The sequence below is a fragment of the Eumetopias jubatus genome, unplaced genomic scaffold (assembly GCF_037043125.1).
Source record: "Eumetopias jubatus isolate StellerSeaLion01/CBP00866 unplaced genomic scaffold, mEumJub1_p1.0 scaffold_7, whole genome shotgun sequence".
Taxonomy (NCBI): domain Eukaryota; kingdom Metazoa; phylum Chordata; class Mammalia; order Carnivora; family Otariidae; genus Eumetopias; species Eumetopias jubatus.
Window position 1 is genome coordinate 81,859,568 of NW_028274813.1, and position 239,458 is coordinate 82,099,025.

The 239,458-nt window shown below is 40.8% G+C and overlaps 2 protein-coding genes across 3 annotated transcripts; one reads left to right on the forward strand and one right to left on the reverse strand.

Moving 5' to 3' along the window:
- The first annotated feature begins 16,233 nt into the window (after positions 1-16,233).
- Positions 16,234-31,876, forward strand: THBS1 (thrombospondin 1). The gene is made up of 22 exons (XM_028119407.2): positions 16,234-16,402; positions 17,027-17,122; positions 17,383-17,942; positions 18,864-18,939; positions 19,234-19,433; positions 19,543-19,665; positions 20,666-20,759; positions 22,147-22,320; positions 22,621-22,797; positions 23,125-23,298; positions 23,579-23,706; positions 23,820-23,972; positions 24,347-24,565; positions 25,049-25,156; positions 25,608-25,767; positions 25,922-26,040; positions 27,739-27,973; positions 28,154-28,381; positions 28,542-28,813; positions 29,188-29,285; positions 29,389-29,528; positions 29,807-31,876. Exons 2-22 carry the CDS (start codon positions 17,056-17,058, stop codon positions 29,812-29,814), a joined length of 3,513 nt encoding a protein of 1,170 aa, XP_027975208.1. The 5' UTR covers positions 16,234-16,402; positions 17,027-17,055; the 3' UTR covers positions 29,815-31,876.
- Positions 31,877-35,017: 3,141 nt separating this feature from the next.
- Positions 35,018-221,412, reverse strand: FSIP1 (fibrous sheath interacting protein 1). 2 transcript variants are annotated; one of them, XM_028119580.1, is made up of 11 exons: positions 221,287-221,412; positions 211,202-211,385; positions 207,398-207,552; positions 205,763-205,856; positions 186,985-187,083; positions 183,745-183,869; positions 180,480-180,590; positions 170,692-170,850; positions 160,214-160,354; positions 43,357-43,867; positions 35,018-35,100 (listed from the first exon to the last, which is right to left on the reverse strand). In XM_028119580.1, exons 1-11 carry the CDS (start codon positions 221,410-221,412, stop codon positions 35,054-35,056), a joined length of 1,752 nt encoding a protein of 583 aa, XP_027975381.1. In that variant the 3' UTR covers positions 35,018-35,053. The 2 variants fall into 2 exon arrangements, with proteins under 2 accessions (XP_027975381.1, XP_087881226.1); XM_088025100.1 differs by having other exon boundaries at positions 186,985-187,086.
- Positions 221,413-239,458: the final 18,046 nt, after the last annotated feature.

Consider the following 239,458-nt stretch of genomic DNA (forward strand, 5'->3'; position numbering starts at 1 on the left):
GTACTAACTAGATGATTTTTTTTTTTTTTAAAGAGAGAGAGCGTGAGTGGGAGGGGCAGAGGGAGAGGAGAGAGAATCTTAAGCAGGCTCCTTGCTCAGCGCAGAGCCCTACATGGGGCTTGATCTCATGACCCCAAGATCATGACCTGAGTCAAAATCAAGAGTCAGACGCTCAACCAACTGAGCCACCCAGGCACCTCCTAACTAGATGACCTTTAATAGACTCTCTAATCCAATAATCCTAACCTTCTAATTCAAAGATTGAATTTTCTAAACTTACGAATTGTTCGGGCTTTGACTTACTTCTTTCCTTCTCCTTAGTCTAAATTAATTAAGGTTTACTGTGATTTGCTGGTGGCTGATTTCCAGATTTAGGTTCATAATCATGTACAGCGTAGTTAGTAATTTAATTATAACTTCAAGTAATCCCTAAGAGGCCACAGTTTACTTTCAAATCTTACTGATTTCAGGAAATGTGGGTAATTCGTACTCTAGAAAAGTCCCTACCTTGTAACACTGATCAATAAGGAGATGGCCACATATTCATAAATGTCAAGTAATTACTAAATAATTTGGCCTGGTAAATTGTGTCTAAAGTCAAAGGTATCAAATCTTTCCTCATTTGAGGTTAACTGCATTTCTTATATAAGGCAACTGGTTACCATGAAGAAAGTGGAGTCATTCAATCCTCACCATCCCAAACTAAACAGGAATCTTCCATTTCCATGGCCTCCATCACACCCATGTGGTTGGCATGCCTAAGACTTGAAATCACATAGAAATTCTCTTCTGAATCCCCAAAACATGTCAGTGAACCAAGAGCCTGCAAATATACAATTATGGTATTAAATCACTGATTAGCAACACAGAAAAACTGAGTATTTTTATAGCATGCACTGCTTAAGAGATTTATCTATTGACATTAAAATCCCTAGTGGGAGTTCTCATTGGTATGGGCTGTGAGGATTCTGGCTGGAGTACTATGATAATGCACTTATTTACATGAGGAAGATTGGGAGAGAAATATGTGTTCCCCCACCCCCAAAAAAACTTCGGAATCATGATACATATAATAACACATATAGTACACACACATATGTACATATACACTTTTTAAACATGATCCCCGAGGAGACTGTTCTTTCCCTTGCTGTTCTTCATATTGTCCTATCATAGGAGACCCTCCATCAGGATTTTGAAGTTTGTTTGGGGTGTGGTTAATGTTTTAGTCCATTAAAGTAAGGCACACACTGCTGAGGGAAAAATCTAGCACCAAACTATCCTCAAATGGCCCGGCCCCTCCTCTGGTTTATATTAGCCTTAGCGATAAATTAAGTTAGCATTGTTTAAAAGTGGCTATTTTTGGCCGTTCTCCCTTGGAGCGCATTTCTCACTTGCAACCCAACTCCTCTGTGGCAGCTCAGAATTTGACTAATTGAACAAGTGGCCCATTTTGGATGACAATTCTGAGTGCATGCTTCCACCTGTCATAGCGTGTCTTTGATTGTTGTTGTTGTTTTTCCCCTTCATTGTGTTCCTTCATTGGTGTTTTTGACCTGTGTCCAGAAATGTCTGGTTCATAGCATTTTCATTTTATACCTTTTTGTTTCATTTCATTTAAATTTTAGGAAATAATGGGTATTTAAAAGAATAAGCATTTAAGGTCAAACAAGGAAAGGGTGGAATTAAACAGAGCATGAGTTGGCCATTTGAGAGTCATGACCAAAAGGACCCAGAAAAGCCTTTCCAGTGTGTTCTGCAGGGATGTCTACCTGGGTTCCAATACCTCAAACATTTTGCTACACCCAAGCACGTTCTTGGCCGCTCAAAATAAACCACCAAATCTGAGGATATATAATTAAGTGATATATAATTAATATAGAATGATATTTAATTATTTGATTCACCTTAGATGTAAAACTGTGTCCTTCCTTAAGGTGCCTACATGTGTGAATAGTGAAAGATAGAACTCTCTCTGTTGTGTGAAGAAAAAAGGAACAAATCTAATCACAGGTATAAAGATCCTTCTAGAACCACACATTAGATAGTACGTTCCCTGGGACAACAGTTGCTTGGTTTATTAACAAGCATGGCAAAAGAGAAAAAAGATCTGTGGTCCGGTGGGTAATGCTGGATTAAATAATTTTAAACAATGTCCTTTACGTAGACTTCTCTATATCTTTAACATGATGCTAATATGCATTTTGAATCTCCAATGCAATCTTAAATATGCATTTAGCTGTTTCCCAAATGTATTTAATCATAGAACCCAATTTTTGAGAAATGTTCTGTGGCACATATTTTGGGAATCTCTATTCTAAAGGAAAGAAAAACTTAAGTAAGTGTTCAGGTGAAAAGACAACCTCATTTAAAATTAGCAGATGAAGGGAAGGCCACATCTGGATCCCAGAAAACTAAGACCTTATACCTGATATGGAGCCCATTTCCCTATTTGGTCACTAATACAAAGATTTGTCCTTGTAAGGGATTCTCAGCACCTATAAACACCGTAGTAAATTGACCCTTATAAATTGTCTCACTACCAACTATAATGAAACCAAGTCTTAGAACAAATTCTGTTTCACACACAGACATTTATTAGATAAATATTTGTTAACAGCTCTTACAGCATGGTAATCTCAGAGAAGTCCCAGTTTTCTGTCTTTTTATTTTTTTTAAAGATTTATTTATTTATTTGAGAGAAAGAGAGTGAGGGGGGTGAGGGGAGTGAAGGGGGGAAGAGCAGAGGAAGAGGGAGAGAGAGAACCTCCGGCAGACTCCCCGTTAAGCACAGAGCCCAACACGGGGCTCTATCTCACGACCCTGAGATGATGACCTGAGCTGAAATCAAGAGCCGGACGCTCAACCCACTGGGCCACCCTGGTGCCCCTCTGTCTTTTTAGATATTCTCACTACCACCTTGAATGAAGTGGTTCCTCAAGGCAGACCTGACAACATTCCAGAGGAAGGATTCTAGAAGCCTCAGAGTCCATATCAGACAACTAGAAATCCCTCAACTAAATGGCTGGATACAGGGCAATTTAGGAATCAAGTCTCAGGCACTATCCCTAAGGGAAAGGCAACAGGCTTTGCTGGATTCTTATGCTCTCTTTATTGAAGGTCATGTTATAGCTCTAAGTTTTTGTTAATCTATATAACTATATTAGTTTTCTAGGACCGCGATAAAAAAAAATACTATAGACTGGCAGACTTAAATAGGAGAAATGTATTTTCTCCCAGTTCTAGAGGCTAGGAATCCCAAATCAAGCTGTCAGCACATCTGGTTTCTCCTGAGGCCTTTCTCCTTGGCATGTAGATGGCCACCTGCTTGCTACATCCTCACATATTCTACCCTCTGCCCATGGACATCCCTGGTGTTCCACTGTGTGTCCAAATTTCCTCTTCTTATAAGGACACCAGTCATCGTGGATGAGGGCCCACTCTAATGGCCTCAGTTTAACTTAGTCATTTCTTTAAGGGTCCTATCCCCAAACACAGCTACATTCTGAGGTACTAAATGTTAGAGATTCAACATATGAATTTGGGAGAAACATAGTTCAGTCCATAATAATATCCTAAATATTGATTTCATTCAATTGGTGTCTCATATCTAATGTTCATCTTGTTAATTCCTAAGTTACTAATTTTCACAGTGAAGACCCATTTCTGATTTTTACTCTGCTAATCAATAGTTTCACTGCTCCTTTGTATCGCAGGCTTCACAATCAGTCAGGAATAAGGGCATCATCTGATAGAAGCTAGTAGCAAGGAAGGCTGGTAAAGTAAGTTTCTGGCTTTTACATTGGGAGGTGGGGACTCAAATACCTGGGCTCCTTTGTGCAGTATCTGTATTCCTCTCCATATTACAGCATACACAGTATGATATAATGTGTATGGCAGCTTCAAGTCTAGAGGCAGCCAATTACCTCAGGAGAGAATCCACACTCAAGAGTTCGTTATACGGCAACATCCGGGAGGCAGCAACAAATGCTCCAGCACTAAGCAGTGTCCTCACTGGAGCAATTTGAATGAGGCTTGGCTGTATTTTATTATTTTAAGTGGTTCTCCACCTCCGAGAGATTCTGTGCATTACCTCACAAATAATTCTTGTAATAAGTCCCTTTTCCGCTTAAAGTAGCCAGAATTAGTTTCTTTGCAATCAAGTCATCTACCAATCCTTGGATTTCCAGGAAATACATATAGCGGGGTAGTCTCCTTTCTCACACAACAATAAGTCACAGGTTGACCAGCTGGCCAGCCTATGTTTAGGCACCTTAGCCCTGAAGCAGGGAGGAGGGGCACTAGAGAATCATATTATATCAGAAACGGAACGTACTGTAGCAATCATTTAATACAGTTGAAGACACAGAGTTCTAGACAGAAAGGATTGCTCAAGATCACACCTGTTTTCATCCTTACCACCAAAAGGATATTTTAAAGTAACTCCTGAAATTCATTCCGTAATTTTCAGTCTAAGAATTACTCTAAACCTATCAATGTCAGCCTGGAAGATGAATACAATAGGTGTTCCTAGTTGTTGGAGATGCAACTGAGGAAAGAACAATTTTCTACTTCACTCTAGACTCAAAATCCAAGGTGGTGGAGAGAGGTATCAAGAAAACACAGCTTGGGGGCACCTGGGTGGCCAGTTGGTTAAACGTCCAACTCTTGGTTTCGACTCAGGTCATGATCTCAGGGTCGTGAGATCGAGCCCTGCGTCTGGCTCTGCAATCAGCACAGAGTCTACTTGAGATTCTCTCCCTCTGCCCCTCCCCCCACTCATGCTCACACATGCATGCGCTCTCTCTCTCTCTCAAATAAATAAAATCTGAAAGAAAGAAAGAAAGAAAGAAAGAAAGAAAGAAAGAAAGAAAGAAAGAAAGAAAGAAAGAAGAAAGAGAGAGAAAGAGAGAGAGAGAAAGGAAGGAAGGAAGAAAGAAAGAAAACAAAACAAAACACAGCTGGGTCTTTACTAGAAACACACCAGGGCCAAGGTGTGCCTACCTGTGCAACCTTTCACCTTGTCAGGGATCCCCCAGCCTTGGCAGTGATTCATTATGGGGTCATCTGGGCATGTCTTGCTATGTCCATCTCTGTTTCAGACAGTAACTCAGCTAGGCTTTAGATCAGCATCCTGATAGGTGACAGTGGAAACTCCCCTGGTTGGGGGCCCAAGCAGGGAACAAGATCCTCATGCCTGAACCTGGCCCACATGTCTTCCCCCACCAGGCTGGGCTAGTCAGGAGGAGCTCTGCTGTTTTTTTATGGATGTCATCCGGGGTAATTCATTCCTCTGTGTTTGCCATTTAGCCATAACTGTGGTTGGAGGGTTTTTTTTTTTCTTTGAGTTTTGTGTGTGTGCTTTAAACCTAAACCATTCAAAGAAAATATGTGTTGTTCTTGGACCTCTACAAAGCATGTTTTCTGAATTAGATGCATTTTCACAGAGAATTAGTCTTAAAACCCCTATGAGCTTAAAAATAGACCAAGAACTAACCATTTCCTCTCTCTTTGGAATTTAAAGTGCTTTTGTGAGTGGGTATTTGTTTTCCTTTGGGGAGGGGTGCAGAGGGAGTAGCATAATTAAGCAAATCAAGAAAAGAAAGAAAATAATTTATTTCCCATACTACCCATACTTTGAGACTCACTTACACTGATAGTAAAGCTTATCCTGGATATTCATTCATTTGTTCATCCACTCTTTCATTCACAAAAGTTGACTGTGTACCTATCAAGTTCAAGGCACTGTGCTAAGAGAAATATATGGGAAGGAGCCTGGAGCATTTAAGAGCAGGATATTGATATACATACAAGTTGAAGGTACCATGATTTGAGCTTCTGAGATTTTTGTCTAATTAAAGCTCAGGAAAAGTGGCATCTATGGTGTTGGCAAAACTGCCAACAAAAGAGTTATCAGACAGAACGATCTGCAGTAAATTTCATCAGCCAAGAAACTTCAATTCATTGTACCCATCCAAGGAGAAAGTTAATTACAGCTTTGGTTAATTACTGTCCTGGCTCTACGGTATTATCTTAACACAGAAGGCAAGAGAAGGCAAGAAGGAGTTGAAAGAACAATCCTTCCAAAATTCACTGGGGAGAATCAAAAACGCAGATGTTCCTCTCCGGGACCCTTGTAACTGGTCAGATCCTCTTCCCCAGATCCTAAAAAGGGCTTAGCAAAAGCAAAAATGTTAACTGTGAATGTTAACACATTAACTGGTCCTTCTTCTGTATGGAAAGATCCAAGCCTTTCTGAACAGAGTCCTTCAAGACTCAGCTTTTATCCTCTGTGACCTCTGCACCCCCAAGCCCCCACAACAACCAAGCCAGCCTAGGCCCCTACACAGCATTCCCAGACATCCTGCCTGTCTTCACAGATCATCCCTCACTATCAGCATTGTTTGTGGGTCCCTCTCCCTCACAGGCCTGGTTGATATACGATGGGTCTTTAGCATGTAGTAGGCACTCAAAAAACGTATTATAATACATAGGTTATGAAATTTTCAGAGCATGTATCTGAGGGAAAGATTAAAAAAATACTCATGTACATTTAAATAACAAACATTACATTAAAGGTTGTTTGCATCTATACACAGAAAAAAATCTGACAAACAGAAAGGGGAACTCTCCTACACTGTTGGTGGGAATGTGAGCTGGTGCGGCCACTCTGGAAAACAGTATGGGGGTTCCTCAAAAAGTTGAAAGTTGAGTTACCCTATGATCCAGCAATTGCGCTACTGGGTATTTACCCCAAAGATACAAATGTAGTGATCTGAACATGCACCCCAATGTTTATAGCGGCAATGTTCACAATAGCCAGACTATGGAAAGAGCGTAGATGTCCACCAACAGATGAATGGATAAAGAAGATGTGGTGTATATATATATATATATATATATATATATATATATATATATATACCCAATGGAATATTATGCAGCCATCAAAAAAACGAAATCTTGCCATTTGCAACGATGTGGATGAACTAGAGGGTATTATGCTAAGCGAAATAAGTCAATCAGAGAAAGACATGTATCATATGATTTCACTGATAAGAGGAATTTGAGAAACAAGACAGATGATCATAGGGGAAGAGTGGGAAAAATGAAACAAGACGAAACCAAAGAGGGAGACGAACCATAAGAGACTCTTAATCTCAGGAAACAAACTGAGGGTTGCTGGAGCGGAGGGGGGTGGGAGGGATGGGGTGGCTGGGTGATGGACATTGGGGAGGGTATGTGCTATGGTGAGCGCTGTGAATTGTGTAAGACTGATGAATCACAGATCTGTACCTCTGAAACAAATAATACGTTATATGTTAATAAAAAAAATTTTTTTTAATCTGGCAAACAGCCAAAAAACAATGACCTGTCTCACAGGGTACAGAGAACTCACCACAGCTTCCAAGAGGCAATTAGCCTAAAGGTAACCCTCAACTCTAACCACTAAAAGTGTGGAGTCTGTTTATTTTTAATAGTGGGGAGCATTTTATTTTTTTTCAAGATTTTATTTATTTGTCAGAGAGAACAAGAGCACAGGCAAGGGGAGCAGCAGACAGGGAGAAGCAGGCTCTCTGCTGAGCAGGGAGTCCGACACGGGGCTTGATCCCAGGACCCTGGGATCATGACCTGAGCTGAAGGCAGATGCTTAACTGACTGAGCCACCCAGGTGCCCCGTTGGTGGGGAGTATTTTAGAACAGGATGTTGACACACGTGCCCACATGCACATTGAAGGCCCCATGATTAGAGATACTGAAATCTTGGATCAATTAAAGCTCTAATTGCTGGAGTTCACTCTTCAAACTTTGCAACACTGTCACATGTAGAGCGCTGGGTGTTATATGCAACTGATGAATTATTGAACTCTACATCTGAAACTAATGATGTACCAAATGTTGGCTAATCGAATTTAAATTTAAAAAAATAAATAAAAATAAAACATCTCTATCTTCATGAAAGAAAAAAAAATGTGAGGTTATAACCAAAACTTAGACAAGTTCGGGGTGCCTGGGTGGCTCAGTCGTGAAGCGTCTGCCTTTGGCTCAGGTCATGATCCCAGGGTCCCTGGGATCAAGCCCCGCATCGGGCTCCCTGCTCCGCGGGAAGCCTGCTTCTCCCTCTCCCACTCCCCCTGCTTGTGTTCCCTCTCTCGCTCGCTGTGTCTCTTTCTGTCAAATAAATAAATAAAATCTTAAAAAAAAAAAAAACTTAGACAAGTTAATCTGAAACATGACTCGGTATATATAATTCTTATTCTGCTATGCTGTAATGAAGTATCAATGGTAAGGAATTCATGTAGATTATTATAATAGTTAGCACATCCAAGTCATGCTTTCCTTTCCCCCTTCTGGCTTCATTTTTTTCTCCAAATCTGTAGACATGTCAGTGTCTGCAGTGTTCCGGATACCATGCATGTAATGCCTACCACACATACACATGAGCACAGGCACCAAAAGAGGAAAATCCTATGCCCCTTGTTCTGATGATCTTTCACATGGCTGCCTCTGTTATCGTCCTGGGGAGAGCTCCCCACGCTCTCTCCCTCTCCAGTCTCCCCCTTAAGCATCTCCCCCAGGGGAAGAGTCAAGTTAGGTGGGCCTAAAATGTTTATAATTTAGGGAGTCTTATTTAAGAAAAAAATCACAAAATTATGAATTCAGAATTAGGTAAAAATGGATGCCCATTTGAAATGAGAACAGTCATAGCAAACTAAAAAATACTTCAAGTAACAAACACCACAGACACCCCAAAATCCAGAAAATTAACAAACTATTTGTATCATACACTTCTGTAACATTTTTCCACAGACTCCCTCCTGGCTCCATACATTTAAGTCTTCATTTCTGTTCCACTACACACATGCATGCAGGGTCAGACACTGTAGGACATGTATGGCGATGCCACCTCTGGACCTCTACCTTCCTGTTAGGACACCAGGCAGGCAACAGGAGTACTCATGGAAGCCATTGCCAGGCCACGATGGCTAGCAATTACTTCACCACATGTACAAGTGACGGCGAACCATACAAATACATCTTTCTGCTGTGTCCCTTTAGCCAGATCCAAAAACTGCCTGTGGTCGCTTTACTCTCCAACATGAGGAGAAGTGTAACAGAGGCAAGTTAGAATGAAAAGGTCCGTGGAGTTTTGGTTAAAATATCTTACTTTTGTACATGTTAGCGAACATTTGACCACATGACCACCTCACTAGGGCCTCTCTAGGGCCTTGGAAGGAGCCCTGCACAGGAAAAGCCCCTGAAACTGAAGTCCCCTCAGCTTGTTGGTAAATCCCCCTCTTCCCTTCTGTCACTCCTCCCCCATGGAGTTTAACCCCTACCTACCAGGTCTGACAAGACCCATGAGGCTCAAGGTGCCATGCCTTAGGGAAGGATGGACACACCGACGAGGGAAACAGGAAGGGGAAGCCATGCAGATGCCTTCTGCCTTCAAGTCTTGGGACAAAGAGTGAAGGGGGCAGGGGTTAGAATTCTGATGAAAGTCAGGACTTCGAACTCAAGCAAGTGGACTCAAGGTCATTGAATAACGAGGATTTGGCTCATTAAGAGGAGAAGGAGAGAAGAGAGGGGGAAGAGGAAGGGGAAAGAAGTGAAAATAAGAGAGGAGAGGGGAAGGAAACTAAGAAGAAAGGGAGGAAGAGAAAAACAAGAAGTTTCCTTTGTGTACCCCTCTTCCCTGGGAAGCAGTCGTGTTTATCTTTGTGTCGTAATAACATTTACAAGCTTTCTTCAGACTATACACTCATCCTCTTAAATTAGAAAGAGTGACAGTTCTCTTGGCTCCATTCTGCAAAATGCCAGTTGTCATGATCTCACTATTACGAAAGAGAAAAGGAGAAAAAAACCACCTCCCAAGAGATTGGTATCACTTAAAACAAATGCCCGGTGGCCCGGCCATTTGGTCACTGCCCACGTTCCCCAGTGGCACATGAGTTTTTCATCCAGACCTAAATTGGATGCCAATTTCCACATTATGGTCCATCTTCAAAATTCTTCATGCAATAGCTGGAGTTTTCTTTATGTTTGCTTGCCTTACTCTTTTAACTGACTCATAATTTTCTTCCAGGAAAAAAAAAAAGATAACAACAGAAGATTTGGAAAGATCACTTAATCTGGACTGCACATGTGAAGACTGTTCAGAAAATTTGAAAAATTATAATTTATAAATGGGTGGCTTGAAGTAGCATGTTGAACCTCAGAAAAGTTAAATTCTGTAGGAGGAATGTGTATAACCAGTGTCAGAAACAAACTCCCTCACGGAAATCCTGGGAACTCCATTGTTTCATAGCTTTGCAGTGTCATAGACTTCCTTAGTGACAGGGACCCCTGAAGGTCACTAAATTCCAGATTAACTACCATCCATGCCATTGGTGAAGACATCCGGGAGATGTTTCTCAACCCATCTCAGGAACATTCCAATGTTGTCATAATCTCCACTTTTAGGAAATCATTATTTCCAAAGATACTGCCATTACTCCACATACTTTGTGGAAATAAATAGATCAACACCTTTACAATATCAGTAAGAAAAACAAGGTACAGAATTAAAGCACATTCTATTCCTCTGCAAGCTAAACTTGTCTGTACTTTTTCCAGCCCTTGAACCACCTGTGAGGCTCCCATACCTAACCCAGCTACTCCCTGGGCCCTTCAGTTGTGGGCAAAACAACTAAACATCTCCCTCTGCAAAAGATTTGGCTGGTGATGGGCTGATGGATTCTTTCATAGTTCCCAGAGCCTGGAGATCAAATTTCCTCTAGTTCCATAAACCATGCTCAAGAATCAAAGTGATTCTCCATCGCCTCCTAGGCTGGGTAAAATCTGAAGTAATGGTGCATTTCTAAAGCACGTGGCAATCCCAACCTCAAGCCAAGATGTAGCGCCCCTCCCAGGAGCAGCAGTAAGTGTTACAGAAAAGTCAAGAGAGAGTCAGGGACTCTGAGGGGAGCAAAGAGAAAAATAGAGGCAGCTTTGGTCAACAGGCTATGTTCCGTGTTTTCTCTGTCCTTCCTTCCTCCCTCTTCTCTTCACCTCCTGGGTCTCCCACCTCTCATACCTTGCTCTAAACAGGCAAATTGGAAAGCTCTTCTGCTGATTTCAATACTGAGACATCTTCGAAACCATATGCAATGAATCTCAAACCAGGGAAAGACTGAGCTGGAGGTTGGGGCACCTGGGCTCTTTTCTGGACTTCCACCACCAACAGGCTCTAGGACCTCATTCAAGTCACTTCCCCTTCTTGAACCAACTTCATCTATTAACCGAGTGGTTGGACTAGCTGGCTATTTCTGGCTTAAAAATTCCCAGATTTTATTTATGGAGGAATTTCAAGTACTGGGAGAGAAAGAAGAAAGTGGAAGGCAGGAGTCTTTGGACTCGTTACACTGAGACCATCAGTGATTCCCCAGCCCCCTGCCCTTAACTGTAAGGCTGCCTTCAGATGTGCGCCCTTCTTGTGAGGTGGCAAAGATAGAAAAGAAAAAGTTCCCACACTGAAACCCAAACCAGCTGTACCTATGAATGCTCCAGAAGGACACTGAGATAATAAAGCATAGAAGCTGAATAGAGAAGAAGATCTGAGGATCTAATGCATAACATGGCGACTACAGTTGATAATACCGTATTATCTAGTTGGCATTTGCTATGAGAGTAGAAAGTAAACACAAGAAAGGGAACTATGTGAGCTGATGGAGGTGTTGATTAACTTGATGGAGGGAACCCTTTCCCAATGGACATGTATATTAACTCTGCACATTGCACGTATATTTTCAGTATCTGATCATTTTGTCAGTTTACCTCAATAAAGCTGAAAAAAAAAAGTCAAAGAGAGAGAAGAACATGAAAGGGAATTTGGAGAGGCTGCTCCAACTTTTCACCATCAACCCAAGTAGCCCTGCACCCCCATCCAGAGGACCAATGGGTCTTTTGTGAAAGATGGCATGGTGGGTGAGGGGTCTATCATTATCTCTGGTAAGAGGAATTCCCTCATTTTCCTTTCTTGCTAACTCTCCACACTTCCATCTCTGGGCCCAGGCTGAGATCTCATCATCTCCTTTTTCCTTCTTCTTGCCCCGTGTCCTCGATTTCCCAGCAGGTCCATTTCCCAACTCCTTCACTCATGATCAGCTACTCCTGACTAGCCTTTCCTTTGTGAGCACCCTGGACTATACATCTCAGCAGTGGGTAGTGTTTGCTGCTGGCAGAGGCAAAGGAAGAAAGGATGGCACAACTTCTCCAGAACACGCCTGAATAATATATGTGAAGAGTCTTTAATATATTTTATCCTATGACTTATTCTTCTTTCTCTTATCCTAAAGAAGTCCGAAGAGGTTCCAGCAAAGTATGAGTAAAAAGGCAATCCAGGCAGATGAAAAAGCTGCAGGAGTTGTGATATTTGTGGCTCTGAGTAACAGGAAACAGCAACAAATTGGCTTAAATAATCAGCACATAGCTAGAGAAATCTGGAGGCAGGCGAGCCTTCAGGGTTGGTAGATTTAGCAACTCAAAAAATGTAGTCTAACGTTCAGGTGCCTTCCGGGTCTCCGCTTTTCCTTCCTCCACATTGGTCTCTTGCTGAGTTTGGCTCCCCTAGTGGCCCACAGCGTTTCTCAGCATTCTTGTTCACGTCCAAATGGAGCCAGAGAGAGCCTGATTTCCCAGGGCTTTTTCTGAAAAATAAGAAAGAAGTTTTCCCAGAAGCCTTCAGCAAACTTCTCATTGGCCAGAATTGGGTCCTATGGCAATTCCCAAATTAATCACTGTCTGGGCAGGAGGAGATGGTAGTGGAGAAGGGAGTTACCCGGAAGCCAACAATTCTACCCCTTCTTACTGAGATAATTCCCAGGGAGTACTGACTCAATCTTGCGGGGACAGGCGCGAGGTTTGGGAGTCGGTCACCTCATGCAGCCCAAGGGCTCAAGCACATCCACATGAAATGGTATAGCTGGTTGGGGAAATGGTGAGTAGTCCCACTCCTTGGCACCATAAATTCACTTGAGCACAAAGGGCCTTGGAAATTCAACTATTAGAGCGCTTCCCAAGCCCAAACCTTTGGGTCCTTACAACAGAGTCCTTATACATAAGAAAATAAAACTTACTTTGAAAAACCAAATAATAAAGAATGTAAGCTGAGGTGTTATCGAGTAGAGATAAGCCATGCTTCAAAGAAAAGAAGAAAGAGTACAACATAAAGCCACTGGAGAACGTCTCATGAAGGAGGAGGATTGGTGTTCGACTGAAGGATAAGAAAAAGCCACTGGCTTCGCCCGTCAAGGTAGCTGACCTGAAACAACTTTGAGGTCTGAGCTACCGAAGAATATTCGGAGTGAATGAATTTGTGATGTCTTCATGGTAGAGATGCTATGGTTTTGCTCTATTCTGGAATTGCTGCTCACTTCGAAGAAATTTTCCACTGCGGAACATTTCCAATATGTTTTTTTTTGTTGTTAAATCCCTACCCAAAATCACAGCCCGCCTTGCTGTTCTTTGCTAAACAAAATTTTTTCTCAATTATCCCGCTCTCCTTAATCACATGTAATTTTTAAACTAGCTGTTACTGACAGTCCTTTCCTCCTATTTACTGGCAATGTGTTTGGGTCAATCCCATATCCCATTAGGGGAACTTGGAAAAAGGAAATCCTACAGCAAAATGCCATATGCCTTACAATTTAATTTTAAATACATAATCCTCAAGGATAGCGAGTTGGCAAAGAGAGAACTGGACCCTTTCCCTGGAAGACCCATCCCTCGGGTCCATGTCAGGTGACTGGCCTGAAATCCCAGCATTTGTAAATACAGACCCAAAAGGGACGATATCCCTTCATTTAAAGGTGGAGGTTTTCTTTCCCCTTTTTTCTATTGCTGCTTCTCTCAAAGCTTCCCCGAGGTATTTAGGTTTCCAGGGAATATTTTCAGCACACACTGACCGGCTGGAATGTGGGTAAGTTTCTAACGCTGCCCAAACACCCCCTCCACTGTGGTCAGTCCTTTCCACCAGGAAAACGAGAGCGCTGTGACTTGGGTAAGGTCCTTGTGTTTGCGCTAAATAACTCCTATACCTCTGTCAGCTTTCTTTGACAAGATAGCTCTTCCCTGCCACCGTACAGATCACCTTCCTATCTGGAAAGCATGTCAGAGGATAAAATTCTTCTCCTTGTTTTGTTAAAAGAAGCCAAGTTTCAAGAAAATCCAGAGGGATTCCCACAGTCCCTTAGTCACGGAAGCGGCTAGCCTGAAGGGGCATTCCAGTGAGCTTCACTTCTAGCCTAGCTACCTCCCCAGGGGAGACGGGCTTTCTACAAAAGGAAGGCTGTATGCTTTTTGTGGGCCTCTTGTGGACCTTACACCCCCAGCTGATCTGTCTAAAATTAGCAAATGGGTGAATAAGCAGGGGGCCATCAGCTGGCCATCCCTCCGAAAACTGTGCCTAGGTACTTGATATGATGAAGAATTAATAGCAAGTGAGAAGAAAAAATTGCCTTTCAAGGAGCACACAGGATGCTGGGGAAGAAGGAAGGAGAGGGACATGTATGGCTGCTGACTCTGGAATCTTCGAATCTGTTCGGATGAGTCATTACCGATGACTTCTACAACAGGAATCTGATTTGACTAATTATCCGATAGAAACTTTTGTTTCTGTCTCTCAACATGTGAAATCTAGCTGGCTCTCAGGTTTAGTTATTACTTAAGCAACAAACCAACATCTGTCTTAGGAACATACTTGTCATCTTCCAGAAGTACTCGATGTATATTGAGTAACTAGAAAACATTCATGCTGTAATCCACACACACACACACACACGTGCCCCTTGTCACACAACACTCCCACACAGGAAAAGTGAAACTGCCCTTTGATGAAGGCAAACTCGTGGGTGTTTCCAGCAATCAGGAGTCCTGCCAGGTATGAGTCCTAAGAAGGAAGGTGAACCTGAGGGCTTTCCCCAGCCTGTGGCTGAGATCCTTATTTGGTAAAGTTACCACCTAGCGTCCTGAGTCTCAAGGCCAGCCTGATAGCGCAGGACCACAGCAGGGAAAGTGTGGCTGCTGACATCCCAGCCCTAAGAGATGAATGGAATTCCAGGCAGCTGGAGTCACGCTGGCTTGAGACAGTGGTTTGGAGACCAGACTTCCAATGACAGAAGCATTAGGCAGCCGCGCTCATGGTAATTGGTGCACCCACAGAAATGTAACCCACACCTCGGTTTCAGGAGCTGAAAAATGAAAAGAACGTTGAGGGAGGAAAAAAGGAAATAAAATGATAGGTGGAGGGTAATTTATTACTTTATGCGTCTGTTCTGTAGTTTGACCCCAGAGCCAGATGGTTCCGCAAATCCTCTAACCAGGAGTCACGTTAAGAAGCACGAGTGGGCAGAAAAACTGTTTTTCAAGACACAAGTTCAGTTTTGGCTTGAGGGAAGTAGATAGGAGTACGTTTCCTTAACATTCCTGGCTAGAAAGAAGCGGTCTTCGCGCGTCCCCTTCATCAGAATACATATACCGCCCCCAAGCGGCCAGCCGTGGAAGCGCGGTAGCAGGGCGAGAGGCGACTTTCGCGGGGACTTGGGAGCCCGGCAGCTGCGGAAAGTGTGCCCCGACGGGCAGCGGGAACGCGGGCTCTGTTCACCGCCCGGCTGGCCGACGCGACCCCGCACTCAGCTCCCTTAGGGCTCGGGCGGAGGGCGGGCGCGTGGTCCCACAACCCACGGCGGGGATGGAGGAGGGTCACCAAATAACCCAGCGGGAACTTCTTTAACGACTGGTTCTCTCTCGGCCCCATTTACCCGTCGAGTTCATTCGGTTTTACAAACGGGCTCAGTCCCCAAGTGTCAGCCGTCGCCCAGGTATTCAAGGAGATGAGTTTGCCTGAAAGCCCCCCTAAGGGTCTGGGGGCGGGCGGAGGGGGGGGCGGGGTTGGAGGCTAAAGCCTCGTCGCCGCTCGGGTTGCCTGCACTGACTCCCGGAGCCAAAGCGCTGATCGCGGTGCGCCAAGGCTGCGTGGGCGGGCACCTATTTTTCAGAGACTTTCCACGGCTCTTCGCCCGAACCGCCCCCCTCCTCCCAGCTGGAAAATTATGCGCCAGGCAGCAGGGGGCGGAGAGAGGAACCCAGACTGCCCCCCTCTCCTGCCCGGCCGCCTCCCATTGGCCAGAGGAATCCCCAGGAATGTGAGCGCGCCTTTAAAAGCGCGCCGCTCCGCCGCCTCGCCAGCCACTGTCTCCGAGCGGGCCGCCGAGTCCCGGCTCCCGCGAGCCTTTCCCGCGCAGCCTCCGACTCCGGCCGCCGCCTCCCCGGGCGCCCTGCCCGCCCCGCGCCCCTCCCGGACTCGGTGCCCGTCGCTGCGCCCTCGCCTCCACCCCGGACCGCTGCACCCGAGTGCACACAGGTAAGGAGTCCCCGGGCGGCCGCCGAGGACCGGTGCTGCCCAGGTCAGCCACCTCGAGCTCCGAGGCTTCAGCCCCTCGGGAGACCCCGGATCTGCTACTCTTCGCCTTCCCCCGCTGTCCCTGTCGTCGAAGGGCTCCAGAGCTATTTTCTCCGGCCTTGGGGTTCACAGACCCACTCGTCAGGATTTTCTTTTATTCTCCCAGTGCTCCCCACACTTTTCTATCAGTCGTCTAGAGGAGAGTCTCTACTTCCCCGTGCCTCCCTGCGCCCCCAGACTGCATCTCCTGGTCCTGCCGTTTGCTCTCGGCCTCCCAAGGAAAAGTCCCAGGTGGTTGGTCTTTGCCCCAGCGCCAACCCCCAACTTTAAAACCACAGTCTCCTCCCCTCGACTCTTTTTCTTCCTGATGCCCTGTCCAAAGTAAATACTGTCGTTTCACACACACACACACACACACACACACACACACACACACCCCGCCCCCCCCCCCCCCGGGCCCCGTCCAGCAAATGTGGGGCCAAAGGGGGATGCGACAGGGCCCTGGCCCCAAGCCCAGCCCCCAGGTTGTACCCACCCTCCCTGCTTGGCTGCCTCTGACCTTGGGCTCTGTGTTTCCTGTTACAGGCTCCCTGCTGGGCACAAACAGCTCCACCATGGGGCTGGCCTGGGGACTCAGTGTCCTATTCCTGTTGCATGCATGTGGCTCCAGCCGCATTCCTGGTGAGTCTATGTGATACCTTTTGAGAGGGGAGGGAAGATGAGGAGGTCCGGGTTAGCCCGAGTGTGCCTTCCTCCCATTCTCTTCTCTGCCAGGTGTCTCTCCCCAGAGCCCTGCCGGAACGTCAGCAGGCAGGTTCCCTCTGACCCTGGTGTTCGTTCAGTTCTTGCCGTGGTTGCCCAGAGTTCTCGCCCTGTCTCTTAGTCGCCATCCCTGGTCTCAGCTTAGAAAGCTCACTGTGTGTCTTGCTCCTGTTGAACAGAGTCTGGGGGAGACAACAGCGTGTTCGACATCTTTGAACTCACCGGGGCTGCCCGTAAGGGCTCCGGGCGCCGCCTGGTGAAGGGTCCTGACCCTTCCAGCCCAGCTTTCCGCATTGAGGATGCCAACCTAATCCCCCCCGTGCCTGATGACAAGTTCCAAGACCTGGTGGATGCTGTGCGGGCAGAGAAAGGCTTCCTTCTCTTGGCCTCCCTAAGGCAGATGAAGAAGACCCGAGGCACGCTGCTGGCCATAGAACGGAAAGACCACTCGGGCCAGGTCTTCAGTGTGGTCTCCAATGGCAAAGCGGGCACCTTGGACCTGAGCCTGACCGTGCAGGGGATGCAACACGTGGTGTCGGTGGAAGAAGCGCTGCTGGCGACCGGCCAGTGGAAGAGCATCACCCTGTTTGTGCAGGAGGACCGGGCCCAGCTGTACATTGGCTGTGAGAAAATGGAGAACGCAGAGCTGGACGTCCCTGTCCAGAGCATCTTCACCAGGGACCTGGCCACCACGGCCAGGCTCCGCGTCGCAAAAGGAGGGGTCAATGACAATTTCCAGGTGAGGCATCCTTGTCTTCGGTGCGGTCGACTGCTCGGCAGCTGACCTGTCAGGAGGGCTAGATAGAGCAGGAGAGGCAGGGTTTCTGGTATAGGAGACTCTGCCCGGGGCCTAAAGCAGTGGTTCTCAAACCTCAGGGAGCATCAGACTCACCTGCGGGGCTTGTTAAAGCACACACCCCTGCACCCTAGTCCCGGAGTTGCAGATTCAGTGTGTCTGGGAATGGGGCCTGATGATTTGCATTTCTAACAAATTCCAGGTGAAGCTTCTGCTGGTGCTGGTGTTCTGGGGACCACACTTGGAAAACCACTAAAGGAAACAGGAAATGGTTTTCCTATAGCCACCTGTTCAAGCCTTAGAGACTCCTTATGCTCTTTTCAAGAAAATAACTTATTTCAAAGCATTCTACCAATTGTAATGTAGCTTGAAATGGATACTGCGAGCAGAATAAATACCACTTTGCTGTTTGATTCCCCATAGGGATGGAGCCGGTCTCCGGAGCCGGTCTCCGAAGGTGAAAAATAGTGGTTATTTGCTGCTGCAGCTTCTTCCTCACTTAAACTTCTAGGTTTTTGCAACTGTGGCTTTGAAACTCCCACATCTAACTCTTTGACACGGGACAGTGTCATTACAGCGTGTCCTTAGTATCTGATTCCATTTCCTGTGAACCCAAGTAGGCTGATAACGGATTTCTTTGTAAAGTACTGAAGAACTTGGCGGGAGATCAGATTAAGATTGTGATTGTTTGGCAGTTCACGTTGGTGTGTTATTCTGACATGGTAATCTCTAAAGGGAGCTCTTTCAAACTTTTAGAACCTCTATTGTGTCCTTTTCCTGGCGTAAACCATCTCCCCCACCCATTTCCCCCCAGCCGCCTCCCCCACCACCACTCTACCAGTAATGTGTGTCCTCTGCCCCCAGGGGGTGCTGCAGAACGTGAGGTTTGTCTTTGGAACTACACCAGAAGCCATCCTCAGGAATAAAGGCTGTTCGAGCGGTGAGTACCCTTCTGTTCTGGGGGGCATATGAGGACATTCAGGGGATTCTACCCAAAACAAGCTGAGAAACTTAGGGAACCGCGGTCGTGCACAAATTACCTCGGGTAACTTAGTTAAGAGGTGTGTAAAAGTGACCTCAAAGGGTGATCCACCTATGTGCCTCCCCTCACCCTCTGTCCTTCATCCCAGGTATAATGTCTTTCCAACTAGGAGCTCCAGGGGCTGGCCGGTGAGAACAGCTGGGTTAAGACCTTCCATTACTCTTCTTATGGCGTTCCTTTCTTTCTTGGCAGCCACCAGTGTCCTTCTCACCCTCGACAACAACGTGGTAAACGGCTCCAGCCCTGCCATCCGCACTAACTACATTGGCCACAAGACGAAGGATCTGCAGGCCATCTGCGGCATCTCCTGCGATGAGCTGTCCAGCATGGTCCTGGAGTTGAGGGGCCTGCGCACCATCGTGACCACGCTCCAGGACAGCATCCGCAAAGTGGTCAGTGGCCTGCTCTCCCAGCCCTTTAGCATGAGCACCGGAAGATGCATCACCAGATGACCCCCAGTGAAAATGAGGATGACGCTAATGACCTTTCTCCCCCTTCTAGACTGAAGAGAACAAAGAGTTGGCCATTGAGCTGAGGAGGCCTCCCCTCTGCTACCACAATGGAGTCCAGTACAGAAATAATGAGGAGTGGACCGTGGATAGCTGCACCGAGTGCCACTGCCAGGTGGGGGATCATTCCAGAATGAAACAGGAAGTGATCGTGTGTTTGAAGCCAGTCTGTAGGGAAATACCAGATGGCCACACAAGCTCTTTCTATGCTCCATAGCCTGATAACCAAAGTGGTTGCTTTTTGGTTGTTTTTTGTTGTTGTTGTTTCTTTCAAGATGCAATTGTGACCTCCCGTAAAATCTTGAAACTCTCAAGGTTTTTCAAAGTCTTCATTATACCTCAGGCTAAGAATCTAAAAGAACAAATCTGCTAAGACATTTGAGTAATTCGCCTGCTTTCGTTCAGAGGCTAGGTGTTGAATGTCTGGTAAATAAAACCTGGTCGGAACATTCCTTTTATTTCCCCAACCCTGCTTGCATTCAACAATGACCTCAAGATTCCCTTAATACAGTACTGATTGTTCAAATCACTTAGCCCGGACACTGAGGACGTAACTGTCCACCTAGCTCAGATGGTACCACCTGCAGTGTGTGTGTATCACTGGCTCTCCCCAAAGCCAGTACCGGGTGCCTCGGGTTGCCTGATGCACTGAGCAGAGTCCACTTAAATACAAATCCTGGGTTGCTAGATTTGGGAGCCAACCTGATGTCCATTCGTCCCCAACATAATATAAAACCGGATTTATACATGAAGGGGGAAAATGCTCACTGATCTTTTCTCCCTAAAAAGAAAATTTTGAAATTTAAAAGTCCCGACTGCGTTTGGAGTTCATTTTCAGACACTGATTAAAAGACTTAAGATGTTTGGTGGTTCCCTTTGGATAAATTCTACATGCTGTCACTTTCACCACTCGGTAGCAATTAAGAAAGAACTCTCTAAGGCATTAAAACTGTCTCCACAATATGGTGGCTGCAAATCAGACAGATCTATTAAACTCCTTCCATTGGAGTGTTTACAGCTCTGACCATGTTTCATCTTGTAATTTGAAGTGTTACAGTATGTAAACTTTTGCTTACAATATGCTTAGTAACCCATGTCTCCCTCTTGCCCTGCAGAACTCCGTTACCATCTGCAAGAAAGTGTCCTGCCCTATCATGCCCTGCTCCAATGCCACTGTCCCTGACGGAGAATGCTGTCCACGGTGTTGGCGTAAGTCCGTAAAACCGCATAACCATTCCTGAGTGACCAGGTCCATTCTCCATACACCCAGGACAGCTGAAAGGGGACATTGGAACCCCACCCCCATTTCCATTGTTTCAACTCCGTTTCCTGCTCCAGCATCTGGTTAACGGACGGCTTGGCTGTTCTCTAGGCAATAATGATCTTGGCACAGCTTACTGATTTTGACTTGATGCTTGGAGGAAAGGAGAGACGAATGTGTAGCAGCAATAGCTCTAAACGGACTGCTTAGATTTTGACACTCTGGCCTAGAGTGAAGAAGAATCGGCTCACCAGATAAATTGACGGTCTGTAGTGCTTGCGCTGAACTTAACTGGGCCTGAAGGTTACATCCATTTTATCTGCAGGAGTAGGAAGCCTAAGAATGAGAGCAGTTTCCGTTTCAGGGCACTGGCAGAAATAAGGCACTGTATTGTTCCATGGCACCCTATCCCCTGGTTGGTGCTGCCAGTATAAATTAATTCACTTTGCTGAGACAATATTGAATGTAGTACGTACGAGTCATAAAATGATTCAGCACAATTAAGATAAGAACTGAAGCAGGAAAGTAGTGCTCCCCCTACACCTCACACACCCCTAAGCAACTGGTAGACACAACTGGTCACAGCTCAGAGTAAGTGGTCTCATCCAGGGACCGTGTTGGCGCTGTGATGATCATGCACGTATCTGCTTCTGCTCAGCTTTCACTTCAGGTGTGGGCTAAAGGGAGCAAAGCTAGCTGGGGACCAGCGGAGCCCTGACCTTGAATCAGGGATTGCTAGGAAAACTTCCAACTGCCGGCAGGAGAAACAAGTTCTCTGTCTTGTGTCTGCTACAGCTACATGTGATTGTAGTCCTGGGGCCTGGGCAGACAGTAAACAAGCCCATTCTCTTGGGAAAATCTGTCCGGAGAAGGCCCCACATGCTAGGGTAAGATTTGCTGCACACTGATGAACCTCATGACCGACTTGGAGGCAGAGCCAGCGGCAGCAAAGCTGCTTTCAAGCTCATCTGCCAAACACATGGTCTATGGCTCCCCTGACAGTCCAGAGTGACTCCCATGAGCGGCCTCGACATCTAGTACTCTTGGAAGCCTGAGACTGGAAATGCCTATCCAGATATCTAAAGTCAGGAAAGGGAAACTCAAAATGCTGAGACAGGAGGCCCCAACCCATGCGGGGAGAAGGCAGGGCTGTGCTGAGCCTTCCGTTACCCTGCTGCTATACATGCAAGGACTTGGGATAGACCCTTCGGCTACTGGCCTAAGAAATAGATGGTTTTTCGTCCTCTGGCAAAGGAAGAAGGTCCTAAAGAGCACGAGCTACAGAATAGCTTGTCTTCGCTGATCACACACTAAATGAACCCACTTCCTCTGCAGCCAGCGACTCTGCGGATGACGGCTGGTCCCCATGGTCCGAGTGGACCTCCTGCTCTGCGACCTGTGGCAATGGAATCCAACAGCGCGGTCGCTCCTGTGACAGCCTCAACAACCGATGCGAGGGCTCCTCCGTCCAGACGCGGACGTGCCATATTCAGGAGTGCGATAAGAGATGTGAGCATCTTGGCCGCTTAGCAATGCAGAGCACAGACTGGGCCTTGTCCTCAGCCAGACAGCATAGAGGTTAAGGGTACAGGTTCTCGACTGTCTGCCTCTGAACCCCAATTCTGCTCACCTGTGCACCCTTGAGCACAACTTCCCTCCCTGAGGCCCTTTCCTCACCTGCAAATTGGGGGGAATAATAGCTTGTGATAAGGTTATTTTGAGGATTTCGTTTAGGTAATGCATTCAAAGTGGTTAGCACAGAGCTTGACACCTGGTGCGCACCCTGTAACTGTCAGCTTTGTATTTTAGTTAAACAGGATGGCGGCTGGAGCCACTGGTCCCCATGGTCGTCTTGTTCCGTGACCTGTGGCGATGGTGTGATCACAAGAATTCGACTCTGCAATTCTCCGAGCCCCCAGATGAACGGGAAGCCATGTGAAGGCGAAGCCCGGGAGACCAAAGCCTGCCAGAAAGACGCCTGCCCCAGTAAGTGAGAGCATGCTACGCAGCCGAGGGCTCGACAGCCCCGCGCAGCTATAGGTGCCTGTGGCCTCTAGTTCGGTGGGTCATGGGAGCGGCGGGGGGGGGGGGGGGGGGGGGGGGGGCGTTCTCCCTAGGGAACAAATAGAAATAAAGTCCTGCATTCTCAGCAGCTTCTTTTAATAAAAAACAGAAAGAAAACCATTTCAAACTCTCTTCCCAAACGTTCTTTCCATGTGTCAGACGAGCGGAGAACAAGTTTAGAGCCTTCTAGGACAGGTGAGGTGTTTGAAAATTGGCCTTAACTTAGGCCTGTGCTTCACTTCCTTGCAGTCAATGGAGGCTGGGGTCCCTGGTCACTGTGGGACCTCTGTTCTGTCACCTGTGGAGGAGGGGTGCAGAAACGTAGCCGGCTCTGTAACAACCCCACACCCCAGTTTGGAGGCAAGGACTGTGTCGGTGACGCGACAGAAAACCAGATCTGCAACAAGCAGGACTGCCCAATTGGTGAGTCCTGCAGCCCAGGATAAGAGCGCCCTTGGGAGTTCGGGTTTCTTTGTTGTTGTTTCACTGACATCCATGGTCAGCATCCGGGTTGGGGGGGATGGGGGGGTTCTAGCTTTGAATGGTCCTGCGTGTTTGGACTACAGTGTCCGTCTGGCAATTCCGAGTAATCTCAACACGTGAACGGCTACATATAGCCCACGATGTTGAACGCTTTGTTTTGTGACGAGCAGGCCAACAAGAGCCGCTCAGACCAACCATGTGTCTGTCTCCCTGATCTCAGACGGATGCTTGTCCAATCCCTGCTTTGCTGGGGTCAAGTGCACGAGTTACCCAGACGGCAGCTGGAAGTGCGGTGCCTGTCCCCCGGGCTACAGCGGAAATGGCGTCCAGTGCCAAGACGTGGATGAGGTAAGGACGTACTGGCAGCGTTATTAGGCGTCGGGGAAGCAGCTCAACTGGTCCCAGCCCCTTCCTGGGGCGGCGTCACCCACCCAGGAGGCACACTGTTGTTTCTCCCACAGTGCAGAGAAGTACCTGACGCCTGCTTCCACCACAGCGGCGAGCACCGGTGTGAGAACACGGACCCCGGCTACAACTGCCTGCCCTGCCCGCCGCGCTTCACGGGCACGCAGCCCTTCGGCCAGGGTGTGGACTACGCCACTGCCCACAAACAGGTAGACGAGACTAGACCCCCCGACGGGAGTGGAGCGGAGGGGCCGCGGCCTAAACAGCCGGCCAAGGGAGGCCTGTCCTGTCGCAGCCTTCCCAAAAGACGGAGAGAGGGCCGAGCGTATGGCGTAGGGTTTAGAAACGGGGCAAGACAGTCCATTGAAAATCCAGCAGGGGGAGAAATAGCCCATCACACTAGAAAACGCTGCTCTGGACTCAGTGGTGAGCTGATGGGCTTGTACATCCACAGGGGGAGAAGCGGGAGGGACAGAGGTACCCTGCACTCCTCCTCACGGGATCTCTGTGTCTGTGGAGAGGAAAGGGACGCGGGGACTCTCTCAAAGACTCTGCATTCACTTCGGGACGCCGTGTCCCACAGGTGTGCAAGCCGCGCAACCCCTGCACGGACGGGACGCACGACTGCAACAAGAATGCCAAGTGCAGCTACCTGGGCCACTACAGCGACCCCATGTACCGCTGCGAGTGCAAGCCCGGCTACGCGGGCAATGGCATCATCTGTGGGGAGGACACGGACCTGGATGGATGGCCCAACGAGGACCTGGTGTGCGTGGCCAATGCCACCTACCACTGCAAAAAGGTAGAGCCCGCTTCCCTCGTGTGCCTCCCGAAAGAAGGCACATCGCCCTGACCCAGGGAAGAGGCTGAGCCATTTTTAATGCTTAAAGTTTGAACGTGAAAGTGAAGGATGAAATCACACAAAGGCCAAATGGCACAAAGTCTTCACATTTAATCCCCTGGTGCCATGAACGTGAAGAGGGCGGGCCCTGTTGGCCGGTGCACTCGGAGCAGGTTCTTTCCTCCCGAAAAGTGTTCACGACTCTCCCAAATGCCAGCAGGGCAGGACCGGTGCTCCCAGCACATATAAATCACAGGGCATTTATACAAACGACATATCCCTCAAGAAAACGTTTAGTTTTGTGTCCTCGCGTGAGAAACTGTAAGATGCCATCGGGGAGCACGGCAGTTCTGGTCCGTGTGGGGCATCTGAGGGCCCTGCCCCGGGCTTGAGCTGAGCGAAGGGCATGCGGACCGAGCTTTCACGTGCATCCTCTCTTCCCAGGATAACTGCCCCAACCTGCCCAACTCCGGGCAGGAGGACTATGACAAGGACGGGAGCGGCGACGCCTGTGATGACGATGATGACAATGATAAAATCCCAGACGACCGGGTAAGGGTGTGGCCCATGCCTCCTTCGTTCCCCTTCTTCACGCAAGACTCTGACGCAGACTTACTCGGGCCCAGTTGGAACACCTAGATGTTGCCAAGAGAAGGTTTAAAGTGAGGGTTTGGGGTTTTCCTCACCACTTCCCCCATCCTAGGTTTGAGCAAGAAATGACAATGTATGAGCAAACGACACTCAGCTCCCCAGATTTGTTTCACATGCTTCCCTAAATTGCAGTAAAATTTGTATCGGGCACACTGAGACCTGGGGCGGTGTCCTTCTATTTACATTTCACCAACTTGTAACCCACAGGAATCCATTTTTCATTCAGTAGGCCCTGGCTTTCAATTTTTACAGCGAGGATGTTACAGATGGCTGCAGTTTTCTGTAATGCAGACGGTTGCAGGCTTGAGCCGGTTGCACGGACAGTGTGGTAAAATGCTCCATTCTTTTGCAGGACAACTGCCCCTTCCATTACAACCCAGCCCAGTATGACTATGACCGAGATGATGTGGGAGACCGCTGTGACAACTGCCCCTACAACCACAACCCAGATCAGGCTGACACGGACAACAACGGGGAAGGAGATGCCTGTGCCGCAGACATCGATGGGGACGGTGAGGCATCCCCTGATGGCAGCAGGCCTGGGGGCAGTGGTGACCAGACTCAGCTCTCACCTGAGTTCTCTCCAGCCCTGGCTCTGGGTGTGCGGTTTGTTGAAACCCCAGAGGCTGGAGATTCCAGCCCTGACTGGTCACCTGTTCCCTGTAGGTATCCTCAATGAACGAGACAACTGCCAGTATGTCTACAACGTGGACCAGAGGGACACGGATATGGATGGGGTTGGAGATCAGTGTGACAACTGCCCTCTGGAACACAATCCAGATCAGGTAGGTGGACTCCATTGAGAATCTTCCAGTAGAGTACTGGAATAGCTTTTGCTAGGCCCTTAAAAAAAAAAAGAGAGAGTTCAAACTCTTTCGTGACCATGGCTGTCAGAGGTCTCAAAGCCAATCGCAGTATTTTCATGAGCATGAAATCTTTCATGAGACCTCCTTGCATGAGAGCATCCCAAAAATCCTTAGTGTGACAAATTATACAAAGCAGAAATCTGGTAACTCTAGTTATAGTAATCATTTCTGAGACTAAGATGGAAGGAAAATATTCTCAGGAAAATTAATAACCATTTTCATGGCTAACAATATAATCTGGCTATAAGAAAACCTCAACCTAAAAGTACTTCCAAAAGGTAGAGAAATTCCGGTTTGTCATTCTTCAAAATTATTTGGCATTGCAAACAAATCATTCTCTACCTGTGTGAGGGAGTGCTGCAGGTAGACATTAGCCAGAACAGGTTCCATGTCTGAAAGTATTTCTTTTCACGTGTAATTGGGCATGATATTTTAGCAATGTAAGTTAAGGCAGGTCTTTTTTTAAAATGCTTTGCTGTAGAAACTTGGAAACCAGCTTTTTAAAAATGGAAATTTTTTTAAGATCACAGAAATGATAAATCCAGCTTTTCCCTCCTAACACTTGTTCTTATGAGGTCCTGGAAAATAAAAAGCAACAGGATAAATAGCTGTGGGCTGTAACAGGAAAGTGGAAGGCTCTGGGATAGCTTTGCTGAGCAAATGGCATTGAGGGTCCTCTGTTTTGAGTCTGAGTCTTACCAGAAACTTCATTAATATCATTTATCTCCCTGGAAGAATTTGTTTTGTTCCTCAGATTGTAATGTTTATAACTATTCAGGCATTATGTACATCTTACTTGCAAGAAAAATTCCAGTCTCTGTATAAATAATCTCTGAGCATCCCAAGCACACTGAAGAATATGAAAGTACTGAGAAATAGTTTAAGAAACTTAGAAGTTTGACTTTACCTGAACCAACAAATAACCCTCACAGACTAGATGTATTAAAACCAAATACAAAAATTTAAAAATCCTTTATCTCCACCATACGCATTACCCAATATACACAAAAAACAGTGCTATGTTTCTATGATTTAATGAGCTAGACTAGAAGTGGACGTGTCAACAGTTTTATAACCGAAAACTTCAATGGAAAATAAGACACAAAGAATTTCATTTAGTGTTGAGAAATAAGCAGTTATCAGACTGAAGTCTTAATGTTTTGATCCATTAAAGTGAGGTATCTTAGTGACTGATTTTATGTAGAAAGTTTTATATATAAAAACTCTGAATACGTTTTCAAATTCATATGAAAACAAGGATCGAGAAAGTTTAAGATTTTATTTATTTGAGCAAGGTGGGGGAGGAGCAGAAGGAAGAGGGAGAGGAAAAGATAAAGAATCCCACGCAGACTCCACACTGAGTGTGGAGCCCGACACAGGGCTCAATCCCAGGACCCGGAGATCATGACCCGAGCTGACATCAAGAGCCAGATGCTAAACCAACTGAGCCACCCAGGCACCCCAAGGATCAAGAAAATTTTACTCCTACTGTTTTGGCAATAGCTTATGGACCTGAAACCCCACTGGCCATATCAAACATGGGAGAAGCTTCCATTAAGTTCTCTTTACCGTTAATGACTTAAACTTCAATTTACCTTCCCTTTCTGTCTCTTTCAGCTCGACTCTGACTCAGACCGCATTGGAGATACCTGTGACAACAATCAGGATATTGATGAAGATGGCCACCAGAACAACCTGGACAACTGTCCCTATGTGCCCAATGCCAACCAGGCTGACCATGACAAAGATGGCAAGGGAGATGCCTGTGACCATGATGATGACAATGATGGCATTCCTGATGATAGGGACAACTGCAGACTCGTGCCCAATCCTGACCAGAAGGATTCTGATGGTGAGTCAGTGGAGCCCCTTTCTAAGAGACTAACACCATGGCTATCTGGATTGAGAAAATAAAAGCAAAACTAAGTGCATTTGAGAGGATAAAGAGACAAGATGTCAACTTAGAATAGTGAATTTCTGAGACCAGTCATGATTCAGAATTTCACTGAACTCTTGCCTTTTTTGACCTTAGGTGATGGTCGAGGTGATGCTTGCAAAGATGACTTTGACCATGACAATGTGCCAGACATCGATGACATCTGTCCTGAAAACATTGATATCAGCGAGACTGATTTCCGCCGATTCCAGATGATTCCTCTAGATCCCAAAGGGACATCCCAGAATGACCCTAACTGGGTTGTACGCCATCAGGGTAAAGAACTTGTCCAGACCGTCAACTGTGATCCTGGACTTGCTGTAGGTGAGTAGTGAGTTCTCCATACAAAAGGCTAGCACTCACATGGGAAAGAAGCAAATCTAAAACCTGGCGTTTATGTGTTTCCCTCAGGCTGTCTGGGAATGTAACAGAGAAGCTTCTGAAGGCTGCAGCTTTTAACCCGGGTCTGGCCTCCTTTTCCTAGGTTATGATGAGTTTAATGCCGTGGACTTCAGTGGCACCTTCTTCATTAACACTGAAAGGGATGACGACTATGCTGGATTTGTGTTTGGCTACCAGTCTAGCAGCCGCTTTTATGTCGTAATGTGGAAGCAAGTCACCCAGTCTTACTGGGACACCAACCCCACTAGGGCTCAGGGATACTCAGGCCTTTCTGTGAAAGTCGTGAACTCTACCACCGGGCCAGGAGAGCATCTGCGGAATGCCCTGTGGCACACGGGAAACACCCCAGGCCAGGTAAGACCAAGGCCCCAAAGAAGGGAGAGTGGATGGGTGCTTGACTAGCACTCCCAATGTTGGGGGGCAAGGAGGGTCCTTAGATACCAAGTTCTGCTTTGTAAAAGCCTAATAGCGTCTGAGAAGGGGGCTTGCTGTAACTTAAGAGCTACCTTCAAATCCAAAGACGTTTTCAGCCTCTTCAAGACTCCCCCTCTCTTTGTGCTTTATATGGACATTCAAGAGCACAAGGCCAATAAAAGGCCTTGGAAAAATACAACATTGCAGCCCTCTAATTTAGATCCATTTGGTACCTTTTCCATATTATTTCTTACAGAACAAAATCTAAATCTTGACAGAGCCGTGTTTCATTCAACCTCTTCCTTTCCCTTCAGGTTCGCACTCTGTGGCATGACCCTCGTCACATAGGCTGGAAAGATTTCACTGCCTACAGATGGCGTCTCAGCCACCGGCCCAAGACCGGCTTCATTAGGTAAAGATCACACTGGTGACGTTTCACTTAGTCACGCTGATGGGGAAGGAGGAGGAGCCCAAAAAGTAGGGGTGTCACTCACAAGATGTTCTTTTTCCTGCAGAGTGGTGATGTATGAAGGGAAGAAAATCATGGCTGACTCAGGACCCATCTATGACAAAACCTATGCTGGTGGTAGGCTAGGGTTGTTTGTCTTCTCTCAAGAAATGGTGTTCTTCTCCGACCTGAAATACGAATGCAGAGGTAGGAGCAACATTACTGTGAATGCAGTTGACATCTCTAATTCAGACTAATATCGAGAGTGCCAATTATGGAAGCATCTGTTTAAAAGATGGTTTTGGAGAAGGGTTGTTGATACTTTGCTGTGGAAGACCACGATAAGAACGAGGCCTATGAACTGCAGCCAATCTTAAATTATGCTTTGGTTACTATAAAAGTAGAGCTCTACTAAGGCTATTAACTGATAAAGCTAGTACCTTCGTGAATTAATGGGCTTGTATATGTGTTTGTTTACTTAACAGATTCCTAATCATCAAACTGTTGATCAAAAGACTGATCCTAACCAATGCTGGTGTTGCACCTTCTGGAACCACGGGCTTAAGAAAACCCCCAGGATCCCTCCTCCCTGCCTTTTCTCTGCTTGCATATCATTGTGGACTCCTAGAATATGGGACTTGCCTTGAGAAAATGCCATTTTCCCCAATCAGACTCAGCATGCAGCTTCTGAATGCAAAGAGAATCGTCCAAGAACATCAACAGTTTCGTTGGTTTGCTTTTTTAAAAAGCAAACGCATCCACGTGCTTCAGCTAGCAGGTGGCTGTCCACTCTGTTTCTGTCAGAGTAGAGTGCTATTGGGACTCCATCTCGGAGCAGTGGACTCCAACGCATTTCCAGGCATGTGAGAGAAGGGAGGACTCACTAGAATTGGCAAACTGCCACCCTTGACAGACTCCCTCAGAACGAGGGGGAGCAGGGGCCAAAGCCCTAAGGGGAGGGCGTGTCCCCAAGAGATGATTGTATGAAGACAAGATGGAGGAGCTGTTACATGTTCGGTACTAAATCATTTTCAGGGGATTGGAAGACTCTTGCTGGATTTCATGATGCTAACCAGTGTTAGCTGATTAACCCGCGTACATAGGCACTTAAATAGAAGCAGGGAAGGGAGGGAAAGACTGGCTTCTGGACTTCCTCACGGATCCCCATCCCTTACCTATCACCCATAGTGACCACAATAGGGAGTGAGAATTAAGCCGGTGGAAGGCTGTGCTGGCTGCCCCTGCCTGCTTACCTTGAAATTGTTGGTTTTATTCCACACATAGCTTGCGCAGATGCAGCAGGAAAATCAGAAAACCTACCATCTCAGTGAGCACCAGGCTGCCTCCAAAGCGATGTACAGCCGTGCTCGTATTTTTATGGTTAGAAAGGCACAAAATTATCAACTAAAACATTCCTTGTCTCTTTCCTGAATATCATGGACTTTTCCAACTCTTTTAGACTGTAGTTTTTTTTAATTTTTTACAAACACTTTACAATATAAAATATTTATTTTTTACCTACTCTGGAGGATCTGTCTGAAAGACTATTCATGGAACAGGAAGAAGCGTTAAGGACTATCCATATCAGCTTTGTTAGGAGTCTTCATGACTGTAAGATTGTAAATACAGATTATTTATTAACTCTGTTCTACCTGGAATCTAGGTTTCATATGGAAAGTGTCTGACAGCAGGTAGTGGAGATTTATCAACAAATCTCTCAAGAACGGCACGAGGAACATCAGAGTGAGCTGCTCTTCACTTTGTGCTCAGAGTGAATGATTTGGGATCTTTTTTGTCTTTTCAAGTGGAATTAGTTGTCCATTTGCTAGTGTCTTTAAGTTTCAAAGCAAGCCATGAGGCCTTTCAAACTGTCGTGCCCCATCCCTTGTGCCTATTTCCAGGGAGAAGAAAATCATCTACACTTTTTTGTTTTTCCAAAAGAGAAAAAAAAAAATAACAAAGGTGAAACTTATATACAAATATTACCTCATTTGTTGTGTGACTGGGTAAAGAATTTTTGGATCAAGCAGAAAGAGTTTAAGTGTCTTACAGACTTAAAGCTACTGTAGTACCTTTAAAAAAAAAAAAAAAGCAATGTTGTACATAGTATAAAAATTCTTTGCAGAAAAGTATTCCCAATAAGGAAATAGCATGGAAATGTTAAATACATTTTCTGAAAGTTACGTTTTTTTCTATCTTATATGCCATTGCTTTATTTTTATAAATTATTTTCTCATTGCCCTTGGAATAGATCTCAGATTGTGTAGATATGCTATTTAAATAATTTATCAGGAAATACTGCCTGTAGAGTTAGTATTTCTATTTTTATAAAATGTTTGCACACTGAATTGAAGAATTGTTGGGGTTTTTGTTTTGTTTTTGATTTGTTTTTCGCTTGTTACTATCCCCCCAGTTTTTACTATTTGCCAATACCTTTTTCTAGGAATGTGCTTTTTTTGTACACATTTTTATCCATTTTACATTCTAAAGCAGTGTAAGTTGTATATTACTGTTTCTTATGTACAAGGAACAACAATAAATCATATGGAAATTTATATTTATACTTACTGTATCCCTGTTTATTCTCTTACTGGCTTTGTTAGGAGGCGTGAGTAAATTCCATTCCTAAACCAATATGGCAGACATAAGAACACATTACAGTAACTTAACATTCCCAGTTCCTATATAATTGAAGACTGATTTGCTTAGGAAACACATTCGCTGGATTTGTGGAATAAGAACAAAATATGAGCCTACCATATCAAACACAGGAAAGACGGGGCACCTGGGTGGCTCGGTGAGGGAAGCATCCAACTCTTGATCTCAGCTCTGGTCTTGATCTCAGGGTCCTGGGTTCAAGCCCCATGTTGGGCTCCACACTAGGTGTGGAACCTACTTAAAAAAAATCTTGGAAAGAAAGGACTCTTAAGAAGGGGGCCCCAACAGGATATAATTTTCTATTTTACTAAGGTAATGAAATGTCATCTGTTGAATCCTTCCCAAAGTACAGTTCTGTTTCTACAAAGAACTCTGAAAAGGGGAAAAACACAAGGGAAGCGCACACAATTCTCACAACTCCATTTTTGGACCCGTGAGTGACAGCACTGGGTGGACAACACAACTGCACGTCGTGGGGAAGCATTAGAAGTGCTACTAAGGGAGGAGCCGTCCTTACAAATTTGGGCCAAACTCTAGACGTCACCTTTTAGAGAATGAATTCACCTTTGGTCAAAAACAGGACTAAAGAAGAATTTAGAAGAAATGCTAAAAATACATTTAAAAAGTATCAAATTAGTTTTTGAAGAGCAGGCCAAAGCATTACAATAAGCAGACCTTGAGTTTCGGGTGAGCTAACAATGAATGTAGAATACTGACCGATTGATTTCCAGTTTTTCAAAATGTTACCCTGAAAGGCAGAGGACGTGTTCTTATTAAAAATCAGTGTTTTTATTTTAGGGTTCCCTCTAGACCTGAGGTCCTTTCGGTTGACGAGCTATGGAATGAATGGTGTCCCCTCTTTCAATGGCAAAATCCATTACTTAAGATCATTCTGTCTTCCTTCCCTTCTCGTAAACTCTTATAACATAAAGGCTCATTATACCCCAAATACTATTTGCAGAAACACATTATGAAGCCATAAGCTCTCAACCCCTCTCCACACACACACACACACACACACACTCAAATACCAGAAGAACACAGGGTTAGAAAGCTGAGCTCCTCAAAAAGGGTGATGGGCCAAAATGGCTCCTCTCTGTCACCACTCCAAATTCCCACCCATGTCACCTCTCCCGACTCAAACCTTATGACGCACATGTCATTCCTAGGAAAGTCTAAAAGCATGACATTAACTTCTGCTGGTACCCCACAACAAAACTCTTCACAGCAAGATGAATTACACTGTCACACATTGACATTGACATGAACCATTGTTATTTTCATGTCAACTGAAAGAGGAGGCTCAAAAAAGAAATTGCCTATCAACTCCTCTGAAAATAGTAGCTACAGAATTCATTTTTTAAAAGTCCAGGAAATGTGATGTAAGCGATCCTTAACATCATCCACTATCAGTAGATGAAAATAGCCAGCTCATTTCTATTTCATCAGAAATAAACTGGACTTCTAATTCTAGTGCCAATTCATTGTAAAAAGTGCTGACATAAAATCTTCTCATGAATCCAAGTGACTGACTTGTAACTAGACAAAACTTCTCTCTTAAAATAGAACCACAGAACTTTTCTTAAGTAGCTGATCGTTATTTGCTGCATTCTCATTTCTTTTAGTGCACTCTGGAGAAAAAAAGTCCGAGTGTCTTCCCTTTGCCCTCTCTATATGGTGTTTAGGACGTGTTGATTAATACCCATGTATTTAAGAATATCATCCATCTATTCCCAGTGTAACATAAGAACGACCAAAAAGAAGATTTAGAAGACCTCTTATAGGGTCCTTTTATAATAGTTGTGTACTAAATTACTCTAGAAAGTGGTTGTCTCTTTCTACGACATCTGTCAGTCTAACATCGGGGAGCACCAACACATTATTTAATATTTTAATAATTATTATTAATCCCCTCCGGTCTTCAAGCTCTTTAAAATTAGAGGGTTTACCGCAGTATTCTCATTGGGAAACAGTAGGAGGTTAGTAACCGCAGTGAATATATGTCTGCTTCCTCCTAAGCACTCATTGCTATGGCTTACTTTTTTCTATTGTCCCTAGTTTCTACATGTTATTCCAGGGAGATTAACCCAACTCCCATCTAGGAAAAGTAAGCATGAATCCCTGACTACACCAATCACCACAGTCCATCCTTCGGCCACAGAATTTGCTTCAGAGATGAGAACGTGATTAAGTTGGTGCAATCAAAGCGAGGCATGGAAACTCTGCTCAAAATTCTGACAGAAATACTCTCTCCAACAGGATGATATAGTTGCTGCATTCTGAAAGATGATAACTGATAATAAAAATCAAGTAATTCAGGGGCACCTGGGTGGCTCAGTCAGTTGAGCGTCTGCCTTTGGCTTGGGCCATGGTCCCAGGGTCCTGGGATCGAGTCCCGCATCGGGCTCCCTGCTCAGCAGGAAGCCTGCTTCTCCCTCTCCCTCTGCCTGCCTCTCTGCCTGCTTGTGCTCTCTCTCTCTCTCTCTCGTTCTCTATCAAATAAATTTTTAAAAAATCAGGTAATTGCTTAAATTCCTGTTTAAGCCAAGTAGCATTGCCAATAAGAAAACAAAGTCTACGCTAACACTGCTTTGCTGAAGAAAATTCATTTTCTTCCTATGGTGCATTGTACTTGCCACCAGGCATTAGAGAGAGGAAAGCTGGAAAAATCAGGGCCCAAGTAAGAATTCATAGTGATTAAATCTGTCTGAATCCCAATGAAGTTGTAACACCTAAAATCAAACATAAAGTCATCATAGCACTTCAACTAGTTTTCACATAGCGCGCACATACATAAAATGCTGGTTTCTATAATGTATCCCTGATGTTACAAGATTGGCAATAAAACACAATTTTACCAGGAATTTCAATGGAAAAAAAGAAAACCACTGACCAATTGTACCCCAAGTCTCAAAAATATCAAAGAAATAGAATCCAGGTAGAGAAAAATCCAAATATTAAAATCATTCTTTGAGGAATGGTCCCATAAATGCAGTCACTGAATAAGAATTCAGAAAAAAATTAGGTAATTGACTTTACCAACTTTCTTAAAAGCACACCCAGCAAGTCTCTGCTTAAGATTCTTTCCATTCTTCTGTCACATCTTCAGTCTCCTGTTCATCTGCACATTGAAAACAATAACCAAAGTTGTTAGGCCATCAGAAATGTGTGCATAGTTAAGAAAAATGGTTCAGCCTACAGAGCAGTAAGTCATTTTACACATGAGACAATAGTCATTCTCATTTAATATTTGAACACTCACCACGAGCTGCATACAAAGTTTACAAGAAAAAAAACAAAAAACAAAAGAGAAGGTGCTCGCCTTCATTTAGCTTACAGCCAAGAGGGAATTTTCTAGGTTTTAAGAACTAGAATGGTTGTGGATTTGGAGATGGCATCAACTTTCGTTGTTGCTTGCTTTGCATTATTTCCAGGAAATGTAGTGATAGTATCAACACACGGCCGAAAAATATCCAGTAGGGAGAAAGGTGGGAGAGAGGAGCAGCAGACCTCAATATCCCACACACGAGATGAGGAATGATCAGAGCGGCCCAGGCCTTCCCAGGGACTATTTCTTCTATCTGGAGTGTTGTCCTTCTTGCCCACCCAGTAAATGACCCTCATCCTTGGAGGCTCCACTTGAATGTCACTTCCCCACCTCCCCAGTGTTCATCATTCCCTCTGTAGTGTGGCTGCAGACTTTGTCCCGAAGCTCTTCCTACTCTCGTCTCGCCCCTGCGGTGATTATCTGCTTAAGGGCCTGCCTTCATCAGCAGACGGTGAAGTAATTCAGGGTTGGCACGGTGTCCTTTCCCTTACACCCTAGAACAATGGCCGTAGGGGATGAACACTGACGTCCAGAGCCAACCCCTAGAAATAGATTTAATTCACCTGGGATGGAACCAAGGCATTAGCCTCTTTTAAATCTCATCAAGTGATTCTAATATGTTGCCGATGTAAGAAGCATCACCTAAGGGATGGACTTAGTATAGCTTAAAATGCCAGACAGATCTGAGGCAGGTGCCAAGTAGAGAGAGATCTGAAAACCAAAAGTATACAGAGCACAGATGATCCCATACCGGTTATGTGTGTCTCCAAATAAATTATCAACCATGAAAGAGTTGAGAACTCAAGTTAGGGCATGCTTGCTCTTGGTGACTAAAGGGAAGGTTACCCAAAAGCAGGACACGAGGGATGTTCAGAGAGAGAAGACAATCTGGAGAAGGTAGTACCTTCATTAAAATGAAATTTAAGAAAGAGTAGGGATTGAGCAGATGGAAAAGAAGATTATCTTCTGACATTATTTTCACCACCACCACACAGATAATCCTAGAGTAGAGTCTAGTCCAGAGCTTCTCACACTTCTAACAAGTGCACAAATCACCTGCTGGGGCATCTTGTTAAAATGCAGACTCTGAGACAGTGGGTCTGGAGCAGGGCCTGGGACTCTGCATTTCTAATAAGCTCCCAGGACTGCATAGATCTAGTCCATAGTTAGGATCTTAACTTTTTTATTTTACCCAATTTGAAGGAAGCAATGGAATCACAAGTTCTTATTAACTGATTAAAGGATAATACATTACAATTAAATACCCAAACTCTCCAACATGCCATTGTTGACACTATTAAACAAAATGATAGTGATATTTTATGAGCAGATGAAGAAAATAATCAGTGGCACATATTCACAGGAAAAGCCCACCTCAAATCAAGAATAAAAGAAAGCATGAAAGAAAATTAGTTGAAAGTAACTTAAAAAGATAAATTCATTGAGTATAAACCTCCTAAAGTGTTATATCAAAAGGTAATGAACCCTGGGAATTTCTCACATAGCAACTCTGATATTTTGATCAAATAAATTTGGGGGAGTTGATTAAGTTACTAAGAGCATCTGAAAAGCAAAGAGTAGCCTTGAAAAAGGAATTTAACAAATAATAACTAGGAGGCCTGAAGGCACACAGTTTGAGAGAAACAGAACTCCATCAAAGCAATGATGAGTTAAGTATTTCCTAAGAGCAAGCCAACATATTTTTTTAATGGAAAAAAAAAAAGTTAGCTAATAGGGTTACTTATTTTGGACTCTCAGTGCTCCACTACAAGCCAGAAAGCCAGTGTTACCACAAAGAAAACTTTCTCAAAACAATCTAGTGCCTTTGAAACTGTTCAGGTGGCCGGAGTAAGGACATAACTAACATACATATCCTTCAAAACTGCAACATCCTTCACAAAAGCCAATCCAACTACAACCGACTCAAGTTACGTTCAAAAGTTACAATCAATGGCGAATCACTATATTGTACACCTGAAACTAATTTAACGTTGTATGTGAACTATACTGGAATTAAAATAAAAATTAACAATAAATAAGTAGGAAGTTACAATCAAATAAACCGTCTGGTGGGCAGGATTTCAACATGAAGTATAATCAGACTGCACAGTTGTCACTGTTGGTCAACTTGTTGTCTCTGAGGACCCCGATGGAATAACATAATTAGCTTTCTTACATCTATACTGAAATCTGTATTTCTCAAATATGTATAGCAAAAGTCTTGTAGCCTGTATTAATTTGACAGACTGAATGCTCCATACCAGGGACTCTGATTGCAGGAAGTCAGGCTAGGGCCTTGGACACAGGTATAAAACAAGCAAGCAAAAAACTCCGCAGATGATCCTGATGCTCTGTGCTCTGTAAGAGTGCTTCTTGAACCTCACAGGAAGTGTCACTGGGGAATCTCATTAAAGTGCAGATTATGAGTCAGTAGGTTTTCTAATAAGCCCCCAGTAACTGGGCCACACTCGAAGCAGCAAAGGCTTATAACATGGGATGGAAATCATATGGCTCCAAAGGGCCAGGCACATGACGTAGAGAGGGGCAGATGGGGGTCCTATGCCCCTGGAGGTACATGCCCCTTCCAAAGGGAATGTCTGCTACTCAGATCTCCTCACTGGTGGAAGGACCTGCTGATTTGTCACAAAAGTTAGAAGTCCAGGCTTTTATGGGAAATCTCCTGATTAAATGTTAAATACAGAAGTCCCTCTTATCCACAAGGAATATGTTCCAAGACCCTCAGTGGATGCCTGAGACCATGGATAGTACCAAACCCCATATATACCATGATTCTTCCCATACATACATACCTCTGACAACATTTAATTTATAAATTAGATGCAATAAAAGATTAAAAATACGAATAAAATACATTAACTTATTAACTTACCATAATAAAAGTTATGTGAACATGGTCTCTCTCAAAATGTCTTCTACTGTACTCATGTGATGATGTGAGGTAATAAAACGCTTAAGTGATGGGATGAAGGCGAATGACAAAGGCATTGTGACATAGCGTTAGCCTACTATTAACCTTCTGACAACAGGCCAGAAGGAGAATCACCTGCTTCTGTAAGGCTGCTGACCACAGGTGGCTGAAGGCACAGATAAGGAGGGAGTACTACTAACCCATGTAAGCCGACCAAGTCCAGTCACTGACATAATCATTTTATGTGGGCTTTCTCATTTGGTCCTTATTGAAGTATTAAAATCATCTGATCTTACAGAGAAGGAAACCAAGGTGTAAAGGAGAGAAATTAAATAACTTGCTGAAGATCATTGCTAAGAACAGAGCAAGGACTCAAAGCCGAATCTGCCTTACCCAGAGCCCACACCCCCAACCACTAGACCAGCTCCTGCAGGTGGGTGGGCGCATCCAACCTCCCTCTGCTCCTCCAGGTTCTAGTCTGGGGTCCTGCTACTTACCCAGACTACTGCAAGCTTTAAGACATTAATTTGCCCTCTGGGTTTTTGTTCTCAGTTTCAATTTACAGTGACCAATCATCCCAGTTTGCCAGAGACTGAGGGATTTCAAGGACAAGAAACAGTCGGTGGTGAAACCAGGACACTCCTGAGCCAACCACGACAGTTAGTAGACCTAGTTTTCATTTAAGGTTGTTATTTTTAAAACGAAAGTATCTGACTCATTCGTTATAGAAATTTTTAAAAGCACCATTCATTATATGGGTCCTATGGGAAACTCCACTTTGTTTCCCTTGAAGGGTTAGCATAGTTCTGACCCCTTCCTTTACTACTGCCTTGATGTCCCTTTTTACCCTATTCTACTACTGCTGCTTTTGTTATTCGTATTTTCCTCTTTACTATATGAACTTCTGTTAATAAGTAGCTCAAATGCTTAGTGGGAAAAAGAGAATACCGTACATGCAGAGATGCCTTTTTGTTGGGATTCTCTAGAAAGCAATTCGACATAAGATAACTTGATTAAATACTAGACTAAGCACAGACCTGAAGGGCTTTCTCTCTGAAGTACCAGCATACTCAGGCGTGTCTCGGAGGTGACGTGGTGGCAAAGAATGCTTACTCCCCACTCTCCTCGCACCTGAACGTGGAGAAACTTACAGTGGGGAAGCATCCCGCCTCGCTCCATCCTGCTCCACGGTCTGCCAGGGAGAAGAGCCAATGCCCTGATCAGTGAGTTTGGGGGAAGAAATGGCATGCTTGGCTCAGCCCCTTCCTCCACGGCCGTCAGTACGCGCCCCCACCCCCGCCCGGCCCCACCCCCTGATGCTAGTGGCCCCACGTGGACAGGTCTCCACAGGTGAGGCTTGAGGCTTTTCACCTCCGCCAGTGACTGCGTGTGTCAGTTCACTCGAAGGACACAACATTCGGAAGACCATTCAGCTGCCTACCCAGGTCACAACAACCCCCTACATTTCATCAGCAATGAAGCCAACCTCCTTGCTCTGCATTCCTCATAAATCCCCCTGTCTTTAAATGGGTTCCGATCTGGGTAGGGAAGAGAAGACACTATTTACCAATCCCCTAAAGCCCCAACAGTGAGTAAGTACAGCACTGAATTTATTGGACCTTTTTATTTTATTTATTTATTTATTTGAGAGAGAGAGCACAAGCGGGGGGTGGGGGGGGACGTAGAAGGAGAAGCAGACTCTCCACTGAGTAGGGAGCCCAACTCAGGGCTCGATCCCAGGACCCCCTCGATCCCGAAGGCAGATGCTTCACCAACTAATCACTCAAGCATCCCTGAATTTACTGGACCTTTTATGCAGAAAGTTAAGTATCAGTAGTTACCGCTAAGCCTAAAGCACAAACAAGAAAAATGGAACTTTTAATACAGTTGTGAGACAGATCCTTATCTTTCAATACCACAATTTAAACTGGCCCTCAATGTCATTCAGCTGGGTTCTGTTTTTGAAGTTTTATCTGAGTCTGCCTTTTAGAAGAATTTTTTTTAAAGATTTTTATTTATTTATTCATGAAAGAGAGAGAGAGAGAGAGGCAGAGGGAGAAGCAGGCTCGCAGGGAGCCCGACGCGGGACTCGATCCCAGGACCCTGGGATCATGACCTGAGCCGAAGGCAGACGCTCAACCATCTGAGCCACCCAGGCGCCCCCTTTTAGAAGAATTTTAATACTTGTAACAGACCTCAGTTCCTCAAGAAAAAGAAAAGAATATATCAATAATATTTGCTATTGAAAGAGAAAATAACTGGTTTTTCTTAATTCGTTCCTATCTATAGAAACCTACTCTGAATCACTTTCACATGTAACTGTTTCCTAAGAAAGACCTGAATATAACGTATCAGCTGACCATACGGCAACTCCTCATTCAAGTCACATCCGTAAAGAGCTTTGTGCCAAGAAAGCTGGTTTGGCATTCAGTTTTGGTGTTCGCTTTCGTAGAGAGCACATAATTACAATTTAGTATTTTTTTTATTTTTTTATTTATTTGACAGAGAGAGAGAGGGAACACAAGCAGGGGGAGTGGGGGAGGGAGAAGCAGGCTTCCCACTGAGCAGGGAGCCCAATGCGGGGCTCGATCCCAGGACCCTGAGATCATGACCTGAGCCGAAGGCAGACACTTAACAACTGAGCCACCCAGGCGCCCCACAATTTAGTATTTAGAATAAAATTAATTAGCAAAGTATTTTACTCGTAAACACTGAGGTTAGTAAAATTAAAAACTCCAACCTCCGATATGCTAACATGCACTCAAAATGATAATGTAGAACCTATTCCTTAAAGTTTGTTATACAATAAACAGAAAATAAAATATGGTTCACATATTCACCCCTATGCCATCTTAATCCTCCATACTCACAGGGGTTGTTATAATCATACATTAGGATTATCTGGTGCCTTTAGAGGCACGTTCTATGAAGTTATAGGTAAGCCACCACAGCTTCTTTCCATCAAGTCACATTAAGTTCTAGTTCATTCCATCTTGTCATGTTCTACTCAGAGACAGATATACATCATTGTGACTCAGGTTCACACAGAAGTAAAGTCATATTTTAGCAAAGTACTATTCTAAACCCCCTTCCACACAGGCTCCATGGGAATGAGATCGCATATGCAACAATCATCCCATCCAATTTAGTAAGTTTGCTCACAGTAGACAAAGAGGAGATGCAGATATTTTCTCTAATAAAAAACCCCTATCCAAATAGAAAGAAAATACACCATGATCTTAGAGCAGAACAAAGTTTTCATAGTTTATTTATTAAATGAAGATCCTTAGTGGGGGAAGGCGGAACGCACCCATTTAATTGAATTGCATGTTGTAAAAATGAACTCTCTGCTGGATACAAAGGTCATAGCTTATAAAATTTCATAAAAAAAGAGAAAAGTTCCAAATCTTTATATAGCATGTGAGGCTTGCATAATTCTTAAGCAATACCACCTGCTTTCATTCATAATGTGAAGAATAAATGTGAACCACATTTTCAACATATTCTAAAACTGGGCAATTTAAATTTTCATTTCTTAAGCAGGCACTTGGTTTAAGGCTGCACTTTGGACATCAAAGGAGATGTAACAATAAGTCAAAAGAGAGGATCTTTGTCCTCAAAAAAATTACACAATTTTAAGGAAGAGAAGGTGTGTGTGCGTGCCTAACAACTTCAAGACAGTGTGTGTGAAATGACCTAATAGAGGACCAAGGTTCTTGGACATTTGGAGGAGAAATCAAACTTTTTAAAAAGGGAAGAAGGGAAGGTTACATTCAGAGAGGATGGGGTTGGGATCTAAGTGCCATTGAAGGGGTACCTGAACATTCTTCAGAAGAAAACAGTAGGGGCTATCCAGGGGCAGAGAAAAGCCCTGGAAATCCCGAGACCAGATTAGCCATAATCTGAATAACATGTAGAGGACTAGTTAGAGACTGATAGGAAGAGATGGAAGTCAGTGGAGGCCTTGACCAGCAAGGGAAAGAATTTGGATTATATTCCGTAGGCAGTGGAGAGCTACAGAAGTTTTCTGAGCTGCGAAATGTGGTTATCAAAGCTGGACGTTGGAGGGATTCGTTTGGTGGTGGTCAACAATGGCTTGAGGAGGGGGAAAACAGAAGTGGACAGTACCGGTCCGAGGGTCATCACAGTGTCCAGCTGAGGCAGCAGGAAGAGCAAGGAAGGGATGGGCATGGGAGACACTGCAGGAACAGAACAAACAATACTGAAGCTCAAGGTGGGGAGCAAAAGAGAGAGGAGATTCAATGATGACTCAAATTTTGAGCCCGGGTGATGGGGGAAACAGAAAGGAAAGAGGAAAATCTGAGTTAAAAGGAAAGATGAGGAAATCACTTTAAGGCCATAACCACATGGAGTTGTCTGGGAGGAGTGAGAAATATGAAACTGAGGAGTTAGTTTGGTATTAGTAGAGTCTAGATTTAATAGGTAGACTGGAGATTATAATAATAGATTGATATAGATTTAATAGACAATATATAAAGTAATCAATAGATTAATCAACAGAGACATCTACATTAGAGGAAAAGTTGAGTCTATTTAAATAGACTTCTAACATAGATAAATAATTGAATATTTGTTTATGTCAAAAACTGTCGATAATATTTATAACCTGTACCATTGTACCACTGTAAGGTGCAACACAGGATCAAGCCAAAATACCTGGGTATATACAAGTAGCTGGGACAGGAAGTTTGTATAGAAGTGAATAAAACCACTAATAAAATGTATTTCACATTTTACAAATTCATTCCCTGGAATAAATTGCCATCACTGAAATTCAGAAGTTAAAAGACTAAGAAAATCTATTTAAATTATTTGCATCTGTTCAAACCAATTTGTCTTTTATTCTGAAATCATCACTGTTTTCCGTATAACCACCAAAAATATGTATTCATTACCATTACGAAGAATGTATCTCATAAGAGTACGAATCTCAGCCTTGGTCTCACACAAATGCTGATAAATGTTATGTTGCAAGCTATTGACACCATCTGTGATTTACAAACATAACTCCCATCCTGCTCTACCTGAAACTATAACATCTTTATACTGAGATGCGGAGTAATAATTATTCACCAATATACACATTTTCCAAGCCTTACCCGTTTCTGGTTTCTCTGGAGGGCTGTCTTTCAGATGTTGGTCTTCAGATGAAAGGCTCACATTGATGCCATACAGTGGGTCATCCAAGAAAGAGGGCCTTTTCAGTCTTCCAATGCCAAGAGTCTTTGACATAAAGTAGTCTTTTGTGTCAGTAATAACCTCGTCCTCGGAAAATTGGAGGCATTTCAAATTCTCTGCTTCGATGACAAGAGCCTGGGACATGTAATGCCCAGTCAAGGCTTTGGTGAGATAGTAGCCTGTACGTGTTTCACATTCCGCATTCTCGGGCATATCTGCATCTTTAACCTCTGTGCTTTCGACCTTTGTTTCTAATCCATTTAGGAGCCCAGAGAGGATAGATCTGGAAAGATGAGGGACCTCAGGTGTTATACCCTCAATGTCTTCCTTTTCTCTTTCTGAAGGAAGTCCAATCATAGACTTTTGTTTGAGTGTGCATTCATCCAGAAGACACCTTAACTGTTCCTCAGAGAGAAGTGATGTTGAATCTAACTGATGAAACAAACCAAATGTTTTAGTCAATTGACTGAGTACACACATTTATTTTTGATACGCTTCCAGTAATACAATATAAATGCAAGTGCCAGGAAATCCCTTACACAAGACACCCAAATAGCAAAATCATTCATTTTAAAGGATCCAGAATTTCAGGAGAAATGCACAGCATCCCTAGAGAATAGCTTTAGAATCTATCACACCTACTAAAGTCCAGGGGAAATTCCTTCAATACTGATGGAAATAAATTACTGCATCAAATTAACCACTAACTCTCTCTCTACACGTGGAAGTCACTTGAAATGGAGATATTAGAACAGCACCTTCAATTTTATAAGTTTGGGGACATCAAGCAGGGAAGTAGGCAAACAGCCCATTGATAAACAGCTAGAAATCCTGCCATAATCTCCAGTAGGTGTTTCTCTGTTTTCCACCACTACTCAGTGTGAACCCCCATCACCACCAATTTCTTAAAAATCTGGGGGAAAAAAAAACAAAACACCTCAGCCAAGCAAGTCAGCCCATACCCGGGCCTGGGGATTTACCACTCCTATGTCTGTCTACAACTTTCAGTGGACAATATGACTAAAGACAGAAAAGGAAGGGCAAAGAGGTGGTACATCCTGAGATGTGTAGTTGCTTCAAAACTACAGGTCTAGAGAGAGGCCAGGAGCATTCCAATAACAGTGCATTCTGGGAGGAGGATTTGATCACAGACGTTTAATCTCTGCTTGTAAAGGCTATCAGGGCTGAGCATTTCAACCAAGATCTTAAGAATTCAGAAGCATTGTTTTCTTCCCGTGATGTTCTCAGGAAATAAAATAAATCAAATGAAAGTATAGAGCTATGTTCCACAAGAATTCAACTGAATAGCATGCCTCTTGAATTGCATCAATCTCAAAAGGAACCAAATTAAAATATATTGAAAAACACAAAATAATTTCTCTTTCTCTAAAGAATCAGCACCATTCTTGATTTATATAGTGGATTATTTAGGAAAACACTAATCCTCTTTATAGGGGCGTGCATTATCTAAGACAAAAAATCCCCATAAGAAAACCTAATCATGAATTGCAATGGCCTTAATTTCTACTTCAGTAAAGTGAAACAATGCTGTTGCCCTACTTAGTAGGACCCAGTTAGAATTCACCAACTATTCTACATGTATAAAGTATCAGGGAGGGAAGGTGTTATTGGAACCAGTATAGTTAATTCTCTATTATTGTGTAATGCTTCGAATGAAGCTAACAAAAAATAGTATGTAAAATAAATTTTTAAAATATGTTTTGTTTTAAAATTATATTTAACTTCCATATATTAAAAGCTAGTTTTCACAGTGGCGAGCACCATTATGAGTTTGAGAGTAACAAGAAATTCGGATAATTATTTAGGATAATTATCTAGGATTCAGGGCGCCTGGGTGGCTCAGTCGTTAAGCGTCTGCCTTCGGCTCGGCTCATGATCCCAGGGTCCTGGGATCAAGCCCCACATCGGGCTCCCTGCTCTGCGGGAAGCCTGCTTCTCCCGCTCCCACTCCCCCCTGCTTGTGTTCCTGCTCTCGCTATGTCTCTCTCTGTCAAATAAATAAATAAAATCTTTTAAAAAAAATAATAATTATCTAGGATTCAAAATTTAGGTAATTCACCCTAAGGTTAATATACATATCAAAAAATAGGAGTTGAATTACATATTAGCAAATCCTACTTTTAATCACCAGACATTTCAGGCATCCAGATGTGGTACTTTATCCATTATTAGGAGAATTCCCTTCAAAAACCTAATCCACTAGAAAATGAAGGCAGTCCTCATATGGTAGTAGATATTTTCAAATAGTAGATACTTTCAAAATTTGCTTATATTAAACTGTTATATAAAATTGCTTATAATGAGTAGACAATTCCCTGAGATCTAGAAAGGGCCCATTGAGTGTCATCTTCATAAAACATGCTCACCAAAGGCTTATCATATGAAATTTCCAGACACTAGAAAAAAAAAATCACTTCATACTGGAGAAGGAGGATGAAGGATTATGCAAAGAGATCTGGGGGAGGGGGCAGAGAGGAAGAGGTGGAAGATTGGTAGATTATCTGGTACATTTGACCACTTCCACAAATAATATTAATAAAATAGATGCTTGGTAGTTCTGATAATCTATTTGGCTAGATGCACAGAAAATTAAGTAAAAGGAAAAACAGCAATTATGGACTCTGGGGAAAACAAAAAACTATATGAAAAGAAAGGAGAGTAGTGTTTCAGATAGGTAACACAGAAAAATAAGCAAAAGAAAATAAGATAATTATTACCTTTAGGACATAGTAAAAAAGTTGTAAAAGAAAGGATAATTATTAACTTTAGGACATAATAAAAAGTTGTACAAGAAAGGATACCATAGGGGGTGCCTGGGTGGGTCAGTCAGTTGAGCATCCAACTCTTGCTTTTGGCTCGGTATCAGTTCATGATCTCAGGGTTGTAGGATCAAGTCCTGTGTTGGGCTCAAGCACTGGGTATGGAGCTTGCTTGAAATTCTCTCTCTCTCTCTCTCTCTCTCTCTCTCTCTCTCTCCCTCTCCCTGTGCCCCACCTCCCACCCCTCTCTAAGAAATTAAAAAAATGATACTATAGAATTCTACTTGCTTTTGCTGTAAATAATGTTTACATGGTCATCATAATATATATAGCGATGATGGAGGTAACCAAAAATTATGATTTGACTATTTCGGAGAAATAAGAGGAGAGAGAAGGGATGTTTAGAATTAAAGTTAAAATTAAATCCATTATAGGAAGCCAACATACAAATGAATAATAATACAATACTATTGTATTATTGATACAAAATTTTATATTATTGTAAACTGATATAAAACCGATCAATTAAGATAGCAAATTATTAAACAACATAGAGGTAAGTAGTTGAGGAAATATATAAAGGAATTAAAAATGCTTGACTCTGGAGAGTAAAACTAAGGGGTGGGGAAGGATGGGGCAAGGAGATACCATTTTTGTTTAAAACCTTTTAACACAACTTTAATATACTCGTTATTTTTTATATTTTAAGTTAATTTTAACTTTTGTTGTAGTAATAAAGAAAAAGTTTTTAAGTAAAAATTAATTCAAAAATCAAAATCTGAAATATTAAAATGAAATTTCTAACCAATTATATTTTGGGCATCAGAAGCAAACTGAGGTTTCATGGAACCTGAAATTTATAATCTTGCCGCAGGAAGAGGAACTTTCTTACCTCTTTAAGAAAAAGAATACAAAATTGCAAGTAGGAAATAGGTACAAAAGTAAGTTTCTTTTTCTTAGAATGTGAGAAAGATCACAAGAAATTACTGGAGCCTTGTAAAGTCAAGTCCATTCCTTACCTTAACTCTTTAGGTCATTTACCAGAAATGTTTATATAAAAAAATGTTTCCTGATTACAACCTAGCTTCCTCTCCCCACTCAAGGCTTGTACAAGTGAGGGGCCCTGAAGCTTAAGCTTCACTGGTTCCATAGGAAATCTGCTTCGGGGTGTTCCAAGATAAAACATAACACATTTGAGTCTGTGTGTACCCAAAAATAAGCTCAACTACAATCACCCTGATCCTCTGGGGGAAGCAGCCTGATGGGAAATAAAACAAAGAAGACTAGAACTTGGGCTTTGGTCCAAGTGTGGCCACCTCATGTATGTCACCCAAGGGACCCATCTCCTTCAGCGGTGAAAGGAGGGATTGAAGAAGATGGTCTCCAAATTAACCTCTAGTCCTAAAATAGATTTTTGTGAATAACCACTCTAACAATAAAAATACAAGAATAAACTTTCTATCACCTTGATAGAATTTATGAAAGCAAAACAATAACAAAAAGAGAACTTTTATTTCCTTAACTTCTTCACAATACCAATCCTAAACTCAAAAAATAACCAAACATTCCCTGGTCTCAATAAAAGTGAACCAACTATACTAAACCTTCAAATTAAGTTAATTTGATCACAGTGTTTTCTGGGTGGCAACGCAGATCAGAACTTTCCACATGAGTGGTCTTTCTCATCTTTGGATTCTCTGCAGAGACTTGCCCACAGTATAAACTCAAGAACTCGCTGTTGTGGGAATCAAGTGAATTAAGGTTGCTGAGTGGTGTGCAACAGCTACATACTCCATTAGTAGAAGTTCTTTACACATGCTGCACTGGACTAAACTAGGGTTCTATCCCAAACGTCCCTAATGACCCTTGATAGTTAAAGGACGGTAACCCATACCCTTCAACCAGATTGCTCTGAAACTCCTGAGCTAATGAGCTCCGTAACTGAACGACTCACAACAAGCACAGTCAAGTTACCATCTGTTCAAGTATTCACCTCAAAGTATTCATCTTTCACACCAGTTCTAATTTTCCAGTATTTCATAAACAAGTTACTATTCATTCTATTCCCGTCTTTCACAAAATTCATCATAGTGCATCTCAGTCTTCATTTTTCCAGGCCAGAACCCAGTCTATTTACTCTCCTTCTGTGAAAGCCCCTCTCTTCCCATCCTCATTTTAATAACCCTTTTATGCACCTTCTTTCTTGCTTTAGCCAAAGCACACACATTCCATAGTCAAAAGAGTAAAGAGATTGGATTTTTCTCGACAGAACCAGAAGATAGAATACTTGTGGTGCTAGTTTTCATGCATCTTGCTGGTCTTGTTGACACACGCGATGAAGTCTTACAGAACACAGCTAGCCTTAATTAGGCGCCTGCTCCTGGCCAGACACTGCTCTACGCATACGACACGTATCAATTCCTTTCATCTTCACAACAAACCTATGAGGTAGGTACTCTTGTTATTCCTGTTTTATAGATGAAGAAAGTGAAGCACCAAGAAATTAAGTAACCTTTCCATGGTCACACGGCCCTAAATGGCAAACCTGGAACTTAAACACACGTCGTCCAGGTCCAGAGCCCAAGTGCCTAACTGCTAGACTACAGAGCCTCTCACTGGAAAGGAGTCAAGTATCCTTTTCCCGACTGACATTCATTTTTCTGTCCTTTCCCTCAGGTATGAAACTTCTTCCCATAGAGTATTTTACCTAACTTCGAATTTTATTATCCACAATAGCTTAGTATCTTATGCAAACTTACACAGTGCCCTCTCTTTCAGCTCATTTCAGGGGGAAAAAAAAAAAAAAAAAGGACAACCCAACTCCATTCCCAGGGTGCCCACTATTTCTACTTCTCCACCCAGGTAAATACCAATTTGGTGTAGGAGCTAAAACTGATGAGGAGTGCAGCTTGTAATTGCTGGAGATGGATCACAGACTGAATTACCTCTCCTTCATCCCTGCCTCTCCTATGATGCTATATATCTGGAGTTTCCCCAGCCATAAAAATCTCCAGTTATTTGGGCACTGAATTTGTTGACAAGGCAATCAAGATTATGTCTCTGGTACAGATCTTCCAAAAGTCCACTATTATAAGCAAGCAGAGGCAATCTTCCTCTTTGATATAAGCTTATGTCTGATGTTGGGCTTTTTTGTAGGGTTTTTTTTCCCACAAATGCGGAGTCCCTAAGGACACACCCTATAAAGCCAGTATGATTATCACAAGTGAGAACAGAGTGAAAAGCCAGAATGTCCTAAACGATTAACAAGAATATGGATGTAAATAGCTTTCAATGACATCAAGTTCCAATTCAAAATAAGCAAGTAGAAAACATTCTGCCCTTTCCTTAACTGTCAAGATAAAAGTTTACAACTCTCCGTTGCAGTCACTGCTGCCAGCACCTAACTGGTAGTTTATTTTAGTCAAGGTTTTTTAGCCACAAGGAAGAAAAATCCTTATCTAAAAAAAAAGGCGATGACCTAATCCTTTAGCTTTCTCTTGTCTAGAAAACTCTCTCAGGTGGTAGAGACAATTTGGTCCTGAATCTAAGAATCCTGGATCTAAGAATTCATCTCATGGATACCAACAAGCAAGAAATGAAGGACAGAGCTTTTGGGGTCTGGAGCTGCCACAGGCACGCAGGTTACGTGCTTCTCCCTTCTCTTCCTGAGTTCTTCTGGTGTCTTGACTCCCTGCTTGTCTGATGCATCCTCCCCTCTGCAAACAAGCTGTCTCTGCTTACTAATGCTTTCTGCTCTCTCACAACCCCGGATTGCCTATGGAGCATGAACTGACTCTGGTTCTAACACCCACCAATGACTGGCAGTAACATCTATGTCCATTAGCTCACATTTTCGAGCAAGATGACCTGGTTGGTCACTGACTCAAGGAAGGACTGACAATATCAGTTTTGAGTGTTCATCACTAGTCCGATCACCTGTGGTGAGGGTCACATGGTAGGAACGTGGCTGAAGGGATATTTTTGGCAGGGCTGCGGGTAAGGGGGATTTCTCAAAGAATAAGGCAGGAGCCGAGCAGGAATCTCAAAAAAAAATCTACCATATCTATAACATCAGAAAGGGACCTGACAATGATGTTGTATATAGCCAACTTCATTGATTAGCCGTCACGGTGTTTCCATACTTCACTGATCTCAGTCTGAGTACTCACTGAATATTTCATTGAGAAATAAAAGTAGAGTTACTTGTTGGAAAATATTCAGTGGTGGATAGAATGGTAAGTTGGACTTCCAGTTGGAATAGAGAGCAGCAATACCAAGCATTATCTATATGCTCCCAACAGGCTCATATAGGCTCAAAAGGTTCATATCACTTGCTGTGGCTCTTTGAGATTGAGCAAGTCAAGAATCATGGGGGTAGGGGCGCCTGGGTGGCTCAGTCATTGGGCATCTGCCTTCGGCTCAGGGACAGGATCCCGGGGTCCTGGGATCGAGCCCCGCATCGGGCTCCCTGCTCAGGGGGGAGCCTGCTTCTCCCTCTCCCACTCCCCCTGCTTGTGTTCCCGCTCTCGCTGTGTCTCTCTCTGTCAAATAAGTAAAAAAAATAAATAAATAAATCTTTAAAAAAAAAAAGAATCATGGGGGTAAAATGATTGGGGCTTTCCTTGTAATGTCTACATCTATAGTGCTAAATTTTCACAGAAAGAAGGAGCTTCTTCGTCCTTCCCTCCCTCGCTCCTTCCCTCCCTATTCTATTCTCCTCCCACCCTCTCTCACACGGAGGCTACCCCAGTCGTATAAAGGCCAGCCTGGCAGGTACAATGCTCTGAGGAGGCCACAGCAGGGACCAAGGATGCTGGAGCCCAGGTGACATCTGGCATACCGTTACCCAGAATAGTCAGAGGTTGTCTGGCCAGAGGAGAATCTGAATTCTAGTCTAAAGGGAAGCAAAGGTCCCTGCCAGAAAAACTATGTAAAACATTAGGAATGAGGGTTGAGGCCAGGCTGTAAACAGGAAAGTGAGTCAGCCCCCAGGTCAGAAGCCGGGAGGCTCTGTGGACAGAATACTACAGAGTGTGAAATAGGTCAAGGCAAGTGGCTCTGAGATGAGTTTGTGAATGATGTGGTGGTGTTGGAAGGCTGCTTTTATGTGGGGCCTGGCATATCAAAGTGGCGGTGCAGAACAGGACATTGCCCTTGCTCAAGCCACTGATCTTCCCCAAACAGCTGGGCAAGGCAGGGCCTGGAAGTTTTGCCCGATGGGTCTGCCTGGTGAAAGGCTGTCATGCCCCGGAATATTCTGTAATGGTTCTTCTTAGCCCAGGTGCCAGAGCAGGTCTCCGTGGTATCAGAAATCCAGACTACTGGCTTCTCTCTACGAGGATAAGACGGGTGGGTTGCCAGCTCCATCCCAGTGCAGAAGGGAAGGGTGAGCATGGATTGGAAGAGCTAGAAGCAGGAAATGGGATTCTCAATTCCTGCATTTGAAAAGGGGCCAGGAGCTCAGCTTTAGTTGGTGACCTAGTCAGAAGGGTAGAGATGTGCTCAAAGGAAAGCCAGACCAATTTCATTCCTCTGATTTCTAACAGGATGACTTGAAAAGGGGCTCTAATTTTTCTATTTTGTGGGAATTTTCATCTGAGCGTTGCCAATAGTTGCTATTTTCCAGGAGTAGGGACAGTAAGTCCGCTTGGATCAGCTTCCTCTTATTCTGAGCAAGTTGCTGGACTGGCCCTTTGGTCACATATCTACCACATCCTTTTCAGAAACAAGACTCAGGGCCCAGCTCTGTAGCTGGATGGAAGGAGCTGGGTACCCCTGCCCCACACACTCCCAGCAAAACTAAGCTTGGCCAGGAGGCTGCTGAAAATGAAGACAGCAAGTTTGTATACAGAGCACTTTTTCTGATCACTTTTTTTTCTGGTGGGCTGGACCACCTATCCACCCCCTACTCTCCAGGGAAGTATATCCAGTATGTCCCTTGCAGAGCAACCAATTCCCCCTCCTATGCAAGATTGCTCATTTATCGGATAGTAACAATTATGAAAATCATTTGCATGGCCTTCCCTACTCTGTTTGAAAGTCTATTTTTATTACGTAGAAATAACCTGGGCCAAGGGAGGCCATGATGGGATCAGAAGTCAAGAAGGCCATTAGCTATTTAAATGCTTTAACCTGGGCCAGAGTCCAGATCAAGCCTCACCTTGATTTTGTAGGAGGTCACCTGAAAGATGAGTCAAGTTAGAGAAATTCAGTATAATCAACACCTAAAGAACCTCTGTATGGCCACAGGGCTGCCTCTCTAGAAATTTAAGTACTTCCCTTGACATCATCTTAGCTTCCCAACTGAAGAGAAGATGACCCTAGAACTGTCTCTGCTTATCTTCAACAGGCATTTCTGGGCTAACTACGGTCACTATGGGAACACCCCCAACAGGGGCTCACGAAGGCCAGGTCAGAGGAGCATATCCAACAGGCGTTAAGGAAAATTAATGATCACCCAATGCAGAAGGGCATGGAGGAAGCCATCTCCTGCAGCTGAAACAAGGTGGAGATCTGGCATGGCCTAGAAGGTAGTAACTGGCCTCCCTAGAAGGTAGTAACTGGCCTCACAATGCCTACCGATGGATTAGATAAGATCTCCAGACTCTGACCGTGAGTATTTCTTTCCAGGGACACCGGCCCTCAGTACATGATCAATGCCACATTCATCAGCTGCTCTGAGGACAGCTCTTCTTCCTCTTGCTGTGAGAAGTATCTCTACTGTAGCATCATCCAACTCCTGCTCCCCACCCCGCCCAATCAGAGAGAACACTCAGCTGGACCCCACCCACATAAGAGATACCATCCCCTCTGAGACATGCTCAACCCTAGGAACTGGAAAGGGAAACTGAATACTTCCTTGCATAGACAAGAAGTTTCCTAGCAGCACAGACAAGCCCAGGAACCAAGCTGCACTGACATTAAAATGCTCCAATGTGACCGGATTCAGTTTCACCATCCCCCAGATCTGTGCACTTGCCTGATGCTGGGCTGAACGGACCTAACAAAGTCTGTGCTGCTCCCACAGCTGTGGATCCAGATTATCACTACTGACGTCAGTGTCTGGCCCCTCGTGTCACCGATGAGCATATCATGCCCCTCCGGCCTGCCATCCGTGACTTTATTGCTGCTGAGGTGTGACCTGCTAACAAGGTGTGATATGGTCAGCTGGCTACTCCTAGGCTTAAGCAAACTACATGTACAAGCCTGCCCTTGCAGCAGGCTTTGACCAAGAGGGGAGAGGAGCTAGTGAATAAAACCCTGCCGCCTCCCCCTCGTGGAAAATGGCTATAAAATGTAGTCACCATCATGGATTTGCCCTGATGTCCCATAAGATCAGACAAGCAACTATACTTGCTAGCAAACAGTAGCCAGATCCATAATACATCCTTCATAATTATGCTCCCTCCTTCTCTGTCTCACTCCTTTTCCCCACTTCTTCTCTGGTGTTGCTTTCATGAGCTAAGTGACAGCATATAAGCTTTTGCCTCTGGAGACAGCCACCATAAGCAACAGCTCCCGAGTCCCGGCAGGGCTCTGGACACGGCAGCTTGAGCCGTCCGGCGTGGGCCGGGGAGCCCAAGGCCAAGAGCTCCACCCCAGCCTCTGCGAACCGGTCAGAGGCTCAGAGGGCAGCGCGAGCCGGGGAAGGGACGGCAGGGCTAGGGCCAGCACCGTCAAGGCCACAGGAGGTGGACTGCCGCCGCAGGAGCCCTGGGGCTCACGGCTTCACGGCCAGTTCATCCTGGCACTGAGGGACGCGAGCAGCAGAGCACCACCCAAGGGGCAGGGGCAACGGAGAAAATCCCTTGGAGTCCTGGGAGGACATTTGCCCAGGGCAACCAGAGGCGGCCCAGCTGGAGGGAGAACAGGAACTGGAGAGAAAGCCGAGCTCGCAGCTTCGGTTCGGGTGTCAAGACAACCAGGAAAAAAGTGACAAACACTGGGTATAAAAGACGTGATGGTATGGGGGTCAGTACTGAGGCACATTTATTACAAAAACCAGGGAGGCCTGCCTTCTCTCCGGGTGGGCAGAGTACCAGACCAGGCCTGGGGTCTAAGGGCATTAGGCAGGAGTAACCCCCACCAGGTCGGCATCCACTGAGGGATCCAAATGCAGGGCTAGGCCAGCATACAAATAGGTGACAGCCCTCCACAGCTTAGACGTGCCTCCAGCGTCCTTTCTCTGTGTTGCTTTCTCACAGCCATTTGTGTTCCAGTAAATAAAGTTCCCCCAAGTTAAGTGTTCCTTAGGCTGCATGCTATCTTTTTGAAAAAAAAAAAAAAGACACCTCCAGACGGAGAGGAAATAGCCTTAACCACAGCATGGAGTAGTAGAGGGAGGCTGCCGTTTCTAAGTTAAGACCCCAGGTCTCTCACCCCCTCAGCTGTTCTGTATAGGACAAATCAGTGGGCCTCTCAAAGCCTCAAATTTCCAAATTGTAAAAGAGACACTGTAACAACTAGCTGGCTCCTAACTAGTGGGGAGGACTACTCTCAGCTCACAATCTGCAATGAGCATGAGAAACACGGGTGAAGCGGCCAGCACCCCGCCTGATGCAGGGGAAGCAGAAGTCCCCTGCACACCAGGACATCAATAGTAACCCTCAGCTTCGATTTGGGAAGCTGATGGCGGTAGTGGCTAGATGACGCCTCTCGGAAGTTCGAGACCGAAGTCTGCACATTCCAAGTTCAGTTGGCCCCTACCTTTGAGGGTCTCTCTGGGATATTGGGAATGGAGCTTTGCAAATGATCAGAGAGCTAACAACGTGCAATAGGTAAACTGTCACGTGTACTCCGGGGATTAGTGGGGGGCTACAGAGGCAATCCAATGTCGGGAGAGAGCTCCCAGGAAAGAAAGAGGGAATGTGAATCTCATGCATCCCAAGCAGGAAGGTTGACACTTCAGGGCAGACACTATTCAGTCTTCAGTACCAGAAAGCACTGTAGTGACCAGAAAGTACCCAGAAAGAGGCTGGTTTCCAGATACCTTTATCTTTGCTTAAAATAATGTCAGGGTTCAAGATGAGTCGTGAAACACAGGGACGTAAGTGAACCGGGTTTATCCCTTGCTTTGCGTGAGTGCATGCGCGCGTCCGCACACGCACACATACGCATACACACACAGGCATGCACAGGACACTTGCCTTTTGCCAACCCCCTCTTTTTTCTGCTCCCTTCCCGAAGGTACCCTAAGACCTCAGGCTGCCCCGTCTGCCCTCTCCACCTGAGCACACCCTCCTCAAAGAGTATCCTCAATTCCAAACCTTCTCAAATGTCCTATTGCCCTCACATCAAAACTTACCTCTCCTAAGATGTGTTTCCTCATTATTCTCCCCAAGACTAAGCAATGCCAGCCATTGTGTAATGGGACAAGCTCGCATTTACGGGAGCTTGTCCCATTACAAGCTCCTAAGGGACAAGCTCGCATTTACAGGAGCCTCTTCGAATCAGAATGACTTAATCGAACGGGTGATTCTAAGAACAGGAATCTGGGCCCATAGCAGGATGGTAGAAAGAGATTTGGGAGATACCATTTTCAGCACCCTTACATCAGGTCACAAAGTTAGGCCTGGTTGAGTTCTACAGATGATTGGTCTTGTCAAATCTCATCAGATCTCGTTTTCCTTTTGGGTGTAAATCTAGCGCCAGAGAGTTAACTCCATTATTTAACTTGTTAATCAAGGAGAGCTTTTTCTGGTCACAAGCAGGCGACCTGTAGCTTTTCCCAGGGTTGAGCAAGGGCTCCTGAAGCTTTACCCTGTCTAGACATGTATCTGAAACATCTAATTACCGCTGTACATTCTCTACAGCACACAAAGCCCAACGTTATTACATAAACATGAAGCTCTCTCTTAATATTGCTGCTCAGTGAACTGTCCTTTTACATTTGCCGATCTGAAAGTGAAGTCATGCCACCACTGAGAATAAGGATCAGATACTATGAACAGTAACTTCCAAGTTTTGCTATGACCCAAACTGTGGGAGTTAAATCCTCTAAAAATCCAACAAAGAAGTCATTTAGTAAACTGGATCCAAACTCAGAAAGATCTAAATCGTTGGATGCATAGTCTCTCTTCAGTGATGCATTTCATTTTGCCTTCCACAGGGCAAGAGGGATATCCCTCTACTAGAGGGATAACGCTTTCCATCTCCTCTACAGGTTATCGGCCCCTCAATTAGGCAGGTGTCCAGACCAGCCTCTGGTCATTGGTCAGCGGCACTGGGGTTGTGCCATGGAGTGGGCAGGGTTTCTAGTCCTTGACTAGCCACCATATACCAGGAATGCTGACATACGTTATCCCATTTCATTCTCCCAATTACCCAATGGGAAGAACTGGGAAATCATTCTCTACATTTAACAGATATAGAAAATAAGGCTCAGAGAAATTAAATATCTTGGTCCAAAGCCCAGAACTACTAAAAAATGAAACCAGAACATAAAGCTAGGGCTTTTCATACTGCTGTCTTCCCACAGATGCCTAAAAGAGCTGACGAGGTCCCACCTTCCAGGGGGAGCACTCCGGGAGTAGCACGGTACTGTGGGTGTTGTGACACATCCTCTCACACCCGACTTTACATCCAAAACTGCCATCCAGCAGAGCAGCGCAACAGAACCACTTTCACCTCATAAACACGAGGCAGAAGTGTGAACAAGAGGTCCTTTCCGGTGGGTCCCAGCTGCCCCCTGCCCCTCCAAACCTGGACAGCCAGGTTACATCAGCACGGCACCCTCTGTGTCTGCCTTCCCTGATGGGTGTAAAGTTTCTCAACTTTCCCAACTAGGCTGGGACCAGGTCCCCCCAAGATGGACACAAGGCACAGGTTTGTTGGCTACACGAAACCTTCTTTAGGGGCTCCTCCACCTTCTGCAGGGGCAACGTCCTCCTATAAACTCAACTTGGTGGCCTTACTCTGTCCGCTTAATAGCCAGTGGTCCCAAAATATGGGACAGGCCCTCTTCTCTCCCATGTGTTCTGTTCCCTCTGGGCCCTGCTCTCCCCACACAGCTTTGGAAGGTAATGGTTTAATCAACTGACAAACCTTCACTTATGATTTGGGCAGACCAGATCACAAAATTTTAACTCCTGAGAGTTCCTTAACATTTCAGATCCCAACAAGGATAGACAGACAGACAAACTGGTTGAAGGGAGGGGATACTTCTGGTACTCTCCATATCGCCCTCCATAGGCAACAACTCCCCAGACCTGTGGGCAAAGATGATGCTAACAAAGACTGCCCCCCTCCAACCCCAAAGAAAAATGCTTCAGATTCACAAAAATTCTGAAGCGCCATAAAAAGCCTATATTCTGGGCCTATCACTGTGATATTCACGATAAGTCTGACATAGAGGTTTAATTTGGTCTGCCATGAAAATAGAACAAATAATAATCAGTCTTTGATTGTGGTTAGGTTTAATTATGGAAATCTACTCATGCACTTACATAGAAAGCTTCACAAACATGCAGAAAGCCATTTCTTTTCACAAGTATTTATAGGGAAAGAGCCTTCTCAAAAGGTTCTTTAAATAGATTTTTTTTTAAGATTTTTTTAGAGAGAGCCGGGTGGGGGTGGGAGGAGGGGCAGAGGGAGAGGGAAATAGAGAATCTCAAGCAGGCTGCACGGCCAGCACAGAACGTTTCTAGACTCCAAGGATAGAGTAGTGAAATGATGAGTCAAAACCTCTGCCCCATGGATCTTGCTAGCTAGTGGGAGAAGGGAGGCAACAAACAAATTAGTGAGTCATGGAGTATGTGCAAGGGGGCCGGCAAGTGCTGTCCCTGGACAGAGAGACGTAAAGCAGGGAAGGGACACTGGAGTGCGAGTCCAGGCGGACGCTGCTGTCCTTTCACAGAGGGCGGTCAGGGAAGGGCTCAGTGAGATGACGTTTGAACCAATACTTGAAAGAGATGAGGGAACGAGTCATAAAGACATCTGAGTGAGAGTGTTTCAGGAAGATGGATGGCGGGGGCAAAGGCCCTGAGACAGGAGTCCGCCCATCATCTTCAAGGGATAGCAAGGCAGTGGGCATGGTGGGAGGGAGTGAATGACGAGGGAAGTAGGCGGTAAGGACCGAACGGTGGTAGGGGAACCAAACTCCTACTTCTACTCCGAAGGAGCTGGGGACCACTGGAGGATTTAACTTCTATTTTTAATAAGATCACCCTGGGTTGAGAAAACTCTGTAGGGCGGCAGAGGGAGGCAGAAAGAACAGTTTGGAGGCCACTCGGCAAGCTGGTGAACAATGAGAAGGGATTAGGATGGTCGCATGGAGGAAGTGGGGATGATTTCGATTCTGGATATATTTTGAGGTAGAACAAAAAAGATTTCTAGGTATAGTGTACCTATGGTGTGAGAGAAAGAAAGGAACCAGGGATGACTCCAAGGTTTCTCACCTGAACGACTGAAAAGCTAGAGTTGCCATTAACTGAAATGAAGACTGTGGGAGGAGCAGGGTTAAGGGTAAGATCAGGGATTTGGTTTTGGACATGTTAAATTTCGGGTGTGTATTGCATACGTAAGTAGACATTTTTTAAAAAGATTTTATTTATTTAATTGAGAGAGAGAGAGGGCACTAGTGGGGGGCAGAGGGAGAGGGAGAGGGAGAAGCAGATTCCCTGCTGAGCAGGGAGCCCGACTCGGGGCTCGATCCCAGGACCCTGGGATCATGACCTGAGCCGAAATCAGACGCTTAACCGACTGAGCCACCCTGGCATCCCCTAAGGGGGCATATTAAATAGGAAGTGGGATATGAGTATCAAGTTCAAGGAATGGTCCAAGCCAGAGCCATACATTTGGGAATCAGCACTCTATAGGTGCATGAGATCAGCAAGGTAGCTGGAGTAAGTGGAAGACAGAATGGATTCAAGGACTGAGCCTTGGGGCATTCCGCAAGGTAGAGAGGTTGGGAAAATGTGGGAAAATTGGCTGACGAGACTGAGGAGGAGCAGCCTGTGAGGAAGGCAGAAAATCAGGAGGGAGCAGTGATCTGGGAGCCCAGTGAGGAATCGTTGGCGGTGTCTGTGTCGGGGTCGGGGGAGCAGTGAGATGGGGCCCGGGAACTGACCGCTGCCTCAGACCTGGGGAGACATCGGTGCTCAGGACAAGAGCAGTTTCAGTGCAGCTCCATGACTAAGTCCTGTTTGGAGTGGGCTTAAGAGACAATAGGAGGAGACAGATCTGATGACAAGAAGATTATTTTAAGAAATCTGACCGGAAAGGAAATGAGAGCAACGGAGCGGTAGCTGGAGAGGGCATGTGTGGCTATGAACTCGAGGGTTTCAGCTGATATGAAGGTGAGGCACCTGGCATCTGACATTTTCATACCTAGCACTTAAATATGAAATGTATGTTGAGAAAAATTAGAAGGAAAATATGCTCTGGTTTCAGTTTTGAAACAATATTAAAATCCCCAGTGAATCTTCCATTTTATATATTTATTAGAGTTATTAACTTCATTTAAAGATTTTCTTCTGCACTGGCATCCCAGTTATAAATTGTTTGTTTTAATATAGTGAGTTAGTTACATGTGGTTCAAGACTGCAACCTCCTCTGGACCACTCAACTAGCTAGCTGAGCTACTGACCAGCATCACGCCACCAGAGACAGGACACCATTGCTGGAACTGCTGCCCACCACTGCCTTGGGAACCTGACATTTCCATCACCACTGCTCACATTGAGTGGATTCTCCACTCTCCCTGCCCCATCCCTTAGTTCAAAGTGGGGCTGCCTGCTAGGCTAGGTCTAGCATACGTCCTGTGGCAAAGGCTGCTGGGAAACTGAATAGTGGGACTTCCCAGATTCCATGATGAGAGGCAAGATCTGAATGCTGCTAAGATTCACAAAGTCAGGAATTTCCCAAGCAAGGGAAGAGGAATCATATGCTAGCCAAATAGATTAAAACAAACAAAAAAACAACCCACATAGAAGTACCCCCTACAGGAAACTTCTTTATATTATTAGGAAACATCATTACAACAAAAGAAATCTTTTTTTTATGTGACACAAAGTTGGAAACTGTCCATGCTACGGGGAAAATAGTGTTGCAAAAGTTTCATTTATTTGCGGGTGTTTGGCATCTATGAAGGAGAGGAATGTCTAATACTGAAGAAAAAGAAAGCTGGTAAAAAAAAAAAAAAAAAAGGTAAAAGTTCCCCTGAGTTTAACTATGCAAATTAGAGGATCTGGAAATAATACTCTTGATCCCTCATCCTTATTTTAGTTCTCACTAAGGCTGATTCATAAAAAGTATTTAAAATATCTGCTAGTATTTTCTCAAGGATGTTTTAAAATTCCACAAGGAGCTTCAGGAGAACATGTGCTATAAATTTGAATGGATTTGAACATCAAAGAAGAGAAAAATTCTTACAATAATTTGATTCCATACTTCCCTTTAAATGTGTTTAAAGCACATTATAGCAGAGCACGTTAAAGCAGTTTGCCCTCCAAGACGTACAACTCAGAGGAGAAATGATGGAACACAGCAGAGCAAAAATGGAGAACCAGAAATTTTAACTGGAGGAGAGGAGGAAATATGCAATAGGGCAAACAAATTAATGAGTACTTGGTGATTTGACATATTTTGCCATTGGTGAGGAGCGGGGTATTTTTTCTCCATATTAAGAAAACAAAAGAAACAGAAACTACAGAAATACACAGCGGTCACTCATCTTGAGCAGGAATGTATCCCTCCCTCTTGTTTCAATTGCCTGAGCACTATTTGAGTACTTTATCTGCTTTTAACATTTAAGTAATTACATCCATTTCACTATGTGTGTTTTCATTATAAACTGCTAGAAGACAAAACATTTAATAAAAATGTGGTGAGATGGACAAGGAGAAGTGAAAGAGACAAATAGAAGAAAGGAGGTACCAAGAAGGAGACAAAGAGGGAAGTGAAATGACTGTACTCTTTAAATATTTCCTCTGTAGGTGCGTGCGTGCGTGTGCATGTGTTTGTGGTTTTGACTAGCAAATTTACTCCATTTCAATAGAGACCTTAAACTTCATAATTCTGTTATTTTTTTTCTTATTTCTATGTATAAAAGCTAATGCCAGTTAGTCACAACAGCCAAGACAAGGAAACAACCCGAGTTCACAGACAGATGAATGGATAAAGAAAATATGGTATACAACGGACTACTATTCAGGCATAAAAAGAAGGAAATCTGCTATTTGCAACAGCATGGATGAGGGCATTATGGGAAAGTAAAATAAGCCAGACAGAGAAAGACAAATACTGTATGATCTCACTTATATATGGAGTCTAGAAAAGTCAAACTCATTGTTGGAGGATATAATCAAAAGGACATGGCCATCAGTTGACCCTCAAGCTGGACCCAGGCAATCGGTGGCTCCTCACCCCCTTCCCACCTCCCCTATTCTTGGAATGAACACTCTGCCCACTGTCCCCACAGTGGAAACTGTCCCAAGGACATAGACTTGGAGAGTAAGGTCTTATTAAGACCATCTGGATACTATTCGTGACTAAACCTTGTTAAGCCCTCTTACAAACTTGAAGATTATGGGAGATGAGCACAGACATCTTGTGGCTACCCCAAAACAAGCCTTGTACGTAAGCTCCCTTGCTTATGAAAACTGGCACCTACCCAAGTAGAGTTACCCGCCTCTTTCTTCTGCCCCTCCCTGCCCTCCGTGTATGGGGGCTAGTTGCAGATGATACCCAGGAAGCTCCCGAGGTTGCAAACCAACATTCACATGAACAGTATAATGGTGGTTGCCATGGGCTGGAGGGTTCGGAGAGTATGAGGTGATACTGGTCAAGGGGTACAAATTGCCAATTATAAGATAATTAAGTTCTAGGGATCCAGTGTACAGCATTGTGATGATAGTTAGCAACACTGTATTATATACTTGGAAGCTGCTGAGAGAAAATCTAATTATGTGAGGTGAGGGGCGCCTGGGTGGGTTTAGTCAGTTAAGCGTCTGCCTTCGGCTCAGGTCATGATCTCGGGGTCCTGGGATGGAGCCCGGCATTGGGCTCCCTGCTCAGCAGGCAGTCTGCTTCTCCCTCTCCCTCTGCTCCTCCCCCCTTCATGCTCTTTCTCAAATAAATAAATATTTTAAAAATTTTTAAATAATAATTATATGAGGTGATGGAGATGTTTATTCTGACAATCATTGCACAATATACACGTATATCAAATTATCGCACTGTATACCTTAAACATACACATTATTGTATGTCAATCATATCTCCATAAAACTGAGGCTGGGCCGGGGGGCGGGGAGCCAATGCCAGGTTAAGACCCAAAGCTATATGTTGAGAAAAATGTAAAAGTGTACCTTTAGATTTCAATGAAGTCTGTAAAGTCAGAAGGATACTGTGAAGCAATGTTGAAGAGAAAAAAGAAGGGAAAGAAAAAAAAAAGAGAGAGCAAATGCCTTCAAAATATGAAGCTAAAAATTTACCAAATGTTCTTCTTCCCAACTGACACCAAAGACCAAAATGCACCACTTTCCTTCCTTCTGCAGCTGAAGCTATAGTGGTTCTTGCCAAAGCTCGCAGCCTGTGGGGGCCCAGAGGGGCTGAAGAGGAATGACTCTCAGCACTGCAGGTGATGAAGCAGAGAGACTATTTTCTTTATTCCTCTGACAACAATTTTTTAATGTTTTTGACACAGCTGTCCTAGGTCTGCCAGCAAGCAAAAAATCGGGGAAGCTACAAGCTTGGTCTGTAATTAAACAAACAGTTCCAATTAAAGGCAATAAAAGCAGTAACAGTAAAAATGAATTCGATGTTGGTATACAAAACTCTACAATTATGCTTTCCCAAAGGCGGAGTCAGGCACGAGATACACCGTATTTTATATCAAAACTTCGCAACACAGGGGCGCCTGGGTGGCTCAGTCGTTAAGCGTCTGCCTTTGGCTCAGGTCACGGTCCCAGGGTCCTGGGATCAAGCCCTGCATCGAGCCCTGCATCAGGCTCCCTGCTCTGGAGGAAGCCTGCTTCTCCCTCCCCCACTCCCCCTGCTTGTGTTCCCTCTCTCGCTGTGTCTCTCTCTGTCAAATAAATAAATAAAACCTTAAAAAAAAAAAATTCACAACACAATGAATATGCTGGCGTTTCTCAAGGGTCCTATGAGTTTCTGATGTTTTTTTCCTCCTACTAATTACTCTGACTGTCTTAGAGTATACAGTGGAGGGAGACCACCTTTCCTGTTTGAAATCACAAATGCAAATGTGGACACGTTGTGAAGGGTTGTATATTCAACAGCATACTCTGGATACCAAGAGTGTACCTTAGGGACACACAGGGACTATTTTTTAATATAAATTCTCAATAATTTATGAAGGGGAAAAATAAAGTCCACAAGTAACAAGCAACTAAATTTAGTTATAAAACAGAAGTTCCAAATTCTTCTCAAAATGAAGACAATGAACTGTATTTTATTCTCACTGGACTATAAATACCATTTGGGCAATGGCCAAGTTTGCCTTTTCTTTTATGTAATCCCAGCACCTAGTAGGGTGTCCAACACAGAGAAGATGCTCAAAAAATACATGTTGATTGAATAAATGGGTATTCAACATATAAAACAATAATCCAATGAATATTTAAGTGTTGACTTCATGTATAGACATTACATATACTAAAATCCACTTAGTCCCCAGATAAATTCGATTATGAAATAAGCAGAAGCGGGAAACATGAGAAAATAAAAGAGAAAAAAAACAAAATGGACAGAAAGAAAAATATCATTTGCCTTTGGAAAATCCTACTGGCGGTTTATCCATTGATCGTGGTGCCTAGAAAACTCTCATCCTTCAACTAGAGGCTCCTCTTTATTATTTTTCAGAGGCTCCTCTTTAAATGAAACAGCTACAAGAGCCTCCAAGGAGATAATATAGCTCTGGACATAATTACTGGTCCCCTCCTCTGACCCATGATGCTCAATAACATTAAATGAAGTCTCATCTGGCTATGCAATTATTTTCAGGGCCTGTGGTAGTGACGTAGAATCAGAGAACCTTAGAGCCCGAAGGAAACATATGAACCATCTAATTCAACCTCATTCATTCACAGATGAGGAGTTTCCCAGAGAGTTGGAGGGCCGTGCCCTAGTGCCCTGGCCTCAGTGAAGAGCCCTGTCCTGTTCTGTTCTGTTCTGCAGAGTCCTGAAGTCTTGCACAGTCTTGTTAGCTCACACTGGCCACAGTTTTAACCATTCACTAAGAATTCAAGACTTTTCAAACCACTTCTTGGTTTGAACTGCCTCTACTTCCACTCTAATAGCAACATGACCCAGTCATTCTCTACAAAACTCAGGCTTTGATTGAGTCCCACGGCAATATCAGAACACACACAGGATAGGTGGAAATAACTCAACAGCAAATATTTAGATTTCCAGTCTCTCATTTCCCACTCATGAGTTAGACCATTTGTTCCTTCTCTGGCATACTTTTGATCCTACAGTTGGGTAAAATTTAATAGGCAAACTCATTAAACTGTCTAAATGATGATACCAGCCCCCTTAAATCCAGCTGGTAGTGGCAGGAACCAAATGCTTGGAAGGACAGGTGATCAATTCCCACAATGGATGCTCAGAAGAGTCTTTAAGAAGCGGTACGAATGAAAGCTACATGAAAGGAAATAAAGTTGGGAGAGCCTGTGTATAGAATATCCTCCAAAATTCCTCTTTCCACCTGGCATTATAGATGTCATCCACTGGGTACTGCGAAGAACATCAAATTGTACACCACTTTATTTGAGTTTCTTAACCCCAAAAGGGCTCATGGACACAAAGGATTCATTACTACAAATAAAGATCTGTTAGACACCTGGAAATCTTCGGAGACAAAGACGGCTCAAATAGCCATAGAAGGGTATCCGTAAAGGTATAACACAAGTTACATACACAAAATTTTTCTAATTCAAACTGAACATTTTGTAAGTGTTTTTTTAATTCCCATTGTTCTCCAGACAGAGGAAAGCAGGAGTTTCTCTCCACAGTACACATCTCAACCATCTACATTGTAGTATCAGCATATTATCCACCACCAGAGCACAAAAGCAAAGTTGAGGCCCTCATTTTAGAATCAACATGGGCAGCTGATGACTATCAATCGCACCAATGTGTAAACACACACAACTCCCTGGATGCCTGTCATCTGCCTCTCATCATGTCATATCCAGTAACCAGTTATAGAGTAGGCAAAAAAATCCTCACAACTCTTTAGTGACTATAATGAACAGGGTTTACGGTATTTGAAATCAAATAAGCACCATACTAATACCATAAAATATGATGTATAAAAATGATATGAAACCGTTGTGCTGTTCTATTTGACTTTCCAGAGGAAGAACCATGAGTCATGGCTTCCAATCTGTTTGCCACCTTACCATTTACACGATTTAGGGCCCAAATCTCCTCTCCTTCCTGTGTTATGACAAAATTACACAGGATTAAAATACAAACCCCACCACCCTTGTTCCTGGACATTTGCAGCAGCCAGCAAAAGTAAACCAGGAAAAATCCAGGACTCTGAATAGATCACCCAGCTGCTAGTGTAAATTTATAGCAGCCTGTCAGCCTTAATAATATCCACCAAATTATTGAGCAGTCCTTGATTACAGGGTGCTATAAAAATGCAAATTGCAGTCACAAGAATAAAATGTCGGCTGGGACCTTTGAAATCAACCTTCATTTTTTGACATCCCATTTGATATTTTGCTATAAAGCCTCTGATTTTAAGGTTATACTTCTCAGAGTTAGTGAAATCGAAATGGGCCATAGGTACTATGACTCTGTTAATATAATATCATCATCATCTCACAACACAAGTATTCATGGTACAGAAGCAGAACGCCATAGGACCAAATAACTTAGCTGCTGATCCCCTCGTTAAAATGAATAGAGCAATAAGCATTCTCGCTAAGTTTAACAAGACAGATGAGTCTTAATGCAAGCTCCCCTCCCCCACCTCTTTTTTTTTTAATTTTATGATTTTTAACCGGCTTGTGGTCCAAGAAACCACTTCTCAGCCCGGAGTAACAGGCATTTACTAATGACCTTTCCAGTCAGGTTCATTCACATGAATGGCTTCCTCCAGCTTGCTCACGGACTCACAGACTTGGGGTGGCTTTCAACAGCCCATTTCTACCTGAGGGTCTTTGTGTTTCAGTGAATTCTTTAGTGACAGTGATCTATGGAAGAAAGAATGCCGCTTGGGGTAGGAATGCACACACGTGTTTTCAGCTATTTTACATTCAGGCCTGCTGTGACTCAGCTTGCAAGTTCAAAGTTATAAAGCCATTTTTCATTTCTTGGGGGAAAATGTCTCGTTAAAAGTAAGGAAATTTAAAAAAACATCCAAAACCCCCTTTTTTAAGGGAGATATGGAATAAACGTTCAAAATGATTTAGATTTTTCTAACTTGTGGTAAGAATCAGGAAATGACACCCATTAAGATCCACTAAGTAAATCTAAAATAAACAAATAACATACCAGTTTATTCCTTTGGTAAAGCGCATAAATTGGTGATTTATTTTCATTGAACTTGTCGACCTTCACTGAGCCTATCTCTAAAATAACTCTGTACTATAGTTTTTTTGCAGGAGTCTGGGAGGGAAAATAAAATTCCTCTAATGGAGACAGTTTCTTTACATAATTGATTTAGTCCTTGGAGTACTTCATTTTTCGGTGGTAGTCATTAAAATTAAATCAATACATTCATATTCACACTTTGCCTTTGGAGAAAATCCTGGCAGTATAATTAATCCTTTGCACCTGAGGTCAGAAATGTGGCAAAATAATGGCATCCTTTTAGGCCCTGGCCAAGCAAAGTTCAATTTTAATGTGGGAAAGAGAAAAGGAAAAAAAAAAAAAAAGTCCAATATATGAAGTGTGACTGCTATCACTGACAGTGATTATATGTATAAGAAAGTGTTTAAAAAGCAAGTTGACAACAATGAAATCACAAGAATTTTGCTTTCTTCTTAGGGATTTCAAAACTGAAGTCATTAGAAAAAATTAAAACAGGTTTGTTTGTTTTGAGTATAGTTGACACACAACGTTACATTAGTTTCAGGTGTACAACTTGGTGATTGGACAAGTTTATATATTGTGCTGTGTTCACCACAAGTGTAGCTCCCATCTGTTCCGTTACATGGCTATGATAGTTTCATTGACTCTATTCCTTATTCTCTAGTTCTTATTCCAGTGACCTACTCATTCCATAACTGGAGGCCTTAAAACTTTAAGTGTTTAAGTGTTGAGGGTAATTCTGGAAAATATTTGGCCACACAAACCCTAACTGGGCCTATTCCAGACGGTGTTCCTATGTGGAGCTGCCCAACCAGATTAATTGGGGCATTACCAAGTACTAAGGTAACCAAAGGAGTGGTTAAAAAAAAAAAAAAAAAAGAATGAGGATCCAGATAAACAGATAAACAGCATAGCCTGTTTTCTGATCAGAAACAAGCCTGCCCATACATCAAAAACTAATGATGTAATGTATGGTGATTAACATAACAATAAAAAATTATTAAAAAAAAAAGAAAAAGAAACAAGCCTGCCCACTACCCATGAGAGACTAGGTAATGCTTATCAGTCTCAAATTTGCCTGGATTTATTCTGGGACTTCTGGATGTATCTTGAATAATCTGGACAATATTGCTTCTCACCTTTCATAAGACATAGTAGATGTTACCTACAACAAGGGGGAACACCAACCTGGCCCTTATTTCTGGATTTGCCTGCAACATACTACATACTTTACAAAAGTGCTCTTGCCATTTGCTCTTCAACATAAATATTCTTTCATAAGCAAGTTTAAATTGGATCCTAGCTTCAAAAATCAATGTCACATTTTTCAACCTTCCAGTTTAATTTGGTATGATTGGAAAATTCTGCAAAGCTAAGGAAGTGTGCCAACCATAAATTAAAATAAAGTCTGAAGGGGTAGAATGTAATTCCACGGTTTACAAGCCTACAAAGGATCTAATGTCACAAAGTTTATGAGTAACAAGCCTTGGTGACAGTAATTTTCCTCAGCTGAAACTTTCTATCGCCTAAAATAATCTGCAAGCCATCTCATTACATCTGTAGACTTCTCATCAGGCTTTTTTTAGTACTTTAAAAACTCAGTTTCTGAAATCTCCCTTTACACTAGACCCCTCCAAATGCACCTCATCCTCGATTTCATGCTTATCACAACCGAAAGCATGGGAGTGTCCGAAACACTTCCCCTCACTACAGGAAAGGGCATTGACCTCCAGCCACCAGGCTGAGTGTGCCGTGTCCCTATCATTTAGGCTTGAGGGTTTAAAACAACTGTTCCAGAGGTGACTGATGACTGGAAATGCACAGCCCTTTTGTTTCCCTGGGGACAGGTCACCCCAGACCCTCTGTTATTGCCACCAGTGAAGATGTCCTGCTGAACCAGCCCCTCATGCCCCCCTTTCTAACAAGTGCGCAGTTATCAGTCAAATCTGCCAAAATGATTCTTTTCGGGTGTGTATCTGAGACACAATAAGAGAGACCTTCGTTTTAATTGCTCATGACTTGCTTTAGGGCCTCCAAGAACTCCAGAGACATTTGGCAAAGTAGTTTCAAATTCAGAAGCCCAAGAATATTCCTCCTAGGGCTGAAAAGCAGCATCTAGATACATACCATTCAAACCACCCTGAAAGGCTCTGTGATTTACAAGCAAGCCCTGGAAAGTGAACTCAGCAGAGAGGATGTTTTGAATATGTAACTGAAGGTATAACTATTTTAGAGTTCGCTTCTCTTTGTTCAGGAAACTCCTTTTAAAGGTCTGCTGCCCTCCAAAGTTGAGAAAATAAAATTGTTTAATTCAAGTTTTCAAACTGCTCATATAAAATTTCTCATCCATGCATCAGTGAGTTACACAATTATCAGGCAGTTATAAGCAGAAGAAGCTTTTCAGAACAAAGCTGCTAATGTCCACAATAGCCAAACTGTGGAAAGAGCCAAGATGTCCATCGACAGATGAATGGATAAAGAAGATGTGGTATATATACACAATGGAATATTATGCAGCCATCGAAAGGAATGAGATCTTGCCATTTGCAATGACATGGATGGAACTGGAGGGTGTTATGCTGAGTGAGATAAGTCAATCAGAGAAAGACATGTATCATATGACCTCACTGATATGAGGAATTCGTAATCTCAGGAAACAAACTGAGGGTTGCTGGAGTGGTGGGGGGTGGGAGGGATGGGGTGGCTGGGTGATAGACATTGGGGAGGGTATGTGCTATGGTGAGCGCTGTGAATTGTGTAAGACTGATGAATCACAGACCTGTACCTCTGAAAGAAATAATACATTATATGTTAAAAAAAAAAAGAAGAAGAAGAAGATAGTAGGAAGGGAGAAATGAAGGGGGGGAATCGGTGGGGGAGACGAACGATGAGAGACTATGGACTGAGAAACAAACTGAGGGTTAGAGGGGAGGGGGTGGGGGGGATGGGTTAGCCTGGTGATGGGTATTAAAGAGGGCACGTACTGAATGGAGCACTGGGTGTTATACGCAAACAATGAATCATGGAACACTACATCAAAAACTAATGATGTAATGTATGGTGATTAACATAATAAAATTTAAAAAATAAAAATAAAAAATAATAATTTTTAAAAAATGACCTCACACAGACCACCTCCGTGGGCCTCAGTGTCCTCATCTAAATAATAAGGAGAACCTCCCAGTTCTAATGGTTTAACTCCATCTCTGTCATGATTCCTTGAATGAATGTTCACTGTACACCCCTACAAAAATAAGAGCAAAACAATCAGATATTAGACTGAATTCATCACTCCCAGAACATTCTTAAGAAGTCTTGTGCTGCGCTTTGGTTTCTTTTTATTCAAACATTAATTTGTTTTCTTATTATTTCCCTCCTTTGAATAAAAACAATTTCTGTTAATTCAGGTTTCTTGTGATTTGGATTTGAGTCAACAGAAGTTTTACTGGACAAGGAATGGAATGCCTCACAGCTATAATAGTAAGAACACTCTCGTGTTCTTTAATTTACAATATACATCTCTGGTAACTGGTCAGACGGAGTTGTAGAGGGCACTGGCCATGGGTAGAGGAACTCATTTGAGGGGGAGGGTGGGCATGTACCTGTGAGAAACACTGTAGCAAGTCTCCATGTCTACTTATAGGTCAGATTCTAGTGGTTTAACAACTAAACAAACAGTTTATTTCAGAATCTAGGGATTTCTAAATTAATGGATGTTAAATATCTTATGCATCAAGAGCCCACTAAAAAAAATCTTACCATGAATCCAAGATTCCAGAAATGATAATTAAAACAATCTGTTCCATTATTCTAATGAATTTTGCAATACTGATATGGTTTTTTCACAATGGTTAATGCAAAATAAGCAACTCAAAATTTCATATTTTTCTTTCAACTGCCTGTTAAAAACGGATAAATATTAACATTTAGTTCAAACTCTAATGAACGGAAAATGCATTATTTCTTTCAAGAAGCTTTAAGAATTTGACTTTGGTCAAGTTAACTTCTCTATACCTCATTTTTTTCATCTATTAAGTGGGAATTATAATGATACCTAACTCATAAGGTTGTCATGAATATTCAAGAAAATGATGTATTCAAAACACTTGATGCATCATTGTTTTATTATTATTGTTTTTTAGTATGGTTGCTGTTACTGTTGCTTGATTTCTTTATGGAAGTATAGTTGGCACATAATGTTACATTAGTTTCAGGTGTACAACATAGACATTTGACAACTCCAAATGTTATGCTATGCTCATCACATTTATTTTTATTTGATTGGTATTACTATTACTGCTACTAAAAAAAGGACAGTTAGAAAGGATTCTATTAAGCCTCTTGAGAAGATTATATTACTTTGATTTGAAAGACAAAATCCTTTTGCACTGTTCAAAATCAACCTCTAAAAATAGTTAGAGCCAACTTGGAAAAGCCCAGAATATCTCTTTTGCCTTCAACGGTTTCCACCTCTCAACCAATCTGTCTCCCCTGGTCCATGTCATCCAAGAAGCTTAATACAATTAAATGGGGAAAGAAATAGAATGAAGTTGGATGAAGCTGGGTTGAAACAGTCAGCTCAATTCTTGATACACACGATGGAGGATGAATCAAGGGGTGAAAGAAAGAGATGATTTTCCTCCCCAGACGGGAGGCATGCATTGTACTCCCATAAAGTCAATTAGCAGCTATGTGACCGTGAGCATGTCAAGAAACCACTAGACTAGATGACCTCCATGATTTCTTTCCAACTTAGAGTCAGCCTCAAAGTCCCCACTGTTGCTTTCTGTAAAGTCTAGCCTTAAGGGGAGGATCAGTCTAAATATTATCTTTTAAAAAAGAAGCACAGTGCTATTCAAGAAGGAAGTGCAACTCCATAACTCCATCTTGAGGTGTACAATCTCAACTTGTTACAGGCAGATTAAAATGACACAAAGTGATGCATTGGCTAAAAGTTAATTCTACACATTAGCTACACTGGGAGTTACTAACAAAGTATTAGTTATATATGTTGAGCAGTGTCTGTGTTTATAGTAGCAACTTCTACTTATAGACGACCAAGGAATGTTGAAATAAAAATTTGTTGTGGATTTTGCACATGCATGTTAACAACCAAAAGATTTCATTTATTTAAACCTTTCTTCCCATCTTTAAAAAAATCTTGGATCCTATTTATCTAAGCAGTCTCCCTTTCTACTGGATTGAATTTAAATACTTCAGAAACCAGAGGAAAAATAAACTCTTCTGTGAAGCTGGTTACATACTTTTTTTCTAAGTCTTCAGCACATTTCATTTGTTATAACATCTAATAATTATTAACTAATGGAAGTTCCTCCAGCAGACACTATCCTCTTTTGGATTGGCTCAAACATGACTAACATACTAACAACAAGAATTTATTAAGCATTAACTACATGTTGTGCTACATGTTCTGGGGGAACAAGGTTCCTTAGGGTCCCCACCCTCCATGATTTATAATAATTTAAGTAACTGGGATTATGTAGACTAGAAATGCAATGGAGCGCAGAATATCCCATTCTTTTTAACTTGATATGAAAAGCAGCTTCCTAGAGGTTACTAAAAGTGTTACAGAATTGAAAGTACAGTTTCTGGTCTCCAGAAGCTCACCTAGTAGAGGGTTATAAATTTTACACTCTGAACATGAGGACTTGTAGTTTTTCAATAGTGTATTTTTATTATCCTGTGTATGGTATACAGCTATTTCCATTTTTCCAATTTTCCTACTCTCATTTCAAACCAAATCTGGATATGTAGATTATTAATAAGATCACATGTGTAAAACACTTCAAGATTCTTGAAAGGCATTTTAGAAGTCTAAGAATATACTTGGGAATGTCAAGAACGAATGTGCCTAGCGACCAGTAAATAACCTAAGGTGTTTCCTATTGCTTTTTCCTCTCACTCATATTCATAAGAGGTTAAGTCTTAATAATGCCAAAGGTTTCTGTCACTAGAAGATTATATAAACCACTAAACTAATTAGTGCACTAAATAACAAGATCATCTGCTCTACCTCTGCTGTTCAAGGGTAGGCTGCTTAAGAAAGGAGAAGAAGCTGTTCTCTCATGCGCCCATGGGCCCAGGAAATGTTCTTAAAGTCACATAAATTGTCTGGAAGACATGTTTCTTAAGGTTAAACCAGAAGCACTGGTCTTGTCATTCATTAAATTAGAAAATTATGACTTTGTCTTGTAGTTGTTGCTCACGAAGGTAGAAAATTTCAAAAGAACATTAAATGAGACTACTGAATGCCTGAAATACTACAACTGAAGAGAAACTTTAAATACATTATCCACAGAGAAAAACTGCTAGAGCCCCTTAAGATAAAATAAATCCAGTTCAGTCTGCCCAATCAGAGCCCCTTCAGAAGATAGCCCCTTCAGAAGTTGTAAAAGAGGCCAGAGCACATGGTCTCTCAGACATATAAGTGTATTAATTTCTCACCAGTATCAGGAACTACAGGCTCACTGGGGCTAGTTCGAAAGGACCCCGTATCAGTCGGGAAGACCTGTGACCAATTGCTCTCATGACTAATGGCCTAAACAGGGAACAAAATTCCATGGCCCCCAAGTATGGTAAATGATGAATGACAAGGAAAAACCTTGCCTATTCTGACCATGTAAATTCTTTTCCTTTAAAGGGAGGCTGTTTGCCCAAAGGCTTAAAGGTGAATCATGAAAACACTCATGTGCTGGAAAAAGACAAACTAGCTGATAAAAAGATGGTTTCTCCAGTAAGTGAAAAATATCAAGACATTTATAATCATGTGCTATTACTTTAAGCTGATATTCTCTATTTCTCATCAGTTTCATCAATCAAAGTATATCAGGTATGGAAGTTTATAAAACTTAAAATACAGAAAAATCCCAAGGAAATTCCACTTACTCTGTGCTCCTCAAACTAAAGTTTTCCCTGCACCTGTTTTCTCCCTGTTAGCAATGTGAGAAGAAACACTGTATAAAAAAAAGAGATTTAAGACATATCACTGACTATGTTATATGAGAACTTGTCCTTCTGGAAAAGAAATTTAAACTTACAGGAAATCTGGGTCTTCATGGATATACACCATCCCCCTGCCCCAGCAGCAGTTGCCTTTCAGACTCAAAAATATTGAACTAGAGACCTATTATATCAAACGGGCATTTCCATCCTAGAAATTTTTTTCAGAAAAACATGCCTCAAAATGTAACTCTTCTGTTCAGATGCAATCACCCAACTAATTCTTCTGCTGCTCTAACATCCCAACAAGACTGACCATTCATTCATTCATTCATTCATTCAACAAACATTTATTAAATGCATACTACAAAGCTCACGTTGTAATCATTTAATGGACTCTAAAAATCCTGGCTTTGAATCTCAAGACCTGCGCAACCCCAAATTTCTTAAGCTCTCAAGTTTCGGTGTCTTTGTCTCTAAAATACTAGTTGGTGGTATGCAATTACTTCTTAAGAGCCAAGCTAGAAAAGCACCATCCTCCTTACTCAGATGGAGTAAGGAGACTATCTTGGTACATGGGTCAACCTAAAGGAAGACTATGATATATTTTGCAATGTATTTAGGCTACAACTTACAATTTCAGGCAGGTTGCTGTGGACCCTTCCACTGGTCCAAGAATACGATCACTCATTGAGACAATAAGAGCAACCATTTCTATTGCATATGGATATACGTAGGCCCAGACAGTGGCTGAGATGAAGAGGCCTCTGAATATGTCAATCACAGCCAGTGTCCAGATGAACATCACTCTGTTGCTGGAAGTTCTTCAAGAAGACAGTAAGAAGCAGCAATTTAGTATAATAAGACAGGAATGCCTAAAAATCCCAGGGGCCTCTGAATACTGTAGCCAGTTGCGGGAGTGAGTAGAAGGTGGCGTTCTGTCACTCTTGGCCTATTGCTGCTGACATACTCCCAAGTGGAAAAGTCATGTGGTAGCCCTTTAACTTCTGTGTTTTTAAAGACAATTGTCTCTGTTAGCTTGGAGGAGATGTTTGGTCCAAAATTTTCCTGCTAAGTCACTGAGGTATATCAGGTCATTTCAAACTTTTGTTGGTACTGTTATAATAACCTTTGACCTGAAAAGTACTCATTTTTCAAGATTAATTTCCTATATGAAGACTTCCTTGCCTATAAAATTTTATAGCATGTAATTTGTAAAGGTACAGTACCACTGTTAGACTGTAAGCTAAAGAAAGAACTATGTCTTATCTGTCTTCATGACTCCAGAACCTAGTGCATGCCTAGCATCTTGGAGGTGTTTGATTTCCGACAGTGCTCAAGCAGTCTTGTTGAAGAATCCCCAGTGTGAAATCAGGGAATGCAGAGCAAACAGTGCTTGAGCTGTGTTTGGAGGTAGTCCCTGATATTTCTCCTGCAGAAGAAACAGACTGTGAACCAACAAGGCTCAATGTCACTTTTTATCTGGGCTGCTCAGGATTTCTGGGGAAGTAGCATCCAAAACTTCCACTATTAAATAGTTCAAATTGCCCAGACAGCTAGACAGCTAGATCTCTTCTTTAGAGACCTAATATATGATATTATGATCAGATAATAGGCAGCAGAATGCATTTGGGATGGATATTCTCCATTTGTCCTGAGAGATCCACTCTGTACCCTTCTGCACCTGCTATGCACCCTGGAGGGCTGACTTGGGTGGGTGTCCTTGACCTCTAGCTTCCCGTCAGATTCAGCCAATAGAAGGCATCAGCAGGAGACTAAAGGGAAGGAAGAGAGTGAGGTCAAGGTGTTTATTCCCCATCCCCTCACTGCCAGGTCACCAAGGGTTGGTAGCACCCTTCAACGAAGACCACAGCTCTTGTCGGGAAGGTCCTGCCTTCCAGTTTCTGGTAGCCTTTCCCTCCCTTTATCCTTCCTGGGAAACAGGGGGGAAACAGGAAGGTAATAGCTTCCCACAGTTGCTATCTCAGGCTGTTGCACCATCCTTCACTGGCTTCACTCTGATCTCCTCAGATCTTGGTCAACAGCCCCTTTATTAAACTCTCCTCAATTGTCTCATTTGAGAATCCACCTATTTCCTATAGGGACCCTGACTTACAAACACTGAAAATGGAAATGCCTGACTGTAAAGGGTTTAAGTGATTCAGCCTTCCTCAACATTCACAAATGACAAATAATACCTATAGTCTTATTTCTATGCTTCCAGTCTTTATCATTTTCGAGTGTTTTAGGGTGTGTGTGTGTGTGTGTGTGTGTGTGCAGCTAATATTTGACCACACACAAAAAAAATTGAAAATGCAGAAAACATTAGCATTCATCTTAGAATGAAGAGTTATTTATTTTCCCTGACAAATTTATCTTCTATTATTTTGCTTCAAATTAAATTATTTAAAATACCTAAATATATAGACCAAATAGCAATGAAATAGAAACCAAGAAAGAATGCTAGACAGGACTGGACAGTAGGTCCACATTTTATAATTTGTCACAGAGAATCTGCAGACAATTGACACTAGCCGAAAAATATGCACAAACACCTCTTCTCCTTAGTTCCTAAATATTCCTCCTAACACAATGCGGTGCATACTAGAAAAATGAATTCAACACCATCGTCATGGGGACTCATGCATTACAAAATATAAAATCTATAAGAAAAGAAAACTCCTAACTTTAAAGGAATTTTTTTTTAGATTTATTTATTTGAGAGACAAAGAGTGAGAGAGAGAGAGAGAGCACGAGCAGGGTGAGGAGAAGAGGGAGAAGCAGACTCCCTGCTGAGCAGGGAACCCAATAAGGGGCTCAATCTGGGATCATGACCTGAGCGGAAGGCAGACACTTAACCGACTGAGCCACCCAGGCGCCCCTTTAAGGGATTTTTAATATATATGAAGTCCAAACTCTAAGTTTGCAGCAAAGATGTTAATATCAGAGAACAATGCAATTTCATTTGACTCAGTTGAAGTAATTTGATAGCATTTGAGAATACTTATAAATGCCTGTGACTCCTAATATTTATTTAAAGATTTTTAAAATTAATTTATTTATTTATGAGGGGGCAGGGGAGAAGGACAAGCAAACGCCCCACTGTGCGTGGAGCCCCAACACAGGGCTCAATCTCATGACCTGAGCCTAAACCTGATCATGACCTGAGCCTAAACCAAGTGTCGGATGCTTAACCGACTGAGCCACCTGGGTGCCCCTCCTAATATTTAAAAGGTAGTTGCCATGGAAATAAGCAAAGGGGCTCAAGGATATTTCAGGAGCACAATTTATAATTTCTTTACTAAAAATTCAAGAATTTAGTTCATTAATCTTGCCATTTGCAATGACATGGATGGAACTAGAGGGTATTATGCTAAGCAAAATAAGTCAATCAGAGAAAGACAATTATCATATGATTTCACTCATATGTGGAATTAAGAAACAAAGCAGAGGAGCATAGGGGAAGGGAGGAAAAAATAAAACAAGACGAAATCAGAGAGGGAGACAAACCATAAGAGACTCTTAATCATAGGAAACAAACTAAGGGTTGCTGGAGGGGAGGGAGGTGGGGTAACTTGGTGATGGACAGTAAGGAGGGCACATGATGTAATGAGCACTGGGTGTTATATAAGACTGATGAGTCACTGACCTCAACCTCTGAAACTAATAGTACATTAAATGTTAATTAATTGAATTTAAATTTTTTAAATGAACAAAAAAGCCTATAATAACATGAAAAGACTATTAGAAAAAAATTTTTTTTAGTTCATGAAGGCAAATAGATCTGACCTTGGAAAGCCAAGGTTGAAATGCAGTACTCAGGACATAGCTGGCTGTCCTGGAAACAACAACACACCCTGACCCAGAAGGTCAGAGTTCACTTGTCACAATTAAATGTGGAAGACTCCTTTATCAGACAACACAGCAACCAGGTTACAAGATCATGAGTTACCATACATGGCTTGGCACACCCCTGAGTTGTGAAGCTTGGCAATGCCTTGTTAAAACTGGCACTTTTCACAGCTTGAGATCAAATAAAAAATTGTGAACAAAACTAGAATACCCACAGGATCTCAGAAACCTAAGCTTCCTACTGACAGGAGGAAGGTGAAAAACAGCTGGTACCTTCATGGTTGTTCCGAATGTCCCCAGCATAACATCTGAGCCTTCCAGTGAATGCCCCAATTAGCTATACTCCCAAAAGGAAGAGGGCTGGAGGAAAGTCATGTTGGAAACAAGACATAAGAATAGGAGAATAAGAAATCAGCTATGTAAATTTGAAACATAAGTCATAATTCTACTTATTGTATAAGAATATTTTTCAATGGGCATGATCTCACAGGAAGACTTTATACCATGTTACCCATACAACTGCTGTCCAGTCCTCCCCTACTTCCACTGCTGCCTTCCACCTCCTCTGCCCCTGAACCCCATGCTCAGATGGATCCAAGTAGTGCCCAGAAGAGAGTCCTGACCACACCTGGCACTCAAGTATTTGTCAAGTAAATGACTATACTGTCTTCTTCTATCCATTTAACAAATTTTTATTTAAGGCTTACTATGTGCAACACCTGTGCTAGCATACTACTGGAAAAAGAGTTAAATAATCATAACTATCTTTTAGGGGCTCACCCAGCCTAGGAGGGAAACAAAGGCACATATAAACACTGCCAATGTGAGCCAGACTATGATAAATGTCACAAGACAAACACAGACTAAGTGCTTCAAAACACGAGAGAAGAACTCAACAACAAAAAACAAACAATCCGATTAAAAAATGGGCAAAAGACTTGAACAGACATTTCTGTTGATGCTCAACATCACTAATCACTGGAGAAATACAAATGAAAACCACAATGAAATACCATTTCCCACCCATTAGGATGGCTATTATTAGGAAAGGAAAGGAAAGGAAAGGAAAGGAAAGGAAAGGAAAGGAAAGGAAAGGAAAGGAAAGGAAAGGAAAGAAGGAAGGAAGGAAGGAAGGAAGGAAGGAAGGAAGGAAGGAAGGAAGGAAGGAAGAAAGAAAGAAAGAAAGAAAGAAAGAAAGAAAGAAAGAAAGAAAGAGAAAGAAAGAAAATAAAGGAACAAGAATTGGCAAGGATGCAGAAAAACTGGAACCCTTGCGTGTTGCTGGTTGAAATGCAAAATGGTGCAACCATGGCAGAAAATAGCAACTCCTCAAAACACTCCACTTCTGGGTGTTCGCCCAAAAGAACTGAAAGCAGGGACTCAAACAGACATTTATATTCCCATGTTAATAGCAGCATTATTCACAAAAGCCTAAAGGTGGAAGCAACCCAAGTGTCCACCATATATATATGTTATATATGTATATATACACATACACAAACCACACACATATGTATATGTATATTCTCCACATATATATGTGTACACATATGATATATATATGCATACACAAACATACATATACAATGGAATATTATTCAGCCTTAAAAAAGAAGGAAATTCTGACCCATGCTCTAACATGGATGAACCTTGGACACCTTATGCTAAATGAAAGAAGTCAGACACAAAAGAACAAATATTATACATTCACACTTACATGGGATACCTAGAGTAGTCAAATTTGTAGAGATAGAAAATAGAATGGTTTTTGCCAGGATCTGAAAGGAGGGGTAACTGGGGAGTTACTGTTTAATAGGTACTCAGCTTCAGTTCGGGAAGATGAAAAAGCTCTGGAGAAGGATGGTGGTGATTGCACAGTAATGTAAATGTGCTTAATACCATGGAACCATACATTTCAAAAGGGCTACAATGTAGGATACTTAAAGTACGCATCATGCTGATTGATATATGTATACACTGTGAATGGATTCCCATTATCTGGTCAATTAATACACCCATCACCTCACATATCTTACCATCTTATTCGTCAATTAGACCTCAGTAAACCTGAAAAAAATGGTTAAAATGCCAAATATTATACTATGTATATTTGACCACCATAAAAAAGAAAAACAATGGGGGAGAGAGAGAGAGTGTGTGCATGAAGGGAAGGCTTGCCATAGAGGAAGGTTGCTGCCCAGCTATAAAGTTCAGAGGGCACTGGACAGACAGAAGTAGGGAATGCAGAAGAGAGCAGGTGCCATGAAAGAGGGTGGGTGATGGGTCAGAGGCTGTCTGCAGGGACTCGGGACAGAACTACACAACCACAGTAAGAAGTACAGATGACATGAGGCTGAAAGGGCAACTGTGATATCCCCAGGGCTGTGAATGCCTGGTGAGAACATGTGCACCCAGAGGAAGGGAGGACATGAACAGGTTTAAACCCTAAAAAGACGCCCTTGTGAGCACCGAGTAGACTGGCCTGGGGCACAGAGCGCACCAAGGCTGGGAAGGCAGGGAAGAGTTTGTCACAACAGTTCAGGTTAAGAGCTTTAACAGCACAATGCTCTGCTTACCACCACGCTCCTCAGCCTCGAGTCTCCTGCACGCGCTTGCTCGTAAATGATTCTTTAAATTATTATGATCATAATGGTACTTATATGGGTATGACACAGAAGGAGTTATAAATTCCCTATACTTATAGCTTCTGTGAAACTAAAAACCAAAACAAAGTTACAAACCAAGACAGTCTCATTCTAAGATTTGTCATCTTTCTGCCATTGGCCACTTCCCGAGGACTTCCAACATCCTCCCTGTGAACTTGCCTGAGGGTGTGGGACGTGAAGCAGAGGACCTGGGTTCAGTCTCGGACTCTGCCACTCCCTCAGCTGGAGCCTAGGGGAGACTGCTTCATCAGCGTGAACCTCAATTTCTTCATCCACAAAGTAAGCAAAATAACCTACCTCACATGGTTTTTGTGAGAATCCAAAGAAAGATGTGGAAAGCACTCTATTACCTAAGTATCTTCTAGTAAGTTCTCACTGTCATAATCTTGTGGATTTGTTTTAGTATGCAAAAAAAAAAAAACCTGCTATATTAAGTGACATTTTTATAAGTGTTCTGAACTATTAGGAGAGAATAATCAAAACCGACATTTTTCTGGGAAAGAGGTAATCACTTATTTTTAACTACTTATATTCAGGGAATCATGCACTACTCCATCGAATGCCCTCATTGACAGGGGAGAAAAAGCAGACAGGTTGAGGGCCCACTTGAATTGGTGACAAAGGCAAACTGAGCCCAGGCCTCCTGGATCCCAGATCTGTTCACCAACTATGAGAGAGACAGCTCGTGAATAATGCTGAGAAAAGGCAAAAGTAGCCCCTTGTTGTGGAAAGTGTTACCTGGGAACCCTTCCACAACACCCCCTTCCACACTCCACAGTGGGCTTAAGTGGGGGTCAGAGAAGATTCAGCAACGTTCGGGGAAGGTAGAGAGTGACTGCACCTCAGGACCCTCTCTAGCACTTTGAGTCAGAGCTGATTCTTCACCCCAAACATAATGCAAAAGACAAACAGTACCCTAACCAGGCCTGAATGTCAACTCAACATCTCTCACCTTCTGACCCGTTAGGCAGTATGATCCTATGCTTGCCCCCAAGTTCCTATAACTCTCTTTTCCAGAACCATTTCTCAGGCAAAGTTTATCATATTTATAACTCCATAAACATTGGCTTTCTCTCCCACTCTTTTTCAAAGAGAATTCCCTTGAGAGCAGAGTTGCTAGCACCAATGAAATTGTGTACTTTCCAGAATCCTGTGAACTATTAGATTGTATGTGTTTTTAAAAATATTGGGTATGGGGGCGGAGCAAGATGGCGGAGGAGTAGGAGACCTAGATTTCGTCTGGTCTCAGGAATTCAGCTGAATAGGGATCAAACCATTCTGAACACCTACGAACTCAACAGGAGATCAAAGAGGAGAGTAGCAACAACTATCTGAACAGAGAAGCGACCACTTACTGGAAGGTAGGATGTGCGGAGAAGTGAATCGGAGGCGATATTCGGGAGGATAGACGGTGGGGGAGGGGCCTCCGTCGGCCGCTTCTGGCAAGTGCTAGAGCCGCGGAGCACAAAATCGGACCTTTTAGAAGCCGGCTCCGCTGAGGGACATTGCTCCAGTGGCTAAGCGGGGGTGGAACCCTCACGGGAAAGTGTGGTCTCAGGACCCTCGGGGTCACAGAAAGACCGGGGGAGCCTGAGTGCGGCAGAGCTCCCAGGTATCGGAGCGGGGAAGCTGGCTGCAGAGACGGAGCCGAGGCGCGGGCTCTCAGCTCGGGGTTGCCATAAACTGTGATCCGCGGCCCAGTCGGGCCACTGCTCCTGCAGCAGGGACCCAACAGGTGGCAGATCCGGGGAGACTCCCCTTCCTTCCCGGGGAGGAGCGGCGCGGGAATGCACCGCAGGGATCTGCTGGGTTTGGAGACTCCACACGGGGTCGGGTGCCAGAGATAGAAACGCTCGGTCACAGGCCGGGTGAGCACGGAGAGCGGCCGGAGACCAGGGACAAGGGAGTGACTGCTTTTCTCTGGGGGCGCACTGAGGAGCGGGGCCCCGATTTCTCAGCTCCTCCGGGTGGAGATTGGGAGGCCACCATTTTTGCCCTGGTCCTCCAAGGCTGTACGGAGAGCTTGCAGGGAACAAAAGCTCCTGAGAGCAAACCCGAGCAGCTTGCTTAGCCCGGACAGACAAGGGCGGGGCAATTCAGCCTCCGGCAAAGACATTTGGAAACCACAGCAACAGGCCCCTCCCCCAGAAGATCAGCATGAACAGCCAGCAAGCCAACACCAAGTTTACCGATCAAGGAGAACAGGAGAACTCCAGCGCTAGGGGAATACTGCACATAGAATTCATGGCTTTTTTTTACCATGATTCATTAGTTCATCAAAGTTAATTTTTGTTAACTGTTTTTTTTTTCTTTTTCTTTTTCCCTTTTTCAACCAACATCTTATCAATCTCTTTTAAAAAAAAAAAAATTTTTTTTATTTTTCATTTTTAGAGTCATATTTTATCCCTTCATAGTAGTTACCCTTATTTTTGGCATATATATATATAAGTTGTTCTCTCTTTAAAATTTTGAGATACAGTTTCTTCTAACAGATAAAAATATACCCTAAATCGCTAGTGTATGGTTCTGTTCTAGTCTCCTGCCTGATCACATTATCTCCCTTTTTCTTTTTTTTTTTTTAAATCTTCTTTCTTTTTTCAAACAACTTCTTATCTTATCAAGTCCTTTTATAAAATCTTTTATGATTTTCATCTTTACAGTCATCTTCTATCCCTTCATTGTATCAACCCTTATTTTGTACATATATGTCTTTCTTCCTTTAAAATTTTAGGAGGTACTTTTTTCTAACAGACCAAAATATGCCCAAAATCTAGTGTGTGGCACTGATCTATGCATTAGCCTAATCATATTTGATCACATTCTGCTTTTTTTGTATTGTTCTGTTTTTGTTTTTATCTTTTTTTCTTTTTTCTTTTTTTTTTCTCTTTCTTTTTTCTTTCTTTCCCTTTCTTTTCCCCTGGTTTCAGGTCTTTTCTGATTTGTATACAGTATATTTGCTGGGGACGTTGTAGCATTTTGTTCTCTCATTCATCTGTTCTCCTCTGGACAAAATGACAAGACGAGAAAAATCACCTCAGCAAAAAGAACAAGAGGTAGTACCGTCAGCCAGGGACCTACTCAATACGGACATTAGTACGATGTCGGACCTAGAGTTCAGAATCATGACTTTAAAGATACTAGCTGGGCTTGAAAAAAGCGTGGAAGTTATTAGAGAAACCCTTTCTGGAGAAATAAAAGAACTAAAATCTAACCAAGTCGAAATCAAAAAGGCTATTGATGAGGTGCAATCAAAAATGGGGGCACTAACTGCTAGGATAAATGAGGCAGAAGAGAGAATCAGTGATATAGAAGACCAAATGATGGAAAGTAAAGAAGCTGAGAAAAAGAGGGAGAAACAACTACAGGATCACGAGGGCAGAATTCGAGAGATAAGTGATTCGATAAGATGAAACAACATTAGAATAATTGGGATCCCAGAAGAAGAAGAAAGAGAGAGGGGCAGAAGGTATATTGGAGCAAATAATAGCAGAGAACTTCCCTAATGTGAGGAAGGAAACAGGCATCAAAATCCAGGAGGCACAGAGAACCCCTCTCAAAATCAATAAAAATAGGTCAACACCCCGACATCTAATAGTAAAACTTACGAGTCTCAGAGACAAAGAGAAAATCCTGAAAGCAGCTCGGGAGAAGAGATATGTAACCTACAATGGTAAAAATATTAGATTGGCAACAGACCTATCCACAGAGACCTGGCAGGCCAGAAAGGACTGGCAAGATATCTTCAGAGCACTAAACGAGAAAAATATACAGCGAAGAATACTATATCCAGCTAGGCTGTCATTGAAAATAGAAGGAGAGATAAAAAGCTTCCAGGACAAACAAAAACTAAAGGAATTTGCAAACACGAAACCAGCCCTCCAAGAAATATTGAGAGGGGTCCTCTAAGCAAAGAGAGAACCTAAAAGCAGCAAAGATCAGAAAGGAACACAGACAACATACAGTAACAGTCACCTTACAGGCAATACAATCGCACTAAATTCATACCTTTCAATAGTTACCCTGAATGTAAATGGGCTCAATGCCCCAATCAAAAGACACAGGCTATCAGATTGGATTAAAAAACAAGACCCATCCATATGCTGTTTGCAGGAGACTCATTTTAGACCCAAAGACACCCCCAGATTAAAAGTGAGGGGGTGGAAAACCATTTACCATGCTAATGGACACCAAAAGAAAGCTGGGGTGGCAATCCTTATATCAGACAAACTAGATTTTAAAACAAAGACTGTAATAAGAGATGAGGAAGGACACTATATCCTACTTAAAGGGTCTATCCAACAAGAAGATCTAACAATTGTAAATATCTATGCCCCGAACATGGGAGCAGCCAATTATACAAGGCAATTAATAACAAAAGCAAAGAAACACATTGACAACAATACAATAATAGTGGGGGACTTTAACACCCCCCTGACTGAAATGGACAGATCATCTAAGCAAAAGATCAACAAGGAAATAAAGACTTGAAATGACACACTGGACCAAATGGACTCCACAGACATATTCAGAACATTCCATCCCAAAGCAACGGAAGACACATTCTTCTCTAGTGCCCATGGAACATTCTCCAGAATTGATCACATCCTAGGTCACAAATCAGGTCTCAACCGGTACCAAAAGATTGGGATCATTCCCTGCATATTTTCAGACCACAATGCCTTGAAACTAGAACTCAATCACAAGAGGAAAGTCAGAAGGAACTCAAATACATGGAGGCTAAAGAGCATCCTACTAAAGAATGAATGGGTCAACCAGGAAATTAAAGAAGAATTAAAAAAATTCATGGAAACCAATGAAAATGAAAACACAACTGTCCAAAATCTTTGGGATACAGCAAAGGCAGTCCTGAGAGGAAAGTATATAGCAATACAAGCCTTTCTCAAGAAACAAGAAAGGTCTCAAATACACAATCTAACCCTACACCTAAAGGAGCTGGAGAAAGAACAGCAAATAAAGCCTAAACCCAGCAGGAGAAGAAAAATAATAAAGATCAGAGCAGAAATCAATGAAATAGAAACCAAAAGAACAGTAGAACAGATCAACGAAACTAGGAGCTGGTTCTTTGAAAGAATTAACAAGATTGATAAACCCCTGGCCAGACTGATCAAAAAGAAAAGAGAAATGACCCAAATCAACAAAATCATGAATGAAAGAGGAGAGATCACAACCAACACCAAAGAAATACAAACAATTATAAGAACATATTACGAGCAACTCTATGCCAGCAAATTAGATAACCTGGAAGAAATGGGTGCGTTCCTAGAGAGGTATCAACTACCAAGTTTGAACCAGGAAGAAATAGAAAACCTGAACAGACCTATAACCACTAAGGAAATTGAAGCAGTCATCAAAAATCTCCCAACAAACAAAAGCCCAGGGCCAGATGGCTTCCCAGGGGAATTCTATCAGACATTTAAAGAAGAATTAATACCTATTCTCCTGAAACTGTTCCAAAAAATAGAAATGGAAGGAAAACTTCCAAATTCATTTTATGAGGCCACCATTACCTTGATCCCAAAACCAGACAAAGATCCCATCAAAAAGGAGAATTACAGACCAATATCCTTGATGAACATGGATGCAAAAATTCTCACCAAAATACTAGCCAATAGGATCCAACAGTACATTAAAAGGATTATTCACCACGACCAAGTGGGATTTATCCCTGGGCTGCAAGGCTGGTTCAACATCCGCAAATCAATCAACGTGATACAATACATTAACAAAAGAAAGAACAAGAATCATATGATCCTCTCAATAGATGCAGAAAAAGCATTTGACAAAGTACAGCATCCTTTCTTGATCAAAACTCTTCAGAGTATAGGGATAGAGGGTACATACCTCAATATCATAAAAGCCATCTACGAAAAACCTACAGCGAAAATCATTCTCAATGGGGAAAAGCTGAGAGCTTTTCCCCTAAGGTCAGGAACGTGGCAGGGATGTCCACTCTCACCACTGCTATTCAACATAGTATTAGAAGTCCTAGCCACAGCAATCAGACAACAAAAAGAAATCAAAGGCATCCAAATCGGCAAAGAGGAAGTCAAACTCTCACTCTTTGCAGATGATATGATACTTTATGTGGAAAACCCAAAAGACTCCACCCCAAAACTGCTAGAACTCATACAGGAATTCAGTCAAGTAGCAGGCTATAAAATCAACGCACAGAAATCAGTGGCATTCCTATACACCAACAACAAGACAGAAGAGAGACAAATCAAGGAGTCGATCCCATTCACAATTTCACCCAAAACCATAAGATACCTAGGAATAAATTTAACCAAAGAGGCAAAGGATCTGTACTCAGAAAACTATAAAATACTCAGGAAAGAAATTGAAGAAGACACAAAGAAATGGAAAAACGTTCCATGCTCATGGATTGGGAGAACCAACATTGTGAAGATGTCAATGCTACCTAGAGCAATCTACACATTCAATGCAATCCCCATCAAAATACCATCCACTTTTTTCAAAGAAATGGAACAAATAATCCTAAAATTTGTATGGAACCAGAAGAGACCCCGAATAGCCAGAGGAATCTTGAAAAAGAAAAGCAAAGCTGGCGGCATCACAATTCCGGACTTCCAGCTCTATTACAAAGCTGTCATCATCAAGACGGTATGGTACTGGCACAAAAACAGACACATAGATCAATGGAACAGAATCGAGAGCCCAGAAATGGACCCTCAACTCTATGGTCAACTTATCTTTGACAAAGCAGGAAAGAATGTCCAGTGGAAAAAAGACAGTCTCTTCAACAAATGGTGTTGGGAAAATTGGTCAGCCACATGCAGAAGAATGAAACTGGACCATTTCCTTACACCACACACAAAAATAGACTCCAAATGTTTGAAAGACCTAAACGTGAGACAGGAGTCTATCCAAATCCTAAAGGAGAACACAGGTAGCAACCTCTTCGACCTCAGCCGCAGCAACTTCTTCCTAGAAACATCGCCAAAGGCAAGGGAAGCCAGGGCAAAAATGAACTATTGGGATTTCATCAAGATAAAAAGCTTTTGCACAGCAAAAGAAACAGTCCACAAAACCAAAAGACAACCGACAGAATGGGAGAAAATATTTGCAAATGACATATCAGATAAAGGGCTAGTATCCAAAATCTATAAAGAACTTATCAAACTCAACACATAATAATCCAATCAAGAAATGGGCAGAAGACATGAACAGACATTTTTCCAAAGAAGACATCCAAATGGCCAACAGACACATGAAAAAGTGCTCTCAACATCGCTCGGCATCAGGGAAATCCAAATCAAAACCTCAATGAGATACCACCTCACACCCGTCAGAATGGCTAAAATTAACAAGTCAGGGAACGACAGATGTTGGCGGGGATGTGGAGAAAGGGGAACCCTCCTACACTGTTGGTGGGAATGCAAGCTGGTGCAACCCCTCTGGAAAACAGTATGGAGGTTCCTCAAACAGTTGAAATTAGAGCTACCATTCGATCCAGCAATTGCACTACTGGGTATTTACCCCAAAGATACAAATGTAGGGACCCGAAGGGGTACATGCACCCCAATGTTTATAGCAGCAATGTCCACGATAGCCAAACTGTGGAAAGAGCCAAGATGTCCATTGACAGATGAATGGATAAAGAAGATGTGGTATATATACACAATGGAATATTATGCAGCCATCAAAAGGAATGAGATCTTGCCATTTGCAACGACGTGGATGGAACTGGAGGGTGTTATGCTGAGTGAAATAAGTCAATCAGAGAAAGACATGTATCATATGACCTCACTGATATGAGGAATTCTTAATCTCAGGAACAAACTGAGGGTTGCTCGAGTGGTCGGGGGTGGGAGGGAGGGGGTGGCTGGGTGATAGACATTGGGGAAGATATGTGCTACGGTGAGTGCTGTGAATTGTGTAAGACTGTTGAATCACAGATCTGAAACAAATAACACAACATTTTTTAAGAAAAAAGAAAAAGAAGATACCAGGAGAGGAAGAATGAAGGGGAGTAAGTCAGAGGGGGAGACGAACCAGGGGAGATGATGGACTCTGAAAAACAAACTGAGGTTTCTAGAGGGGAGGAGGGTAGGGTGATGGGTTAGCCGGGTGATGGGTATTAAAGAGGGCACATTCTGCATGGAGCAGTGGGTGTTATGAACAAACAATGAATCATGGAACACTACACCAAAACAAATTATGTAATATATGGTGATTAACATAACAATAAAAAATTTAAAAAAAAATATTGGGTGTTTTTTTGTAAGTTCTGCACTTAAAAGCCAATTTCGGAGGACTGTGGGAAAAAAAGTCTAAATAAAAATACAGCTTTTTTATTTTTTATCTATTTATTTACTTAATGAAACCATCTCAAAGAGGACTCACCAGAGCCAAATCTGCTAAGGTTTGGGCTTTGTGCTTCGCTGGTCCCTTGCACAGACCTCACACAGATGCAAGACCAAAGGGACAGGGCAGTCCCTGTAAAAAGCCATCAGCACTGATACTCAGAATAGTGGCCATGCGCCACACGTGCCGGAAAGCACGCATCACGGCTCCCACATCCTGCATCTTGGTACTTTCAGCCAGAATGGCCACGTGTTAAATAGTAACAATTAGGGCCAGTTATATGCTGTCCCTGTTCACTAGGGGCTCCACTCTCTTCTTCAACAAGCACTGCGGCTGTTAGAGTAATTCCTCGGTTATCAGCTCTTCTCAAGAGAGAATCGCACAGCAAACTCTAGGTGCAGGGTGAGATTTGCGTTAACTGCCACGGGGGCTAAACCCAAGAACCGGTTCTCTGCAGTCTAGTGCGATGAAGAGCACAGGGCATCCACTGAAGGAGAGACGCAAAAGCGTCTTGGTCTGTGACCACCGAAACTAAGTCGGCGGGAAATGAGAGGAGATTAACACAAAATGCATTTCTTGATTCTCTCCGCCACAGGGAAAAAGCAGAGTAAATGGCAAGCTTTCAAATACAACAGCAAATCTGAGAAAAACCAGTATCCTCTAGAAAGGATTAATTTCATGTATAAACATAATTCTACCAACCTCTGATAGCTCTTATTACGTATTTAAAAAATTCTTGTACTAAGATTAAGTAAATGAAATTATACTTTGATAGACATAAGCACAAAAACAAAACTATAATCCTAGGTTCTCCTGTGATGAAAAGTAACAAAAGAGTTATGGTAATAAAAGTTACCAAAAGATAAACTGAGGGTTTTAGAGGGGAGAGGGGTGGGGGGATGGGTTAGCCCGGTGATGGGTATTAAGGAGAGCACATATTGAATGTGTTATGCACAAACAATGAATCATGGAACACTACATCAAAAACTAATGATGTAATGAATGGTGACTAACATAACATAATAAAATAAAATTTTAAAAAATAAATTTAAAAAAAGTTACCAAAAGATTTTTGGTAATAAAATCATCAAAGAGTAAAAAATTGGATTTTCAAATCCAGAGTTAGTCCAGAAGTTCACAAGATGTTTATCACATGAGAAAGCTCATCTTAAGTGAAGAAACAGGGAACAGTGACCTGAATCAGGATCAACAATGATGATCGACCAAGAAGTCTTCTATGCAAGTCAATTTCATACGAAGAATCTCATGTCTTCAACTCACAGAAGAGTTGTACGATTTACAAAAGTGGTTTCACACACATCACAGTTGATCCACACTGTGATCATGTTAAGTTGAAATTATGACAAAAAAAGTATTAACAAAAAAAAAACTTCTTTTTATTGTGTTAAACTTAAGCAAAAAATCTTACTCTATTTTTTCTGTTCTTGGAGAAAAATTTGCAAACCTTTAATTCAGTAGCGAACTTCCTGCATTTTGGGAGGCTTAAATAATGTTTATAAAAATAGCAAATAAACTTTTACTCCACCATTCCTCCTTCTTGAAAGTAAAATAGCACAGTACCAAATTCCATTAATTCTTTCCTCTACTCGTAAAACAAACACTTTGGGAGCACCCACAATGTGCCAGCACTATGTTAATCCTAGGGGACATAAAAGTAAAGACTACCGAAGTCTCTGCCCTCTGATCATAAAATTAATATTAATACAAAATCAGAGCCAGCAGATGTTGGCTGAAGTGATTTCATCCAAGAGTACAAGAAAGTGCCAAAATTAAAGAATTGTGGGGAAAAAGAAAGTTATCATTGAAAGAGATGACTAAACAAATTCATAAAAAAGACATTAGCAGGGCGCCTGGGCGGCTCAGTCGATTAAGCGTTCTGTCTTCAGCTCAGGTCATGATCCCAGGGTCCTGGGATCAAGTCCAGTGTCGGGTTCCCTGCTTAGTGGGGAGTCTGCTTCTCCTTCTGCCTCTTCGTCTCCCCCACTTCTGTTCTCTCTCTCTCTCGCTCGCTCGCTCACTCTCTCTCTCAAATAAGTAAAATCTAGAAACAAACAAACAAACAAACAAACAAACAAAGAAGAAAGACAAACATTACAGCAAAAAAGTTCTGAAAATGCCTGTTATGGTAGGGTTTTGGCCACTCATCCAAGAATAGGATATATTTATTTAGTAGAACCAGTGATGGTCAGCACAAAAACACTAGGACATAGATTAACTTCATCTGATATTTAGCAAAAGAATATTGACTATGTACTTTGACATAAAATAAAATATGTGGATACATTTCTATTCTTTGAATGTTTAGGCCGTGTTCTTTTGCTTCCTTCAAAAAAAATGAGGACTCTATTAACATTAGTTATCAGGATACTATTTTAGGCAATGAGATGTGAAGGATCAATGCAAATTGACCAGTATTCTACTAAGAAATCTGATTCTTCTTTCAGCCTCAGCAGATGGGATATCTATTCCTTTAATCAACATAACTTACACAACCAAACAAATGTCCCTAAATTATCTGTAATTACAAAAAGGAATGTTGCATAAAAATAAGATTTTAAATTAGATATAGCAATACTTAGCTCATCCCAAATAATCTAATTCCAAAATCTTGCTTATATTTGACTGCTTCCTATTCAAATTTGTATTAAAACTCAATGGAGGGCGCCTGGGTGGCTCAGTTGGTTAAGCGACTGCCTTCAGCTCAGGTCATGATCCTGGAGTCCTAGAATCAAGTCCCGCATCGGACTCCCCGCTCAACCCTCTGACCCTCCCCCCCTCATGCTCTCTCTGTCTCATTCTTTCTCTCTCAAATAAATAAATAAAATCTTTAACAAAAAATTCAGTGGAGTCCTCAAAAAGCTGAACAGAGAATTGTCATATGACCCAGAAATTACACCTCTACACATACACCCAAAAGAACTGAAAATAAGTCCAAACTAAAACCAATATTCATAGCAGCACTACTCAGAAGAGCCAAAAAGTGGAAACAATCCAAATGTCCATCACCTGATGAATACACAAGATGGGGTACATCCACATAATGGGATATAATTTGGGCATAAAAAGGAATGAAGTACCGATACATGCTACAGAATGGATGAACCGTGAGAACATTACACAGAGTGAAAGAAACCAAACACAAAAGACCACATATAATCTGATTCCATTTATATGAAATATCCAAACTGCAAATCCACAAAGACACAAAGATTAGTAGTGGGGAAGGGGATGGATAGTGACTGGTAATTTGTATGAAGAGAAATCTCCAGGTATTTGATAGTGGTGAAGGATACACAACTCTGTGAATATACTAAAGGGTGGCTCAGTCGTTGGGCGTCTGCCCTCGGCTCAGGTCGTGGTCCCAGGGTCCTGGGATCGAGCCCTGCATCGGGCTCCCTGCTCCGCGGGAAGCCTGCTTCTCCCTCTCCCACTCCCCCTGCTTGTGTTCCCTCTCTCGCTGTGTCTCTCTCTGTCAAATAAAATCTTAAAATAAAATAAAATAAAATAAAATAAAATAAAATAAAAACTACTGAATTGTACACTTTAAAAGGGTGAGCTTTATGGTCTATGAATTATAACTCAATAAAGCTGTTATTTGTTTTTTTTTTTTTTTTGAAAAGCCAATGGCCTTCCAAATGCTTCCTGAAATTTGGTCTCGGTTTGCCCTTTCTTACTTGCCACTAGTAGTTTATTTCCTCATATATAATAAATAAAAATCATTACATGAATAAATCTGAATGCTTTGTCAGGATATATTACACTATAACATTCTGATTCTGGAATTTTTACTGCAAGTTTACTTCCAAAATTGGAATGCTATCTTGTATAAAATTCAATGTCATTGGTCCTGTTATGATAGCAAGAATCTAATCGTAATTCTGAAATATGTTTCAAATATGCAATATCTCTAAGACCAAAAATTATTTCAAAACATGTAATAAACACAATTTTATGTGTGACCACCTGCCTCCATCTCCCCTCTCCATCCCCACAGAACCTTTACCCACCTTTGGGGAAAAGAAAACTGGCCAACCCCCAACCAACGGCAAGGGCAGCTCCAGGAAGGAAAGAGAGGAGGGGCTTACATTTCTGCCTTGACAACACAGAAGCAAGTAAATACCAGCACACTTTTGCCCTCAGCTTTGGCCAATCAGATTGCAGCCCCACCCTCCTCTGGGAAAACTGGAGAGTGAAGAGTGGATTAAAATTTCCTTAAGTTCCCTCCCTATCACTAAGCAGGGGAGAGAGGAAGAAAGATCTGCTCCCTGACAGAAGAAAGCATGCAGTAAATGGCAAAAATGTTTACCTTTTCTTCACCCCATCCAACATGCAAATGAAGCTCACTGTGACCCTTTTAACAACTTTCAAGAAATGTTAGTTGAACTCATTGAAAAAAATTAAACTCAAACAAAACAAAACCAAAAAAGAAGGGGGGGGATCATTGGGTATTTCTGATGTTATAATAGTTTTGATTGAATATAAGCTAGTGGCGTTCTTAAAATCAGATTTCTTCTAGCAAAAAGTAACTTTTGGTATATCTTAGTAAAATTAATACACTATAGTCTAAATGAAAAATGGCTGGTTGGGATGCCTGAGTGGCACAGTCAGTTAAGCGTCCAACTCTTGACTGCAGTTCAGGTCATGATCTCAGGGTCATGAGATGGAGCCCCACCTCAGGCTTTGAGCTAGGTGTGGAGCCTGCTTAAGATTCTCTCTCTCTCTGCCACCCATTCCCCCCTTCCCAGAACAGCTCCCACATGCGCACTCTCTCTCAAAAAAAAAAAAAAAGGCTGATAAAAGTCTAAAATTTCCACTACATGAGTAACAACCAACTGGTTTAAAACAAAAGATTATTTATCTTAGAATAAAATTTTATTTATTTGAAATAAGTAAACTGAAAATTAGTCTTCTATAAATTTTTAACAGCTGCATCCTAAATCTCAGTGAATTTTCCTATAAGAAGTAGACACCTAAATCCAAAAGCAATAATTAAGAAAATGAAGCATCTGGAGACCTATCAGCTTCTCTAGTGAAAAACATACTAGAGTGTTGGTATGCAAACTAGGGACTTCAAAATACTAAGGAGCTAAACATTCCCCTTGGAATTTTTTTCTCCCATTTATTTTCTTAACAAACTCTCTTTCAAGTGAGTTAGCCTGGATCTAATTGATGAGATGGCTTTACAATAAGTCTGGATAAATAATGGGGAAACCGAGCTTCTGCTACAAATTTTGACTCTTCTGAGCCTCGTTTAGCAAATGCAAAAGTTGCCCACTGAAATCTATCATATTTTCTTTTATGCAATCTCATTACTTGGATATTTTTCATACCCAGGATCTAATTACATGATTACTCTGAGAACAATCTGAATGGTATGAAGATTAGAATATATTTCCAAATGGATTTTGTTCACTCGCCTTAAGCTCCAAAATGGTCTTTTTTTTTTTCAAGGCAACGGTGGTGAAATTCATTTTTCCCAAATTGCTGAAAATGTGACGAGCTAGACTCAAAGTACTATACGTTCGGTTACAGATGCCAGAACTAATTAACTTATTACTGTAGTCTTTCCCTCAAGTCACATACCAGAGAAAAGCTGACTCCCTAAGAATATAGCTTCCTAACCACAAATACTAATTTTTAGGTCATATCTAATAGAGTTCTGCCAGCTGGAAATCCAGTATTTTTTTTCCACTAAGATGCCTGGTTTTGGCATTACTTCAGGATATAAAAATATTATTTAATCAGCCATTCAGGAGCCTGCTCTCCTGCATTCCATTAACACCTTCTAATACAGCATAAGCATCGTAAAGGTTCTAATCTTGGACAGGCGAGGATGTCTTTGAAAAATTATTAGATCGCCCCCCAAAGGACACTGTAACCCAAATGAATGAGTCATAGGTCTACCTGGAAGAAGGGTAGTATCCTGTCATCAGAAATACAATTAACTATGACATTAAGAGACTTGTTATTTAATGTTCACTTGCTTCCCTCTCTTTGGGCTAGAGTAGAGGTGGAAGAAAGGGTTGTGAGAGGGAGTGAAGGTTGTTATTCAAATGTACTCAAGCAAGGATTTAGGCGAGTTGTGTCATTTTTAAATTTTAATGAAGTTATACCGGCTAGCAGGAGTCTACATGTGCCATGCCTAGAATAAAGCAAATTAAGCCTAAAAAACTTAAGCTATAAATACAAAATTTAGGGGCACCTGGGTGGCTCAGTCAGTTAAGGGTCGGCCTTTGGCTCAGGTCATGATCGCAAGGTCCTGGGATCAGCACCGCATCACATCGGGCTCCCTGCTCAGGGGGAAGCCTACTTCTCCCTCTCCCTCAGCCCCTCCCCCGGCTTGCTCTCTCTGTCTGTCTCTCTCAAATAAATAAAAATCTTTAAAATAAATAAATACAAAATTTAGAAAAGTTGAAAACCCAGGACCTAAAAGGTTCTTTAGAAGATGAATTATGAATATCTACCCAAAAAGGAGGAAGAAAGATTTAGCACATAAGATATTCTGAAATAACAGATATTTTGGAAATTAAGGACATGTAATCACATGCCCTACAACGCTTTTCTCAATCAATTTGCATAATATTACTCAAAGATGATGAGTGGGCGGCAGAGAGGTATTCTCCAGCCTTCTACACTGAACAGTACTGGGAAATTAAATCAATTTCCTCAATTAGATGGGGATGATTATCTTAACATCCAGCACTAGGCTGTAAGGTTAAGAAAACTTCATTAAGTGGTAGGAAAAATAAAATATAATTAACACTTTGTATTTACTGACTTTCTCAAAAAGGTCCATTAATTGGTAATAAAATGCAAGTACTATTAAACAGCACTTAGGAAAAGAAAAACAGGGGGTGGCTCAGACAGTTGAGCGTCTGACTCTAAATTTCAGTTCAGGCCATGATCTCAGAGATGAGAGATGGAGCCCCAAGTCGGGCTCCATGCTAAGTGTGGAGCCTGCTTAAGATTCTCTCCCTCACCCTCTGCCCCTCCCCCTCCCTAAAAAAAAAAAAAGAAAAGCAAAACAATTCCTTGCTAATTGCAAATACAAACAAATCTGCTTAATGGTATTAAATAAGATACCATAAATCAAAATACAACCAAAGAATTACTGTCTCATGTACTCTGTCCATTTTCTCACTGGCAAAAAAAACTGGTCCAGCAAAAATACAAAATGACATATATAAAACATAATCTTACAAAACATCTTTGCTAAACTCAAGCAAGCTCTCTTGTTAAAAATTTTTGATAAAGTTAATTTTGGCCCAAACTTGAAAGATTCATAATGTGTAAAATAGAGATTCTTTACAGGCCTACTCTCTGGTTGTCAAATCCCCTAAAAGCCATATAATAGTGGCTAAATTTAATCCAAGTCTGTCCCATTTGAAAATAAGTAAATCTTATTTACTTATTTACTTATGACTGAGCACCTGGGTGGCTCAGTCAGTTCAGTGTCTGCCTTCAAATCAGGTCATGATCTCAGGATCCTGGGATCAAGCCCCACATCAGGCTCCCTACTCAGTGGGGAGCCTGTTTCTCCCTCTGCCCCCCCCGCCCCACTGCTCATGCTTTCACTCTTTCTAGCTCTCTCTCTCTCTAAAGTATATATAAATAAAAATAAAGTATATATAAATATATATAAGTAAATCACATTACTACACCTAGTAACACTTTTGCATAGTTTTTCAACAAGACCCATAGGTCCACTAACATGTTGAATTTCTAAAGACACTACAAATAATTGATATCACAAGAGAAGCAATTTATTTCCCAAGGAATATAATATACTATACTATAAATACATATACATTTAATTTGTAATAGATACAAATAATCTCTATATCTATTTGTCTATTTGTGTTCATACCCAGGACAAATAAACCTAACTCGATACTCAGTGCAAATCAAATTCAGATATAGAGTAAAGGGAAGGTAATGAAAATTCACACTTAGGTCTCTATGGTAGCAGCAGTTATATTCAAACCAAACAATAGGAACTGTACTTGGCACACTCATAATACTTCCTTATAATATAAGGTTAGGAGTGAAAATGGGCTAAACCATTTTCATTGAAGGTAACTTGAGCAGAAGTAACAATGTGCAACGTATTGGAAAAATAAGGTATAAAACAAAAGCAGTTGCAGAATTAATTTCCAGGATAAAACATTGTCCAAAGAGAGATAAAAAGGAAATAGGCAAAAGTCTTAAAGGAATAAATAGGTTTTAAGAATGTTTCTTCAGGCATTATTCAGTGATCTATTTAAACTCTACTTTGCTGGCAAGAAAAGAATTTTATGGAGATAGACATTGTGCAATGGAATGTAACAAAGCATTGTTCAAAGGTAGCATCTATTAATTTCTGTCACTGATTTTGGGTCCATTCCTACTGGTAACTAAAAGCTTTTTGAACTGAAAACATTAAAGGACTGTTAAAAGAAATAAATGCAGAAGAAGGGCAGCCCCAAAATCACGTGCAGGGGCTGGGGGACGGGTCTTCACATTTAGACAGCACTGGCAGGAAGCAACTTTTTTCACATTTCTAAAACGTATTATGCTTCAAAACTCTAAAAAACGTTCCGCAATAACAGTCTTACCTGATGCAACTTATTCCATTTAGAAAAGCTGCCTGATGACATGTCATTGAAAAAGGGTGAGGCAGAGTTGCAGTGCCAGTCTGCCAAAGTCTTTATGCTTAACAAGAATTAGAATTAAGAGGGCGCCTGGGTGACTCAGTCGTTAAGTGTCTGCCTTCAGCTCCGCTCATGATCCCAGGGTCCTGGGATCGAGCCCCACATCAGGCTCCCTGCTCAGCAGGAAGCCTGCTTCTCCCTCTCCCACTCCCCCTGCTTGCGTTCCTGCTCTCGCTCGCTCTCTCTCTCTCTGTCAAATAAATAAATAAAATCTTTAAAAAATAAAAAAAAATTAGAATTAAGAAATCTGTTATAATTTTGGCTAAAGGAGCACATTTTAAAAGATTTTTTAAAATAAACATTTGGGTTCCATCAGACCTATATAAAATCAGTCAAGAATCCATTCATTCAGCAAATTTATTTGCAGTCATTCGAAACTTCAGTCCTAAGTGAACCCAGACATCAACCTGCAGCCAAGGAGCCGAACAGGAGTAGACTCTGAAAACAGAAAAATCCAACTAAGCAGATTCATTTTACCTGCGATTCATGACCGTTTGCCCCGACGCGGCCCGGAAACCCAGCTCTCTGTCTAAGTGCGCACTCGCATCTCAAGCAACTATCCCACACCCGCTCGTCTCTCCTTCAGCCACTCCGACACACACCTGACCCCAACCTCAGCAGATGACCTCACTCAGTTTTGCTGGCGAAACAAAAGCCTTTAGAGAAAAGCTCTTTTTTTTCTTTTTTCTTTGAGTATAGTGGACACACATGTTACCTTAGTTTTAGTTGTACAACACAGTGATTTGACAAGTTTATAATACATTATGCTATGCTCACCCCAGGTGTGGCTACCATCTGTCATCGTGCTATGCTATTTTACAGTACCATTGACTATATTCCCTATGCTGTGCCTTTTCATCCGAGGACTTACTCATAACTAGAAGCCTGGATCTCCCACTCCCCTTCACCCATTTTGCCCATCCTCCCTACCCCCCCCCCACTCTGGCAATGGTCAGTTTGTTCTCTGTATTTTATAGGTCTGATTCTACTTTTTATTGTTTATTCATTTGGTGCTTTTTGGTTTTGGTTTGGTTTTTTTTTTTTTTTTAGATTCCAGAGAAGAGCTTTTGAAAGTCCCACCATCAGGTTACAAACCCTTGCATCGATTCCCATTTTCCTTTTCTTGCTCCTGGTACCAGAGAGGGGTGCCCTTCCCCCAATCAAGGCTAAGTCCCCCACTTGTGCTCTTGACCCTTCATAAGGCATCAGGGACCCATCCAAGGGGAGAAAGTGCAGAGACAGCCAGAAATAACTTCCCTCCACTCTACCTTTAAAAATACTACCTATTTGTCAAAAGACATTACTTCCTCTCACTAGAATACAAGTTCCACGGGAGCAGAGACATTGTCTTGGTTCCCACTGGCCCTCCAACACATGATAGAGTGCTGTCACACAGTAGGTGTATAAAAAAACATTCCCTGAATATTTGCTGAAAATTACATCCTCTTCTTGTGCCACCCCCATTGACAGCACTATCAAGTAGCAAGATCCCAACTGCATCCAGGGAAAATTAATCACTCCCATAACATTTGTACCCCTCCTACAACACAGGAGGAACTTGCAAAAAATATATTCTATATTCTCCCTTATTTTGATTGTCATTCCAACAGTCTAAGACAAGGTATTAAGAGGAGAGGCTGTGCCTTATTATTTACCACTTGGATTCTAAATCACTGCCCGAATGAGCTCAGTAAGTTTCTTCAACTGAATTGGGGGAAAAGTCCAAAACTGCTTTGTAAAGTAATTTCTAACTCATCTCATATTTTTTCACAAGAAATATGTAAGATAAAATATCTGTTTAATGAATAACAAAAAAATGCGTTTCTTTACTTGCAAAGTCAGTTAGACATAAAGTTGACAAGAGTACCAATTAATTTAAAGGAAAGATAATCTAAGTCTGTAATGAAAACACCAAAAACTGAAAATGTCTTCCCCCACAACATCATAGACTAAGGCCATGGTGAAGTCAATTAACTAGTCTTTACCTCACCAACACCAAGAACTTTGATTTTCCACCAATCCATACCCTTAGATTTCAAGACTTTTTGCTATTATGGAGGTAGTTGATAATTTTTTTTTATTAACAAAGGCAGAGTAAAGTTTTAATTAATTAATTGTACTAAATAAAATATAGGGGGGAAAAGCAATTAACAAGAACAAACAAGATTTTTTTCTGGGTCATTCCACACAGTGCTAAACAAAAGCCACTCTTAAAAAACTCCCTCCTTATAAAAGAGCTGCTTTTCTGTGTGGATTCCTACAAGATAATGATTATGCAAGAAAAACACCTAATTTCCTTTTTTCTTAAATTCTTATGTTTCCCAATAGAGGTTCCACACACAGTGTGGAAACTGATGCTCTTAGAAGAATCTCACATACTTATTAACCAGTAAACTTAAAAATTAAATAAATATCAGCAATTTGGAGCTTCTAGTTAATCATGAAAGGAATAAACAGTGAAGCAAGAAGCTTCATGTTAATCAACTCTGTCGATCTATCAATCCCGATTTTCTCCAAGTAAAAATCATAGACGTTACTGAAAAATAAAATAAGATAAAGCAATGTCTGTGTGACTAAAAATTCAGCTGGCCTCATTTCTGATACAGCTGACATATACTGCAGAAGAACATGGCCAAGACTCACACTAACATTATCTATCAATCTATAAGCCTGTAACTTACAAGTAGTTTTAATATTGATTAAAAAAAAGATAAGAAAAAGTTCCAAATAAAGTTACTCTTAATATGATTTCAATATTGTTATTTGCATTAGGAATTAGGAACTATGTTTTTAGTCCACTAGTCCCGGCATTCATATACAGGAACTACTGAAATGTCAAAGACACAACAATTAAGTTAAATTGCCAACTGTTTGCATTTATTCAAAGTGAAAATAAAGGGCCAAAAGGGAAGCTTTATAAAGTAAATGGTTTCAAAATAAGACACAAAGACAAAATGGCCAGTTGGATCACACTATCAAAGTGAATGAACCACAAATTTTCAAATTTTTCAAATCAAATATATAGTCCTCATTTTCAGTTCAGGATGAAATACTGAATTTCGGTCAATCATATCTGATTTTCAGGATGCCTTTGGAATTGAAGTCTAAGGCTACAACTAACAAAAAGCAAGTACTTTGCTGCTTCGCAGCAGGATGCAGATTCCTTTTTCTAAGAAGAATTCCAGACATTCCATGTGTTTCCTATAAAAATAGAAGATGTCCATTTTAAAGTAGCCCAGCCTGAAGTCATACCAGAATAAAATGGCAAGAAATGCACTTATTATGAGAAGGGTGACGTTTGCTCTTGTAAGCAAACTACATATCTCCACTCTCCCCTCCAGCTCTTACTTAAAAGACATGGGATGCTGTAAAAAGAGCTTTTGGTCCAAGGAAAAATAGATTAGGAGAGCTTGTGGAAGAGAAAGTGGATGAAGGGCTTCCTTCTCCCTCCCCCACAAATCAAGTCCTTAAAAACATTTTGAATAATAATATTTGAAGATATCACGTCTCCTAATTCAATGACTTAAGGAAAATAATTTTTTAAAGAAATCAAAGTACCATGATTCTTTTTAACCTGACGTGACGACATGCACTAAAATATAAAGCGTACTAGGTTTAAAATAAAATAAAAGAAAGCATACTAGTTTTGAGCAAAAGTAAGGATTGTTTTTAATTGCAGACATCAGAGTAAAAACCTCATTCTTAGTCTTTGTGGTACAAATGTATAGCTTAATGTAGGTGCGATTTACACTGACCTATGTCCAAACTGAGATGGCCCCAACAGTGAGGTGGGAAGCATAGTCTGAACAACAATAATTATGGGAACCTTCTAAGTCCTTTGTTCAAACAGATTCAATGAGTCCCTACTCCATGCCAGGACTGTGCTTGGCAGATGTGAGCCCAAACAGACCTAGTCACAGTACTTGCAGGGCTGCAGTTGGATGGGGGAAATAGACAATCACACACACACACACACACACACACACACACACAACATGTCATTACCTCCTGTGATCAATTCTAAGCAGGAGTATCAGAGGAAAGCAAGAGGGTGACCCAATCTAGTCTAGGGATCAGCAAAAGCTTTTCCAAAGAAAGTAAAATATACACCAAGTGGCAGTTAGTTAACCAGGGGTATAAGGAAAGAGAAAGAGCATTACAAGATGCGGAACCAGGATAGGCAAAGGCCCAAAGCCAGAGGGCCAACGCCATTGGGGAAGCTAGTGAAGCAGAAAGAGAGCGAGCAGAAGGGTATGGGTTTTGGAGTTGGGTTTGGAAATGTAAATAGTGACAGATGAGGTTGGTGGGCTCCAGGCCACAGTCAATGCCAAGTATTTTGGTCTTTATGAAAATAACAGGAAGTAGGAAATAACAGGATTGAATTTCCATAAAGAATGGGTTGAAGATATGCATACAGTAGACAGGTGGAAAATAGTTGCCAGCTTACAGCCATAACCCTAGGAAAATAACAGAGACTATCCCAGGAGGCTAGAAGTGGAAAATGGAGAAGTGCCGTCTTCAATGAGCTCAGACTGGGTACTTTCACTGACCTTCCAAATTGAACTATATCATTAAAATTCAAAAGAGGCCTGGCCCATAATAAGCGTTCCATGAATATTTGTCGATTTAGTCAATCTTTCTCATTCCATGCTTCTTCCTCTACTTTTTTTTTAAAAGTGCCCTTCCCATATCTGTCCAGAATGGCCCCACATCTCAGAAGCGACTTCTCCAGAAAAGTCTGTCAATTCCTTTCCGAATATATTAACACTAAAGGTCTAAGAGAGATACAAAAGAAAAATATGAGGCAGAAAAGTTCTCTCTGCCTTCAAGTTCAAATCTTCATTTTTCTATCAACATTTTATAGCTTGACTTGTTTTGGGTATTTAAGAAAATTAGCATGTATAGGGTTTCCTGTTATGAACACCAGTGTACTGTGCATTTTCATCTACACTGTTTAGACAACACATCAACTTCATTCCTCTCATTGACCAGTCAGAATGTGGAAGGTCAGGATGAATGAGAGACTTACCTGTCACAGGGCCACAGAGAACACAAACAGGGAGGCCACGCCAGTTGGAATCTAAAACCTGAGCCCTTTCTTAGTCACCATACTAGTTCTTGAGCAGCTACGACACCTTCCCCTTGCTTTTTCCGCACATACACTGACACCCATGTAAGAATAATACAGACATGACAGCATGATGTCAGTTTGCCAAAGGCTAAGAGACTAGGACACACAAGTTATTCTTCCCAGCTTTGCTCAGAATTTACCACGAGATCTTAAGCAAACTGTTTCGCCTCCATTTTTCATTGGTCAGATGAAGATAATGATACAAGTATCTAAGCATTATTGTTAGGAATAATTAGGAGAGTCCTGTGTGGTAGAGCTCAGTTCCCCCCATCAAGAAAGACCTTCCACCCAGCTGTGCGGGGTGTGCCAGCAGAGCAGAGAGCCTCTAGCAGGGCAGCTCTTCCATGGGCCTCAGCCACTGAGAGCCTCTCGCCTGAGGTCACACGCGTTCTCCAGGTTGGCCTGCCTTCAGTGACTGAGCGAGGGGGACGGAAAGGCCAGTCACCTCAGCCAACATCGGACACTGCTGACTGGAAACCCTTGCTCCCTAGTTCCCTGCTGGTTCTGCAAGCAGTTCAGCTTCTCCCTCTGCCCAAATACAACTCGCCCTTTCCCTTTTATGGGTAATAGTTCCTAACAAACATCTCACATCCCAAACTCCATCTCCACACTGTTTATAGAGAATCCAAATTGCCTCACTCGCCTTACTTACTTTGGGAATATTAACTGGGTCAACACAAAAGTTAACTACATACTTGAAATGCCAAGAACTCAAGTTGCTGTTGAGTAACTTGATTTGAAATCGCTCTATTAATTAATAGAAGTATATTTTTAATTCATATTTTAAGCCAACCAAGTCCTAGTTGTTACTTGAAAAAAAAAATCTCAAGTGAATTTAAATGCCATGCTTGAACATTTGACTTTTTACTGCAAATAACTTGGGAAGAAAGTTACAAAGCCAAAAATAAAAGGATAAAATTAAAGTAGCACATCTAATAAAATGATAGTGTCGGGCAGTCCACTGCTATAGCACCACTGTATGGCAGAGATTGACTATGTTATAAATAGATATTATTCTTTCTACCTACAGAAGGGATTTTATGGCCTCTGCTGTCTGCAAATCCAACTTATATATTTAGGACTTTAGAAGAAACATTTCCCTTCATGTCATACATCATATCAAAACAAAATGTACACTTCCAAAAAGAGCAATAAAACACATATTCTCATTATAAAAGGTTATTATTTCAGGTTGTCCTTCAAAGGACTTATCATTCTATACTTACAGAGCACAAGCTTTCAACCATATCTTGAAAAACGAATTCCAAATTTAAAATGAGAATTAATAACATCAACAGGGTTATTGCTACATGTGCACGTACAATTAAAAACAAATAAAATAACCAAGACGTGTGTGATACCCTTCAGGCTGGTTGTCAGTATATTACACAAAGCTGATTTGATAGCTGTTTGTCATCAATAAATAATCAGCATTTTTGCCAGCAAAGCACATCTATAAAACCAACAAGGGATAGAAGATCCACTCATGAGTTACTGCCAAGGCTTTATGTAACTAGAGACATTTAATTTTAGTGCTCCTAGTAGAATGGAGTCAAGCTCATTCTAGGAAAGTCTTTGTTTCCAACCTTCCTGGAAACTGAAATTAATACATTTCCCTGCTTACTTATAGCCAATGCTACAATTTTACTTTTATCTAAATCTGGAGGTAATGTTTAAAGCCTGAAAATTTTAAACCATCCAGGTAAAGATAATTTTGAAAATATTTCAGAGATAGCAGTGATATGAAAGGAAATCAAACCTCTACATATATGACCACTTAATTAGATATGCAGAGAGACCAAAAGGTTCCCTTATTCACTGCCCAGCATGTATTCATTCAAACACTATTTACTGAGCACTTACTATGTGCCAATCAATGTCTGAGTGAGTAAATCTATTCCAATAGTGATTACCTTGCTTGGTAAACAGAAACTCACGAAACAAATTTGGCCCAAAAGCCCCACACATGTAAATGGCAGGAAATGTATTCCCATACATGGAGTAAATTAAGGAACCATATGTTAGATATAAATGAAGAAGTAGTGATTATTCCTTTTTTAATGGTGTACAAAAGAACACTGTAGAAAGGTCAGCAGGTCAATTGGTTCAACCGGAATGTTGAACCCAAGTTCTTTCATAGGCAGAAATAGCTGTCAGCTTTTGGTCAGGGGCTATCTTAGGAAGGTTGTTTAAAGGGAAAGCCTAACAGGGCTGCCATGTCACACTGCATGTTACCCAATGTGACCAACAAATTAATACACCATAAATATTGAATATTGAGAGGTGCCAGAGAAATTCTTGGGAGTCACAAGCTTTCAAATGTACTGTAAGCACTTAAGCAACATTTTTATGAACAGAATCTGAGAATTATGGTACTCTTTTTCATTTTAGACCTCAGTCATACTCTTTACTGAATTCAAAACCAAGCCAAATACACACTACTTGAGCGAAAGGGAGGCTGTTAAAATAACACATTGACAAACAAACAGAAAAATGTCACCTCCTGCAGAGAAATTGAGGTGTTGAAACAAATCACGTTGATTCTTGTTTTTATTAATGTTTAATCATTTACCGGGCACACTTCATTTGCAATGAAAATACTTGATCATCAAGTTGAGAGATGAATGATAATTGCTTTTTGAGCATTTTAATATTAACTGGATCAAAGCAGGGAACTAGCAAAAGGGCAAAAAATAAAATTAAACAATTCTGCCCAAAACTCGGCTCGCTTTTTGGGTGTGCTGGACCGGGAAAGAATTTTAAACAGGAAATCCTATTCTCTCATCCTTTGGTTAATTGTGTTTAATTAAATATTTGGTAAAGTAGAAGAGTAAACGAACTTTTTAAGTTGATTTTTTTTTTCAAAAAAAATCAGCCCTCTGTGTGGGATGAGGGAAGCTGGGATTCATTCTGCAAAGACTATGTTAATGTTTAATTTGGTTGTGTTTTAAGGAACCTGAAGGCAGGATCCTGCAGACTCTTTTCATTCTATGCCACTACCCGACTCCTGGGCACAGCTACCAAATTTTAATGCCACCCCCATAAAAGCCAAAGGAGTAAGTTTATTTTTCCCAAGGTTCAACAGAGATCTCTTGTGCTTGGTGTGAGGGCAGTGGATTCCTGCATTAATGCATATTTTTATTAAGCTCTCACTTTATTTCAGCATACTACAGATATTTTCCAAAGATTTTATAAACCCTCTAGCTTTCTGACTTAAAAAGTCATGAATGCCACATATCTAAATATTCCTTACCCAAAGAGAATAATGCAAAAATCTCTCAAACCTACCAATCCCAGCACTGAATCATCTTAGATTCAATTTTTAGTAGAATATGGCCAAATGGCACCCAAAGTTTCCAGAACATCTCTCTCATCTGCAGGGAACTGGCTTCCCCATTCGGCACAGAGAATTCCAACTATTCAACCACCCAGCAGGTCCCACTGAGTTCTGGGCTCCACATACTTCCAAGTCCACAATCCAGAAAAATAGGGAGATGTAAAGACTCTCCAGAGAACAGCATCTGCATAGAAAGTGGTTATGAGCATAGGTTTTGGAGTCAAAGTGTCCAGGGAGTGTCTGGTTTGGCCAACTACTAATTGTGTGACACTGGGTTAGTTATTGAACATCTCTAAGCCCCAACTTCCCTATGTTAAGATGAAGGTCAAAGATCTGCTTTGGGAAACTGGGCTAGAATCTGGTGAGATGCTGAGGGTAAGGCATTTGGTACTGTAGCTGCTGCAGAGATGCTCAGTACAGGGGCGAGCACTGTTAATATTGTTCTCAGTACTGAGATCAGCCTGAACATCTGCATCTACCACCTGCTTAGAAAAAGCCTGGCTGTGAATGACAGGACTGCCTGTCTCTCCCCTTCTCTCCGGAAATAGTATAGACAGAATAGAAAAATCACAGGTTGAAAATTAAAGGTAAGGATATTTGGGCACTATGGTTCTTTTCAAAACTTAGGGAATAAAACAACCGGTACCTTTAGCACACTCAAGGGAAAATCCAGGTGAGTAGCTTGACACTCCATCCAGTTACATGGAGATACAAAAATTAATTATATATGATGGTGCTATGACAATCATAGTCATAATAATAGATACATTATAACACAACACCTGGGAGAAAATATCAGGCAAATTTTTCAGGTAATTGAGGCTCAGAGTGGTTATTAACATTTCTAAAGACCACACAGCTGGTAAAGAAAAGAGCCAAGGCTCAGATCCAAGTCTGTTTCATTCCAAATGTTCAGAACCACTATAATACATTCCAAGTATCCTCCCCAAAGCTACAAACCTGAAGCCCCAGCACTACCGAATAGGATGGGGTGGGATGGAAATTCAGGGCATGCACAACACAGAAAGATGTGGTCTAAGGAACCAAAAGAAAGCATCAGGCCCTCTATACACTACAGAACATTCCACACAAAATGTCAACCTAAAATGAGGGCCATTTAATTATCTGGTTATCTGGGGACTAAACAATGGAGAGCACGGGATAATCACACAACTTTTAACTCTTAGGATGTGCAGACCCCGTAGCACATGTGAATCATGAAAGTAAGTCTCACAACCAACAACCACCCCAAACATATCTAAAAAGGGGAATTTAACCAATAACAATGGAAAAATATGGCATTTTAAAAAGACTCTCTTTTACCAACCCAGGAATAAATGCAACAGTCCCATAAAGACAAATATCAACTTTTTTTTAACCATACAGAATTGGATTAATCATAATTCTTAGTTCATAACACATTTGCTTATCGTTCCTTAATGGTCCATGCATGATCTGCTTTTCTATTTAATCATTTGCATTTTTATGCATATATGTGTATGCTTTAGATAAGACACTATATTCACAGGAACTCACCACCTGACATGAGAACTAGAACATTAGCAACAATTTATATCTACCAAGTGCTTCTCCCATCCCACCTGTGTTGTTATCCTGAATCACGTACTTACCACTGACTAGGCTTTTTTAAGATTTTATTTATTAATTTGAGAGTGAGAGCACAAGCTGGGGGGAGGAGCAGAGGGAGAAGAAGCCAACTCCCTGCTGAGCAGGAAGCCTGGTGTGGAGTTCAATCCCAGGACCCTGGAATCATGACCCGAGCTGAAGGCAGATGCCCAACTGACTGAGCCACCCAGATGTCCCTGATTGGTTTCTTTTTAATGCACAGTTTACCCCATATGTATATATCTGAAAAGAATATTGTTTAGTTTTAGTATTTTTAATTTAACACAGAAGTTTAAAGGAGGAAAAAAGATATATCAGTAGATTCAGAAAAGCATTTGATGTAGTGATCCGAAGGGTCACCTGCACCCCCAATGTTTATAGCAGCAATGTCTACAACAGCCAAACTATGGAAAGAGCCCAGATGTCCAAGGACAGGTGAATGGATAAAGAAGATGTGGTATGTATATATATATACACTCTCCCACTCCCCCTGCTTGTGTTCCCTCTCTCGCCATCCCTCACTCTGTCAAAAAATAAATAAAATCTTTTAAAAAAAATGAAATCTTTTTTTTTTAAGATTTTATTTATTTATTTATTAGAGAACGAGCGAGAGAAAAACAGCATGAGAGGGGAGAGAGTCAGAGGGAGAAGCAGGCTCCCCACTGAGCTGGGAGCCCAATGTGGGACTCGATCCCAGGACTCCGGGATCATGACCTGAGCCGAAGGTAGTCGCTGAACCAACTGAGCCACCCAGGCGCCCATAAAATCTTTAAAAAAAAAAAATGAAATCTTGCCATTTATAATGACATGGATGGAACTAGAGGTTATTATGTTAAGCAAAATAAGTCAATCAGAGAAAGACAATTATCATGAGCAAGATGGCGGAGGAGTAGGAGACCTAAATTTCGTCTGGTCCCAGGAATTCAGCTAGATAGGTATCAAGCCATTCTGAACACCTACGAACTCAACAGCAGATTGAAGAAAAGAATAGCAGCAACTCTCTGAAGAGAAAAGCAACCACTTTCTGGAAGGTCTCTTCTGATTTGTTTAGTGTTTATTTTTCTGGGGTCATTGTTACCCTGTTAGCATTTTGTTCTCTCATTCATCTATTCTCCTCTGGACAAAATGACAAGACAGAAAAAGTCACCTCAAAAAAAAGAACAACAGGCAGTACCAACTGCCAGGGACCTAATCAATACAGACATTAATAAGATGTCGGAACTAGACTTCAGAACGGCGATTATAAAGATACTAGCTGGGCTTGAGAAAAAGCATGAAAGATCCTAAAGAAACCCTTTCTGGAGAAATAAAAGAAATAAAATCTAACCAAGTCGAAATCAAAAAGGCTATTAATGAGGTGCAATCAAAAACGGAGGCTCTAACTGCTAGGATAAATGAGGCAGAAGAGAGAATTAGTGATATAGAAGACCAAATGATGGAGAATAAAGAAGCTGAGAAAAAGAGATAAACAACTACTGGATCACGAGGGCAGAATTCGAGAGATAAGTGATACCATAAGACAAAACAATATTAGAATAATTGGGATCTCAGAAGAAGAAGAAAGAGAGAGAGGAGCAGAAGGTATATTGGAGCAAATTATAGCAGAGAACTTCCCTAATGTGGGGAAGGAAACAGGCATCAAAATCCAGGAGGCACAGAGAACCCCCCTCAAAATCAATAAAAATAAGTCAACACCCCGACATCTAAGAGTAAAACTACAAGTCTCAGAGACAAAGAGAAAATCCTGAAAGCAGCTCGGGACAAGAGGTCTGTAACCTACAATGGTAGAAACATTAGATTGGCAACAGACCTATCCACAGAGACCTGGCAGGCCAGAAAGTACTGGAATGATATATTCAGAGCAATAACGAGAAAAATATGCAGCCAAGAATACTATATCCAGCTAGGCTGTCATTGAAAATAGAAGGAGAGATAAAAAGCTTCCAGGACAAACAAAAACTAAAGGAATTTGCAAACACGAAACCAGCCCTCCAAGAAATATTGAAAGGGGTTCTCTAAGCAAAGAAAGAGCCTAAAAGTAACATAGACCAGAAAGGAACACAGACAATATACAGTCACAGTCGCCTTACAAGCAATACAATGGCACTAAATTCATATCTTTCAATAGTTACCCTGAATGTAAATGGGCTAAATGCCCCAATCAAAAGACACAGGGTATCAGATTGGATAAAAAAACAAGACCCATCAATATGCTGTCTGCAAGAGACTCATTTTAGACCCAAAGTCACCTCCGGATTGAAAGTGAGGGGGTGGAAAACAATTTACCATGCTAATGGACACCAAAGGAAAGCCGGGGTGACAATCCTTATATCAGACAAATTAGATTTTAAACCAAAGACTATAATAAGAGAGGAGGAAGGACACTGTATCATACTTAAAGGGTCTATCCAACAAGAAGATCTAACAATTGTAAATATCTATGCCCCTAACATGGGAACAGCCATTTATATAAGCCAATTAATAACAAAATCAAAGAAACACATCAACAACAATGCAATAATAGTAGGGAACTTTAATACCCCCCTCACTGAAATGGACAGACCATCTAAGCAAAAGATCAACAAGGAAATAAAGACTTGAAATGACACACTGGACCAAATGGACTTCACAGATACATTCAGAACATTCCAACCCAAAGCAACAGAATACACATTCTTCTCTAGTGCCCATGGAACATTCTCCAGAATAGATCACATCCTAGGTCACAAATCAGGTCTCAACTGGTACCAAAAGATTGGGATCATTCCCTGCATATTTTCAGACCACAATGCTTTGAAACTAGAACTCAATCACGAGAGGAAAGTTGGAAAGAACTCAAATACATGGAGGCTAAAGAGCATCCTACTAAAGATGAATGGGTCAACCAGGAAATTAAAGAAGAATTTAAAAAATTCATGGAAACCAATGAAAATGAAAACACAACTGTTCAAAATCTTTGGGATACAGCAAAGGCAGTCCTCAGAGGAAGGCATATAGCAATACAAGCCTTTCTAAAGAAACAAGAAAGGTCTCAAATACACAACCTAACCCTACACCTAAAGGAGCTGGAGAAAGAACAGCAAATAAAGCCTAAACCCAACAGGAGAAGAGAAATAATAAAGATTGGAGCAGAAATCAATGAAATAGAAACCAAAAGAACAGTAGAACAGATACTAGGAGCCGGTTCTTTGAAAGAATTAATAACATTGATAAACCACTGGCCAGACTTATCAAAAAGAAAAGAGAAATGACCCAAATAAATAAAATCATGAATGAAAGAGGAGAGATCACAACCAACACCAAAGAAATACAAACAATTATAAGAACATATTATGAGCAACTATATGCCAGCAAATTAGATAATCTGGAAGAAATGGGTGCATTCCTAGAGATGTATAAACTACCAAAACTGAACCAGGAAGAAATAGAAAACCTGAACAGACCTATAACCACTAAGGAAATAGAAGCAGTAATCAAAAATATCCCAACAAACAAGAGCCCAGGGCCAGATGGCTTCCCATGGGAATTCTACCAAAATTTTTTTTTAAAGATTTTATTTATTTATTTGACAGAGAGAGAGACAGCAAGAGAGGGAACACAAGCAGGGGGAGTGGAAGAGGGAGAAGCAGGCTTCGCACATAGCTGAGAGCCCAAAGTGGGGCTCGATCCCTGGACCCCAGAATCGTGACCTGTGCCAAAGGCAGATGCTTAACAACTGAGCCACCCAGGCGCCCCTCTACCAAACATTTAAAGAAGAATTAATACCTACTCTTCTGAAACTGTTGCAAAAAATAGAAACGGAAGGAAAACTTACAAACTCATTTTATGAGGCCAGCATTACCTTGATCCCAAAATCAGGCAAAGACCCCCTCAAAAAGGAGAATTACAGACCAATATCCCTGATGAACATGGATGCAAAAATTCTCACCAAAATACTAGCCAATAGGATCCAGCAATACATTAAAAGGATTATTCACTACGACCAAGTGGGATTTATTCCTGGGCTGCAAGGTTGGTTCAACATCCACAAATCAATCAATGTGATACAATACACTAATAAAAGAAAGAACAAGAACCATATGATCCTCTCAGTGGATGCAGAAAAAGCATCTGACAAAGTACAGCAACCTTCTGTATTAAAACTCTTCAGAGTGTAGGGATAGAGGGTACATACCTCAATATCATAAAAGCCATCTATGAAAAACCCACAGCGAATATCATTCTCAATGGGGAAAAACTGAGAGCTTTCCCCCTAAGGTCAGGAACACAGCAGGAATGTCCACTATCACCACTGCTATTCACCATAGTACTAGAAGTCCTAGCAACAGGAATCACACAACAAAAAGAAATAAAAGGCATACGAATCAGCAAAGAAGTAGTCAAACTCTCACTCTTTGCAGATGATATGATATTTTATGTGGAAAACCCAAAGGATTTTTGGGTTTTCCACACAAAAACCCCAAAACTGCTAGAACTCATATAGGAATTCAGTAAAGTGGCAGGATATAAAATCAATGCACAGAAATCAGTTGCATTAAGAAAAAAAGAATCTACACATTCAATGCAATCCCCATCAAAATACCATCCACTTTTTTCAAAGAAATGGAACAAATAATCCTAAAATGTGTATGGAACCATTAGAGACCCCGGATAGCCAGAGGAATGTTGAAAAAGAAAAGCAAAGCTGGCGGCATCACAATTCCGGACTTCCAGCTCTATTACAAAGCTGTCATCATCAAGACAGTATGGTACTGGCACAAAAACAGACACATAGATCAATGGGACAGAATCGAGAGCCCAGAAATGGACGCTCAACTCTATGGTCAACTCATCTTTGACAAAGCAGGAAAGAATGTCCAATGGAAAAAAGACAGTCTCTTCAACAAATGGTGTTGGGAAAATTGGACAGCCACATGCAGAAGAATGACACTGGACCATTTCCTTACACCACACACAAAAATAGACTCCAAATGGTTGAAAGACCTAATGTGAGACAGGAGTCCATCAAAATCCTAAAGGAGAACACAGGCAGCAACCTCTTCGACCTCAGCTGCAGCAACTTCTTCCTAGAAACATCACCAAAGGCAAGGGAAGCAAGGGCAAAAATGACCTATTGGGATTTCATCAAGATAAAAAGCTTTTGCACAGCAAAAGAAACAGTCAACAAAACCAAAAGACAACTGACAGAATGGGAGAAAATATTTGCAAATGACATATCAGATAAAGGGCTAGTATCCAAAATCTATAAAGAACTTATCAAACTCAACACCCAAAGAACAAATAATCCAATCAAGAAATGGGCAGAAGACATGAACAGACATTTTTCCAAAGAAGACATCCAAATGGCCAACAGACACATGAAAAAGTGCTCTCAACATCGCTCGGCATCAGGGAAATCCAAATCAAAACCTCCATGAGATACCACCTCACACCAGTCAGAATGGCTAAAATTAACAAGTCAGGAAACGACAGATGTTGGCGGGGATGCGGAGAAAGGGGAACCCTCCTACACTGTTGGTGGGAATGCAAGCTGGCGCAGCCACTCTGGAAAACACTATGGAGGTTCCTCAAAAAGTTGAAAATAGAGCTACCATACGATCCAGCAATTGCACTACTGGGTATTTACCACAAAGATACAAATGTAGGGATCCGAAGGGGTACGTGCACCCCAATGTTTATAGCAGCAATGTCCACAATAACCAAACTGTGGAAAGAGCCAAGATGTCCATTGACAGATGAATGGATAAAGAAGAAGTGGTATATATACACAATGGAATATTATGCAGCCATCAAAAGGAATGAGATCTTGCCATTTGCGATGACATGGATGGTGTTATGCTGAGTGAAATAAGTCAATCAGAGAAAGACATGTATCATATGACCTCACTGATATGAGGAATTCTTAATCTCAGGAAACAAACTGAGGGTTGCTGGAGTGGTGGGGGGGTGGGAGGGATGGGGTGGCTGGGTAATACACATTGGGAGGGTATGTGCTATGGTGAGCGCTGTGAATTGTGCAAGACTGTTGAATCACAGATCTGTACCTCTGAAACAAATAATGCAATATATGTTAAGAAAAAAAAAAGAAGATGATAGCAGGAGAGGAAGAATGAAGGGGAGTAAATCGGAGGGGGAGACAAACCATGAGAGATGATGGACTCTGAAAAACAAACTGAGGGTTCTAGAGGGGAGGGGGTTGGGGGGATGGGTTAGCCTGGTGATGGGTATTAAAGAGGGCATGTTCTGCGTGGAGCATTGGGTGTTATGCACAAACAATGAATCATGGAACACTACATCAAAAACTAATGATGTAATGTATGGTGATTAACATAATAAAAAATTTAAAGTAAAAAAAAAAGAAATCAGTTGCATTTCTATACACCAACAACAAGACAGAAGAAAGAGAACTTAAGGAGTCTATCCCATTTAAATAATAAACTCCAAAATAAATAAATAAATAAAAACTCCTTAGTTTTAAGAAAAGCTGAATCAATGCAAATTTTAAAACCAGGCCAAAAACATGAACAAGTTTTTTTTTAAAGAAGAATTAGGGGTGCCTGGGTGGCTCAGTCTGCCTTCGGCTCAGGTCATGATCCCGGGGTCCTGGGATCAAGCCCCACTCGCGCTCCCTGCTCAGTGGGAGTCTGCTTCTCCCTCTGCCTCTCCCCCTTGGCTTGTGCTCCCTCTCTCTCTCTCACTCACTCTCTCTCTCAAATAATGAGTAAAATCTTAAAAAAAAAAGAACTACATATGGCAATAAGTATTGAATAAATATTGAACCTCATTAGTGATCAGAGAAATGCAAATGAAGACCATTCTAAACCCATGTGATTAGCAACATTCAAAAGTCTGATTATCAAGTGTTTAGAGAGAATATGAATGACCAGATTTCTAAAGTACTGCTGGTAGGAATGTAAACCAATATGGCTCTTTGGAAAACAGGACTGCATTATCTTATAAAGCTGAATATTCAGATACTCTATGACCTAGCAATTCTTTCAAAGTAGAAACCAGAGGAACTCTGACACATGTAAAGTAGACATCATGTATAAGAATTTTCATGGCAGGGCGCCTGGGTGGCTCAGATGGTTGAGCGTCTGCCTTTGGCTCAGGTCATGATCCCAGGGTCCTGGGATCGAGTCCCACATCGGGCTCCCTGCTCCTTGGGAGCCTGCTTCTCCCTCTGCCTCTCCCTCTCTCTGTCTCTCATGAATAAATAAATAAAATCTTTAAAAAAAAAAGAATTTTCATGGCAACAGCATTCATAATAACCAACATCTGGAAATAACCCACAGACGTTTTTACAAGAAAATATGTAAATAAATTTAGGTATATTCCCACTATGGAATGTTATATTGCCCTCAAAGAGTACACAATTGATGCATCCAAAAACATAGATAAACCTTGGCAACATAATACTGACTGAAGAATTAAGTGCCAAAAGGTTACCAATACTAAGATACCCCTTTTATCAAATATAAATTCAAATATAAAATTCAAGGATATATTGAGCTAGGAATCCACATTTTTCCACATCCACAAACTGAAACCTCCTAACTCTCTAAGAACTTTATCCTAAAAGTACAAATCTTCAGAATTTCCATGGTATAAATACACAAACCACTTCATTTATTTCATTTAATCAATTACAATTATGCACTTCATCAAGATCAAATGAAATATGAATGGATAAAATAAAAGTGTACAATGGCAGATATTATACCATCTCTCATTATTTTTAGAAATAGTTTGCTTGCTCATTTAAGTACGGAGATCATATTAGTAATGAGTAAACCAGAAAAATATTAGGTATTTTATTGTGAAAAGGTACGTTTTGGCAAACAGCTCAGTCATGTAATTTATCTTGCCACACTTGGTACAGTGTCTATCTGTAGCCAGTTTCAAGTGAAGAGGGAAAGCTATACGTTTGCCTAAAGATCATTTTTGAGTCCAGTAAGGAAATCTTTTTAGCTCCTAAATTAGAAGCCAGAGAAGCTTGGCAGTCCTCACATGTGGGAAACGTATTGAGCAGTGAATAGAATAATTATTCCCTAGGACTGAGTGTTCTGGGCATGGAAATGCAGCTCAGTGCTCCATGAAAGCCACATCTGCCCTCCCAACTAACTTTCAGATGGACTAAAACTGTGCTTTTTTTTTAACACACCTTAATGTCATTAGTCTATTCTGATGACAAATAATTGCTTTTGATGGCCAAATATTTAATATGCCAGCTATATGAATACAACCAATTAACCTGCTGCCCTGAAAACTGGAAAATCGGCTATTTTTGTCCCGAATATTAAGCCAGTGCTTAATAGGTATTGGAGAATCTGCAAATTAAATATAATAGCATTACCCTGAATTTTTATTATTTTATACTACAGGTTTTTAGGTTCTACTCTTACATGCCTTATACACATTTATAAAGAATACACATAAAAGAACAGTCTTTCTCCTTTGAAAAGGAGAACAAACTAGTGGTAAGATAGTTTTAAGCAATATGAGTTTAGTGTTCTTTATCAACCATTCCAAGCATCACAGTAGTTTTCTATTTGTCAGTGTAGAAAGTATCAAGATACTGGGAGAACACAGTAGGAAAGCCCCCCATAAAAGTATGGAAATGAGAATACTATATAAATGTAGATAAATGCCTCATTACAGAAGTGGGGATATTGAAATGGATTAGGTTTCCTAAATCAATAATGTCAAAAAAATTATTAGGTAGGTGATTCGTGACAGGCAGTAACCAAAACACAAATATTTTTACTTCCTATATTCTATGATACCTTAATCTCAAAGAACACATATACACATTCCAAAATTTCTTGCATACGTTGACAATGTCAGTAACACGTAAATTAATACAACCTTTCCGGAGAGCATGGACTTGAGCTTAATCATATACATGTCTTTCTCCCAACTAGACTATGAATTGAGAGCAAGGACTGTCTTATTCATTGTTGTATCCCTGGTGCTTAGAAAAAAATTTTTGACTGAATGAACGAACTTGGCATTATGTATCAAGAGCCTTTAAAATGTTTTCACCCTCCTTTCAACCAATAATTCTACTCCTAGGAATTCATCCTAAGGAAATTATCAGAGACACAAAGATAAATATATCAGAATGTTTGTTACAGCATTCTTTCTAGTAGCACAAAATCTAAATGCTCAACAACAAGGAAAATGGTAAAATGTGGTATAACACACAATGTAATGTAGTACTAGGCAGTTATTTAAAAGCGTAGGGCGCCTGGGTGGCTCAGTTGGTTAAGCAACTGCCTTTGGCTCAGGTCATGATCCTGGAGTCCCGGGATCGAGTCCCACATCGGGCTCCCTGCTCAGCAGGGAGTCTGCTTCTCCCTCTGACCCTCTTCCCTCTCGTGCTCACTATCTCTCATTCTCTCTCTCTCAAATAAATAAATAAAATCTTTAAAAAAAAAGCGTATTTACAAAGTGTAATTACTGACAAGCGGAATTTTCATATAACATTATATGTACAATCTAAATAATGTATATGTATGTGTGTGTGTGTGTATATATATATATACATACCTAGATTCTAATTTATTACATAGGTATGCATGAACACATTTGTATATATAGAAAAAGAATTTGTAGAAAGAAAATACACCAAAATGTTAAAAGTAATTAACACAGGGATGCCTCAGTCAGTTAAGCATATGACCCTTAATCTCAGCTCAGATATTGATCTTGGGGTTGTGAGTTCAAGCTCGGCATTGGGCTCCATGCTCAGCATGGAGCCTACTTAAAAAATAAAAAAAATAAAAAATAAAAACATTTTTAAAAGTAGTTAGCACATTTTGCTAATAAATACAACTTAGAAGTCTTTATATTTAAAAACTTATTAAAATAACTAAAATTATACTTAGCAAATGAAATGTAAATAATTTAGTTACATACTCTTTCTTGTGTGTTCTAGCTGTAACCTATCCAAAAACCATAAAAAGAAGCATTGGTATTTAGTTCTTATAAGTCAGAAACAAGACATTCATAAGGAAGTGGAAAATATGTAAATACAGGTTAAACACCACAAGAGCAACTCCACCAAAATGAGCGCATGCTTTAAAAATAGTTAGAAAAGAATCACAACTACATGGTTTTTTTAGATTTTCGGTACATATGTTAAGAACTGTGTACAAATTGAAACGTCTGTACTGATCCTCAAAACAACCAATAAAAAATTAAGAATTTTGTGAAGCACATAAAAAAAGAGTTATGCAAATAAAATATCTCATCAGAAAGGTAAATATTAGTGAACATTTTGTATGAAATACAGAAGAATTCATATTTAAAGTAATGATAACAGTGAAACACACTTTACAAAAATGCCCTAAAATCTTTTAAAATAATAAATATAGTTGTTTCCAAGTTTTGCTTTCTAAAAATATAAATTCTGCTACCAATTCTTATCAAGGGTGTGGGATTTTCCTTCTTTAATATTGTTTTATGTTATTGCTACCCAAAGGCAATGACTACATCAGAACTCTGGACTAATCCGGTGGAAACGCTGCATCCCCTCAGGAAGGCAATCTGAAATCACATAGCTGGGTCTGCCGGCCTGTATTATCTGTCCACACCAAGCCACAAACACTGCTAAAATCAAACAGTGGAGACCAGATTCACTGACAGGCTTTTAGGTTTTTTAATTCTTTCGGTATTGTTTTGTTAGTGGTGGTGTAGATAGATAGATAGTCCCCACTTTTACACAGGTCTCAAAAAAAAAATCAAAAGCAAGGGTGGGTAGTAGATCTTGTCTGGGTTTGAGGCTATCCATATGCACAGTTCATTCCTCAGCCCAGTGCAGTATGCCGTTTACTGCCTTGAATCTGTTTTTCTCCTTATTAGTTAAAACAAGTTAAACAGATTGTCACATTTTAGGAGGTTCTACACTCAGATAGCCAATATGAGGGTTTTAAGAAAGATGGAGACGAGTTCAGTATAATTATTGCAGTGGCCTGGGAGTCCAGGTAGGCTAAAAGCGAAGCAACCAGGATCCCTGAATATCTTAAATCAAGCTTTAGAAACCAAATAGATCTGGACAAATATTGCAAGGCCTTCTTCATTTTTCTGAACTGTTGTGCTGGCAGAATGACATGGGGAAAAGAATGTCTGCCCTGAGTAACACCCAAATTTTGGTCATAGTCTCAGCTACTATTCAGGAGGCACAATCACGAAATCTAATTTTAAAATGAGTTCCTCTATATCTGAGATGATACACAGCTTGGTATAAAGATAAGCTAATCAGACAGGCTACTTCACCACCACAGGCAAGAATAGTGTAGAGCCCAACAAGAACATTTATGTTAAAGCATTTTAATGATTAGTCAATGCTAAAATATATTGATCTATTAAAGGGAACTAACCCAACAATGTCATCACAGGCAATGCCATCACAGGTGTTTCCCCAGCTACATAATTTTCCATTTGTCACAGGCACAATTTTTAACATTAATATTTGGAATTGCCACAAGGTACCAAGGCTATTATTTATCATAATAAATGTTCAGCTTTTCCAAGTCTGAATCTTTCAGCATTCGTCTGAATGTTCACAATCATGTAACTGAAGGCTATACCACAGTAATCTGAAATAGTAAAACTCAAGCAAGCTCCCGTGGTACTTGACTAATTTCAATGAATAAAGTGTACTTCTTCAAACAGAGAACTGGGGAAATGTTAAGAATAAAGCCCAGAACCCTAGATAATCAGGGTAGTCTTAAAGCATAAAAAAGTAATTTCAGTGTAAAAGGAAACAGTTCTTTATACAAATGCTAATAAATATCTGGCAATCACTGTCCCAAAGAATGAGTAAAAGATAAAAATATAAACAAGTTTACAAAGGTGTCTGATAAATACACAGATGCACAAAGGTGTCTGATAAATACACAGATGCACAAAGGTAAATGCACAGATAATAGGGCAGGAGCCAGTTCTTAAAGAGGACATATGCAGGGGCGCCTGGGTGGCTGAGTCGCTTAAGCATCCAATTCTTGACTCTTGGTTTCAGCTCAGGTCATGATCTTAGGGTCGGGAGATCAAGCACCGCACAGGGCTCCCTGCTCAGTGCAGAGTCTGCTTGAGATTCTCTCCCTCTCTCTCCCCCCTCTGCCCCTCCCCCTGCTTGTGCGCTCTCTCTCTCTCTCTCTAAAATAAATAAAATCTTTAAAAAAACAAACAAACAAACAAAAAACATGCAGAACGCCCGCCTTACCTCAGAGACCATGCTGTAGCTGCCATGACAGGGACTGCAAGTTGCCTCTCAATGTCTTTGACATGGCATCAGTATTTTTAGTTGGCCACGTGGCCACTCAGCGAAAGACTCACTTGCCAGCCTCCCTTGCTGCTAGGGATGGCCACATAACTAAGTTTTGGCCAGCAGGACGTGAGTATATATGCTGTAAGCAAATTCTCAGTCATGATCTTCCCCCGGGTCGAATACAGTTGAGATGGTGAGAGCCACAGCAGCCATTGTAGACCAGGAATGAACATCAATGTACGAAGAATCTGGGTCTCTGGTAACTATGGAACAACTGTCAGCCCTGGACATTCCATCTAGACATATGTACGGGAGAGACATAAACTCTACCTTGTTTCTCTATAAATAGCCATCAATCATTAGTCAAAACAATATAACAGCTAACATTTATTTAGCATTTATCATATATCAAATACTGTGCTAAGGGCTTTACATCATCTTTCATTTGCTCAAAACAACACTTTAAAGCAGTTACTACTATCCCCAGAAACCCAGGCCTTGTGGAGGAGTGGCAGCTTGTCTGGAGTCACTCAGCTACTGGGGCCTGAACACAAGCCTATCTGATGCTGATGCTATGGCCAGACTGTGACCTACCATCCTCTACTCTCTAAATTCCATTTGCCTGATATGGAGGGCAACCATGATCCCCTCCTACAAAGCATTCCAAGAACACAGAGTTGTATGTCCCTTGCATTTGACTGGCATATCTTCAAGACTATGCAGAAGCAAAAATATATAATATTCTCGTTGGTCTTGGTAATGATTTTTTGAATGTGATACTTAAAAAGCACAAGCAACAAAATCAAAAATAAACAAGTTGGACTACAAAGTTTCTGCACAGCAAAAGAAACCACCCACAAAATAAAAAGACAATCTGCAGAATGGGAAGAAATATTTGCAAGCCACATATGTGATAAGGGGTTAATATCCAAAACATACAAAAAAATTCATATAACTCAATAGCAAAAAAACAAATAACCCAATTTAAAAAATGGGGATTTTGGAGAATAGACACTTCTCCAAAGAAGGTAAACAAAAGGCCAACAGGTACATGAAAAGATGCTCAACATCGCTAGTCACTGGGGAAATACAAATTTAAACCACAATGACCACAATGAGCTATCACCTCACAGCTGTTAGAATGGCCATCATCAAAAAGACAAGAGATAATAAATGCTGGTGAGGATGTGGGGAAAATTAATGTGCACTGTTGGTGGGATTGTAAAGTGGTGCAGCCATTGTGGAAAACAGTATGGAGGATCCTCAAAAATTAAAAGTAGAACTATCATACAGTCCTTGGGTGCCTGGGTGGCTCAGGTGATTAAGCATCTGCCTTTGGCTCAGGTCATGATCTCAGGGTCCTGGGACCAAGTCCTGAATCAGGCTCCCTGCTCAGCAGAGAGTCTGCTTCTCCCTCTGCCCCTATCTGCTGCTCATGCACTCCCACGCTCACTCACTCACTCTCTTTCTTTCGTGTGTGCTAAAATAAATAAATAAAATCTTAAAAAAAAAACTATAATACAATCCAGCAGCTCTACTTCTGAAAATATATCCAAAGGTAATGAAAACACTAACTCAAAAAGAAATATATGCACCCCCATGTTCATAACAGCATTATTTACAGTAACCAAGACATGGAAACAACCTAAGTGTCCAGGTGTCCATCAATGGATGAATAGATAAATGTATATTGTACACATGAAGTATATATAATGGATATATGATGTAATATATATAATATATACACCATATATGAATGGAATATTATTCAGCCATAAAAAACGAGGAAATCCTACCATTTGCAACACCGTGGATGGACCTCATTGAAGGCATTATGCTAAGAGAAATAAGTCAGACAAAAAGACAAACACTGCATGATCTCACTTATATGTGTAACTAAAACAACAACAAACTCATAGAAACGGAGATCAGATTTGTAGTTACCAGAGGTGGGGGTGGGGAGGAGGAATGTGAGGAAGGTGGGCAAAAAGTACAAACTTCCAGTTGTAAGAAAAGTAGGTACTGGGGATGTAACGTATAACCTGATGACTGTTTCTAACGTTGCTGTATGGTTGGGATAGGAGAGAGGTTAAGAAAGCAAATCCTAAGAGCTCTCATCAGAAGGAATTTTGTTTTGCTTTATTTTTTCTTCTTTTCTTTTTATTGCAACTATATGAGAAGATGGATGTTAGATGAACCTAGTATGGTAACATTTCACAAAGTGTGTAAATCAAATCACGCTGCATACCGTAAATTTATATAGTAATGTATGTTGATTATTTCTCAACAGAGCTGGAAAAAGAAAACTATACACTAACTGGTTAACAGTTTTTTGGGTTTTGGTTTTCGATATTTGGGTTGGTTTTTGTTTGTTTATTTGTTTGTTTTGGAAAGAAAACATTATGGAGGACCTTTATGTTCTGTATTACATATCTCTATAATGTTTGAACCTTTTAAATGTTTCTTATAACCAGCTAGTATTAGTATTACTTTTATTATCTGAAAAGGCAGTAAAGATTTTTTAAAACACATCCCAGGAATTTTCCTGATTGGAATTTTATCATTTAAGAATATGTAATTGTAAGTTACAAAGAAAAATGGCCAAAGGGCTAGAGAAATGTAATGATATGGATGAAATCATCTAATTAAAAAAAAAACTCAGATTTTTTAAAAATCTATTTTCAACCACGTTATTCTAATACGGACATACATACAGCCTGTAACACTAACTACAGTATAAGATGGGAAGAGAGTCAAGTGAAAAAAATTAGGCAAAAGAAAAATAAAGGTAAAAGAAATCAAATGAAAAGGATTCCAGATGTGTGCTCAGTGTACAAACCATGTGGACTAGAGATGGGCCAAAAAAAAATTTCTGAGCTTCCTAGCAGACAGAGCAAAAAGGTGCTCAGAATGTCCATCAGATCATAGGAAGTGAGCCATTAGAAGGAAGCACAACTCATTTTGGCACCACAACCTACTGAGATGCTTCTCTGGTAAGTCCAAAGCAGAAAGATACTCTTTCAACATAGGGCATTGTGTCTCCAAACACATAAAAGATGCTTGAACTTTGGGCCCCAGTTTCAAATACAAAAGTTTAATAATTTTAAGGCCAAAATTTGAACAACCTAAAGCCGAAAGACATGCATATTGCACAGAAGCTGAAATAAAATGGTCTTGAGAGTTGCTGGACTAGTTTCCAACCACCTTCTCCTTTATAGAAATGATACAGTGTAATTTACTTTCCATAATTTACTTTCATTGCAGATACTAATATCTTAAATATTAGTGACCCATTTTTAAATATGCAGCACTAAAATCATTATGGTCTGACATTTTTATATGCTTATAAAACACATTTTGTTCCAACTGTTTTTATTAGAAGAAATGTGGCCTGCTGAAAACCAAAACCCACATATTTTACTTTGAAAAAAAAAAGGGCAGCTGGAAATATAAAACTCCACACATTTGCTTTTAACACGGCTTGGGAACTAAAACCTATAATGTGAACTTGACATCTATTAATGGTTTGCTCAAAGAAATGGAGACTATGTTTTAACAGAAAGCAGCACTCTGAGCTCACGCCACAACCCATGGCATTCTCACTGCTCCCCAAGAGGGGGTGAGTGGGATGGCCATGCCTGCTGAGAATCCCCGGATGAGGGCTTGCTTTCACAGGCATCTCTGTACCGTTGTGTCTTCAGACTCAAGAATACAGAAACAAATTCTTTGGAATTTGGCCTCTGGGGAGGCAAGCGAATTATGCTAACCACATGCAAACATTTATATTACTCCCTGGTTTATTTCCATTACCTTCCCCCAAAAATTGCAATTTAAAATCAGATCTTAGAAGACTACATATGACATCTGTAGTTTTTTTCTTTTTATGCCTCATGAAAGGACAAAATTTGTGAAAATAATTATTTCATATCATTTAAATTTTAGCACACTAATCATAGATGTATTTAAGTAAACGTTTGGTTTTTTTTTTTTTAAATACAATGCATCCCCCACTCTCTTGCTACAAATTAAATATGCCAAGCACAAATGAAGGAAGGAGATGCTCAGGAGTGACTCCAACATTTAGAAATCCCTGGTCAGGGATTTAGGTGAGGAAAAAGAATGAAACTAAATATAAGTAGATAGTAGATATAAGTAGACAGGAGGGGGTAGAGGCAAAGTATATTGGCAACACAGGCATGGTTGGTCTGAGTGGGTTCTTGGAAAACAGGTCAGCAGAAGCTAATGGGATGGTTAACAGCCCAATCAGCCAATTGATTTCCAATACATCAGCCCAAACACAAGTCTGTAAGTTCTTTGCTAGTTGATCCCTTATTACATGTTTCCAGTTGGAACTTCAAAACCTTACATGAACGACGACCAAATGGGGTTTATCACAGGAGTACAAGACTAGTTCAATATACAAAAACCAACCAACATAATCTACCAGATTAACAGTCTAAAGGGGAAAAAAAAAAAACCCATAATCCTATCAATTGATGCAGAAAAGCATTTTATAAAATTCAGCACTTACGATAAAAACTCAGCAACAAAGGAAGAGAAGGAAACTTCTTCAACCTGATAACCTGCAGGTGATGTCATACTTAACAGTAAAAAATTGAATGTTTTCCTCCCAAGATCAGAAACAAAGCAAAAATGTCCACTCTCATCACCCCTATTCAGCATTGTACTGGAAGTTCTAGCCAGTGTAAGAAAAAAGGCAAGGAAAAGAAAAACAAGGCATACGGATTGGTAATAAATTAATAAAGCTAATCCCATGCACAGACAACATGAATGGCTATGGAGAAAATCCCAAGGAATCAGGAGGGGAAAAAAACTCCTAGAACAAATAAGTGAGTTTAGCAAGTTCACAGGATGAATCAACATCTAAAAATTTATCCTGTTTCTATATACATTAGCAATGTACAGTTAGAAACCAATATCGTATCATTTACTGAAGTTTCAAAAAATGTAATACTTAAGTATAAATCTAAAATGTATACAGGATCTCCATACTAAAGACTACAAAATTCTGCTAAAAGAAATTTTTTAAAAAGACCTAAATAAACAGAAAGGCATGCCAAGGTGATGGACTGGAAGATACAACATAATAAAATACATAGCACCTTACGCAAAAAAAAAAGTCATTTTTCTGTCTGTTAATTAAAAATTAAATATCTTTAAAGACATATTTGAGATAATATATTATTTAAAAAGTACTGTTAATTCTTTTAGGTGGATAATGGCATGGTGGTTCCATTTCTAAAAAATTCCTTATCAATCAGAGATTCATCCTAAAGTATTTATGGGTAAAATGACCTGATGTCTTAGGTGGGCTTTAAAATAACTTCAACTGGGGGAGGGCCAGTAAGGGGAACATTGACTTGATAATTGTTGAAGCTGAAGATGGGTGACAGGTACCTGGGTTCCTGTTACAGTCTTCTGACTACATTGTTGTATGTGTTTGAAACTTTCATCATAAATGGTTTTTAAAAATAAACTAAAAAATAAAGTAAAAAATAATAACTAAATAATAATAATAAACTAAAAAATAAACCAAACATGATCCAGAGAGGATATTAAGGCACATGGGGAACATTATTTAAATATTAGGGACCAGAACCTAGAGCTGTGATTCCCAGGCTCCATCATAATACTTGTATATTCTTCTCAGCAGCTACCACCTAGCACTGTATTGGGCATGCAGTTAGACACTTTACAATCTAAATGAGGGATGTGGTACCTGGGTCGTCTACAAATTCAGAGAACACCTTTAGGAAAAGTTTTTAGTCAAAGTCTGCATTGTTCTAAAGAGCCCTCCTATAGTTTCTTTTTAATTTAATTTCACCATGAGAACTTCTTAGGCAAAAAAAAAAAAAAAAATTATATATATATTTTTATATATATATATACAATACATACATATGGGTATACACATACATACATATACACATACATATATATATAAAATATATGAATATATATGTGTGCAATAAAGACAAATGTTAGTACTTAATCAAATGTTGATTCTTTATGTAAATATTGTCCATAATGAACCCCAAAACAATACTAATAGAAATCCTCCTGCAGAAATTTATTTTATATCCTAAAGTCCTTAACTACTAATGTTTCCCCCACCCTTACTCCCTAGACACACACACACACACACACACACACAGGAATCTTCCAAGATTTCTTATCACTGAAGAAAGTACACAATTCCCTCTGGGAATTTTGATCACTCTCAATATCTCTATCACTAAGTTTGTTTTGGAAAACCTCCTTATCTGACACGGCTCTGGAGTACATATAGTTTAAGGACTAAGAAATGATTACAGTCAGCTATGGCTCTGTTTAATTAAGGGTGTGCTTGCTGAACATAGCTCATCTGAAAAAAATTTTTTTCCAAAAGATGTTTTCCCATTGATCATTTGCTTCAACACCATCCTACTAAAGAAAAATTAATCTTAAAAGAACAAGAAAAGCTTGTAATGACATTTCACTGCACCTGGCCATCATCCAGACTTTAGTGAGGACCGACGATACACTCCAAATACTCTGCATGTCTTCTGTGTATTTACATGTGAATTCACTTCAATGAAAACAGTAAACTAGTAGTAAGCTATGAATTTTAAGTTTAACTCAAATCTTTGCTAACATAATTAACTAAAAATATTAGCAAAAAGGATAGCAAAAACCAGCTAGTAAAGTGAATTTCAAATAATGAATTTGAAGAATAATTTTAGTGACCAGAAAGCAGAAGTAAAAATGTTATCCTATCAAGGACAACAATATGCTAATCCAATTCACCACTTTTGTCTTACAAGGATTCTGCAGGAAACCCCAACACTGCAGGCAATCCACCACCCATACCCAATAGCTACGGGCGAGAAAGAGAATACAGACAGAACACTGTGACCACTAGGTGGCATGTCCACACCACTTTTCATCTTCAAACTGGCTCTCCTCTATAATAGTATAAAACTCAAAACGTTAAGTGCCTCACCTTAACAAAGAAAACAAATTCAGAAAACATAGTTTTCATAAAAAATGCTTCCTGTAACTTTCTGCATAAGATATTTTGGTACATAATCATCAAAGACTATTTCATCAAACTGTAATTACACATTGATGTTCTGTCTCCCTCTCTCTTTGGCAGTGTATCAGTCCACTATGACAATATAAATTTGGGATGGGGTCGGCGGTTAGAGAGGGAAGATGGATGCAGCTACTCTGACCTACGACACTCTTCGATTTGCTGAGTTTGTAGATTTCCCAGAGACCTCAGAGCCCATGTGGATACTGGGTAGAAAATACAGCACTTTCACAGAAAAGGATGAGATCTTGTCCGATGTATGTAAACCAAACCAGACTTTGGTTTACATACAGGAAAAACTTCCCAGCCATAGGGGCACCAGCCCCACCTCGGACACGGGCTGGAGCTGCATGCTGCGGTGTGGACAGATGATCTTTGCCCAGGCCCTAGTGTGCCACCATTTAGGCCGAGATTGGAGATGGACACAGTGGAAGAGGCAGCCGGATAGCTACTTCAATGTCCTCAACGCATTCATCGACAGAAAGGACAGTTACTACTCCATTCACAGGATAGCACAAATGGGAGTTGGCTAGGGCAAGTTCATTGGCCAGTGGTATGGGCCCAACACCGTTGCCCAGGTGCTCAAGAAACTGGCTGTCTTCGACACCTGGAGCACCTTGGCAGTCCACATAGCAATGGACAACACGATGGTGATGGAGGACATCAGTTTTTGCTTAGGAACACCTTTTCCCCCAAAGAATTTGCCAGCGCTCCCTCCACTCCAGTTTTATTGAAGTTCTACATACTTACTGCTGCCTTGCTTTGGATTTTACCTAAGCAAGAGCCCTTTGAGCGTGCTCATCTGGGGTTTGCCTGGATGGTTGGAGGTGGGCCTCGTGTCATGACTGAAGGCACGGGCACCACGGCGGTGTTCCTCCTCGCTGCTGCCTGGCCCTCCCCTTCTTCATCCTGGGGACCGTGACTTCGCAGAGTTGGGGGAGCCAGCCAGCCCTCCCTGCCCGCTGACCCTGTCCCCTGACCCTTTGCCCCTAAGAGCTGACAAACTAGGGACTTGCACTCAAGGAGGGGTGTTTTTCCCTTCAAAAAAAAAAAACAAAAAATAAAAAATAAAGTTGGGATGGATTTGTTTTCATTCTTTTCTGTCATGAATACCTTCTACACATGCATAACAAGAATCCCTTCTGCCCCTCCCCCATGGAGATGGTTAACATATAAGGCGGAATCTAACCAAAAATAAATAAAGCTAACTGGTGACCTCTAATAGTTCTTGAATCCCAGCAGATGATGTAAATGCCAAGTGACCCTGCAGAGGGTAGAATGTACATCATTTCTCCAACCATTATAAATAGTGTTCAGGGTTTTGTTTAAGATTTATTTATTTGAGAGAGAGCGAGAGATATGAGTTGGGGGGAGGGGTTTGAGAGGGCGCTAGAGAATCTCAAGCCAACTCCCCTGCTGAGCACGGAGCCCAACCTGGGGCTCGATCTCACAATCCTGAGATGGTGACCTGAGCCAAAGCCAAGAGTCAGACACCCAACCAATCGAGCCACTCAGGCACCCCGACAGTGTTAAGGTTTTTAAAGACATTTTTAAATAGGTCTGGGCTAAGACTTTGCAGCATTCACAAAAACTTAGCAAATTTCCCAAGACCTGGGTGGCACCCTAGATTGAAAGGGGAAGTCTGTGTAATGGGCATTTTGTATATTTGAATTTTTAAAATTTGTTTGTTGTTGGCATGGTGTAATTTACTTGTACTTATTTGCAAGATATCACCTCATTTCTGCCTATTTATTTGTGTTTATTCACAAAATACCACCTCAGTTTCAGACTGAGCTACAAGTAGGCTGGATCCCAAGTGAAGTCAAAGGTATGTGCAGTTTCTCCTTGGAAACCTCAGTCTCTCCTTTGCCTCCCCAACCTGCGTCCTTCCCTACTTTTCAGCCTCTTGCTCAATAACACCTCCTGCTGTTGACACTCAGTGCCTTTCCTAAACTAATCAAAGCAAAGGTCTAGAATCAGCCATTTCCATCCTAAAGCACATATGTGGTCATTTGCCGAGTTGAGCCCTCCTTCCCATGGCACTTTGTTACCTGCCTTCATTTTAGCCCTTATTCCTCACCCTGTAACTGTCTACAAGGATAAAAGTTTGTCAAGAAAGAAGATCAGGTCTTAAACTGCGTCTCCCAAACTGTGTTTGTAAATAAGTTTTCCAAAAAATGCTTAATGGATGTACCCTCTTGTCTTGCCCTATTTACATTTTAAGCTTCTTCTCTGTAGAAAGACTTTACCTCCATTTGATGCAGGATTTTTTTTTAAGATCTTTTTTATTTATTCATTTGAGAGAGAGAGAGAGCAAGCATGAGAGAGAGAGAGAGAGAGAGAGCACAAGCAGGGGAAGGTCAGAGGGAGAGGGAAAAGCAGACTCCCCACTGAGCAGGGAGCCCAATGTGATGTGAGGAGGCTCCATCCCAGGACCCTGAGATCATGACCTGAGCCAAAGGGAGACACTTAACCCACTGAGCCACCCATGCGCCCCTGATGCAGGAGTTCTTAACTTTAGAGTTCAAGAACAAGCTTTTATGTACATATATGCAAGCATTTTTCTAGGAAAGAGATTCACAGCTTTCATCAGATTCTTAAAGGGTTCTCTAAGTCCAAAAATTTGGAACCAAACTATGCTAAAGAACTTTAGGTATGAGGAATCAGAAAGTAGGTGTATTACTGGGCACCAGGGCCTTCCCAGCATCCCCAGAACCATTTCTGTAGGCAGCCACGTACTCTGCTCATGTAATGTCTCCTGATTTGTCCCTACTAAGAAAACCAGACCAGTTTGTTCCCAGGTTGTTGCACCCGTATGTATTCACCAAATAAGTACTTTAAAGAAACCACACTGGGGCACCTGGGTGGCTCAGTCAGTTAAGCGTCTGCCTTCAGCTCAGGTCATGATCCCGGGGACCTGGGATGGAGCCCCACTGAGCAGGGAGCCTGCCTCTCCCTCTCCCACTCCTGTTCCCCCTGCTTGTGTGCTCTCTCTCTCTCTGTGTCAAATGTATAAATAAAATCTGTTTAAAAAATAAAGAAACCACACTGTAGGTAGGAGATAAGGATTAGAATATAGAGAGAGAGCAAACGCTCTCATCAGAAAGATAAAGCCCTACTGAAATCACATAATTATATTTATAATAATAATAAAGAGATCAGTTCCTTAAATGTCCAAACAAATGGTGTAAATCGCCGAAGTCCTCCAGGAGAAAATGCTGGAAGTAAATGAAGCATCATTTGGGCACATTATCGTCTTATTTCCACCATTCGGCTTCCAGGATGGGTTTTCTTTTAAGCCATGCATTTCTCACATTTGAAATATTCCCTTCCACTCTCCCTTTAACCAACACCTAAACCATCAGTGAAAACCAGCCCTATAGGTAGGAGGCCACCACCCATGTCCTAGGCTTTCCAGGTTAGATTCTGATGGTTTGGAGTGGAGTTTTTCTCTGGAATTATAAAATCCTGTCTCAGCCCAGTCTCAGAGATCCTTGAGCAAATGTCAGCTGCGATATGAATGGACCCATGAAAAAGGCCTTTTTCCAACAAGCACAAGGCACAAACCTGAACTATTTTCTGCTGTGCCCAAATCCAAGACTCAGAGGAACTTCCCATGGCACAGGGACAACAGGGCATGCTCATCAGCAGGGGAGAAAGAGGCACCATTGAGCCAGACCACAAGAAAGAGCTACCCAAAGCCTACGGGCACCCATTCCAGGCCGCCTCGGGCCAGAGCACTGCCCCTGAATCTACCTGCCTCTGGATGAGAAAGAGGAACGAAAAAGAGAGAAAAAGAAATGGGGAGGGACCAGGTCAGGCCTCTTCCCATTTCAGAGAATTGACTCTGCCCAACTCCAACCAGTAGAAGAAAGAAAGAGAAAATGGCATATATTCACACCTAGAAAATGTGGTCCAGTCAGGGTTGCAAAATAGAACATTCCTCCTTTTTGGAAATGGATTCTTAGATGGACCAGGAAAGAAGCCTTGGACTCAGGCTTGAGGACAAATCTAACCAGTATGATGGACAAGGTACTTGGGAAAGTTCCACTCCTACCAGAGACTTAGTCTCCACATTTATTCTTCATTTCATAAAGTTAATAGAGTCTACCATTTCCAGACATGGGTTAGGTATCAGGTATATTCATTCTGAAATGAATAAGACAACAGTCCCTATCCATAGCTCTATAGGAAAAACAGACATATGGCAGAACAAGAGTCACAAAGGCTATGACATTTGCATAAGTCTTTAAGGGCGAGAAAGTAAAATACAGGGGGAGGAATACATATGCAAAGACTTGGTTGCATGAAGAAGCTTTGTATGTTTGGGGAACAGCAAGTAGTTCATGGTGCATGGTGCACCGGGCAGACTGGGAGCTATTACAAGAGGTGGGTTGGAAGAGAGGCTTTGACCAAGGAGTGAAGGCCCACACATATCCAGCCAAGGAATCCGGATATTATTCTAAAAGTTACAGGGCCATTATAACTGGTTAAGCAGCAGAGTGACATATCATGTTTGCATTCTGGAAAGACCATTCTTGAGGCAGTGTGGAAATGGACTGAAGAGATGGCTGTAGGAGGGCCTGCTAATTCGGTGAGACAGGAAAGGATTTGAAAGATACTGAGGAGGAAGAATCTCCTGATATGACTCCCTTCGTAATGGTGGGGTAAAAAATATAATCCCATCTCTTATTTTTCCAAGTCATTGTTTTTGGGACCCCATAAACCTATAATATTAGAAGCAATTCCAGCGTCTTCCTCTAGAAGCTACTTCCCCATTCCTACCCCAAAGTGTTCAAAAACTTTGTGTTCCTTCCAAACACCAGGCTGAAAGAGAATGGACAGTTTGATCCGTCCACGATGGGTCCACACTTCTCAGTGCCATGGTTCCTGGTAAAGTCCCAGAGTTGCCATTTTGGTCCGCTGCTGCCTGAATCCTAGTGCACCAGATTCCTGCAGAGATTACAGTAGTGCCTCACCCCAGGGACCCTGGGGTACTGCTGTTTTACCTTCACTTACATAGCTGTCAAAGGGCCAGCACTGTGCCAGAGACCCAGGCTCGGTCAGCAGAACCTCCCCCATGAGCCTCCAGAGGCTGTGATGTTAAGCTTGGGTCACCAAATCAACCTCCCCCTTCCTCCTTTGGGGCCCTCAGAATTTTTCCTTCCACGGGACCTCAGCTGGCGCAACATCAGTCCTTTAGGGAGGTTCTGGTAAAAGTGAGCCGAGGAAGAGAAAGGGGTCATAGTCTGGTTCCCTTTCCTCTCAGGGGGTTCCTTGCTCCTATACCGACAATCAGCAGTGTGTACTAATGGGTACTAGCAGCCATGATTTTGGCCAGCCACCAATTTCCTGTCGCTTTTCTCCCAGAATAGAGGTTAGTTACTTGCCTTATATTTACATAATCAATAGGGTCAAGTGTTTAGGGGAAAGGGACGCTCCATGTCCACCTAAAGAGCAATGTGCCTAAACATTCTACTCAACTTAAAAAAGAAAAGAGAAGATGCCAGGTGTCTGCCCCTGCTCGAGTCCCATCAACAGGGCAGCACAGACATATAGGATGCCTTTGGGCAAATCGGAAAAGGTACGGGTCTGGGTGGCAGCAACCTCGCCAAAGGGCGCGGCCAGGAGAGACTTTTAGGTAAAGAAAACATCTCCCCTTCCTCCAGGTGAACTTGGCGGCATGCCAGAGAGTACAGCTCACCAAAGGAGCACAGCAGATCTCAGCCCCTCCTTGTCCCTTAGCCCGACACCTCGGGGCAGTGTACAGTGACCCAGGACCCCTGCCTGAGACTGCCAGGCTGAACATCCTTCTTCAAGAAGTGAGGTTGCAGGATGAGTCTCTGACCTTGGCAAGTGAACATCCTTCCTACCCAGTCTCATCTATTAAAAAGAAGAAATCTCAGTGAGGTAAGATGAGGAGGCAGAAAGGACTAATGGGTGCACAGTGTTTTCATGGGGGACTGGAAGTGGACACATCTCCCAACTGATTTGATGCTTCCCTAGCTCTACTGAAGGAGAAAGTCTCTGTGGTTCTCACACCCACTCTGAATAGTCAGTCAGTTCTCAAGGGGACAGTCATCAGACTATCTTCTTCACAATTCTTTAAACGGGCTTAAAGCCCTGTGAGAAAGAGAGAGAGAGAGAGGTTTTTTAAAAGGCATGTTGGATTATTTTAGTTTTAAGGATTTATTTATTTATCTTAAAGAGAGAGAGACAGAGTGCACAGGAGCAGAAGGGGCAGAGAGAGAGGGAGAGCATCTGAAGCAGACTCCCTGCTGAGCGCGGAGCCCATCACAGGCTCCACCCCATGACCCTGAGATCAGCACCTGTGTTGAAACCAAGAGTCAGACACTCAACCGACTGAGCCACCCAGGCGCCCCTAAAGGCATATTGTTTTAAGCAAGTGGAATAGCAATTATTTGCCAAAGAGTGAAAAAATAGGGGTTTTTTTATTTTATGCTGTCAGTAAAATATAAAATTTTGCAGAATGCTCACAAGTGATTCTCTTTCAGTGCTTCGAATTATGGTGATTTTCTACAAAGTCTAATAAAAATATAAATAAAGAACACTGACAGGAAAAGATAATTTAAGCAAGAACCTCCTAAGTACGTACATAAGCTTAACAGTGGGGGGAATGTCCAGTCAATAAGCAACATGAAGTGGAAGGAAAGAGCCCCCACCAAGGGAGAGGAGACTTTCACTCCAACACCGGCTACGCTACCAGCTAAGTGTGTGGCCTGCAGCAACCACCTCATATTAATCTCTAAATTACCCATGTTGAGGGTTATTTAAACACACAGTTTATGTGGAAAATGCTTTGCAACTATAAACCATTATTCATCTGTATCATAATTATGTCCCTACAAATTGTGGTTATTAGTTCACAACCCAAATCTACCTAAGCATTAAATGCTATTTTACAAATTTTAAAAGGACACTATAAAGTTTTGAATTACACTTTAGCTAGGAAAAAAAAGATACAGAGGTTGTTTAGGGAAAAAAAAATGCATCACCTACATCTTCAATTCCATGTCCTAAATGAAAGGTTTAATCCCATCACATAATACAGCAAAGCCTGTTAACCTATAAAAGGAAAGCACTAAACCCTTAATTTAAGGACTAGTTACAACTGATTAAAGTAAGGATCCTTATAATTTAGAGTGTAAGAATGTATGCTGAAATATAATTAGTGCCTATGAATTAAAGCAGGATGGCTTAGGCTAATTCAGGAGAGAGCTATTGGAGAGAAGAACCTCGGTTTAACAAAAAAAAAAAAAGAAAAAGAAAAAGAAAAGAATGATCCTTGTGTTTGCACAGCAGCTAAGCAGCTTAATGGTCCTCCAATCAATGTGAATGGAAAGAAAGGGGAGCTGGAGCCCTGTCCATCCTGTCAGCCCCCACCATGCCCGCCAGGAGCCGCAGCCCTGCACCCTGGGTTCAAGCAGAAGGGGCTGCGCTGGGCGCCCTCCGCTCGCTTCCCTGCTGAACTGATATGGTAATTAGGGCTGTGCTGCCAGAAGGGAGAGCATCTGCCAACAGCAAAGGCCTCACAATAACAAACCTGACATATGCTGTGATACTGCCCAAGTGCTGACTAAGGAAATTCTTTTATCTCCTTTTGAAGCCATAAAGTACTATTCGTGTTAGTACTAGCCGGGAATTTTTAACAGTCTTGCACTGCCAGCAATTATTTAACACATGCACGAAACAATAGAGTTTCACATCACTTAATAAACCTTTGAGCTCGGTGCCTTCCAGCACCCTCACTGGCTGGATTTTATGGTCTAGTAGCTCCTGCACAGCCAAGTACACACGCCACAAAAACAGTATAAAAATGATTTGAAACAACCTTTCTTTGTGCCCTTGCAGATATATGAAATGAATGAGGCAAGCTCCGTGATCATGGGCTAATTAAAAGATTTGTCCGCCCACTTTACTCTCCATGCTGAGCTGCTGCAGTACATCTCCAAGCAGGAATCAGGCTGAGTGCATGGCTGCTGACCCATCCCCACAGCTAATTTTTTTCCCCAAACATCTGCCAGCGTAAGATTTATATTTCAACAATCTATTTAAGATAGGGCTGTATGATTACCTTTCTCAGGAAAAAGAATTCCTTCATTCGAGTATTTCAGTACCAACTCTGCTAAGCCTGAAATAGTATGGCACATATAAAGAAGAAAATCAAAAATACTGCCTTCCACTATTATCTAATTGAGGAGCTGTGATCATGTAATGATGGTAGAGGCCATATATGTTTAGAGAACTCTCCCAGAATTCAGGAAATGTGGGTTACCACCCAAGGGCAAACCACCCAAGTCCCACGTCTTGGATGTCCTAACCTGTAACAGCAGAGGTAGTAATGGTTACACCACCTACTTCCAAGGTTATCATGAAGTTCAGATAGTCAAACTGCAAGGACAAGCACTTTGCAAACTATGATGCACTATAAAAATAAAAGGAATGAGGGCGCCTGGGTGGCTCAGTTGGTTAAGCGACTGCCTTTGGCTCAGGTCATGATCCTGGAGTCCCAGAATCGAGTCCCGCATCGGGCTCCCTGCTTGGCAGAGAGTCTGCTTCTCCCTCTGACCCTCTTCCCTCTCGTGCTCTCTATCTCTCATTCTCTCTCTCTCAAATAAATAAATAAAATCTTTTTTAAAATAAATAAATAAATAAAAGGAATGATTATGTTCTACAAATGACAGACCATGTGATCTTTTTGTTTTGCACTCTGATTTAAGGATTTTAGTATGTAGCCATGTTGGCCACTGAAGCCTTGTGACCTCACTCCATTTACTATGAGTTATCACTGGGGGTTCCTTAACTCTGTGCCAAAAGTACAGAAATCAGAATATCAAAATTTTAAGAATTATGAAATTTGTCTAAATGGAATGTATGGCTTAAAATCGATGGCTAAAAAATAGCAAGTATTATAAAATAAAGTCAGCTTTAAAAAGATCCAAATCAGATACACAAAATTCTTAATTACATAAGTTCACGTCTTAATACATATTTATATGCAAGGTTTGAATTACACTCTGACCCATTTTTTCAAAGGCATTTTTATTCAACTAATCAAAGAGTTAAAAAATATCCCTAATGGGAAAAAAAGTCGCTAATGTGAGTTAGGTACCATCGAAAATATTGTAATAAATATCTATTTTCTTAGCCCATCTTGCAATAAAGATGCACCGTCAGTGGGGTTTACATTTTCCCAGCATACAGAATCCTAGAACCATAGGCTTTCGAACTCTTCATCTTGCTTTTCTGTAGATTATGCTTCTTTAAGATTTGTAACTGTCGGCATGTTACCTCTTTTCTTAAACCCCAAACAATAGGGATGCCACGCCCACTATTTGAAAAGGTTCTGGCTGCCTCCCTAGAATAAGTCCTTGGCCTCTACTTCAGGATACATTGTGCTGGTTACACGTTTGGTATTCTCTGCCTTCTACCCTCCTGGCTACCAATTCCCCAGCCGTATGTATCCTTGTGGCATCCAGCACCCAATTGTTCCTCCTCTGCTCCTCCCACTCCACTCCTCTCTGGATACCTCAAGCTTTACCTGTTAGGTTTTCTTTCCCATCTGCCAAACTATCAAATACCACCTGATATACTTTACCCTTCAGAATCTTTAAATTATTGTTCATGTACCCCTACTAGCTATATATTTGTCTTATGTTCCTATTTACATCCTTAAAGACATGAATTTAATATGTTACTATATTTCATAGTTAGTATTACCATGTTATTTTCATACCCAAGAGTATGACAGTGGGTGAAAACATGACTCAGTGGGTGGGTACACTTTCCATACCATAGAAAGCCCTATTTTTAACAGGTACTTCAAATCTTTTTTCCACCCCCCAGCTTTACTAAAATAAAACTGACACATAACATTATGTAATTAAAAAGTGTACAGCATGTCATTTGATGTTTAGGTGTTCCAAAATGATTACCACTACAGCATTAGCTACCACCTCCAGCCCATCATATAGCTCCCATTTCTTTTTTGCAGGGAGAACATGAACCATTCAAGTACATGATACTGCATCCGTGTTGGGTATCAAGTATTTGAAACATTAATACCTGTTAAGAGTTCACTGACTGCTGGATGTTGCTTTGAGTAAGAGTCTCAAAATTTTCTGAAGGATAATCTTAGAACATTGATGTTGATTTTGTGTGCTTTCATATAATATAGGAACAGACTGAATAAAAATAAAAACTGAGTTTGTTAATTCTCAGTTGTTAACACTGAATTACAATATTAAAAGCAGACTCCCTCAAGAAAGTACAGTCATCTATGTTTTTACTTGTCATTGCTTATCTAAACCATAGATCCAAAGAAATGTAGCTAAGAAGAGATTAGCAGCAAACTTCAAAGCTAGTACCAGGCATTTTAGCAAGAACATAATTAGATGGTGATTTCCTTGACATTACTTACTCAAAACATACTCTAAAGATGATGCAGGGCTTAGACATGAAAGGATATAAATACTTTTGATGGATCATTTCAAGAAACACAAAGCAAGTTGCAACAGCCAACATGTATTTCTCACAAATTACTCCATCTGATAATAAATTAGAAAAACAGCACCTTGCAAATTGTTTAAATACTGGGAAACAGTAAGCAGAATTCACATTTTGAAAACAGTTAAATCTGCAACATATGTGACAAAGCACATACATTCTAAATATACAAAGACAGCTTTTCAATAAAAAAGGTAAAACATCTTAATAAAAAAGTAAACAAAGATACAAATAGACAATTCATCAAAGAAGGAATATAAACTACCAATGAGCATTTAAAAACATGTCCAAATTCTCTAGTAATAAAAAAAATGTAAATTAAAGCAACAATATCATTTTTAAACTATCAGATTGGCAAACTTTTTTTTTATTCATTTGAGACACAGAGATACAGAGAGAGAGAGAGAGAGCATGAGCAGGGGGAGAGGCAGAGGGAGAAGCAGGCTCCCTGCCGAGCCAGGAGCCCGATGTGGGGCTCGATCCCAGGACCCCAGGATCATGACCTGAGCTGAAGGCAGATGCTTAACCATCTGAGCCACCCAGGCGTCCCCAAACATTTTTAAATAATACTGGCACAGATACAGCATTCTGTAACACAGTGCAAGGATAAATTAAATATCTTTGAAGGGTAATCTGGCAACATATAGTTAAATTCTTTACACATACACTCTGACTTAGCAATTCCACTTAGGAATTTATCCTAAGAAAATAAGTCAACATATGCATAGACAAGGATGCTCACTGCACTTTGGTTCATAACGAAAAAAATATTAAATGTAACTAGAAACTCTTGATTTCAGCTCAGGTCATGATCTCAGGATAATGAGATTGAGCCCCATATCCAGCTCTGCGCTCAGCGAGGAGTCTGCTTGTCCCTCTCCCCCGCCACCAGCCCACTCTCACGTTCTCTCTCAAATAAGTAAATAAATCTTTAAAAAAATGATAAGGTTGGAAAAAAATTAAAAAATAAAATGATAAGGTTGGTTATATACTTTATTAACATGAGAATTTGCCCATAATGTATTGTTAAATGAAAGAGCAGGCTATAAAATGTATGTAGAATATGATCTCAGTTTTATAAAAAGACAAACAACGGGGGGAGGGTGTGTGTGTTCTGGTGGGAGATGTGAGTACGTGGGGAGTATGATAGGAAAAATGTCAGGCAGGAGTAGTGGCCAAGGGTTAACTATGGTTGTATTACAGGTCAACTTTCTAAGTGGTAATATTATGGGTGATTTTTCCTTTCTTCTTGATATTTTTCAGATTGCCCGAATTCTCTAAAAAGCCATTTTCACTATGAAACTAAATTTAAATCATAATCAAGTATGCATAATTACTTTATAATCAGAGAAATATTTTAACAAATTCTCCTTTATCTTCAGAAGCAGTCATATATTATTTCTAAGTGGGCACAGGAGACTCCTTTGCCTTTACAAAGTATGTCTCTAGGTAGACCAAAAAAGCTAAAAGTCGTTCAGGGCCCACCTAGACCCTTTAAAAATGTTCTCTAGTATTTCTGGCGAGAGATACGTCACTGGAGGCGAGACCTGAAATGTCAGACTGTTGTTACTGGTAGATAAAGTATCTGATGCTGGCTGACCAAAAAGAAAGTAAAGAATTAGATGTCCTTCCAAATAACATCGTTCATTAAATGAACTGGGATTAATAAAAATCACATTAGCAATAACACCCAAAGAAAGACTGTTCAGATATTCCAACTTCTAGAATCAAATACAAATTGAGTTGATATCAAGCTCAACAGCTATAAAAATAAAGTAATAAAGTCTTCCCCATGTTCCCCAAATTTGTCTTCACTCATCTTTCCCAATTTAAGGAAGAAAAAAAGCAGAATGGTAAAACAGGTTAAGTAAATCCCCACTATTTTAGACAGACATTATGGATAATTCTAAAAAGACACAAATAGTTTCCTACTCCTTAAAATACCCAAGAGGTTAGATTGAGAGTATTAGTTCTGCTTCCAAGATTACACATGTGGTTTCAATAAATCTTTTATTTCAATTTTTATTTCTTGGCCATCATTTTTTTAGGTCATATCTAACAATCCAGGTCAGACTCCCTTTAAAAATATAGTTGGACACTTTCCATAAGACCTTTTTCCTCACCATTGTTAGATTCTCCTAGAAATATAGGAGAATCTATATCTTCTACAACCTAGAAAATTAGAATTTTGGTGAAAACTTTTATCTTTTTTTTTTTTAGAATAAAGCAATATAGGGGCACCTGGGTGGCTCAGTCATTAAGCGTCTGCCTTCAGCTTAGGTCATGATCCCAAGGTCCTGGGATCGAGCTCTGCATTGGGCTTCCTACCCATCAGGGAGTTTGTTTGTCCCTCTCCCACTCCCCCTGCTTGTGTTCCCTCTCGCGCTCTCTCTCTGTCAAATAAATAAATAAAATCTTTAAAAAAAAAAGAATAAAGCAATATATCAGCACATAAATTACTCTGTTCTTCTCTGGAACTGCCCTGTCCCATAGAGTAGTCACCAGCCACATATACACCTAAAGTGCAGCTGGTCTGGATCATGACGTGCTCTACGTGTAAAAGACACATGGGATTTCAAAACTTCTAATGTTTCATTAATAATGTTATATTAATACATACAAAAGCAACAATATTTTGGATATATTGGGTTAAATATAATTTCACCTGTTTCTTTTTATCTTTTTAAAATGATTATGAGAAGATCAAAGGTACATAAGTGGTTTGCATTGTATTTCTTTGGGCAGTACTGGTCTACAGTGTTAGTTCATCATTTCAGAATTCTTATTACCATTTCTGTAACTCTGCAAACACTCAATATTCTCCTTAAAAAATGGGTCTTCACCAGTGGCATTTTGCAGAAGGTTTCCTCCCTTCCTCACATCCTGTAAAATGCCTGTTGCTAATCACTCATTTTCCCCAAAAATGACTTCCGTGCTTACTGGAGGCTCCCCTGCTACATTAATCTGAGCACTCTGGGGGCACCTGGGTGACTTAGTCGGTTAAGTGTCTGCCTTTGGCTCAGGTCATGATTCCAGGGTCCTGGGATTGAGCCCCCGGTCAGGCTCCCTGCTCAGCAGGGAAGTCTGCTTCTCTCTCTCCGTCTGCCCTCCCACACCCGTTCCTGCTCACTCTCTCCCTCTCTCAAAATAAATAAATAAAATCTTAAAAAAAAATAATCTGAGCACTCTGTGCTCCTTGCAATCAGTGTTCTCCCCCTTGATGTTCTGCCCTCTGCTATGTACACTTTAGCAATGGGGAGGGGTGATAGTCTGCCTCCATAGGTGCAAGGGTAACTTTCTTTGAGGTTCAAACTCACATCAAACAAGGCAGAAAGACATATGGAAGTGCCAGGGCGATTCCCCAGCAAAACTCCTTAGTCTTGCCAGTGCATTAGCACGAAATTGTTAACCATTTTATAGCTGACTGGAAGTAGGCTACTGTATCAGTTAAAATTGCTTTCATAAAAAATTAAAAAATAAAAAACTCACAACCTTCCTGACATAACCAAGTTTAGTTTGTCATTCTAACTTAAGAAATAGTCAGGAAAGATGCACAACATAACTAAGCATCAGGAAAATGCAAGTCAAAAATCAAAACCACATGAGATGTCATCTTACACCTGTAAGAATGGCTAGTATCAAAAAGAGAAGAAATAACAAGTGTTGGCGAGGATGTGGAGGAAAGGGAACCCTCACACCCTCTAGGTGAAAATGCAAATTGGTGCAGCCGCTGTGGAAAACAGTATGGAGGTGCCTCAAAAAATTAAAAATAGAATTACCATATGACCCAATAATGCACCACTGGGTATTTATCCAAAGAAAGTGAAAACAATTTGAAAAGATATATGCACCCCTATGTTTATTACAGTATTATTTACAATAGCTAAGATATAAGAAGTAACCCATGTGTCCAATGACAGATGAATGGATAAAGAAGATGTAGTACATTGGTGTGCATAAATATATATAGATATTATACATGATATATATATTATATATATATATCAAGGAATATTACTCAGCCATAAAAAAAAATGAAATTTTACCATTTGTGACAATATGGATCGACCTAGAGGGTACTATGCTAAGTGAAGTCAGACAAAGACAAACATCATATGTTTCACTTATATGTGAAATCTCAAAAACAAAACAAATGAACAAACAAGCAAACAACCAGAAATACAGAGAACAAACTGGTGGTTGCCAGGGAGGGGGTAGAGGAGGAGATGGGCAGAATGGGTAAAGGGGAGTGGGAGGTACAGGATTCCGTTCTGGGAATGAGTAAGTCACAGGGACCAAAGGTACCGCACAGGGAATGTAGTGGATGGTATCGTCACGGTGCTGACAGAAGGCGCTGCCCTGACCGTGGTGCGCACAGCGCAGCATAGACAGTCGTCGAATCGCTATGGTGCACACCTGAAAGCAATGTCACACTGTGTGTCAGAGGAAGGAGGAGGAAGAAACAAACAAACATACGAAGAGGTCAGAGGTGAGCAGACAAGGGGTGAGGTGGTGACATCAGGACGGCGTTCCAGCCCCAGCTCCCTCCATCTTCTGCTCTGCGCTGTGGTCTCCAGATGTCTCCTGAAGGGTCAGGCAGTATTTCTTTACTCCAACCAAGAAGAAGGGAAAGGAGTAAGGGTAAAAGGCATATGTCAGCATCTTTCTCTTTCTCTTTTCTTGAGGACATGTCTGCTTCTATCCCACTGGCCAGAATTGATTCACAGAGCCGCCCCTAGATAGAAGGGAATCTAGGATGGCAAGTATCCTTAACTAAGCACTCGGCTGTCCCAGAGTTTTATCAGTGAGGAAGACAGGTAACTAGATTTGGGGAAGGCCACTGGTAATGTCTACCATAGCTATATCTTTCATAACAAATACAACTGCAATTCTTTTAGAGAGATTGAAAAGATACTAGAAAGATGGAAATTACAGAAAAATCCAACACAATCCACAATCTCAATGTAAGGTACAAAATTGGAAAAATAGAAGCCTTGAGAATGTAATTTCTATTATATGAATCATTTCATTTTACTAAGCTCTTACTTGTTTGACTAGCCCTTCTAGCAACTTTCAGCATTATCTTTGTTGACAATAAAAGTTTAGTCAATATACCAACACAGACTTTTCTAAAAGCTCAGTTCAGGGGCGCCTGGGAGGCACAATCAATTGAGTGTCCGACTCCTAGTTTCAGCTGGGGCTGTGATCTCAGGGTCCTGGGATCAAGCCCCACCTCAGACTCTGTGCTCAGTGAGGAGTCTGCTTGGGATTCTCTCTCCCTCTGCCCCTCCTGCTCGTGCTCTCTCTAAAAATACATAAATCTTTTAAAAATAAATAAGTAAAAAATAAATAAAAGCTCTGTTCATATCATATCAAACAACTGCTCAGAAAACTTTATCAGTCTGCAATAGCTTGCTAATAAATAAGACCCCGTTCTACTTTTACAATTTTATTTGCCTGGATAAAAGTAGACCCTTGATAATAGAAAGAGTTTTGTCCTGAGTCATCTGTAAAATTCCAAAGTCCCATCACAATCTGATCTAATATCAAATTCAGCATTCCATTCTTCTATTTATCTGAAGTACTGTTACTGTCGTCACTGAACACCACTGTCTTTTTCCTCTTTACCACTAGACGATTCTGCTTTTTTACTAATCAACATAGAAAGGGCTTTTAATACCACGTGAGGGTTCAGGTCCGTGTGATGCCGGGCTGAGAACAGCAGAGCTGGGCTGGCCTTGGAAGCTTGGCCGGCAGCTAGAGGCGTGCACTAAGTGACTCACTCCCAAACAAGAGCACTGCAGAAAGCCTGGTTCACATGCTTGCTTCAGCAAAATTCAAGTTTCTAAAATGTCATGTTATCTTTGTGTAATTAGCATAAAGTCAAAAGTTTATACAATTTAGTCCATAAAAGCTGATTTTGTTTACTGTGCCCTAAAATGGCCCACGCTTCCCCACATCTGGCTCTTTTCCACAAAGTATCTTCTTTCTATAATGCCCACCCCCATTACAGAGAGTGAAACCCTCCTCATTCCCCAAACTTCGACTCAGATTTCACATTTTCCCCAAAGCCGTTCCAGATCCCTTCACTACAATCATTCTTTAATTTGAACAAATACAGTACTTTCTCTGCACTTCTTGTCACCTGTCACTGGTTTTATTCTGCTCTATATTATCATATTTGTTCACTAGTCCTGTGCTCTCCACTGGATCAAAGGCTTACCTCTATACCCCACCTTTGAGAAAGAGTTTTGTACATACTAAATACATAGAAATTTGTTGGTGTTCAATTAAATCTGGATTTGTTTTTTTAATTTGACAAAACAATTTAATCTTGCAACATCAGTCCCCACCACGGTTTTTAAAATCTGGTCATGAATTATGACCCTCAAAAGAGTAATTAGCCCATTGCTTTCCATTTGGATGTCCAGAGAAAACTATTAAAATAGCTTTGAGCAGGGAAGAAAGATTGCCCACGAATATCTACACAAGGCATTCACTATTCTACTATGCAGCCTATCGCCCCTTCCCCACCCCCCAAATTTAAGCAGCAGAATCCTGTACAGCAAAGTTTCTTGAGCTTCAGCAGAGAATGAACAGATATCCTGAAACAAAAATTAGGACACCGGAATTCTGTGCCATTTCCACGTGAGTTACCATTTAAAATGTAGCTGTAAGTAGCAAAATGTCTTAGAATAACTGGGATATTTCAGTGCTTGGTGATCAGAGCAAATAAAACCAAAGCTGCCTCTGAAAACTGTAGCTGTGTGATTATAATAGCTACATCTGCTTTTGATTTTAATATGAGCTTAATTTCTGCTAGAATCATCCCAAAGACATAATAATGATTTGCTGGTGATGGGCAATACACACAGAGAGAACTGTGGAGAGAAAGCTTTGACTTCTATTAGATTGAACTATACAAAATTGCCAATACTCTATAATTTTTGACCTATGAAAAGTGAAACTAACAACAGTTCAAACTAATAATTTTTAAACTCTAGTATTTCATATTATTTTTAAATTATAATCTAGAAATGTTTGATTTGTAACAAAAAATATAGTCATTAAAGCAGTGAAAAAATGGATCAGGGATTAAAATACTCAAAATAAAAAGTATTAAAGTATTAAAATACAAAGAAGAAAATACTTACAAAATATCTCATAATGCACTTGTATCCAAAATATACAAAGAACTCTTAAAACTCAACAATGAGAAAACAATCCAGCTTCAAAATGGGCAAAAGATCTAAACAGACACCTTACTAAAGAAAATGTATGTATGATAAATAAGGATTATACTCAACTTCATAGTCATCAGGCTGTTGCAGATTAAAACAACAATGAGTCACCACTACAAACCTATCAGAATGGCTAAAATCCAAAACACTGACAATACCAAATGCTGACCAGGATGTAGAGCAACGGGACCAGTCATTCATTACTGGTGGGAATGTAATAGTAGAGCCACTTTGGAAGACAGCGTGCCAATCTTTTACAAAGTTAAACATAGGTTACCATAGGATTCAACAATCACACTTCTAGTTATTTACCCAAATGAGCTCAAAACTTATGTCCACATAAAAACCTGCACCCTGGGGCACCTGGGTGGCTCAGTCGTTAAGCGTCTGCCTTCGGTTCAGGTCATGATCCCAGGGGTCCTGGGATCGAGCCCCGCGTCGGGTTCCCTGCTCGGCGGGAAGCCTGCTTCTCCCTCTCCCACTCCCCCTGCTTGTGTTCCCTCTCTCGCTGTGTCTCTCTGTCAAATAAATAAATAAAATCTTAAAAAAAAACACAAACATGCATCCAAAGGTTTACAGCAGCTTTATTCATAATTGCTAAAACTTGGAAGCAACTAGGATGCACTTTAGTAGATATATGTAGTACATCCATACAATGGAATATTTTTCAGCAATAAAAACAAATGGCTTATTAAGCCACAAAAAGATATGAATAAATCCTAAATACATATTGCTACATGAAAGAAACCAATCTGAAAATTCTGCATACCATACGATTTCAATTATATGACATTCTGGAAATATGAAAACAGTAAAAATATAACATTCTGGAAAATGATGAAGACAGTAAAAAAAAAAAAAAAAAAAACAGTTGTTGCCAGCAATTTATTGAAAGGAAGAAAGGAATGAATAGGGTGGAACCCAGGGGATTTTTAAAGAAATGAAAATATATTCTGTATGATATCGTAATGATGGGTATTTGTCATACATTTGTCAAAAGCCATACATGTACAATATAAAGAGTGAACCCTGATGTAAACTATGGACTTTAGTTAATGATAACGTATGGATATTGGTTCATCAGTTGTAACAAAGGTACCGTGCAAAATGCTAGTAACAGGGGAAGTGAGAGCAGGAGTCATGGTGAGTGGGTGTATGGAAGTTCCCTGTATTTCTTGCTTAATTTTTTCTGTAAACCTAAAACTGCCCCCAAAATAATCTATTAATCTTTTAAAGGCTACATACCATATAATTACAAGTATATAACATTCTGCAAGAAACAAAGCCAAAGAGAAAAGATGGTGGCTGCTAGGGGTTCAGAGGGACAGGAGGAAGAATGAATAGGTAGAATACTGGATTTTCAGGGAGTGAAACTATTCTGTATGCTGCTCCAACAGAGAAGCATGACATCACATATTTGTTAAACTACAGAACTAGACGACACAAAATGTGAACTCTAATCTAAAATACGGGCATTAGTTAATGGTATTAGTATTGGTCATCAACTATAGCAAATGTACCATACTAATGCAAGATGTTAATACTAGGGGTAGCTCGGATGGATGTATAGGAACTCTGTATTTTCTGCACATTTTTTTCTGTAATCCTAGCACTGTTCTAAAAAATCAAGTCTATTTTTTTAAAATGTTATCAGGGAACACACTTCTTTATTAAATCTGCCATGTGTTCCAATTAAGAAACTGTTCAGTGTAAAAAGTTCAAGTCATAAGAGCTAACACTTTAAAAAGCTATAGTTAAGGGCGCCTGGGTGGCTCAGTTGGTTAAGCAACTGCCTTCGGCTCAGGTCATGATCCTGGAGTCCTGGGATCGAGTCCCACATCAGGCTCCCTGCTCGGCAGGGAGTCTGCTTCTCCCTCTGACCCTCTTCCCTCTCGTGCTCTCTATCTCTCATTCTCTCTCTCTCAAATAAATAAATAAAATCTTTAAAAAAAAATAAATAAAAATAAAAATAAAAAATAAAAAGCTATAGTTAAGAGAAGGCAGATAAACAGAAAAAAAAAGTCTGTCTTACTCGGAGAAAAGCAACAGAGATATATTCTTGCAAATACAGGTTGTATATGATTACACTGTATATATTATACTGCATCTCTTTTTCTCTCTTCTGCCCTATGGTTCAGAGGCAGATGTGCTGTTCTAGAAAAGCCACATCACAATTTTTCTCTAGCTGATTTGAAGCTATTGACCATGTTCTCATTATAAGGTTGATGGAACACTTTAGAAAAGTTACAGAAAAATGAGAGGGAAAATAAGCGTAAATGCCAGAATCCTGTACAGGGATCAGGGAAGGCCTAAGTCCAAGAATTTCCACTTTCATTATATTTTCATTTCATTGGTTCCATTCCAAATCTTCCTTTGCTGTACTTTCAAAAGCCCCTTTTTTATTTCTTCAAATATGTTAAGCAGACTTATTTTACATTCCAAAACAGTCCGTTCCAAACTGCAGTCTCTGTGGAACTGATTCTATAAGCGTGTTTTTTCTATTAACTCTTGCTTGTGGTGACTTATTTCCTTAGGCATTTGGGGAGAGGGGAGTCCTTTATTGTGAATTTGCGGTCCTTATGCTTTATTTGTGGGACCTCTGTAAGATCTAGATTTAAACTGTGTTCTTCCAGAGAGACTTCCTTTGCCTTCAACCAGAAACCAGGAGTACTGCCAACCCAAGACCACTTTCAACTAAACATTCAACTGGAGGTTTTTCAGACCCTGTAAGTAGTATGAACTCAAACTCAAAACCTGCCTTCATGCAGGCTTATCGTTAGGAATTCTCATGGGAGACTTTTTTCCGTTCCACACACAACCAAAGCAAAGACACCATCCCCTCTCCACAGCAGGTTTTTTTCTAGTTCCTTCACTGACGTTTTAACAAGTTGGTGAACTGACTCCGTGTGGGAGTTCTGATCTGACCTCGTCAGCCTCAGGCCCCGTCTCCTCAGCCCCCTACGCACAGGCGGTCTGTTGAAACCCAGGCTTTAGGCCATTAAAGATCAAAAGATACGTCAGGGACAAATGCTGGCTCCAGAGGTCACTTACTCCTCACTTATCTTGTCATTTCTGTCCTCCGAAGAATTCCCTTTTCTGCCAGCTCACTCATGCTTTAAAAATTACTTCAAAAACAAATACACCTTATGCCATTTTTAGGTTTACTTTACTAAGAGGAGCTTCTCTAAATATCTAGTCTACCATATAGCTAGAAGTAGGACTCTCCCACTATTCTAAGTATGAAACTATAAATAATTCACAATCCCCGGCAGAATTTCTTAGTTTGCTTCAGCTTTCTCTGACTTGCTGCCATGGCCTTGGAAATGCCAATTCCACACAGTGAATCTGCTTCTGGACCCCGGCCTCACACAGATCATTTTGACCTCACATCAGTCAAACTTCCAGCACCAGGTCGGCTAAGTTTTGTGTTTCTATTGCATTTCACATGTGTTCTATTGCATTCCACAGAAATATACATCTTGCTTTATTATTATGCTGTTTTCATAAATTTTCTACATAGTTGGAATCAAGGTAAGTATAAACTTAGGTTACTACATGATCTTGACCAGAAATCAACATTAAACTATGTTTTTAAAATAGAACTTTCAGGGGCGCCTGGGTGGCTCAGTCGTTAAGCATCTGCCATGGGGCTCCCTGCTCAGCGGGAAGCCTGCTTCTCCCTCTCCCACTGCCCCTGCTTGTGTTCCTGCTCTCACTGTCTCTCTCTCTGTGTCAAATAAATAAATAAAATCTTTTTAAAAAATAAAATAAAATAATATATTAAAAAATAAATAAATAAAAATAAACAAATAAAATAAATAAATAAAATAGAACTTTCAGGGGCACCTGGGTGGCTCAGTTGTTAAGCGTCTGCCTTCAGCTCAGGTCATGATTCCAGGGTCCTGGGATGGAGCCCCCACATTGGGCTCTCTGCTCAGTGGGGAGTCTGCCTCTCCCTTTACCCTTCCCCCTGCTCATGCTCTCTCTCTCTCCCCCTCTCTTGAATAAATAAAATTGTTTTAAAAAAAATTAAAAATAAAAATAAAATAGAAATTTCAGGGAAAAAAATAGAACTTTCAGATGAAACTTTACAGGCATTTTTTTAAGAATCATATATGTTTTTTCCTAAAACATTAGCATCTAGGATTAGTAGCCAATGGTATCATATTAATAAGACAGAATGTTGAGAACACGAATTTTTTTAATTTAAGTATAATTACCATCTACTATCATATTAGTTTCAGGTGTACAATATGGTGATTCAACAATTCTATACATTATTCAGTGCTCATCATGATAAGTGTACTCTTAATCCCCTTTACCTATTTCACCCTTCCCCCACCCACCTCCCCTCTGATAACCACCAGTTTGTTCTCCATAGTTAAGAGTCTGTCTTTTTGTTTGTCTTTTTCCTTTGTTCATTTGTCTTGTTTCTTAAATGCCATATGTGAGTGAAATCATATGGTATCTTTCTCTAACTGACTTATTTCACTTAGCATTATATCCTCTAGATCCATTCATGTTGTCACAAGTGTTAAGATCTCATTCTTCTTCATGGCTGAATAATATTCCATTGTATATAGACCACATCTTCTTTATCCATTCATCTATGGATGAACACTTGGGTTGCTTCCATATCTTGGCTATTGTAAATAATGCTGCAATAAACACATAGGGTGCATATATCTTTTCAAATCAGTGTTTTCATTTTCTTTAAGTAAATACCCAGTGGTGGAATTACTGGATCATATGATGATTCTATTTTTTAATATTTTATTTATTTGACAGAGAAAGAGACAGCCAGAGAAGGAACACAAGCAGAGGGAGTGGGAGAGGGAGAAGCAAGCTTCCCACAGAGCAGGGAGCCCAATGCAGGGCTCGATCCCAGGACCCTGGGATCATAACCTGAGCCGAAGGCAGACGCTTAATAACTGAGCCACCCAGGCACCCCTGATGATTCTATTTTTAATTTTTTGAGGAACTTCCATACTATTTTCCACAGGGGCTGCACCAATTTGCATTCCCACCAACAGTGCACAAAGGTTCCTTTTTCTTCACATCACCAATACTTGTTACTTCTTGTGTTTTTTATTTTACCAACCCTGATAGGTGTATAGAGAACAAGAACTTAATAAAAATAATCTCTGGACCCAGTAAACTAGAGGTGGAGGTCTCTATAGTTTCCTATAATATACATGAGCCAAAGAGCTAGAAACCAAAGACCAGGGCAGAACCTAGTGATGATATCAAGACATCACTATCTAGTAAAAACATAGGTCCAGAAGACACAAAGTGAAGGTAAATAAGGGAGAAGACAGCCACATCTTGATAAGTAAAATCCAGGAGGTAGGGTGCTCAGAACCATGAGCTCAACATCAAATATCAAGAACCGGCCTGCACTCAGTGCGCCTCAAAGTGTGGTCTGCTGGCCAGGGCTGGTCCTCAAACTGTTTGTTACAGGTCTGCTATGCAATAAGAAGCTATGCCAGATTCTCCCACCAATAACAAACAGTTATTTGACCATCCACATTAAAATCACTGCTTTAGATAATCCCTGTTTTGACCAGTAGATGCCTTAGACAAGAAGTAGATCTAGGATCCTGAAGGTAAAAAAAAAAAACAAAAACAAAAACAAAAACCTGACTGTAGCTGGTTAAGAAAAAATGAAAGGATTAAAGGCTACCTATTGAGGGGCGCCAGGGTGGCTCAGTTGGTTAAGCGACTGCCTTCGGCTCAGGTCATGATCCTGGAGTCCCGGGATCGAGTCCCACATCGGGCTCCCTGCTCAGCAGGGAGTCTGCTTCTCCCTCTGACCCTCTTCCCTCTTGTACTCTCTGTCTCTCATTCTCTCTCTCAAATAAATAAATAAAACTTTAAAAAAAAAAAAAAAGGCTACCTATTGAATACAGATAACATCTCCACTGGGAATTCATCATCTCCACTGGGAATCAATTCAAGAATTTATTATACTAAATGATACTAAAAATGACCTTAAGGATTGGAAAAGAAATTAAATAGTATTACTACCACATGTTAACAACCAAATAATAGGTTTAATTTCAACCTCCAAAAGCGTCATAAGTTTTGGGGCGCCTGGATGGCTCAGTCGTTAAGCGTCTGCCTTCAGCTCAGGCCCTGATCCCAGGACCCTGGGACCAAACCCCGCATTGGGCTCCCTCCGGTGGGAGGCCTGCTTCTCCCTCTCCCACTCCCCTTGCTTGTGTTCACTCTCTCACTGTGTCTCTCTCTGTCAAATATATAAATAAAATCTTTTTTTTAAGGTTTCATAAGTTTTAACTATTTATGCATTCTAATTTTATGTCAATACATGCTATACTGGTTAAGTGCCTGTGTGTGGCATATTATGATCTTTACAATACTTGCTTAACTTTATCTAATTATACTTAATTCTATCCTTTAATAAGATATTATTTATTTCTTGATGTATTTACATGCTTTTGTTCCATGTAACCACATCCACGGCACATGGTCTCAACCAATGAGCTCTGAAAACTAATTCAGAATGCAAAAAGTGAGTTATGCTAAAATCTAACTAGCCTTATTATCTATTTCTAGAGACTATGCTCAACAATAAAGCTTTTTAAAATCGGGTAATATTCTAAAACAAGATTGCCACCAAAATTTCCATTTTTAAGATGATGTTCAAGACTTGTACATTATCATTCAGAAACAGCACAATGCCTACACCTCTATGACAAGACCAAGTCTGCGTTATTATAATACATGTGAAAATTCATAATCCAGAAGAAAATATCTTTAATAATTTTTTTAAATGTTTTATTATGTAGGCAGAATACAAGGTGTGTGTGTGTGTGTGTGTGTGTATATATATATATATAAAACTTCTCTTGTTCCAAAATATATCTGAAACTGAAATCTATTCATATGTTTTATAAGTGTTTTAAAGTGATGGTTGAAACAAAATAAGTTAATGAAAAAAAATCCAATTACGCTTAATACTTTATTCCCAAAGCCACACAGCTAAATTGTGCTTTCAATTTATTCTACAACATATTTGAATACTATACATAGTTGATAGCTTTAAAGTGGTCACTAGCTCACTGACTCATTCTAGAACAATTCTTGAACACCAGCCATGTACCTGTAACTGCTACATGCTGTTTCACAACCATTAAATGATCCTATTCGGCTGCAAAAAATTTTATCAAGATTTCTGCATCCGATGATGTAGAAATAAATAAGTGCTTCTGAAAATTCTGTGCTCTACTTACATGTTTCAAAAAGTATTTCTTTTTGCCTATGATTTTGAGAATGGATTTTTCAAGGTTTGTTCCACTGTCGATGTGCAAATCCCACTCTCAAAATTTCACGACCAAATATTTTGCATCATTATTGCACACCCTGCCAACACCTACAGAAGGAAAAGTAAAGGCTGTAAATTCTATAAAAATACCAATAATTCATGTGTCAATGTTATCATTGCTATCATCTACCTTCCTGAAAGCTGTTACAAATGACAAAGAAAGATTAGGTAATTTCTACAGTTCTGAGCAATGACACCAGAGAGAGAGTATAATTACTTTTCTAGCTCAGGCCTTTGTTAATGTATTAATACCAAAACACACTAGTTAGTCTTCCAGTTTAGCCACAAACATGTCAGGTTTGTTTGGAGTTCCACTGAATTTGGGAAAGATGTATGAATGGTTGGTAACAGTTTAAAGGCTTTAGAATGAAGCCCACGTTTGTCTGTGGCCCCAAATCTTAGCTGAAAATTGGCTGATGTGAGCAGGTGTGACGTAGAGCGGCTGAATGTAATGGAAAGCTCACAGGCTTAACTATCAAAAGAATTGGGGATTGGCTCAAGTCTATCACTAACTAACTGTGAGTCTTGGAAAAATCGGTTAGCTATTCAAGACCTTAGTTTCTAATCCATGGGACTGGCCCACGTGACCTGTAAGGACCCTTCAGCTCTCACATTCTATAATTCTGATTCTTTGGCATGTTTAGTAATTGAAGGTAGACCCTCCACCATTCACTGAGCAGAAGAAACCCTCCAGTCTTCTGATTGGGGTCCATGTATTCTTATACTAGGTTAAACGGCAAGAGCATGTTGAAATAAGAATCAGAATACAAGGATTTATCATCCTTTGTGAACCACATTCTTATCCACAATGCTCAGCAACAAGGCTTAGAGTGCTAAACATTTTGATGCAATAATGACAATGCAGTTCACCAAACAAGGCCACGCTCAGTGGTTTCTGGGAAACCGAAAAGGGAAAGAATGTGGAAAGAAATAGTAGAGACTTCAAATGATGAAAAAAATGAATGAAGTTCAAACTGAGAATCAAAAGAGACACAATAAAGACCTAAAAAGTGTGGTCAATGCATTTAGAATGATTGGAACCATGGAAAGCTTTTGCTAACAATGCTAACAAAACATCTTTGAGAATATTTTATCATTAAAGGAGTCCATGAGATGAGATCAGATTGATGATTCTTTCTTGGAAAATGAAAAACCTAAAATTGAATTCTTCTGATTTGTGAAAGCCAGAATTATTATGCAACTTCATTAAAAGCATTTTTACCTAATTCTAAAAGTTAAAGATGTTCTTTATTTGAAAAAAAAAATCCCCTTAGTCTTATTATCACAATGGAACACTCAATACCTCTGAAAAATTAGACAGAACATGAATTATTACTATTTATTTACATTACTCAAGAAGCCTGTCATTACAGTAAAGGGTTAAGTTGTATATAAATTAAAAAATGAAATAATAAAATTACCTCAATTATGAATCCCTTTCTTCAGGAATATAGGTAATTTAATAGAAAGTGGAAAATAATAGAACTAAGCTATTACCATTCACAGTCTATTTCCCTTCAGATTGTTGTCAGTATATACATATATTTATATTACATAGTTATAGTTGATACTTATAATCTATCTAGAATTTTTACCTTTTTGTTTTAGATCACTCATTTCCAACTAAAAGTCCTTTGTTGACAAAATCCACATACTTGTCATTTTTATTATACCACCATGGTGTTAAATGGGTAAAACTATGTATAAATTTCTTTGATACTCTATTTGAGAGCATTTAAGTTGTTTCTTACTTTGTTCAGTTTGGTTCCCCTTGGCTGTTATTTCTTTGTAAATATTCCTAAAAGTGGAATTGTACAGGTCAAAAATAAATATAATGTCACAGGTCAACAACTGACCAGTTGCTTTTCAGCGGAAAAAAAATCCAATTTAAAAAGCTACCAACAACTGGGTATTTGCCCAAAAAATACAAAAACACTAATTCAAAGGGACACATGCACCCCTATGTTTATAGCAGCATTATTCACAATAGCCAAATTATGGAAGCAATCCAAGTGGGTATCAATAGATGAGTGGATAAAGAAGATGTGGTATAAATATACACAATGGAATATTATTCAGCCATAAAAAAGAATGAAATCTTGCCATTTGCAACAACATGGACGGAGCTAGAGAGTAAAATGCTAAGTGATATAAGTCAGTCAGAGAAAGACAAATACCATATGATTTCAATTATATGTGGCATTTAAGAAACAAAACAAATAAGCAAGGGAAAAAGAGAGAGAGAGAGACAAACCAAGAAACAGATTCTTTTTTTTTTAGATTTTATTTACTTATTTGAGAGAGAGAGAAAGTGAGAAAGATCTCAGAGGGAGAGGGAGAAGCCGACTCACCCCTGAGCAGAGAGCCTGATGGGGGGCCCAATCTCAGGACCCTGGGATCCATGACCTGAGCCAAAGGCAGACGCTCAACAGACTGAGCCACCCAGGCACCCCAAGAAACAGGTTCTTAATTATCGACAACAAACTGGTGGTAACCAGAGGGGAGGTGTGGGGGATGGGGGAAACAGGTGAAGGGGATGAAGGAGTGCACTTGCTGTGATGAGCACTGAGTGATGTACGGAAGTACTGAATCACTATAGTGTACACCTGAAACTGATATTACACTGTATGTTAACTACCCTGGAATTTAAAATTTTTTTAAGTTTTTTAATTAAAAAAATGTTCCTTCATTATAAAAAATAAATAGCTAATATTTTGATAATGTTCAAATATTGCTGTCTCCATTTCCACACCACTCCCACTATCATATAATTATATTGTATTTATCATTATTTTTGCTGGTCTGATAGATGTATACAGTGCCTAAAGATTATTTGAATATGAATTTTATTTTATTGTTTTTTAAAGATTTTATTTATTTACTTGAGAGAAAGAGAGAGCAAAAGCAGCAGGGAAGGCCAGAAGGTGGGGGAGAAGCAGACTCCCCACTGAGCCAGGAACCCAACTTGGGGGGCTCGATCCCAGGACCCTGGGATCATGACCTGAGCTGAAGGCAGACGCCCAACTCACTGAGCCACCCAGGTGCCCCTGAATATGAATTTTAATTACTGCTAAGGCTGAACATAATTCTTTATGATGACTCACTCTATTTTTCTAAATGCATGAAGACAATTAAGTAATGACCCTTCATATATATCAATGCTTTACATATTTTGAAATATTGATTCTGTTTACAAATGCAACAAATACTTATTACGGAAATTCTGGATATAGAGAAAAGTATGTGAAATGGTATAAATGGTATAAAAAGCATCCATAATCCCAACACACTTTGCCCTTTAAATAGTCTATGTTATAAAAAGTGAATTTCCTTTTTTCACCTTCCCATCCATCCTATCCCTACTAAAAGTAATCACTCCTTAGCATTTGTTATATGTTGTCCCAGGATTTTTCTATGATTTTTTAAAATAAAAATGGAATCATACCATTGTCTTAAGCAACAGGCTCTTTTTCCTGAATACTATTATCACAGACATCTTTCCAATATATATAGATCTACCTCATATTTTGATAGCTGTCTGCCATTCTACTCTACGTTTACAATAATAAGTTATGAAACCAGGGTGAAGAAGGGCAAAGAGGTCCCCGCTGATAGCTGAGGCAGCCATATTATAGCTGTCTCCTTTCTCCATTTCAGGTATGGTGTCACAGGTACCACCAATTCCCTCGCTTCCTTGGTCTTGCATTGCAATCATTCAGCCTCTCCTCACCGCCGCCTCCACTCCGGACCCATTTCCTCCATTCTTGGTGGACTGCTGAGGGCTGTCAGAGAAGACCCCCAGCCCCGCGGGCTGGCTCCCTGTGCTAGCTAGGGTTCCAACCTCAGCGGGGCTGTCTCCATGGTTCACCACTGCTCTTCTCTCTTCCTCACAGCGTCTACTCCAACCCTTCCCCACCCTGCTTCAAGGTCCCATCCCCACTCTGCCCTCTCATTCCGATCAGTTGTATGGTTTCAACTCTAATTTACAGACCAGAGAGCATGCAGGCATGACCTCTCTCACTTTCTCTTCAGCTCCAAACCTGCCTTTCTGGGCCCATCCTTTTCTCCTTTCATCCTGAGTCAGAAAAGGGGCATCTTGATTCTTTTCTAAGTGGTACCCCACCATCTTCAATCTCATCCTCTCTGCTATAACCTCCCCTCATTATCATAGAAACAAGCAAATGTCAACACCACCTTACTAAAGTTAATAATAAAAATACTAGTAATAAACATTTGCAAAGCACTTAAAATGTGCCAAACCCTGTTTGAAGCACTTTACACATATGTTAACTAATTTAATCTTCATAAGAGCCTATGAGGTAGGTATTAATTATAACTATCCCATTCTACCAGTCAAGGAACTAAAGCACAGAGAGGTCAAGGGACCTGTCCAAGGTCACACAGCTAGGAAGTACAGAGTTGAGATTCAAACCATACAGGTTGCTCCAGTGTCTGGCCCTTAACCACTATGTCCCATGTATAGAAGCTTACATAGCAGAACTATAAACCAGGGAGGAAATATAAAGCAGAGTGGGTTTCAAAGAGTGAAGGGGCAGAGAGGCCTGTAGAGCACCTAAAACAACGGAAAGGGAATCTCTGAGCTAGAGAGGAAATCAGGGGACAGGTACCAGAGCCCACCGTATGGCAAATGATGGAGAGGTCATCGGTGGGGTTTGTCTTGTGTTGCCTATTCTATGAATACAGCTATTTTCCATTTTCTCTTGATTCTATCATCTCAAATTATCTCCGTACAAGTAGTTAGCCTGACAGAGGAGCTCTTATCCATGGTCAAAGCCAATACTCCTAAGCCCATGGGAACCAACCGGGCAAGAGATGAGTGGCTCAGCACAAATCCTGCCCCCACGTGCGCACAGCACCTCCATGCACTTGCCGTACGCAAGCGGCCAGCTTGTGCTGGAGGTGACCCACACCGTTCAGCCACCTTTTTGATATTTAAGCCCTCTCTACTCTCTCCAGCCTTGAAAACCTTGCCCCAGACAGATCAATCCCACTCAAATCATGGTAACTCTTCCTTAATATTTACCAGAACTCTGTCTCTTCATGGCCTCCCAATTACCATGTTTTTTCCTAAGCTATCAAAGATTAAAACTAATACTTCAAATAGTAGTCCTTTAGATATCTTTGGGAAGTGGATATTGTGTGATTTTCTACCAAACCATCCCCTTTCCCTACAACACACACACACACACACACACACACACACACCTCTTCTTCACCAAGCGAAATAAATATACTCAGTCCCATAAATACAAACAATCCTTCACAGGACCTGGTTTTAAATCTCTTCCTCATCCTTGTCACTCTACAAGCCATAGATCCATTTTGCTCACCTCTCCCATAATAGGCAGCATAACTGCTACATCCCATTGCTGACTCACAGTGAGCAAATCCTAAAGATTTGTTTCACATATGCAGCTTCTAGCAGCCACGGCTAATCCTTCCTCTACTGATGCAGCTGGTATTCAGGACTCCTGTCTGCCCACTGAAGTTCATACTAAACTTGTGAGCCTCAACCTCATTTCACTGTGCCTACCTTCTCTAGCTCCTAAGAGCTGGATCCACTGACACCAGCAATACCATTACCACCTTCAGACTAAACTGGATCCCACTTCCTCCATCAATCTTGACCAAAGCAAATGTGCATTCACAGCCTCAGCCCACCATCTGGAACACAGAATTAAGTCGCTTTTCCAGCTTTTACCAACAAATCAATCCTGGGATTCGGGTGGTTCCAGGACTATTCCCAGGGCTCCTACACTGCCCCTTCCTTCACTCCTTCCCCAGTGCATCCCTAAAACTGAGTATGAATTTTATCCCTAAATCACCAGTTCAATGGCCACAGATTACTGCTTTCACCCAAATCAGTGATCTTGAAACAATATTCCCTTGTAATAGGAAGAATAAGACAAAACTACAAAATTAGCCATTTCCAGAAGCTATCATTCAGAAAACATATTCTTTGGTCTATAGGTAGCCCGCTAAACTTTTTCTATATATGGAAGACAATCTCACATTCCCCTAAAAAGTTTTACTGAACTTCCAAAAGTAACTTTCCATAAATATTTAAACCAATTAATGCCAAACGTTTGGCAAGCATATACACTAAGCTTTAGATACTACCAATAACATCATTTTTCACCAAAAATATGTCAACAATCACAGGCAAAAGGAAAGAGGTCATCTAGCCCTACTCCCTTGATTTTAAGGTAGGAAAACCAAGGCTCTAAGAAACTAAGTGACTTATCAAGGTGACAGATCAGGCCACTGACAACCTTGAAACAAGGACTCAGGTCTCCAGATCCCCCATCCACAAAGAACCTAGAACAGACATTGTATCTTCCCTAAAAAGTACACACACGTGGTAAACAATGTGATCCACAGGATATTATGAAACGCTAAGCAATTAAAACATAAAGATGATACAGATCAACATTCATATGCCTTTATCATACCAGTTTCTCCAAGTGTTGACTGTAAAACAAGATAATTGTTAAAAGCTGATCATTTGGATCCTCTCTTTTCCACTTAGTAGCTACATATGCTTGAGGATGTTACTCAACCTCTATTTCCTCATCTGGAGAGTGAGGATAGTAGTGTTTACCTCACAGAGTGCTAATAAACACTACATAGTAAGTTATAATGTACTTGGAACAGTGCCTGCCCCTGTAGGCACACAATAGTTGCTCTTCTCTACTTATGTATTATTCTTTTCCACTTAGATAACAACCAACTCTTGATATTTATCATATCTCTATAAGTCTAGCCAACTTTCACATGACACTGGAAAAGAAAACAAGTTTTCCTAAAGGATCCAGGTTTTGAGTCAAAAATTAAATAATAGTAGAGACATGGCAGAAAATAATGGATATACATCCAAGGCATATGACAAGTGGTCAGAAATCAGGAGAGCTGAATTATGGAGAATGACAGGCTTTGCCTGCCTTGGATTGGTAGGTATGGGATGAGAAGTGCCAACAGTTTTCAAAACCAGTCAAGCCACAAACATTTTATTTACCATATCAAGTTTGCAATCCACCACAACTATCGGCCAAGAGCCTCTTTACGCTCCCTAACCATTCTAACTTCCTCTACTTCTTCCCTGTATCAACAGCCTCAAGGAGAAAAAAAATCCCTCAGAAAATAAAAATGGAGGTGTCCCTGAAATATAATTCCCATTTCATTTCCCATGAAAAGTAAACAAAAATGAATGATAAAGAGAAGCACAATGCATTCATTCCCCCTTCGATCTGCTGCCTGGCTCTCATGAGGCAGACCTGCCTATCCTCTAGGCTCCGAGTCAGAGGGGCTGTCCATGGTTGGCGAATGGTTAAGAGCAATTCAGCTGCACATGAGCAGAAGAGGTGAAAAATCATCGTCGGGATCAGGGACACTCTGGGAGAGCTCTAAGGAGATCAGAATTTAATCAAAATCACTTACCTGATCCTTACACCCATGCAACAGCATATAAAATGGAATAATGAGAGAAGAGACTGACCAGGTTTAAGTGGCTAGACAGGAGGTGACAATGCTGACATAGGGTGATACATGCAAGGACAAAAGAGAGAAGATTTTCAGAGTCATAAAGAACGGTGGAAAGACACAACAGCAAATTGGCCATACTGGTTAAAACTTAGTGAGGCTTGAAGATCACCCAAGATAATAGGATTTAGTAGGAGACAGAAAGTAGGTGCTGCTGGCAATTGGGATGAGACCAGCCCTCGGAGAGAGGATGTAGGGAGAGTCACAAGTTGAGCCTTTTCATGTTTCATTTTAGGGAAAAGCCAAGTATCCTGTTGGAAGCATCCTCTGGGTAGCTGGGAAATCATAATATTATGGAGCCTTTCAGAACATCAACCAGCTCACAATTTAGTTGATTGAAGAGCTTTCTCTCATCAGCAATATGTTTTTACACGACAAGCTCTTAAAACATGGGCTAGGCACAAGAAGGATTTAGAACGTATTAAAACTAACAATATATTATGAATTATGAACAAAAAGTGGGAGTATTTAAGCTGTAACTTCAATACATAAAGATGATTTTTATGGAGAATAACTACCAATTTTTTCCATTAAAAAAAATTTATGTCACTGTCAGGCACAGAATAGTAGGCATATGGATCATTATTGTGACCTCAGGTAGTATTTCACAGGTTTATTATATCACATAAAGTAGGTGTATTACTTTAAGTTCTGTGAATCATATTTTTATTCAAATTCTCACGGACAAATTCCCATGTAAGTTTTCTTGACGGACTTAACAAATATAAAACCAGTCATAAAACAGTCCAAGGAAACTGGAAGCTTTTTTTAAAACAATCATTTGTGACAGTTAAACTTGAAATTAAAAAAAAACTTACCACATTTTCCTTCAGCTTCCTCAGCTTGTCATCTATCTCTCTCAGCCGGTTTTGCTGATCCCGTTGCTCTTTGGTGTTCCGAAGCACCTTTTCTCCTGGAGTTATTTCCATATTTCTATCATCATCACGAAGGTCAGGTTCCTAATTTAAAAAAAAAAAAAAATTCATGCACAGGCTGGAAATGTACCATCGTACACTGCTCCAAAGCAACTGAGTTTTGAAAGTTGGTTTTGCTTCTCAGACAATATTTCTTTCCTTCAAAATGATATTCATAATTCTCTAAACTCTTCCTATTTGAGAGGGAAAGGTCCAATGGTACATGAAACAAGTGGAAAATAAACTCAGTCATCTGGAAAGCAAGAAGTTCGAGTGAAAACAGCAGTGGCCAGGAAGCAGCACCTGGGCTCTCGTCCCCACTCTGTACTTACCGGCTTAAGACCATGGGCAAATCACACTTTCTCTGGACTCCACATTTATCATATATGAATGACAAGAAAAAAATCCTGCCCATTCCTGCTATGAGAGACCGAGGTTCAAGAGCAAACTGGGCTTGGCAAAGTCAAGAGTTTTGAATCCTAGCTCTACCTGGTTCCTGACTAAGATGGTCTTAGGGAAATCAATTAACCTCTCTGAACTTCAGTTTCATCATCTGCAGAATGATAATAATATCTAGCCTAAAAGTCATCACACTACATAGTCGGCATGCAACAAATCTTAGTGCCTAACAAATGTGAGTGAAATATGTCCTTTGAAAAGAATATGTGAAAGTATTTCACTATTATCAGCAATATTTGAATGGACGGAACCATAACCCCCCAAAGTTAATATATTTCTAGGTGATAAAAATAAGTATTTCTTGACAGTAAGTTGGCCTTATATCTATAGCTAAACTTCCCAATTTTCTCCCACAGATCTCCTACTCCGTGTTACCATGCAGATGCCTGACATCGATGTCATGTCTGAAGTTGCTCAAACCAGAATTCTCCCACATTCTCTCGCCTTACAGATGGTTGGTCGCCAAGAGGAGTCGCCATCTCATTTTCTACTGCCTCTTAATCAAGGCCCTTCTCTCTTTCTCACTCCCTCATCATTGCCCTGAACCGGTGGTTTTCAAAACCCAGGGTGCTTCAGACCCACCCACAGAGCCTGGGAAAATCTTCAAAGCCCCCCTCCCCATGGACATTCCGACTCAGTGGGGGACTGACAGCCTGAAGCACAAGTACTTGAAAATTTGAGAACTGTCACCATAAGCTACTGCTTGGGCCTCTTCACTGATCTGAGAGCCACAGTCTCCCCATGCACTCCAGCCTCTGCAGAGAAGCCGCAGAGCAAGGTGCAAAGTCCTCACCCATTCCTGAGCTGTGCGTGGGCTAGCTCTCCAGTCTCATCCCCCACTGCCTGGGTCTCAGACCCAAAGGCAGGGCAATATTCACTCCTCCTAGTTCTCCACCTCTCCATGCCTCTTTTCTCCAGCTTCTCATGAACACTCCTACTCTGTTTGAGCACAAGTGTATTTCCCCTATGAAATGTTCCCTGACATACTTAGGAAGGGCAGTTACCTTGATCATGCCACATGTTCCTCATTGCATTTACCACACTGCTGCTGCTCAGACAGGGATTGTGACTGATCCTGAAGCCGTATGGACACTGGTCCATAGACTGTACAGCTGACCCTTAAACAGCATGAATGTGAGCTGCTGAGTCCACTTTCATGCAGATTACCTTTCAACAAATAGAGTACCATAAATGTACTTTCTCTTCCTTATGATTTCCTTTCCTCCACTTTTCTTTATTGTAAGAATACAGTATATGATCCATGCAGCATTCAAAATATGTTAATTGACTCTGTGTATTGGTAAAGCTTCTGGTCAACACTGCACTATTAGCAGTTAAGCTTACGGGAAGTCAAAAGTAATGTACACATTTTCAACTGCATTGGGGGAGTGGGTGTCAGTGCCCCTCACCCCCACATTGTTCAAAGGTCAACTGTGATTTGGGTCTCAGAACTCTTATCACACTAATGTGTCAATGAAATTTATATTGTATAAAATTCTAATGAGGAGACTACTGAAAGAGTATTTTAATTTCAAGAAGCAATTCTTTTACATTCTGTATTCCCCAAAAGGGGACTCACTTCTGGTAGCTTCAATCTCTAGAAGCATCCAGAGGATGAATTATTATCAGGAATTTTTTTAAGAAAGAAACCTAATGTTAGGGAAGCATGTGGAAAAGATGGTATAAAGGTCCCTCTGCAGCTTTAAGCAAACAGGATCTCATGAAATTACATAAAGATATCCCTACTCTGAAGTTGGATACACAGTGTGTTAGTCTTTCTGAATTGCTATTTCAGAAGACCACATACTGGGTGGCTTCTAAACAACAGAAACATAGTTCTGGGGGCTTGGGAATCCAAGATCAATGCACTGGCAGACTTGGTATCTGGTAAAGGGCTGCTTCCTGGTTCCTAGACGACCATCTTCTTTGCTGGGTCCTCACGTGGCAGAAGGGACAAAGGAACTCTCGGGGTCTTTTTTTAAGGGCACTAATCCTGTTCATGAGGGCCCTACCCTCATGATCTAACCACATCCCAAAGTCCTGACCTCCAAATACCATCACACTGGGGATTAGATTTCAACATATAAATTTTGAAGGGACACAAACATTTAGTCTATAAAATATAGTGAGATGAAAAATATCCAAATTGGATTTCATTTTTAAATGGAAATCTTTTTTAAAAAGGACAGCATTTTAATAATCTACAACTATGATTTTTTTTAAATCTCTGAGTAGGCAAAGAAAAGACACAGAAAGAAAAACAGTTCTAAATCAGACTTCATCAATATATTAAATTTTGCTTATTCAAAGCCACCATTAAGGCAATCCACAGACTGAGAGTAAAGTAATATAACAAACCGGTCAAAGTACTTGTATCCATAATATGTAAAGAATTCATACAATTCAATAATAAAATAAATAATAAATACTAAAAAAAATCTAGCTTTAAATGACTTGAATAGATACTTCATAAAAGATATGTGAATGGCAAACAAGCACATGAAGAAGTCCTAGCATCATGAAGTCATCAGGGAAATGTAAGTTAAAATCACAATCAGATATCACTATACAGCCACTAAACTGACCCAGATGAAAAAAATTTGTTAACACCAAATGTTAGAAAAGTGTGGACCAAGAGGAATTCTCAGGTGTTACTGGTGGAAGTATGCAATGGTACAACCACTTTGGAAAATTGTTTGGTAGTTTCTTGAAAAGTTCAATGTTGTCCATTCTATGACCCAGCAATTCCCCTCCTGTGAATCTATATCCAAGAGAAATGAAAATATATGACTGAAGCCTTGTGCACACATGTTCATAGCAGCTTTATGTGTACAGGTGAATATCCTTCAACATGAGAATGATAAACTAACAAACTATGGGAAACATCTGACACAAGCTAGGACAATGGGACTCCTTCTTCTTGACCTCTGTCTTGTGGTTAGATTTAATCAATGTGGCAAGAGACTGGAGGGAGGGAAAAGAGAGAGCTTGCAATATTTTTCCCCTTCTCCTCCCTGCTCTGGCATGATGGTTTTGGCAGCAATATATCCCATCAGGTGCCCATCAGTAGAGTTTTCTTAGATTCATTGAATATTCATGCTCAAAGACAGAGCCACACGTGGAGAGAAGTGTACTGAGAAGAAGAACATAGGACAGGAAACACAGCAGGGCAGTGTCAGGAACCTCTCCTCAAGGAGAGTTTCTGCTGCAGTCCATGCCATGGCAGTTCAGGTACAAGGAGCAAGGAAGCTACCCTAGCTTAAAAGCTTCCTATCTCATAAGAACATCACCTCTTGGGGCAGCTGGGTGGCTCAGTCATTAAGCGCCTGCCTTTGGCTTGGGTCATGGTCCCAGGGTCCTGAGATCAAGCCCCACATCAGGCTCCCTGCTCGGCGGGAAGCCTGCTTCTCCCTCTCCCACTCCCCCTGCTAGTGTGCCCTCTCTCACTGTGTCTCTCTCTCTGTCAAATAAATAAATACAATCTTTAAAAAAAAAAGAATATCACCTCTTGAAATGATGCCACAGGCACACCCCCACAGGGTCCTGGCAAGGGACATGCCAGTCTCAAGAATCACTGCACTTAAAGAGACCTAAGGTATGGCTTCCCCACCAAGTTGTCATAATTCTCCCAATCCCAGGTCATTTTTAGCATAAGCAAAGTTGCTTTGTAACATTGTTAACATTCCAACTTTCATCAGACTGCCAGGGAAACAGTGAGGAAGTTAACTACAGCTCAAATTCTCGCGCCCAAGGGGGGAAGATTGGTAAATCCTTTGCCCACGCCTTCTATGATTACAATTTTGGATGGCTGGTTCTTCTCCCACGGCTCTAGCTCTCCCTGAGCTCCGATACACTTTCTCTTTCCCCTACCCACTGTTGCTAGTCCCTAGGTATCCCAACATCCCTTACTGGCTCCTTTAAATCTATTAATAGTTCTTTCATTTACTTATCTTCAAAATCCAAACTGGATGTTTTCTCTTTCTTGCCCAAAACTTTAACTGGTAGACTCTCTCTCTCTCTCTCTCTCTCTCTCTCTCTCTCTCTGTGTGTGTGTGTGTGTGTGTGTGTGTGTGTGTGTGTGTGTGTGTTTGTAGAGAAGTAGACTGGGAGGAAATTCAACTTGGTGGTAAAAATCTTGATTCTTTCATCTAATTTTTCTTAGATGTTTTTTATATTTCCTCAATTTTCTATAATACCCAGGTATTAATTTCATAAGTAGAAGTCATATTTTATTTTTAGGAAAACAGAACTATTATTCTCCCAAGGCTCTTTCTGCTCTGCTCTGACAATGTGACTCTCTGTCCCCAAAGGTATTGGCCCAAAGGTTAGATGTTAGCCCTAGTTCTACTGGTGTAACCAGTTATACTTTAAAGCAAGTTACTTTCTCTTTCTGGGTCTCAATATCTTCTGAAAGAACTTTCTTCCAACTCTCATAGCCTATGAGTCTGTAATTCTCTACAGCTGGACCCAAGGATATGTACATCCTTCCTCAGTCATGGTCTGATAGCATAACCATATAGTTCCAATATTTGAAGGACAGCATGCAAGGAAAGAGAGGCCAAGGGGGAGCAAAAAAAGGTAATCATCGATTCTGGCAAATATTTCCCCCTGGCATATTCAAGAAGCTCTGTGGTACCAAGAGAGTTTCTACTGTCACATCGAAGTGCCAACCAGTGCTATCTGTTTTTATGCTCCTCAGGAAATATCTTGATTTCCTACGGTGGTAATGTTTGAGCAGATTCTCTGACCACCCATATGGTTGGTTACTGTGTTTCCAAGGCATACAGGAACGCTTTTATTCAATGAAAGTAAAATTGAGTTCAGCAAAAGCTCTCTGTGATATGCATGGAATACCCAAGGAGCCACAAGAAGAGAACTGGTCCTGAGGTCAACAGCTATTCGTTGATTTGACTAATTGACTGCCAAGGGATTCTAAGTTCAACCTTAGAAAAATATCTCTGGTGTTGACTGAGCCAACAGGGTTCTCTGAAGCTAACTAAACAGGAAAATACAAACCTGCCTAAATAAAGCCAACTTGCCCCATGTTTTCAAACAAAAGCTATATTTTTCCAAAGGCCACTGCTATTTTCTGTCATCAGATGGGTCATTTGCCTGGCAGTATGAGAAGCAGGGGAAAAAAATCTTACGGCCAAATTGTTTTTACCATTTTAGAATGAAACAAAAGAAACCCTGAATACACAGGACACTTAACATAGAAAAATAAAGAAATATAAATACAAACTTAAAAGTAATCTGTAAAACATAAGAGGCAAGAAGAATTCCCCAGATTTATTTGGGAATGTCTGACAGGTTAGCAATGACCTTCAAAACAACTTCTTGTTTATTCCTCAACCCAAAAATCCATGCTCTTAGAGCATACTTATAGAGTTTTTGGATATGAGCCAATGGTCAGTAAGATTTCTGTGCTTGTGATTAGCATACATAAAAAATTCCCAGATTCCTGCCCTCAACTAGGGTATTGAGTAATCTGACGTCAAGTAGACTAGTTGGCCATCATCAGGACTCTGCAAAACCCTGGACTCAACAGTGATACATCTTCCAGGATTACATGTCAAACAACATTTTCTATTTCCTCAACTTTAGCTAATGGTGAAATAGGAAGAGACACAAAAAACAGTTAATTGTTGCTGTCAGCAACAGCATGTTCTTGGTAAGAAAAAAGATGAATACAACTACAATTTCCATCAATCAAATGTTTGTTAATTTTTTGTTGGTCTTACCAAAATGCATACAACTGAATCAACATTTTAAAAGCAAAAAAATAAATAAATCAAATTAAGGGAGACCTTTATGTTCCGTTTAACCAGCTGGTTTAAGAACAAAGAAATGCCTCTTTTCGATGAGGACAATGTGAAGACCCTCTCCCAACCAGAAAAAAAAAAATCTAACCATAGAACTGGAATTCTAGATTTAGTATGACTGATTGCATGAGACATGACTAAATTACACTTCTTTACAAGAGCCAAATGGAATAGAATTTATTATTGAATCCAGTTGCTAAGGACTTAAGAAACTAAATACCCACATAACTCCTATACCTTGGATATTTCAAGAGAAAGCTGGAATCTAAGACACAAATAAGAAATATGGTGACTAAATTATAGAACATCACTCAATTTTATGGTGGGATTTACAATATGAGGAAAGAACTAACTGATTTGTTGGAGGGTTAGGGGATGGATATGCAAAGGTATGCACAGTTAAACCACAGATCTTAAGGAAAAAATTGCTTCAATTAGTTCTCTTTTGCTAAGATGAAATGAAAATAAAAACCAGATGTAAAAACGGCACCCACGTGATATTATTCACATTATAGCAATAGTAGTAATAAGCCATTCTTCCTTCTGAATGTGACCACATGCTTTGTCTTACACTAAGGAAATCAGATACATAAAAGCCAAATTCTGCTTTTAAAATATTGCCATAAACTAAAGAGCCAGGCCAAGGTATCCTCTGAGAGTATCCTAATCAGCAAGCCCAAAAGGAAAAAAAGATTTCTTAACTGCTCCTTTCACAACAACTTCCTTAATCCCTGAGTCACATCTCTGGAGCCTCTCAAATTATTCTGACTCGAGTACGTTTATCATCCTGGGCTCACGCGCCTACCCGCTTAGCCCCTTATAATTGCCATAGTCCATTAAGTCAGAAAGTCTACACGTTTCAACTTGTTTGGGAAACTGTTTTCTTGACCAAAATAAAAACAAAACAAAACAAAATCTCCAAAGGAATTTTTTAAATATCATGCCTTCAGCAAATAACCTTTCCTTTCTCTGTGCCCTTCCCCGCCAGTACACCCTTTCTATACTTTCCTAAGATCGGTTTCCATATTGTGATACTTCTTTCACCGTATGGTCACTCCACAACTATCCTCCAGGATGCTACAAGCTGCTTAAAGGTTGGAAATGAAGCCACATGCCAATCTGACACTTGATGTCAGCCACCACAGCATCTCCGACAAAACAAGCAGGCATTCAACAATGTTTTGACAGCCTGCGCAGGGACTGGGTAAGTGACCCAAATGCATGCAGGAGGCCTCGGGGCCTGCAATACGATATGGAGTCATGAATACTGTGGCAAATGGGAGAATCTGTGCTCCACAGAAAGCAGCAGTTGCTACTCAGAGCAATCCTGTAATTTGCCAAGCAAGGATTCAGGTTTCAGGTTGCCAGATTCTCTACTTTCCCAAGAAAAACTAGAAATGTAGACATTTATAGGAATTCACCCAATTCTGAAATGTCAGCTAAAAAAAAAATTGTAAGCCCTATGTGGGCTAAAGGAAACCCATGTGTGAATCATATTTGCCCTGCAGGCCACCAATTCTCAACCTCGTGCTGTATAATGGCGCTCTTCTCTGCGCCTCTGGCCCCTTCTGCCTCATTCACTAGTTCCTCATCCTCCTCTGGTCCCTCTCTTGTGGAACTGGACTTTCTTGATATTCCTTCTGGATGTGCTTTCTCTCTCCCTGGAAGCACCACAGCACTTTGCTTCTCTAGCTTTCTATTGTGCTCACCTATTTCGTCTTGTACCACATGTGTATAAAAGGAAAGGAAAGGTGTTCCTTAAGTCACATTATTATTATAGTAACATCATTGGTTGAGTTTTGTGTCAGACACGGTGCTTAGCACTTTACACAAATCAACTCAAACACCCTTTAAAAGAGCCCTAAAGAATGGTATTATTATTACTGTATAGACAAGGAAACTAGGGTTCTGGGTGCTTCTAATTAATGCCCGAGGCCTCAGGGCTAGTCAACGGAGGAGTCAGAACTCGAAGTGAGGCTTTTTGACTCCACAGTTCTACATTCACCTGCCTTGTCTGTCAGTGCCCTACAATTCCTACACAGTGAGCGCTTGATTAATATTGCAGAATCAACTGCTGAAAAACAGAAATTCATATTCCACTTGAAAGACATTCTTTCATAAGGAGCATGGAGGAAAAATTACTGATGAGTTAATGGTTTGCAGAAGGGTTAAAAATAAAAATAATGTGAATATACACTACGAATATTTGTGGTTCAGCAACAGATTGGAGCCCATTCATCAACTGCACAGATACGCAAGGTTGAACCAAGATACTTTTCAGTATATTTATCCAAAAAGGATTCCAATCCAAAAATAATATCTGCAAAATAATTTGCCATGTTAGCATTTCTGGCTTGAAAATTCAGTGTGCAATGCTGGTTTTAGTTAGAAATGAGGAAATGCCAAGGGGAAATTGAACAAAAGCTCAAAAGACATTTTTTTTTTTTTTTTGCATGCAAGAACCATTAATTAATTCTTTTCATCAACTATGATGTTACATTTCTGTTTCTGCATCCAGTGGGAGTCCCAAAATGCAGTTTTCTCTTTTCTCTCTAACCATATGTTGTTTCACATAAAAACATATAATCTCAGTATGTGACAATCAAGTACTATACTGGTTTTCCCTTTTAGTATTTTTTAAATATTTTTCTGAACTATAAATGTGAACTCTGAAAATGTGATTTAAATGACAATGACAGAATCTTACCACAGTCACTTTAGTTAAGCCCTAACGGCTAAACAAATCTCTAAATTCTCAGTCTCCCCTTAAAGAATAACATTTGACTGCTATGAAAAAGGTATTTTCTATCTATAGGATCATTACTCAGCTTTGAGATCTCAACCACCCTTGAAATCCAATTAACAATAACAACAACAAAATCAGTTGTAACACAAAAAGAACAAAGAGTATCCCTGAACAATTTTATTTCCCCATCCTGGATTCCTGCTTTTGGGAAATGACACCCAGTAACGTAAATAAACGAGTGGCATAACTAGTGTCAAAGTCCTGGGGTACATTTGGGTGGGGCCAGAGATTCTGATTCTGTTTTCCAAGAACTCTTATCCCGATCCAGAAATGAGTGGTTTCCACTACCACCACCCCTGCTGTATAAAGGGCTCAGAAGCAGCTGTGCCTGGCCCTTGCGAACATAAGCTAAGGAAGCCAACACGGCTCCATGAAGGTTCTGCCAGTGACCAAACTTTCTTTGGAACATCTTAACACTCCTCTTTTCCCTTGAAGCAGTTTCAAATGGCCCAAAGCCAGATCCCCAACCTTCAATCGATGGCTTCGAGACTCGCTATAAAGCAGAATTATTACCTATAGAACATTTATTTTTAAATCTTTTTTAGGACCAAAAAAGTCACATGCATCTAAGACTGTACAGAAATTGATTTGGTAAAATGCCTACAAAACTGGTAGAGGTAGAATAACAAAAGACCAGCCATTTTCTCTTTGGGTGAAAACTACTACCCGACCCCAAGCTAGATCTCATGAAGCACTGAGGGGAGAAAAACAGAATTTTACTTTTACAAAGCTGCCGTTACTCTTCTGTTTTTCTACACAGAAAATTGTAAAAAAATATTTGAGAGAGCTAGCAAGAGAGGAAACACATTCATTTCAAAATCCTCATAAGAGAGAAGCCATCAACGTAATGAGCCTCCCTGTTAAATTAAAAGAAGAATCTGGCAGTGTAAGGGACAAGCAGTTGCCATTGCTGATACCTAGAACCCCAGAGAAATGAAGAGAAATAAGGCTCTCACAGGACAAAAGAGTGCTTTACCAGTTTTCTTCCCTATCCTGTCTCCTGATCATGATCAAGAATTAGCTTAAATCAGAAAGACATAATAACATGAAAATAAATATTTCCTAAGTGACCCCTCCCAGCAAATTACCAACTGAAAGAAACATGAAGAGGAAGTGAAGTCAGCAAAGAAAAATACACGCAATACACATACTTCACTATTACTATCACTGCATTTGTAGTCATGGAAAAAACATTTGGGAAGAAACTCTTTAGTTAACAAGCAGATTGTCAAATTCTGTGAACTAGCTTTAGCACACAAACCTGAACAGTCTGTATGCTCTTAAATTAAATCTACCTGATCACTCTGGTTTTCAAGTCTTGGAGAAAAGCTGGAAGTTGTTGGTGAGGCTGCAGAAAGTTCTTGGAGCTTTGAGTCAATTTCAGCAAGCTGCTGGTGCTGGGTGATCGCAAGTGTGTAACCTTCTCCTGGGACCAGCCAGCCAGACTGATGGCCCTAAGAGGAAACAAGGGTCACCAGGTCATTCCCATGCTGGTTTTCCAAAATACACCTTTCAGACTGCTACATCAATGCTCATCACACACACACACACCAAAACAATACCTAAAAAAAAAAAAAAAAACCCACAAAATTAACATTAGGATAGTGAAAGAAAAAAATTAAATAGTTTATGGTTTCATTATCTGCCAAATCTGTATAAAGTATATCCTATATTTTGTAGGTCTTTTCCTCTGTGGAATAAATCTCTTGGCCTCACAGTCTAGTTCTTACAGCATTCTCCTTTCTCCACTTTGAAAAAGTGGTTTGTGATACATTGAAGAAGAAATCATGTTTACCCTATAATGGACATGGTATTTCCAAGATTTGTCCCTGAAAGGTAACATAGGGTCTATAAATGCAGTTGTTTGGGTTTCATAAGTTTAACTGGTCATCTAACTCCTTATTCAACTACCACTTGTTTCATAATGGGTTAAAACCCATTCAGAACATTCATTCAAAAATCTTATACTGAGCACCCACTGTGCATAGGCATTACACTGGGCACTGGTGACTCAATATGAATCTCATAAGCTCTGCCCTCAAGGAGTTCTCAGTCTTTTTGCAGCAAAGATTTTAACAAGGTATGAAGAGTGCTGGTGAGCCCAAGGTGCCATGGGGACCAGGAAGGGTCAGCTAACCTTTGTGGACAGGAAGGAGCAGAGAGACAAAGTGGTTGGAGAAGGCTTCCTGGAGGAAATAACCAATCTTCATCACATCTTAATCAAGGAAAAAACATGATTGTCTATGCATTTTAAAACTGGAGCTGGTGGGGCGCCTGGGTGGCTCAGTTGGTTAATCATCCAACTCTTTCTTGATTTCGGCTCAGGTCGTGGTCTCAGGGTTGTGGGATCGAGTGCCATGTGGGCTCTGTGCTTAGCACAGAATCTGCTTGTCCCTCTTGCCTCTACTCCTCCCACTGCGCACACATGCATGCTCTCTCTCTTTCTCTGTCTCTAAAATAAATAAATTTTTAAAACTGCAGCTAGTGAGGGCAAGACTGGAAGCAGCAAACCCAGTTAAGATGCAAAAGCCCAGGCACCTGGGTGGCTCGGTCGGTTGGGCAGCCAGTCTTGATTTGGGCTCAGGTCATGGTCTCAGGGTCCTGGGATTGAGCTGAAGGATTCTCTCTCTCTCTCTCTCTCTCTCTCTCCTTCTGCCCCTTCCCCCACTCACATGCACATGTGTGCACTCTCTCTCTCAAATAAATCTTTTTTTAAAACAAAAGAGAAACCAAAGCCATAATCTAGAACTAAAGTGATGAGCACCTAAACTAAGGAATACAGAACACAGGACAGATTCCAGAGATATTTAGGAAGTAGAATTTGCAGAATCCGGAGATAATTTGATGGAAGAGTGAAAGGAGGAGTGAGGATCAAAGATAAAAACCAAAATCTGGACTTTGAGAACTAGGGGTATAGTGGTCATATTGACCGAATGAGGGAATACTATAATAGGTCTCAAGGAGGAAAATGACAAATTCTGTTTGGGACCTTTTGATATTCACAGATGTCCCTAGGATATCCACAGATTATGTTAGGTAGTTAAATATATTTGTCTGAAGTTCAAGATAGAGACCTAGATTGGAAATAAGTATTTTGGACTCACCGACATATCTACAGTGGCTCAAACCCTTGAACCATGGGAATGGAAGAGGTCACCCAGAGAAACGTGTAATACAAGGACAGAAGAATCATGAAAACACTAAGAATAAAGGGACAAATGGAGGGCAAGGAAGCTTAAGAATTTCATACACATTGGTTTCATGACTCTAATACCAGGAATCAATCCCTAGGCGGTAACCAGAAGAGATACATGTAAAAATTTACACAGCAATAATTACATGTCTCCCCCTGACCCCAACATCCAATCTCCCTTCCTGTTTCAGTGAAACCAAACACTGTATGAGCCTTAGTAGGAGACAGGTCCCCACCAGACACCTCTTTGCCCACCCACTGCCATCAAGAAGACAAGCAAATGACTTAGAATTAGCCAGGCAGAAGTCAACACCCTGGACTTTGACTCTTGAGGGAAAGAGAGAGATACAAAGCTGCAGGGGAAGTGGGACAGTAATTAATGGTGACAGCAGTAACCTTGGGGACCCAGTGTTGGTAGCAGTCAGGGTAGCAGCAGTGATCATCTAGTGGGGGTGTCTGGTGGCTATGATGCAGCCCTTAACCAGCCTGTTTCTAGGGAGTTTCTATAAGGCATGTTTCTGGGTACCTTGATATCTGTCAAACTTCTCACCAAGTCTGTGGGCTATCCAACTCTCCCAATACATTTATTTTGTTGTTTTTTTTTCATCGAAGTCCATCTCTGTTTCTTGCAACCCAGAACACTGACTCATGTTTTTGCTATGTCATTTATAGTAAAGAATAATTGCGAAAAATCCAAATGTCTAAAAACAAGGAAAAGTGAATAGATTGTAGTATATCCATACAAGGATATGATATAGTAATAAACATTTTAAATATACTTGTGAGTTGGCATATGAGGGTTATTATACATCATTTTAAAAAATAATATTTAGTCACAAAAAAGAAACTCCAATTAATTTTTCCTAAATAAAAGGGATAAAATACTGTATGATCCAAATGAGAAATAATGAGTCACCAAAAAATGGAATCAATGACTAAATATTTGGTCGATAAATTTTAAATTTTTGTTTGAATGGAATTCTTTTTTAATGACACTGGAAATAAAAGAGCATGTCAGATTAAATTCAACAGAAATGTAAATGTTTCATGCACTATTCTGCCACAGAGGGAAATTATATGTAATATGTAGTAGATGGTATCATGCTTTTCCATCTAGCACCTTCTAGACACCCTTGCTAGTATGGGAAATTTCTAGATATTAGTAGAAGTCTTACCTCCCTAAGATAGAACCAAAAATGTTCTTCACCACCCTCCTTTCCAGTGAGCGCTCAGGCTGGTTACCAAGGGTCTACAACCAAACCCACACATTCAACACTGATTTAGATATGAGTAATTTGAGATACAATGCAAAACTCATCTTGCCAGTAGAGGCATCTGGCTTTGGGGAGTGCCATTCATTGCAAGTGTAAATTCCCAAGATAGAAAAAAATCTTCTAGGGGCGCCTGGCTGGCTCAGTGGGAAAAGTATGCAATTCCTGATCTCCAGATTATGAGTTTGAGTCCCATGTTGGGTGTAGAGATTACTTTAAAAAAATAAATTTGGGGTGCCTGGGTGGCTCAGTCAGTTAAGCGTCTGCCTTCAGCTCATGTCATGATCCCAGGGTCCTGGGATCAAGCCCCGCATTGGGCTCCCTCCTTAGCAGGGAATCTGCTTGTCCCTCTCCCTCTGCCCTCCCCCATTTGTGCTCACGCTCTCCCCCCCACCCCGCTCAAGTAAATTAATAAATAAATTGGGCGCCTGGGTGGCTCAGTTGGTTAAGCGACTGCCTTCGGCTCAGGTCATGATCCTGGAGTCCCGGGATCAAGTCCCACATCAGGCTCCCTGCTCAGCGGGGAGTCTGCTTCTCCCTCTGACCCTCCCCCCTCTCATGTTCTCTCTCTCTCTCATTCTCTCTCTCAAAATAAATAAAAAAACAAAATCTTTTTTAAAAAAATAATCTTTTTAAAAATAAATATTTTTTTTTAAAAAAAGAAGGAAACCTTTTAAAAATTCTAAGTATCCTAGAGAGATTCAAGAGAATATCCCATCCTCACAATTAAACATGCCACTATGAAGAACCACCCGAGGGCAAGAGTTCTGGGGAATTAAAACATAATTTCCACCCCAGTCACTCTCTTTCAATTGCACAGGCATTTGTCAGAGATGGGGGGATGGGTTAGCACTCCATAAAGAAAAAGACACACAGAAGTGCCAAAGACTATAGCAAATTTGAGAAATTTGAAGAAGGTTGGTATGGTTTAAGAATATAGTAGATGGTGTGCCTGGGTGGCTCAGTCAGTTGAGCATCTGCCTTCAGCTTGGGTCGTGGTCCTGGGGTCCTGCCTTGTTAAGATACAAGATTTTAGAGAATAGGTATTATTAAAGTTAAAAAATATATACATTTTAATGTATTTTAAGAAATGAGGGTTAGCAGCACCAGATCAGATATAGGACACTGAACTGAATCCCCTAACCATGAGAGGAAAAGGAGGTGAAGTTAAGAAAACGAAATAAATCTAGGGACGCCTGGGTGGCTCAGTCGGTTGAGCATCTGCCTTTGGCTTCGGTCATGATCCCAGGGTCCTGGGATTGAGTCCCACATCGGGCTCCCCACTCGGCAGGGAGCCTGCTTCTCCCTCTCCCTCTGCCTGCCGCTCCAACTGCTTGTGCTCTCTCTCTCTTTCTCTCTGTCAAATAAATAAATATAATCTTAAAAAAAAAAAAGAGGGGCACCTGTGTGGCTCAGTCGTTAAGTGTCTGCCTTCAGCTCAGGTCATGATCCCCGGGTCCTGGGATCGAGCCCCACATCGGGCTCCCTGCTCGGTGGGAAGCCTGCTTCTCCCTCTCCCACTCCCCCTGCTTGTGTTCCCTTCTCTCGCTGTGTCTCTCTCTGTCTGTCAAATAAATAAATCTTCTAAAAAAATAAAAAAATTTTAAATTTTAAAAAACAAAATAAATCTAATCAATGAAATACCAAATAAGATGTCAAAAAAAGGTCCAAACACTGTCAGTAGTCATAATAAATTTGAATAAATTAAATATCCTCATTAAAAGATTAAGAATAAGGAAATAATGAGAACACATAAAGAAACAAAGACATAACAGCAACAACAAAAGTCCAACTATATGGTCTTTGTAAGCAATCTACCTAAAAATCAAAGTAAATGATAGAAAAGAGTTTAAAATAAAGAGAGGGACAAGACACAAATACTAACAAAAATAATAAATAAAAGGCAATATTTAATAACAAAAATTCACTGTTAAATCATTTCTGGGTAGATCTACCCATGCCCTAGTTTGGAACCCAGAGAATCAGTAGCTAACAGCTTACCTAACTTCATAATTAATAACAAAACCAGGAATGAGAAGCAGGTCCCTTAAGTCTTACTGTTAATAAAAAATAAAAAAGTCTTACTGTTTATCTTAGCTTTTGTTAACAAAATAATTTACCACAAATTCTAAAGCTAAAGTATTTCCAAATTCTGTGGGAAGTTAGCAGTTTGCCTTACCTACTTCTTGCCCCTGCTTCAGAGAATACACCAGATGTTCTGAGGCCTGGCTATCTATCCTCTGCCTTGTCAGGGGGTCTCCCTAAGCAATCTCGCCAGCCCCAGACATAGCAACACCTTCCTAAGTTCCTAGACACAGCCCCTGCTGGGCCTGCAACCTCTCAGGAAAGAATATTTTGAGGTTGTAGTCTGTGAGGCTCTGTAGATTTGCCTGTGGTTTGGGATGAGGGTGGCAGGTAGCAACTTTGTTTGCCTACACAGAACTTTTTTAAATGAAATAAGTTGTCAGCATTTAAAAGAGGAGTATTTCCCATAAAAATCTGAATTTCTAGCTTCTCTACATTGGAGGATCAGCCCTGGGCTGAGATTTCCATGCTGCAGCCGCCAGCTGAGGTGGAATGTGGGCCACTGAGAACTGGCACGCCCTCCCCCACTGGCCACAGGTCCTGTTGCTCACACCAGCTTGTGTCCCTACAGCAAAAACGACCCTCTGCCCCTACATATCTGAGGCCAGTCTAGATGCAGAACCCGAGACAGGGATTCTTGTTCAAGTGACTTACTGAGGGAGCGCTCTCAGAAGAAACAGTGTGAGGGAAGCAGGCGAGGACAAGGGAAACACAACCAGGCAAGTTTGTGGTCTCAGCTGAGGCCTGGATGAGCCCTGGGGAAGCTCCGTGGGGGACACTGCACCACAGAGCCAAGCCCGTGTTGAGTTGGGAGGGGTGGGAGTGGAGAGGGGGTACTATCTGAGGTTGTTCAGCTCCCAGTTAGCCCATGGCCGTGCTCCAGGGAAGGAGGCAGCTGTGCAGCCTCGGCACAGGGCAGGCGGAGGGAGGCACAGAAGGCACCAGGTAAAAGGGATCTGGGAAGGATGCCAGCAGCCTTCACTCTGTCATGCCTCTATTAAACATATGGAAATAAAACTAGATGACAGGGCTAGGCGCTTCAAGGTCCCCAGGAGAATGCATTTCTTTGTATAAGTAAAAGATACTGCTGTAACTTTAGTACGCAAACAAGGGCAAATGCTAAACCACTACACTGCTCATCTGACCTGCCCGTGCCCTACACACACCCACACTTGGACCCTGGACTGTATGCTGTTCCCCTCCTTGAACTCTTCAGGGATCTGGATGCTCAAGGGCGGGAGCAGGACGGTGTTCTTTAGGGTTACTGAAGACAACACCAAAAGATCCTGGAGCCAGCTTAGGGATAATAAGAAATGTCCAAAATAAAAGGACACAGAGAAACACATTTATATGTCATCAGTGACTAAGCCCTATTACATCTCAGACAGAGGTTATTACTGTGATAGCTAATGTGTAGTCACTCTTACAGTGACATCAGAGATGTAATCCTCCGAGAGTCAATAACAGATTGACCAAGAATAAATCTGAAAAATTCAATAAACATAAATTTGTAAAACAGGATTTTTTAAATCAGAAAATACTGTCCCAGAATTTAAAAATTTACTGCAAATTTGTGCAAATGGGTCAATAACATGATAAAAAATAAAAAGTAAGGAAGAACAAATATTGTGAAAATATGCTACCTAGAGCAATCTACACATTCAATGCAATCCCTATCAAAATACCATCCACTTTTTTCAAAGAAATGGAACAAATAATCCTAAAATTTGTATGGAACCATTAGAGACCCCGAATAGCCAGAGGAATGTTGAAAAAGAAAAGCAAAGCTGGTGGCATCACAATTCTGGACGTCATCACCAAGACAGTATGGTACTGGCACAAAAACAGACACACAGATCAATGGAACAGAATAGAGAGCCCAGAAATGGATCCTCAACTCTACAGTCAACTAATCTTCGACAAAGCAGGAAAGAAGGTTCAATGGGAAAAAGACAGTCTCTTCAACAGTGTTGGGAAAATTGGACAGCCACATGCAGAAGAATGACACTGGACCATTTCCTTACACCACACACAAAAATAGACTTAAAATGGATGAAAAACCTAAATGTGAGACAGGAATCTATCAAAATCCTTGAGGAGAACACAGGCAGCAACCTCTTCAACTTCAGCCGCAGCAACTTCTTCCTAGGAACATCGCCAAAGGCAAGGGAAGCCAGGGCAAAAATGAACTATTGGGACTTCATCAAGATAAAAAGCTTTTGCACAGCAAAGGAAACAGTTGACAAAACCAAAAGACAACTGACAGAATGGGAGAAGATATTTACAAATGACATATCAGATAAAGGGCTAGTATCCAAAATCTATAAAGAACTTACCAAACTCAACACCCAAAGAACAAATGATCCAATCAAGAAATGGGCAGAAGACATGAACAGACATTTCTGCAAAGAAGACATCCAAATGGCCAACAGACACATGAAAATGTACTCAACATCGCTCGGCATCATGGAAATATAAATCAAAACCTCAATGAGATACCAACTCACCCCAGTCAGAATGGCTAAAATTAACAAGTCAGGAAATGACAGATGTTGGCGAGGATGCAGAGAAAGGGGAACCCTCCTACACTGTTGGTGAGAATGCAAGCTGGTGCAGCCACTCTGGAAAACAGTATGGAGGTTCCTCAAAACGTTGAAAATAGAGCTACCCTACGACCCAGGAATTGCACTACTGGGTATTTACCCCAAAGATACAAATGTAGTGATCCGAAGGGGTACATGCACCCCAATGTTTATAGCAGCAATGTCCACAATACCCAAACTATGGAAAGAGCCAAGATGTCAATCAACAGATGAATGGATAAAGGAGATGTGGTATACATATACACAATGGAATATCACGCAGCCATCAAAAAACGAAATCTTGCCATTTGCAACGACGTGGTTGGAACTAGAGGGTATTATGCTAAGCGAAATAAGTCAATCAGAGAAAGACAAGTATCATATGATTTCACTGATATGAGGAATTTGAAAACAAGACAGAGGATCATAGGGGAAGGGAGGAAAAAATGAAACGAGACGAAAACAGAGAGGGAGACAAACCATAAGAGACTCTTAATCTCAGGAAACAAACAGGGTTGCTGGAGTGGTGGGGGGTGGGAGGGATGGGGTGGCTGGGTGATTGACATTGGGGAGGGTATGTGCTATGGTGAGCGCTGTGAATTGTGCAAGACTGTTGAATCACAGACCTATACCTCTGAAACAAATAATACATTATATGTTAAAAAAAAAAAAGAAGAAAAAGAAGATAGTAGGAAGGGGAAAATGAAGAGGGAGAATTGGAGGGGAAGACGAACCATGAGAGACTAATGGACTCTGAGAAACAAACTGAGGGTTTTGGGGTGGGGGTGGGGGGATGGATTAGCCTGGTGATGGGTATTAAAGAGGGCACGTTCTGCGTGGAGCACTGGGTGTTATATGCAAACAATGAATCATGGAACACTACATCAAAAATAATGATGTAATGTATGGTGACTAACATAACATAATAAAATAAAATTAATTTTAAAAAATAAACAAATTTTTTTAAAAACTAATGATGTAATGTATGGTGACTAACATAATAAAATAAAATGAAAAAAAAACAGAGAATGGATAAAGATGTGGTATATATTCACAATGGAATATTATGCAGCCATCCAAAAAATGAAATCTTGCCATTTGCAACGACGTGGATGGAACTAGAAGGTATTATGTTAAGTGAAATAAGTCAATCAGAGAAAGACAATTATCATATGATCTCACTGATATGAGGAATCTGAGAAACAAAACAGAGGATCATAGGGGAAGGGAGGGAAAAATGAAACAAGACAAAATCAGAGAGGGAAACAAACCATAAGAGACTCTTAACCTCAGGAAACAAACTGAGGGTTGCTGGAGTGGTGGGGGGTGGGAGGGATGGGGTGGCTGGGTGATGGACATTGGGGAGGGTATGTGCTACGGTGAGTGCTGTGAATTGTGTAAGACTGATGAATCACGAACCTGTATCCCTGAAACAAATAATACATTATATGTTAATTAAAAAAAAAAAGTAAGAAGTATAGTCTCCCATCCAAGTACTAACCTGGCCCAACCCTGCTTAGCTTCCAAGATCAGACAAGATTAGGCATGTTTTGCAGTGGCCGGGGCTGGAGAGTATTATGCTAAGTGAAATAAATCAGTGAGAAAAAGACAAATACCATATGATCTCACTCATAGGTGGAACTTAAGAAACAAAACAAATGAACATGAGGGGGGAGAGGCAAACCATAAAACAGACTCTTTACAACAGAGAACAAACTGAGGGTTGATGGGGGGATGGTTTAAATAGGTGATGGGGATTAAGGAGGGCACATGCTGTGATGAGCACCGAGTACTGGGTGTTATATGTACGTGATGAATCACTAAGTCCTATACCTGAAACTAATATTACATACTGTGTTAACTAACTGGAATTTAAATAAAAAATTGAAGCTACAAAAAAAAAAAAAAAGAAGAAGAAGTGTAGAGGTCATTGAATATCAAAGCTTACATACCTCAGGACAGGACAGCCCCAAATCTCTGTCATCTAAGTCCTTCAAAAGTTCAGTCAGCCTTTTCGTCTCTCTGTCAACCATAACCACTGGCTTTCCTGAATCCTTGGCCAACTATGGAATGTATTAAAAAAAATAGTAAATACTCAAGACAATTCATAGTTCAGGAAAATAAAAATGGGAACTGAGGCTTCTATAGCACAGATACACTAAGGTAAAATCTGTGGGATTAGGCATTTTTCATTTTTGAGGTAGTTTTCTTTTATGCCAAATTTTTGCTGTAGGTCCATTCTCCAAGTAAAGATACTCCTACTATAAGCAGGCCCTCATGTTAGCCATTTCAACAAAATTTTATTTAAATATCAAATAAGGGCATCTGGGTGGCTCAGTTGGTTAAGCGACTGCCTTCGGCTCAGGTCATGATCCTGGAGTCCCGGGATCGAGTCCCACATCGGGCTCCCCGCTGAGCGGGGAGTCTGCTTCTCCCTCTGACCCTCTTCTTTCTCGTGTTCTCTCTCATTCTCTCTCTCTCAAATAAATAAATAAAATCTTTTAAAAAAATAAATAAAATAAAATATAAAATAAAACAAACATGGGCAGTTTGCAAACCACTTTTTATATAATATTTATCAATGTAATAATGCATTTGCTGAGGTATTTGGAAGGAATCTTCTTGCCACTTCCTACGTGACATGGAGCTACTGAATGAAATTGCTTTTATTTTTTTATCTGTGATTTTATTTTTAATTATTTGAAGTCTTATCACATAATTTTCAAATTTGTGCTGATGGTATATTTCTTCAACTTTAATCCTTCTAATGAGTTGGTAAAAGCAACATTACCAATCATGCATATGTGGTAATTCTACAGTTATGTTTTCAAAAAGCTGTTTAAAAGTCAATCCTGAATTATAACTTCGTCTTAGTGAAAAATTCACAAGCCAAGTTTTGCTACTGTATCCTGTCACACTGAATTCTAAAAGTATCTGATGTTATAGATCATCAATAAAATGTGAGAAGTGTTAAATATTCTTGGTTTAATATTATACATTAACCACATGAAAATGCCTTTCATTAAACAAAAGGCAACATTTTAGATGCAGGGAATTTTAATTAAATCGGCAGAGTTAAGACCAAAAAGAGAGGGGCGCCTGGGTGGCTCAGGCGGTTGGATGTCTGCCTTCGGCTCAGGTCATGATCCTGGAGTCCCGGGATCGAGCCTCACATCAGGCTCCCTGCTCAGCAGGGGGTCTGCTTCTCCCTCTGCCCCTCACCCCGCTTGTGTTCTCTCTCTCTCTCAAATAAATAAAATCTTTAAAAAAAAAAAAAGACCAAAAAGAGAAAGTGGACATTGCCAGCTTATCTTGAGTCCTTGCCTTTAACAAGCTAATGAACACGACATGAAACACAGCAGAGTCTTGCTGTTCTGTGAGACAGTGAAGGGATTTCCTCAGTATTTAAATAAACCTAACAGTTATATAAATCTCAATAGAAAACCCATCTCCTCCAGGTTTAGAGATGGCATTTACCATCTCTGTGAAAAGTTGAACATTACCAGTCGATTCCAATCATCTTTCTAGAAGGGGAAAACAGTGACAGCACTGGCTGAACCAGAATTACTATCGAAGTTCAGAAAAAGCTGATCATACGCATTTAACCACAAGCCAATCTTATTTCGATCAGGACTGTCCAAAAGAAATATCCCATCAGCCATTCATGATCTGAGTTCTGGTGTATGAGATCAGTCTAAATACGGTACACATAGAAGAAGTCATGAGACATTCTTGTTTTGCAATAAACAAGGCAGTGGCCAACTGTTGTGCGTTAGAAGCTATCGAGTCTGCCCTTTTCCCGTCTTCCTAATGCCAGTGAAGATCGGTTTTGTTCCAGGGATGTGCTTCTTGGGATTCCCCAAATACTCCATCGGTGTCTCCTCTCCCCAAGTGCTGCCTTTGTTCTTGTTGGCATCCAGGTAAGAAAATCCAGGGGCCTGCCCTGTGTTTCACCCAAACAGACCACGGATATTTGGCCCAGTCTCACGCTTCCCTCCCTTTCCCACCATATGGCACTGGGCACGCTTTGGAACAAAACTCTTCTCGTCCTTCTCAACATCACCCATTTTAAAATCACTCTTCCATCGCACCCAAAATGAAGGTGCCCACTTGCAAGCCAGACGTCCCACTCTCTCCTAAATGAACTTGCTTTTAAATTTCAATACTATCATAGCAGGACTTTGAATAAAGAGTCAGCTACTATTGTTAAAAGAGGAAGAGGGAGAGTCACGGTGGGGCAGCTGTTTGTGTCAGCAAGAACCTGGCTATGAGAAAAAACGCTATTGCTCTTGGAAAAATGAAATAAATCAACATGGGCCAGTGCAAAGAGACAGATCAAGTTGGAGAGGGTTTCCTTCAGATCAGAGAAACATGAATAGAAAAAGTGAGAGGCCAGTTCTGGCATGAATCCAATCTGCCTGGAAATGACGTGCCAACTGTGGAAGGAGCATCAGGCTTGAAGTGGGAGGAATTATTTAACTCTCTCCTCTTGTGAATAACTTCACACTTACCTAGTAACTCATCTAGTAACTGCCCGGGTGGTTTGTCACAAGCCTTCTGTCCACTGCACCTACATTTCTTGTTGTAAATTAGTTAATCAGCATTCTGGTCTAATAGAGGAGCCCCTTTGCCCTGGGTTAGTCTGCCTTAAGGACATACCAAGTCAGGCTGTAGGGTCTGAAAGACCAAGGTTGATCCCCCAAAGCAGGGAGCTAATCAAGGCAAGTGACAAGTGACAGGCTTCCTGGAGGCTCAGCTGGAGGGGGCAAGGGGCAGACAACCCGTTGGCCTCTCCAGCTCTGCCAGGAGAATATTCCATGAAAATTTCTAAATGCACCAGCTATAAACTCAGTCTCATGACTTTAAAAAGCCAATTTTACTAATACGCAATTTAAAATCTGGGAAACATTGTCTGAAGCTATTATCTAAATAAATGTGTTTCAAACTGCAGGAACCAGATTCATTTCTGGGCAGTGAAATAAACATACTGAATTGCAGCCAGCTTTTTTAGAAGGGGTAGAATAAGATAGGATGTAATAAAAAATAGCGAAGTTAGGTACTGGTCCATAAAACTTTTCTTTCAGTTATATATACTATTTCAATTACATATACATGTATCATGATCAAAAAAATGTTTAAAGACCTTGAACACAACTATTTTCATTTTCATAACTCATTTAATCCCATATTCTGATTTCTAAATTTCTAAGTACATACCTCAATGTTTCGCTTAATAAAATCCTGGCTGTGTTTACCCCTGAGCTCAGTCTTTTCTGTATTTGAAAAAGGTTTCTTTTCTGCTTTGATCAATGATTCGTTTCCTCCCACATTGTAGGTAAAATCTAATATTAAAAAAGTTCAAAGTTTTTCATAATTATAATTGTCCATTATGCTAAAATTTTAAATTTAAGCATACATTAATATATATATATATATATATACACATTAAATATATAAGAAATAAAACAAACAGGGGTGCCTGGGTGGCTCAGTCGTTGGGCGTCTGTCTTCGGCTCAGGTCATGTTCCCAGGGTCCTGGGATCGAGCCCCGCGTCGGGCTCCCTGCTCGGCGGGAAGCCTGCTTCTCCCTCTCCCACTCCCCCTGCTTGTGTTCCCTCTCTCGCTGTGTCTCTCTCTGTCAAATAAATAAATAAAATCTTTAAAAAAAAAAAAGAAAGCAAACATTAAAATATATAAGCATGCATTAAAATATATAAGAAATAAAACACATATAGAATAACTTCTAAATTCCAAATCCAGAAATCTAATATATATGGAAATTTACTCTTACGGAAAAAGATGTGATACACACACACACACACATACGCACACAGACACTAGAATATTACTCAGCCATAAAAAAGGGAAAGATCTTGCCATTTGTGACAACATGGATAAACCTAGAGGGTATTATGCTCAGTGAAATGAGTCAGACTGAGGAAGACAATTACCATATGATTTCACTCATAGGTGGAATCTAAAAAGCAAAACAAATGGACAAATAAGGAAACAAAAGGCAGAAGGGTGAGAGGATGGGTTAGCCCGGTGATGGGTATTAAGGAGGGCACGTTCTGCATGGAGCACTGGGTGTTACACACAAACAGTGAATCATGGAACACTACATCAAAAACTAATGATGTAATGTATGGTGATTAACATAATAATAAAAAAAAGAATCATACCTATAAATACAGAGAGCAAAACAATGGTTGCCAGAGGGGAGAAGTTTGAGGAGATGGGCTAAATGGGTGAAGGGGAATGGCACACCCAGGCTTCCAGTTAGGGAATGAATAAGTCACGGGGATGAAAGGCACGGCATAAGGAATATAGTCAGTGGTATCATAATAGTGTCGCATGGTGACAGAGGGGAGCTACACTTGTGGTGAGCACAGATTACAGTGTAAACTTGTTGAGTCACTATGTTGTAACCTGAAATTAGTGTAACGTGTGTCAACTATACTCCAATGAAGCTAATTAATATAATATATTTTATCTCAGTTTTTATATGAAACAAGTCTTCCCTAGAGTCATTTCCTGCTATTCTATTACTATGCCATCACCCTCTCTGAACAGTAACTTTTTGTTCACACCTATCTTTTAAGCAAAGTCTGGGCACAAGGGTCCTGGATGTCCGACATCCCATCTGCACAAACCCTGAGAGCTCATCTTAGTTTGTCATTTTTCTCAACCTTGGAAAAGAGGCCTGAGTCAACTTCTGAGGTGTTCAGACCCTGGGTGCTCAGAACAAGGGTAAGAAAAATACTTATGGACTCTTATTCCCTTTATTATAGATCTTGTTTTCACTGTGGTCACGTTTAAAGCATTTAAAACAAGATCATGTGATCGCTTCTTTAAAGCTCTAAAAACAGGCATAAAGAAGAGCCTTCTTAAACAACAAATGGAGTCCACCCTACAAGAGAGGATAAATTACCACATTAAAATCCAAAAGGGAAAAACACTAGCCAGTAGCTCAATCCAGACAAGGTTTACTTAAAAGTTATCTTTGTCTTATAAAAGAGGGTATGTCAATAAGAAGGATTAAGGGAGCTAGTCAGTTGGTATATTTATAGCTAGTTATCAAAGATTCAATACAAATTTAATAATTAAAGAATATATTTTGATAACAAAAGCTGGAAAGGACCAGGAAAAGGGCAAGATCTCTGGATTTAAATTCTTTTCAAACAAAAATAAATTTGAGTAAGAATGAAGTTTCACTCAAATTTAAGTTACAAGTTTCTAGGCAAATCAATCTGTATTTTATCATCGGGATTTTATTTATTTGATCAATAACTTTTTTTTGAAAGATTTTATTTATTTATTCATGAGAGACACACAGAGAGAGAGGCAGAGACAGAGGGAGAAGCAGGCTCCCCAAGGAGCAGGGAGCCTGATGTGGAACTCGATCCCAGGACCCCGGGGATCATGACCTGAGCCGAAGGCAGACGCTTAACCAACTGAGCCACTCAGGCGCCCCATTTTTTTTTAAAGATTTTATTTATTTATTCATGAGAGAGAGAGAGAAGCAGAGGGAGAAGTAGGCTCTCAAGGAGCAGGGAGCCCGATGAGGGACTCAATCCCAGGACCCCAGGATCATGACCTGAGCCAAAGGCAGATGCCTAACCATCTGAGCCACTCAGGTGCCCGATCAATAACGTTTTTTAATCAACTACCAGTAAAGTATAAGGGGTTTTTTTTGGTGAGTGGCCTCCTTAGATATAAAATATGCAACTTTTTCCCATAATCCAAGTTGTATATAGTCTTTTAAGTTGAAATATGAGGTTTACTCATTCAGTTTAAGTTTCATATACTCCTAAATAATACAACATTAAAATAACTCAAATTAAATGCATTCGTGTCTACATTTATAATAGTCTCTTAAATTGTAGTGGAAAACATTGGGTTGTCTGGTCAGAACTATCTCACTAGAAATGTCTTCTCCTCTCCACCCTGGTGGTGACCAACAGTAGAAGTTGCCACGTTCCTGTATTAACCCCAACCCTTGCTGGGCTGGATGAGTTGGTTGGACCAGTGGCAGGCACCTAACCCAAGCTGGATCAGTTGTTGTCTTCTCTGCAATTTTGAAATTGAGTCTCCCTCTCAATGACTAACCACGGAATTTGCTCTTGGGAATAAAAAAAGCTGTCTACCTCCAGGATTAATTTCATAAATTTTCTTTTTTGCTTAAGCTAGTTTTCTATTACTTGAAACCAGCTTTTCTTTAACTCTTTATTACATAAAATTTAAATATCCAAAGGTAGAAAGAATGGTATCATAAACCCTCAACAACTAACTTCAACAATGATTAACTTGTGACCAATCTTGTTTCATCTAGAACCTCAACCTACTTTCACCTACCTCTGGATTAAATCACATCAAATTATTTCATCTGTGAATATTTCTGTGTATAGCTAGTATTTTCTTGTGACAATATGCAAAATCACACAAATCGAAACATACCTTGATTAACATTCTGTATACGGTTTTCATATTCTTCTGGAGGGACTTGAGTGTGAAACACTGAGAAAAAGGTGTCTTCATGCTCATATCGAGAAGGATCTACTGATTTAAAAAATCACTCGTTCAATACACAAAATAAGTAAGAAATTGCCTACATGAACAGTTGTTTAAAAGGAAGACCTAACATCCTCTGCAATATTCCTCAATCCCCTCTACATACACATTTCTTAAGATGTCACTTCCAGGTAGAAATGATAATCATCTTTATACACATTAGGCACTGAAACAAACAGCAGAAAATCAAGATAGTCAAGAAGCATTTCCCTAGGACTTCTATGCAAAGAGGATGTACAAGTGTGTGCTAACATATCACATTAACTCTCTGGAGTTAATGTATCCAAATTCCAACATTCATAATATAGAGTAATATGCACACTGAATAACTTCGTGGGGTTTTTTTTTCTTTTGGATCCCCAAATAGATTTCAGATATATGGTCATTAAGATAAAAGCATGTGTCTGAAAGAGAAAACCAGGACACTCTTACCAGTTAGCTTTCTTTCTTTGGGATAGCTCTGGGATTTATGCTCTTGGGCTAATACCCATAAAGAAATTAGGAAATTGCGTTTTTTTCAACTCTTCTTGTTTCAATGTAATTTATTTTATTTTCTCCTTTTAGCTAATGTAGACACTGTGTATCTGTAAGAAACTGCTAACATAAGCAAGTAACCTTTTCTTTTAAGTCTCCACAACTTAACATGAGAGACTCTGCCAGGTTGTGGCCCAGAACTGTTTTTGCTTCAGAAACATGACAAGCCTGGGGATATTATAGTATCCACCACCTATCTCTGAAACAAACCTGGTTCAAGCACCCTCTTAGAGATGATACAGGCAAAGGAAGTTGGCAGGAGATACATTCACCCCAACACACAAATATCACCCAATTCAAAACATACAATGTCTGAGGGTAAAAAGAAATGTACTGATTCCAATTCCCTAATTTAGAATTCAAAACAATGGAGCATCATTGGGATTGACATTACAATGTTAATCCCACATGATCTTTGATGAGTTAATCTAGCAGATCAGTGGTGTAAACCTTGGGTGGAAGAGGGGTAAGCCACTTTTGTGTAAAATGCAGAAAGGTTTAAAGTCCTTTTTGAGTGGTAATATATTTATTTTTGATCCCATAGTTCCTTTTTTTAATTCTTTTTTTTAAATATTTTATTTATTTATTTATGAGAGACACAGGGAGAGAGAGAGGGAGAGAAGCAGAGGGAGAAGCAGGCTCCCAAGGAGCAGGGAGCGCGATGCGGGACACGATCCCAAGACCCCGGGATCATGACCTGAGATGAAGGCAGATGCCTAACCATCTGAGCCACCCAGGCGCCCTCCCATAGTTCCTTTTTAATAGCAGTTTCACTCACTTTTATACCGAAGCACCTAGAAAGACACAAAAATACGAGAACTTGCAGTACTAAAAACTGCTACAGCAAGGTGATATTTGGAAATAATTTTAACCTAAGGGCTTTTCCCAGGCTAAAATGATTCTTGTGATCCTGTGGCTCTTCAACAATGGTCTCAGTGGTATTCTGTACACTCAATACCTCAGACAGAAGGTGAGTACAGCCTAGAGCAAAGGCCTCATAGCTCAGCTTTGAGCTTAAAAGACAACAGTTCTGGGGCACCTGGGTGGCTCAGTCGGTTAAGCATCTGCCTTCAGCTCAGGTCATGATCCCAGGGTCCTCAGATCGAGTCCCAAATTAGGCTCTCTGCTCAGCAGGGAGTCTGCTTCTCCCTCTCCCTCTGCCTGTCACTCTGCCTACTTGTGATCTCTCTCTCTTTCAAATAAATAAAATCTTTAAAAAAAAGACAACAGTTTTGAAAGTCAGTTATTCAATTTCAGGAGCTTAACTCCTCAAGAGAAAAAATAAAAAACATTTTCTGAATTTCCAAAGTCCTGCTTTAGAAAACTCTTCCTTACAATAAAAAAAAAAAGGAATTACTATAGAAGAAGTAATGAAATTAGAAAATAGTCATTGGGTAACCATCATAATAATAACTGATTCAGGTAAGAATCACCAATGGATGGTAAATGTCGTGGATGAAAGTTTGAAGAATGACACAATAGCTTCAGAGTATCTCCCTGAAAGATGACTTACTCAGTACAAAAGGAAAACCAGTACCTTTACAGGGAGAAACCTGGCAGACACCACCTTAACCAAGTGATCAAGGTTCACCTCACCAGTTATGTGACAATTTTTACATCACACCCTTTCTGATAGGATCCATTGAGGACACAGTGGGAGTCCTGCCAAAAATGCATAACCTGAACCTAATTTTGTGGAAATAGAAACAAACCCAGACGGGGGAACAGTCTACAAAATATCAAGCCTAGAGTCTTCGAAAATGCCAATGTCATAAAACACAAAGAACGACTAAAGAGACATGACAACTAAGCGCAATACATGATAAGGGATTTTCTTTGGTTAGAAAGGATTTTAGTGGGACAATTGGCAAAATATGAAGAAAGTCTGTAGATTGGACAATAGTATTGAATCAGTGCTAATTTCTTGACTTGTGTGTGTGCACACAAGCCCGTGTCCTTGTGTGAAGAGGAAGACAGAGGGGAGACACATCTAGACAGAGACAGAGACATAGGAGGATGTGGTAATATGTTAACACTTGGAGAATCTGGATAAAGGGTTTTTGAAAATTCTTTGAGCTTTTCTTGAGACTTTAAGTCTGAAATTATAACCAAAATTAAATTTAATAGGAAATTTTAAAAGATCCCTCTCCTCACTACAAATATTTATGTGGGGGCAAAAAAATCTCCCTTCAGAGATCATGAGTCAGAGTTTGAAGGACTAAGCACATTCGAAATAAGAGTCTTAAAAGAGAAAAATTGCAGGATGGGATTTAAGTTGTTTCATGCCACCTAAGGAAGAAATTAAAGCCCCATCCAAGGCAGTGGAGAAGGATCTAGAAGAGCATTAGAGGAAATGAGTTTAGAGTAGACACAAGTGTGAGGCTGCTCCCTAGTAAGCGTTCCCTTGGAGATAGTTGAAATCCTGAAAGTGGACTGAGATCCCCAAAGAAAAGGAGGAAACCCAGAGCAGAGTGGGCTCTGCCTCACTGCACACCTGCAACCCTGCAAGGAGACTCCACACACAGTGCTCCACAACTTACTGATAGCAGCAAAGCAATGGCAGCGTGCCATGTTTAGAGACAGGGCCTGAAATTCATCCCCTGCTCTCTCAATCTTTCTCTCTCACACACACACACCACAGTTCCTCATGGCTGGCCTATAGCATGGAGATCTAGAAGTTCTCACCCCTGTGAACTACATGAAGCCTTCCCCCACTGCACATCATGATGCCAACCAAAAATGCACATATCCAAATGTCCTCTAGAATTGAAAACCATTCTATTAGACTAATTTCAATAAATTCAAAATATCAAAGCAATATTATAAATTTCTGTATTAGCTTTTAAAATATAGGGCTTATAAAAAATTCTGGAGAACAAGGGAAAGTCACCATGATTTTCCAATTAACTATTAGATCAATAAGGAAAGAAGTATACAATAACAATGTGTAGAGAATAGTGGTAACACCATGTACTAAAGTACGCACTTTAGAGATAAAGCTATATTCAGAAATAAATTCATAGCAATGATGCTTTTATCATATTGTTATAGACCAAACTGTATCCCTCCAAAACGTGCATGTTGAAGCCCTAACCTCCAGTGTGCCTGTGTTCAAAGACAGGGCCTTTAAGGAGGTAGTTAAAGCTAAATAAGGTCACTGAGTCCGACCCTAGTCTAATAGAATTTATTGCCTTATAAGAAGAGGAAAGGACACCAGAGATCTCTTTATCCCTTTCCCCACTTCCCTTGGCACAGAGAAAAGGTCATGAGGACATGGAGAAGGTGGACATCTGCAAGCTGGGAAGAAAGACCTCACCGAAAAATGAATTTTCCAGCACCTTGATCTTGGACTTCAAACCTCCAGAGCTGTGAGAAAATAAATTTCTGCTGGTTAAGCCACCCAACCTGTGGTATTTTTTTTTTTATGGCAGTCCTAGAAGACTAATATACATATTTTAAGAGAAAATGAAATGAGCTTAACTAATGTAACTGAAGAAGCTACAGAAAACAATAACAAGGTCAAGAAAAAAAGTAATGGGGTACCTGGGTAGCTCTGTTGTTAAGCATCTGCCTTCGGCTCAGGTCATGATCCCAGGGTCCTGGGATCGAGTCCCACACTTGGCTCTCTGCTCAGCAGGAAGTCTGCTTCTCCCTCTCCCTCTACCTGCTGCTCCCCCTGCTTGTGTTCCCTCTCTCGCTATGTCTCTCTCTGTCTAATAAATAAATAAAATCTTTTGAAAAAAGAAGAAGAAAAGAAATAATAAAGAAACAAGCTAGAATGAGCAAAGAAATTCAAAACTGGCTCGGGCACCTGGGTGGCTCAGTTGGTTAAGCGACTGCCTTCGGCTCAGGTCATGATCCTGAAGTCCCGGGATCGAGTCCCGCATCGGGCTCCCTGCTCAGCAGGGAGTCTGCTTCTCCCTCTGACCCTCTTCCCTCTCGTGCTCTCTGTCTCTCATTCTCTCTCTCTCAAATAAATAAATAAAATCTTTAAAAAAAAAAAAAGAAAAGAAATTCAAAACTGGCTCTTGAAGGTATAAAAAGAAAAATGTACAAGTGTAATTAAAAAAAAAAACACTAATTGTAATCAAGATAACATGTTTTTGTGAAAGAACACACAGATCACTGGAACCGAATAGAGAGTTCAGAAATAGATCCACAAAAATACAGTGAACTGATCTTTAAGAAAAGAGCAAAGGCACAGGGCCCTGGGTGGCTCAGTCATTGGGCATCTGCCTTCAGCTCAGATCATGATCCCAGGGTCCTGGGATCAAGCCCCGCGTCAGGCTCCTTGCTCAGCAAGGAGCCTGCTTCTCCCTCTCCCACTCCCCCTGCTTGTGTTCCCTCTCTCGCTGTGTCTCTCTCTCTCTCTGTCAAATAAATAAATTAACTCTTTTTTTAAAAAAGAGCAAAGGCAATTCAGTGGAGAGAGGATGATCTCTTTAACATGGTACTGGAATAACTGGATGTCCATATGCAAAAAAAGAAAGGAAGGGAGGGAGGGAGACAGGGAGGCAAATCTAGACAGAGACCTTACACTTTTCACAAATACTAATTCAACTAAATGTAAAATGCAAAACTATAAAATTTCTAAAAGAGGGCGCCTGGGTGGCTCAGTCGTTAAGCATCTGCCTTCGGCTCAGGTCATGATCCCAGGGTCCTGGGATCGAGTCCCACATCAGGCTCCCTGCTCCACGGGAAGCCTGCTTCTCCCTCTCCCACTCCCCCTGCTTGTGTTCCTGCTCTCGCTATGTCTCTCTCTGTCAAATAAATAAATAAAATCTAAAAATAAATAAATAAATAAATAAAATAAAATTTCTAAAAGAAAACATAGGAGAAAAATCCATGTGCTCTGGGGTTTGGTGATGAGTTTTCATATACACCAAAAGCATGATCCGTGAAAGAACAAAACTGATATACTGAACTTTATTAAAATTAAAAATTTCTGCTCTACAAAAGACACTGTAAAGAGAACAAAAAGACAAGCGACAGGATGGAAGAAAATACTTACAAAACACATATCTGATAGAGGGTTTGTATCCAAAATATACAAAGCACTTAAAACTTAACAGTAAGAAAACAATCCAATTTTTTTAAATGGGCAAGAGATCTGAACAGACAACTCACTAAAGAAAATATACAGAGAGCAAATGAGAACCTGAAAAGATAGTCAATATGATTTGCCATTAGGGAATTGCAAATGCAAATTAAAACAATATACCACTGTATACCTATTAGAATGGCTAAAATCCAGAAAACAATACCAATTGCTGCCAAGAATGCAAAGCAACAGGAACTCTCATTCTCTGCTTGTGGGAATACAAAATGGTACAGCCAACTTGAAAGACAGGCAGTTTCTTACAAAGTTAAACAGTCTTCCCGTATGTTCTAGCAATCCTGCTCCTAGATATTTATCTAAGTAAACTGAAAATTTATGTCCACAAAAAAACCTACAAAAAATGTTTAAAGCAGCTTTATTCATAATCACCAAAAACGGGAAGCAGTCAAGATACCTTTCAATAGCTGAAGGTATACACAAACTGTGGTACATCCATAGAATGAAATATCATTCAGTGACAAAAAGAAAGCAGCTATGAAGCCACAGAAAGATACTGATGAATCTTAAAGGCATATTGCTAAGTGAAAGAACCCAATCTGAAAAGGCTACATAGCATATGGTCCCAATTATATAACATTCTGGAAAAGGCAAACTATAGAGACAGTTAAAAGATCAGACGCGTCTAGAGGTGTGGCGGGAGGAGGGAGCGTTGACTGGGAATTCACACGGCATTTTTCACAGCGGTAAAACTAGTCTGTGTGACACTCTACTGCTGGTCCCATGACACCATGCGTTCTGACAACCTAGAGCTTCACAACACAAAGAGTGAACCTTGACGCATGAAAGTTTTCAAAATATAATTTAGGATGTCAGAGAATCCCAAGATGGAATGCAGCCTGTTACCAAATAATCTAACCATATTACAAATGTCTGAAACAATCTCACTGAGGGCGGGAGAGGAAAAAGGTGTTCACCTCAAGTATCTGTGGAAATGAGTGGAGTCTGCAAGACTAAAGACAGTAGAGACTGCGCCTGAGCACTGAACTCCAGGTGACGAAGCTGCCTCCTCTAGCAGTTAACACAGGTTAACAATCTTAGTTTCACTACACATACAGCAGGATTGAGCAACAAGTGAAGAGAAGGCCAATGGTGAGCGCCAGGTTTCTCACTGTTGGAGTGTGGGTTACAAATAAGCAAGGGGAAAAGGTTAGAATGATTCATGTGATAACAGCATAAAATTGGAGACATCAGTATGAATCCACGTTTAGCTTAATATAGATACAGATGGTTACACATAGAAATATTTATAGATAATTATATAACATGTTAGGATACCCACAAATAATTCCTTCCTTAAAGGGCCTAGAATCAATGACTCCCCAGTAGCAACAAGCACACTTAGCATCCAGATCTTGGTTTCTAATATCATTCTCCAATCAGAGGAACCAGGGCTCCCCGAAGAGACAACTGATTCTAGGGCTCAGGTAGGAAATATACAAGCTGGGGAGGAAAAAAAAAAGGAAATATACAAGCCGAGTCTGGTGCATCCTTTAGTGTCAGAAAGTAAGGAAGTGCTCAGTGACAACAAAACAAAACTCGCAACATTGGAGGTACATCAAAGGGACACAGGGGTGGGGTAGGGGACCCTGGGTGGCTCGGGGGACCCTGGGTGTCTCAGTCAGTTGAGCATCCAACTCTTGATTTCAGAATCAGCTCAGATCATGATATCAGGGTTGTGAGATCGAGCTCCCTCTACCTCTGCCCCCTTCTTAAAAAAAAAAAAAAGGGGGACACAGGAGCCAACTGAAAGAGCTCCCAATGACCAAAACTGGAAAAATCTGAGCAGCCAAATAAAGGGATATTAGATTACTATAATCCAATGTATAAAATAAATATCCACAAGTCTATATTGACATAAAAAATGATTGAATAAATACATGGGAAGAGGGGCACCTGGGTGGCTCAGTCGTTAAGTGTCTGCCTTCGGCTCAGGTCATGATCCCAGGGTCCTGGGATCGAGCCCCACATCGGGCCGCCTGCTCAGAGGAAAGCCTGCTTCTCCCTCTCTCACTCCCCCTGCTTGTGTTCCCTCTCTGGCTGTGTCTCTCTCTGCTAAATAAATAAATAAATACATACATACATACATACATACACATGGGAAGAATAGACAAATCTCCCATGCAGAATAATTCAAAATAATTTATGTAAATACTCCGCCTTCAAGGAGGTGAAGCCTTAACTCCCCACTTTTCAAGGATGGGCTGTACATAGTAACTTCCTTCTAGAGACAGGATGAAAAAGGGGAAAAATTGAAGAACTTGACAGTGGAGAAATCTGACAAACACCTCCTCAGCCAGGTGATTGATGTTGCCATCCATATTGATAAGTTATGTGCATACATAGTATGATGTGATGGAATGGAAATGGCACTTTAACTTGGTAGTCTTCCTCCCAAGAACATACAACCCTCATCAAATCATAAGAAAAACATGAATAAATCACAATTGCTGGACATTCTGCAAGATACCTAATGAGTACTCCTCATAACTGCCAAAGTCATCAAAAGTCTGAGAACGTGCATAGCCAAGAGTGGTCTAGGGAGACATGAGGAGGCAGATACTAATGTAATGTGGTATCCAGGATGGCACCCTGGAACAGAAAAAAAAAGGGTAAAAACTAAAAGTCCAAAGAAAGTGTAGGCTTTAGTTAATATTAATGTATCAGTTGGCGCCTGGGTGGCTCAGTCGGTTAAGCATCTGCCTTCGGCTGAGGTCATGATCCCGGAGTCCTGGGATCAAGTCCTGCATCAGGCTCCCTGCTCAGTGGAGAGTCGGCTTCTCCCTCTCCCTCTGCCTGTCGCTCCCCCTGCTTGTGCTTACTCTCTCTCTGTCTCCCTCTGTCAAATGGATAAATAAAATCTTTAAAAATAATAATAATAATGTATTAATATCAGTTCATTAATTTTAAGAAATGTATCATACTATACTAATAATAGGGGAAACTGGTTGCAGATATACGGGAAATCACTACACTATTGTCCTAATTTCTCTGTAAATCTAAAACTGTGCTTAAAAAAAGTTAACTTAAAAAAAAACTTTTAAATTGAAAAGAGAAGGAAGACAGGAATGAAATCAGAAATAAGAAATGTGGTACAATAAACAATAAAGAGAATTCTTCTTTTAACATACTATATGAAATTTTATTAGTAAAATGTTCAATCTTGGTGAAATGGATGCTTTGAAATCTCACCGACATGGACGTATTGCCAGAGTTGACTCAGAAGACTAGAAAACTGAAATATAATAGTAAATATGAAAGAAGCTGAGAAAAGAGTCAGAGAATTGCTTCCAGGAAATTATTTGAACCAGATGGTTCAAAAAAGATTTCCAGTGAAATCTTTCAAGTTTTTAGGGAACAGATAATCCCCACATTATATAAACTATTTCAAAGCATAGAAATAAATGAACAGCCAGCCGCAACCATTTTATGAAGTTAACATCGCCTAACAAAGCATACACACACACCCTCCCAAGCCACCTCTGCTGTCAACACCAGAACGTACATGCACGTAAGCACACACACACACACGCATGCACACACACACACACAGCAAATCTCACTTATAAATATAGATGCAAAAATTCTGAGTAAATTCAGCCATTCAAATCTGGTACTAAATTAAAAGAATAATCCTTCATTTCTTGGGTCAAGAAATATTGACCCAAGAATAAAACTCATTTAGTATTTAAATTATTTATTTTAGGGGCACTTGGGTGGCTCAGCTGGTTAAGCGTCTGCCTTCAGCTCGGGTCATGGTCCTGGGATCCTGGGATCTGAGCCCCACATTGGGCTCCCTGCTCAGCAGAGAGCCTGCTTCCCCCTCTCCCTCTGCTGCCCCGCCCCCCCCACTAATGTGCGCGCATGTGCGCGCTCTCTCTCTCTCGCTCGCTCTCTCTCAGGTAAATAAATAAAATCTCTTAAAATAAATAAATATATATTTATTTTAAAACATTAAATAAGTTTGTCTAGAAAAACTTGATAGCTTAAATAGATAATGAAATGCATTCATAAATTTCAACACTAAGTCTTTATAAAATTCTCAGAATAGAAATAATTATCCAAAAGGACACAAAAATTAACATTATTTCCAGGTGATCATAAACTAACAAGACTCAAAGAAAGCAACTAAAGATAATTAGAATTAATAAGATAATTTAATTATAGCTGAGGCCCAGAAGAGATCAATGTTCCAACTCAAGCGGTCAAGCAGAGAGGGCAAATCCTCCCTTATTTCACCCTTTAGTTCTAGTCAGATCTTCAACAGATCGGATGGTGCCCACCCACACCGGGGAGGGTAATGCATGCCACTCAGCCCACCAATTCAAATGCTGTCTTTTCTGGAAACACCCTCAAAGACACACCCAGAAATAATGCTTACCCAGACATCTAGGCATCCCACGATCCAGTCAAGGTGACACATAAAATTAACCATCACAAAGTCTGGATGGATGATGAAACCATTAACCCAGAGAGAGGAAAACACACAGAGGGAGAAACAGATTTCAACAATGAGAAGTAAGGGGGAAGAGAGAAGAAAAAGAAGAGAGCTGGCAGGGAATAGTGACCCCAGTAAAAATGCTACTAGTCTGTGACTGGTCAACTGTGCCAGATGCTAGAGGTCAAGCAGGATAAAAACTGAGGGTTAGAATTTAAGAGGACTCCTGAGGAAGCAGTCTCTGTAGTGTGAAAGGAAAAAACACAGACCACTAAAGAGTTGAGAAGTAAACGGAAGTTGACCAGGTAGCCCCAGTAGGTGTGGACTGTCCTTTCAAGAAGTCTGACTTTTAAGAAGAGGGAAAGGAAATGGGACCTGTTTGGGAGTAGGGTGAAGAACTGAGGGGGGAGGTTTTATTTGTATGTTTGGCTGGTTTGATGGCTCTTTCTGTTTTAGGACCAGAAGATTCAAACATAGTAAGCTGAAGGAAAGGAGACAGAGGACAGATAGAAGCTCTAGGTGAGACACAGAATGATGGATGGGTCGGGAGCCAGGGGCGGAGTGAAGGGGACGGGATGTCGCTGACCTTGGCCTTGGAGAACAGCACCTTCCCTCAATCTAAGGTAAGAAAGATGGGGGATGGAGGAGAACAGAGTGCAGTTTAGAGACATAAGGAGAGAATGTGGAAGGGATTCCCACCCAGGTGGTTGCTTTCTCTGGACAGCAAGCAGGTGGAAGTGAAGGACTTGCAGAAGACAAGAGGTTAAACACACAGCAAGCATTTGGAATAGCCACTTTGGAGAATGCAAAAGAGATTGCTAGGCAATATTAAGACTGTAACAGAGGTTAAAAGCCAAAAATCCTTAACCTCCTAGTTACCACAATTGATTTTCTCCCTCAATCCTCTGCAAATCAGAGCTGAAAGAAACCACCATATTTTCTTAGACTATTCAATCTTATCATCCACGAGCAGAAGTGGCATATACCTGAATTTCACAGGAAAGCACTTTCAAAGAGGTATTTTCAGATTATTAGAAGCCTGCTTGATTAAGATTCTGCTGTGTTGTGCCTACATACACTTATAAATTTAGAGCTGGAAACACAGAGGCCAACGTGACAAAGGAAAAAGGAATAACTTCCATCAAAAACACTGATGATGAACAATTCTATCATTAGATGTGTTTGCCTCAGAGAGTACAGCATTCTGTCTCCATTCGTCAGAGAAATGCTTAAAAACTAAGGGAAAACTCCTGGTATGGTAAGGAGTTTTGATTTTCACCAAATTTCTCTATAAAAACTTAAAAGTGGCCCCTCAAAATGGGGTGGAAAGACTTTTAAAGTATCTCTAGCAAGTGCAATCTTGTCTACCTCAGCATCTCAATAGTTAAACTTGAGGTTATTAACTCTGCATTATCAACTCAAAATATGGTTTTAAAAAATCAATTTAATGTGGTTTTTACCTTTCTCTTGTTGTCAAGGCCCCACTTGTGTTTATACCTATCAATAAAACTAAATATATAACTCAAAAACCAGTATCTTTTGTTTTGCTGTTGGTTCTTTGTGATTTTAGAAAGGGCTAGCATGTATTTTGGGTCTGAGGAGCTGGCTGGAAATTGCCATTGTGCCACCAGCCCAAAGTCCCTCAAATTACTCTTAAATAAAAAGTTAAGCAAGTGACTGGGGGAGATAAGGAAGAATATTCATCCTAAGAATTTCTCCTTTTTTTTAAAAGGGAAAAGAGGCAGAAGGGAGATTTGGGTATGTTTATAGATATGTGTTTAAAGTTCAAGTCTAAAAATTTTTTTAAAATTCAAAAAAATAAAGTTCAAGTCTAAGTCTGGCTCTAAATTCTTCCAGAGACACTTCTTAAAGTGTGTATTTTAACTAGATGCTGCCACCTACTGGATAATTTACAAGGGCCTTGTGCTTTCCTGGTAACAAAGAAAAAGTTATGGAGGGGAACAGGGTAACAGATTTCTGTTTTCATAAGCCTTATAGAAACATTTTACTTTAAAACTTAGAGCTATATATAGGCTTGATCAAAATAATTGTTTCGATTTTATATTTTTAATTAAGAAGGGTAGCCAAAGTTCAGTGAATAACATGGGAAAGAAATTAGTCTCAGAATGGAACAAACATAAGTAGTTTCACACCATTTTATAATATGCGACTATGTTGTAATAGGAGGAATTGGAGACTAAAATCACTGCTATGTGGTCAAATTGGACTCTTACATTTCTATTCATTTATACATACAGTGAAAATCATCTGCTAATAATACCTTTCTTAGACTGAAGATTCCAAAAGTTTCCCCTTCAGGAATGAAGTAAGAACTACGTTATGTAAAATGTAAAGAAAAAAATGTGTAATTAGCCTAATAATGTAGTCCAAAGTAAATACCTCCTTTGGTTTTTAAGATATTTAGAAATCAGATATGGGTGACTGTTAAAAATATGCCTGTGATACAAAAAACCAGCAGGAAATTTGACTAAGGAATTTGCCTTCTCTAAAAGCCCAGTCACGAAAAAAACAAAAAGAATTTACTTAAATCTGCAGAACCAGGAACACAGTAACATCGTCTCTTCCCTTGGGCACACCGGTCCAGCGTGAGCTACAGACAGCAGCAAAAATGAAAAGCAATAGACATCTGGTGCACCAAAGAGTATCTATTATTCCCATTCCTTTTCCATTGACCCTACTTCTGCATCTCATCTGCTCTGAGCACAATAAACACTGCCAATACATAATAATTGACTAAGAATTCAAAATCCAAAAATTGAAACTCTAACATGATCATGTTTAAACTGGTGATTCTCCCTGAACATAGGTTTCGAGTCCCTGGTAACTCCAGCTTTCAGTTCATGAAGCCCAACTAATTTCTACGTTAGAACATTAGTACTAATCTAACATTACTGCAAAAGTCTACAGGGCCTATAGTAGTCACGTGACTCCAAAGCTACAACAGGGAGCTCCACAGGTTTAAGCCGAATAAACATGGCATGAACTTTAAAAGGGAAGTGTAGGGGCGCCTGAGCGGTTCAGTCGTTAAGTGTCTGTCTTTGGCTAAGGTCATGATCCCAGGGTCCTGGGATCAAGCCCCACATCGGGCTCCCTGCTTCGCGGGAGGCCTGCTTCTCCCTCTCCAGCTCCCGCTGCTTGTGTTCTCTCTCTCTGTCAAGTAAATAAATAAAATCTTTAAAAAAAATAGAAGTGAGAGCGCCTGGGTGGCTCAGTTGGTTGGGCAACTGCCTTCGACTCAGGTCATGATCGTGGAGTCCCGGGATCAAGTCCCGCATTGGGCTCCCTGCTCGGCAGGGAGTCTGCTTCTCCCTCTGACCCTCCCCCCTCTCGTGCTCTCTATCTCTCTTTCTCTCTCTCTCTCAAATAAATAAATAAAATCTTAAAAAATAATAAAATAAAATAAAATAAAATAATAATAAAATAAAAAAAATAGAAGTGAAGTGTATTTGATTGTTCTGGTTTGATTTTGAAGAAAAGACAACTGAAAACAAAAGTCTTGCCCTGCAGGGCCAAAAGTTCTTTTGGTAGTGAACTCTATGCCTGACAATGTTAATGTCAAAAAGCCACCATGGATCTCCTGTTTCACAGTCCCTGCTCCAGAGTCAACCACAGGAGGTAGGTACAGCTTCTTAGAAACGCATCATCCATTAGAGAAATCAACATTTAGCCCCAGCCTCCTGAAATACAGAGGCTCAGATACTGTCATATCCAGAATTATATTCCTGACACTGTACATGTTCATTTGGAAAAACGAATGCAGTCTTAGTTCTATGAAGATACAGAATTACCGATAGACATGAAAGAAAATATAAGAATCGTACTTTTCAAGACAGATTATCTTCATACAATAGCCTTCAGACATTTAAGTTAGTAAAACAGCATTCTATAAGCTGTAAGTTTAGAGGTACTTTGCAATCTCTTTTCTTAAATAGTGGATTCCCTGCTAAACAACTCTCAAAGAGAAAAACAGCCTTGAGAAAAACACGTTATTCCAAAAAACTTTTTGAGAAAAACAATATACCTGCCCTAATAAAATGTATTACAAAGCTACAATAATAAAAACAGTGCAATACTGACATCGGTGCCGACAGAAATATTCAGGGAAGAGGATAGAAAATTTGGAAAGAGACCCAATCAGTGCATGATAAAGTGAGATTTCAAATAAGTGAGGAAATGATGGATTATCCACTAAAAGGTCCTGAGATAACTAGTGTTAATATCAAAAACAAATGGAGACTGGGGCACCTTGGTGGCTCAGTCAGTTAAGTAGCCAACTCTTGATTTCGGCTGAGGTCATGATCTCAGGGTCCTGGGACAGAGCCCTGCATCAGGCTCCACCCTCAGTGGGGAGTCTGCTTGAGATTCTCTCTCTCCCTCTCCCTCTGCCCCTGCTCATGCTCACTCTCTCTCTCTCTCTTTCTCTCTCTCAAATTTAAAAAAAAAAAAAGGGTTGCCTGGGTGGCTCAGTGGGTTAAGCGTCTGCCTTCAGCTCAGGTCATGATCCCAGGGTCCTGGGATCCAGCCCCAAGTGGGGCCCCCTGCTCAGCAGGGAGCCTGATTCTCCCTCTCCCTCTGCTTCTCACCTGCTTGTACTCTTTCACTGTCAAATAAATAAAAATTTTTAATTTAATTTAATTTAAAAAACAAATGGAGACAAGCCTTAAAAATTATTTTTTAACCAAAATATTTAACCAAAATGACAAAACCAGTTTAGTCATACAAACAAAACCTAATTTAGCTTCTTTGGCAAGGCTAACTTGACCTGGGTCATCTCTTGCTTATGTCTCTGGAAATCATAAGCAAAACCTCAAGTGTTTTCGAAAACTGATATGAAGTAAACATTGCCCCTGAGCCTCATTCCATGTTTTGGCTTTAGTGTTCCCAGTTTGCAAGCTGCCTTTTTGATGTGTGCACAATAAACTTTTACTAATTACTACTTTGGTGATTCATTGATTTTATTTCTGTTATTTATGATCTTTTGATGCTAGCTAACAAATTGGGGGAAAAAAAACCACCAAATCAACTCCCTACTTCATATATCACAACAAAATGAGTTCTAAGCAGATTAACATTTTAATTTTTTTCATAAAAAATAACTATACTAAAGGAAAACACAGGTACATTTTTTAAAAAAGATTTTATTTACTTTAGAGAGTGAGTGAGAAGACAACACAAGCCAGGGGAGGGGGAGAGGGAGAAGCAGACTCCCCGCTGAGCAGGGAGCCTAACATGGGGCTCAATCATGGGATCAAGGATCATGATCTGAGCTGAAGGCAGATGCTTAACCGACTGAGCCACTCAGGCACCCAACACAGGTACATTTTTATGTCATCTTATATTGGAAAAGACTTTTTTAAGCAGAGCAACAATGAAAAGAAATGAAATGACTGATTTAGCTAAATAAAAAAAAAATATTGGGATGCCTGGGTGGCTCAATCAGTTAAGCGTCTGCCTTTGGCTCAGGTAACGATCCCAGGGTCCTGGGATGGAGTCCTACATCTGGCTCCTTGCTCAGGGGGATGTTGCTTCTCCTTCTGCCTGCCACTCCCCCTGCTCGTGCTCTCTCTCTCTCTCTCTCTCTCTGTGTGTCTCTCTGACAAATAAATAAATAAAATCTTAAAAAAAATATTAAGTTTGGGAGAGCAAGAAATATCATAAAACTAAAAATAATAAGTTAGAAAAAAATATTTTTGGTATTTATAATAGTCAAAGAATTAGTATCCTTAATATGCAAAGTAGTCCTTCAAATCAGTAAAAAGGAGCACCTCATTTTATAAAAGAACAAGTAATTCCCAAAATGGCTAAAAGACTACATATTCAACCTCCCCAATTACCACAGAGATACAAATTGTGATTTCATTTTAAATAAGTAAAGCTTTAAAACAACTATTAAATCCACTGTTGGGGTGCCTGGGTGGCTCAGTCGGTTAAGCATCTGCCTTCAGCTCAGGTCATGATCCTTGATCCCATGACTGAGCCCCACGTTAGGCTCCCTGCTCAGTGGGGAGTCTGCTTCTCCCTCTCCCTCTGCCCCTCCCCCTGTTCATGCTCTCTCTTGCTCACTCCCTCTCAATAAAATCTTTAAAATAATAATGATAATAATAATAAATCCATTGTTATTGTGGGTATAGGAAAACAATTCTCAAATACAATACTTGAGGGGGAGTCTAAATTGGTGTAACCTTTTACTATGTCAATATGGATAAAAATCTTTAAAATGTCCAAGCCCTTTGACTAAGTGATTTCCCTTCGAAGTATCTACTGTCACAAATTCACACAAACTTGGTCACTTAAAATAAAAATGTATTCTCTCAGTTCTCGAGGCCCTTAGTCCAAAATCAAGGTTTCTGTAGGGCCACACTCCCTCCGGGGGCTCTCAGAGAGTTCATTCCTTGCCTCTTCCAGTTTCTGGTGGCCGCCAGCATTCCTTGGCCTGAGGCCACGTCACTCCAACCTCTGCCTCCTCCTTCACATGGCCTTCTCTTCTGTGTGCTTCTTCTCCCTCTGCCTCTCTCCTATGAGGATACTCATGATGGCATAGAGCCCTCCTCCATATTCCACAATTATTACTCACAACTGCAAAGACCCTTTTTCCAAATAAGGTAACATTGACAGCTTCCAGGGATTTGATGTGGATATCTCTTGGGGGGCCATTTTTTCAACCTAGTTTCCAACCTAATTTTTCAATTACCACAGAAGGTCATAACAGAATAATTACCCAAGGATGTTATTGCAGCCTTATGTTTCTGAATAAGGCCACATTCTGAGGCTCCAGGTAGACATGAATTCTGGTGGGACACTACTGAACTCACTATAGGTGAGCATCACTCCCTCTGCGGAGCCTCTCCATGTGGCTTGTGTGGCCCTTCCCATAGCATGGCAGCTTCAGCGCAGTCTGACCCTTTACAGGATTGCTGGCTCTCCCCTGAGAGAGCCTTCTAAGAAGAGAAACAGAAACTGCCAGTCCTCTTAGTGGCTAGGGCTGGAACTGGTGTAGGATTACTTCTGCTGTAATCTATCGGTCAAAGTAGGCCCAGCCCAGCCCCGCCTGAAAATACAGGAAGACATAGACTCCATCCCTCTATGAGGACTGGGATGAGCATACACAGAGGGAAGGAACTGATGGCAAACATCTTGGAAGCTAACTACCGCACAGCTCTATTCTTACTGACAGCTAAAGGTGCTCATGAGATGCAAATTAGAAAACCAATTACAAAACACCATATATATAATTTGATCTCATTTTTATTTTTAAAATATACGTGGTTATTTGCACTAAAAATGTCTCAAAAGATAAAGGGTAAGCAAAAATATTAATAATGATTATCTCTGCAAGTTAAGAATTTAGATGATTATTTTTTCTTCCTGTTTACCAATATTTTCTAATAATGATTACATATGTGTTACTTCTATAACAAAATAGAAGTAGAAAGAAAATGGTCTATGATTTTAACAGGCAAATAGCTTTTGGTGTTTTAATTAGGATATACAAATGGTAAATTTCAACAAGGCCAATCTAAATACAGATCTATCAAGGAGAAACTCAGAAAGACTCCTTTAAAAAAAAAAAAAAAGAAAATCCTTAGTCATAGAAAGGGCAACCCAGATAGGCACCCACCTTCTTGGAGAGAAACATTTGGTGTATTCCAACCCCAAATCCCTCAGGCCTGAACAGCTTCTGGGCTCTCAATGCTGGGTCCAGAAAGAAACAAACTTGAAGGAATTTCATTCATATCAAAGCTCATGCTAAACAGCTGCAGAAGTCTGAGTCAGGTTCTCGGGCTTCTACAATGTTGGACATTCACTTTGCAAAAGACAGATGGATGCGAGGATTCTCAGAGAAATCAGAGGCCCTTGCTCAGAGTCAGTCTTCACCCCGAGCAGTACTGGAGAACCACTTACGTGGCATAGGTTAAAGGATTTCCAAAGGGTCCTGCCAAATCAACTGCTTATCAACTGCTTCCCAATCCCTAAAATTTTCACCACTGTATAAGTAAGCTCAAGATTACATGACTCCATAATACCTCTGTAGATGAAGAAGGAGGAAGAGAAGATAAAGGAGGAGAAGGATGAAAAGAAGGATCAGAGATACACATAAACACAAGGTGAGAATGTAAAAACATGCACAATTAATTGGCTGGTCTCAAAAGCAAGACTAGAAGAGAACAGGAAATAAGACAAATCAGATTTTTATGAAAGGGAGTGCAGAAGCCTGAGTGGGCCCCTCCATGGAAGCATTCTAGGCAGTTAGGAGACTGTCTGCATCAACTGGGTGTCTAGAGGTATCTAAGAGGACAAGAAGTAAAGGCAAAGACACTTTCTCTTTGCCAATTTTTCACTGCCCTGCCCCCACACCCTTGAGCAGACACAAACCCTAGAAACCTCTGAAACTTATCTACACTCAGGAGAGTTCCATATAATCCTACCTAATGTAATCATTTCCCCTAAAGAACAGTTAGGCTCAAAGAAAAAGAAAAAATAGCTGAACTGGGAATCTTATTTTAATCCAAATAATCTATGACTCTGAGATAAAAACAAAGACAAATTTTACTCACCGACAGTTTCTTCTGATGCAGCAGTCAAAGCTAGGAACTTTTTTGTATTTTCCATCTCCTCATTACTTTGCAAAGTTTCACTGGTTTTTGCAGACTAATAAAAGAGAAACAAGTTTAAACATGGAAAAAGAAGGCAACTAAACTCAGTATTTTTTAAAATTCCATGGATTCCAAACTGTGTACATACAAACAAGAAGGTTCAGGTCATTTGTACTTCTTTAATTGGGAAATCTATTAGTGTTCTTGTTCCCACAAAATTCTAGCTAATAATATTCCCAAATAGAGTTGGAATATATGTCTATCATTACATAATAATTATCTTGCTTAAATCTTCTGTAGCTTCTGTTTAATATTTCTATAACTAATGAGTAACCTAAAGGTACATCATCAAATTACAGTTTCAGACATTTCAAGATTGATGCTGTATTTTATTATGGGTCCAGTTACCATTCTTTTTTTTTTTTTTTTAAGATTTTATCTATCTACTTGACAGAGAGAGACAAAGCGAGAGAAGGAACACAAGCAGGGGGAGTGGGAGAGGGAGAAGCAGGCTTCCCGCTGAGCAGGGAGCCCGATGTGGGGCTGGATCCCAGGACCCTGGGACCATGACCTGAGCCAAAGGCAGATGCCTAACGACTGAGCCACCCAGGTGCCCCTCCAGTTATCATTCTTGTTTCCAAACAAGTAAAAATTTGCTTTGAGACTCAATAAGAGTAAATGATAGACTAATTTTTTCTGCTAAAATATACACAAATCATTTCTCTAGTTTAAAGCACTGCGTTTTGTATGGTGCTTTCTTTCTAGCCCGTGGTCTGCCTGGGAATCTTGTAAAAATGTATTCTTAATTACTTCATTATTAATTCATATTATCGTCTAGGAAATTTCCTTGAAGTCAGTCAACTGATCAAGGAGGAATTTATCAAAAACAACCAATCTGTTTTTAAATACTCCTTACTTTACAAGTGCTTTCCTTTAAGAGGCAAAGTTCAAATATGAGTCAGTGCAAACATCTGGTCAACTTCCACCCCTCAATACTACAGAGAATAAAAGGTCCAAGAAGGCCAACCAATGTTAACAGAGCACTAGAAATGTACTGAGACAGAAGCAAATAGAGTCTGGTCACAGACCACAAGCACTTTATGGCTTCTCAGAGATCAGCGTATGACCGGCATATGAAACACTGAACTTTCCACTCCCTGGTCACAAAAGTTTACTCAAATAATAATGGTCATCAGAGGGTTAAATATTTGGTATATTTATGTATTTATCTCCAAACTATAAGCTTGCTGAAGAAAAAGCCGACACACGTACTCAAACATAGGTGCCACATCACTTTCTATTCCAGAGATGGAGGAACCCCAGCCTGACACTGGGAAGAGAGGTCTACTGCGCTGTCGTGGAAAACAAACATGCCAATGCAGTGCCTGAAATCTGGAATGCTGCTAAGTTACCTTGTCTGGTTCCCGAAAACTATCTCCCCCACCCACCCCCTCAATACGGACATATACACGCCACTGTCCTACTTCCACAAAATAAATCAATAAAGGCAGACCACACTGATATGACCATGCTTTTCTTACTTATCTTAAAGGAAACTGTTTCTTCCATGTTAGCATATGGTTAAACAGTTCTTACCTTAAGTTCTTCCCACAGCTTTATTCTCATGTCTAGACCTTGCTTCTTAATTTCTTTTTCTCTATATTGTCTCTTCACCAATATCTTATCAAGCCTCTTCATCTTCTGAATGGCATCTTGAAGTTGAGAATCTAATTCTTTTAATTCGAGTTCATCTATATTGTGTTGAAAGTAGGAATGAGCTTGAAGTTTAGTACAACCATAAAGTTTTGTTTTGTGTTTACTATTTGTTCTTTCATTCAACAAATGTTTATGGCTCACGAGAATAACTAGCATTGGTGTCATGTATCTTGATTTACAAAGTGCTCCCACATGTATTTTTTCATATAATTATCTAACAACCCTGTGAAATAGACATTTATCTCTGTTTCACAGTTGAAATAACTGGGTCTTTTCTTTTTTTCCCTTTTTAAAAATTTTTTAATTTAAGCACAATTGACACACAATGTTACATTAGTTTCAGGTGTACAACATAGTAATTTAAAACTCTATAACATGCTATATGTTCACCAAAAGTATAGCTGCCATCTGTCACCATGTAATGCTATTATAATACCACTGACTGAAAAAAAAATAAAACAATACCATTGACTGTAATCCCAAAGCTGTGCCCTTTATTCCCATGACTTATTAATCCCATAACTGGAAGCCTATATTTCCCACTCCCCTTCACCCATTTTGCCCATCCCCCATACCCTTTTCTTTCTGACAACTATCACTTTTTTCTCTTTATTTATAGGTCTGATTCTGCTTTTTTGTTTATTCATTTTTGTTTTTTAGATTCCACATATAAGTAAAATCATATGGTATTTGTCTTTCTCAGCCTGACTTATTTCAATTAGCATAATACCTTTTAGGTCCATCCATATTGTCACAAATGACAAAATTTCATCTTATTATGGCTGCCTAATATTCCATTGTGTGTGTGTGTGTGTGTGTGTGTGTGTGTGAATATATACACATTTTCTTTAACCATTTATCTATTAATGGACACTTGAGTTGCTTCCATATCTCGGCTACAAAAGATGATAATCTGTCAATGAACATAAATGCTCATATACTAAAGTCTCAGCCACTTCAGGTTAGATCATTAGAAATGGCATATTCTGCTAAGAAAGACCAAATTTTGCAACTTTTTAAAATCCAGAGAGTGCAGTGTGTTTCTCTATAATGTATATCACTTTCTCTTTAAGAAAAAGGAGATACTTCCAGAAGGGAATTAGCTTATCCAAAAAGAATACTGATCTTATTAATAAGGAGGCTCTGCAAACCTTATTGCTTATTTATTTCAAATGCAACAGCCTTTAGTTCTAGTTCCTCACTGCCAATCCTAGCACTCTCAGCCTCCATATACATAGGTGGTCTATATGGCAGGAACTCATGCATGAAGGAACTCAGGCAGTTCTGAAACAGTATAAACAAGTACAGCATAAACTGGGCCAACAGCAGGGTGCCTGGGGTGGTTCAGTGGGTTGGACGTCTGAGACTTGATTTTGACTAGGGGTCATGATCTCAGGATCATGAGATCGAATCTGGGAGCTGGGCTCCACACTCAGCATGGAGTCTGCTTGTCCCTCTCCCTCTGCTGCTCCCCCACTTGCTCCCACACATGCTCTCTCACTCTCTCTCTCAAATAAATAAAATCAATGAAATCTTTAAACTGGGCCAACAGCTAATCTCAACTATAATGCCTCATCTTCTGATAACTGTGATCCTGAGGCACCTGGCCCAACTTTGAGAGCTAACCTCATCCCAGACATACTCTAAGTCAGCAGTTCTCAAAGGTTATGACCTCAGCTTCCCTTTATAGCCTTAAAAATTATTGAGAACCCAAAGTCGCTTTTGTTTATGTTACATCTATTGATAATTACCATTTTAGAAATCAAAACTTTTTAGAAAATATTTTAGAATATATTTATTCATTTAAAAATGATGTTATTAGAAATTACATATTAACATAAATATAACATTTTTATGATAAATAACTATATACTCTAAAAAATTATTAAGAAGAATGGCATTGTTTTAAATTTTTAATATCTAGCCTGATAGAAGACATCTAGATTCTCAAATCTGCTTGTACAATCTATTGCAATCTCTTGTTTCACTTAGAGTATATGAAGAAAATTTGGCCTCATAAAGACATACACTTGGAAAAGGGGGGAGAAATGTAATAACTTTCTCAGATAACTGTGGATACTCTTCTTTGATACTACATCAAAACTCAACAAGGGGTAGTTTTTTAAAGAGTAGTTGTAATGCGAAATCTGTAACCATATCAGCGAGCTTTTTGTATTTGTTCTATTAAAATCCATGCATCTATCTTTCACACTGAATGGATCTTTTACCCTGCATTGGTCATTTGGAAAATAGTGGTTCATTGAATTATGCAGACCTTCAAAATGTTAACACATTTAATATTTAATATTTTTAAAAATCTCATTGGTTAGTACTGTCATCAAATTTTATCAGATAAGTCTAAGTATTGGAATGGCATACACAAGTTTTCCAAATTTCTAGTTTTCACTTGAAAGCCCAAATTTTATCATTGACAAAAGATACTATCAATTATTTTCCTTGAAGTAAAAGGCTCATTTCACCTTAAAAAAAAATGGCTGCCAACTACCCAAGTCTGAACGATAATAGTTTGTCTGTGAGTCATTCTTTCGCATAAGAATGGTGTTCCATTAAAAAGTGGCCAGTTCAGTTCTCAACTTAAACTATCATACAAGTACTCCTCAACACCAATTTCACATTTTGGTTGACAGCAGAATTGCTTCATATACCTCCCATTTTACCTCCCAGGCAATTATAAAGATGTATATTCGAAAATCAAGATTTAATGCAATTAATAATTTTTACTGCTCCATCAAAGATGTTCTTGAATGACATTGGCTACTTCTTTCTTCTGCCAGTGCCTGGTCATGAAGAACACAGTGACTACTAGTACAATGTGATACATTGCCTTTATTCACGTGAAAGCCCTGGCAATTTTACTCACTATTGCTTCTGTACCATCATTGCAAATGTCCATTCAGTGGGCAAAAAGGCAAATAGCATTATTTCAGTATTATAATGAATTGTATTATTAATATATCAGTATTATGATGAAAGTAGTTTTTTATTTTGCAGAATTCCTATAAGCGTCTCAGCAATCCCCCAGGGCTCTGCAGACCACATTTTGAGAAATGCTGTTCTAATTCACTCTGACCAGTATTAATTTAATAACCAGGGGAAAAAAGGAGTCGTTTAAAATCCAAAAGTTATTAAGATCAAATGGGAGGGGTGCCTTGGTGGCTCAGTCATTAGGCATCTGCCTTCAGCTCAGGTCATGATCCCAGAATCCTGGGATCGAACCCCGCATTGGGCTCCCTGCTCGGCGGGAAGCCTGCTTCTCCCTCTCTCACTCCCCCTGCTTGTGTTCCCTCTCTAGCTGTCTCTCTCCCAGTCAAATAAATAAAAATTAAAAAAAAAAATCTTAAAAAAAAAAGATCAAATGGGATTATCCCTAAGAAGGCATTTATAAATTACAGAGTACGTTTTATTGCACAATTTAGTCATCAAAAAGATCGATAAATCATGTCATAAAATGCAGCAATATTTCCTATTGATTAACATAAAATGACCACAATAACAATTTTATTAAATGACAAATTTCACATATTGTAAATAAAAACCGGTGCTTACAAAGGTATGCCTCTTAACTATTATTTCTACATAGCAGATAAAAAACACATGTAACTCTAATATTTGAACTATAATATCTATCATTGTCATTAACCAATCACCTAGTGATTATCCTACCTGAACATTCAGGGATTGTCTGATGCTGAATGAAGTTCAGATCTCCATCTGATCCATCCTCCACCAATTTTGGTTTCTCAGAGTCCTCTTCCCCTTTATCATCAACACTGTTTCTACTTTCCTCGGCATTACTGCTGTCTGAGTGGTTCTCTTTGCCAGAGTTCAACTTGATTGCAGTATCAACCTAAATTATTTCCAAAGAAATAGTTTTCATAAATAATATATTCTTTTTTTTTTTAAGATTTTATTTATTCATTCGAGACACAGAGATAGAGAGAGAGCACGAGCAGGGGGAGAAGCAGGCTCCCCGATGAGCAGGGAGCCAGACGTGGGGCTCGATCCCAGCACCCCGGGATCATGACCAGAGCCAAAGGCAGACACTTAACCATCTGAGCCACCCAAGCACCCCAATAATATATTCTTTAAAACTTTACATTTCTAGACTAGTTGAACACTAGTGTATGTGTGTCCTCACATACTTATATTAGTGTTCAACTAGTCTAGAAATAGAACACTTTTTAATTAAATATAATTTAACTACACAACTAAATTTACTAACATTTGCACCAAAGAGATATGCTCTATTCTCCAGCAATTTCCAGCACTAGGGAGAAGGGTCAGGAATCAGTCGCAAAAGGAACCATTCTCTGCCAGCTCTGGAGATGAGGCATGATGGTGCCTGCTCCCTGAGCTTACACTCGGACGGAGAGTCAGAGGTCTAGAGCTATGCTGTCCCATTCGAGGGCCACTAGCCTCGTGTGGCTATCGAAGAGTTGAAAAGCCAAGAGCCTGAATAGAGATGTGTTTCTAAGGAGATTCTTCAAGTCAGAACCCTGTGCTTTGGTGATTATTTTTATGTTATTCACAGTTTTTCTATTTCATTTTGGTTTCTCTTTCTATTTTAGCAAGGCTCATTTTGAAAACACCAGCTGGGGGCAGCTGTGTTTTCCTGAGAGAACAAGAAAAGACACCCATGGCTGCGTCAGGAAAAGAAACAGGGATCATAGTGCCCTGACAGCTGCGAGTGGCAGTGAGAGTCACAGTGGAAGTGAATACGGCCCAAGAGAGAGGCAAAACCTCAGAGAGAGAGTCAACCGCTTCTGGGAGGAACACCTTTCCCCTCCCAACGGAGGAATCCAGCCTTTAGAGGGTTTTCTGTTCTCTCTGCACCTACGTGGTCAACTCTCAGCCACGGTAATCTGTGCCCCCTTGTGAATCTCCAGGGCAGAAGGGGCTGGTGTGGAGAATTAAGCTCCAGGGACACAGGGCTGCACACGAGCATCTCTGTTCACCTGGACTAGGACATAAGCCCCAGCAGAACTGAGTCAGTGGGATAATCCTCAGAGCCAACATTTCCTGAGGAATTAATACTGGGCAGGCCTGTGCTAAATACTTTACACACTCTGCCTCATTCACTGCTCACAGTGACGCTATGCTATAGGCAGGTACTATCCTGATTTAACAAAGAAGAAAACAGCCAGTATAGAATGAAACCAGTGGAGGCCTAACCTATAAACAAGCAAAACAATGCCTTCTCTGTGTAATCTTGGAGGTGTTAAAGAGGATCCCCTGTTCAAAAACACACTTCTGTGAAAGGCCGGGTTAAAGCCTTCAATGCCATAATACCCAGTAAATCCTTTAGGCTATATAGTTCTGTGAAAATGCTGAAATTGCTGGCAGAGATCACATGAGCCCTGTCAGTTATTTATATCTTGGCATAAAGGAATTTGGCCGACCTTCCCCCGAGAATGGTTTTTATATAGGGGAATACAGAATATATGAAACATAACTAGATATTAGCAATATACTTGGATAATAACACACTTCAGGACACAAAAAGACCTTTCATATATATCATTCCATATGATCCTCTTAGAATGAGCAGGAAGCAATGAAGCAAAAAGATGAAACTGGAGAACAAAAGGCAAACTTTGCCCATTTTATAATTTTACCCATAGCTCCCCACTCCATTAGCACCAACCATCTTTAGTTTATTTGGAAATAAACTAAAAAGAGCTTCCAGAAATTAAAAATATATCATTAACTTTAAAAATTCGATGGAGCGGCGCATCGTGGCTCAGTCGTTAAGTGTCTGCCTTCGGCTCAGGTCATGATCCCAGGGTCCTGGGATCGAGCCCCACATCAGGTTCCCTGCTAAGTAGGGAGCCTGCTTCTCCCTCTCCCACTCCACCTGCTTGTGTTCCCTCTCTCACTATGTCTCTGTCAAATAAATAAATAAAATCTTTAAAAATAAATAAATAAATAATAAAAATTCGATGGCTTAGGGATGCCTGGGGGGTTCAGATGGTTGGGCATTTGCCTTCGATTCAGGTCATGATCCCAGGGTCCTGGGATCAAACCCTGCATTGGACTTTCTGCTCATCGGGGAGCCTCCTTCTCCCTCTGCCTACCACTCCCCCTGCTTGCATTCTCTATGTATATCAAATAAATAAATAAAATCTTTAAAAAAATAAAAAATAAAAAAACAAAGATAAAAATTCAATGGATTAAAGAATGGATTTGACATTGTGTAAGAAAGAATTCAAGAATTTAAAAATATGTGTTAAAAATTCCCCAGGATGAAGCACAGAGAAAGAAATGAATAGAAAATATTAAAAAGAAGATAAGAGACATAAAGTATAGAAGAGAAAATTTCAACAGACATTTAATATGACTTTCAGGATGACGCAAGGGAAAAAAAGAAGGCAATATTAGAAACATCTGAAAAACAATGGCTGAGAATTTTTCTTTTCTTTTTTTTTTTAAGATTTTATTTCTTTATTTGACAGCGAGAGAGGCAGCGAGAGAGGGAACACAAGCAGGGGGAGTGGGAGAGGGAGAAGCAGGCTTCCTGCTGAGCAGGGAGCCCAATGCGGGGCTCGATCCCAGGACCCTGGGATCATGACCTGAGCCGAAGGCAGATGCTTAACAACTGAGCCACCCAGGCGCCCCAAGAATAACTTTTTAAAAAAAAAAACAACTGGGCGGCTGGGTGGCTCAGTTGGTTGAGCGACTGCCTTCAGCTCAGGTCATGATCCTGGAGTCCCGGGATCGAGTCCCACATCAGGCTCCCTGCTCGGTGGGGAGTCTGCTTATCCCTCTGACCCTCTTCCCTCTCGTGCTCTCTATCTCTCATTCTCTCTCAAATAAATAAATAAAATCTTTAAAAAAAATAAAAAAATAATAAATTAAAAAAAAAACAACTAACACTATCAACTGCTGGTGAGAATGCAGAGCACCTGGAACTCTCATATTTCTCATGGGAACAGAAAACAGTTTTGCAGTTTCTTTTAGTTAAACATACACTTACCATACAATCCAGCAATCCAACTCCTAGGTATTTACCCAAGAAAAATAAAAAACTACTTCCCCCCAAAAAATCAGTATACAAATATTAATAGCAGCTTTCTTCATAATCACCAAAACTTACAACCAATCCAAATGTTCCTTAACATGTGAATGGATAAAGATCAGAGCAGAAATCAATGAAATAGAAACCAAAAGAACAGTAGAACAGATCAACGAAACTAGGAGCTGGTTCTTTGAAAGAATTAACAAGATTGATAAACCCCTGGCCAGACTGATCAAAAAGAAAAGAGAAATGACCCAAATCAACAAAATCATGAATGAAAGAGATCACAACCAACACCAAAGAAATACAAACAATTATAAGAACATATTATGAGCAACTCTATGCCAGCAAATTAGATAACCTGGAAGAAATGGATGCATTCCTGGAGATGTATCAACTACCAAAATTGAACCAGGAAGAAATAGAAATCCTGAACAGACCTATAACCACTAAGGAAATTGAAGCAGTCATCAAAAATCTCCCAACAAGAGCCCAGGGCCAGATGGCTTCCCAGGGGAATTCTATCAGACATTTTAAGAAGAATTAATACCTATTCTCCTGAAACTGTTCCAAAAAATAGAAACGGAAGGGAAACTTCCAAACTCATTTTATGAGGCCACCATTACCTTGATCCCAAAACCAGACAAAGACCCCATCAAAAAGGAGAATTACAGACCAATATCCTTGATGAACATGGATGCAAAAATTCTCACCAAAATACTAGCCAATAGGATCCAAGAGTACATTAAAAGGATTATTCACCACGGCCAAGTGGGATTCATCCCTGGGCTGCAAGGCTGGTTCAACATCTGCAAATCAATCAACGTGATACAATACATTAACAAAAGAAAGAACAAGAATCATATGATCCTCCAATAGATGCAGAAAAAGCATTTGACAAAGTACAGCATCCTTTCTTGATCAAAACTCTTCAGAGTATAGGGATACAGGGTACATACCTCAATATCATAAAAGCCATCTACGAAAAACCTACAGCGAATATCATTCTCAATGGGGAAAAGCTGAGAGCTTTTCCCCTAAGGTCAGGAACGTGGTAGGGATGTCCACTCTCACCACTGCTATTCAACATAGTATTAGAAGTCCTAGCCACAGCAATCAGACAACAAAAGGAAATCAAAGGCATCCAAATCGGCAAAGAGGAAGTCAAACTCTCACTCTTTGCAGATGATATGATACTGTATGTGGAAAACCCAAAACACTCCACCCCAAAACTGCTAGAACTCATCCAGGAATTCAGTAAAGTAGCAGGATATAAAATCAATGCACAGAAATCAGTGGCATTCCTATACACCAACAACAAGACAGAAGAGAGACAAATCAAGGAGTCGATCCCATTCACAATTGCACCCAAAACCATAAGATACCTAGGAATAAATTTAACCAAAGAGGCAAAGGATCTGTACTCAGAAAACTATAAAATACTCATGAAAGAAATTGAAGAAGACACAAAGAAATGGAAAAACGTTCCATGCTCATGGATTGGGAGAACCAACATTGTGAAGATGTCAATGCTACCTAGAGCAATCTACACATTCAATGCAATCCCCATCAAAATACCATCCACTTTTTTCAAAGAAATGGAACAAATAATCCTAAAGTTTGTATGGAACCAGAAGAGACCCCGAATAGCCAGAGGAATGTTGAAAAAGAAAAGCAAAGCTGGCAGCATCACAATTCCGGACTTCCAGCTCTATTACAAAGCTGTCATCATCAAGACAGTATGGTACTGGCACAAAAACAGACACATAGATCAATGGAACAGAATAGAGAGCCCAGAAATGGACGCTCAACTCTATGGTCAACTCATCTTTGACAAAGCAGGAAAGAATGTCCAGTGGAAAAAAGACAGTCTCTTCAACAAACGGTGTTGGGAAAATTGGACAGCCACATGCAGAAGAATGACACTGGACCATTTCCTTACACCACACACAAAAATAGACTCCAAATGGTTGAAAGACCTAAACGTGAGACAGGAGTCCATCAAAATCCTAAAGGAGAACACAGGCAGCAACCTCTTCGACCTCAGCCACAGCAACTTCTTCCTAGGAACATCGCCAAAGGCAAGGGAAGCCAGGGCAAAAATGAACTATTGGGATTTCATCAAGATAAAAAGCTTTTGCACAGCAAAAGAAACAGTCCACAAAACCAAAAGACAACCGACAGAATGGGAGAAAATATTTGCAAATGACATATCAGATAAAGGGCTAGTATCCAAAATCTATAAAGAACTTATCAAACTCAACACCCAAAGAACAAATAATCCAATCAAGAAATGGGCAGAAGACATGAACAGACATTTTTCCAAAGAAGACATCCAAATGGCCAACAGACACATGAAAAAGTGCTCTCAACATCGCTCGGCATCAGGGAAATCCAAATCAAAACCTCAATGAGATACCACCTCACACCCATCAGAATGGCTAAAATTAACAAGTCAGGAAACGACAGATGTTGGCGGGGATGTGGTGAAAGGGGAACCCTCCTACACTGTTGGTGGGAATGCAAGCTGGTGCAACCACTCTGGAAAACAGTATGGAGGTTCCTCAAAAAGTTGAAAATAGAGCTACCATACGATCCAGCAATTGCACTACTGGGTATTTACCACAAAGATACAAATGTAGGGATCCAAAGGGGTAGGAACACCCCAATGTTTATAGCAGCAATGTCCACAATAGCCAAACTGTGGAAAGAGCCAAGATGTCCATCGACAGATGAATGGATAAAGAAGAAATGGTATATATACACAATGGAATATTATGCAGCCATCAAAAGGAATGAGATCTTGCCATTTGCAACGACGTGGATGGAACTGGAGGGTGTTATGCTGAGTGAAATAAGTCAATCAGAGAAAGACATGTATCGTATGACCTCCCTGATATGAGGAATTCTTAATCTCAGGAAACAAACTGAAGGTTGCTGGAGTGGTGGGGGGTGGGAGGGATTGGGTGGCTGGGTGATAGACATTGGGGAGGGTATGTGCTATGGTGAGCACTGTGAATTGTACAAGACTGATGAATCACGGATCTGTACTTCTGAAACAAATAATGCAATATATGTTAAGAAAAAAAGAAGAAGAAGAAGATAGCAGGAGGGGAAGAATGAAGGGGAGTAAGTCGGAGGGGGAAACGAACCATTAGAGACGATGGACTCTGAAAAACAAACTGAGGGTTCTAGAGGGGAGGAGGGTGGGGGGATGGGTTAGCCTGGTGATGGGTATTAAAGAGGGCACATTCTGCGTGGAGCACTGAGTGTTATGCACAAACAATGAATCATGGAACACTACATCAAAAACTAATGATGTAATGTATGGTGATTAACATATCAATAAAAAATTATTAAAAAAACATGTGAATGGATAAACAAACTGTGGTACACCCACACAATGGAACACTACTCATCAGTAAAAAAGAGTGAACTATTGATATGTATAACAATACAGGAGTCTCAAATGCATTGTGCCAACAGGCAAATCCAGACTCAAAAGCTACATACTTTTTAATTCCATTCATATGACTTTCTGGAAAAAGAAAAACAACAGGTAGAGAATAGATCAGGAGTTTCCAAGATTAAGAGTAGGGGAGATTGAAATAGCCAAACTATGGAAAGAGCCCAGATGCCCATCAACAGATGAATGGATAAAGAACGGGTGATATATAGATACATACATACATACATACATACGTACGTACGTACGTACGTACATACACACACACAATGGAATATTATGCAGCCATCAAAAAATGAAATCTTACCATTTGCCACAACGTGGATGGAACTAGAGGATATTATGCTAAGCAAAGTACGTCAATCAGAGAAAGACAATTATCATATGATTTCACTCATATGTGGAATTTAAGAAACAAAACACAGGCTCATAGGGGAAGAGAGAGAAAAATAAAGTAAGATGAAATCAGAGAGGGAGACAAACAATAAGAGACTTAATCATAGGAAACAAACTGAGGGTTGCTGCGGAGGAGGTCGGTCGGGGAATGGGGTAACAGGGTGATGGGCATTAAGGAGGACATGTGATGTAATGAGCATTGGGTGTTACATGCAACTGATGTCTCACTGAACTGTACCTCTGAAATTAATAATACACTATGTATAATAAGTAACACTATGTGTTTATTGAATTTAAATTAAAAAAAAGAATAGGAGAGATTGAGTAAGGACAAAGGGGTAGCATGAAGAAATTTTTGAGGGGTGATAGAACTGTCCTATATCTTTATTGTGATGGTATCACTCTACATATTTCCCAAACTCAGAACTGTGGAGTAAAAAGAGTAAATTTTGGGGTGCCTGGGTGGCTCAGTTGGTTAAGCATCTGACTTTGGCTCAGGGCATGATGTCAGGGTCCTGGGCTCAAGCCCCACATTGGGCTCCTCACTCAGCGGAGAGTCTGCTTGTCCCTCTGCTCCTCACCCCACTCATGCTCGTTCTCTCTCAAATAAATAAATAAAATCTTTTTTTAAAACAGATAAATAAAGAATAAAAATAATTTTACAGTATGTATATTTTTAAATTAGAAACAAGTCAATGAGGCGCCTTAACAACAATATGCATACTTTTTAAATGGATTATATTGCTGTTGCATTTAAAACAGACTATGATGGGCGTCTGGGTGGCTCAGTTGGTTAAGCAACTGCCTTCGGCTCAGGTCATGATCCCGGAGTCCTGGGATCGAGTCCCTCATCGGGCTCCCTGGTCGGCAGGGAGTCTGCTTCTCCCTCTGACCCTCCCCCCTCTCATGCTCTCTCTCTCTTTCTCTCTCTCAAATAAATAAATAAAATCTTTTTTAAAAAAAAGAAACCATATTTAAAAAAAAAAAAGAAACAAGTCAATGAGGGCAAGCCTCTTGGGTCCCCTCCCTCTTTGGGAGCTCTGTACTATCGCTTAATAAATGTTGCTTTGCTGCCCACCAAAAAAAAGAAAAAAGAAACAAGTCAATGAGATACAATGTTAATAAATAAGATTTAATATCATAAAGTTAGAAATTCTCTCCAAAGTAATCTATAAATTCAAAGCAATTTCAGTCAAAACCCCAAGAGCAATTCTCACAAGACTTGAAAAACCAATCTAAAATACAAAAAGAACAAAAAGCCAAGAAGAGCGAAGACGGTTCTAGAAAAAGAATAAGATGGGGAGATCCATCCTACCGGATAACAAAAATTATTACACAACTAACAAGAGTTAACACACAGTAATGATGCAGGATTAGATGAAACAAAACAAAGAGCTGAGCTAGACCTGGGATTTTAACAAGCCACTTAATAGTTCTTGGTGCATGTTAGAATGATCAGATACATCTGCACAAGATTTAGCCGGCAGACATGAAGTAGAAGCCATCTTCCCAAGCTCGTGATAGGACATTGGCAAGAAATACCAAAGGTAGTCATCTCTGTATGTCTAGTGACCAGTTTTGTAGTTCTGAGGGACTGGTAGCAGTGTAGAAGGCAGCTTTTTTATTTCAGTCATGGAGATGTAACCTACGAACCAACAATCCAAGGGAAGTCCCCTCCCATGATTTCCTTTCCCGCTGGCCTTCCACTGATTTTGAGAAACTGAACTTCTGGTATTCAATCCCTGTCTGCTGGAAATGCCCAGAGTGCTTTCTATTTCCTGCACTAAATCACAACAAACACTCTAAACATAGAGTCTAGTCCAGAAATCAAAAGAATAAATGAGTATGGATTCATAAGCTTGAAAAGATTTTTTTCACCATAAGGTTTCAAATTTTTGTTTGCCACAAGCTTAAAACAAATAGTCCCATACAGCTGATGAAAAACCTGATTTCTGGGGCACCTGGATGGCACAGCTGGTTAAGCATGTGACTCTTGGTTTCAGCTCAGGGTCGTGAGATCGAGCCCAGCATCTGGCTCCTACACTGAGCAGGGAGTCTGCTTGAGATTCCCTCTCCTTCATCCTCTGCCCCTCCTGCTAGTGCGCTCTCTCTCTCTCTCTCTCTCAAATAAATAAATTAATATTTTTTAAAACAACTGATTCCTTAAAAAACATCAAGTTTAGATAATTTAGGAAAAGAAATAGAGACTACTAAAGAAAAGAAAAGGAAGTCAGGCCAGCTAAGGTACCTACTAAATATGTACTACATGGTCTTTGACCCAAACTTTATTTTTAAAATTACTGAACCTTTTTCATATTAAGAGTCAGTGGGGGCACCTGGGTGGCTCAGTTGGTTGAGCGACTGCCTTCGGCTTGGGTCATGATCCTGGAGTCCCGGGATCGAGTCCCGCGTCGGGCTCCCTGCTCAGCGGGGAGTCTGCTTCTCCCTCTGACCCTGCCCCCTCTCATGCTCTCTATCTCTATCTCATTCTCTCTCTCAAATAAATAAATAAAATCTTTAAAAAAAAAAAAAGAGTCAATGGCGGCATAGTAGATATTAGAATACAAAGATTTTTTTATGAAAAAGAAAAGTTTACAAATGAGCATTAGCAAAGTACAACTGTGAGCAAATAAGCCATACTCCAAAAACAAAAACAAAAACAAAAGAGGGAGGGAGAGAAGGAGGTAAAGAAGGACACAGAATTTTCACATTAAATGATCTAAAGTAAAATCCAAGAAGAAATCTATGAGTGCTCCCAGAACATATCCTCTAAAGAGGATCCTTTAAGTGGGATGTTAACAACAGCTTTGGTTTACCAAGTGCTAGAGTTCAGGAGAAGGACCTGAAGTCATTTCTAAACAGCAAAAGTACCTTGAAGGATGCTGGTTCCGGTGAGAGCACCTCCAAAGAAGTACTTGGACCTATGCTCCCGGGACGTGTTCTTGAATTCGAGGCTGGTTTTGAAATTCCATCTAAGGTTCCCTTTATAATATCCATTGATATCCTGAAACAAACAAGAAATTAAAGCAAGTTATGACCTGTATACTTACATGTGTCATTAGAGTTAATGCGCAATTAACCCAGAATCTTTGTTAAATAAGGATTATATTGCCACCAAAGTCACACCACCCTAATTTCACCAAAAGACGTCTGTGTCCAGGGATTTTATGTACTACAGGTGGAAAACATTCTGACCAGGATGTTAAGATTCGGAAAGTGGTTAAAAAAGAATGCAGAGTGACTGCTATCTCAGGGGCTTCCTGCGCCTCCAAAAGAAACATTTACTGTGTCCTTGGCCATGGAGCACCAAGCCTCTCAACCCAGATTCACTGCATTGTAATGATGTGTAAGGCCTCCCCTTTCTCCGGGTTTTGCCTTCCTTATTCTATCTAGCACTTCTATTCTAGCTCAGCTTTCAGCTCTGACTTCTCCTCTCCTCCTCGGTACCACATTTTCATGGAGTACCCATCTCCTGGTCACCACTCTTTTTCTATCAATCCCCCACTTTTAAAACCCATGATTCTACTTCACCCTCAGAAACAAGAGAACAAGGGGCGCCTGGGTGGCTCAGTCGGTTAAGCGTCTGCCTTCGGCTCAGGTCATGATCTCGGGGTTCTGAGATCGAGCCCCGCATCGGGCTTCCTGTTCAGTGGGGAGTCTGCTTCTCCCTCTCCCTCTGCTGCTCCCCCTGCTTGTGCTCTCTGTCAAATAAATAAATAAAATCTTAAAAAAAAAAAAAGAAAGAAAGAAAGAAACAAGAAAACAAAACCTACTTTCTCTGCTAGAGGACACACCCTTACTATCTGGCCCCAAATTGCCAATTTCTATTTTTCATGTGACACCATCCACAGGCCTGTCACCCCTCTGGCTCCCTATTCCCAGTGCTGTTTTCTGAAGCAAGGATTATTAGGCAGGATGGTTTAAACTAGTGGGAGAACTTGGGCACTGCAGGCACCTTGATCCTTCCAAACTGTGCCCTTGATCAGGACCATTCCAGATCTGCTCAGTAATGGCGGGGTATCATGCATGCTGAGAAAAATGGAAGAAATAGGGAGAATTCCAGATTTTGCCTTCTCATACTTAGCTTTACATGTAAATGGATCTTCCAACAATCCTTCCCTAAATTTCATAATTTCCCTAAATTTCTACCAATTATGAATTAAACCATTTGTCTCATAACAGAAAGAGGAAAAACAATTGCCTCTGGCCCCAGTGAGTGTAAACAATGTCCTTCTTTTACCCTACAAAATGACTCATCTTTCTTTCTTTTTTTGAAAGCAGAGGCAGAGTCCAAGGAAGTTTTGGATACAGGAGGAAGCACAAACATCCCTCCAAGGCACACAGAGGGATAATAAGATTTGGCCTCCACCCATTCAGTGTGCCAAAGCTGATGCTTAAGGGACCAGTAGGTCAACTCTTTCCATCTTAGCAAATGAAAAAGGCATTGATCTCAACATTATTCAAACTCTGCAAAAGCATTCGGGCTCACTCAGGAAGGCACTGACATTATTATTGTGGGATGACGGATCACTGCGGCCCATCACGTCACAATCAAAAAGCATAAGTCACCAAAAGGCCAAAAGTCTTGTAAATGCCGTGAGCAGCCTGTCAAGGGAGACTTATAGCTTACAGAGGGAGCAATGAGATGGAAGCATTTGCAGAGCCGGTATAATACTTGTCAGTAAAGGGAGAAGAAGCACAGAGAACCATCAATGACATGGATTATCTAAAAGGCTCCAGAAATCTTTCAGTTTGCTTTAGAAATAGGTCTCTTCTATTACATTTGTTCCTGAAAATAATAAATTAAATAAAATACAGTTCCCAGGCTGGGTGGGGATATAACCGACAATCTTATGATTTTGCCTATGTAGAAAAAAGTAATAGATAAGGGGCATTGAATTAGGATCTTACAGATGTATTTTCAATGTTTAAGAAAAAATCTCAATAGCCACATAGAAATTCCACAAGAAAAATAAAGCATGGTCAAAGAAAGTAATCAAATGATAATTAAATACTTATAATGACAGAAGCACTAAATGATTTAACCAAATACTGTGCCTTACCTGTATTGAGTGTATCTGGGCAGGAGTTGGTAAAAGGAGAGGTAGTATAAAATATCTAATCTGTCTTAATAGGAAATCAAAGAGAATGCCCAAAAACTGATAAAGCCAAAAAATAAGCATTGTATTTACGAGTTCAGGATGGTTGCCTCTGGAGAGTGAGACTAGGAATTGCTTCTCTTTTCTTCTATTGTGAATGTTATAGCAGAGTGTGACATTTTTTATTATACTACTTTAATAAAAGTAAAAACTAATTTTTAAAATAATAAATAAATGTAAAATAAGAAATCTCCAAGGACTGAAAGGAAATATAAAGATAATTTACGTAGTAAGTGAATGACTTACTAAAGATAACACCAAGAGCATAAATCAAAAAGGAAGAGACTAACAGATTTGATCACATAACATTTAATGCTCTTGAATGTCAAAAAACAAACAAACACAAAGAACTCTAAATTAAACTAAAAGGTACCTGAGAATCTAGGGGAAATATATGCAACACAAAAGGTTATATGATACACAAAAGGTTAATGAATTTACATATTTAAGGAAATCTTACCAATCTATAAGAAAAGAAACATTCCAATAGAAAACTGGCTAAGGGCATAAACAAGGAATTCACACAGAGGAATTCACTCCTCCCCACATACACTCAATATAGTTATGGCATAGTATTTGGTTAAATTAACATTTAGTGCTTCTGTCATTATAAGTATTTAATTATCATTTGATTACTTTCCTTGACAATGTTTTATTTTTCTTGTGGAATTTCTATGTGGCTATTGAGATTTCTTCTTAAATATTGAAAATATATCTATAAGATCCTAATTCAATGCCCCTTATCCATTACTTGTTTCTATATAGGCAAAGAAAGGAAGAAAGAAGGGGGGAGGGAGAGGAGAAGGAAGGAAAGAAAGAAAATATCCAAAAAAAGGAAAAGAAAGAAAATATCTTGCTAAATGTTGATATCTTGCTAAAAAAAAAAAAAAGAGTTCAATTCTCTAAAGAAATATACACAAAGGGACCTGAAAGATGATAACAAACCAGAGAAGAAACAGAGGTGGGTTCTTCTGGATTGGTGGGTTCATGGATGTTCTTGGTTTTTTTTTTTTTTTTTTGAAAGATTTTATTTATTTATTTGATATATACATATAGAGAGAGAGAGAGAGCACAAGCAGGGGGAGCAGCAGAGGGAGAAAGAGAAGCAGGCTCCCTGCTGAGCAGGGAACCCAATGTAAGGCTTGATCTCATGACCCTGAGATCATGACCTGAGCTGAAGGCAGACGCTTAACCAACCGAGTCACCCCTGTTCTTGGTCTTTTATTTTATCTTTTGCTTATATGTATTTTCTGATTTTCTAATAAGTATATCTTGAATTCATAATTTATTTATTTATTGTAGGAAAATGTCTAGAATATATTAAAGTATATTCAAAAATAAATAAAAATCACCCAATATTCACCACGCTGAGCTAAACACCATTGGCATATTTCTTTTTTTTTAAGATTTTATTTATTTATTTGAGAGAGAACGAGAGTGAAAGAGAGAGCATGAGTGGGGTGAAGGGCAGAAGGAGAAGCAGACTCCCTGCTGAGCAGGGAGCCCGATGTGGGGCTCAATCCCAGGACTCTGGGATCATGACCTGAGCTGAAGACGGTCACTTAATCAACTGAGCCCCCCAGGCACCCCTCTTTGGCATATTTCTTTTTTTTTTTTTTAAAGATCTTATTTATTTATTTGACAGAGAGACACAGCGAGAGCAGGAACACAAGCAGGGGGAGTGGGAGAGGGAGAAGCAGGCTTCCTGCGGAGCAGGGAGCCCGATGCGGGGCTCGATCCCAGGACCCTGGGATCATGACCTGAGCCGAAGGCAGACGCTTAACAAACGAGCCACCCAGGCGCCCATCTTTGGCATATTTCTTGTCCATTTTTGCTCTGTGTGTTTCCACCAAAATTGGACTCACATATTTCTCACTTAACATCACATGATGAAGCATTTTCTTATTGCATTAAAAGTATTTCAAAAATAAAATATTATTGGGCGCCTGGGTGGCTGTCATTAAGTGTCTGCCTTGGGCTCAGGTCATGATCCCAGGGTCCTGGGATCGAGTCCCACATTGGGCTCCCTGCTCAGCAGGAAGCCTGCTTCTCCCGGGCCCACTCCCCCTGCTTGTGTTCCCTCTCTATTTCTTTCTCTGTCAAATAAATAAATAAAATCTTTAATAAATAAATAAATAAAATATTATTTATTTCATGATATTCCATTAAGCAGGTGATATATATGACCAGATTCTAAATTGCAACAAATCACTACTAACACATATCAACTTTTTATAACATTCATTTCAAACAAGATTAATTTAAACTTTTTCAGGGGCACGTGGGTGGCTCAGTCGGTTAAGCATCTGCCTTCAGCTCAGGTCATGATCCCGGGGCCCTGGGATCGAGTCCCACAGCCAGGTCCTTGCTCAGCAGGGAAACTGCTTCTCCCTCTGCCACTCCCCCTGCTTATGCTTTCTCTTGTGCGCTCTCTGTCAAATACATAAAAATCTTTAAAAAATAAAAAATAAACTTTTTCATACAGGCTTATGAGAAATGCAATCACCACAGATCATTTGAAACCAAAATAGGGACACACGGCTGCCATAATTTGGTATTTTTGGATGAAAGGAAGAATTGAAAGAAAATGAATCCTCCTCTGCTTAGTAATAATAAATAGACAACCTTTTAAAAAAATGGAATTATATTTATTTTCATGGTTTTAATGTCTAAAACTTATATTGTTAGTTTTTTTACTTTATATATTTATTATGTAAGAAATACTTGCCCATGAGAAGCAAAAAGTCAAATAATATAGAAGAATGTAAAACTTCTTAAAGTCAAAATTTCCAGGGTGCCTGGGTGCCTTAGTCGGTTGAGCGTTGGACTCTTGGTTTTGGCTCAGGTCATGATTTCATGGTCAGGGGATGAGCCCCAAGTCGGGCTCCCCCTCCCGGGAGTCAGCTTGAAGATTCTCTCCCTCTGTCTCTCCCCCTATGCATGCTCTCTCTCTCATAAATAAATCTTAAAAAAAAAAAAAAAGTCAAAATTTTCCTCACCCCAAGAACCACTGTTAATAGACTTGGGGAATCTCACTTTTTTTAGGCATATGCAAACCTTTATCCTTTATACCTACCGACTCCTCCCCAACACAAACAGACACAAATGGCACACACAATTTTAAGTTAAGCTCTTTGTGTGAATCTTTATTTAGTGATGCTAAACAAAATATACACCTAGGTGATAAACTACACTGAGTCAAAGAATACTTGCCTTTCAACTTTTGGTAGGACGCCACTTTGTCCATCAAAAAGGGTGTACCAAATTACACTGTCAACAGTGTGTGATGAAAGTGCCTCTTTCCCCCATTCTGGCCCCGGGGTCAATCTGGTTATCATAGAAGCTTTTCCATCTTTGTCAGTCTGGTAAGTGTCAAAGATCTCTGTGAGTCTGATTTACATTTCTTTAATTACGAGAGAAGTTGAGTCTGCAACCAAATGTTTACTAGCCACCTCCCCCACCCCCAATACCTTTGCTATTTACCGTCTATTTCAAATAACTGGCGATTAATTTTTAATTTAAGTTTTTTTTTAAGATTTTATTTATTTATTTGACAGAGAGAGACACAGAGAGAGGGGGAACACAAGCAGGGGGAGTGGGAGAGGGAGAAGCAGGCTTCCCGCGGAGTAGGGAGCCCCATGCGGGGCTCAATCCCAGGACCCTGGGATCATGACCTGAGCCGAAGACAGAGGCTTGACTGAGCCACCCAGGCGCCCCTTTTAATGTAAGTTTTAGATCTTGAAGTCCAGAAGGCACAGGACAATAGGAGTCCCTGATAGAAGGTCCTAAGGTCAGGAATGTGGAAATGCTGGCGACAGTCTCGGTAGAGGCAGATGCCTCTGTCCCCATTGGGCAGGCCCGCTCCTCCCAAGCCCCGCCCCACCCCGGTTGAGCCCGCCCCACCCCCGCTGAACCCGCCCCCTACTGGCCCTGCCCCGCCTTCGCCCTAACAGCCAGTCTCCAGGCCCAGCAGCCTGACACGACTCCGCCCCGCCCTCTCATTGGCCCAGCCCCTCTTCCTGACAGCCCCTCTGAGGTCCCTGACGCGACTCTGCCCCGCTCACACCACGGCAGGTCGCGCGGCGATAGAGGTGGGGTCCTAACAGGTGCGGTGCCTTACCTTCCCGGCGAAAACTCCGGGAGGCAGTCGCCAGTCGGCAGATCATTGACGGGCGCAGAAGCGCACCGTTGACACTCAGCGTCACCCCCTGTCCCCCAAAGGCGAGGGGTCTTTCCCGCCACCACAACTTCTCCGGAGGGGGAACGAGCTGCGTGTCCAAAGCGCTCTTGCCTCCCGGAACGCTGTTCCCTCGGCAACCAGAAGCACTGCGCTTCCAGTCTCGCGATAAGAGAAAAGGGCCGTACCATGCTGAAATAAGGGGTGGGGGCCGAGGGCGGCGAGGAGCGCTGTTGGACCCTCGCGAGCTGGGGTCGCCCTACTGTCTCCTTGGTCTTCCTGCGGACGGTGTGGCTGGGGAAAGGGTTGTTCGTATTTACATTGAACTCGAAAGGAGGGCGCCTGGATGCTTATGTGACTCTCTACCCTTGATATGCTCTGTAGGTCTGGCATCCTCTCTGACCTCAGTTTCCTCCTCTGTAAAATGGGAATAATAATTGCTTCCTCACAAGATTGTTGTGCAGCTCGAAAAGATCATGTATTTGAAGTTCTTGCTATATTTTGGATTACACGTAAATAAAAAATAGTACTTTTGCAAGATTGGGCTACAGTCCAAAAGAGTAATGATTTTTTATCTGCACTTTTCTCTTTTTGTGTTTTCTCACATCTTCAGCGCATGAAGACTGTTTCCATGGGTCCCCCAACTGATTTTCTTCATCCTCGGTATCATCAAATATCTGCTTTCTAGTACGGACAGCACTTTACAGTTTTCAAGGCATTTTCCCATGCACAGCCCCTTTAGCCTCATTATGTTAGGTAGATAGGAAGTGTATTCTTTAGAAAAGTGTTTTTCAGTGAAGCAAATAGACAAAGGGGAAATGAGTTGCTCAGGGAACCACAGCTACAATCTAGGGTTGTGGTTTAAAAACTGGGTTTAAAAACCTGGCTGTAGGGGCGCCTGGGTGGCTCAGTTGGTTAAGCGACTGCCTTCGCCTCAGGTCATGATCCTGGAGTCCCGGGATCCCGACTCCCTGCTCAGCGGGGAGTCTGCTTCCCCCTCTGACCCTCTTCCCTCTCATGCTCTCTATCTCTCATTCTCTCTCTCTCAAATAAATAAATAAAATCTTTAAAAAAAATAAAAATAAAAAAAAACAAAAACCTGGCTGTAAATGCCATCCATACACTGCTAAATCCTGTGTTTCTATCTCCAACCCAGACTTCTCCCCTGAACTCCACTTTTATTTAACTATTAAGACGTCTCTACTTAGATTTAAGAAGCATCTTGAACCTAGCATGTCAAAAAACAAACCTCCACAGCACCCCCACTCCCACCCCACCCTCTTATCTATCTCAGCAAGTGGTAACTCCATCCTGCCAGACTCAGACCAAGAACCTTGAAGTTGTCCTCAATTCCTCTTCCCCTCAAGGTCTACAATCAATTTGTTATAAATCCTATCAGCTTTACACTTAAAACATGTCCAGAATCTAACTACCTCTCAGCACCTTCCGTGCTTCCCTTCTGGTCCATATTGCCATCATCTTTCACCTAGATTTTTGCAACAACCTCCTTCCTCATTGTTGCCTTCCTTGCCCCTACTACTTTCAAACAGCAGCCTGAATGATGCCTTCAAAACTGAAGTCAAACCATGTCACTCCTCTGCTCAGGACTCTCCATGGTTCCCCATACCCTGCAGAGCCCTTACAATGCCCACAGCTCCTAAAGGACCAGGCCCTCTGTTTACTCTCAGACTCTAGTCCTACCACCCTCTCTTGGGTAAACTTTGCTCCAGCCTCACTGTTCTCCTTGTTAGTGTTTCTGCACAGGAATTTCTTCCCAGCATTGATCAGGAAATTTGTATGTTTTTCTAAATTAAAAAAAAAAAAAGTAGTTGAGAAATCAGGAAAAATGGAAAAGTTATTCTAATTCTCCTATAAGAATTAAACTTTATCAACCAACATAAAGATGTTACTGAAGAAATCCACTGATGTTAAGTCAAAAGCAAAAGCAGGAAATGCTAACACCCTGTGTCAGAAGTTGAGGGCAACATTCTGGGAACATGGATTGGAGCACATGGGAGAGATGCAGTCACAGTCGGATTGGTCGGTCTTGCTGGGAGCTGGTGCCATGTTCTAAGTGTGTTTTCCTGGCCATGGCTGCTGCTAACGGTGAGTCATTCTTGCAAATAAAATAAATATTAACAAGTTGATCCTTGGGTCGCCTGGGTGGCTCAGTAGTTAAGCGTCTGCCTTCGGCTCAGGTCATGATCCCAGGGTCCTGGGATCGAGCCCCGCATCGGGCTCCCTGCTCGGCAGGAAGCCTGCTTCTCCCTCTCCCACTCCCCCTGCTTGTGTTCCCTCTCTCGCTGTCTCTCTCTCTCTGTGTCAAATAAATAAATAAAATCTTTAAAAAAAAAACAAGTTGATTCTGTATACTTTATACAAACTCTGAGTGATGTTCCAAGAAATAATAAGTTTTGACTCAAAAGTAAGTCCTTAAATTGGCCATTTCCAACCTGTGATTCTATGAAATGCTGTTAGCCTTGCTTGAAAATTTGTATGTTACCCTATTCAAATGGTATCCAATGATGTTCTCTGTGTTCTCCAGTATTTGAATATTTGCTAAAGGCTACTGTTCTTGTAAACACCTACAAATGTTTTTAGTATATGTGCTGCCGAAGTGAGCACCACCTACAAATGCTTTTTGATTCAGGGGGCCCCTGGTTGGCTCAGTCAGTTCAGCATCCTACTCTTTGGTTTTGGTTCAGGTCATGATCGATTTGGTTCAGGTTGTGAGGTCAAATTGGGCTCCATGCTCAGCATAGAGTCTGCTTCAGGATTCTCTCTCCCTCTGCCCCTTCCCCCGGGCTCCCGCGCTCTCTCTCTCTCTCTCAAATAAATAAAGTCTTTTTTAAAAAATGATTCAGATAGCACGATAACAAGAATATGAAGGTTGAAAATATTTTAAGAATAATTTAAGATTGGGCGCCTGGGTGGCTCAGTTGGTTAAGCGACTGCCTTCGGCTCAGGTCATGATCCTGGAGTCCCGGAATCGAGTCCCGCATCGGGCTCCCCGCTGAGTGGGGAGTCTGCTTCTCCCTCTGAACCTCTTCCCTCTCATGCTCTCTATCTCTCATTCTCTCTCTCTCAAATAAATAAATAAAATCTTAAAAAAGAAAAGAAAAAAGAAAAATAACATATTAAAAAAAAAGAATAACTTAAGATTTTGAGAACTGTGGGCAGCTTTGATTTCTCGTTTCAGCATCCCAAAGATTACTATGTTGGGAATTTGGAAACACCGCTCCTTGTTGTTCCTCCAAGATGCAATACTCTTGGAGGAACGAACACACACACACACACACACACACACACGCACACACACACACAGCACACACACACGCACGCACACACACACAGCACACACACACACACACACACACACAGCCCTCTGCTTCCTCCTCTGCCGGGAATACAGTTGCCCTACTATCCCTATGGCTCACTTCCTCTCTTCCCTCAGGTGTCTGCTTCCTCAGGTGGGTGTTTCCTGACCACCCTCTATCAAAATAATAATCCCCAGGGGCACCTGGCTGGCTCATTTGGTTAAGTATCTGACTCTTGATTTCGGCTCAGGTCATGATCTCAGGGTTGTGGGATCAAGCTCCGGTCAGGCTCCGCGCTGGGCATGGAGCCTGCTTAAGATTCTCTCTCTGACCCATCCCACCTCCCTCCCTAAAAAAAAAAAAAAAAAAAAGAATTAAAAAAAAATAATAGTAATCTCCGTCTCCACACTCCTTATGCTCTGTTCCCTTGCCTCTGCTTTTTATTTTAAATAAGGAGAAGAGAGGACATTGTTTGGATTCTGATGCTAAATAGCTGGGTTATCCTGGGTAAATCTGTAAACTTTTGTAGGCCATCATTTCCTCATTTGAGAAATGTGGTTGGACTAGTTTTGCAGTCTTAACTCTACTGCATTAGAATCACCTGGGGAGATTTCTAAATTACTGATCCTAGGGCTGGATCTGAGAGCCAATGGGGCTCTCATCCCCAAATTCTGGGGCTTCTCAAACTTTAATGTGCAAATAAATCAACTGGGGCTCTTGCTAAAATGCTGATTCAGTGTGTCAGGTGGAGGCTCCAAGATTCTAACAGGCTCCCAGGTGATGCCAATGCTTCTGGTCCACCGACCACTCTTGGAGTAGCTAGACAATAGATAAACTCCAAATGTCCACACAATTCTAATATTTCATGTATAAAGGCCACTCTTTCCATTTTTATTTTTGGTGACTAATGGTGCTCATTAAGAAAATAACATATTTCAGATTTCTTGGGGATGTGGGGAGAGAAAACCAACGAAGAGAAATCAAGGCTCTGACCTGTGCCTTTCATTTTTTTTTAAACTGTTGCTTTTAAAATATATACAACAGAAGATACATAAAAAGCAAGTGAAAAGAAAATTCAGTTTCAGTAGAGTAGAAACTTAGTGTCTCTTCACTGTAGTCTTACCAAACTAAGTGCCCATTGAAGTCACTCTGCACCAAACTCATCTTGTTTTCTGTCATTCCCACTTTATTTACCTCCTGCTGTTACCTCTTGTGAACTGCCAGAGGCTGTATGTTCCTTGAGGGCAAGTTTTAAACAAATTGTGTTTGTGGTGTATTAGCACACAATACACTATGTTTTTGTTTTTAATTTCCTGAAATACTTCGGTGTCCACTGTTGCAGGTGACAGACACCCTCCAAATAATTCATATTCAGATCTGTCAGAGTGCAGTGTTTTTCTCTGCTGTTTTCTGAAGTGTTGTGTTCAAAAAGTCCAAACATATTCTAGAAAGTATTGTGCCTTTCAAAATAATTCGTAAAGATTTCTTCCAGAGTCAAGATATTTTAAGTTTAAATGTCCCTGGTCTCATTCCAGGTTGGTGATATAGGCAGTCTTGGTTTCAGAGTTGGTTTTTGTTTTAAATCTCTCTCTACGCTTGACCTTCCCCTGCCAAGTGGAGTCAGATTTGGATGAATGAGAGAGAGCCCACATTGTATTCCATCTGGGCCCCAACTACCATTCCAGCTCTCTTGCCCCAATTCCCCTTTTCTTACCAGAAGCTTCAGCCAAATGTGACAGCACACTAGGAGCAGAACCTCATTACGTCTCATAGTATAGATTCTACAAGCTAGCTAAATAGCCGTTTATTTTGGAGGGCAGTTAAAAATGTATGCCACTGGACAGCTCCCACGACCCGCGAGTCTATGGCTTAGCGCTATTAAAAAATAACATTTACTGAGTGTTTGGGACATGCCTTAGATGAGATGTATCATCTCACTTCACTTCATAACATCCTATGAAGCGGCACTATTATGCAGATTTATAGTTGAGAAGCGGAGCACAAAGAGGTTGAGTAATTTTTCTGAGATCACTCAGGAACCAACTGGTACTGAATTTCCAACCCAGTTCCAAAGCCTCTCTTCGCCTCCTCAATGGACTGAATTCAAAAAAAGAGGTTATTTGTATCCACTAGATGGTGCTGATTGTCTTTTGTTAAACAGAGAACTCTCAAACACTTTCCTTGGATTTTAGGTGTGATTCAAGAAACCACTGAAACCAAGTACCCTGTATGTTTGAACTGTGCTTGGATCCATCTTTAAATAGCCATCTGAATGGGAAAAATAAAAGTTAAATCTCGGGGTGCCTGGTGGCTCAGTCGTTAAGCGTCTGCCTTCGGCTCAGGTCACGATCCCAGAATCCTGGGATCGAGCCCTGCATTGGGCTCCCTGCTCGGCGGGAAGCCTGCTTCTCCCTCTCCCACTCCCCCTGCTTGTGTTCCCTCTCTCGCTGTGTCTCTGTCTGTCAAATAAATTAATAAAATATTTTTTAAAAAATTAAATCTCAAAAAAACAGAATGGATTTTTTAAAATATCCTAGTACAAATTATAAATATCTAATATCAAATAACCGTTGGTGACTTCCAAAGACTGAAGTTCACACACATTTGTATTTATAGAAAATCTGTAGACTTAAAAAGAACTCCATGTTTTATTTCATTTGCCCCTTTTATACCAACTGCACTCCCTCCCAATCCCGCGTGGCCACAGTGCCATCCATATAACCTAGAGGCATGAATAGGGAAATAAATAAAGCCTTAAAGAACAAAAAGCAAGTTCTGGAGCAGGTGACCCTATTTTTATTCAAAGTAAAATGCACTTTAAGTTTAGTATGTGTTTAGTACTTTTTTAGTACTTCAAAGTTATGAAATAAATCTGCTAAAAACGGGTTCTCAGATTTTGTTGTTCATAGGGATCATTTCATGTGGTACTTACAAAGTTCATTTTCATCCCTATTCCCTGACTTAGTAGGTCTGGGGTCAAGCGCAGGAATCTGCATTTTAACAAATACCTTGGTGGTTCTGGTGCAGTAGAAACATGAGCATGCTTTGAAAAACACTAACTTAAAAACAATGACTGTTTTTATTAAACAATAAATGGTGAGGAGGCCACAGCTCTGCGAGGTGCCATGGAGCCCCCTGGAGCTGTGAGACACTGAGACCCCCCAGGATCTCCCTTGTAAGTAGTAATGGAAAAAAACTGGGACATGTTCTCCTTCCCCCTTCCTTGATTCTGAACACTTTCTTCCCTCTTACTGTCTATTGTGGAGTGCTACGCAGAATCAAGTGCTACCTAGACAATGTCCCCCTTTTAAACATCGGGGCGGGGGGGAAGAAGTCTGCCACTTCTCAGTATCTGTTAGCCCAAACACATAAAATAGCCCTTGATTTTTTTTTTTAAGATTTTATTTATTTATTTATTTGAGAGAGAGAGAGCACAAGGGAAGAGAGAGAGAGGGAGAAGCAGGCTCCCGGCTGAGCAAGGAGCCCGATGCAGGACTCGATCCCACAACCCTGAGATCATGACCTGAGCCAAAGGAAGATGCTTAACCGACTGAGCCACTCAGGCACCCTACCCCTTGAATTTTTTAAGCAAAAGAAGTTAGCCCAGGCATTGTCATGTGACCTTGTTTAACTTGTCCCAGAGATATGAATTTCAGGGTGGGGGGGGGAAGCCAAAGTATGCCTGGACACATACACACACAAACAGTGTAGCCTTACATTTATGATCCAGAAAGCTAATAGAGGCTTGTTTTTTTTTTTAAGACAGTAAAATGAGGGGTGCCTGGGTGGCTCAGTCGTTAAGTGTCTGCCTTCAGCTCAGATCATGATCTCAGGGTCCTGGGATCGAGCCCCGCATCGGGCTCCCTGCTCAGCAGGAAGCCTGCTTCTCCCTCTCCCACTCCCCCTGCTTGTGTTCCCTCTCTCACTGTGTCTCTCTCTATCAAATAAATAAGTAAAATCTTTTTTAAAAAGATAGTAAAATAGGGCGCCTGGGTGGCTCAGTTGGTTAAGCAACTGCCTTCGGCTCAGGTCATGATCCTGGAATCCCGGGATCGAGTCCCGCATCGGGCTCCCTGCTCGGCAGGGAGTCTGCTTCTCCCTCTGACCCTCTTCCCTCTTGTGCTCTCTATCTCTCATTCTCTCTCTTTCAAATAAATAAATAAAAGCTTTAAAAAAAAAAGATAGTAAAATAAAGCAAAAAGGAAGATTATCTTTAAAACTCCAGAATGAATTTTTTGGGGGGTGGGGGTCATCTCAGTTGTGCCCTCAAGAGATAAGCTCTGCCAAGTGAGTGATTCGCCAGCAAGAGAGAAATCTATTTCTCTTCTCAGAGAATTCCCTGGGAGTTCACTCTAGTTATAGTGCTGGCTCCAAAGTTTGGTCATCTGGAGCCATTCTGTATCTGTAAGGAGTCTCCGGAACATTCCCGAGGCTTGCTGCAGTTTCCATTGCTGGATGCCAGTTGAAATTACAGTGCTGGACTCCTGGTCTGTCACCTGGGCCACAGGAATGGATGAGATGCTGCTTGTGGATAATAGCTGAAGAGAAGTTCAGCAATTTCCCTGCAGCAATCAATCCTGGGCTGAAACCCACGGTTTCTGAATTCTGTCCAGGCATTGAGAGTCATGCTCGGTGCTTCTCCTTGGATTCCAAACCATAACTTCTATATTGAGCTAGGTCTCTGATCCTGTAGGGTTTTGGTTGGTGGTTTGTTTTAAACTGGGTCTCCTGATCTATGTACTAAAATGCATTTTTTAGTATCTGAATTATATAAATCTGTATTATGTAAACCTTTATATTTAACACAAAAGAAAGTTAAAAGTGATTCACATAGCATATTAGAAATGAATTCAAATCAAACTTCAAGGGTCTTAAGCAACAACATAGAGAAATTTGTTTTTCAGAATTAAGGTCTCCGAGATAAAGAGAACATAGGTAAACAGCACAGGGGCTGTTCATCAGTCAGCAGCCAGGCTGCCATCCTGAATTTCTTAGCATCTCACTTCCTTCTAGCACATCTTTTTTTTTAGCTCAAACTCAAAGTAATGTTTCCATCGGAACATACAAGTGTTTACTACACTAGGAACTACTCAATATTTTTATGACTATTGGCTTTCTTGTTAAACCTTTCTTCTTTGATCATCCAAACTCCTTATTTAACAGAAGTTGATTTATTTTCCCTTCATTTTATCACAACAAACTGGAATTAATATTCTAATTTGGCTCAAAATGTTATACAATTCATACACTTATGTAATTCATACATTGACACATAAAAACCATTTTAAATTATGCAGTCCTGGTTTCTCATCAGGGCTCTGCAGAGAGTTGACCTGGGCCTGGGCTTTTGACCTCCCTCAACCTGTTTTGTCTGGTAAAATAAGGGCTGGGTAAAGGCTTCCAAGCTTACTTTCAGCTCTGAGACTGTGATCACCCAATTTAAGCAGGCTTGGTTGCCTCTGGAAACTACCTGCTCTGTGTGTCCCAGCCCGAGCTGCAACAGTATCCTTACCAGCACAAAAGACACCTGCTCAACAGGCTGGACAGCAAGAACTGCCTGTTTAGAAACATCTGGGTTATAGTAACAGCCATCAGTCTTGTCCTCTACAATCTACCAGCAAAGAATTAAACAGAGCAAAACGACAAAAGATGTGCCCTATTTGATAGCATGATGCAATTGAATGAATTGAAAACTGGTTTAGGTTTTATGAGATCTGGATTTGCATCCCCCTCTACTGTTGACTTCAGAAAGACAAGGCCCTTCACTTCTGCAGGCTTCAATTTACGAGCCCCTCCATTGATTAATGGGGAGGTAACTCCTGAGCACTTTTCCTTACTTTGTAGAAATAGACAAAGTAGGGGCACCTGGGTGGCTCAGATGGTTAAGCGACTGCCTTCGGTTCAGGTCATGATCCCCAGGTCCTGGGATCTTACATGTTTTGCTACGGATAACTTGGTATTTTTATGAAAATGGTCAACTGTTTTTTGTTATGAATCTAGAAACTGTTACCTTGGCCCAAATTTGGAGGGATTTTGTATTCAGGTGGCACACTTGCATTCATGCATTCATTTGTCCACCTTTCATTGGTCATGTACTGAGTCAAAGCCTCCTGCAAACCATTTCTGGGCAAGTGAGTTTTTCAGCCTTTCTCTAATCATGTCTAGTGATCTTGCCAGGGGCAGGGGCTAGGTGGTCACATCCCAACTCCTCACCTCCACTCAGAAAGTGTCAGCAGTAAGGGGGATTTCTAAGTGCCGAGTAGTAGTTACCTATCTGCAATAAGTAGCAGATAGCAAAATGGAACGCCTTAGTTAGGAAAATATTTCTTCATCCTCTCAACTGGCTATCTACTGAATTATTTACATTTCATCATGAAAAAGACATTTATAAAATCACTGGTCTCCATTCCCCACATCTTGCTTATGGATTAGGCATATTTTAAAATCATGAGTTCCGGAGGTGCCTGGGTGGCTCAGCTGGTTAAGCATCTGCCCTCGGTTCAGGTCATGATCTTAGGGTCCTGGGATAGAGCCCCATGTCCAGCACTGCATCGGGCTCCCTGCTCAGCAGGGAGTCTGTTTCTCCTTCTCCCTCTGCCCCTCCCCGCCCCCGCTTGTGCTCTCTCTCAAATAAATTTTTTTTTTAATTATGAGTTCCAGTCCAAGGTCTTGGAAAAAAATCACTCTCCTAGGCCCCGATTTCTTCATATTTTAAGTAGGCTAAGATCCTCCATATTTTAAGTGCTATGATTATGTGAAGTAAATGGGCATTTTATGGAGAGAACCTTGCCATCCATCGAATAAAATCGCTAAAATATACACAGTGAAACGTAATTTTTACTTTCCTTCAGCACTTCTTGTTAGCACTTGAGCATTTACTGCTGTCTCTTATAGGGGCTTTCTTCTCTCAAGCCATCTAGAGGGGAGGAACCATATTTTGAGTACTTTCTACTCCACTATAATAGCATTATTAAATGCAGTAATAGTTGCTGTTCTGAATGAATCTTGTAAACATTTCAGATACTTGCAGAAAACAGTGTCGAGTGTCCCCGCGGGAGTGTGGGTGATGGCTGAGGGTGCTTTGATGGCAATGACTCTTAAACTAAAGGTAACCTCGGTGCCGAAAAAGAAAGGAGGACATGAGGCAGAAGACAATGTCTGTGAATACTCTCAGCCCAATGATCGCAGTCTTTGCATTCCATTAAGAGTTTCTTAACACTTACTCTGCACCCAATTACTCTACAATGAAGCCGGGGAAATCGTGGAGCCGAAGGAAAATTTGAGGAATGATGTTGAGAAAAACAGCCGTCAGGCATTAAGGGCTTTAATCCAGTCCCCAGTACAGTTTAATAATATGTGCCGCGTGGGTATTCAAAAATAGCCATCATAACGATGGATGATAATGATCATCAGTACTTCGGAGGGTGCAGTGGAAGAACTGGGCCTTGACGCCTTCTGTCCTGTTTTTAGCTCTGTCTCTACTTTGCTTCATCTCAGAGAGCTAAGGACCTGGCCATCTGTGCCTCTAGTTTCCCCAGCTGCAGAACAGAGATCATATCATTGCCTACAGGAAGTCTGTGGGCTGTGCTTTATTATCCTCTGGTGAAACATCCTATATAAACACAAAGCAGGCATTGAGAAGCCAAATGCTGCCAAGGGAATAAACTTTAAGACAGAGAGTATTACAAATTACAACTACTTGAGATCCTCTAGGTAATATTCTAATGACTGGAAGTAGTTAATGCAAAGGTACTTACATTATGTTCATTTTAGATACTGTCTTAAGTAGATGGGAACATACATTATAAATAAGTAAACAAATTCCAGAATAGTTGAATTCATTAAATTCAGTATTTTTCTATCAGTGTGAAATATTAGGTGGGTTCTAAATTTCTGAAGTAAACTAGCATTACTTAAAAACTTGCTCTTAAAAAGTAGCAATTATTCTTTTTTTTAAAGATTATATTTATTTATTTGAGAGAGAGAAAGAGAGAGAGCATGCGAGCAAAGGAAGAGGCAGAGGAAGAAAGAGAAGCAGACACCCCCCCGCTAAGCAGGGAGCCCGATGAGGGGCTGAATCCCAGGACCCCGGGTTCATGACCCAAGCTGAAGGCAGATGCCCAACTGAATGAGCCACCCAGGCACCCCAAAAGTAGCAATAATTCTTAAATGTACATTAGTGAATACACACAAAAAAAGAAAAAATATATTACTTCTTGGTTACTGAGAAAATAAGGAATTCAGAACATGTAGCTGCCCAGTTCATAGACCTGAACCAAAGGAATTATCCGAGTAAACTGACATTATTTGAGCATATCAGCAGAAAGCCATTGGTACTCTGATTCTGAAAGCCTAAATTGTCTTATTTTCTTAATTCCCTTTAATGATGC

Coding starts and splice junctions, on each gene's coding strand:
- FSIP1 (XM_088025100.1), bottom strand. CDS start 221,412: ATGGATATTATAAAGGGAACCTTAGATGGAATTTCAAAACCAGCCTCG. Junction 207,553..211,201: donor GACAATCCCTGAATGTTCAG/GTAGGATAATCA, acceptor AACACAATATAG/ATGAACTCGAATTAAAAGAA. Junction 187,087..205,762: donor TGCATCAGAAGAAACTGTCG/GTGAGTAAAATT, acceptor TTTTTAAATCAG/TAGATCCTTCTCGATATGAG.
- THBS1 (XM_028119407.2), top strand. CDS start 17,056: ATGGGGCTGGCCTGGGGACTCAGTGTCCTATTCCTGTTGCATGCATGT. Junction 22,321..22,620: donor TCAGGAGTGCGATAAGAGAT/GTGAGCATCTTG, acceptor TTTGTATTTTAG/TTAAACAGGATGGCGGCTGG. Junction 27,974..28,153: donor TGACCAGAAGGATTCTGATG/GTGAGTCAGTGG, acceptor TTTTGACCTTAG/GTGATGGTCGAGGTGATGCT.